General features: G+C 35.8%; 9 protein-coding genes, 3 long non-coding RNA genes and 1 pseudogene across 14 annotated transcripts; 5 read left to right on the plus strand and 8 right to left on the minus strand.

Moving 5' to 3' along the window:
• Positions 1-4,296: 4,296 nt before the first annotated feature.
• Positions 4,297-5,673, minus strand: LOC146740943 (KRAB domain-containing protein 2-like). The gene is made up of 2 exons (XM_085501915.1): positions 5,607-5,673; positions 4,297-4,940 (listed from the first exon to the last, which is right to left on the minus strand). The coding sequence occupies exons 1-2, from the start codon at positions 5,671-5,673 to the stop codon at positions 4,297-4,299; spliced, it is 711 nt and encodes a 236-aa protein (XP_085358041.1).
• Positions 5,674-9,861: 4,188 nt separating this feature from the next.
• On the plus strand, positions 9,862-11,508 carry LOC144360047 (uncharacterized). The gene is made up of 2 exons (XR_013422139.2): positions 9,862-9,963; positions 11,448-11,508. It is a non-coding gene; the product is annotated as an uncharacterized LOC144360047 (long non-coding RNA).
• Positions 10,937-11,052, minus strand: LOC144360049 (U6 spliceosomal RNA; annotated as a pseudogene).
• A 12,535-nt stretch (positions 11,509-24,043) lies between the features above and the next one.
• LOC144360048 (uncharacterized) lies at positions 24,044-32,907 on the plus strand. 2 transcript variants are annotated; one of them, XM_085501749.1, is made up of 10 exons: positions 24,044-24,213; positions 26,210-26,350; positions 27,035-27,112; positions 27,208-27,252; positions 27,382-27,471; positions 27,640-27,924; positions 29,251-29,318; positions 29,866-30,040; positions 30,207-30,355; positions 31,812-32,907. In XM_085501749.1, exons 1-6 carry the CDS (start codon positions 24,080-24,082, stop codon positions 27,644-27,646), a joined length of 495 nt encoding a protein of 164 aa, XP_085357875.1. In that variant the 5' UTR covers positions 24,044-24,079; the 3' UTR covers positions 27,647-27,924; positions 29,251-29,318; positions 29,866-30,040; positions 30,207-30,355; positions 31,812-32,907. The 2 variants fall into 2 exon arrangements, with proteins under 2 accessions (XP_085357875.1, XP_085357876.1); XM_085501750.1 differs by having other exon boundaries at positions 30,277-30,355.
• On the minus strand, positions 32,370-34,073 carry LOC146740944 (uncharacterized). The gene is made up of 3 exons (XR_014930020.1): positions 33,973-34,073; positions 33,424-33,491; positions 32,370-32,701 (listed from the first exon to the last, which is right to left on the minus strand). It is a non-coding gene; the product is annotated as an uncharacterized LOC146740944 (long non-coding RNA).
• A 15,207-nt stretch (positions 34,074-49,280) lies between these two features.
• Positions 49,281-55,597, minus strand: LOC102809258 (2'-5'-oligoadenylate synthase 1A-like). The gene is made up of 5 exons (XM_006815777.3): positions 55,068-55,597; positions 53,311-53,486; positions 52,807-53,092; positions 51,899-52,295; positions 49,281-51,466 (listed from the first exon to the last, which is right to left on the minus strand). Exons 1-5 carry the CDS (start codon positions 55,459-55,461, stop codon positions 51,343-51,345), a joined length of 1,377 nt encoding a protein of 458 aa, XP_006815840.3. The 5' UTR covers positions 55,462-55,597; the 3' UTR covers positions 49,281-51,342.
• On the plus strand, positions 55,575-62,863 carry LOC100371258 (partner of Y14 and mago-like). Its single transcript, XM_002734202.4, has 3 exons — positions 55,575-55,677; positions 60,243-60,336; positions 61,381-62,863. The coding sequence occupies exons 1-3, from the start codon at positions 55,638-55,640 to the stop codon at positions 61,814-61,816; spliced, it is 570 nt and encodes a 189-aa protein (XP_002734248.2). The 5' UTR covers positions 55,575-55,637; the 3' UTR covers positions 61,817-62,863.
• Positions 62,864-67,373: 4,510 nt separating this feature from the next.
• On the minus strand, positions 67,374-101,758 carry LOC100370656 (biogenesis of lysosome-related organelles complex 1 subunit 1-like). The gene is made up of 5 exons (XM_002734198.4): positions 101,604-101,758; positions 75,616-75,688; positions 74,573-74,705; positions 68,711-68,795; positions 67,374-67,651 (listed from the first exon to the last, which is right to left on the minus strand). The coding sequence occupies exons 1-5, from the start codon at positions 101,662-101,664 to the stop codon at positions 67,632-67,634; spliced, it is 372 nt and encodes a 123-aa protein (XP_002734244.1). The 5' UTR covers positions 101,665-101,758; the 3' UTR covers positions 67,374-67,631.
• Positions 101,759-101,996: 238 nt separating this feature from the next.
• On the plus strand, positions 101,997-181,541 carry LOC100329034 (integrin alpha). 2 transcript variants are annotated; one of them, XM_006815776.3, is made up of 25 exons: positions 101,997-102,264; positions 143,381-143,505; positions 145,150-145,229; positions 146,316-146,510; positions 147,110-147,266; positions 150,158-150,359; positions 151,075-151,165; positions 151,571-151,676; positions 152,464-152,704; positions 155,156-155,257; positions 156,143-156,201; positions 157,530-157,687; positions 158,120-158,275; positions 158,838-158,917; positions 162,276-162,435; positions 162,798-162,884; positions 163,679-163,758; positions 164,132-164,215; positions 166,292-166,394; positions 170,923-171,090; positions 171,188-171,319; positions 171,515-171,634; positions 174,748-174,852; positions 175,366-175,494; positions 177,906-181,541. In XM_006815776.3, the coding sequence occupies exons 1-25, from the start codon at positions 102,062-102,064 to the stop codon at positions 178,044-178,046; spliced, it is 3,264 nt and encodes a 1,087-aa protein (XP_006815839.1). In that variant the 5' UTR covers positions 101,997-102,061; the 3' UTR covers positions 178,047-181,541. The 2 variants fall into 2 exon arrangements, with proteins under 2 accessions (XP_006815839.1, XP_085357605.1); XM_085501479.1 differs by lacking the exon at positions 177,906-181,541 and adding an exon at positions 177,230-177,353.
• Positions 181,542-190,280: 8,739 nt separating this feature from the next.
• LOC100370953 (urea transporter 1-like) lies at positions 190,281-204,292 on the minus strand. Its single transcript, XM_078008765.1, has 5 exons — positions 203,856-204,292; positions 193,686-193,869; positions 191,649-191,796; positions 191,162-191,296; positions 190,281-190,498 (listed from the first exon to the last, which is right to left on the minus strand). Exons 1-5 carry the CDS (start codon positions 204,290-204,292, stop codon positions 190,281-190,283), a joined length of 1,122 nt encoding a protein of 373 aa, XP_077864891.1.
• A 6,577-nt stretch (positions 204,293-210,869) lies between these two features.
• On the minus strand, positions 210,870-212,180 carry LOC144350671 (uncharacterized). Its single transcript, XR_013420297.2, has 2 exons — positions 212,089-212,180; positions 210,870-210,926 (listed from the first exon to the last, which is right to left on the minus strand). It is a non-coding gene; the product is annotated as an uncharacterized LOC144350671 (long non-coding RNA).
• Positions 212,181-220,054: 7,874 nt separating this feature from the next.
• On the minus strand, positions 220,055-238,576 carry LOC144350670 (uncharacterized). The gene is made up of 5 exons (XM_078008764.2): positions 238,500-238,576; positions 232,492-232,636; positions 231,960-232,062; positions 226,576-226,700; positions 220,055-220,451 (listed from the first exon to the last, which is right to left on the minus strand). The coding sequence occupies exons 2-5, from the start codon at positions 232,609-232,611 to the stop codon at positions 220,377-220,379; spliced, it is 423 nt and encodes a 140-aa protein (XP_077864890.2). The 5' UTR covers positions 232,612-232,636; positions 238,500-238,576; the 3' UTR covers positions 220,055-220,376.
• Positions 238,577-238,796: 220 nt separating this feature from the next.
• On the plus strand, positions 238,797-246,279 carry LOC100370803 (SH3 domain-binding protein 5-like). The gene is made up of 7 exons (XM_002734199.3): positions 238,797-238,928; positions 242,462-242,524; positions 243,092-243,220; positions 243,550-243,714; positions 243,895-244,025; positions 244,115-244,377; positions 244,633-246,279. The coding sequence occupies exons 1-7, from the start codon at positions 238,848-238,850 to the stop codon at positions 245,046-245,048; spliced, it is 1,248 nt and encodes a 415-aa protein (XP_002734245.1). The 5' UTR covers positions 238,797-238,847; the 3' UTR covers positions 245,049-246,279.
• Positions 246,280-288,358: the final 42,079 nt, after the last annotated feature.

Below are 288,358 nucleotides of genomic sequence, written 5' to 3' on the forward strand. Positions count from 1 at the left end.
TTGTGATTCCCCCCGAAAAGTACTCTTTATTTATGATTTCACGGACCGTGGTTTAACACAAAATCATCCTTTTTCCCGAGGAAAAACATGATGGGTGCGTACTATGGGAGTGCCACCACCGGGTGTCCAAACAAATAAAAACATACATTAAAATATAATGTAAACTGAAAAAGGGGGATTTATTATTTCACAAATATAACAAGTATAACATAACCACCTTCCGCGTGGTTGTTGGTGTGGGTATCCATATTTCTCGCATAAACGTTCCACAGTACAACAGAGAATTGACCATCAACGTATGTGCGTTGAATGTAAGCAGAAAACTTACGGAGGTTTGGGCAGTGTCGGAATAACCTCTGCCTTAATCAATGCAATGAATCGTTGAAATATATTTCACCACGTACATTGTTACTAATTCAAAAGTATATAAAATGGATATTTTTACAAAAGAAGGATGAGACCATAATACTCCACTTATTTGTGTATTGTGAATACATACTGTGAAACAGCTACAGAGTGATTACTATTTGAATTAGAACACAGCATGTAATATGTTGTTGTTTTTTACCTGGGATGTCCTGCTGAATCATAGTATACTATTAATCATAAGATGTATATACGTATGCAGGTCACAGAATAGTCTTTTAAACTATTTAAAAAATTGTCACAATTCTGGAGTTTTGTAAAATTAATAAACTTCGGACCTTCTGAACATAGGGCAGTTATCGGCGGTGTTAGGTCAAGACAATAAACAATACAACTATGTAGTATATACATTATCTATTACATAAATTGTTTTATTCTTAGTTATGCAATATTTAGTCTTACACTTAGCAACAACGGACACTTCATTTCCACTTCATTTCCACTTCAGCAGTGGCTGTCAATATATTTGTGTGTTGACTTCTCAAAGACGTAGGCCTTGTTGGACCCGATAATGTAACAATTGCCGATAATGTGTCATTAACTGATAATGTAACACGAATTAACCGATATTGTAATAAAAACCGATAATGTAACAACTCGCAACCAATAGTGTAAAAAAAGGCAACCGATATCGTAACAGCAAATAACTGAAAATGTAATAGATTTTTTCCAACCGATAATGTAACACAAAAAACACTGATAACGTAATAGATTATTTTCCAACTGATAACGTAACAAGATGATTACTGATAATGTAATAACATATTTGCAAATAGAAACATCAATATTAACAACATGCCAACACTATGTGTGGGGAACCAAACTGATCAATAATGCTGTTATCATCGATATGAATATAGTATCGGATACATTGGATAATAAATTAATAGTCATGAGACGTATATGAGTGAAAAGCTGCTAGAAATATTAGTCGCTTTGTAGTCCCAAGCGATTTTTTAAAAGTGTACTTCAGGTGATCATTGAAAATCATCGAAAAAAACGTAACTGTGATATTGCAGATATATATGTATTTCGTTGTTAATATGAAACAAATCAGTGGATACATTTAATATATTCAATATCGCATTGATATTCATGAACGGCCATAACGTATATATTGCTCCAAATTGGCACATGTATTCGATACTGTAGTCAATTTTGATGAGAGTTGGTGTTGATCCATCTGTCAATATTTGATGATATAGTCCATATAGTTTGAAAGTTTTTTCAAGGCATATTTGACAATGATAGTGTTGTCAAATTAAGAATAGATTTGACGATATAATTGGCAGTGATATTTTGATCAACATCTAACCAAAGACGATATATTGTATACTACATTCTTTTCAAAATACGACGATATTTTCGATATAATATTGCACTTTAATTACCTGTGATAAAGCTTGTGTATGATTGCAATCAGTGTAATAGTAAAAAGCCAAACCACGATAATTTTAATGAATGTCTACATTTACCTAAAATCTGATCACAGTCAAATATATGCCGAAACCGTCTTTATTGACGTTTTTTTAAAAGACTTGCAAAATAAGTAGTAACTCCTATCAACCCGATAAGTGAATAGCCTGCGATAAAACGAAGCTACATGCATAACACGTGACACCTTGCAGATCCATTAACATTCACATTATCATTCAATAATGAAATAATCATAAATCAAACAAAAACGCAATTTATTTCCAGAATGCATAATAAATATTGAACAGTGAAATGGAATTAAATAATCCAATAGTACAACTATTTGGCAAGACATCATTTCTGGTATCTTGGTTATGAAAGTACATTTTTTTTTAAACTGCCAAGTGCAAAATATAAATGCATAACAAATTCAAAACTAATAAATGTCATCCATTCGTTGTAAAATATATATAAAGTGTAGTATCAAACTCATGTGAACGCACAAAAAGTTCAAAATATGAAAGTTGCAACAGTTATTTCCAGAAAATATTCACAATGGCATACCAATCTGCAGCCCCTTGAACAAGGCGTAATGTTATCCATGCGTACCACCACTTTTTAATTCCAGTCAACAGTTCCCGCACACTCACACTGAGACCACTACCTTTGCCAACCTTTTTTTATTAGTTTCTGAACTGATATTGTTGTCTCATTTTGACTAATGATACCTAATATCTGGCTTAATTGGTACCCAATATGCACCGAAGTTCGTGCTTTGAAAAAGTCCATCAGTGAAGTGCATCGGTGACAACGATTACTATGTAAGTTGCTTAAGAAGTAGAACAGCTTACAAACACTGCTAATGTAACATAAACTATTTATATCTGCGTTCATTGCCAAAGAGATTATTTCACCCCATATTTCTGTGGGTAATGCATAATTATTCACAACATTAATATTAACCTCATTCTCAGCACCTATTTTCTGAACGCTGCCCTCCTCTTTCTCAGCATCTACTTCCAGTTCGATATCACCTCGTTTCTCAGCACATACCCCCGGTTCATTATGGTTCTGTTCGTCAGCGCATGCGTCCAGCAGGATGCTATCTTCCTGTTTATCATCAAAAACGTCCATGTAACCATTCTGTTTATCAGTACCTACTTCTGGTTTGTCACAGGCCTGTTTCTCGGCACGTACTTCTGGTTCGTGACTTTGTTTCTCAACGTCTACGTATATATTCCCACCATCCTGTACATTCATGTTATAACCATTTTGTATATCGGTGCCTACTTCCGCAACATAACCACCTACTTTCTCAGTGACGTCACCGTCTTGTTTATCAGTGCCTACTTCTGTGTCATTCACTTCCAATTGCTCATTGTTGTTAAAGTTCTTAGGTCTGATTGGTATTTGATTTGATGTATTAAAAACTTGATATTGCACGACTTATAACATCTCCTTGAATGCTGTAGTAGTGTTCACCTTGATTCTCTGAATCATGTGCCAGCCATAAAGTTGGAATATTATCATCATATGTTCCATACGGTGAAATAAGTCTTGTTCCTCCAGGTCCAATTGACGAAAATATTATGAAATGCACATTAAACATCTGGGAAACTCGTGATACAGTGATATGATCACCATGTGTTCCAGTTTGAGACATTGATTGTAGGTATGCGTCCAAATTGTTCATACCCCAAAAATGAGCAAGTGATGTTCCGTTGGCATTATATGGTTGAGCTCTGAGATCATCCACAATTTCCTGTCGCAGTGTCTGTGGAGATCGAAAAATACCAATATTGTTGAGTTGGTCTGCAATAGCAGAAAACTGACAATCGCCATTAGGCTCCGGATCCAGATGCACGATAAATCCATACCTGTTAATCCAATCTCCTCTACTCTGCGGAATATAGTATTTCTTCTTGTTTTCCACAAGACTAGGAGCCATTTTTTTGCGTTTACGTTCAGCCGCTCGAGTCAAACTGGTGATGTCCTTTACAGAAAACCAACTAATTTTAATCAAGTCCTTGTCATTAAACATAATCTTGTATCTGGCGATATGTAGATTTCTTGACAGAATCCGACCCTTCCTGATGTAGTCTTGCCTTGGCCTTTTGGGGGGATGACGCACATGCACTAAAACCTCTTTGTCTATCTTGTATACTGAGGGTGATTGACGTCTTATCCCACTGGATACCATCTGAGCATTGTATTTCTCATTTGACTGAGATACTTTTGCAAACATGCATATACGTTTCTCAGTGACTTTGTGCAGATCTTTTTTTCACATGTTTCAATTCTAATATTGTTCGGATTTCTCCCACCTAGCTTGTACTTCATTCGGTTATTTTGGCGTCCAAAATAAACCGTAAACGATGTCATGTAGCATAATGCTCGCCGTGCTGCATTATTCATAATGAGACAGTATTCAGGAAGTTCCTCCACCCAATTTGATCATTTCATCTGTAATAAATCATACAAAATCTTCTTTCTAATAGTACGATGGCTTCTTTCACATTTACCCTGACTTTGGGGGTGATATGGAGAGCTTCGAACGATTTTAACATTCAGTTTGTTCATCAACTTCAGCACACTTCCATGAAATTCCTTCCCATTGTCATTCTGCAAGACTCTCGGCGGGACATGCTCTCTATATATGGTTTTTAAATGATCAGCAATTTCACTGCTCTTTTTGGAAGTTAAAGGACGCAACCACAAGTACCTACTGAACACGTCAATTAGTGACATGATGTATCTGTACTTCTGATTACCAAGCCAAAGCTCATCCGGATGCATATCGACCAGATCGATTTGATGCCTTTTCTGTATCCCACGGGCGGTTATGTGTTTAAAAACTGGCGTGTTCGTGAAACGTGCTTTCAAGCGTGTATGAGTTCGCGATTGATCTAATATAGATTGTATTCTTTCCTCACTGATTCCATTGTAAGTTTGACGAATATGATATTTTAGTTTCCTACCACCATATCCTTTTGTTTCATTAAACGCTTTTTCTACACACGTTTTTATTGCACTTTCTCGTATAACTAGATTGTTGTCATAGTAAATCTTACCATGGCGTAGACAGTATTTATTACGACCTGCAAATAGGAAGAAGATAGTCTCAATATTGGCTACATCACTGATTCAGTTAAGAAAATAAGAATAATAGTAGATAGTATCTACTTGCACACTACTTGACTATTGTCTGTTGTTTTATATTTTGTAGACAGAACGGTGCTTACAATTATAAAATACGCTGGATGGGACGGTATATTTAGAATAAATTTATCTGCACAGGGGGAAATGGTGATTATTACGGAAAAAATAGACTGGATAGATAGATAGATAGATAGCCTCCCCCAATCAACACCCATCACTATAGTGAGAAAGATCAAGCTTTCAAAACTGAAGAAACAATGCTTGCAGTTTTCTCAATAGTCAGTCTATATAGAAAATCTACTATTTCGTTTGTTTTAATCTTTCTTTCTAGTAAATATATATGCTTAGAAACCTCATGTGAGGTTATCTGTAGTTTCATATATTAACATTTCTTTATTATTTTAGGACAAAACTGGTGTTGGTTATTTGAGCAAAAATGTTTCAAGCATCAAGGCTATTCCACCAACTAGACAGTTAGTTAGCAGTACCCCCTCCCCTTGTTTCCAAATGTTCGGACCCGCCAGTGAGTTAAAGGAGAAGTCAAGCCAGACAAAATAATGTTCTCCGGGGAAAGAGCTCCACAAACATAGGAGAATGCAATTTACAGTTTTTGTATATCACTTTTCTTTCTCTAGATATTTGACTTTTCATCAATATTATATAGTCCGCCATCTTGAATTTCCTGCAAAGGATTAAGGGTAAAGTGTAACATCATAACCACAAAATTGAAAAAATGCTTTCATCTATAAGATTAGAAATACTGATGAGCATTAGAAATTACAATGTTACATATACACATAAAGTGAAGATATTGCCACAAACGTAACAAAATAAAAGTCATTATTTTAGTCGTTAAAAATAAAATGACACTTTTTATTCTGCTTTTTGTCGTCAACAGGTTATATATCAACTATCATCGATAAATTGTATACAATATAAGGAAATTTGAGTACTTGGTAGAAAAACACAAAAATGAATATTGTCAGTACTGTTGCCATAACAACTATTTTATATGCACTGGTACATGTATGCTACCATGTTCTAAACTTTCAGCCAATTTGAAGTTCAACTTTTGAAGTTATAGATGCAATCATTTTCTCAATTTATGACAACAGTGGATATGATGTCATACTTTAATCATAATCCTTTGCTCAAGAACTAAGATGGCGGAGTACCTATCTAGAGAATGAAAAGTGATATAAATAAACTGTAAATTGCTTGCTCTTACATTTGTCAAGCTCTTTCATCTAGTAGTGTTATGTTGTTAGCCTTGACTTTACCTTTAAAGGGCGGTAGTCGTCGTGCCGCGTCCTGTTCAATATGGGACTCATGGCGACGTATACAACGCGTGTAAAAGACATTGTTTAATTACATGAAATTCGAACACGCGCTGCGCGACGACTTTAAGTCTGGGATCTAAATGGCATAGTCTCAGGGATATTAATATTTGAGCAACCCGTGCACAAGTTAATTGCTAAAAAGTTCGTCACGATATACATTGAGTGTATGTACAGCCAGAAGTAGGATTATTATAGCTAACCGATTTTGACTCACTTACACAGGTCACGACTCTACTCTACTCACAAAAGACGCGTGCCGGAAATGGATACGAATGGTCAGATGTAACACGTTATGCATCGCACTGTTAGCTTCCGATACCTGTTTAGTAGTGACTAAGAATGATTGTGCTGAGTGAAATCTGCAAGCGAATTTAATTATGCTTTGTTGTCATGACAATTATACCAGGGGGGGGGTCATAAAAAGTAAATGTAGACACAGCCCAGGAGGCGGGGCAGACACTACAGTACGAAAGAAAACAGCAGTCAGAGCCAGCCTGGCGGTGTAAGTGAACGTGGAGAATACATCCATCTCTGCGTGGTGTGCATGTTACTCGCCTAGTCGACGGACCTTGTCTAGGACAGTGGCAGACTAGACTCGTATACTACGTGTAATTTTACGAATTAATCTACAAGAAACTAGGCCTGGTTTCGAGTTAAATTTACGTGTAGCAAAGTTTCTACTATAGCCCGACAGAAGCCGGTAATTATTGCACTCATTACACACATATTAGGCTAGGGATTATTGGCTGTGTTTTAAATATTATTTATGGTAATTATTTGTGTAATTTATTGGCGAAAATATTGTATTCTTATTTGCGGAAGTGCTAGGATTGTAATAGCATTGTATTTTATAACAGCCCGTTAAATAGTGTCGTCGTTCTGTATGTATGTTGGGGAGCTTTTCACACCCTGAATCAGTCAGTTTTGTTGATGTTTATATGGGTTGCCTATGTGTGGTAATTTTTCTCTGGTACAGCGAATTCACGTTTCCCTGTGTACTAAAGATATCGTAAAATTGTTGTACAATTAAAACATATTTTGCGACATTACTGCGTATTTCATTGTGTGCACGGGCCACCAACCCATCAGCTGGCTTATTTCGATATTATAATTTGAAAAGTGCTAGAGAGCCCACATCATGAAGTGAATTAACTGTGATCGGTCGCTAGCCTACCTCGTGACATTTATGTGGTATGAGGTGTACTATTAGAAACTCTGGGGCGATGGCAGAAAAAATATGATTTTTTCCCCTTCACTTACATTTATGCTATTTTTTTCCGTGTTTTTTCCTATGCAAGCCCCGTGGTTTCTAACGGATGACCCTTAAAAGATTGAAATGAAATAAACCACTGTATACGATTTGGCATGATTCCCAAGCAGTGGGATTTTTGCCGGTCAAGCTGATGGACTAATACAAGCAAAATTGCCGTTTCAATCACTCTCGGCAAATTTGCATGCAGTTGTTACACCCATTTACCTCGATAGAATTTGACGATAGCTGACTTCTGTGTCGTTGTTCGGTCTGATACTGGGACATCAAACGACCCATCTAACAAAGAGCCTCCACATGGGTAAAAAACGAAGTGCGAAGTACCCGTTTTAAAAGGTGTAAAAATCGAAGTGATGCTTTTTAAAAACTGTAAAAAAACGAAGTGAAAATCTTATAAAAATTGTAAAAGTGACCTGTTTGAGTTATAGAAAGTGAATATCGATGTGATTATTTTATAAAATTGGGAAACTGAAGTGAATTTCTTATAAATATGGAAGCGATACAAATATCATACATGGCATACATTGCCGAACATCGCCGGCTTCGCACAACAAAATCTTGCTTGATAATAAAAGGGACTAAAAGCGTAATATGTTACCCGCATATTTATTCGCTTGTCAAATGACGGTCAAGTACCCTACAACAATCAGAATGCATGTAATGAAGATGTCTAGCTCTGACGTCTATCGCGATTGCGCATGTCTGTTAAGTCTAAAACGGAACAATTTTGCAGACGAACTGGTGGTCGGAACGACTGACGAGCGCTGACAGTACTGCATGACTACGCATAAAAAGGTTAGTTTACTGATTTTGTTTACCCATTTTGCTGTTTATTTCCTCAGCCATGTGTTTCTTTCAGCCAATTTGAAGTTCAACTTTTGAAGTTATAGATGCAATCATTTTCTCAATTTATGACAACAGTGGATATGATGTCATACTTTAATCATAATCCTTTGCTCAAGAACTAAGATGGCGGAGTACCTATCTAGAGAATGAAAAGTGATATAAATAAACTGTAAATTGCTTGCTCTTACATTTGTCAAGCTCTTTCATCTAGTAGTGTTATGTTGTTAGCCTTGACTTTACCTTTAAAGGGCGGTAGTCGTCGTGCCGCGTCCTGTTCAATATGGGACTCATGGCGACGTATACAACGCGTGTAAAAGACATTGTTTAATTACATGAAATTCGAACACGCGCTGCGCGACGACTTTAAGTCTGGGATCTAAATGGAATAGTCTCAGGGATATTAATATTTGAGCAACCCGTGCACAAGTTAATTGCTAAAAAGTTCGTCACGATATACATTGAGTGTATGTACAGCCAGAAGTAGGATTATTATAGCTAACCGATTTTGACTCACTTACACAGGTCACGACTCTACTCTACTCACAAAAGACGCGTGCCGGAAATGGATACGAATGGTCAGATGTAACACGTTATGCATCGCACTGTTAGCTTCCGATACCTGTTTAGTAGTGACTAAGAATGATTGTGCTGAGTGAAATCTGCAAGCGAATTTAATTATGCTTTGTTGTCATGACAATTATACCAGGGGGGGGGGGGTCATAAAAAGTAAATGTAGACACAGCCCAGGAGGCGGGGCAGACACTACAGTACGAAAGAAAACAGCAGTCAGAGCCAGCCTGGCGGTGTAAGTGAACGTGGAGAATACATCCATCTCTGCGTGGTGTGCATGTTACTCGCCTAGTCGACGGACCTTGTCTAGGACAGTGGCAGACTAGACTCGTATACTACGTGTAATTTTACGAATTAATCTACAAGAAACTAGGCCTGGTTTCGAGTTAAATTTACGTGTAGCAACGTTTCTACTATAGCCCGACAGAAGCCGGTAATTATTGCACTCATTACACACATATTAGGCTAGGGATTATTGGCTGTGTTTTAAATATTATTTATGGTAATTATTTGTGTAATTTATTGGCGAAAATATTGTATTCTTATTTGCGGAAGTGCTAGGATTGTAATAGCATTGTATTTTATAACAGCCCGTTAAATAGTGTCGTCGTTCTGTATGTATGTTGGGGAGCTTTTCACACCCTGAATCAGTCAGTTTTGTTGATGTTTATATGGGTTGCCTATGTGTGGTAATAATATGTGCTTGATAATAAAAGGGACTAAAAGCGTAATATGTTACCCGCATATTTATTCGCTTGTCAAATGACGGTCAAGTACCCTACACCAATCAGAATGCATGTAATGAAGATGTCTAGCTCTGACGTCTATCGCGATTGCGCATGTCTGTTAAGTCTAAAACGGAACAATTTTGCAGACGAACTGGTGCTCGGAACGACTGACGAGCGCTGACAGTACTGCATGACTACGCATAAAAAGGTTAGTTTACTGATTTTGTTTACCCATTTTGCTGTTTATTTCCTCAGCCATGTGTTTGAGTTGGTCTGTAAAACTGGACAGGGCCTGTGATTTGGCAAATCGGGCGAGAGAAAAATCGATCGCCTGACCAAAAAAATAAACACTGCTTTAACGGTCTTTAAAAACAAATATGCCGATCGTTTATGGTACAAATGATTACAGTTGTTCCCCCACTGTTTAGTAGAGCTCACTGGCGACGACATCCATAATCATAGGCAACATGACTGCCCCACATGGCCGATGCATGAATGATGGAGAGGTGAAAAGCAAAACTGTCTGCTATCCGTGTTGTACGAATCGCCCACTGTGATTGGTCGTTATTTTTATTCTTGGCATCACAGAACGAATCAGGTTTCATGTTACACGGTTACATTACAGTTTGCAGACATCCCAAATGACCGGTTGTGTTTCTGTTTACCGTGAAATTTATGTTTGGCCATATGAAATAAACTCTTGTCACTGAATAATGCCATCTGGCCATGGGTTTAATACAGTATACAATGCCATGACAACTGGGTAATTAGATAGGGTTTTCATTTTATTTTATTTTTAATTTGTTTTTCATTGCACTCTTTGGTGATTAATACAATAATCGTAATAATGTATAATCATGGTCGAACTTCAAATCCAATTTGGTTTTAATGATAGATTTTTCCAAATTGACAAAGTCAATAGACAGTAGGCAGTAAAATTAATTAAAAATCACAGCTCTGTCGGAATGACCATAGCTAATTTGCATAAAATAAAAAAAACCTGCTAATTTGCCTAAAATAAGTGTTTGGATTTCCTCGAAAATTTGGTTAGGTAGGTTTACCGAAAACAAGCAATTTTTGTTTCTTTCGGGGGAAAGTTAGGGGTCTTTTGAGGCAAACATTGAGGTGAAACATTGAGGTGAAACATTGTCTCTTATTTGGATATGCATGTACTAACTAAGACAACTTGTTTACACAGGCTTCACGAATTTGCGTGTCATCCTTGCGCAGGGGCCATGCTAATCTTCTCTGTATTGTCAATAGACAGTAGGCAGTAAAATTAATTAAAAATCACAGCTCTGTCGGAATGACCATAGCTAATTTGCATAAAATAAAAAAAAACTGCTAATTTGCCTAAAATAAGTGTTTGGATTTCCTCGAAAATTTGGTTAGGTAGGTTTACCGAAAACAAGCAATTTTTGTTTCTTTCGGGGGAAAGTTAGGGGTCTTTTGAGGCAAACATTGAGGTGAAACATTGTCTCTTATTTGGATATGCATGTACTAACTAAGACAACTTGTTTACACATTCAGGTGATGTTTTGGTGATGATCTGTGCACTTTTAGGTGGTATTTTTCAGCCACCAAATATTTATTTCAGTCAACAAGAGCATGCATAAGGAGTGTATTAAAAGTTTCCCAATATTGGACAGGGTACTGTAACATTATATTAATACATAAAATGTGTAATTTCAGGCTAAGTATGGATGAAGAAAATAACCAAAGAAGTAGGAGGAAGAGGAAGAAAAAAGAAAAACACCACTACCATAGGAGTCACAAGCACAGCCAGCACAGTTGCAAGCCATAAAATACGGCTGTAGAAACAGAAACATTGTGTCCCTATTGTGCTATATGTTGTCTGTCTAATAAACAGTTATTTACATTATGTGACCATTTGTAGATTATATTTTAAATAGGTGGTTCCAAAGTTTTAAGGTAGCATGAAGGGAAATACAAGTTATAGTTTAATTGAGATTAGGACTTTCCTCGCCAGTTACTAAGCATGCAGTTATGGCAATGTATATGTTTTCAGAAAGCTGAGATATAGCAGAATACGATCATATATGTTTCGTATTGATATTTGCTCAGGGGATTAAGTTACAATTGTTCCCGTGAACCTCCTAAATATAGAGTATTTTTGCGGGATTGGCTGTTTCTCGGTGTTCCTTTTTTAGCTCCGCTGTCATCCGTTGTCGTCCGTGTCAATGTTTTACTTTTTCGACTTCTTCTTGAAAACTATAAGCCTGAATGCTTTGATATTTGGTGTATATGTACCTTGGGTAGACCTCTCTCAGATTTGTTCATTTCATGATGATATCTTCAATTCTCTAATTTTGGTGAATATTTTTGTCATTTTTGGTAAAAAGTGATATTTTCGACTTCTTGTTAAAAACCGCAAGTCCAATTGCTTTGATATTACATATATAGGTACTACATGTGGACCTCTCTCAGATTTGTTCATTTCGTGATGATATCTTCAATTCTCTAATTCTGATGAATATTTTTGTCATTTTTGGTAAAAAGTGATATTTTCAACTTCTTGTTAAAAACCTCAATTCTGATTGCTTTGATATTACATATATAGGTACTACATGTGGACCTCTCGCAGATTTGTTCATTTCATGATGATATCTTCAATTTTCTAATTTTGATGAATATTTTTGTTATTTTTGGTAAAAAGTGATATTTTCAACTTCTTGTTAAAAACCGCAAGTCCAATTGCTTTGATATTACATATATAGGTACTACAATGTGGACTTCTCTCAGATTTGTTCATTTTGTAATGATATCTTTAATTCTCTAATTTTGGTGAATATTTTTGTCATTGTTGGTAAAAAGTGATATTTTTGACTTCTTGTTAAAAACAGCTAGTCCGATTGCATTGATATTATACATATTGTTCATTTTCTAATGATAACTTTAGTTCTTAATTGAAATGTGCATTGCTAACAGCGGAGCTATCTCAGCCGAGAGGCTGCTTGTTCTATGTTTCTGATCTTTTCACTGCTGCTTTATAAGATAATGATCTTTGAAAATTCGTCTCGAAATTTGTATGTGCCTCATAGTTCTGGAGATAAAATCTGTTGAACTTTATAGACTAAATTTTCATGTTCTCAAGGCCATAACTCAACGTCAAGGGCTCACATAAACATCCATGAGACATATTTGAGCCCATTTTGTGGCGAATAGATTGTGGAATTTGTACATCATTCGCGCAGAGAAAAGTGTTAAAAGATGTCATCTTCAATAGTTATGATAGTCAAAAATTAGTTTCCATAAAAACTAAAGAAATGTCCACTCCTTTTTGACGCCGGAAAAATGTCAGTCGTGGAGTTGCATTTTGGATTCATGCACTTATAGTAAAAATGGCTCCCCAGCCATGGCGTATGTTCGTGTTTTCAGCCAAAACGACATTCCCCTTTTTACAATAATGACACATCAATATTTCACTGTCAATTTTATTTACAGACTGTAATTCTACCATTAACAAGTGTCTGTATCTAGATTTCCATCCTGACAATCACTCAGAACTTTTGTTGTAACTGTCGACAGGCTCTTCTTCAAACCACTCTGCGGGCTGACTATAATATGAGCCCAGGTCACTTTCATTTATGTTTACTACCAACTACATTTTTTGGGAATAAACTTAAATTACGCACCAAATGCATTGCGCACAGTAAATTTGGACCAAAGATAAAGAAAGTACACAATATAATGTTTCATAATCCAAATTTTTTTGAAAAATGTTTTTTTTTTCTAGTTTTTCCCCTCTCGCTACCTTAAGTACTCCTTGGTGAGCTCAATTACACAAAAAGTTTTTATGATATATTTTTGTTTTAATTTGGACTTTAAAACATATTTTTGGTGTTTTTTTGTCATTTTTGGTCAAAATTAATATTTTGGACCTTTGTGAGCTTGATTACATGAAAGGTTTTGATGCAGTGTATTTGAGAGTAATATATCTTATAAAGCCACGCGCGATTCAGACCTGATTAAAATTTGGGCTTTGAAATGTGTATTTTTGGTGCGTTTTTTGTCAGTTTTTGTCAAAATTGATATTTAGGACTTGTGTGAGCTTAATTACAGTAAAAGATTTGATGCAATGTATTTGAGAGTGATAGCTCTTATTGAGCATCTGATTATAAATTGGGCTTTCAAACATGTATATTTGGGGAATATATTGTCAAAAACATTCTCAGTTTTGGTCAACCTCCGATACAAATACATGTAGACTACAAATGTAATTCCCTGGGGACACAAAATTATAAAACAATATCAAGTGTTGAAACTTGCAATTGAGTAGTTCAGTTTCAAGTTTCTTCTTCTGTAACATGACTCCAGGAGATTTCTACCTATTTAAGCTTGTCAGGTCACTGAATTAGTTTATTGCACTATCATATTCTTGTTTTTGAAATTTATTATAAGTATTAATGATTATTGATAATATTACTTGCCAACTCAGAATATAAATAAACTACGGCATGGCTAAAATAGTGTCCCTATGTTTACAACATTTCATCCTGCTTTAAAACAGAAAGTAACATGAAAAATCTTGTTTATGTAACAATTATGAATGTTCAAGAAATTTAAATAAATGATTGCGTCATGATAAATGTCTATTGTATGCATTTGTTTCCGAACTTCAAAGATGATATTACTAGTCTATTTGCAGGGAAAGAGTTTATAATATGCTTCTCATTTACCAGTAGTCACGCAAATAAAATGCATGTAGTCACATATCTTTGGTCGAATCATGAACTCCTGCACATGCATCATGTCCTCAATATGAGATGTATGTGCTTAAGATGAAAAAAACAAAACAATATATAGCTGAGTTACGACTGGATGCACAGAAGGTATATTGTATATGCCGGTTTTTCGACTACTGATAATTCAAATCGGGGACTAACAGAAACAGCAGTACAATCTATAGTGCTTTATTAGTATGAAGATTGTTCACCCTGATAACATCTGTAATGAAATAAATCATTGTATTTGAAATGCAACGTTTCTAGTTACTGAGTAATATTAATTAGTACAATAATTGAATGCTTATATAAAGTGAAGTGAAGAATATTTATGTTATAAAAAATGAAGTGAATTGATTTTTGTTTATAAAATGTGAAGAGTGAAGCTGCAGAAATCCATAAAAAGTGAAGTGGGAAGAAGCCATATTATTTTTTACCCATGTGGAGGCCCAACAAAGATTGGATTGTAGAATAAGCTTCATTCGATAATGGCCTCTTTCCATATCCTATGGTCGTATGGATCACAATAGCCATTAGTGAAATGAGAAAGTAAAGGCGGAACATATTTACTCTGAACATTTTAACTTGGCAGTTGTATCAGTGTATACGAAGGTATTCTAACGGAAGTGAGGACCTACTATGTCACCCATACATTCAGAGAAAGTCATACATGTCGTTCGAAGGCGCGAAATTTTCTGACCCGGAAGTTATATTTGTTGTTCATAATAGAGCGTTAACAGGTTCCGTTACTATCAGAGGGCGCTGTCAATGTTTTGTCGTGACACAAGATTCATTTACAGCGATCCCATTCTCATGATTGTAATTAACTCGGATACTTCATTTTTCTGGAAATTATATATTAACCCATTTTTGTATTACAGATGGCAACTTGTGAAAGTTATTATATTTATTGTTAATGAGACGGCGAGCCCACCATTGACAAATCTAAATAATTGGGATCATAAATTAAATTAAAAAAACATGTCAGAACAGCTTTCTAATCGTTTCAACATTTTAATAAACATTCCTATAAATATACTGTTTTTCTTTATGATTATCGTGAAATACACATATTTCGCCGGATTGTTGTTACTTTCATCACAAAAACAATAACATTCACAACTAAAATAAGAATTCTGGCTCAGAGTTGGTGCCATTTGGAACTGATCTTTGTTTGGGTGGTACGTCACTGGCACTATGATTTTAGCTAATGTTGAAAGATAGTTTATTGTACAAGGAGATACTTGGCTGATTTCCAAAACGACGTTATTATATAACCAAAACTTGTACTGAAATATACTATTCCACATGTATGAACAAATAAATTTGGAAAATTTTAAATTGGTTAATTTGAGCAAAGTAGCTGTCAGCTTTATACTCTACACACTGTTATGCATGCATGCCATAAACACGCTCTATCGATGTTTGGTTGTAGATCACCAATTCCGTCAAGAGTATTTTCCATGTCGTTCACATGACTCAAAACAGTTTGTCGGGTCCATAAAATGAGTGGTGGCGTTGTGTACATTGTTCGATATGTGTTGACTACTCCCACGCACGGTTCGAGATGTGTTTCAATTTGTATATGCAATATTTACAGACGACACCTTACTATGACAATGAGTACAAGGTATTATCAAACATGATATTGATGACATCGATATGAAGTCGATTTTATTTATTTTTTAAGGTAGCGGGACTATTATTTGCATACTTGTTTTCATCCTCTAATTATGACTAAATGACTACAAATAGACCCAGGAAAGTATATATTTTTAGAATCGCCAGACTTCAAGGTTTTTACAAGTGTATTTTGCATGCCCGTATCTTCATTCTACGACGCGTTACTCAACCAAAGGTGAAAAATTACTTTTTCTGTAAAAAAAATAATTACGCATTGATGCTGGCGATCAGAAGTATTTTTTTCACTTTTCCTAGTTGTTCAATAGTCTGGTAAATTGAATGTGTCTGGTCAGTTTTATTCAAGCAACGTGTTTTAAAAAATAGTGTCCTGAATTTCAATTATTGTTTTAGTCGCATTGCCCCCAACTCAAACCACAACTCGTTGGTAAATAATCGATGAAATAGTTTGTCTGGACACATTCAAGTTCCTCTCACTGTCACCTTAAAGCTGTGAAAATTTGGTGTTAATCCGACGACAATAAGTATACGTTATTTTTTGTTAAAGACCTTGTATTTTGAAAAACATAACTCCTAGAAAACGTCCATGAAGGAACAGCAAAGATTTTCAAGCTTGTTTATCGGCACAATCAATTTGTTTTCCCATCAAGGTCTGTTTTAACATGTGTAGGGACATCCAAATGTGTAAGGCTATTGGAAACCAAAAAATAAAGGAATGGGATAGCTATAATTGGATAAATTCGGCATATGAAAACACCAAAATCAATGATTTTTTTCAGTGGCTGTGTGACCTTGTGTCTGACACATTCATATGCAAATGACTAATCTGTGAAACAAATAGGGTAGGAGAAAAACCACTCAAATGTTTGGAAACACTAATTGTGTGTCAGATAGCTACTAATAACACATCCTAACATTGCTTTGTCTTGAGTTTATCTTTGAAACTTATAGGCACACAGATTAAACCTGTGTTGTTGATTTTGGAAAACACTACTGAGGCTGCCTTGCTTCCCTTCAGAAAATCTACATTTTAACCAACTTACATGACATTCTATGTTATGTTGACTTTATCACATGAAAGTTTATAGTGCATTTCATCAATTAATAAATAAATGTGAAAATCGTAATTTTCAACACAAATAATAGTCTCGCTACCTTAAGTGCAAATGTTCCAGTTATATCACTGCCTGTTCTCACATGTACACCGATGTGGGGGTGATGAAGACTATAGTAGTGGGTATTCACATCATTAACACATAATATTTTGCGTTTCACAAAATGTAAACACATTTTACACCCTCTCAAAATGATCATCCATATTTTCTTGGGAGGCCACATAATTCTTAATGTCTTCATGGCAACCCCGAAACCAATCTTTGAACATGAAGATATGCAATCAATATCAGGAGGCTGGACGTGTCTCCTAGAGTGTATGAACACTTCAGTAAATTTTATAGTTAAATTGCAGCTAAAAACAATCAAAATAATTTGTGTTTGATGGTATGATATAAAATACAGTGAATTCCATATCGTTCTAGAAAATGCGAACAATTTCAATGCAAATATACGTATTATTACATTATCGGTAATTATCTTGTTACGTTATCAGTTGGAAAAAAATCTATTACATTATCAGTTATTTGCTGTTACGATATCGGTTGCCTTTTTGTTACACTATTGGTTGCGAGTTGTTACATTATCGGTTTTTATTACAATATCGGTTAATTCGTATTACATTATCGGTTAATGATACATTATCGGGAATTTATTACATTTTCGGGTCCAACAGGCCTCTTTTTACCTTTGCGCATACGTTATGATTGATAAAAAAAAAAATGCTGACTCGTTGTCGGAAATTACCTTTTAATTTGTGAACAGGTCGACCAGCTGTAACATTATCTGCTCAACAAAGTATCTTGCAAAGTATCTTGGGACAAGTTATGTTCTATGTGAATACTGGTAACCGGGAGATAATCATCAAACGACACGACTACATCGGTTGGTCTGATCGTAGTCGCTGCACCGTGTGCGTAACTAACGCTGATAGCGTGAATTTCTCTTACTAATTTTAAATTTAGTATTAAGAGGTTATGCGATGTCATAACATCAAATGATGTCGTTATAATTGTATTTTATTATTCCGAAATTACTTTATTACAAAAAAGTGAAAAACAAGAAAATTCTCTGACTGAGCAAACTTTGGGGAGGATTGTCAAATTGTTGTTGAACTGTGTTTAGCAGTGGGGTTTTTAGCATGGTAAACCAAGACTTGGTTATGCTGACATTTTTGATTTATCATAGAACCTCTGATTTGAATAAAACTCGAGAATATGAAGCTATGGTATGTGGTATTGCGACGGCTCTGAACAGTTTGCTCACAAACCAACCCATGTTATCCCTGACAGATAAAGTGACAAATACAAAGAACAAGCCGGTAGGCTGGTTGGCGATCCGCTCCGCTCAAAAACAAGCAACATGTTTTTGGCTGTTTCCATGGCGTGACATAAACGTGAAGCTAACGTCGGTTTATAACTAATACGAAGTTCGCAAACACCATTCAGTCATTAGAAGTCACTTAAGTTTATCACTAGGACCACAATCACTCTCCTAGTCAAGTGACTGTGTTAGGACGTATTCTGCTGTTACATTTATTATTTTCAACCGTTTTGAGATAGCATTTTCTAGAATAAAGCGTTTCCTGTAAATGCTGGAAAGCGTAATAACGAAATGGTAAATATTTCCTTAAATTGCAGTGTGTTGACCTTCATAACAATATACTTCATTATGCAAAACACTAGTCACGGTGAGTTATTTAAATATACGACTCCTAATCGAAAAATATGACCACAGTCCAGAATTTCAGACGGATATTAAGCAACCTAAGAGCATATCAGAAGCATTTACTCTAAAATATAAAAAATAACTGCAGTCAAAAGTCAAGAATACCAGCAAATAAAGAACTCTGTCCCACAATCCTTTGTGCCCGTTATTACGGACACGCGCAAAAAACTGTACCACGCTTGTCAAATCTGGGTCAAATATACAGTACGTTACTATCTTGCCACAGATTGTTTAGGAGTGGAGTGTTCGGTGACCATTGAATAAGCCCGTGATTCATATTTTATGTGTATTAATTTATTCATCAATTTTCGTGACTGACAGTACTGCCCAAATTTTAGTAAAAAAAAACGCAACTGGTGAAACGGAAGAGCATCGCCAGGCGATGGACGTAGGGCTCTTTGGCAACGACCGCATAGAGGTCAAAATACGCGTTCTATTTTTACACGTTAAATTTGGCTTTGCCGTTTCGCCCCCTCCTGAATGTTCTACTTTCGCAGCCTAATCGCAGGTTTTTCGAAAAACGTCGAAAAAACACAAGAATTAGTAGAAATGTTCCTGTTTTAGGCGGATTATTGATGGAGAATAATGTCTTTATTACAAAAATGCTGAAAAACCGTGAGTTGTTGCCTTAGTTATTTTTTTATTGGCGAAAAACTGCGAACTCGGCACACCCAGTGACACTGATGCCAGCTGACTGTGTACAAAACTGGTAGGAGGTAATACATTTGGGGCGAAAGAATTCAAAAATCAGTTTTTAGATGTTGGAATGGCAGTGGTGGGCCAGGATTGTTTTCCAATTAGTGACGGCACGACCTACCTGTGAAGTATGAACAAAACCAGCCGAGCCGAAAAAATCACAGAGGAGTTACAAGCCGTTGCTGGTGAAAAGTTACCCCAAATTTGGGGTCAAATTTCTCGGTAATGAAAACAGATATCAAAAATTCAAATAGTAACTTTGTGCCCACACTCAAGCTGAGTAGAATGAGCTATGTCTGAAGTGTTTTATCCCAAATTTGTAGGAGGAGATACATTTGGCGCGAAGCTATCCAAAAATCAGTTTTTTGGCTGTTGCTATGGCAACGGTGGGCCAAAAAAATTTTCCAGATTTTTCCTTATAACTAGGGTTAAGGTGTGACCTACCTGCCAAGTTTGAACGAAATCGGCCAAGCCAAAAAAATCACAGAAGAAATAATACGTGAACACTGGAACACTGGAAATGTACACACACAGACACACACACACACACACAAAACGACAAAAGTGATTATAAGGGCAATCCTAGCGGAGCGGATCGCCAACAAAAGTGATTATAAGGGCAATCCTAGCGGAGCGGATCACCAATATTTATAGGCAGTAAGCAACATAAGAAGCATTCAACAACGCCACCATCGGCCATTTTTTCGTTTTGGCCAATATCCAAAAGGAACGCTCGCTCGCACGTTTCCTTGGTTTCCGCCATAAAGAAGAAATATTTAGCGAAACTATAATATAGACGGGGTATGACACAGTCTGTTTCAATTTCGGACACATACGGAGATCTTTCTGATTGAGCAACATCATTTTTCAAATTTATAAATGTTTCGTTTTTTTTTCTTTCTACCAAAAGCATTACATGTAAAAGTAACAAACACAGACTGGGAAGATGTTTCACTGCCACCCTGTAAAGTATTTTCATGTCCTTATTAATTAATACGACTATTAAACTTTAATATAACAAAATATTTTGAAAACATTATTTTCAGAATAGAAGACAACAATAAGTATGACCTACAGAAAAAAGAATTGATCTCGAATAATAGAAGGCACAGTGAATATTAGGAATATTATTGCTAAATTATAGCTACACGGTCACACTATATCATATTTTTTCACGATCCTGCAAATATTCAAAATACTAGTATGACAAAACATCCCCACCATAGAAACCAATGGTGAATTTAATACTGAGAAAGCAGTCGTCATTTTTATTTTTGTTTTCTCAAAAACCAGTATGATGATCATACCGTTTTTCGTCACAATACATGCCATTGATAATCACCGTTTGAATTGTACGCTTAACCGCCCATTACAAAATACCCATAATTCACTGAAATATACATTACAATCATTGACGTAGCAGTATTCCTTGAACAGCTTTAATGGCGCTGCTCGTCGCGTCATGCATGTGTAATAGAAAATAACAAGTACATTGTACGAGTTTTTACCTAGGCGCGACTTGCACTAATTATCGCCGATGACTCCTTCAATACCTTCTAATCACCTGAAAATACCTAATAGTGTCCGTCTTTCTTTTTTTGGACCTATTCTCCTCTTTACTCCGCGTGACATTGTTGTATATAATAAATGCATCTCGTGTTATAAAATAGCTGATATGTTGCGTATAAACGGCGTTTTAAATTCATGGAGGTAGCTCCATGGGGAAATGAAGTACACAGGAAACGAAACTGGTCTTCCCGAAACATAGTTTGCATACTACTGTTAAGCCCCAGCGATCAATCAACATTAATTAAGCAAGATTTATGCAAATTAAACAGTTAAAGTAAAACCATGGCACATGTATTTGTTTTCAATAATTTAAACCTTGTTTATAAGGTGTTCTACTCACAATAGAATTTTGAAATTTTCACTCAAGCACAAGGACGCTAGTTCTGCTACATAAAATATTAAAAAAGTGAAATTCAACCTCTAAATGCATTTATTCTGCAACGCCACCTTAAAGCTTGGCAACATTTCAATTTGTAGTATTTGATCTGAACAGGCAAGGTCGCCATCTTTGTTTTTAAAGCGCAGTGGTCGTCGCGCAGCGCGTGTTCGAAATTCATCTAAATAAACAATGTATTTTACACGCGTTGTATACGTCGCTATGAGTCCCATATCGAACAGAACGCGGCACGACGACTGTCGCCCTTTAAGGTAGAAGCCTAGTCATAATTTTTGACAAAATTGATCATAAATCGCATGACGATGTTCATTAGTTCATGAAGCTAATGTCTCATGGTACAATGAAATAGCATTATTGTGTGTGTTGCAGTAATGCTTTTTGAGAAACGTGTCCTAATATTTCTTGAAAATTGTTATTTTTAGAACAATTCCATAGAACACAATGTTAAAGAAAAAATGCATTTTTTGCCACTTTTTAAAACCCGGATTTTTAAAATAATTTAGAACAACAAAAGGTACTCCATCATTAACAATATATGATTTTTTTCAGCCTATGTCACCAAGCTAGATTTTGAGATATTGCATAACATCTCTGCCATAGGAACATGTGGTAAAAGTGTTATAATAGTGTAAAAATGGCGACTTTCCTCTAAAATACTGGCTGGCGACCCCCAACTTTGTTTAGGTCAATATCCTTATATTGCCTTGGAGTACAATTTATTGTGAAATGAATAAATTCTGTGTTTTTTAATTTCTACCTTAATGTTTTCTGAATAGTTCAAAAGTGCGCATGTTCATTGGCGCGTACGTGTATGCAAATTTTTAATGTTCTTTTACAGCCAAAACAAGGTCAGCTTGGACGTTCAGTTGCGAGACGTAACAAAAAAAAAAACGCAGCCAGTGATACATTTTGAAAATAAAAATACAAAATAAACGCAATCAGAGGCGCCGACCACGCGCACGCGCGTTGGTAGTAAATAGAACGCGTTGTGACACAGTCTCACCAGCCTCTTTCACTGACGCAATATAATTATGCTATTTCCCAAATCACTTATATTTAATACATTGACGAAAAACACCACAAGAAAAATGTAAATCAGGCTTGTAATTACTAGTAACTCAACTCGAACGCAATATTCATCTCTGTAAAAGTGGATAAATTCGAACCAGCCAGCTCATGACCGGGGACGTCCGCTCGTCTTCGTTGATAACTTGCCAATTCACCATATTCGTGGTGGTGAACTGTTTAGCTGATTTTTTAAAAGATGGACATTCAATTCGTATTCATCCCAACTTATTTGAATATTCTTTTGGAACTTTGGGACATTGTTCAAAAAATCCTGTACAGTTATATGTCTGATGTCAACTAATAATACGCAATTATCCAGCCAGTACTAGAAATTATTGCTGATAATAAACATGTTTTGTATTGGGAAGTTGGATACTTGAACGTATAGTTCCCGGGCGTGTAGTAGACGAGCTTAATCGTACTGTCACGTGTTTTTCGTCTTAGCCTTGTCTTTTCGTCTTAACTGTCGCAGCCCGCTTCATTGATTGTTTAGTTTGATAGTTTATAAACATATATTCAGTATGAGACTGTTGCTTTCAAGTTATGTTAATACAAAGATGATTTAAACTTGTCCCTTCCGTTACCAACGTATTCAATATACGGAAATAGCATGTGTGTGCGTTTGCGTGAGTGAAAGATGCAGGTGAGATTTCTCGTCGCAACGTGTTCTATTTATTTCCAACGCGCGTGGTTGGCGCCTTTGGTTGTGTTTATTTTGTTCTTTCATACTCGAAATATATCGCTGGCACCGTTTATTCAGATTTCATGAGTTTTGTCCACACAGAAATACTGTTGTATTACTATATATCAAATTTGTATTAATTATGGGTAATTTAACGGGAGTTATAAATCGTAAATCCTACGTGAGTCGATTCGTGTACGTGAATCGAACCGTACGATATCTTCACACACAGCCGACACAGTCCCTCAACAACTATATAAATTGACAACTGGCTAAATCACAATGACCAACAATCATTTCAACTTTCTTTCAAGGATTAACATATAATCGTATATTCCGAACAAACGACCCCGAAATATTTGAGAAGGTGTCAAATCTTGTGCAGGTACGTCCACAGGCGCTCGGAACGTTTCTTGGCTAATAAAAAATGACCTAAAGTGGGATCGGCATAGTTAGTCAGTCGCCGGTACATTCCCCTAAGTAGTAGGGAATGTACCGGCGACTGACTAACTATGCCGATCTCACTTTAGGTCATTTGTTATTAGCCAAGAAACGTTCCGAGCGCCTGTGGGTACGTCTCCCAGAGTTTAGCTAAAAGGTGAGCACATGCGCAGTACAAAGTACACAAATGGCGTCTACTTCAGGGAAACGCGGACGACCTTCTATCAGTGATTCGGTCAAAAAGATGAAGACGCAAGCCAGAAACGTTCAAAGCAACAAAGCCAAAGTATATATTGGCAACCAGGCGGACCGTTGGTGTGCATTGAGAGAAGAAACAGGATTTTCAAATCCAGATCTAGCCAAAGTGTTGATAGATTGGTGAGTACTCCCGTCAGAACAATGGCCCATATGTTTGTTAATTTCACTGATGACTTCACCGGTTACTGTTACATTGATTTAATACGGAAAATACCAATTTGTCTGACTATGAGACTGTTTTACGTATATCATACTTTATTCAGCTTGACAGTCTGTGGATTTGCTCATTGTTGACATATTGCTATAATATACCGGGTAAGACATTTGCTGCGTTTACACGACAGCATTTTATTGGAGCCCTACTGCTCTAGCCATCATAAATGACCGTGTGTTCGCGTTCAGCTCGAGCCAAGTTCGGCTCCAATACATCCTCGGGGTTTGACTCTGATATGGTTGGGCCCCGACTTGGCTCCGATCGTGTATACGCATCGGGACCAACTATCTGGCTGAAATCACGCCCTCAATCGTCTTCTTCAAGTAACCTCTCATTTCAATAATGGTGGAGACAACATCGTTTGTAATTTTGCGTAATTTCTGGCTTGACGAAGAGGTACGTGCCCTAATATCTATTTGTCAGAGTAAAGGAATATTGCAATAGATTGGTAGCTCAACAAGATAAAAATCGTAGAAAGGATCATGATACAGTGACATATAACAACAGTTGAACAATTAAAAGATGGTAAATTTGCATGACAATAACTTAAGCGAGTAGGCTGTAACACATTTAGTGTACTTTAGCTGCCATCTATCCTATTTATTGAGATACCTAAATCATAACACTAGTGCATTGTCTCAGACTTGTTCTTTTTTCTAATACTCTGACATGCATCGTGTCATGTAAAGAAACAGTGCTCAGTGTTCTCCCCAGTATACAGACAGTGTGACGGGTGCCGCCTTGCTGTTCTTACAGACTGCCATGCTTGTCAGACACCACCATGCTCAAAATTATTACTGCCATGCTTGATTTCTGCACCTTTACATATGTCTATGATTTCCACAGCTATTGTTCTATGAGACACGTCCTTGCTGTTCATAAACAGCGAATAAACCAATGGAACGCAAGTGAAAGGATGCTACCTTTATTTAGGTTGGCATGTTCTATTTATGCCATAGCCGATGTCAAAAATAAAACGTTCAAAGAAAAAATTATTGTAATGTCAAAAATAAGTTCAGTTGTTATACAGTTCAGTTGTTATTGTTGTCAATTAACTGAGAATCCGCCTTTTACATATTTTGCCACTTTTTTTGCACAAATATTGGATGAGTTAGGGACGACGTCAAAAGATCGATGTCGGATAAATAACTTATTTGCTTTAGTTTGGGGGTGGGGTGGTGGGGTTGACCTCAAAAAGTTTCCATCCTACAAAAACGATTTTATTTTTTAATGAGTATTTGTAGTTCGTTTTTTTTCTATCCAGTCATGGACAAAAATAACAAAAAATGAAAAAAAACACACATCCAAGTCGAGAAAATGGTTTGGTCCAAGTGTAAGTATGTGCGTCAATTGAGGTCAATTTCAGGGCATGGTCCTAGAGCATGCACAGAACCCATGGTTCAATATTTATCAATTAAGTTTCAGTGGGGGGGGGGGGGGGAAACTAAAGGAATTAAGTTTTTTATCCTACTTTTAACTTTTGATGTTGTCCCTTGCTTGATAATAATATTGATTTTCTTGTTTACTGATTTGAGTGTTTGGCTCTGAACGAACTGGATTGAACTCTGGCGGATCTCGGCTCTTGTTCAGCCCGACTGTGTAAATGCATTGGAGATAATCCTGTTTATCGGTGGGAGGAGCAGTAGCTTGGCTTCGATAGAATGCTGTTGTGTAAATGTAGCAATTGTATTCCGACACAGTTTATTAGCTGCTAATCTACCAGTGTGAAGACAGTGTAAAGCATGATTCATGTATGATTCACATACAATTTATACTCTTATTAAAATACTAATAATTCACACCATACTCTGTCTTCACAGTCGCTGCTAATCCTAGAAAGAATGTTAAAATAATTGCTGCTCATGGTAAATTAATCGGTTGTCAATGTATATTTTCTAATAGTTACAAAAACAGCCACAAGGATTACCAACAAAATTGTGTTATGGTAACGACCAATCCATCATATACATGTACCTCATCAACACCAGTGCCAAGTACTATTAGTCAGCCGACCCTGAACCTATCAGTGGCACAAGATCAAAGGTAATTATGATTTCCTCTAGTATTTGTGAACCATTCATGTGATTATCGTTATGAATATTTGGAGTTTATTCCATGTTAATTTTCACACAAGGGCCCACAAAATGGAATTGCTACGTTTCTTCTTGTGCAAAGCTGTTGTTTCTGTGTTAAAATTTTATTTAATGGTGGTTGGGTTTTTTTTAGGGGCTAATGTATACAATTATTATAAATTATTATTATTTTTTGTATTGGCAGGTGATGGAGCTTTTTACAATTATCAAATAATCCCATAGTCTACGTGTTACCTGTACATTGTATTTAATTTTCTACAACAAACCTTATACATGTATGCAAGTTATTTTGACTAGATTTGTGTCACCATGGTTTTATCAACGTCAGTTTGATATACTAAGCCCCAGGATTTCAAATGATCCACACAATGTTCTACTCTTGTATATGTATATATATGTATATAATAGCCTTATAATATAATATAATATAATATAATATAATATAATATAATATAATATAATATAATACATGTGTTTCATTGGCATGGCAATTATTACTATTAGGGCATGCTGTAATTCCAATCATTTTTAATATTGGATTCGTCATTGCATTACAACATGTGTAATGGTGCTTTAGTAAATAAAACATATTGTTTTTAAATTGTACTCATCTTTTTTTCTGTTACTTTTTTAGAAGTTCTGCCATGACAGGTAATGAAGATGCGTCTTCCCAACCATTTGTGATTAAAACAGAAAAATCAAGGGAAAAAAGGTGTGGATTTAATTTAATTTTTTAATTGTGTTCAGTATGTGCCCCCCCCTCACAAAGATTCAATTGCATTGATCCAATCATTATTTATTTTGCAGGGCATGCAAAACAATGCTGTCTGAATCATTTCTTGATCCATTTGAGTAAGTTATATTTTATAAGTTTTATTAACAAATTCGTAATTCTAAAACATTTGATGTGGTGAATATTTATTATATAATGTACATTTATCTGTGTATTTATTTTGCTGGTAATATATCATTTATTACCAGGTTAAGTATTGACATAACACAATCTGAAGACATTGATGAAACTGACTGTGATGATGATGATTATGAACCAGGCTTTGATCTTACAATTAAGTAAGCAATATCCAATATACATTACCTTGTTTACTTCCACTTTTCATAGTTTTATAGTTTCATAGTTGACAATCTCTCATCGAGTATTGAATGTTGAATGTAATTGATAATGCTCTTCAAATGGCAGTTTAATGACATCTATTGTATTTATGATTTCTATGTTGACAGTCTATAGGTATGAACTTAGAAGATTTTTAAGCTGAAGATTTTGATGACGAAGATGAATCTCATTGAGATTATGAGGATGCTGAATCAGCTGGAGATAAAGTTAGACCTGCCATGCTCAAAATAAAAACATTGAGAATTTACTGGATGACAATTTATGCCTATGAATTTTGTCTCAGCTTCTTGTGTGAGCCAAAACCCAAGTCGGCACAAAATGCAGTGTGGAGTCTTGTAAAGCAGAGATGCATGTCTAAGAAGAGTATGTTGGTTCTTTTTAATATCACCTAGGTAAGTATATGACATATACATGGTAGAAATGACCTATTTACAAAGTAAATGACATGTACATGGTAGTACCGGTAATGACCTGTTTACAAAGTAAATGACATGTACATGGTAAGAATGACCTGTTTACAAAGTAAATGACATGTACATCGTAAGAATGACATGTCTACAAATTAAATGACATGTACATGGTAGTAATGACATGTACATGGTAGTAATGACATATTTACAAAGTAAATGACATGTACATGGTAGTAATGACATATTTACAAAGTAAATGACATGTACATGGTGGTAATGGCCTGTTTACAAAGTAAATGACATGTACATGGTAAAAATGACCTGTTTACAAAGTAAATGACATGTACATGGTAAGAATAACATATCTACAAATTAAATGACATGTACATGGTAGTAATGACATGTACATGGTAGTAATGACATATTTACAAAGTAAATGACATGTACATGGTAGTAATGACATATTTACAAAGTAAATGACATGTACATGGTAGTAATGACATATTTACAAAGTAAATGACATGTACATGGTGGTAATGGCCTGTTTACAAAGTAAATGACATGTACATGGTAAGAATGACCTGTTTACAAAGTAAATGACATGTACATGGTAAGAATAACATATCTACAAATTAAATGACATGTACATGGTAGTAATGACATGTACATGGTAGTAATGACATATTTACAAAGTAAATGACATGTACATGGTAAGAATGACATGTACATGGTAGTAATGACATGTACATGGTAGTAATGACATATTTACAAAGTAAATGACATGCACATGGTAAGAATGACATGTCTACAAATTAAATGACATGTACATGGTAGTAATGACATATTTACAAAGTAAATGACATGTACTTGGTAGTAATGACATGCTTACAAAGTAACTGACATGTACAATGTACATGGTAGTAATGACATGCTTACAAAGTAACTGACATGTACATGGTAGTAATGACATGCTTACAAAGTAAATGACATGTACATGGTAGTAATGACATGCTTACAGTGTAAATAACATGAACACATAAGTAGTGTTCATATTGAGATCTTTGCACATGCTGTAAAAAAAAATCAACCTCGGCCCGATAGATGCTTGGGACCAAAACTCTACATGTGTCAATATTTGCTGCCTGAATGTTCGACACAAACCAAAATCAACCTGAAAAAAAAGTTTTTTAAATACATGGTAATTCCATGAACATGTATGTGTATAAGCAGTGAGTACAGTACAGTCCAAACATTTATCTTCATGTATGTACTTGCTGCATTTTACTAATGATAATAATTTTATTGCAGGAAGAACAAGATGAGAAATTTGTATTGTATTGCTGCAAGAAACCCACAACAAATATACAGTATAGTTGGTAAGTTGACATTAGTTGATGTGGATAGCTAGTTAACTTACCATGGTTGGGCTAGCTAGCTAGTTAGCAAATTAAAGGTTAGTTGGTTGGTACAGATGAGTGATAGTCAAGGTTTTGACAATCTTTACCGTCTAAGTTAATGATGGTTAGAAATAGTTTCACAGAATATTTCAATTATAAATAAAGGAATGTTGCATGTAATTCTCTTTAGTGTAGTGTAGTGTAATAAGCCAATTCATCATTTTACAAGATGTCTCACGAATGTTTCCTATACCTTTGACCTTCATTCATAAAATTAGTTGAATTACACAATCAACATCATTCAAAATGACTTGTTTGAACTAGTAAACAAAACATGAGACACAAATTTTGAATGGTGTACGAATTAACTGGTGATTCTTCTGTAATTGGCCTCTATCAGAAAGACAGTTACATAGCAATAAGGTGAAATCTTTGTAGGTAATAGAGAACATGTAACAGGCATTGTGGGACATGTTATTGTTTACACTTCATGGAGTCATGTAGCATACTATATTTAACATTTCAGAAGTACAGCATAATTTGGAGATATTTCAACAGAACATATTGATGTATGCAGCCAAGAGATTTGTTTATATTCCACCAGAGGTACATTACTTGGGGTTTGCAACTACGGTGACATGATACCAACATCTCTTGCATAAGCGCTCCAACTCAGAAAAATGTGAATGCGCATGCCCAAGGTAACTAGGATACTGGGATGTCCAGGTGGATCAAAATAGCTGCTCACGATATGACGGATTACGATAACTATATTTTCTGTACATTTTCGATGTATTATATTTTTTCACTATGAATGTGGTAATACATGTTTTATTGTTTTATTACAAACCGCCTATGTCATGTCAGAAGGTCGTATCATCAGTCTCGCTATCTACAAGATGAGACTTGAATTGTAATGTACCTCTGATTCCACTAGTGTTCAAAGCTTGCAATCAAAAGGCAGAAATGGATCACAATAACAGAAGAAATGAGAAACAAAAAAATGATGAAATTGTGTAAGTTTTATTCATTAAAGTTTAATATATATTTATATTGTATATAATATTCTCTGCTAAAACCAAATGTCATCTCCTGTGATCAGAAAACAGAACATTACCATGAGGTGAAGTATTGCTGAAGTGTATTGTCTTTTAGAGAATACCTACTACATACTTAATAAGTGCTCCTGTGCAACTCATTGACTTGCTTGGGCTGGGCTGGGCTTGCTGGGCTTGTAAGGTTTCCCTTTAAGCCTAATTAAGTGTCACTTTGAATAAAGTTGGAAAACAAAGACTGTACACTTTCACCTAAATGTATCCACACATGTATCTATACATCACAAAACCCATGTGGCAAGTTTCTTGGGATGTATATTTTAATGTGTCTTTTCATAAGATCTTTTTAACACAGAATTGGTGATGTGAGTAAAGTAATTATCACCTTTATATTACTCTTTCAAAATAAGTTGGATAATTCTAGTCACATCATAATACTGACGTAATTAGTATAAACAAGCTCTATGAACAATTGGTATAAAGCAATAACTTTATGATAATAATGGCTTTAATCTTACAATAATATGTTGATTCAATAATATTATATTAGTAATATTAATTTTAATATATTAATATTATTTTTGAAGATATCACAAATGTTTGATTGCAATAACTACACTTGATAAATTGTCAGCAAACACAACATTTTTAGCTCCGCTGTCGACTTTGTCGAGCGGAGCTTATCATATGAGTCGGCGTCCGTCGTCCATGTCAATGTTTTACTTTTTCGACTTCTTCTTGAAAACTACAAGCCTGAATGTTTTGATACTTGGTGTATATGTACCTTGGGTAGACCTCTCTCAGATTTGTTCATTTCATGATGATATCTTCAATTCTCTGATTTTGGTGAATATTTTTGTAATTTTTGGTAAAGAGTGATATTTTCGACTTCTTGTTAAAAACTGCAAGTCCAATTGCTTTGATAACATATATATTGGTACTACATGTGGATCTTTTTCAGATTTGTTCATTTTGTAATGATATCTTTAATTTTCTAATTTTGGTGAATATTTTTGTCATTTTTTGATAAAAAGTGATATTTTTGACTTCTTGTTAAAACTACAATCATTTATTGTGAAAAATGATATTTTTGAATTCTTGTTGAAAACAGCAAGTCCCATTGCTTTGATACTATACATATTGTTCATTTTCTAATGATATCTTCTGTTCTTTAATTGAAATGTGTATTGCTAACAGCGGAGCTATCTCAGCCGACAGTCTGCTTGTTAATTATGTATGGCTGTTTATAAGTAGAACAGTTATTTTCATTTCATATCTTATTCTAAAATTTCTCATTGGTATATCACATGAACAACATTAAAACTCTTCATTATGCATATACATAGCTCTTTATTTAATGTAACCAGCAAAAACATTGTACTGTAAACTAACATGGTCATAATTTTCTATTATACAGTTATTTTAGGTGGAGTGTAGCACCAGTGAAATTAGAAAAAAGAACAAAAAGACTGTTAAAAGGTCTATTTGGAAAACAAGGAAGGAATTCACTGAAAACAAATATTATTAGAGCCACAAGATTCATGAAGAATATCGCTTCATCTAGTTCACCTAAAGCCTCACTTGAAAAAGGTTTCATCATGGCAGTGAAAAATATTTTGGAATATTACAAGTGAATAATTACAGCATGTAAAATATCCATAGTAACTGAAATGTATTCCATTAAGCGAAAATATTGTAATGTACTTTTGGGAATTATTAATAAGTTTTGAGTTACTGTACATGGTTGTTACTTCACTGAGTTTAAACTCATGACAGAGGTGGTCGGTTTTATATCTAGTCATATGTCAGCCAGTTTACCACAAGATGAATACACATACTTGTCATGTCATTAGAGATATCTTACAAAAGTGTGTATGTATACACTTGCTGACTAGAAGTAAATTTCCATAGCTATATCGTACCTCTTTCTCTGCATACATGGTAGCTGAGAAACCCAAAACTAGTCTATTGCAAGTTCATATTGACAGGTTTGTTTTATTCATGATATGTTAGTAATTACATGATAAAGCATGAGTAGTAGACAAGAATTAGATAATAATGTTCACATTCTGATTGGCTCATGTGGAAACCCAGGTGATGTCCCTAAAACTGGGCCATTTATATAGGCATAAATAGGCTAGACTGAGGACAATTGTGGTCCACTATTTCAACTGAGTACCCTGTGTTTTGCTGCTGCGATGTTGTGAAACAAGTGATACAGGCTTCAACCATCATCCCGTGAGACTTGTATGAACTGCTTTGCGATCTCCTGCTTTCAGCGGCACCATCCAGAATACCAATGTTCCTCTGCAAGCAAGACTTCTGTATTTTATTCGTCGTTGTGTTGCAGAAACCATTAACTGTCATTAAATTTCACATCTTGGAACTGTGACTTATCACAATGCACACTTCCCTAGACAATCCCCTATTTTAGTGAATTTCTCATTGTATTATTCTGTGCTTTGTTTCTTGTAGTTATTTTGAGAGGTATTAAAGTTAAGAGCTTTTAACTTTTATTATGTATGTGCTTTTCATTTCCAGTACTATTGTCTTGTCTACCCCATTCTAGCAGTGAAAGAACCCCCTGTCCAGTGTGATTTCTGTGGGTACCCCTCTCAGTAGACACAAAATTAATCATCTACAACTCTGTTTCTGATCAAAATGTACTTTGGAACAAGACAACTTTAAACAATTTCTGATCACAACAAAACTCATAATTCCAGATCAAAACCATACTTTCAACCTCAATTGCTACCTGTCTTGGTCTAAGATTAAATCCTGAGCAAAAATGTTCCAATCATGTGTCTTGGGGTATCCACTTATCCCTCGTTCTTTCCAGAAAAAAATTGCAACAATATTGTTTCAGTAACTGTCTTCTCACTTTTTGATTACTTGGACACTGTCTACTCAAACTGTTATATTTCACTAAAAAGTTACCTCTAATCCATTCATCTGTATTCAAAAGCATGACCATATTTATATCACCAGATCTGTATTTGAATAGCAGCAAACAGTAAAAGATTACTCACCAAATGAAGCAGTATTTGGTTCCACATCGACTTTCATAATTACTGACAAGAAACTTTACCATTCAGTCCTACAACACGAGAAATAAATCACATACATCAAGGTCACATGCTGTCATGCAAATACCATGCATCCAGCAAGGCAAATCAACACTGTTAAATATGTTATTTTACTTAATACTAATTAATAAGTATATTGTATCATTGTATTCAGTGTATGAAATTTATGAATGTGCTATTTTATATGAATAAATTACATGTCCATTCATGACAATATTCCTTGTGTGTTAAGTATGTGGCATACTAGACTGTTTCATAAAAAAATGTCTAGGAAATAAATATTTCCAATAATTGGTGAATGAACAATGGCATTACAGGTTAAGATCATCAGCCAGCTGATATTTAGAACCAATATGTAGCAAATTTGATCAAAATTTATTTCGAGACTTTGCTTAATTAAAAAATGCAAATTAGCTACTTAATATGCACAGCCATTGCCCCACAACTCGTCACATCTGCATATTGCCTTGGTAGTATAAGAGATAGCCTTACACTTGTCTACTCAAGTGATAGATTATGTCATCTTGAAGTCATTGACACGCAGGTCGCCGCAAACCAACCAATCTGACACATACCGCGCGTGGAACTATGGGAAAAGTGGTCGGAACTATTTCCACTTTGTGTCAACACAGGTGGCGCTATTCGGTTGGTTTGTTGCGATCGACGCGGCGATCTGCGTGTCAATGCAATATTGAGAAAAATTAGACCTTTGACCTCCCAATTTACATGCATTTAATGTTAATAAAATAAGATATTCTGATGAGTGTTCTGTGTTATTTTAATTTATCAACTCATTAAAGATTAAATCTTGCTAAAAATCGGGAGAGGATGTGTTCAAAACAAGAAAAATACTTTTATATAGTTCCGCGGCAGAAACGCTGAGAAAAATGGTAGCGGATAGATATTTATTTAGCCTTCAGAAGCTAGTTATGCGTTATAAGACACAGGTCTGTGCTGAATAGCGCCACCTGTGTTGACACAATGATTTTGAAGTAACATACAATCAGTGATATCATATCATAAATTGTCTGTAAGTGTTTGTAGCATCATTATACAACAGTTGGGGTGTCTGTCGCTTTCGAAAGAAATATCCATGTGCGTGCAAGATAACTTTTTCTCATTGATGCCGCACCTTGGCATTTCACTTTGTATCCTTCAGAGACATTATGCAAATTTAACTATAACTTTGCAGACTTATCACATACAAATACAGATTGTCCACGTAATTTTACCAACTTTTCATGCAAATTTGCAGACTAGCCATATGGCAATAATGAATTTCTATGAAAGTTCAAGTACTTTACAGGCATATTTGCAGGCTTTCCATGCAAGTGCATGAAAATCTTCAACCTTTTCACCTAACTATATCAACATTCAATGCTACATGTAGCAATACAGATCTCCCACATAACTTTGCCTGTTTTCCAATTAACTTTACAGACTATTTATTTAAGACTCTCTACGCAAATGTACCCGGTTTTTGCGGAACTTTGCACGCAACTTTGTAGATTTTCTATGTATATTTAATAACTTTACACACAAATTATTTTTCATGTAACTTTATGAACTGTGCACTCAACATTGTAGACTTGTTATGATGAAAGCCTGCAAAGTTGCTATGTGGCAGGACTTTTCACTGAGCTTTATCAACTTTGCACGCAACTTTTCAGACTTTCTACATATGATTAATAACTTTGACATGAAATGGTTTTTTTGACTTAACGCTAATAACTTTGTATACAACTTTGTCACGTTCCAAGTAACTTCACTTACTTCCCACAAACTTTACAAGTTTGCACTATGACTTTATAAAGTTTGCATATATTCCACATATTTTTACCAACATTGCATGTAACTTTATTTTCCACTCAACTTTACAGGTTTTTACGCATAACTACATACTTTCTACAGATTTTTCACTTAACTATAGTGACCTTGCACTCAGACTTTCTACATAGCTTTATTAACTTTACATGCAACATTTCTGACTTTCCAGGGGCATTATACAGTTTCTATGTAACTTTATCAACTTTGCACGCAACTTTACTGACTTTCCAAATGAAATTACAGAATTTATATGTAACTTTATCAACTTTACAGACAACTTTGCTGATTTTTGACGCGGCAATACAGACGTTCTACCTAACTTTATCAAGTTTACATGCAAATTTACTGACTTTCCAGGTTCATTATACAGTTTCTATGTAACGTTATCCACTTTGCACACAACTTCATTGTCTTTCCACATGGCATTAAAGAGTTTATACGTAACTTTACAGACAACTTTGCTAATTATTCACGCGGCAATACAGACGTTCTACCTAACTTTATCAAGTTTACATGCAAATTTACTGACTTTCCAGGTTCATTATACAGTTTCTATGTAACGTTATCCACTTTGCACACAACTTCATTGTCTTTCCACATGGCATTAAAGAGTTTATACGTAACTTTACAGACAACTTTGCTAATTATTCACGCGGCAATACAGACTTTCTACTCTACTTTATCAACTTTACATGCAACTTTACTGACTTTCAAGGGTCATTAGGCAGTTTCTACGTAACTTTATCAACTTAGAATGCAACTTTACTGACTTTCTATGGGCATTATATAGTTTTCACATAACTTTATCAACTTTACACACAACTTTACTGACTTTCCTCATTGCATTACTGAGTTTATATGTAACATTATCAACTGTACAAACAACTTTGCTGTTTTTTCACGCGGCAATACAGACTTCGTACGTAACATTATCAACTTTACATGAAATTTTACTAACTTTCCAGGGGGGCAATATACAGTTTTTACGAAACTTTATCAACTTTACATGCAACTTGACTGTCATTCCTGGTGGCACTATACAGTTTCTATGTAAATTTATCAACTTTGCACGCTGACTTTCCAGGGGGCATTACAGAGTTTATATGTAACTTTATCAATTTTGCATGCAACTTTACTGACTTTCCAGGTGGCATTAAACAGTTTATACATAACTTTACAAACTTCTTTACTGATTTGTCATGCGGCAATACAGACTTTTTACTTATTTTTATCAACTTTGCATGCAACATTACTGACTTTCCAGGTGGCATTACACAGTTTCTATATAACTTTATCAACTTTGCACGCATCTTTACTGACTTTCCAGGTAGCATTATACAGTTTCTCCGTAACGTTATCAACTTTGCATGCAACTTGACTGACTTTCCAGGGGGCATTACAGAGTTTCTACGTAACTTTATTAACTTTGCACTCAATGTTACTGACTTTCCACGTGGCATTATACAGTTTCTACGTAACTTTATCAACTTTGCAAGTAACTTTACTGACATTCCATGGGGCATTACAGAGTTTATACATAACTTTATTAACTTTGCACTCAATGTTACTGACTTTCCACGTGGCATTATACAGTTTCTACGTAACTTTATCAACTTTGCATGCAACTTTACTTACTTTCCAGGTGCATTATACTGTTTATATGTAACGTTATCCACTTTGCACACAACTTTATTGACCTTCCACATGGCATTACAGAGTTTATACGTAACTTTATCAACTTTACAGGCAACTTTGCTGATTGTTCATACGGCAATACAGACTTCCTACGTAACTTTATCAACTTTACATTCAACTTTACTGACTTTCAAGGGTCATTAGAAAGTTTCTACGTAACTTTATCAACTTTACAGACAACTTTGCTGATTTGTCACGCGGCAATACAGACTTTCTACTTAACTTTATCAACTTTGCATGCAACATTACTGACTTTCCAGGGGGCATTATACAGTTTCTACGTAACTTCATTAACTTTGCATGCAACTTTACTGACTTTGCAGAGGGAATTATACAGTTTGTATGTAACTTTATCAACTTTGCACGCAAATTTACTGACGTTCCAGGGGGCATTACAGAGTTTATATGTAACTTTATCAACTTTGCATGCAACTTTACTGACATTCCAGGTGGCATTATACAGTTTCTATGTAACTTTATCAACTTAGCATGCAACTTTACTGACTTTCCAGATGGCATTATACAGTTTCTACATGACTTTATCCACTTTCAACATGGCATTACAGAGTTTATACATAACTTTATCAACTTTACAGACAACTTTGCTGATTTGTCGCGCGGCAATACAGACTTTCTATTTAACTTCATCAACTTTGCATGCAACTTTACTGACTTTCCAGGCGGCATTATACAGTTTCTATGTAACTCTATCAACTTTGCACGCAACTTTACTGATTTTCCAGTGGGTATTACTGAGTTTATATGTGACTTTATCAACTTTGCATGCAACTTTACTGACATTCCAGGTGGCATTATACAGTTTCTATGTAACTTTATCAACTTTGCACGCAATTTTATTGACTTTCCACATGGCATTACAGAGCTTATACGTAACTTTACAGACATCTTTGCTGATTATTAACGTGGCAATACAGACATTCTACTGTACTTTATCAATTTTACATGCAACTTTACTGACTTCAAGGGTCATTAAGCAAATAACACCGAATAAACGGCAAGGTAAAGACTATGTCTAATTATAGTAAATACGTACTGCGTGCGTGACTCGAACCGGCGCTCGCGTACGGCACCCAATCGCCTAGCTACACGCCACTACACGTCTTCCCCTCGGCCACCGGGCATCCCCAAATAAAGGATGCTTAATAACCGAGCTCACTACGTGCAGAGAACGTGAAACCCGTCCACGCGATACGCGCCACACAGCATGGCCAGAATGCGGCAAAGGCCTTCAGATCTGGCTGTAGTAGGATGGTGAAAGTAATGGTACAGCATTTTAACAGTGAATAAGTACTGAGAAATAATTTTTTTAAACTCATAGTTGCTGTCGACATAGGAAGTAAAGTAAGCAAATAACACCGAATAAACGGCAAGGTAAAGACTATGTCTAATTATAGTAAATACGTACTGCGTGCGTGACTCGAACCGGCGCTCGCGTACGGCACCCAATCGCCTAGCTACACGCCACTACACGTCTTCCCCTCGGCCACCGGGCATCCCCAAATAAAGGATGCTTAATAACCGAGCTCACTACGTGCAGAGAACGTGAAACCCGTCCACGCGATACGCGCCACACAGCAAGGGTCATTAGACAGTTTCTACGTAATTTTATCAACTTTGCACACAACTTTACTGACTTTCCACACGGCATTATTGAGTTTATATGTAACTTTGTCAACTTTACAAACAAGTTTGCTGATTTTTATCGCGGCAATTCAGACTTCCTACACAACTTTATCAACTTTACTGTCTTTCCAGGGGGCCTTACAGAGTTTATATGTAACTTTATCAACTTTGCAAGCAACATTACTGACATTCATGGTGGCATTTTACTTTTTCTACATGACTTTATCCATTTTGTACGGAACTTTAATGACTTTGAACATGGCATTACAGAGTTTATACGTAACTTTATCAACTTTACAGACAACTTTGCTGATTTGTCGCGCGGCAATACAGACTTTCTATTTAACTTCATCAACTTTGCATGCAACTTTACTGACTTTCCAGGCGGCATTATACAGTTTCTATGTAACTCTATCAACTTTGTACGCAACTTTACTGACTTTCCATGTGATATTCTACAGTTTCTACATAACTTCATCAACTTTGCATGCAACCTTACTGACTTCCCAGGGGGCATTATACAGTTCTATGTAACTTTATCAACTTTGCACCCAACTTTACTGACTTTCCAGGGGGCATTACAGACTTTATACATAACTTTATCAACTTCACAAACAACTTTGCTGATTATTCACGCGGCAATACAGACTTTCTATGTAAATTTATCAACTTTACATGCAACTTTACTGACTTCCCAGGGGGCATTATACAGTTCTGTGTAACTTTATCAACTTTGCACGCAACTTGACTGACTTTCCACATAGCATTACAGAGTGTATACGTAATTTTATCAACTTTACAAACAACTTTCCTGATTTTTCATGCGGCAATACAGACTTTCTACGTAACTTCACATGCAACTTTACTGACTTTCCAGTGGGCACTATACAGTTTCTATGTAACTTTATCAACTTTGCATGCAACTTTACTGAATTTCTACGGGCCATTTTAAAGTTTCTATGTAACTTTACCAACATTGCACGCAACTTTACTGACTTACCTGGGGGCATTATACAGTTTCCTCGTAACTTTATCAATTTTGCACACAACTTTACTGACTTTCCTCATGACATTACTGAGTTTATATGTAACTTTATCATCTTTACAAAACACTTTGCTGATTTTTCACGCGGCAATACAGACTTCTTACATAACTTTATCAACTTTGCATGCAACTTTACTGACTTTCCAGGGGTATTATACAGTTTCTACGTAACTTTATCAACTTAGCACGCAACTTTACTGACTTTCCACATGGCATTACAGAGTTTATATGTAATTGTCTCAACTTTACAAACAACTTTCCTGATTTTTCACGCGGCAATACAGACTTTCTACGTAACTTTATAAACTTTACATGCAACGGTACTGACTTTCCAGAAGGCACTATACAGTTCTGTGTAACTTCATCAACTTTGCACGAAACTGACTTTCTAGGGGCATTACAGAGTTTATATGTAACTTTATCAACTTTGCATGCAACTTTACTGACTTTCCATGTGACACTGTACAGTTTCTACGTAACTTTATCAACTTTGCATGGAACTTTACTGATTTTCCATAGGGGAATTATACAGTTTCTACGTAACTTTATCAACTTTGCATGCAACTTTACTGACTTTCCAGGGGCATTATACAGTTCTATGTAACTTTATCAACTTTGAATGCAACTTTACTGACTTTCCACATGGCATTACAGAGTTTATACGTAATTTCATCAACTTTACAAACAACTTTGCTGATTTTTTTACGTGGCAATACAGACTTTCTACGTAATTTTATCAACTTTGCACACAACTTTACTGACTCTCCACACGGCATTATTGAGTTTATACATAACTTTGTCAACTTTACAAACAACTTTGCTGATTTTTCACGCGGCAATTCAGACTTCCTACATAACTTTATCAACTTTACTGACTTTCCAGGGGGCCTTACAGAATTTATAATTAACTTTATCAACTTTGCACGAAAATTTACTGACTTTCCAGGTGGCATTTTATAGTTTCTACGTAACTTTATCAACTCTGCATGCAACTTTACTGACTTTCCACATGGCATTACAGAGTTTATATGTAATTGTCTCAACTTTACAAACAACTTTCCTGATTTTTCACGCGGCAATACAGACTTTCTACGTAACTTTATAAACTTTACATGCAACGGTACTGACTTTCCAGAAGGCACTATACAGTTCTGTGTAACTTCATCAACTTTGCACGAAACTGACTTTCTAGGGGCATTACAGAGTTTATATGTAACTTTATCAACTTTGCATGCAACTTTACTGACTTTCCATGTGACACTGTACAGTTTCTACGTAACTTTATCAACTTTGCATGGAACTTTACTGATTTTCCATAGGGGAATTATACAGTTTCTACGTAACTTTATCAACTTTGCATGCAACTTTACTGACTTTCCAGGGGCATTATACAGTTCTATGTAACTTTATCAACTTTGAATGCAACTTTACTGACTTTCCACATGGCATTACAGAGTTTATACGTAATTTCATCAACTTTACAAACAACTTTGCTGATTTTTTTACGTGGCAATACAGACTTTCTACGTAATTTTATCAACTTTGCACACAACTTTACTGACTCTCCACACGGCATTATTGAGTTTATACATAACTTTGTCAACTTTACAAACAACTTTGCTGATTTTTCACGCGGCAATTCAGACTTCCTACATAACTTTATCAACTTTACTGACTTTCCAGGGGGCCTTACAGAATTTATAATTAACTTTATCAACTTTGCACGAAAATTTACTGACTTTCCAGGTGGCATTTTATAGTTTCTACGTAACTTTATCAACTCTGCATGCAACTTTACTGACTTTCCAGGGGCATTATACAGTTTCTACGTAACTTTATCAACTTTGCATGCAACTTTACTGACTTTCCAGGGGGCATTATCAGTTTCCACGTATCTTTATCAACTTTACATGCAACTTTACTGATTTTCCATAGGGAAATTATACAGTTTCTAAGTAACTTTAGCAACTTTGCATGCAACTTTACTGACTTTCCAGGGGGTATTATACAGTTTCTATGTAACTTTATCAACTTTGCAGGCAACTTTACTGACTTTCCACATGGCATTACAGAGTTTATATGTAATTTTATCAACTTTACAATAAACTTTCCTGATTTTTCACGCGGCAATACAGACTTTCCACGTAACTTTATAAACTTCACATGCAACGGTACAGACTTTCCAGAGGGCACTATGCAGTTCTGTGTAACTTTATCAACTTTGCACGAAACTGACTTTCCAGGGGCAATAAAGAGTTTATATGTAACTTTATCAATTTTACATGCAACTTTACTGACTTCAAGGGTCATTAGACAGTTTCTACGTAATTTTATCAACTTTGCACACAACTTTACTGACTTTCCACACGGCATTATTGAGTTTATATGTATCTTTGTCAACTTTGCAAGCATCATTACTGACATTCAAGGTGGCATTTTACAGGTTCCACGTAACTTTATTAATTGTGCATGCAACTTTACTGACTTTCCAGGGGGCATTATACAGTTTCTACGTAATTTTATCAACTTTCCATGCAACTTTACTGACTTTCCAGGGGCATTATTCAGTTCTATGTAACTTTATCAACTTTGAATGCAACTTTACTGACTTTCCAGGGGGCAATACAGAGTTTATATATAACTTTATCAACTTTACAAACAACTTGCTGTTTTTTCAAGCGGCAATACAGACTTTCTATGTAACTTTATCAACTTTACATGCAACTTTACTGACTTTCCAGGGAGCATTATACAGTTTGTACTTAACTTTATCAACTTTGCATGCAACTTTATTGAAATCCAGTGAGCATTATACAGTTCTATGTAACTTTATCAACTTTGCACGAAACTGACTTTCCAGGGGCATTACAGAGTTTATATGGAACTTTATCAATTTTGCATGCAACTTTACTGACATTCCAGGTGGTATTATACAGTTTCTATGCATGCATGCAACTTTACTGACTTTCCAGATGGCATTATACAGTTTCTACATCACTTTATCCATTTTGTACAGAACTTTAATGACTTTGAACATGGCATTACAAAGTTTATACGTAACTTTATCAACTTTACAGACAACTTTGCTGATTTGTCGCGCGGCAATTCAGACTTTCTATTTAACTTCATCAACTTTGCATGCAACTTTACTGACTTTCCAGGCGGCATTATACAGTTTCTATGTAACTCTATCAACTTTGTACGCAACTTTACTGACTTTCCATGTGATACTCTACAGTTTCTACATAACTTTATCAACTTTGCATGCAACCTTACTGACTTCCCAGGGGGCATTATACAGTTCTATGTAACTTTATCATCTTTGCACCCAACTTTACTGACTTTCCAGGGGGCATTACAGACTTTATACATAACTTTATCAACTTCACAAACAACTTTGCTGATTATTCACGCGGCAATACAGACTTTCTATGTAAATTTATCAACTTTACATGCAACTTTACTGACTTCCCAGGGGGCATTATACAGTTCTATGTAATTAACTTTATCAACTTTGCACGCAACTTGACTGACTTTCCACATAGCATTACAGAGTGTATACGTAATTTTATCAACTTTACAACCAATTTTCCTGATTTTTCATGCGGCAATACAGACTTTCTACGTAACTTCACATGCAACTTTACTGACTTTCCAGTGGGCACTATACAGTTTCTATGTAACTTTATCAACTTTACAAACAACTTTGCTGGTTTTTCAAGCGGCAACACAGACTTTCTATGTAACTTTATCAACTTTACATGCAACTTTACTGACTTTCCAGGGGGCATTATACAGTTTCTATATAACTTTATCAACTTTGCATGCAACCTTACTGACTTCCCAGGGGGCATTATACAGTTCTATGTAACTTTATCAACTTTGCACCCAATTTTACTGACTTTCCAGGGGGCATTACAGACTTTATACATAACTTTATCAACTTCACAAACAACTTTGCTGATTATTCACGCGGCAATACAGACTTTCTATGTAAATGTATCAACTTTGCATGCAACTTTACTGACTTTCCAGGCGGCATTATACAGTTTCTATGTAACTCTATCAACTTTGTACGCAACTTTACTGACTTTCCATGTGATACTCTACAGTTTCTACATAACTTTATCAACTTTGCATGCAACCTTACTGACTTCCCAGGGGGCATTATACAGTTCTACGTAACTTTATCATCTTTGCACCCAACTTTACTGACTTTCCAGGGGGCATTACAGACTTTATACATAACTTTATCAACTTCACAAACAACTTTGCTGATTATTCACGCGGCAATACAGACTTTCTATGTAAAGTTATCAATTTTACATGCAACTTTACTGACTTCCCAGGGGGCATTATACAGTTCTATGTAACTTTATCAACTTTGCACGCAACTTGACTGACTTTCCACATAGCATTACAGAGTTTATACGTAATTTTATCAACTTTACAAACAATTTTCCTGATTTTTCATGCGGCAATACAGACTTTCTACGTAACTTCACATGCAACTTTACTGACTTTCCAGTGGGCACTATACAGTTTCTATGTAACTTTATCAACTTTGCATGCAACTTTACTGAATTTCTACGGGCCATTTTAAAGTTTCTATGTAACTTTACCAACATTGCACGCAACTTTACTGACTTTCCTGGGGGCATTATACAGTTTCCTTGTAACTTTATCAATTTTGCACACAACTTTACTGACTTTCCTCATGACATTACTGAGTTTATATGTAACTTTATCATCTTTACAAAACACTTTGCTGATTTTTCACGCGGCAATACAGACTTCTTACATAACGTTATCAACTTTGCATGCAACTTTACTGACTTTCCAGGGGGTATTATACAGTTTCTACGTAACTTTATCAACTTAGCACGCAACTTTACTGACTTTCCACATGGCATTATAGAGTTTATATGTAATTTTATCAACTTTACACACAACTTTTAGATTTTTCACGCGGCAATACAGACTTTCTGCATAACTTTATAAACTTTACATGCAACGGTAAAGACTTTCCAGAGTGCACTATACAGTTCTGTGTAACTTTATCAACTTTGCACGAAACTGACTTTCCAGGGGCATTACAGAGTTTATATGTAACTTTATCAATTTTGCATGCAACTTTACTGACTTTCCATGTGACACTATACAGTTTCTACGTAACTTTATCAACTTTGCATGCAACTTTACTGATTTTCCATAGGGGAATTATACAGTTTCTACATAACTTTAACAACTTTGCAAGCAACTTTACTGACTTTCCAGGGGGCATTATCCAGTTTCTACGTAATTTTATCAACTTTGCATGCAACTTTACTGACTTTCTATGGGCATTATACAGTTCTGTGTATCTTTATCAACTTTGCACGCAACTGACTTTCCAGGGGCATTACAGAGTTTATATGTAATTTTATCAACTTTGCATGCAACTTTACTGACTTTCCAGGTGACACTATACAGTTTCTACGTAACTTTATCAACTTTGCATGCAACTTTACTGAATTTCCAGGGCGCATTATACAGTTTCTACATTACTTTAGCAACTTTGCATGCAACTATACTGACTTTCCAGGGGGCATTATACAGTTCTGTGTAACTTTATCAACTTTGCACGAAACTGACTTTCCAGGGGCATTACAGAGTTTATATGTAACTTTATCAATTTTGCATGCAACTTTACTGACTTTCTATGTGACACTATACAGTTTCTACGTAACTTTATCAACTTTGCATGCAACTTTACTGATTTTCCATAGGGGAATTAAACAGTTTCTACGTAACTTTAACAACTTTGCATGCAACTTTACTGACTTTCCAGGGGGCATTATCCAGTTTCTACGTAATTTTATCAACTTTGCATGCAACTTTACTGACATTCTATGGGCATTATACAGTTCTGTGTATCTTTATCAACTTTGCACGCAACTGACTTTCCAGGGGCGTTACAGAGTTTATATGTAACTTTATCAACTTTGCATGCAACTTTACTGACTTTCCAGGTGACACTATACAGTTTCTACGTAACTTTATCAACTTTGCATGCAACTTTACTGAATTTCCAGGGCGCATTATACAGTTCCTACGTAACTTTATCAACTTTGCACCCAACTTTACTGACTTTCCAGGGGGCATTACAGAGTTTATACATAATTTTATCAACTTCACAAACAACTTTGCTGATTTTTCACGCGGAAATACAGACTTTCTATGTAACTTTATCAACTTTACATGCAACTTTACTGACTTTCCAGGAAGCATTATACAGTTTCTACGTAACTTTATCAACTTTGCATGCAACTTTATTGAAATCCAGTGAGCATTCTACAGTTTCTATGTAACTTTATCAACTTTGCACGCAACTTTACTGACTTTCCACATGGCATTACAGAGTTTATATGTAATTTTATCAACTTTACAAACACCTTTCCTGATTTTTCACGCGACAATACAGACTTTCTATGTAAATTTATCAACTTTACATGCAACTTTACTGACCTTTCAGGCGGCATTATGCAATTTCTACGTAAGTTTATCAACTGTGCATGCAACTCTACTGACTTTCCAGGGGGCATTTTACTGTTTCTATGTAACTTTATCAACTTTGCACGCAACTTACTGACTTTCCAGGGGCATTATACAGCTTCCACGTAATTTTATCAACTTTGCACACAACTTTACTGACTTTCCTCATGACACTACTGAATTTATATGTAACTTTGTCAACTTTACAAACAACTTTGCTGATTTTTCACGCGGCAATTCAGACTTCCTACATATCTTTATCAACTTTACTGATTTTCCAGGGGCCTTACACAGTTTATATGTTACTTTATCAACTTTGCATGCAACTTTACTGACATTCCAGGGGCATTATACAGTTCTATGTAACTTTATCAACTTTGCACCCAACTTTACTGACTTTCCAGGGGCATTACAGAGTGTATACATAACTTTATCAACTTCACAAACATCTTTGCTGGTTTTTCACGCGGCAATACAGACTTTCTATGTAACTTTATCAACTTTCATGCAAATTTACTGACTTTCCAGGGGGCATTATACAGTTTCTACCTAACTTTATCAACTTTGCATGCAACTTTACTGAAATCCAGTGAGCATTATACAGATTCTATGTAACTTTATCAACTTTACATGCAACTTTACTGACTTTTCAGGGGGCATTATACAGTTCTATGTAACTATCCACTTTGAATGCAACTTTACTGACTTTCCACATGGCATTACAGAGTTTATACGTAATTTCATCAACCTTACAAACAACTTTGCTGATTTTTCACGTGGCAATACAGACTTTCTTCGTAACTTTATAAACTTTACATGCAACTTTACTGACTTTCCAGCTGGCACTATACAGTTTCTATGTAACTTTATCAACTGTGCATGCAACTTTACTGACTTTCCAGGGGCACTATACAGTTTCTACGTAACTTTATCAATTTGACATGCAACTTTGCATTCTTTCCATGGGGCATTACAAGCAGTGTACATATCCAGCTTTGCATCGAACCTTTCATCTGTTCCACAAAGCATGACAGACTTTACACGTAAATTGATCAACTTTGCACTCAATCTTACTGGTTATTCGTAGGGCATTACAGACTTTCAATGTAAATGTATAAACATTACACACAACTTTACAGACGTTTCACATAACTTTGCAAACTTGACACAAAATTGTACAGACTCTCTGCAAGTCATTAAGAGATCTTACACGTAAGTTTAATAACTTTAAACACAACAATACGGACTGTGCCTCTGGCATTTCAGACCTTTTACCTAAAGTTAACAACATGCAACTTTACAGAAATTTGACATATTCCAAATTGCTCATTGTTTATCTAATGATCATTAAAAATACCTACCAGCACCCCGGGAAATGAAGGCGTAACAATTTTGGCAAGTGTAATTTGTCTGTCACGTTTCAGCCTATCATTGGTGCAAAATCACCAAGACGTTTTGCCCTTTCCTAGTATGGACTCTGTACACTTTCCAGGTGAGAACTTATGGTTTCAGTTGGCACAGTTCAAGTAATGTTCATTTGATTATACGATTTCGTAAACAAAGGTTGTATTGTCAGTTATTGCCATGGTGTGCCATGAAAATTTAATCTCAGCCCAGAAACTGTATACAAAATTTACAAGAGTTTACAAGAGGTTTATTGCCTATTTTGTTCTTTTTCATGCTAGGTTACTATATTTAATTGCAATACATTGAATAATTATTTATTTATTAACCCATATCTCATTACAATCAATGTAAAATTACAGGAGTTGGCAGGGAAGGAATGAAAGGAAAATAAGCTCACCAGCTGTTCAATTCAATGGGTAAAGCAATCACGTACTTAACTTAATACAAGATGCATTACCTTTTGAACATGTTCAATACATTGGATTGTAAACTATATTTCTACGTCATCTGTCTATTTTGGAGACATATTAATGCTACCCTGTTCTCATGGATAAGTTGTGTTAGAGTCGATATTATTAGTATATAGTTTTTTAGCTCCGCTGTCAGCGAAGTCGAGCGGAGCTTATAGTATTACTGATTGTCCATCAGCGGCCGTTGTCGTTGTCATCGCCGTCGTGAACTTTACATTTTCGACTTCTTAAAAACCACAAACTGTATAGCTGTGAAACTTTCTAGGAAGGTACCTTGGGTGCTTCTCTCTCAGATTTGTTCATTTTGTGTGGATATATTCAATTGTCTTAGTTATAGTGAATGTTTTTGTCATTTTTGGTCAAAAATGCTATTCTCGACTTCTTCTTGAAAACCGCTAGCCCAAATGCTTTGATACTTGGTATGTAGGTACCTGGGTGTACCTCTCTCAGATTTGTTGATTTTGCGATGATATCTTCATTTCTCTGATTTTGATGAATATTTTTGTCATTTGTGGTAAAAAATTATATTTTCAACTTCTCCTTGAAAATTCCTTGTCCAATTGCTTCGATATTGTATTTGTAGATGTATCAGATTTGTTGATTTTGTGACAATATATTCAATTCTCTAATTTTGATGAATATTTTTGTAATTTTCAACTTTTCACATTACAGAATGAGTAATTATTTTAAACAGTAACACTGTAGTCATGACTTTGGTTGGTTGTGACACATTCAATATGGCTTCCATGCGAGTTGTGTAAACTATGCTACATTTTACACGCTTTCAGTCTGCTTACGAATGCAAAGAACAATGTCTAAATGGACTCCACAAAATGCTCAAAATGTGACCTCCATCAGCAAATTTTTTTTTTTTAAATAAAAAGTCAAATGAATGAAGCACCTTCTGTCGGTAACGGAATTTGTTGGGGGGGGGGGGGAATACACCTATAATTGAAAATGAATGTGACCATATCTAAAATTCAGATAACACCTATACCATATAATCGGGTCTAAAATAGTATGATAAAGTTTTAATGAAATAAATGTCTAATAGTATAAGTATGAGAATTAAGAATAATTTGTCTCGCTTTCAAGGAACAATGCAATGTGCCATCTGTGATTGATATTTGCACCCCCGTACGTGAACGCGCATCTACACACACATAAAACCAAATGCATCCTTTCAGCCAGCTTTATTTCGAATATAACACAAATGCAAGTTTCCATATCATAATTATGAAATTGTATTTTTCTACACACAATCTTATCAGATAATGTCCTTGGAAAATTTTGGAAAACTAAGAAAGGCTGCTAGCCAATTATAGAAAAGACCAAAAAAAAAAAAAAATTGGTTTGTTGGAACACATTCACTTAACAGATAAAAGGACATCTGTATTAATAATCACGATCATCAGATTACTAAAACTATCATCTTTATCCATGAATAAATCAATTTCAAAATGAACAGTAACGGTAGTCTAGAATTTTGACAATTGGTGTGTTTGTGAATAGAAGACGCAGGGGGACAAAAACATGAAATCAATTATTTCATGGAGGTAAGTAAATTCTTTTTTATTCTCCCACAAATTACTTTCTGAAACTTAATGCTAGCCTCAATAAATGAAGAAATGTTCTAGAGAATGTACATTATTCATTTTCTCATTATTTGGATCAAGGATCTAAATTATTACCCAATTTTTAAATACGATTACCCAAGACAAACATCAGCCACCCTGTGCTTGTTTGTGCACATGTTTGAATACTAGACTGATTCATCTACAGAATACACTGCATTTTAACTTATTAGGACACAAACCAGTGATTCACATGGTCAGTCTCCACAGTGATCCCGAGCAATCCCCATCCAAAGATCGAAATGTATCATTTGACAACAAACCCACTAGGGTCTTTAATGTAAAGTAAATTAAATTAAATTGGAGCAGTAAAAATAAGTATAAATAAAATAGACTTGTAAGTCTTCCTTTTAGGTTAAAATATATTTTATAAAACTATTTCAAGGAAGTGAGACAACTTTGTCTCTTAGCACACAAATGATGCCCAGATCACTACAGACTGGTTATGCCAACATTGTTATAAATACTTCTGTGTTTCTGGTCACAGTATATTAAAATATAAAATTATATAATATAAAATCTAATGTACATCTCAAATAAAACTGGTCAACTTTTCCATTTTTGTTGAAAAAGAAACCCTATCACTTAACAAAAATTGAGTGGGGATCACTGGTTGTCATGGGAATAATTCCGAGTGAACAAAATATTTCTCCAAATAGTTGAATTTTAGCTTCAAGGTAATTGCATCTAAAAGAAATACTTCATTCTCAAGTTTTGATTACCATATAATGTTGGTGTGTTGTCTTTAATTTGTGGGGGAGTGACAATTCACAATACAATGAACAATTAAATCCAAGTTAGAAAATTTTTATCACATGAAGTATTAAATGAAAAAGAAATCAAGTTCACATCACATGGGGTAGCTTTTATTACACTGCCCTCACAGGTGGTTTTAAGAAATAATTTACACAAATATTATCAGGGGAGGAAGTCAAATCGCTATACAATCTATACTACACAGATCATTCACATCGAAGTGGCTACACAGAAAAACAAAACATATCTTAAAGTTTTAAAAAAACAAATTTGTATTTTTAGGAGACAAACTAACTTACTAAAATGAACCTATTTTGATAAATTTATAAATGAAATGCTACATCCCAAGAAATGTACATCCTTTTCGTATTTCCTTTCTGCAAAGCTGCATAGTGATTTATGCATTCCATTCAAACAAAGAACTACTAGACATACAGGTCCGAATGTAGGAACATTATCATTCCACACCTAGTCAGAATAAACAAATTAATCATGCGTTGAATACAACACCGCGATTTTCTAAAGTATATAGCGCTACATAAACAGTTATAAGCCAAGTAACAAGCAATATGTTGACAAAAATTTAAAGCAACGTTCTGAACAATATTTTCAAATAAGTTTTTAGGCAATCGCATATATCAAACAAAAGTCGTAATTTAAGTAAACAGCGTTTCAATAGACATAGTCAGTGCATCTCAGAACACTGTACATCGAAACGTTAAAATAACAAAACTGTAAATTGTCATAAACAGAATTTAAGAACATGATTTCTATTCAGTTGTCTCGGAGACCTAAGTAAAAGACTACAGTTGGCTGAAAGGTGTTTGGGGTTTCTACTGATATCACAGTATTACACCCAGCTTTTGAACAGGTATTTGTTTAGTGTGTCTTGTGCAATACTGGCGACTTCACGCCAAGTATTACAGTCAGCTGCCACATTATGGGTTGGATCGGTTGGGTTCAGTACTATAGGTCTGCCAAAAAAAAAAAAATGTGGTTAATGTTAAAAAAAAACTGGCTTGGGTTATACCATTATACAATACAAACAAGAGAAATTTAGAAAGAAATGAAAAACCATTGTTTGGATCATTTCTATTTGTATAAACAAAAAAAACAAAAAATGTTGGTGTTTCCAGTAATGAGCTAACAACTATTAGTCTGATTTGTACCCCATCCAAACAGACGAAAAAAAAGATGTGTATAACAATGAAAAATGGCTAATTTGCATAAAATAAAAGTTTCGCCTAAAATATGGATAATTAGGGTTATTGGACCCACTTTTTTTTCTCTTGGACTGATGCAGGAACTAAAGTGCATTAATAATGTGATTACTGTGTAATACAGTTTTAATATTAATCTCAAAGTTCAAGTTCAACAAACTCCCATATAGACCCTAATGCACTCACCTTCTCATCGCAAATTTTCTCATTGATTCCCTCGCTGTAGCCTTATCGTAATGCTCATGCCATACAATGAACATCGAACGGTTATCGACCAGTTTTTCCAGCACTGCACGGAATCCCAATCCAAGCTGAAACTCGTCTGGTTGTCCAGCCTCTTCCCAGGAACGAATCGTGACCAATTCCAAGAGATATTGTGATGGAGCACTTCTCCCCATTTTGGAAATTCTCTCGGCATCAAAGCATTCATGGCACCAGTACTTGACAAGCTGAATAAGTTTCTTGATAGGGGAATGTCTGCGATGGACGAAAGCGACCTCAAAGCCTGTCAGAGTAGTGTTGTACATAAGTCTGTCATCGTCCTTAACATTGAGCATTTTTCTGTAAAGTCTTCTTTTTTCATCTAAAATTTTTAAATGAATATAATATTACAAGAGAAATATAGTTTATTATGAAAATCAGAGAGTAAATTATACATGTATTAATTATGTAAGACAATTTCTTGAATACATTGTGATATACCAGTAGATGAGACCATATCCTAGTCTGAATCAGAGTTGCGTTACCACATTGTATTTTGAATACCCTTTTCTTTGGCCATGCAATTTGCCATTCAAATAGCGTGTAGCATTAAGTATTGAGATTAAAATAATTTAGAATAGATAGTAGAGACCATCTATCACCTTATATGTAGAGGGTTCCCATATACCACTATAAACAGACAATTAAATTCTGAGTGTTATGGTTTTAATTGCCTTGAAGTACAGTTTCTTTCAAAATGATCAAATTCTGGGTATTTTAATTCATGAATAGGCTTCTACCTCAAAGAAAAAATAATGTATTTTCACCCTTACTGGGAAAGCAATACAACACTTAAAATTCACGAACACAACAAAAGTAAAGTATAATCTCACCTCTCCGTGCATTGTCCTGTAATGTCTTACATGAAGGGTATATAGTCACATCTAAGTTGCTATTGTCATCCACACTAATAGACAAGTTCAAAGACTTGCACGTCACCTTCACATCCGATATTCTATCTTTCCATGAATTGGACTCAATGAAGGATTGTTTAGCCTGTTCTAATGTTTCCTGCATTTTCTTGATGTGGTCTTCCATGTTATGGAAATCGGTGATGAGCACCACTAAACTGACATCAATGTGGTCTTTCAATGAAGTTCCTTTACCAAATGATCCACCCTGCGAGACAAACATACATACCAGTAAGCACTATACAGATCTCAGACGTTTACTAAAATCTCAACCCCCTAAGAGGCTGTTTAATACACATGTCCTCATAGTCGTCCTTCAGCTGTCAGTAAATTCAAATCACTAACTCTCATTCTAATATAAATATTTAAGAACTCAATTCACACATTGCTATCTAACCACATCAGCTAACAGGTTCTTTTACATACCTCTTTTATGTTGCTAATATTCCAAGGAACTTCTTTGCTTTTCAGAAACGTTACGACCTCATTGACAATATTTCTGCATTTCTCGTTGTACTCTTCTGATGGCAAAACATGCATTGCTGTAAAATCATCGAGAGAACCAAGAGTCTCTCCCAGTAAATCTGATGGTCTGGCTTTAGCTACAAAAAAGAAATTTGCTTATTAAACAAGGCTAATAATTTTGTCACCACCTAACAGCAAAATATACAGAAATCTAACGTCTTGGCTGTGAACCAACAAATATTCACACGTCACACTTTCAATTTTACTACAAACAATGTTTTTTACTAATTTGTTCATATTTGAAGTGAAACCCGTGACAATAATGTTTTTAGAAATGCTTAATTTTGCACTTTTAATTATTAACACTAAAATGGTCATTATTCAGTCATTTCACATTAAATCATAAATAAATGCATGTATGATATGATGTATGTATGTGTGTATTTAAATCAGCATGGAGGTGTAATTACAGGTCCTCGTTTTCAGACTATGCTCAATTTCAATTTTGACCGATCAAGTTCAAACATTTATAGCCATTCATTCTCTGAATGTTTAAGGTAGCAGGATAGTTTTAGGGGTATTTTTTGTGTTTTCAAATTAAAACACTGCCATTTTTTCTATATACTACCATGTACATTTTGTTAAAAATGTTTCTTTTACAATTTAGTGCACAATATTTCATTTTATCATGATACACTGAGAGTACTGCTTCATTTTTTTTTCATTAGTGTCAAACGTAAATAAAAAATAGCTCATGTAGGTGTGGAGGTTTAGCTCTTTGTTTGTCAATTACAAACACATATGATAAGATATAAACAATCAGTATTTCAAAGTTGGGAGAGGAAGTCTCCTGAAATTGGACAAAAACACTGTTCAACTGAAATATTTACCCCGAGTTCGTAGTTTGTATCTTTCTTTGTGGCAACATTTCAAATTATTTATTGTTAATCTTAATAACCGAGAGTTAAAACAAGGGTAACTTTGCTGGGAAAGAACAGATTCACTGAAGTGTTGTTTTCTCCATTTATATTTCTGAACAACATCAGTTTGCAAAAATCCATATAGTGACTCGCTAGTAGGACTGCAATGTCTATGCAACATTTTTTTTCTGGTTAGCGAGAATATTAGTTCCAAGTTGTATTTGGATTTTGTAAGAATGTGTGCCTGTATTTTCAAATACATGTGACACTAAAAATTGTGAAGTTACCATTTTAGAAATTAAATAATTAAAAGAAAATCTCATTTATTTTTCACAAGTATTTTTTTTACAATTAATTATTTGTTGACAGCAAGAATAAAAGTGAATACTAGTATGCTATTAGCTTTTTTATTCATGTTTCTCATTTATTGCATCAGTTTAAATAGTCATGTGACCAGAAAACTAACAGTCTCCACACACAAAAGTTGTTTTTCGAAAATTTCGGCCAATTGCTTTCGACAAATGTATAGATTTGATTGGGTTTGCACATTATTGTTGCTGTTACATTCGCCCGTCAATAATATCAAGTTGCAACAATGTTACCCGTGTGTTTCAAATGTGTCTGCTAATGCGTTGGATAAATTGTTTACTTTGTGACTAGGTGAGTGATTAACGGTAAACCATTCACAGTAGACAATCCGATAAACACGGAAGTCTGAGACAAAAGATGACTGCAAGCACATGTTAATATATTTTAGCGTTCTAATTATTTTTGAGGCGTTGTTCGGGATAAACGTACCTCGTCTCTGGTATCCAGGTTTATTTTCAACGTGATTGGGGCACTCCACCAGACGGTGGTGATCAGCGGTGTAGTCAGGTACACTCTCTCTACACGTGGGACACTTTATCTGTCGTGTACGCAGATTTTGACCATGGATGCGACGAGCATGGTTTCTGTAGTCGAACTGAAATAGGAATTTCTGCAGACAAAGCCTGCACACGATGCTGCATTGTTCGGGATGTCTTTGTCGAATATGTTTGGTTAGCTCTGAAATTTCGATTTTTTCGTCACACTCTTTCAGATAACATCTCAAAGGCGCGTCGTCTTTTCTGTGTCTGGCCCGTGTGTGCAGCACCACGTCAGATAAGGACACAAAACCATCATGGCAGATATTGCAGCTGTGCGCGGCCATGTTCCAGTGATATACAAGTACCCTGCAACCGGGTGCCACTAAACGCCACCTCTCTACTCACACGTGGTCGATGGTCCAGGTAACAGTTGTCGGGGAACCCCTTGACCTTCTATGGGAATTCCCTCTTCACGTGACAAATACTTGCGCGAATCGCGCGAGAGTAAGCGAAATCCAAGATGGCGGCGTCAGTCGAGAATATTGTCACTGATGATTCAGGTTGGTTGAATGATAATTTGTCGGTTTTATCTTCTTAGTGTTCTGGTACAAATCACTTATTTAAATTGCCAATTAAGGTGTGATTTGATCTACTTACATACAGACGTCGATACAGAATTATCGATGTCGACACATGCATGTCATCAAACCGGAAGCGTTTGTCGAAGTTCACTTAAACATGGCGTGGCCATTCTGTATTCACACATCTGTCATTATTTGAGAACACAACATCACAGGCATGCATTATTAGTAGGACCAATAACTTGAAATCTATAGCTTACCAACTTTCAAAACCACACTATGTAAAATAGTGTTTCCAAGGGCAGATAAAAATAAGGGATTGTACCACAGTGGCAGAATTGAATTGCTTGCCATTTATACTAAATCACTGGGTCTAATATAGTATACTAGTAGTATATTTTATTTGACACTAAATAATATATTTTGTTACATTATCTGTGGTCAAAAGACATTAAATATAATAAAACACAATTACACACACGAGACAAAAGAAAATACATAACAGACTTAAGTCCAAGTAAATTTTCTTATAGTAAAATAATATGCTGTCAATAAATTTGCCAGCACTATTGGCAATGAACCCATCTCTCGAACTTAAAATTTCTGCAAACATTTGTTGTTTTGATAGTTTAAGTTTACTTTCATTATAAATGCTAACTGCATTCAGAAATTCAGTATGAGCATTTGTTATTCCAGTATGGTTACAGTCTAAAAGTGCATGGATTTCATTGCCAATAGCCCCATTATTACAAAGTTGACACTTTCTTTCCTCTGGAGGTATCCTTTGATATCTAAGTTTTTTCAATTGGTAGGCAGTGTTCGAAATTAACTGAAAATTATAACAGGCCCGAAGGACCTATGTCAAATTAAAACTGTAGGTTCTTCTAGCTAACTGTAGGCCCTGATATTTAACAAACAATGACTAAACGGATAATACAAGCTTGCAATTGCAAAACCTTTATTTACTACTTAATCAGATATATATATTATCTGTAGCCTCAAAGAGGTCATCATCATTTCTTTCATCGTCACTAAACTCATCAAAATCTTCAGAAAAAACACGATCACTGGCCGACTCTGAATCTGACATGCATTTTGCATCGTGTTCACAATCTTACTAACCGACAGCTGACGGTAGGATCCTCGACAAGGCCGGCAATACATCACCTTGTTGTTGTTATCAAAAAGTAACTAGTCTTTGAACCCCGCCTGCCAGCTAACTTGGAATGTGCATGGTTTACGCCTAGACCATTCGTATTCTTGCTGTTTGTCACACCTTTCTTGTGTAGTTTGCACACGTTTAGCAGCAGGCTCCTGGCAGTTTAAATATCGCCACATACTTCGATGTAGACGAAACTCTGCAATACCAGCGTGTTCGATGGAAATCAAAGATGGCGGAACATAAAATGTAAGCGCGAATTCTACAACCAATCAGATCACTTGTTACAGTTCCCACGTTCGGCGCATTTCGCGATCATTCGGCGAGCTTGAATTATGACTCAGGTTGATGAGTGATGCCATTTGTTGATCAAACGTGCAAGAAAACGCAATTTTGAAACAATTCTGAAGTTAATATCGATATTTATTATATATTTGGTCTTACAATCATACTAAATAATGGAACGTTTTTTTAAATAGAAATTTATGGTCGGTCACAAGGACTGATGGTTTTTCACAGGTCTGGGTCCTTTACACCCGCTGTCGGCGTGAGGTCGACGGACCGACGTTAATTTCGAACACTGTTGGTAGGGTATGTGCAGATATTCTAAATTTGGTGAAGCTGGTTCTATGTTGTGCATATATAGTAGGCAATGCCTGGCATGCAGCCGAGTAGTTTATTGATTTCCTAAAAACAGAACTGACATAACTCTAGAACATCAAAGCGTGTGAACTGCGAAGTCAAGGTATTAGCCACTGATCAAACTGACTCAAAACACTATTCAAAGTTGAACTATTTTCAGTCCAGTGCCTTATTGAATACTATTTTGAAAATGCTATATCATGAATGTGCTGTCTTGCTTTGCATAATTTGGGAAACAAAATGGCACCTCCCATTGAACAAAAGTGCATCATTTCAAATTCTTATGGTCTATAGATTTCTATAGATTGTATTCTATATATACCGGTACACATGTTATTCATTAATTCTTGCTGTCTGAAAAACAATTTGAATGTGATGTAAATAATCTACATGTAGAATATTGTTAAAGTAGTTTACCCCAAATGAAGACAATTTAGAACGAGCGCAAATACCTACAAATATGGCCTTTATACTGAACACTAGACTATTTTTCTGTGCCATACCTGTATGTATAATAATAAACTTAAAGTTTCAACCAAAAAATGTCTATTTTCAAGCACCTTATTAGATTGCTGTCGGGACTAAAATGCTTCGACATCAGTTATGTCGGTTATGATAATTTTTTTCTGGATTTCGTAAAATTTAATGAAATTTTACAATTTGCACGTAAAAAAATAATGCTTCCACAATTACTGAAATGATTCTATGTTTTGATGCCTTTGACGGTCATAAGCCCAGTGTAATGATTCACTGTAGATGCAAAGCAATTTCTGCCATGATGTCTTTTCTGCATGATTTGTCCTGAAACAGCAGCCTCTGATCTAACAGAACAAGTCTGTCGTACTGACAATATTATGTAAATTTCTGAATATTGATGATGACATTTTTTTTATCACAATGCAAAAGTGAATTACCACATTGTTAAAATACGGTCTGATAGCACTGATCTCGGTGCACGAACAGCGTTATTTATTAGTCCTCGTTCGGACACAGTCCGAAAACGGGGACTTATGTTTTGACCTCCGTATGTCCGCCTGTATCTTAGAAATGCCTGGACCAATCACAATCAAACTTCACACATACATCATACATGATATTATACATATGCACATCAATTTGTTTCACGATCTGATTCAAGATGGTCGAATGGCGGCCATTTTTGTGCTAAAAATCATCAAAATCGAGCATTTTTTGGCTGTTTTGCAGATGGATTTTGTTCACATGGATGGACCTTGATGCACATCATTTTGTTTTTCAGATAACATTCAAACTGGCCAACTGGCGGCCATTTTGTTTTAATGAATGTGGTTCTAGTGCCATACATGTACTCTGACTTGCTTGACTGATTATGTTCAAATTTTAAATATTCATTATAGATCATGTCATAGGTATACAGATATATTGGTTTGACAATTCTATTAAAAATGGCCGAATGGTGGCCATTTTTGTGCTAAAGAATCATCAAATATTAAGCATTTCTGGCATTTATGGATGGATTTCGTTCAAACTTGGTACATATATTAGACATTACAGGTTTCTGATGCACATCATTTATTTTTCAGATTGGATTCAACATGGCTGTCTGGCGGCCATTTTGTTTTAATGAATGGGCTTCTAGGCCCATATCTCCGACTTGTTTTGGCTGATTATGTTAAAATTTTAAAAATTCAATATACATCATGTCATAGATAGACAGATATATTGGCCAAATGGTGGCTATTTTTGTGCTAAAAAAATCCTCAAATATCAAGCATTTCTTGCATTTATGGACGGATTTTGTTCAAATTTATAACATACATTAGAAATTACAGGTTCTTGATGCACGTCATTTTATTTTTCAGATTGGATTCAAAATGGCTGACTGGCGGCCTTATCTCTTAAATGCTTTGACTGATTATTCAAATTTGATATATTTGTTATACATCATGTTATATATATATATATACATGTATTCAAAATGGCTGATTTTGAATGATGTTCCAAAGCAATATCTCTCAATATGGACAAGTACTTGTTTGACGATCAGATACAAATGTCAATCATTTTATTGTTAAAAAATCATGTTCCTGACATGGTTATATTCCAGCTATATTACTATAAACAAAACTATATATCTTAAATTTGATAACTAACAGGGACTGTGCCATGCATGGCTTGTTTTCAAAAAACTTGTTATTCGCATTTTTTGAAAGATAGCTGAGTGTGGAGGTCAGACTTTTGGCATTTTGAAAACTACCCTAAATTTAATGAATGGAGACCCAAAGAAATATTTGGTTGCCATTGTGTGACCTTTCAAAAACATGGCTGCCTACATGACATTCTGCAACATGAAATAGCTTGTCAGCTCTTGGTGGGTGCACTTCTACTCACGATTCAACACTTTGCACATACGCATTTTGTAGTCCACTATATTTAAAACATACGATGATCAATCGCATATTTTGCAAGTTTGAATGATAAACTGAGCAGAAATATGTGAACCTCATCGTGTAACAGGAGAAATTACATCTGATGTTGAAAATGGATTGCAACCTGAGTCTGTTCTTGCCTTATTAAATTCTGGCATCCAACAATTTTTTTATTGGTTGCCAGCTGTCTCTAGGGAAAAATTAAATTTCGAATTTCATATGCTTGCCAAGATGTTGACATCCCTCCTCCTGTTGTGTGCCAATATATCAATTTAGCCACACTCACTGGGGCTATGTCATATTTGTATTTATTTATTTCATTTTGTATTTTTTAGGTTCATTTATACCAGCTACACAGAGGCCAGATGGAACTTGGCGAAAACCAAGAAGAGTTAAAGGTGGTTATGTACCCCAAGAAGAAATGCCAGTGTAAGTTGTCCCAAGAAAAATAGATCACACTCTTAGTTATTTGGTCAAAGCAAAAATTATATTTTTCTTCTTACGCTGTCAACGAAGATGACAGAGCAGAGCTATTTATATAGGTAACTGTGTGAGTTATTCATCAGCCAAATTCCTTTGCTACTTGATTTGTAAGTACCTTTGGTAGACCTCTGTCAGATTTGTTCATTTCCTGACAATATCTTCAGTTCTCTATTTTTAAAGAATATTATTTATAATCTTTGGTTTATAATTTACATAGTATGTAGCTACCATGGATGGACCTATATGAGATTTGTAACCAGATGTTAACAATTGTAATTGCCATGGCAACAATCATAAACTACCAAGGTTTTGATATTGCCAATTTGGTTACAATTTTTATTTTTATTTTCACTAATTTTGACTATCAAGACACAATATAAACAAAACTTAATAACAGCAAGTAAAACCAAAAAAAAATAAAAATAGTCATAAATAACAAGAGTGACACAAATATAAAGTGAAAATCAGAATTTAATTAGATTGTGATATGCAAGAACACTGGGGGATCAATAACCATGGCAAATATGTAATCACTTACCATTCATTATTAAGTTTGTTTTGAGGTAGACACTCTAAAAAGACAGCTATTCCTAATTGATGACATTGTTTACCAACATTCTTCAAGTGGTGAATCTATAAAAGTTATACTGGTCTAAATAGTGCAGTGGTCTAAAGATGTCCATAAAAATTGTTGTTCTTCTCTCTCAGTCTCAATGTGTGTAACAGTTTTAATGGTAACCAATGCTTGCTCCTTGAATGCAGTGTTTTTAAGAGACTGAGTGTCCAGGGGATTGCGTGGCAAAAAATATTAAAAAGTACATGTCAACACTTCTGGCTAGAGAACTTAGTTTGGGAGAAAAATTGGGGAGGGACATGATGGATTCCATGTTATGGTATCTTTGTACATCTCCAAGACATTGATGCATGGCACTGTACAACATACATTGTACATTCTACAAAGTTCACATAATCTCTTCATGATCTCGGCAGCTATGAAAGCAAAGGAAAACAGTGGATGAACAGTAAACCTAAATTACCACCTGGGTATGTGGAACCTAAAAAAGAAGAACCCAAAGAAAAATCTAAAAGTGCAAAAAAGAAAGAAAAAAGAAAACAAAAGCTAAAGGAGAAGAAAGACACAGAGCAACTTGGAGGATCAGAGGCGAAAACAGATACTAAAGAGCTTTCAGAAACATTGCGGAAAACGACAATATCATCAACATCACAGGAACCACAGCAAACTGATGACTTATCTGCTGAAGACATTTACAAGAAAATAAAAGCAATTAAAAAGAAATTAAGACAAATCAATGATCTTGAGGCTAAGATTGCATCAGGGGAGATAAAAAAACCGAACCGAGAGCAGGTCGATAAAATTGCCAGGAAAGATGATTTAGAAGACGAACTCTTTATGTTGGAAAATTAAATATAAAAATGTATTTTAATTAATGTACCAAATTTATTTGCATTATGATTTAATTAAAATTTTCAATTTTTTAACAGTGAATTATTCATTTTGTATTGTATAATTTGTATTCAATGGTGTATGCAATATGCACAGAATGAATAAGAATCAACACTACAATTCCCCATCATTTTATTTTTCACTTTGTATCTTTGTAATAGTTGACTTTACATCTGATTGAAATTGCTGTACTCCAGACAATGCCAGACTTTTGTGTTTAACTATATTTCATATCAATGAAAATATTTGCATATTTATTTTTGGATAGCATTAGTGCAAAATTCCCTAAAGCTGAAACTGACATAGATGGGACTAATTTGTTTGCATTTTATGTTTTAATTAACTGCTTTGCATAAGTTATTTTGTCAATAAAAATCATGAAATATTTGCGATGAAGAATATATTTCTGAAACCGCATCTACGTGATCACTGTATTTATCTCATGGTTCACACAATGTATGCACTGACTTGATTAACTATGAATTGATCTCAAGTCAAGCCCCAAAACAGTTTAGTCTCTCTAAAATCTTCACTGCAATACATGTAGCTGAATGGGTTGATATTATTCCCATGTATGTGGCTGGATTTCAGAAGTCAGGATTTAAGGCAGTTGTAATTTTCAGATTCTGATTGGTAAAAAGATGAGTGTTTGAGTATTCACATGATTATACATTATACCCTGGTTGATTATTAAAATTTCTTTGAGGTGAAGTGATACAAGTTTTTTCTGGATAATCTTCACTGAAAAAAAGGAAAAAACTAATGGATTTATCTTTAACAACATTTTAGATTCACAATTTTGGTCACAAGTTTGACATGATAGATGAAAAAAAAAAGTTGTTTTTGTTTACTATCATGTGTATGCGAAAGAGGTATAGAATTGCTGTTTTATGCAAGTAAATGATTTTTCATCGCTAATGTATGATTCAGAAGTGAAAGTTTCTCATTTATTTTGTATTGATAAATTTGACATTTTGAATATATAAATAAATTTGTTGTTCTTATAAATATGTATTTTACCATGATGGTATAAGTCGGGTAAATATCTATTTAGTCAGGCGCAGCCTGAAAAGGGGACTTTATAATTCAGGTTTTGTAAAATGTCCGTTTTCCATATTCCATTTTCTCTCTCTAACATTTTTTCAGAAATTCTACACCATGTATCAGTGAAACTTGGAAGGTTGATGAACAAGTCTCTGCCGAGTACGCACGTAGTTTTTTTTTCGGATCTGAAAATCCCAAGTGGGTCTTTTTTACGATTTTCATCAAAAATTACCTCTCCCGGCAACATTAACAGAACGTCTGCGCATGCTCAGAATAAATTAATTACAGTATACTGTAAAATACTTCATTTTCGCTTGCAACATTTTTTTGCTATTTTCGCTGAAGGAATGTTTCAGTTAAAATAAAATCCAGCGATATATACCCTTTATATACCCTTTTCCCTATATTTTACATTCAACTTGTCAAAAATCAATGAAAATAAATTCAATACAAAACACCCAGAAAAAGTCTTTTCAGTGAATGATTATGGCACACGATTTCTCCATTGCGTGCAATTTATTATAGTACCGGCACTGTTTATACAGTATTCTGTTCGGCTCAGTGGTCTCATTTACTAGTTACTAGAAGAACTAGTAACCTTATTTGATTTCAAGAAGGCGGCATAAGAGACGTGTTTGCAAAGGTAAGTTCTCCAGTTTCAGAAAAATTGAATGTATATTGGGGGTACGATTGGTGTACATTCCGTGACGTACGGACGTGAATATTATGATGATTGCCAGCTTTATATTCTTGTGAAAAGCCAAAAAAGCAAACTATTGTCTCCAGTCTATGAAACTAGTTCGTAAATTGTATACCCTGTCAAATGATTGTACACGAACGATTAATTCATGGGGACATAGTTTTCAAGTAAATCGTTATCCGGTCTTTTTCTTGTGTCGCGATTTCCGAAATATACACAACTTGGGGGTGGCGGGGGGGGGGGGGGGAGGAATGTCCCTGTGTCGATCAATTTATTCATTATAAAATAGTAGGTTGCCTATGAATATATTAGTATTTTGTATGTTGTGAGCAGTAAATTCCATTCACTCCTGACGCCTAAAAGAGTCTAATTTATATTTTACCGTAGTCATTGACACCTTGTGAATAGCCTGAATGGGCAAGCTTCGTTTCGACAAGCTGTTATTTCTGTGAACAATGTTAAATTATTCTTTGAATGCTCAGTTTATTTTTTGAAAACAACTTATTTTTTGATTTAAAAAAAAAATCATGCCGTTTTCCCCGTTAAAATCAAAGCATTAAGATCTTGCTAGAACATCAGTAAATCTACTACCGCGTTGTGTTCACCACGAGGTCACTGAACCGTCGTTAATATATTTAAATGAGCCACGTGTAAATGAAAACATGATGGATATCATATCGCATCGAGCATTTACATTCGACTGAAATCATTCGTTTACGATGAAACTAAGTTGAATATTACTTCCAATTCATAAAAATTCAACGAATTAAATTTTTGTGTGTTATTATAATCATTACTGAATATTAATCAACAATTGCAATACTTTGAAAACAAGTAAGTTATTCACTTGCGAAACGCAGAATGACCAGATTGTGCTACCGTGATCATTTGTTACCGGTACTAACCACTAAGCAATGTATTTGTGTTTGTATTTATTCAAAACTTCTTTTAGAACATACTTTACTTTTCGTTATCAACAATATTAAAAAAATAATGCGTATTACATTACCGGTATGTGAATTTTTTTTTTGGGGGGGGGGGGGGGATTCAATTCAATGTTTCGCGATCCCTATGAAGGCCTTTCACTCTTTGAGTGTGACACCTAAACCAGAGGTTTTATGGTGTATAAACTGGCACTAAATGAAAAGGCTGTTGAACCTTATTCAAATTTATAAGTACATGTTATTATGTATTTCATTATGAAAACTGACTAAATTAAAATTTTATTTTTTAAGCTTACTTCCCATAGAAACAAAACATTCCCATGGTTTGTACGTATGATACTGCACATCTATCTGTGCTGGGTTTGTAGATACATGTATGATGCTGCATATCTTGCTATCTGTGCTGAGTTTGTAAGTATGATGCTGCGCATCTATCTGACCTAGCTTTGTAGGTATGATGCTGCACCTTTAGCTATCTGTGCTGGGTTTGTAAGTATGATGCCGAATACATTGTATCTAGCTACACTCATAGTTGCTGTCGACATAGGAAGTAAAGTAAGCAAATAACACCGAATAAACGGCAAGGTAAAGACTATGTCTAATTATAGTAAATACGTACTGCGTGCGTGACTCGAACCGGCGCTCGCGTACGGCACCTAATCGCCTAGCTTCACGCCACTACACGTCTTCCCCTCGGCCACCGGGCATCCCCAAAAAAGGATGCTTAATAACCGAGCTTATTACGTGCAGAGAACGTGAAACCCGTCCACGCGATACGCGCCACGCGCCACACAGCATGGCCAGAATGCGGCAAAGGCCTTCAGATCTGGCTGTAGTAGGATGGTGAAAGTAACGGTACAGCATTTTAACAGTGAATAAGTACTGAGAAATAATTTTTAAACTCATAGTTGCTGTCGACATAGGAAGTAAAGTAAGCAAATAACACCGAATAAACGGCAAGGTAAAGACTATGTCTAATTATAGTAAATACGTACTGCGTGCGTGACTCGAACCGGCGCTCGCGTACGGCACCTAATCGCCTAGCTTCACGCCACTACACGTCTTCCCCTCGGCCACCGGGCATCCCCAAAAAAGGATGCTTAATAACCGAGCTTATTACGTGCAGAGAACGTGAAACCCGTCCACGCGATACGCGCCACACAGCATGGCCAGAATGTATCTAGCTATCTGTGCTGGGTTTACAATTATGATGCCGAATATCTAGCTATCTGTGATGGGTTTGTAAGTATATTCCTGCACATTTAGCTATCTGTGATGGGTTTGTAAGTATGATGCTACTCATTTGTCTATCTTTGCTTGGATTGTAAATATGATGCACATCTATCTGACCGGGCTTTGTGTGTATGATGTCGCACCTTTAGCTATCTGTGTTTGGTATGTAAGTATGATGCTGAACATCTAACTATCTGAATTTGTAAGTACACTCCTGCACATTTAGCTATCTGTCCTGTGTTTGCGAGTATGATGCTGCATATCCAGCTATCTGTCCTGAGTTTGTAACTATGATGCTGCACATCTATCTGACCTAGCTTTGTAGATACGATGCTGCACCTTTAGCTATCTGTGCTGGGTTTGTAAGTATGATGCTGCACATCTATCTGACCTAGCTTTGTAGATACGATGCTGCACCTTTAGCTATCTGTGCTGGGTTTGTAAGTATGATGCTGCACATCTAGCTATCTTTGTATGATGTTGCACGTGTATCTGTTGTAGATTTGTATGTATGTTGCTGCACATCTAGCTAGCTATTCTGAGTTTGTAAGTATGGTGTGCTGCACATTTATCTGTTGTTGGTTTGTAGATATGATGCTACATATCTAGCTATCTATCCTGAATTTGTAAGTAAGATACTGCACATCTATCTGTTGTAGATATGATGCTGCACATCTGTCCTTGGTTTGCAAGTATGTTGCTGCACATCTAGCTACCTATGCTGGGTTTGCAAGTATGTTGTTGCACATCTAGCTACCTATGCTGGGTTTGTAAGTATGATGCTGCACATCTAGCTAGCTATGCTAGGTTTGTAAGTATGATGCTGCACATCTAGCTACCTATGCTGGGTTTGTAAGTATGATGCTGCACATCTAGCTAGCTATGCTAGGTTTGTAAGTATGATGCTGCACATCTAGCTAGCTATGCTGGGTTTGTAAGTATGATGCTGCACATTTACAAAAAGTGAAAATGAAAACCAATTATCAAATGCCTATGCTTGTGTACAGTGACACATTTGACTGCAACATGCACAGTAATACAATAGATAGGTTTATTCGTTCATTCCATTTATTAAATATAACTTACATATATGTACAAAATGCATTGTGAATCAAAAAAACTAGAATATTCCTAGCTATTGAAGCGAACATCCTTCAATCATTCCACTCTAGTGATGTTTCAATGACAAAACATTGCTTACTACAGTGAAACCAGTTCAGATTGAATTCCAGCAGCAGGCTGTCAAACAGTTGATGTATCATCGCCATTACATTACATTACGGCCTTCAATGTAAATATATGCATAGCATTTCATATATCGTGGCATAATTCAGTCATTAATTGTTAAATACAAAAAAAGAAAGTCAAATACAACTTTTTACGTGACATCTTTCCAGTCAATACATTGTTCCAGTTTAGACAGGTTTTGAGCTTACAGTGTTCAGTTTAGACAAGATTCAATTTACATTTTGATCAGTTTACACATGTTACATCTCAGAGACTCAAAGACAAATTATAAATATATTCCATTGCCATTGTGCAACGACTATAGAGTTGCCTGGTGTGGTCAATCACTAGTACATTATGTAGAACCTAAATTGGGTGTGACATGAGAATATACTATTTGTTGTCTCACATTTGTTAACAGTCAAACAGAATGTAGAACTGTGGTCAATTGAGTCAGATCACAAAGATTGTTGCGTTACTATTAAAATAATACGAGAAGCAAGCAAGATTCAAAACCATTGATCGTATCAGTTCTGGTATTCAGCCATGAGAATTCACATTTTGATTGCCATGGAAATCACATATCTGCCAATGTAATATAATTCCTGGATATATCGTTATCTTTAAATCATGTCCTTTGTGACTGATCTGAAAAAACAGATATACACATGTCAGAAGATGACAACAAATATTAATAATACATTAACATAGATATTTAGAAAGTCATGCATTTTAGGAAATACACGTATTGATACTTTTTAGTCTTTCAGAATTCACCAAAAAATAATCAAGACTGATGATTATCCCAGAGTACCTATGTGCCAAGTTTTATTAAAATAGACTGATGATTTTACAAATATATTGCCAGAATTGCGAAATATGTGCTAATGTTAAGCACATTAAGTAATTAATATGCACAGATTTTAACTAAAAAATGTAGGATGAAATAGCTTCGCAAAGCAGTCTTGCTATAATAATAATAATGCATGCACACATGTTGTCACAAAAACCTCATAGGGACAAACCAATAACCTGGGCTTTGTTTACATTGAAGTGTTTCCACTCATGTGTTTAGAATTTATCATTGTTAACGATATGTTTAATAGTACTTAAATTGTAGGATATGTCTCTGAATTAGTAGTAGTAGAATTATTCATTAAAAATAGAAAATTGAAATATGACACAAAATGATCAAATCTAATAAAGGACCAACCAAGGAAGATAAGTACTATGTATAAAAGCAATAGAGTTTTCAAGAAGATGTTGCTTGAAAATAAATTTGACATGGTATGATGATGAGGGACAATCACCTACATGTATGCCAATAGCAATGACTGTCATATTTGCTAATAATGTTGATTATCCAAAAGCATCTATTACCAAGTTTCATTCAAATCTAATGAGTGATTCTTGTTAAATGAGTGAACATATGTATACTTTAAACTTTAACAATAAATTAAAAATTATAACAAAGATAAGTCACTTAAATTTGCTTACTTTTATGCGGGAGATTCACTTGTACGGATGTATTCAATGAAAAAGCTTTACTTCTCAAGCAAGCACAAAATAAGGTGATATCATTTTTATTTTCTTATTATAATCATCCAGTATAAAAATCTGTCATTTTTTTTTAAATACAGAAATAATTCTACCAATCATAGTTCCTATCTCTAGAGGGCAGTGTTTCAACAGATATCAAAAACTCACCTTTATATGCATATTCCAAAGCACTCGATACGGTTCTCATGTCAGTCTCTATACTTTTTGCCCAGTTTTCTACATCACCTATCTCCTATAAATTTAGAGAGAACAAGAATTTATGAATAAAGTAGACAATGTGTGCTTGTCTTCCGCCCAAGGTTCCTGGAACAAGAAAGGCTGGTCACAAGCATTTGCGCAGTTCTATTTTTGTGTAACTTGCAGAATAACAAGCATGGCACAGTCCCTGTTAGTTATTGAATTTAAGATATATAGTTTTGTTATAGTAATATAGCTGGAATATAAACATGTCAAGAATATGATTATGATGATTGTTTAACATTTAAATGATTGACATTTGTATCTGATCGTCAAACGAGTATTGAGAGATATTGCTCTGGAACAGCATTAATTAAAACAAAATCAGCCATTTTGAATACATGTATAATGGATATATAAAATTTGAACAGAGTCAGTCAAAGCATGTCAGAGATATGGCTCTAGAAGCCCATTCATTAAAACAAAATGGCCACTAGTCAGCCATTCTGAATCTGATCTAAAAAATAAAATAATGTGCATCAGGAACCTGTAATGTCTAATGTACATTGTGTGTACCAAGTTTGAACAAAATCCATCCATAAATGCCAGAAATGCTAGATATTTGATGTTTTTTTTAGTACAAAAATGACCACCATTCGGCCATTTTTAATAGGATCGTCAAACCAATATATCTTTATATCTATGACATGATGTATAATGAATAATTAAAATTTGAATATAATCAGTCACAGCAAGATATGGCACTAGAACCACATTTATTAAAACAAAATGGCTGCCAGTCAGCCATTTTGAATCTTATCTGAAAACAAAGTGATGTGCATCAAGTTTGAACAAAATCCATCTGTGAACAGCCGAGAAATGCTTGATTATGATGATTTTTAGTACAAAAATGGCCGCCATTTGGCCATCTTGAATCAGATCGTGAAACAAATTGATGTGCATATGTATAATATCATGTATGATGTATGTATGAAGTTTGATTGTGATTGGTCCAGGCATTTCTAAGATACAGGTCTTGACGCACGCACGCACGCATGGACGGAAGCACAGAGGTCAAAACATAAGTCCCCTGTTCGGACTAAACGAATGAATATTTTGTTTGCCTGGCATAGTTCATTATCACTACCTTGTGGGCACTGTATTTTCTTACTAGCATACTGCATGTGTTGAAATGCCACTATCATGTTTACAAATGCATCTGTTAAATATTCAATAATGAACAGGTTTGTCTACTGGAACAGTACCAATGACACCTTCTTTGACAAGATTTTCTCCTGCATCTCTGTTATGCATTTTCAAAGAATTATTGGTTATGATTATACCACCATTTTATAGTTTAGTGAGTTTTTACATGGTTTGTCAGTATGAACAGTGTGTTCAAGTCGAGGTTGTTTACAATGATATGCATGTGACGCATTGTGAATTTTTCAGTGATTGCACTTGCCACATTTACTTAAAAGGCGGCAGTCATCGTGCCGCGTCCTGTTCGATATGAGACTCATAGCAACATATTCAATGAGTGTAAAATACTTTGTTTATTTACATGAAATTTGAACACGGGCTGTGCGATGACCACCACGCTTTAAGCTTTTTCAATGCACTGGCCCGGGCCATTTTGTTTTGTGTGATGTGTGTTGTTGTGACCATTTTGGTCCTCATGGTGATTAAATTTAATGAACAAAATACACTTCTTCAACTATTTGCCATATGTATGATCCCTGCATATAAATGCAAGTGCAAGTGATAAACCATGCAGGTTGTAGCAAAATGATGCGATTGAAAGTGAATGTCATCCTGTTAATGAATCAGTGTAGGATGATGATGATACAAGAGAAATCACATTTGGTGTTGAAATGAAATGCAGCCTACCAGGGAGTCAGAGAGTCTGTTGCTGAAGCCAAGATAAGATGGTCATGACGTGCCAATCGAGATAGGAGTTGAAGAAAATGTTCAGTGCATTTGTCCAAGACATGTTTTTGACAAGGATGAAAAAACATATGATTTCAAATATGCTTGAATAAATTAACATGATTGGTATTTCAGTATACTGTAAAATACTTTATTTTAGCTGGATTTAATTTTCGCTGTATAGACTTTTTTAGTGATTTGTATGTATTTTTTTTCACTGATTTTTGACAAGTTGAATGTAAAATATGGGAAAAAAGGTATATTTGCTGGATTTTATTTGCACTGAATCATTCCTTCAGTGAAAATAGCGAAAATTAATTTCAAGCGAAAATAATGTAGTTTAGTTTGTATTTATCAAACGTAATAATTCCTGGCAACCAACAAATTTGTACCTGGCTACTAAATTTTCAAGTTTACCACCAACAAATTGAAATGGCAACAAGGGGAAAAACATTAAACTTTGAGGGTTTCAAATAGTTTTCATATAGTTGCTATGTGAATATCTGCTCTTTCAGATTTCTGTGGGGTACATGTATTTATTTATCAATGATATGAATGCAATTGTTAGTATTCACAACTGAAGTGTTTATACTGTATGACACCATAAAATAACCAAATGCTATGTCTGTTTTACAAATTGTATGATTCATATTTTAATCTTACAGTCGTCAATGGTATTAGGAAATGAATTAACATTTCATGGAGATCGGTTCCCAGTAGCCTGAATTCAGCATTCCCTTGCCCAAAATTATCATAATTCACTAAAATCACTATTCAGAAGTAGTGGTGTATCACTGTTTTTTTTTGTTATTTGTGGAACCTCACCCTAAAATTCCACATTATATTGACTGTATTAGTTGACTTTTAATTTTACTGGGAAATGTAACCTCAGATTGATTTTATTAGATGAGTCCTGTCTATTTCTTTTCATAGTAGCCATGTCAACATAGGCTTTTTTTTTTCTGCCCATTGACTGTATATGTGCATTCAAATGTTTGTTGTGGTGGTCTTGTTTCAATGGAACTATAGGACTAGTAATCAGACATTGCACTATCTGTAAACTTGTTTATGTGATAAACCTAGTGTCCATATTTATTTTATGTTTTTGTTTTGAAGTATTTATGTGATGGAATTTATGTAATGTAAAATGTATGCATATTCTACTCTTCATTAAGGGGTGTCAGATGTAAACTTATTTTCCAAGGTCATACTTTATATTCCCTTGAGACCAAATGCAGCCAGGTAGGGTTTACATAAACTCCACCCAACGCATGACTACATGGAAACATATACAGTCAAACCTATCTTAGCGGCCATCATCAACTGTCACCTCTCCGGAGCGGCCACCATGCAGCAGTCCCGTGCAATTTGCCATGTAATTGACACTCCATAGAGCGGCCACCTGTCTAACACGGCCAACAGCCAGGTTTCAGCGGTCGCAGTGATCAATTGAACTGCATATAACGGACATAGTTCCCGGATGTCTTGCAGAGTACAAAAATTAATCATAGCAAATCACCAAAGACAAAGTTGGCACATTTTAACACCTTTCATTCAACCGATGGCTTCGGCAATTATGTTTTTTTTCTCTTGTTTATAATTCAGTTTACCACAGCCAGCCGGTAATCGAATTGATTACCAACAAAAAGATATAACAACTCACTTGTTATTTAGTATCGATATTTATTCACTTTGACTCCTATAAATATCGACAAATACGCATGTAACTAGAACTGATAGCAAAAAAGGGGAAAAAATCAACGCAACGCAACGGCCATGCCTGTTGTTTATCCATCCAAATAAATTATGCTAAATAGCCTAAATAGTTCTTGTTCTTCGTGGGTTATGATAACTCGGGTCAAAAAGTAGTGTCGCTTCCATTACTGTGTATTGATCACTGCGACGGAATGTGTGTGCAGTATCGTCTCCTTGTCCAACTAAATTCATTCAACCTTTTTTTTCGGTCGCTACTGCCTCGGTACATGTAACAATAGATGCTTTTAACAATGATGTTCAACTGACTTCAGTTCGCCGGCCAAAGTCGCCAGGCATATTTCACATGTTTCTATTGTTGCAGCGGTACAATAACATGGAAGTCGCCCAGATTTTGATTGCGCAAGGTAGTGTTTTGATTAAAGGGGTCAACCATTTCGTGAGTGAGTAAGATTTTTGAAAAAAAAAAATGTTAAAGGGAATTGTGGTGGGGGAAAATACTGTCAAGTTGTCACATAAATAGAAGGAGATCCAGCACTACCATAGTGTTCTTTTCGTGTATGTTGTAGTGATCAATAAAGCTCTGTTAACTCTGTCCCTCTTTCCTGCTATAGCCCAGGGACATTCCGATTTATTAGAACAGTTACTAAGTGTACAAGACACAATAAATATTAAAAGAAACATAAAAATCAGAATAGCTAAACAAAGCAAGCTGAGTGATTTCTTTAGTAGGAAATGAGACTAAAACTGCTGCTGAACATGAACTTTACTGTACAAATCTTCAAACATTTAATTTTCGATACTACTCTTTATTTTTTATTTGTAAAAAGTGTTTGGATACTCTGTACAGTAGTAGAAGTGTTTTAATGCATTCATTCAATGCCTAATTAATATTCATGAATAAATTAGTGAACCTGTATAGAAAGGCCACCTGTCTATTAAGGCCAAAATCTCGAAGTCTCCTGGGTGGCCACTATTGACAGGTTTGACTGTATTATCCATTGTGATCCAGGCCAAAAATACTGTAAAACACTTTGAAATAGCCACATATCATTTTAGCGAATTTGTTTCAATGCAGGAATTAACTGAATCTTAATTTAGCTAAAGTACCAATAATCTAACTGTGAGTACCGGTATATACTCTATTCTATTTAGTGAAATCTTAATTTAGCGAAATTGGGAATTAGCTAAATTAGCTGAAAAATAATGTGCTAGCTAAAAAGACATTTTTTACAGTATTCAACAATAATTCCACATTTATACATTGACTCAACCACACAAGGGAAAAAATCCAATAATGCTAGTATTGCATGGATATTTTATCCTTGAATCATTATATCGGAGGATCAGGAAAATTGGCATTGTCATGGCAACTTATGTGGAGGATTTTAAAATTGTACATCAGTTACACCTGCATGAATTTTTGCTAATTAGTGATAAGGCACACATTGTGACACTGTTGTCAGGTGTAAATTTAAAATCATGCAATTTAATATCTATAGTAGGATACTTGGTGCATAATTTTTATGAAGTAAATAGTTGTTGCAAGTATTTGTTGCCTCTACTTTAATCAAGTGACCATCAAAATTCACATGCCTGGCAAACACAGGTGCAAAACATAGATATTTACATATTTTATATTTAGATATTAGAACAAATTTAAGCATTTCAATCAAATGAATCAAATTCAAAGCAACATGTGAATTTCAATATGTCAAACATTTTATCCCTGCAGGGTTTATTATATATAATTCAATGTGCTCTTCTAATGGAAATCACAAGTATGAGGTTTGACCCGGGCATGACTTGTACTAATTAATACCGGTGACTCCTTGGATACCTTGCATTCACCTAAAAAATATCTAATTGAAGCATGGTAACGTCTCAGTTTGTACTCATTGATCTGCGCAACAGTCGAAGTCGCCATCTTATGAATATATCAGATGCATATATTTTGCGCATGCGTGGCACGATGACTACAGACTTTTAAAGGTTGCCTGCTCAACACATTGTAGCATGCTAGCGTTTTTTCAAAGGGCACATTCTTTTAAGCTGCTGGCTCTCGAAAGGGGTGTTAATTGTTAGAGCCAGCGGACTGCCAGCCTTAATGGCTTTGTACCGTAATTCATTGCAATATTCTCAAAATTCGACTGAAACATCCTCGAATCCAATTTACACATGTACACTTACTTTCAGTGCTTGGTTAAAGTGTTCCATCATTTGCAACCACTGCATTGTCTGTTTTGTAAACTGTGCTGCATGAGATTGTAATTGCTTTGCCTCTGCATCTAGTTTTTTCTGATTCACATAAGCCTGTGCTACCCTGGAAGGTTGAATGAAAAGAAGAAACAACACATTAGAAGCATGTATTATGCAATGCAGTTAAATTTAAAGCATTACTGCTAAGGAAGCTAATATTATTGATAATATAATCCCTGGTTTCCCCAACAGAACGTCATTTATAAAATTGTTGAATGCATTTCTTTTTTATTTAGATGAGCATGATGTTGTATTGCTAAAATATGAAAATATAAGATCTGAGTTGGTACAAGCCAAAAAAGCCTAAATTGGTGGGAGGTGTTCTTTGAAAAGCCCTTTAAATTTTGAGAAGCTTGAGCCAAAAATAAATGTTAAATTTATGGTATTCAGGAGATATCCAGGTCTACCTGAAATATTTAGTCATTTATGAAGTTATTATTGACTTTACTCCAATAAATCCCATCATGCATTGCTCTTTGAATTCTGCATTGGCTGCATGCTAAACACAACCAAGCAAGGAGGTGTATGATGTTTGCTTGGATGCACTGACAGAAGAGGATTTATTATATATGTAGGACAGACCTTATTGGTATACACTGCAGATCAATTTTAATTAGAATTGCCATTGCATTTGAATTATTTGTGTGATAAAGCCATCTTTAATTGTTTAACAATACATTGCCTGTGAGATTCACTGTCTATTATGACTATTAAAATACAATCATTACATTATCTACGGAAATGCTTGCTATTAGTAATAGTTCAGCTATTGGCAACAAACTTCTGACCCGCATACAATTAGCCCAAATGTTTGCATTTATTAAATGACGATAACATGAATAATCGCTTCTAATAAAATACAGGTGATAATATATCTTTAAGGCAAATCAAAATCTCTCTAATATGAAACTACATTTCTTTTCCTGTACAGCGTTCAACTAAAAAGACACCTAGAAGAAATCGGAGATACTCACCCAGAATTAAGGTTATCCACCAAAGCATGAGTGAAGAGAGATGAGGCTGCAATTGCTTCTCTTCTTCGCTTTTCTGACCAAGAAAAGAAAAATTAAACTATTTTTAAAAACTGTAATCTAAAAAACTTTAAACATCATTCATGACACTCATACCTGTTAAAACAGTTACATACATGTATGCAAATGAAAGGAAAATGAAAACACAATTACAACCAAGTAAAAAATTCATAGGAAAATCCCCTAACTACACTACTATATTTGAAAAGCATATTATAGAACCTAGAACATTTTTTTTTATTTGGCCACACTGTATTTGCTCCATCAGTAGTGCATGCAACTATGTATATGAACCAGAATAAAATAAATAAGATTTTTGGTTAAATACGTTCATCTATTGGAGATGCACTTCTAATAGAAGTAGGTGAAATTTATAAAGATTCCACAAGGAGTTGAATAATTATTTGGCTTTATGAGAAAAAAAACAACAGTAACACAAGTAACTTTATAGCCCTCTCTGGCTGAACGGCATCAGACCTCACTAATGCCTGCGAATTCGTAAAGTTTATGCCTTCTTGATTTCAATGAATATTCATTTTTGTGGTCATGGTTACACTGTCAATCAAAGCATTGTCAGCAAAACTCGCAGACTGTTTTCAACAAGATGATAAACATCGGGCGGAAATAAAGTCTGCTGTTAATGGTTACTCTTTGATGGCTGTCACTATCTGTTGTTCCTGTAATTTGATTAGTACCACAAAAAATTGTCTGGGAAGTGAATAAGTACATCGTTCTGTCAGGCGTGTTGGGTTTGGAGCACCATGAGGGCGCAACTCACGCAATTTTGTCAGGCTAGTAACTTTGTATGAGAACAGACTCGTGACAATGATTCCTTTAGAAAAGGCGAAGATTTCAATTAGCATATGTAAATACACACCTTATTGATGCTACTATACCCCAGTGTATTGAGTAACTACATGTACAAGCCAATAAATAAACACAACTACACCCATACAATATATATTCACAGTTAGTAATTGAATACAACAATAAATTTTTGTTATTTCATAATTCAGTATTGAATGGTAATGGTTTTATTAGTCCTCACATTATTATCACTGCGAAACCTATCTTGAAGAATAAAAATAAAATGTTGATTGAAAAAAAATTGTTCTTGCATCTACATGTATATCTCTTACATAACAAGAATAAATTATTTGTGGAGTACAAACCAAGGTATGTATCACAGAATGGAACTGCTAACAGGTCAAAAATGATCTAAGAATAATAATTACATACAAATGTATAATCTTACAATATTTTCTCTTAGGTTGACGTCAGCAGACACAAGTTTTGTATCAATCCGAACTGTAGGCTAAGAAAAAATATCATGGGATTATATACTTATCACAAGCATTATTCCCACAGGCCAAAAAAGTAAAATGTAACACCAGATACGAATCTATCATTTCCACGCTCCTTGTATGCAAATTTTCTTGACCATACAATATTCTATTTGATCAAGTTCACAAGGATTTATTTTAATTTCAACCTATAAAGACTGAATAATAATTTCAAAAATACACATTTCCAAAGATTTCCAAAATGTATCATTTTCACCACAATCCATATGATATGTATATGAACCCAGAAACTCCGGCAGTACAGTGTATGTGACATTTAACTATGTGATACGCATTTTCAATCTGTCCTGTATTATATCACAATGTGGAGATACATGTATACATATTATGCAAGTGATAAGTTATTAACATGTAACCTCGGAAGGAGATAAAAGAGATATTAAAACTAACATCATTCACTGCTATAGATGGATTGCTGATAGATTGCTAAGGAAGTATTGCTTGCTTGTATCTATATGTATAATGTATGTATTACAAGTTACAATTTTAAAACATGGAAATACTGTGAAATACTTTTATTTTAAGATATTACCGAATATACAAGAAAGGACCAAAATCTGAACCCAGCAATCATGGAGGAGTAGCATTATTGATCTACTTAGGCAAACTTTATACTGCACTTTTAAATATTGATAGATATGTATATGCGATCGTCTATACTGGAATCTACAAAAATATGGTATAAATGGTAATTTCTATAATACAACATGCCATGCATGGCACAGTCCCTGTTAGTTATCAAACTTAAGATATATAATTTTGTTTATAGTAATATAGTTCAAACACAAACATGTCAGAGATATGGATCCAGAAGCTGATGTATGATTATGGTGATTTTTTAACACTGAAATGATTGACATTCAGTCATCTTGTATCTGATTGTCAAACAAATACTTGTCCATATTGAGAGATATTGCTGTGGAACAGACTTTAATAATTAAAACAAAATGGCCATCAGTTGTCTATTTTGAATACATCTGTGTATCTATAACATGATGTTGAATGAACATATAAAATTTTAACATAATCTGTCAAATCATGTCAGAAATGCAGCTCTAGAACAACATTCATTAAAACAAAATGGCCGCCAGCCAGTTATTTTGAATCAGATTTGAAAAATAAAATGATGTGCATCAGGGACCCATAATGTCCAACGTACGTACAAAGTTTGAACAAAATCCATCCATAAACGACCAAGATCCGGTTCCAGAATGCAATCTATAATGAATGTATAAAATTTGAACATAATCAGTCAAAGCATCGCAGAGATATGGCATTAAAACTGCACTCATTGAAACAAAATGGCCCCAGTCAGTCATTTTAAATCTGATTTGAAAAACAAAATGACATGCATCAAGGTCCAATAATGTCCAACGCATGCACCAAGTTTGAACAAAATCCATCCATAAATGCTTGATTTTAATGATTTTTCCACTTGAATCAGATCGTGAAACAAATTGATGTGCATATGTCTAATATTATGTATGATGTGTGTGTGGAGTTTGAATGTAATCAGTCCAGGTATGTCTACTAGTAAGATATAGGTCCAGACGCATGCATGAACAGAGATCAAACCATAAGTTTCACTTTTTAACAAAAATGACAAAAATATCAAAATCAGAGAATTGAAGGTATCATCACAAAATGAACAAATCTGAAAGAGGTCCACATGTAGTACCTATAATTATTACATATGTACTGCAGTTTATTTTGATTCGTCCCTGAAATCAAAATCGGTATTTCCACACCCCATATGCAAATGAGGTCTAAGAGTAAACAAAGTAGTCCCTTCAGGAGAACCGTTTTTCGAAACATAGCAGAAATAAACAATATTTAGAAGTACGATATTTTTCCCCGGGGTACATGAATATACTTGCCGAGTGAAATGAAATTTTAACAATGGTAATGGTTTCTTTAGGCAGGCACTTATTTAGACCAAAACTAATTTGCATATCACCCATGCAATAATATTTTCGGTATTTTCACGGTCTACCCCGGTATATGCAAATGAACATGGTATTTTCATTGGCTACCAAACTATTTTTATTTTGTAAACACATTTTCGTCTGCTATTTTTGTCCAGTTCAAATTGTTCAGCAACATTGTTGGCATGTTAGGTGTACATCATATGGAATACTACAATTCGGAGAACTTAATGTATGTTGACCACCTGGAAACTGAGATTTATAAACCTTGAAGGGCTCTCGCAAGATCCACCCGTAGTAAAATCAGCGATCACATGTACTATGGAGCCACAACCATCAATATCGAGATACCAGGAGGTTTCTGCTGGCGATGTTGCAGCGTTACAAATAAAGATTACTAACGCCAAATGAGCAACATTTTAACCGGTAACTAAGACTCAGTCAATCCACGACCAGCAAACAACATCACAAACGAAGTTGTAGCGTGCAGCTCAGCGACGACTGCTGTCGGTGAAAGTCATTCCGTCAGTGGAATACCGCAGTTGCACGGCATGTTTGCCAATGCACATATCTGTGGAGGAACTTTTAACTTCAACATAAACTGTGTCGTCCAGTTCAATTTCTGGTTTTGTCGTGGTCCCAACTAAATGTCCACAAGTTTTTTTATTCGGACAGTGACTCAGATTAGACATCTGATTATTTTATTTTCACACAGACAGTACGCGCTCTACACTGACACGCTTTGCTAGGGCGTAACACTATCTTGGAACATATTAATGGGCAATAGGGTTTCCCCGACCTAAATTCCATCCTGGTTTGTTGCACGTTCTTTCTTTAATATGAAATAATCAAATATAAAACATATGTAATGATAACAGAACCCCACACCCTCCCTGTGACTTTCATTGCGTATGGAAGTTATTTTCACTCAAGATGCAGTGTAATCTTGCTTCGCTAGTGAAAGTACGATGGCAGGATACACCGCATCACCCGTGAAAATAATTTTTATACACAACGAAAGTCACGGGGAGGGTGTGGGGTTCTGTCATAATATAATATCAAAGTAATCGAAAAAATCACTTTTACCAAAAATGACAAAAGTATTCGTCAAAATTAGAGAATAAAGATATCACGAAATGAACAAATCTAAGAGAGGTCTGCCCAAGGTACATATACTGTAAAATGACTAATTTTCGCTGGGTTTAAATTTCGCTGATTTACCGTTTTTTTTGCATATTCAGTAGGTTTTAAATTCACGGTTTTATTATTTAAATAATGTGTTATATGCTAAATTTTACATATTCACTGGGTTTTAATTTAGCGCATTTTCCAGTCAGCGAAATATGCAAAATTAAAACCCAGTGAATAATTAATCCCTTTACAGTACACCAAGTATCAAAGCAATAAGAATTGTAGTTTTCAAGAAGAAGTTGAAAATGTAAAACATTGACACGGACGACGGAGATAGACAATCACAGTTTATCACTCATATGATAAGCTCCGCTCGACAAAGTCGACAGCAGAGCAAAAAAGCAATGAAGGTAATGTTCATACAGTACTAACACAAACACTCAATTCTGTATCAAACCACAGTCCCTTTATCATGACTGTGATCAAACCTAAAAATTAGCACAGCTTTAACGCTATTTGATAGCTCCCATCATTAGCTATCAGTGTGAAGTATTGGGAGAGGTAGTTGCTAAAAATACTGAATGATTTTATTGAAAATGTTAAGTATTCTTTTTGCAGATTATACTTGGGGGTTAAAAAGAATGCCACTAAGCTTGCAATATTAGGGAATTGGGAAGATAAAAATTAATACACAAATAATTAAATTCTGGTTCAGACCAAAATTCCCAGAGACGCTCAAGTTAATAAAATGCACCTTTAAATAAGGACTGGGTGGACAAAAAATGTTGACAAAATTATCAGTGATACATGTAGCAATCTTGATAAAGCAATCAAACAACAAATAAAAAAGGAGAAACAGCTCTAAACCACGACTACATGTATATCTGTTTTGCTGAAAGAGAATTATATAATAAAATGGAAAGAAGCTCTATTTGATGACAATAGAGCAAATGGTAGAACAAACAAATTGGCAAATTATTCAAAACACAATTTAAAATGAAAAAAAAATTGAGTAATGAGTAAATTTCAAACTGAGACGAGCCTTATGCCAGTTCAGAAGCTCTGATCATGAACTCCATATTGAAACTGGCAGGCATTGCAAAACTCTGAGGAATGAAAGGGTCTGTAAATACTGTGATAAAAAGCAGATTGAAGATGAGATACATTTCCTTATGGACTTCAGTCTGTACAATACACACAGAACTGAATTATTCAAGTACTGTGAGGAAATTATACTAAATTTTAGCAAGTTAAATGAACTAGTAAAATTCAAAGAAATTATAGAAAATTGTACAGGAATCAGAATTGCACTACTGTAGAATATTTTATTTTAGCTGGAATTAATTTTCGCTGAAAACACTTTTTAAGCATTTTGTATGGAATTTATTTTCACTGATTTTTGTCAAGTTGAATGTAATACATAGGAAAAAATGTATATTCGCTGGATTTTATTTTCACTGAATCATCCCTTCAGCGAAAATAGCGAAAATTAATTCCAAGCGAAAATAAAGTATTCTACAGTATATATAAAAAAATGTATGCAAATAAGATTTGAGCAGCTCCACCAAAATTAGAATTATTCTTTCTGCTATAGTTATGATTTTACGATTTTAATGTAATTTTAATATGATTTTTCCCTTCTTAGCAGTTGTAGTTAGTGTGTTGTATTCTACTGTACAAGTATATTGTGATTCTTCATGTGTTTGATTGTAATATTATTTAGCTTTGTTTAGCATTCTATACGACTATAGAACAACTTACTGTAGAGGTGTCAATCAGCCTAATCCCATGCGAACGTGTGTCTGGGCTACGCTGGTGGCCCACGTTTTGCTGAATTTTGCCAAAATGCGAGTACATACATCGGTAATTCTTGATCCATTTTAGTCATTCTGTGTATTCAGTTTAGTTTAGATCACTCGGAAACGCGAGTTTTACTTCAAGTTGCCGAATAATATATTTTTTAGCCAAAATTGACCATATTTCAGAAAAGTAATAGAATATCTTCATAGTAATTTTCTTGAATGTATAATTAAGAAAAAGGAACAACTTTTACTGGAGCACAGCAATTTTTTCTGATAGTTTTCTAGGATAGTTCACGTCACCATGTTTACAACAAAGCTGGTCTTATGTTATTAAATTCTGTCGATCATGTATTAAAAAGCCTTTGAAAATGTTATACATCAGGGCAAGAAGAGTACCAGTCAAACAATCGAGGCAAAATTAATATAACGGTCATGAAATAGTACTGACGTGATGTTTTGATTTTGTGCATGTGTGTAGCAACGTCACGTTGAGAGAACGTTTATTACTTACTTCCACCAGATTTATTTCCACTGCTATTTAGTCTGACCTGCAACTGAATTTTATACTTTGTTTTATTTTTACTCGGACCTGTTTTATGAATGTCTGTGGACCCATGAGAATCACTAACATATGAAACTTCTGTCTGACCTTTCACGTCACTTCCTGTTGAAACACCGTAGTATCGCGCGAGATCATGCGTTTTCGCGTGACTTCATGAACATTTTCTTATCTCCCCCAAGTTGTTTATAAGCTTAAATCATTATCGCAAAAGTAAACACGAGACACACGTTAGATCGAAAGAAATACCCGCGTTGCCAGTCTGTTTATTAGTTGATTTTAACACTGACGATGGGTCCTGCGAAGCCTGAAACGCTTGATCTGTGTCTGCTATAGAGTGGTCAGACAATAAAAATTATTTCATCACGTACAATAATGGTGATTTTGACAACTTTAATCCGGTCACATTTTCCAAGATACAGTACAATGTGCACACAAGGACCCATGTGTTCTCGCCATTGGCGAGGCAATGGCGAGGCCATGTCCCGCCAATGTCGAGCCAATGGCGTGCCAGTGGCGAGGTCATTTAAGGGCTCGCCCTCAAAAAAGCGAGCCCAAGATCGAGCTCGTCGCGGTCAGTTATATACGGTGCGCCTTATTTAACTCGGCGCGATCACCGGCGCGACCGGTATTTCTTGGAACACCAAAACATAAAATATCACTTCAGCGTGGTTACACGAGTGTTGTTTGAAAAGTTAACAATTTTTTGGGCACAGATCTAGAAGCAGTACCTACACACGAATTGGTGACGTCATAAAATACATGACCTTCAATCGGGGTCGTTTCCTCGGTATATACGAATTGGTATATACAAATTACAATAAAGATTACACATAAGGTAAAACAAATCACGTGACAATATAATGATAATAACGGTAATAAATCCTAGCTTAACAGTTGAACAGAACGCTCATATAGTCAGTCGGGTGACGCCGAGGGTCACGAACTGTGTTGCAAAATGGCCATGTGGTTGAAACTGGGTCATGGCGTGACGGGTGAGGAAGACATCATTAAACACTCAAAATCACAATAAAACGGGGAAGTGGTTGCATATTACGGCGTAGCCAACATGGGAAATAAAAAAACGCCCAATACAAACGACATGGGTTCGAATCACACTAGATACACACTCACCAGAACCGAAGCAATCAGAAACCAGCAATCGTTTTGGCTTTTCCGTTCAACTCATCGGAACACTGGAGTAGTTAGAAAAATGAACACCACTTAACGACCAACGTCTTGCCGTGGTACACAAGCGTGCCATCAAAATAAAACAAAATTAGCTTGAAAAGACAGTGGGTTCGAGTCCCGCTCAGAGCTACCGTAAAAACGTAAATCAAATGAACTGAAATCTCTCAAACCGTAAACAAGTAAACAAAGAACGTCGCAAAAAAATAATAAACCTCACAAAACTCCACCATACAAAACTGAATGAATAAATAATAAAATAACTAACGTCTTAAACTGGACGACGCGCAATTTGTTCAACAGTTTCCAGATTGTGACAAGAGATACCCAAGTCAAGGTAAGTTTTGTTAAAGTGTCGATGGCGTTCCCTATATTACGAAAACAATTCAGGCAACAGACGAATATCTTCTGTGGTGTTGTTGAATTTATACTGTGTCTGCGGAATTGTTGATTGAGGGTTCGAAGCCAGCAGTTAACATGTTGTTAGAAAGTTTCACAATTGAATCAAATATCCAATGATAACCAGTATATTTATTTCATTATTTTAACAACTTGCAATGGTGGAAGTTGGTCAAACACGAGTTCTTACACCTAAATAATTATCAAATATTTGTCGACACATTTATTCTCTCAACCTTGTAGAGGTGGAAATTAATTAAACAACAGGTATTTACTCACAAATATAATGGTCAATATTTGTCCATACATTCATTCTGTCAATTTAAGAACTTGTAATTGTTGGAATTAATCAAATGAGAGTTGTCTACACCAAAATAAGTTTCAAATACTTGTCCATACATTTATTCTCTCAATTTAACAACTTGTAATGGTGTAAAATTATTAAATGAGAGTTGTCTACACCAAAATAAGTCTCAAATATGTGTCCACACATTTATTCTCTCAATTTAACAATTTGTAATTTGTGGAAGTAAATTAAATGCGACTTTTCTACACCAAAATAAGTCTAAAATATTTGTCCACACATTTAGTCTCTCAATTTAACAACTTGTAATTGTGGGAATTAATCAAACGCGAGTTGTTTACACCAAAATAAGTCTCAAATATTAGTCCATACATTTATTCTCTCAATTTAACAACTTGTAATGGTGTAAAATAATTAAACGAGAGTTGTCTACACCAAAATAAGTCTAAAATATTTGTCCGCACATTTATTCTCTCAATTTAACAACTTGTAATGGTGTAAAATAATTAAACGAGAGCTGTCTACACCAAAATAAGTCTAAAATATTTGTCCGCTCATTTATTCTCTCAATTTAACAACATGTAATTGTGGGAATTAATCAAACGAGAGCTGTCTACACCAAAATAAGTCTAAAATATTTGTCCGCACACATATTCTCTCAATTTAACAACTTGTAATGGTGTAAAATAATTAAACGAGAGCTGTCTACACCAAAATAAGTCTAAAATATTTGTCCGCACATTTATTCTCTCAATTTAACAACATGTAATTGTGGGAATTAATCAAACGAGAGATGTCTACACCAAAATAAGTCTAAAATATTTGTCCGCACATTTATTCTTTCAATTTAACAACCTGTAATTGTGGGAATTAATCAAACGTGAGTTGTTTACATCAAACTAAGTATTAAATATTTGTTGAGACATTTATTCTCTCAATTTAACAACTTGTAATGGTGTAAAATAATTAAACGAGAGTTGTCTACACCAAAATAAGTCTAAAATATTTGTCCGCACATTTATTCTCTCAATTTAACAACTTGTAATGGTGTAAAATAATTAAACGAGAGTTGTCTACATCAAAATAAGTCTAAAATATTTGTCCGCACATTTATTCTCTCAATTTAACAACTTGTAATGGTGTAAAATAATTAAACGAGAGCTGTCTACACCAAAATAAGTCTAAAATATTTGTGCGCACATTTATTCTCTCAATTTAACAACTTGTAATTGTGGGAATTAATCAAACGAGAGCTGTCTACACCAAAATAAGTCTAAAATATTTGTCCGCACACATATTCTCTCAATTTAACAACTTGTAATGGTGTAAAATAATTAAACGAGAGCTGTCTACACCAAAATAAGTCTAAAATATTTGTCCATACATTTATTCTCTCAATTTAACAACTTGTAATGGTGTAAAATAATTAAACGAGAGCTGTCTACACCAAAATAAGTCTAAAATATTTGTCCGCACATTTATTCTTTCAATTTAACAACCTGTAATTGTGGGAATTAATCAAACGTGAGTTGTTTACATCAAACTAAGTATTAAATATTTGTTGAGACATTTATTCTCTCAATTTAACAACTTGTAATGGTGTAAAATAATTAAACGAGAGTTGTCTACACCAAAATAAGTCTAAAATATTTGTCCGCACATTTATTCTCTCAATTTAACAACTTGTAATGGTGTAAAATAATTAAACGAGAGTTGTCTACATCAAAATAAGTCTAAAATATTTGTCCGCACATTTATTCTCTCAATTTAACAACTTGTAATGGTGTAAAATAATTAAACGAGAGCTGTCTACACCAAAATAAGTCTAAAATATTTGTGCGCACATTTATTCTCTCAATTTAACAACTTGTAATTGTGGGAATTAATCAAACGAGAGCTGTCTACACCAAAATAAGTCTAAAATATTTGTCCGCACACATATTCTCTCAATTTAACAACTTGTAATGGTGTAAAATAATTAAACGAGAGCTGTCTACACCAAAATAAGTCTAAAATATTTGTCCATACATTTATTCTCTCAATTTAACAACTTGTAATGGTGTAAAATAATTAAACGAGAGCTGTCTACACCAAAATAAGTCTAAAATATTTGTCCGCACATTTATTCTCTCAATTTAACAACTTGTAATGGTGTAAAATAATTAAACGAGAGTTGTCTACACCAAAATAAGTCTAAAATATTTGTCCGCACATTGATTCTCTCAATTTAACAACATGTAATTGTGGGAATTAATCAAACGAGAGATGTCTACACCAAAATAAGTCTAAAATATTTGTCCGCACATTTATTCTTTCAATTTAACAACCTGTAATTGTGGGAATTAATCAAACGTGAGTTGTTTACATCAAACTAAGTATTAAATATTTGTTGAGACATTTATTCTCTCAATTTAACAACTTGTAATGGTGTAAAATAATTAAACGAGAGTTGTCTACACCAAAATTAATCTCAAATATTTGTCCACACATTTATTGTCACAATTTAACCACTTGTTAATAGTGGAAATTACTTAAACGCGACTTGTTTAATCAGTTGACATCAATGCAACTTACCCGCAGACAGTGCACAACAGAGTATCATTATTGAGCAATTATAAACAGGAACGTGTCTTGGCATTAGGGTTAGGGTTGGGTCAGGTATGGGCAACGGAATTATTAACAGGAACGTGTCTTGGCATTAGGGTTAGGGTCGGGTCAGGTATGGGCAACGCAAATGGCAAACACCCAATTGGCAAGATGTACACTAACGGGTTATGGCATGCACATAGTTTACACAAGTAAAAACACAAAATTGGCAATTTTTTGGACAATTGTAACTCAATAATAGAAATATGTTGTATTTCTATATATATACACACTATATAGTCTTATCAAATGCAAACACATCCAGTCAATCCATTGTGGTCTTGTGGGTCAGTTCTCTACATAGTGATCAGGAGGACCTGGGTTCAATTCCCTTGCCTGCCCATCTTTTTCTCGCAAACACCATTTGGAAATAAAGCTAAATATGACAACAAATTATTTAATTTGCATGACTACCCACATAGCTCAGTTGATTTCAGCAATGTCAGCAATGTGAGCGATCGCTGGTTCGAATCCAGTATGTTTAGTTAGATTTTTGAATGCTAGTGAAGACAGTGCTCCTATGAATAGGACTTAAATCCTAACTCCTGTGTGAAGACACTCGTGGTACAGTGGACAAGACAGTCGCTGGGAACTCAAAGATCGCAAGTTCGAATCACGGATTGGACACTCCTACAAAAGACATCAAAGACGTTAAAATCATAAACAGCGGATTCAAAAACTCAAGTCAGGAAAACAGAACACAAGAATACTACCCCACATGGAAGCCAGTCCAAGTCGTCGAAGAACGAACACAGTTGACAGCTGTAGGTCACGTGCAACAACAGACACGAGGAGCATGGCTGCTCTCCAAATGCGTCCCTTCTTTTGTATTGACCCCCTAAGGATTGCTAATCCCCCTTTCTAACTCTTCCCCCAAAAATAATATATCGCCCCTTTTAAAATGTATTGACCCACAAATTAATGAATATTCATGAGCACAGAAACTGCTACGTCATGAATAAATTAGCATAATTTAAAAAAAAATTGCATAAAGTGTAGGTACTCCTTCTGGAGCTCTGCCATTTTTTGTTTTGTTGATTTCATCATTAAGATTTGTCAGATTGAATTATTTCCCCGAGTGGACCTTAATCTTTACAGACCCGATCGTTTTGTGAGATTTGCGTGGGTATGTGTACGTGTATCTGATTGTCGATTTCATATCATTGGTAGTTGTAAAAATAAAACAAAACAAAAACACTCTGTGCCGAAACCTCAGTGACAACACGATTTCCAAATATATGTTATCATGTTGTTTTGATGATATGCGAGTAATTTTGCCATGCATGTAAATCAGTCGGTCCCTGGTCCACCATTATACATGTATTACCGATGTCTTGATTCACCCCTGCACCGATCTGGAAAACGGGTCTCATTATGTGACAAAATAATCGTCACAAACTGTTTGTGTTCACTTAAATTCCAATGTATAAACCGTCATCACGACGTTCATAGAGGTAAAATGCTAGACAAAGTAAAATTGTTGTACGTGGAGTCATTGCATGATGTATGTATGACAGTTCAGTCAGTTCAGTCAGAGGTCAATGTCGTAACTAAAACCTCCATGCTAAAACCATGTGGTCAGCAACAGAAATTATACAAGTATGTTTTCGAATTAGATAATATAATAACCGCGCTTTAACTAAGACATAACCGTCAAGTTCTCTCTGTCCTGTGTTCACGCGAACTTCGGTAAGATTTTTTTAATTAAAATGCCAATGCGGTAAAAGTGTCGCCGAGACCTAGACGCAACAAAAGAAAAATGAAAAGCTGTCTAGCTGGCTGCCATGACGTCGACTTTTGAGGGCACCGCTAGCCAATAGTATGTATGGATTTACGTAACTCTGTTGTTACTTTGTACTAAACATCTGTTTTGTTGCATAGTGCGATGCATTTTACTCGAGCGATTCCCGTTAATTATCGTGACGCCGACCGGTCACGGTGCTTCCCTTCGATTAACAACGGATATTTTGCCGTGTAACTCTATTATTGGACTGACTTCCGTGATAGGAAAAACAGATATCTTGTAATGTGTAGTTTACTCTAATGTAGCGACAGTTACGTAACATCATGCAAGCCTTCAATTTCTACTTATAGTACAGTATAGTACAAATATTGACTAACAGTATTGGGTTACTAAGTTTTCATTGTAGTGTTCAGACTAGGTGCATATCGTCCCAGTTTTCTATCTACATTTGTACTCCACGACCTGTACAATTTCCAAAAATACATATACTATTTAAGCCAAGCAAAAATATAGGAAAGATGTTTACGAAAGATACCTGAAATCAAGAATGCACCGCATCCGCATGCAATACTACATTGCATATATTTTACATTAATTGTATACGTAATATACTGCTTGCCATTTAATATAAATTTTATATAATTTCATTGCTTCAGTCAAAATGTACTAACAAGTAAAACGTGTACATTGTGATAGTATTATATTTTGCGTTGATGTGGATTGCATTCTTTATAATGGCATGTAGGTGTTATTTAGTATGTTTGGACAGAACCACAAATCTCAACGCTGCAATGTTCGCGAGTTATTCTGATCGTAACCTGGCCTATTTTTATGAAGGCTTGTTTTGCAATATAATAAGTAGCTAATTTTTAATGACGCAATATAATGTGTACATAGATAATATTGGTGACGGTACCTGATATGTATCGTAAAATCCTGTGACACTGAATGCTGTTCCACATTTGCGGTGGCCGATCAATACATAACTATGACTATTTTGTGTGTATACTTGAGTGTCTGGAAAATTGGTATGATGACAACCGTTTTCATGGGATTAAGCCTCCGCAAATGAAAGCAAAGACAAAAATGGAAAGAAGGTGATGATGTATACAATGTACGATAGGACTATCAGAAAATAAGCCGAGTTGTCATTGGTCTTTTCTCACGGCGAAAATCATCGATAAAATGAGCTTGTCTAGTTTAACAATAACAATGTGTTCTGTATTTTATTTTGTAATTAATTTATAGCCAGTTTCATACACTGACGTGAGTGAAACAAACATCTGACAAGTGAGGCAATATGCACGTTGTATGTCAATGTTATAAAATGTCATGCCTTTTTACGTACACGGGCTCGATGATGTTACTGGGCGCGTCTATGGGCGCGTCTATGGGCGCGCCCCTCACATTTACACATCACACTTTGAACCTTAGTGACTCTGATGTCCACTGAATATGTACTTTTGCACATACATTTGTATGTTGGTTATCAGTGTTGTGTATTACACAGGGACATGTTTAATGTATGTCAGCGCGTATCTTGTTTTTATTCTTTTCAAACCCATTTGCGTGTTTTCATATGCGGTGTGCAGAGTTACTAACCATTGGTGTAACATGCAATTCACTTGTAGATTCGGCACATCGCGAAATGCGGGCTTCTGCTTGGACGAGGGACTGATCAGTGTCACTTAGAATTTAAACGCCAGTTGTGTCAGAGTTTCCGACGTGAATAATATGTGTGCCTGTGTGAGACCATGGTGTAACTTTATTTCAATAAAAAAAAATGATTGAATGAAGTACAGAAATATCATAACGACCAGCGTGGAGCATAACAAATGTTTTATGTGTACTGAATTATTGCAAAAAACTGTTTTACCATAGTTGTTAGTATTGGTATCCAATATTATCGAGAGGACGTTCCAGTGTTTTAACAGCAGTGGCGAAAAGTTTCAGAAAAATACTCTTGTTTTCTTGGCTATCGAGAATAAATCAGTGTAGCCATTAATTCAGCAGCTGAGGACCTTTTTTTCTTCACTCTGGTTGTGGTCAACGTCTCGTCCAGTTCGTATGGCTGGTCGCCCACTATCTACATGCCGTCGACGTAGTGGCGAGACCAAACAGCAAGAACCCCGTATATGCTTTAACTGTAACTGTAACTGCAGCAGAGGGAACAACTACAAATGTTTAAATTTACTTTCTTTTATGACCATGTCGACCTTGGTACTGAGACCTCTCAGGCAGTGAATAAGTTATTACAAGAGACCATTTGTACCGGTCTTTTTGGCAGTCTCACTGCGACGTTTACGTTTATAGCAGGCGGCTGTATGTTAAGAAATGTCGCGCTGTGTAAACTTGCCCCAATTTTTATTATTGACAGGAAAACAGTTCTTCCCCGTTTTTTTTAAATAAAACATCTGCTGTTCATAGTATTATCAAGACCGTTGGCATGTTTTAGTTTGGCAAACAAACTTTTCAAAAAAAAAAAAACGTTTTCCCGAAATTTTCAAACTGTCTGTAAATCACCCCAGACCAGGAATGGTTAACCAGACACACATACAAACATCATATTTTTCACCCGTTTTTCGCAAAAATAAAACAACTGTCATCAAAAATAATAATATTTTCTATTTGAATCCGAAACTGTCTGGAAATCATTCCTAGGTCAATTTGATGAACCTAAGTGTGTCGTTGGGGCCAAACTGGTGACCTACATGTATGTTAATCATCTCACCGTTGCGTGAATTATTTATTTTTGATTGGCCAAGAGACTTTAGGCAACAACAAAAAAACGAATCTGACGACGTTCGTGCTTGACAAAATTATTGTAAAGTAAAAACAATTCACCCGTGCATACTAATGGGAGTTACCATTTTTGGACGGCCTGCTACGACAGACACGGTTTTTTACACATGACGTTTTAAATAAATTAGAGGTGGGGATACGTTGTTTGAAATCGTTGGTTCTTTTATTGTTTATCTTATCCGCTCCTATTTGTTTCACAAATTAGTCGTTTGCATATCAATATGTCCGAAGCAAGGTCACGCTATCACTTTGGAAACAGGTCATTTTGGGGTTTTCATCTGCCGATTTTACTAAACTAGAGCTCGTCTTTTTTCAAATTTGTTTGCAATTTCTTCTTATTTTTCGATTACCCTACAAGTGTTACAAGTGTTTTTCAAATTATTAGCGTCTTTTAACAAAAATAGTGTATGTTTAGTGTCATCGGATTAACGCTAAACCACAGTCCCTCCCTTGTTGACGGACTGTGACTAACCACAGCTCTAACATAAATACCTCCATGGTTCAGGCAAACTATTATTATTTTCCAACATGTGACCTTTAGTTTGGATCCAGTACGTTACTTTTCAAAACGCGGCGCGTGGATACAACTGCCGAGACGCATCCACTGAACTAATAGGAAGCGTGAATAAACAGCGTCCTAGCACAGTAATAATTGTGTAATTTATTTATTTTTTGAGACGACTCTAAAATATATATACATGTACTAGTACGTTACTGGGGCGTTCTGTGTTCATTTAGATTGAAAGCTGAAAATAAGTATGCCAATTGTAGTAATACTACCATATAAATGCAAGACCAACACACGCGCCATTATTTTCCATCTCCCGTGCGAACGACATAAACAATTGCGACCTTCTGATGTTCAAAGCACAACTTACAATTAGTGCTAAGCGGGCGTCAAATAAAAAATCCCTTTTCGAGACACCATTTAATAATTCGACAGGGATTTTTAATTTGAAAACGTCTTGCATAAATTCTGTGACGTTAGGTGCCGACCAAGTGGTTTCATTGACCTCTGACTGAACTTTGAAGAAAACGTACATCGTGCCTACGTGATGCCACCACGTAATTTAAATGAACAATTTTACTTTTTACTTTAGCGAGTTACAGTTGGAATTTAGGCGAGTAAAAAGGTTTGTGACGATCATTATGTTGTGTAATGAGACCCGTTTTACAAGATCGGGGTTGGGTGATTCGGAGTGACGTTTGTTATCTTACGGTGAACCATGGTCGGTTCACGCATCAAATTCAGACTCAGACTCGGGATGCCATTGAGTTTTAATTTAGCAACTACAACACTACTTGTACGCAAGACAAGACAAGCAGAACAGGACAGGGTACACAACAATTCAATCCCCGGTTAACTTTTTCAGTAACCGTTTCCAACTCACAAATCAATAAACACGCACAAATTTCAATGTTTAATTTACCACTGGCCACGCTATTTGCAACACATTACGCAATTTATCCGTTATTTAATCTACATTCGTAAACAACACTGATACTATGTTTTCTGTTGTGGTGGAAAAAAAACATCGGTCGCGCCTGTGATCGCGCCGAGTATAATAAGGTGCGCCGTATCTGACTAATCGCGACGAGCTCGACCTTGGGCTCGCTTCTTTGAGAGCGAGCCTTTCAACAGCCTCGCCACTGGTACGCCACTGGCACGCCATTGGCGAGACATGGCCTCACCATGGTCTCGCCACTGGCGAGAAAATTGGGACCTTGTGTGCACATTGTACTGTAGCAGCTTATCTGATCAAGACAAACTTGGCGTATTAAGAGAGTATAGTTAATCTAGCTGCCATCTATCAATTCGCTTCCAATGTACAGGGTGCGATTACCTGGCCTAGGGTATTTGATTTTGCATAAATTATGATAATGCAACACAAGACATAATAATGAAAGTTCAAATGTCCAAACATAAAGACATGATAATGAAAGCAATTTAAAAATAATGTCAATTTAATGCAAAGTCAATATAAAAATGTCATCTTAATGTCAACTCAGGTACGACTCTTGGATTTAGAGATGCCGCATCCCTGAAAGATTTGGTGCAACTCATTGCAGACTTCTGTTTTACCACTGTCTTTTTATTGCTGATACTTGTAAATTTAAAAACCACAGATTACACAGCAGAGGACACACATCACAGGTGGGTGTTATGAGACCACAAGACTTCAGACGCCTGGGAAGAACAGTCTTGTTTTATTCCGATTTTATTGAAGGATTAAGTACAAGTGTTTTGTAGTTTGTATTGTGTCTACTTCATTGCCCATAATATTTTCTGTGAATCTCATTAATATTCATGAATATTTAATCAGATGTTTACATGGAAATAAAATTCACGCGAAAATAACATATTCCACAGTATATGTAAATAATATCGAAGCGATTGAATGGAAATTGAACATGCAATTACTAATGAAATTACTCACAATAAAAAAAAACGTATCATAATTTTCCATAGATAATTTGATAAAAAGAGACAATAAATTGAGTATGAGAATAGCATCACAAGAATGAGTCATTCCTCTCTAGAGAACAGTGAAGCACACATCAACTCTTAATGACTTGTGTTTCAGTCTTGTAAGATTAAAGTATATAAGAAGCAATTATTCCAATCTGAGAAAGGTATTATGTATATGTAATGAGAATTAGTATCATAATGAATAACTTGAGTTGTTCAATGGGCATTTTTGAATTACCATGGTTATATGCAGTCACGTCAGTAATAACAAAATTAACATTTTTGTTATTTATTTACTAACACTGATATAACAAAATATGTTTTCATTGTGGGTATTTTATTATTATTAAAATCTTTCCGATTTAAAAAAACATATATATAGAATTTAGAAAATACAAAGACAATCAAAAAGACACTATATAAAGACAGAAGAAAAACTTAAAATCTCTATGCTTCACAATTTCCACAATGCATTGACAGACATGGTTAATTAACACTGCTGTAATAAGTGGGTTGTCAGACAACTGCAAGAGAGAACGAAAACTATTACTTCTTCCCCAAAATTCCAGACTACTATCTTGTAAGAAATGTTGTTTAAAACCAGATAAAATTCAAAAGATCCATGAAAAAACTCTACAAAAAGCGCTATATTAAGCATTCATGGTAAAATTACTCCATAGATAAAAAGAATACAATACGAAAATAAAAAAACATTTAAGTTTGTAGTTCAGCATTTCTTCAAGCATAAAATAATCTCGTCTGGCTACGTACAGTTGTATATAAGCTTTATGTTTGAGATCAGAGGTTATTTAATGTCTAAGATATTTATACATTCAATCTATTCAAGAATTTGGCTATTTATAAATATACACACTTGCTGGATGTTAGGTTGAATAAGCATATGAAGCATTTTCTTTTCATTTAAGAGAATTGTTCCCGTACTGTACACAGGTATCAACCAACATCTGCTGACCATATGAGCCAGTAGACAACATGGAAACTACTGGTTCTGGTAATACGTAATTGTTTGAGATTTCACTTACTTAATGGATTTAATATGGATTCCGTACTCATGTTGTTAAAGCATGGTTTATAAGTTTGTTGTGTGCATTAACATTGGCATTGATAATCACTGTTATTCTCAAATGCAGGAAATCAGAGTACATGTATCTCAATAAAATTTTCACTGTTGGTATTCATATACTAAATTTTGAATGCTCATTATCACAGAAGAGTAGCCACTAACATTTCACTGCACTTTTATTATAAACTTGTGGTTCGAGCCGCCAGTTTTCATTATGCAAATGACACTCAAGCGCAAAACATCTCTTCTCTGGATGATCTGCAAAATGACTCTTTTCGACAATCTTAACGCCTGTGGTGTGTTATTTTCACACAACCATGAATATATCCTTTATACAATTTTGATGTTAATTTACAAGCTTGAAGCGATTTCAGTGTGAAATCATGAATAAAACAGTCGTTTTGACTGCTCAAAATGACTATCAATCATTGGTTTATGCAAATGCATGGTGTGAATCTTGGGTTGTTTATTCAATCTCTAGGTATGTTTATGTATATCATTGATTTGATGATGTAAATAATATCATAGAGGTAATAAGAAATGATAAGTTGTGAGTTGTTTGTCTGACCACTTCAGGGGTGTCGTCAACACTATTACTGATGGAAAGATGAACCAAGCCGTTGGTACTTGCTTGGCAGATATGACGAACCTGGTTGGCATTGGGTGGTCATGATAACATGATAATAGTGGGTTTCATTTGTCCACCAAAAAATATGTTTCTTAAATTTAATATACCGATGTGTCTCGAAATAATTTGCAAAGATCCCACAAAAAAAATTATTATGTTCCTGGAAATATATCCAAATAATTAGTGTTCGTCAACATTACGTACGCAAACAAATGTATGCATGTCCGTGTTCAAGACTTTTTGTAACATTGCACATATATTTATGTATATTGAGGTGTCAGAAAAATGGGTACATGCATGTCCATGCCGCACAGCCATACAAAATGTATCACATTTTTTTTTTTTTTTTCACATTGCATAAAGTCATTTTTGCCTACCCGACAAGACACATTATGGCAAACGTTGTACGATAACTACATTCGAATGTGTATGTGATTCAAACAAACTACAATTATTTATGATGACATGCTTTTTCCTAGAAGCACAGAACTACATGTACATGTACATGTGGAGCTCCATGATGCAACAAACGATATCATGGTAATAGCGTATTTGCATGATGTTAGCTTACGGAATTAACACGTCTGGATGAAACTGTAAGAACCAAGTAAACTATGGGGTGAGAATACCACCAAAATTAGCTTGGTGTCATTATTTGAACATTGTTTAGTTGTTTGATCTTTATTTGGAAACTTATTTGGTTATTATTTGGTCATTATTCGGTTATTTGGTCTTTATTTACATTATTTTGTGCTTATTCCAGTAGTGTGTTATTACTGCAGCATCGTATTGCTATTGTTTCATTATTCCAACTTTATTTCTTAATTATTTCCTTATTGTGTAATTGTTACAATATTATTTTGTCATTGTTTCATTCTATTACAATTGCGTCGTTATTTAGACATTATCTTGACATTCAATTGTCATAAGATTCGGTTATTTTCATGTCCAAATGTCTTGACATTCGGTTCGCTTGACTTGCGGTTACCTCAACATTTGGTTCGCTTGACTTGCGAATACCTCAACATTCGATTACCTGACCTACATTAGCTGACCCCGCTATACATGTAATATCCAATCCATAGTCCCGGGCCGCCTCCGATAAAGCGTTGCTCATGATGGCAATGTACATTATTTTTTGTAGCCTTTGTACAGGTTAGCAGGAATTTCTGAATGATGGCCGTTTCATCAACATCCAGAGAACTGACTGAGGTCGTCAGAGCCTGTCGTGACGAAATATCAAATGTCGCAAAACTTGTTGTTGACACGACGCGAAAGTGAAATTAACAATTTGTTTCTGGTGACGAGGCAGCTTGTTGGAACTGGCGCCGGCATTACTAATGTATTACAATCAGGTGCAACCAACGGAGCTGTTCATCGGGAAAGCTGGTCCAAGGGATTTTTGTTGAGGGCAGGGGATTTTTTCTATTTTTTATAGGGGGCGGGAAATATCAGTACACCCCCCAGTGGGTCGGGCAGATTGTCGTGGATGCTTATCCACTTGTGTTTTTCCCTCATTGATTCATATTTGTTGTTGTTTATTCAGTTTTATTCTTTCGTATACGTAATTTAGTTATATTATTAGATCATGTTTTGCTTTATCTATTCGTCTTTATTTTGTTGAATTACATGCTATATTAGCTGAGATACAACAATTGAAAGTTGTTACATGCCTGAAACTATACTGTAATGCATGTATCTCTATTGTAAAGAAACACAGATTCGGTTTATACAAGCCATTTAATAATAATCAACAGACAGCACGAACGCAATAGGAATCAGTTGCAAGGTCGATTTTAAGCTGATGTGCCAATATTGAAATCCAATCACTGTGTTTCCCTCCAATTTTAATCCATAGGTGTGAATCCTGCTCAACCCTATAAAATGGCATTCTATCATGTATTCATCAGTTGCCTTCTTGTTACAGTTTCTTTGTTGTAACATTTCCATAATAAACAGTGTATTGTTTAAATGTACATTACGCTTCCTTTCTTGTAACTCTACGATCCAATGCATGCAGTTTGAACCTGATCGAATGTGAGCGAATATCATCCACACAGATTTCTTAAAAAAATGAACAGGAGAACTTTTTTTAGTGGATAGGATACTTACAGCCAAAACAAGGTCAGCTTGGGCGTTTAGTTGCGAGACATAACAAAAAAACGCAGCCAGTGATACATTTCGAAAATAAAAATACAAAATAAACTCAATCAGAGGCGTCGACCACGCGCATTGGAAATAAATATTACACATCGTGACACAGTCTCACCAGCCTCTTTCACTCCCCAACGCACTTATATTTAATACCTTGACAAAAACACAACAAGAAAAATGTAAATCAGGCTTGTAATTACTAGTAACTCAACTCGAACGCAATATTCATCACTGTAAAAGTGGATAAATTTGAACCAGCCAGCTCATGACCGGAGACGTCCAGTCGTCTTCGTCGAAAACTCGCCAATTCACCACAATCGTGGTGATGAACTGTTTAGCTGATTTTTTCAAAAGATCTTATGGATATTCAATTCATATTCATCCCAACTTATTTGAATATATCCTTTCGGGAATTTGAGACATTGTTCAAACGATCCTGTACAGGTTTATGTCTGATGTCAACTAATAATACGCAATTATCCAGGCAGTAATAGAAACTATTGCTGATACTAATCATGTTTTGTAAGCTGGGAAGTTGGATACTTGAACATGTAGTCCCCGGGCGTGTAGTACATGTGGATGAGAATAATCGTACTGTCACATGTTTTTGTCTTAGCCTTGTCTTTTTGTTTTAACCGTCACAGTCCGTTCATTGAATGTTTAGTTTGATAATAGATGAACATACATTGTATATTCATTGTGAGACTTTTGTTTTCAAGTTGTGTTAATACAAATATGACCCGCGTATGTGTGTGTGTGTGCGTGTGTGTGTGTGTGTGTGTGGGGGGGGGGGGAGGTGTCGATCTTCTTACATGTAGCAGTGAAACTGAAACGGGCACGTGAAAATTACAACTCAACCTCGATTTATTCTTCAATAGCATCACAGGGAGTTGGACAAACTTATGTATTTTCATAAATTATTAAATAATACATTGTTATATAACTTTTCTTTTACCCCCCCTTCCTGGTATCGATTTCAAGTAATCACTGATCTTTGTTTATACCACTCTTTCCTTTATCACAACTTTGTTACGCGCTAATGTTATATGCAAATTTTAACACGCGATGTAGACACGCCCTGTTATAGTAAAAATTAATGCTAGGTGTGCTTACTAGTAGTTTCCTGTAGGATTAGATGCATAAAATGAAATACGGAGAAAACATATGGCTATAAAATGATGATTCTAAGAAGTATACTGTCAATAAATGTGATATGAATAAACACAAACATACATTATACTATAAACCGTCAAAGGTTATATATAAAGATCCATAAAACGAATGAATCATGCCCACACATACTGATATTTCTGGAAATTACATAAATACATTGTGTGGTGATACTGAACAGCAAATGTTTATAACCACAGTGTCATCTATCGAGAACCTTGTGCAGCAAGCGAAATTTCACAGTTACAACTGCAACCCAGTTTATTTAGTTCATGGCGCAACTTATGAAAACCGGGGCATGCATTTCTATGCAGCGACCCGTCTACTAAATAGCAAATTACTAGTCAACTACAGAATTGGGTTTTGTCAATCGTCGGAATAAGCTACTTTGGCCAGTAATACATATGGGGGAATTTGACGGAGGAGATATTCACAGCAATCGAATCAAAACAAAATTGAAACTGTGAAACTACTTTGCGAGCGGAAGTCAACATTTACAAAAACCTTGAATACAGCATAACTATGATTACTGCAGATGTGATGCGAGGCATGGCTGGCGAAAAACTGTCGTGACACTGACGTGATTGCTATTGGCAATGAAACCCACAAATTCATTGCCAATGCAGTTGTTACCAACGAAGACATCTGATTTCGTAGCGTCATAAAATGAATGGCGCACTACAAATCAGCCGTACAAGTATATCGGCATCTTGACAATAACGGAGTGAACGTAAAAAAATCATGCCCATAACAGGAATATGTCTGTCAATAAGTACCTGAGATAAGAGAGGCCGGGGAATGAGAATCAGAATGATACATGGTTCAACTTTTACTAAAAAAAACAAACCATGATGGCACTACCAAGTCCGCTGAAAGGCCGGTTATTGACCGCGCAGGCGTGTCACAATCAACTCTGTAATAATTCCTCCTCACTTCAGTCATCACATTTGGAGAAGTAATATTCTCTAACCAACAGGCTCTGATGACCTCAGTTAGTTCCCTGGATGTTGGCGAAACGACCATTATTTAGAAATTCACGCTAACTTTTACAAAGGCCGCATCTTGAGCAATGCTTTATCGGAGGCGACCTGGGACTATGGATTGAATACTACATGTATAGCGGGGTCAGCTAATGTAGGTCAGGTAATGGAATGTTGAGGTAATCACAAGTCAAGCGAACCGAATGTTGAGGTAATCGCAAGTCAAGCGAACCGAATGTCGAGGTAATCGCAAGTCAAGCGAACTGAATATCAAGACATTTGGATGAGAAAATAACTGAATCTTATAACAATTGAATGTCAAGATAATGTCTAAATAACGACACAATTGTAACATTAAGAAAGAATGACAAAATAATATTGTAGCAATTACACAATAATGAAATAATTAAGAAATAAAGTTGAAATAATGAAACAATAGCAATACGATGCTGCAGTAATAACAGAATAATGGAATACATGTAAGCACAAAATAATGTTTAAATAAAGACCAAATAACCGAATAATGACCAAATAATAACCAAACAAGTTTCCAAATAAAGACCAAACAACTAAACAATGTTCAAATAATGACACCAAGCTAATTTTGGCGGTATTCTCACCCCATAGTAAACAACTGGGCGGAACATGCAAATTACAATTCCTGTGATGAATTGGTGCAATTTTTGGGATAGCCGAGCCGCGCTACAAAGTAATAGCATGTAAACTCCACATAAAAATTTGACATTTATCTGTGCACTTTATATGGTGTTTACCATACAATATCAGAATCTGTGCACTTTATATGGTGTTTACCATACAATATCAGAATCTGTGCACTTTATATGGTGTTTACCATACAATATCAGAATCTGTGCACTTTATATGGTGTTTACCATACAATATCAGAATCTGTGCACTTTATATGGTGTTTACCATACAATATCAGAATCTGTGCACTTTATATGGTGTTTACCATACAATATCAGAATCTGTGCACTTTATATGGTGTTTACCATACAATATCAGAAGTAAAAATTGTTTACATCATATATTACAACTGTGAATATATATACTGCATCAGGGCGGTGACATAATTATCATTATTATAACAAATACCAAATATTTGGAAAAACAATACGCCAGTATACATGTACTATATAATCTGTACCATTTCGAAGAGACTGTCCATGGCCATCACTATAGTCTATATTGGTGAGGCGACAGCCGAATAAACGAACCTTGTCTGGCGAAGATGGGTCTCTATGGAGAGTATGTAAAACAAATCATCCAAGAAGCGCCCTCTAGGGAGCACAATAACAGTTTCTGTTCAAGAATCTGTTGTTCCACATGTTAGCACTAAGACATTAGAACTGCACAAAATTAAAAAAATAGTTCGAAGTGTATATTCAATAAAGCTCAACTACAGTGTTCTGAGAAGATGAAACACGCATGGTTAGACTTGCTGATCGTTGACCAGCGAACAAAATGGATAAATAAACAGTACAGCAAACAAACATGGACGTCCGTTCATCCTAATGATCGCAAAAGGAAGTGCAAGACATTTTGTTAACCAAGGCTTACCTTGGATTTCTCGCCTAGCTGCCTGTTTGGCTTGGTGCTCTTTCAGTAACACTGACAACATCGTCTATATATGCTGTATACGGAATCTATACAATGTCATCGCCAAATTATTATCAACAACGATCATCGACCCCCACTCAGCTGTGAGTGACCGAATAACATTTTGTTCTTGAACATATACAAAGTAGTCCGTAGTCATTTTTCATATTTAATCCTTTAACGACTAAAACGTGTCATTATAATGACTTGAAATAATGTTTTGATAGGCTTCAGATTATACTAATACATATAACCAAAAATATATACTGATCATAGTGTGATTCAATTAAAAGTCAATCCGCGTGGAAAAAAGGCAAACCGGAAGTAAAGCCCAACCCGCTCCTACTCTCGTCGCTTGCGTGATTACCAGCGAAGAATTTCATAAATGTGTGTCAGTGTACACTTGCTGCTGTAGCAAAATGGCGAGGACTACAACTATTTTCAACTGGATTAACGTAGTTTGTCTCATAGTCTCATGCTTTCTATGTATGATTGACTGTTTCAACTTAGAAACCAGGCTTCCAATAGTAAAGGAATATATCGGAACACGCAACGATAGTTACTTTGGATTTTCAGTAGCACAGCATCAACGGACCCAACAAGACGGCAGCGTCGAAAACCTGTAAGTTGACCGGTGACTTGATGACTTCTTTTCTTTGCCTCTTGATCGAAGTATTCATTATACAAACAAACTCAACTCGTATATGGCGCGGATTTGCGGTCATATATTCTAAAAGCGATTTTTTTCTGGCAGTTTTCTGTCGCCAAACTACACCTGACAGCGCGGCGCGCGTTCAATTTTGATAATTAGTCGGTCAATGGGCCGTTTCTATTTCGCTGTCATTTTTTGTAAATATTATCCCTTATCCGATTGCTTTTAAACGGTAAACCGTGTGTGACGTTTGGCGAATTCCTTAAGTTTGGAACTGAACTTGAACTCTTCTTGCTATTTCTGTCGCGTGTCCTTTCTAAAAACATGGAAAGTTATAATAATTTATTTAATTAAAAGTTGGATTTTTAAGTGTTTGAAAATAAGTTAAAATGTTTCTCAACAGCAGTAGCAATCATGACAAAGAATATATGATCTATTTGTTTCTTCAGAAATTGGTAAAAAAATTATGAAATGTGAAACAAATGTATATATTTTATGTGTACTTGTAAACAAATGTGGTCACAAAGCCAGACTACATCATATGTAATTGTAGTTTGTCTAGACAACATAAGTTTACATTGTGCATGTAAAACGTCATAATAGTTCACACTTAATTGTGCCAATAATCTACCCTCATTAGAAGCCATGCATATGTATTCAGTATTTCCTGTCCAGACAGTGACATATACTTAAAGGTATTAGTATTTGAATTGTTCCTGGCAAGTTGAGGCTTGGCTGTACATTCACATTCGCAGGTCAGATTCTGTGACCTTTTTGTGTAAAGCTATTTCACTGAGATGGGAAGGTCACTGTCCTTGTGCTTTTCCGAATCTGATGACTCTGCAGCTAAAAACGCCAGGAAGTATTAGCTGAAACCAACGGGTGTAAGTTCATTCATGGTACAATATTATTCAGTGACATGAAGTGTGTTAGTTCCCTATAGGTAGTAATTAACAATGAATGTCCGAAATCTGTGTGTATAAAGTTGTAATACAATGCACAGTGTTTATGTAAAAAGGTCAGCAAGTCTTTCTGTGTAATCTATGTGCTGCCTACAGTTCATTTTGTTACAGCCAATCCTGGAATTGTTTGAATATTCAAAACCTGGAAACAATTACAACAATTCATGTTCATTTATTGCTACAGTAATGTACGCATTTGAGCTGATGGCCTATCATATAAAATAAATTTATTATTATTGTTAAAACATTTCCTGTCCCCTCATTTACATTCTGGAGCTCTGTTAGTTTGGGAGTAGTCATTATTGCTGCAGTGTACACTCTCAGCTACAAGCTCTGGTGTAGAGGATAATTTACATATTAGCAGTGAATTTTATTCTCTTTACACTTAGCATTATCGTTGACTGTTGTTTTACTGAAAATTCAAGCATGTAAAACTAAAGGCCATAGGGAAGAGCATATGGTCTATGGAAAAATACAGCTATTGGTTTGCACTCCAACCAGTTGCTTCTATTTTATCATTCACCTATATGACACATACATTTGTACATAAACTTCTCATAATGTCACAATGTTGCCACAGGTCATTGTGATGCAAATTAAGTTATTTTTTAAATACATTGAGCATCCGACCCTTCAAATATCTTCAATCGCCACATGTTTGTACCATATTTTTGAAAAGCGGTATTTACAACTTTGTGTTTCTTCTGACCTGCAGTGTTAGCACATACTTTAAATTTACTATATTTTTGAACTGTTGAACCTCTGGGTTAGATCGACCGGAAATCTCACTCATTATAAAAGTAAACGAAGCAGGTTTATTGAGACAAATGCATGTACCAGTCATTCTCGTGCATTAATTACAGATGATGTATTGTGGTCTTTTAGCAAGATACTCTAAAGTATTTTATTTCAGCTGGAAATTAAATTTCTCTGAAAAACATTTTGGCTGTTTTGTATGAAGATTATTTTCACCGACTTGTGATGAGTTGAATGTACAATATATAGGGAAAAAAATAATTCCATCGATTTATTCCTTCAGCGAAAATAGTGTAAATAAGGTACTTTAAATTAGATTGTATTCATGTACAATAAGTAAATTCACTAGGTTTGTTTGTAATGGTGTCTATGGTTATGTCATACAGTTATGTTGTGACAAATGCATTCTTAGTCATATCAACTTTGAGGTTTTCGTATCATTTCCTGAATTTTAGATAGCAGAACTGAATCTATATGTACCATACTACCTGTATCAAGATCACATCTGTAAGATCTATAGTTATGAGGTTGGTAAATTGTCAAAACAGCGTAGTGTAATCGCCTGACTTTGTGAATGTTTAATATAGTGCACCGTATTGCTGGAGATAAAATCACCTTTTACATTTGCTTCTTGTTTGAATTGCGGATTAGTACCTCATTTATTCTATGATGCGTGAATAGTTTCAGCACTTTAATACAATGCAGAGATCTACAATCTTTAGATAGAATGAATTTCTGTCAAGTAACTGACTACTGTTTCCTGAATTTGTGCTACACATGCTGGGACATGGTCACCATTGAATCCCCAAATAAAAAATATTGTAAATAATTTGCATGATAATGCAATGATTTGCATAATTTGTAGTTCTCTATTAAACCAACATTTTTAAAATCTACTCATCAAGATTACTTAAAATTAAATAAAAAAAAAACAATAAAGCAAGTATAATTGTTGCTGAATGCTGAACCAAATTTGTAAGCACACTTTTAAATCACAATGAATTTACCCACAACCAAAGCTTTTTAGAAATGTAAAAGGTGCTACCGGTAATCATTATTTTCTAGTTAAGCAAATTCATATTAATTTCACTGTCACTGCAGTAGTGAGTTAAAAAAAACAAAGAGTATTGTTTATTTTTCAAAATTAGGATACATGTATCATGTCTGGTGATATTGCATTTGTGAGTCATAGTGAACACCTTATACTCCTGCTCCATTAAGAATATTATATTGGGTTTAATGCAGCTTTTATCATTTAGACATTATTCAGTTGAAGTAAACGTGTACATTTAAAAAGACTCGCTGTCTAATAGCTTTTCTCTTGCTCACCTTTTTGCACTTAAAAGCTCATGTATGATAAGTTGAATACAAGCTGGTGTCACTGCTCTTTCTCATCGCTTTAAGAAAGAGCGGATTTCATTGCGTTGTAATAACAGTTATCCATACATGTGTTACGCAGCTGCGATGCCCACAGTGCATTGACTATTCAGTAGCCTGTTCCCTTCTCATTCCAATTTAACAAGTTGACTCAATCTACACAGGTTTGTAAAGCGCCTATTATGCCATGATATCTTTATCGTTTGAATGAGTCATAATATTTTGCTTCTGCCGCAATGTCAGACTCAAGCACCCTACAGTGCCACAGAGGAATATCCTTTTTGTGCGGCACTGTCAGCCTCAAGCATCAAACAGCACCACAAAGGAATATCCTTTTTGTTATTAATCGATATTAAAAACATCCATGTATTGTGAGTTTTTTTATTTTTTTATTTCACAAGTGACGTCATTTCAGGAATTAACGAGTGCACAGATCTCAATATAATTATTTCACTCGCTTGGAAGAGATTTGTCTCTCTTATCATTTGTTCTCTCATAGATTTGTTTTATTTGCGGCTTGTGAGTACAGCGTTATCTACGAATACATGGATTTCCCATTCTTCTTTAGCTGGTTTTTAAATAGATCTTATTCCTCTAACAATTCCCATCTTCCATTAAAAAGGTTGTATTGTGTGGTCAGAAAGTGATACCTTTTGGGCTGATCAAATACTATGTCATTATATTGATCTCATTGTCAGATAAATCTAATTCGGCATCTCGTCCATTGTTATTTATCATTCCATCTTTCTCGCATCCTTCGTACTCGCTCTACTGTTAGCTATGCAAGTCTTTTTAAATGGACAATTCCCTGGAGTCCCAAGTCTGAATTGTGCTTAAAAAAATGTTAAATTTGCTTGCGTGCGATAGCCATGAATTGTTAATGAGTTAAAGCAAGTGGCCGTGCTATCTTTCTGCTGTGTGAGTGCAAATCTCACAATCAAATGTGATGGTTGTGTGTTCGTATTGTCCCTCAATCAGCAGCATGAGTGTGCTTGAAGTGTAACCAGCATTTCTCCATGGCTGAATTAATACTAGTAGAGGTGGTTTTGAACTCTAGTGGTTATTCAGAGGCATATTAATATATGTAATTTATTTAATGTGATATAAACAATTTCAAGTCAACTATAAGAGGTAAATGACTCTTAGCAAATGTTTTTTTTCTTCTAAATTTTGTAATTTATCTCACTCAAATATTGACATTGACCTTAGACTTGAAAAATTACTAAAGATGTTAAATTTGTTATACTATTTGTATCTGTTCTCGGCAAACTGACAGAAATTATATCGAAGCATGTGAGGATATGAAAAAGGAAAATTGTTTTCTTGCCCAAAATAATTTATCTTTCGACTTGAAACAAACAAAAATATTTTGCACTACTATATTTTATTTTATTCATTATATCCATGTTGTTTTACTTTTGGTTGAATAGTTATAAATTCCAGTTGATACAGTAAATTGGTTTCATTTCATGCAACATATTTTCTTGAACTTGGCACGTCAGGGCGAAATTGTGAAATTTTCTAGTGGTCAACATTTCACCTGTTTTCTTCAAAAAAATTAAGGCAGAATGTCATCAACTGAATTCTCTTAAATCAAGGAATTTTAAACTGGGTTAAAGAATGAATGCTTTGCATTATATTAAGCATGTAAACATTTTGTAGAAAATGTATGCCTTGAAAGAAAACTGCAAGGTTCTCCTGCATTACTGAGTATTTGTTTTGAAACATTCTTGTCACCATGTGGTTGATATTCTTATTATCTTCTTACTTTTCAAATTCCAGAGGTCACTTTTTGTTTGGTCCATTGCAAAAAAAGGACCTTGAAACTGGTTGGCAAAAGCATTCTATAAATCGTTTAAATTTTATTGAAATTTTATTGAAATTTCACAATTTGGTTATTTTATGACAAAATTTCATGATTTTCTAAATTTGTTGAGTTGGTCTACCATACAATTAAAGTGATTCATAGTAGTCAAAGTTCAAAGTCATGCACTGAACAAATTCATGAAGTTATTCACTGTGTTGGAAATAATTGTTGTAATCCCCTAGTTTTCTGAACCAATTACCTCATCCTTTGGACTATTCTATTGTGTGCAAAGGGGTGATAAGATATCAAATTAAAGTATTCATCAGCCATGTAGACTTTTTTGGTAATTCCGACAATAATTACTTAAATAGTTTCATGAAGGTCACCCTTCCTCCCTTCTGTCCCCCTCTCATATGAAATGGTTTGTTCGTTTTTTGTGTTAGGGAACCCTAAAACTGCCATTAATCTAATCTTTGCTAATTGCAGCCTCGGGTAATCACGACTTACTGCTTTAATCCTTGTGTGGTTAAATCATGCTAGTGTTGGTGTACATTGCATTTGGCTGCAGGATATTTTCAGAAAGCTTTTGATCAAGTCTTGCAATATTTACAATCATGGATAACTATATACTGTCTTTTGACAGGTCCTGAAATTCACAGGTCACATAGGTCGTTGCCTAGGATACTCTAACCACAATATGTTAACAATCTCAGGATACATTTGTAATTAGTTTTAAAAGCTTTTTTTAGAAGTTTTGCCCTTGAAATTAGGTTCTTTTGGAACAGCCAAATTCAATCATTGTCAAGTCTTTCGAACAAATAATGTAAATAGTGTATGTCTTGTAATAAAAAAGATATATTTAATATTCATATTATTTTTCATATTGATTTAAATTTAGTGTTCAGAAAAAGAAACAAAACATTGGAAAACAAAAGGCAAATCCAAAATGTGCCTGAGACAATGTATTATACAAGTATTTAGTGAGTGTGTGCTAGATATTTGCTCAGTGCAGTGTTGATTAAGAATAGGGTATCTGACAATGTCTGGAATTGTGGGATTTTATGGAAAGTCACAAACTGAAGTACCCAGTAGTCTGCTTTGCTTGTATTGTATGTAACAATGGTTAATTGGTTTACTGGCAATAGTTTAAAATTAATTCAATTTTTAAATCTATAATAACTCAATTTCTTTTACCCCTTTACAGTAAAAATATAGATATTAGAATTTTAAAAAGGAAAAATTTATAAAAACTGCTTGTAGTTGTTCTGTTAGTACTGTGTGTGCTTTGAAAATGAAGTTTGTCTGTGTGCAAAGAATGTCATATTTGAATGAACCAACATATGCAAATGAAACTTTTGGTTTACAGTATGTGCAATTTTATTAAAAATGTATGATGGAAGATTTGGGATTTTTCACAAAATCCCGGATAGTTGAAGAACATAACTGATTAAAATGTATCTATGGCAGCTGCTCAATAAATCAAGCAGGAAAGATTTTCTTTTAAAATTCCTATCATTGTTACAATCAAGCCATAGAAACATTCTTAGACTATATATCACTTCCCTTGCTTGGCATTGTGACTGTTCTCTGATAATTAATCATCATAAAATACTCTTATATAGTCATACTAAGCTTCCTACATATGCCCCATGTTGTTAATGACACTATATTGAATGGTTTTTAGATGAATTTAGAACATTTAGACAGAATTTCTCACAAACAGGTGTTAATATTTGTTCTCATAGCCTGAGTTTCTATTAAAATGATGTAGCTCTCAAATTGTGATAATTTAAAAATAATCAACATCCTAAAAGTCAGTGGTTAAATACATGTACATGACTGTGTCACTGAAGACTTAATAACAAAACACGATGAAGCACAGACTAAGTAACATTATTATTGTAATCTTTCATGGCAGTTCTACAGCCTGCTTGCTAACCGGATTATTGATATGTATTGATGGCTATTGTTATTTTAGTATCATACATTTCATGAAATTTGAAACAGAATAAAACAGTAGTGTCTAGACAGACACTAACATATGGCAGATTGGCAGAAAAATACTATAACGTTCCAGTGGTATAAATGAAAAGTACAAATATAGGTACCACTACCTGTTAGTAATCCAGACTACTGAAAAGATTGTCAGATATCTAAAATATTCATGTATGCAAGCCTTAAGGTATCTGTATACATCAATATTTAAAAATCGCAGTGAAGAAAAAATATAAATCATAATCATATGACGAATTAATAATTGCTATCTTTCTTATTCATTTGGACAAGATATACATGTACATGTAAGTTTGATTTTTGTAATAGGATTATTTTCTTGAATGCAATGTGGGATTTTCTAGTTGTATATTTATGAACTTTTCTTCATTTATTGCTGGGATTATACATCCCTGTCATGAAAACCTTCAATAATATACATGATATGCCCTTCATTTGAATGTATAAATACATTATACATGAACATGGCCTTGCCTGCATCGCCATTTACACATATTAATATATTAAATATTAAATATTCCAGGTTTCTCTGTACATGAGTGCACACAACATTAAAAACTGTCATAGAATATTTCCTGTCACACTGATCATAGTGATAAGGACAGACTCTTTGTCATTAAACCAAATTGCTAGGTCCACTGCGGATGCTATTCTGAGAAGTTGTCTCCCTGGAATACGCTGACCCAAGACTTGAAACCAATTATAAATGATCTGTGTGCATAATTACATTTTGGAGAGAAAGAATGACTAATAATAATTGTCGTGCAATGCGATTGTTCAAATACTAATTCTGATTAATTCTGACATGCTGTTCCTTGGTGACATTCCAGTATCCCTGATGATCAATTATAAAACAGTTAAAACCAATTAAGTCAGCATATCTAGTAAGTTCCCCTCAAATCAACCTCTATCTGTAGCTAGAATGTTATTTTTGCAAATAGCAATTACTGTATGTAAAAACTTTTTGATTAGTTTCAGGGAAACAGTAGTATTCAACATGGTGTATGACTTGTATATACATGTATATAGTTATCTTAATTGCTTTACCATTTAATTGTGCATTTGGTATTCTTCAATTTCCATCAAAACCAAAAGATTTGCTCATGTACATTTTGTACAGTATGCTAATTTTTGTAATTAATGCACTACTAATAGACTTGTGTGTGGTTCCCAAAGTATCGTTGTTGGATTAATACATTGTGTTATGTATGGAATTCAAGTCATTGTACATTCCTTTCCGGTCAGCAGAAATAGGATTATTTCGCTATACCAGCGACCAGTTTTGTACCATACACATTGATTCTGTATTGTAAAATTTGAATGTTACTTTTCATCCAAAACCTGTTTCATTGTCCTTATGTTAACCTTAGTGCACTACTAATAGAGCAAATATGTTAATCAGTTCTATTTTATGTGGCTTCCTTGTGTGTGTTTCTTAGACATGTCTTGACCAATCACTTTTAAACACAAAGACAATATAGGATTATATGTATGATTCGTATAAATTTTCATTACCATTTAATAAGTACAAAATGTCTGGCTGACTAGTGGCCATTTTTGTCTTCAAATTTAAATACTATTACTTAAACATTCCTGAAGCTGTTTCTTGGAGATGGACAGGATGATTTCCTTCAAACTTCGTATGAGGATCGTGCATATTGAGTTACAGGTGTATGTCATATTCTTTTTTAGTTACAACAAAAATGGCCATCATTTTTTTCTGTGTCTATGCCAGTTCCTCGCTAATATACCACCTGATTCAGTTGAAAGTTTGCACACAAGTATACACTTAAAGATAATACCATAGGTTGAGTTATTTTGTGTGACTTTATCAAATTGACTGTCATTTTGTCTAAAATTCTAACATTGCACTCTATAATCATTTTATCGCAGATAAGCAGAGCTTTAGAATCGTACATACCTAATGGGTTACACGCACAGGTGCCTGCCATTTTAACAACCGTTTTTCTGAGATGGCCTGCATAATTTTGTCCAAATTTAGTACTTTGATTCCACATACCATACTCAATTTTGGTTGCATTTTGTAATGATTCAACCAAATATGTTGAGCCCAGTACAGCACATTGCCAGCAATGACCGATTGCATAACCATACTATTTACCTTGCCCGTACCATCAAAGATGGAAGGAAAAGGTATATTAAGGGAAAAATTTTGTCCGGCATTGTCGTCGTCGTCGTTGTTGTTGTTGTCGTTGTTAATAATTGTTATTGTGTGCATAATAACTTTACTAATTCTATTCCAAACTTTATCAAACTTGGTCACCTTATTCATCAGTATAAAGTCTTCCCTGAGTTTGAACAACAGATGTCCTGTATGAAAATATCATACAAAAATTGAGAAAATCTGATAAAATATTTTGACTGTTTCTACTTGACTGATCACTGGTGATACACATCAAAGGTCACTGATCTCAGTGGAAATATGCATTGTTGTATGTGTTCAATGAAGCAAATGATTTATTTTGTAATAATATCCTGTATAATGTATCTCAGAATCCCATACTGGGTTTCAAAACCAACTCATGGAGAGATTGCACAGTCTGATACACATTTGCAAACCTACCAATAAAATCTTTACAGAAAACAAGATGTCAGAAAATCAATATAAGCACTCCTATGAACTGGGTGCCTAACTTTGATCAAGATCTGAAGCTAATAGAAAAACTGTTTAGTTCAAAGTTATCAAATCAAAAACAATACATAAAAAATACATTAAAAGCAAAACATTTCATCCACATTTTAAAAAGAAAATTATTCTAAAATATATGTATTCTGTATTTGACAAACAGTTCATTCGACAAATGAAAACTCACAGGAATATGTTTCAGCTATTAGAACAGAATGATAGAGTTTTTACAATACTAGTTTAAAAACGCACTTCAAAGATTGCAGTGTTTGAAGATGTAGATTCTCAGGAGGCAACAGTACTGTTGACTTCTCCCTCCACTGGACACCAACTAACTATTTAAGTTGATTTGCATACAAAGCAGAGCTTGCAACATGATAGCTATTCATAAAGGGTGTTTTTTTACTTTTCATATAATACAGTAGTCACACAATGAGGCAGTTCATATTTGTCTCAGTGAATCATTAATTTTTGACAGACACCTGTACAAAATACTTGGACAAAAGCGAGCTAAGATTTTCTGTTATCTTGCATGTTTTATGAATCTATTCACGTCTAAATGCAGCACTTTTTGCAATGAGGCATTTGTGTTTATACTAAAATATCTGAATTACTTTGAATAAAGCTGGAAATTATGTCCCTTAAAATAATTAAACAAATAAGGCACAAATGTTTTTGTAAGATATTTACATCTTTAAAGGACATTCGGTAGACTGATTCCCCACAGCTAGAAACATTGTATCTTTTCGCAAGTTTTTCCCCACCCAGCCCACCCTTTTGTTTGTTTTTTTGCCAAGTTTTCGGGGAGCACCTTTAAGTTTTTTTCTTGACTTGTAACCATTGTTTTTTTTTAGTATTAGTGCTTTGACAGTTTTCTTTTGCTTAGTTTAACTTTATTTTAATTTAAGCTTGTGCTTGTTTTATTTAATTTTGATGGTTGTTATCGCTTTAACCCATTTCACTTGCTTTATCCAGGGGGACTTTAGTTTCATAGTGTTTTATAGTTTGTAGTTGTAGTTTGCCAGTACCCTCCCAAGGTCAGCTACCTCATTTGCATTTGTATTTGCTCATTTGCATATCAATGGGAGGGGCTGGGTTTTATAGCTTATAGTGTTGTAGTTAAATAAATTCTACCCCCTATTGGATCCAAGACACTTGTGTGTGTGTGTTTCTTTCTGACAATCCCTGCCCCTTGCTGCCTGCTATGGTCAAACTGAATTTAAATTGAAACAAACTATGATAAAGGGAATTATATTATATAACAAAGGGCAAGGTCACCAGAGTTCAACTATGTTTTGATGAAAGTACACCCACACTCTTGGCATTAAATGTAACACAGAGACTGTCCATTGTCAATGCTTGTTGAATACTAAAATGCATGCTGCACTTATGTGGTCTAAAAAACATGTATATAGGTATAAACATGATACAGTGGGTGTTGGGTATCACTGAATTATTGACCTGCCAATGTATTAAGCTCATGTACTGTGATATCATTTCTGTCAACCAGCAATTTGCATGTCTGATACAAAATGCCATGCATGGATCAGGACTACACTGTAGCTTTTGATGTGCTGTGACATTGTTGCCCATATGTTGTTTTGTTAAATGGGATTATTATACATACATGTATACATATACCGATACTTAATAACAACAACAGTAAACACTGTTTCCAACAAGTCACTATGTAGGCATGTAAGCAAGTGTGTCTTGCTAATGCTATAGACCTCAGAATTACACATAATGTTATGTAATGTATAAATTGCATAATAATGATATTAAAAAAACAATGTATACGAACAGGTCCTGATCTAATGCACTCTAAACGGTAAATGTGCTCATAAATGAATCCTTGATTTGCCCCTATTAAAAAATGACAATACCATACATGCATTCCGATCATTCCATATTTAAACTTTTTTTCAAGGGAGATAGTATAACTTAAAGATCACTATGGGGAAATACATTTATAATACTGTGGAATACTTTATTTTCGCTGGAATTAATTTTCGCTGAAAAGACTTTTTGGGCGTTTTGTATGGAATTTATTTTCACTGATTTTTGATGAGTTTAATGTGAAATATAGGAAAAAAAGTATATTCGCTGGATTTTATTTTCACGGAATCATCTCTTCAGCGAAAATAGCGAAAATAAATTCCAAGCGAAAATAAAGTATTCTACAGTATTTAGCATGTAGACTATTTATGCTAAATTTTGTGATATTATTTTTAATCAGAAACATGTTTGACATTACCCTTTTGTGAACACTTAGAAATTTATACATGTATGTGCATGTAGGCATTCAACTTTCTACTGTAAATGTACAGTATTACAGCCTGTCATATGTCGTCCAACATGTGAATGTAATGTAGGCGCTCTATTCTTGAATAGTGTGTGTGACTGCCATTGAGAACATCCTGAGAGAGGAAGTTGTTAAAAGTCAATCGTATGCTGTCCTTTTTTTTGCAATGGATTTTATAGAAGCGGTAATGAAATGGAACTGAGAAAAGAAATTACCTGTTCTACTTTATAAAGAAAATGAGTACAAATCATGAATAAAAGCAGCTTTTGGTGAAGTATAAATCTTTTGGACACGATGATGAATCAATCTTATATGGAATGAAAATTCTCTCATTTATCAGTAATTCGATTGACTTGCCATCCGCCTGCTTTCCATCTTATTTCACTACTTAATGCAATAAAGCATATCTAATATCATCAAATACTGCCGATAAGTATAATAGAGTATGACTGGCTGCTTTACACAATGCCATCTAATTTGATAAACGCACCACTGTTTTTGGCCTCAATATTTTAATGTCTTTTTCATTTCATTGTGTTTCTGTCTTTATTCTTCCTATCAATTTCTTCCCGAAAGTAATTTATACATGTACATGATATTTTGTTGCTAAGCACTTTAGAGTAATTTAATTTAATAGTGGATCTCACATATGAACTTGAAGTGATCAAAATCTAAAGCTAATGAGTGTTTTTTTTTTTTACTGACTGGTGTCATTATGCAGTGTATTCATCTATTTCAGCGTCTAACATATCTGAAGTTATGACACGCTCTGTAATGTAACAAAATACTGTTGTCTATTATGTTATGTACATGAACCAATTTGCATCATCACATGATTCACATCAGTACTTGAACTTCATCAAGGCATCAAAGACAATTGCCTCAATGCCAAAGAAGTTTACCTTTCTAAAAAATACAGATTTCTTCTGTCCTGTTTCCATACATTCAGGCCATTTCATCAAGCCCTGTCACATGCCATGCTCTTTGTACTGTGATATTCTATTGATTCTGATTTTCACATTACATTGTATTGGTTATCACACTCGCTTTTAGTTTAGTGTAGTCAACATATTGTTGTTATTATGCCAGCACTAAAAGTGCCTCAGGGATCATGACCTGTGCAAGTTTAAATTTCTTGTACCATACAATTTACTCTGATGCATATATGAGCTAAAAATTGCATTTAGGATGGATATGATACCCATTTTCATCATAGACACACCTCTGTCATTTACGTAAATGTTTCCCCAGGGCATTACAGAGAAGGGACCTCCTACTCAGTACTGTAACAAAATGCATGCAGTTCTTTACCATGACAATGAAGGCAATTGAGGTGATTGACATTTTCTATTGTTATGCAAAACTGAGCTGTTCACCTGATGAGAACACTGATAGATATATGTATGTGCTACAAATATGGTATTATACGGTACATTGCAGAGAATCCATATTAAACAGGATGCAACAACAGTTGGAATACAGTTGCTATCATATCATATCATATCACTGAGACGACATGTGCATATACAAGACAAATTTTAGCTTTCCCAACATCAATTGTATACCAATAATATTGTAAAATACTTTATTTTAGCTGCAGATAATTTTTGCTGTAAACATTTTGGGTGTTTTATATAGAATTTATTTTCACTGTTTTTTGATGAGTGGAATGTAAAATACAAGAAAAAAGTATATACGCTAGATTTTATTTTCACTAAATTATGTGTGACCAAACTAAGTTGTTATGATAAAGTGTGTCAGTATCAATATCAATATGCAATATCAAAACTTTAATTTAAACAGTGTTTTTCAATATTGCCTGCTCTAAGTATACATTTCACTCTGTCTACTGTTATATTTATCCCTAGTGGGAAACATTTAAGCTGCTGTACAGTCATCTTGTCTATTACTCTGTGGAGCTGAGGTATCTGATCTTACATTTGTGTAAGACTATGTTGCTATATAGAATAGAATACTTTATTATCACCATAAGAATAGTTTGACATTCCTGTACATAAAATTATGTATGCAAGAGTACACTTCATATATTTGGACCTACCATGCCTATTATGTGCAGCACTGAACAGTCTTGCATGCATTTTAGCTGTGTCTCAAGTGTAATTGTAAAACAAGACCTTATGAACATACTTGTGTGTAATCTGAAACTGTTTGTTTCACTGTAAGTGGAACCAAAGTTGTTTTCCTGCACTTATGCTGAATGCTTGGAGTTGCCTCAGCGAATAATGTGGAAATGATGTTCACAAATTGGTGCCAAATCAGATAAGAAACATAAATCTTTATACACCAGAAGCGGGAGTTTACTTGTCACATACTGACACTATATATATATTGGTATTATAATACTGATTTGGTGAATAACATTTCTGCCATGTTGGTTATCTGTATCTTCTCATCTGATAAACTATGAATACTGAATATAGCTTAATTATCAGTCTGGTTTTGTGTTCAGTTCGCTGATAGCTGAATATGCTAAATTATAATATGAATATACAATGTTAACAATAGATTGTATTGTTTCCTTCACAAACAGTGAATTCATAACCTAGTGAGTATCCCTGCAACACCAAATTTTCTGAAGTTAGACCAAGTGAATATTTTTTCATGCAATATCCAGTATTATGTTAAAGTAGTTTTCCATTTAATAGTAAACTCCCAGTTTGAGAGATTTGTTTATGGTAATGGTTATTGAATAAGTGCCATTGTTGGTTGATAATAATTTAAAGTACAACTTTGTGTGTTTCCACCCCTATTCTCCACACAATGGTTGCCAGACAACTGGGTCAGGTTGATTTATGTGAAATAGCACCATGTTGGTTTCAACTAACAAGTTATTTAAAAGGGAGAAGATACTAACCTCTTTAGCTGAGGTCTCTGCCCTGTCATTAGTTTGCTGGTGGGTACTGTAATAGTTATTAACAGTGGTTACAGTAATTCAAGTCCAGACTCAATTTAGAACTCTCACTGGGGAGATGTGAAACTTACCAAATTATTTATCTCCTAAACAAAGGGAGGATGTGACATTTTTAAAAATTGCCAGATGACTATTTTATGTCAATAAATGCTGTTCTGTTTTCTGACATGCCTTGACTGATTGCAATCAAACTTTACAGCTACATGTACGTCATGTACACTTACTAGTAGACATTTGTTTCAGTAGTTTGCAGCAGTGCAGTGATATATAATAATGAACCACATATTTTAAAGTGTATGCGTTCTCAGAATTACTGGCAATTCATGTACTTACTAGTAGTAATTCAAAGTCATGCAGTGCATATTTACATCCATCATAGTATTTATTGTTGAACAAATAATATTTATAGAGCAATAAAAACATTTTCATTTTCGATCTTGTGATGTGTGTTTAACATGTGAATGATGAACCAAAATATTAAGTTGCCTGAACTATATATCAATAATTCTAATTTGTCAACCAAGTGATTGAAAACTGTACAAAAAAAATGGCTTCAATATCAACATCCTGAAGTCAGTGCCCATGAATGCATGCGTTTCTTACAGAGCAAATGTTGAACATTTATCATTCAGCAATAAATATTGTGAATTGATGAATGGTTTCCCTGGCACAGAAAATTGTCAAATTGAGTGTAAAATGGTGATAACGTCAATGTAAACACACAAATCCACTATGGAAAATAATGATATGGATATATTACACTGATATGGAAATTGGATATATGTTGAATCAAGGCAAGATTGATGTGTAGTAACTGGAATGATGACAACAGTCAGCTGCCTAGGAATGCTGTGATGAGTCATCACTGTGGACCATTGATGCTTTTATTGATATACATGTAGTTAGGGATGAACAAGTTGATGATTGGGTGAGGTGGCATGTGTATTAAGACCCTAGATTATCAACAATCTCGAAAACTGATTGATTCAGTGGCGATCACATTATATTCATAACTTAATTTTAAGGATGAGCCCAGGTTTGTGGGCGCTTGTATTCAAACCTATATTTTACATCCAAGAATGCATTTGACTGACATTTGACATTTTATGTTTACAAATCATTAAAATAAACTCATTTTGACTCAAATCTGTCATTCACATAAGCACCTACTGTACTTTTAGAGCAAGATTTACCAGCACATCGTATGTCAACAATATTCTATATATATATTCAGTCAGTTAATGAAAATTCTGCAGCAGTGAAAATTTTACTAGAGTCCTGAAGTCACAGCGACTTTGACAAAACGTTGTCCTCATGCACACTATTGACAACAATTTATATCAGTGAAAATACTTTACATTAGTTATTTTGCCAAATGAATGTTAAAATTCTTTGATTACACTGAATCGACAAAACCTGCACTGTGAAAATATGTACAAAGCAAACAATGGCTGTTAATTTAAGGGGCATGGTTGTGGTAGGGTCACAGTAGAAGAATCCAGTTTCACCTTAATCTCTTCATAAAACAGCAGTTTTCAAGCGTTAATCATTTTTTTAATCATGATCAGGGAAACAAAGTAATAGCAAAAAACTAAATATATTTGATTAATTGATCAGCTACTGAATTACATTGATATGATCAGCACACGCTAACATGCTGATACGTTTCTTTTTATCGACTCAGCCATGTTAATTATTTTTAACACTACACTAACTTTATATACATCCTATTTTTACAAATTAATGGTTGATTAAAAAAAATGCAGATTTTTATTGATGTACAAAATGTATTGGTATGCAAATAGATGTTAACGATCTAAAAGGTGATATATTTTTGTACAATAAAAGTTCTATAGTTTTGGGTTTATTGATCTTGAAATTTGAATTCGTGGCATCTGATATTTACTCAGGTACTCCTTACTGAATTATAGCTTTTTTTACTGTGTTCAAAACCATATCTTCCTTGATGGGCATATCAGAATTTATTAAAGCTAGGTTGAATGAAGTTATTTCTTGATTCGCTCCCATGGGTGCCATTCATGGTTATAAAGTGTGTGATATCGCTGACATGGGCTGTGTCACTCTCTGTGTACATAAATAGAGAACAGGGCAGGTTCTGCATATTGTGATGCAATGTCATTGTCAAAGTGATTATTTTATACTTGTGCCAATTCTTGAAATGAACTTGTTCCTGTCTTGTGTTGCTTTAACCAGGTATTTTGTTGCTGGAATAAACATTCTAGGACCTGAATATGGAATAAAAAAAAAGGTTTCATTCATTGGCTGATAAACTGTGAATTGATTGCTTGGACTTATTTTTTGAGTTCACATCTTTCCATCAGGTAATTTTCTGTGTATGCTTCAGAAGTCAAATTCCTGATTAAAAAATTGGTTCATTTGCATAAACGTAGTACATTTTTGTGTATGCAAATTTCTGTATAAAATATCTGTTTGCTTTTATCCCTAAAAATTTTGATCAAGTGATTTTCAAATAGCTTTTCCACTAAAATATTAAAACAAAAATGATTTATGATTTTGTCCTATTTTCCTTCCAATGTTTAAATTTAGCTGTACCTGTATTTTTGTTTAAAATTGAAATGATTATTTGTTACCCATAGTCCAGTTTTACCAGCCAATCAAATTCATTTCATAACATTTTCAATAGCCATGAACCTGTGAACCTTCTTAATTTGAGAGCAAAGTGAAGTTGATGAGAAAAATCAGTGATATACATGTAGTTGTACCAATACATGCATTCCTGATTATAATTGAATTCAGCTTTCAAAATTCTGACATATTCCCTTTGGAACAGGTACTCATGAACATACAAATGGCTTTTTAAATAGCAATTTTGCATTCCAATTAAAACAAATCTGTTACTGCATTAATATTCTCCCCTCAAGGTGATTTGACAGAATATTCAATTTAAGACTATTTCTGCCATCCACGTGGAACTTGAAATTTACCACTGTCAGGTCAGGGTACATTAGTTGCTAAGTCTTTCAGTGATGCAGTTTACTCATCATCCAACCTATGAGACGTGAATTAAATTTGCATTGATCTCAACGGTCAGAGAGAAAACTTAGTTAATATTTTAATGTGTGTGTTTAGCAATCAGGTAATCATGAAGTTATTACTTATTACTATTGAAAGGATGGTGTTCCTTGCTCGCCATGTCCTGTTCAATGTGGGATACATAGCAACGTATAATGTGTAATACATTTAAGTTGACACAACATTTTAATACTCGATGCATGACAACCCTTCAGTATGTGAAACCAAGCTAGGATGTGGCTTCTATCTTTTCACAATTAAATATTCATTCCATGTACATACTGGGATATGTACAAATTGTTTTGAATGAAAAAATGGTATCAGTAAGAATGCAGTGCAATTATGTTTGCTTTGAATGCATTATTACTAACAGGATGTTTTTATACTCATGATACTTGACTTTTGACCCCATTATACAAAAAAACAAACATGTATTGACCTGCCTCAGATGGGGGGATTTCAAGATTAATCAATGATTGTGGAAATTGTTGTAAATCTGTCCAGTGTTTGGCATCCAAGGAATGGAATTTTTGATGTAATTTTCTCACTTGTCTGACTACATCACCTTGTCTGTCAGTGTATCTTGTTTTATCCATATCCAGTGTATCTTCCTATAGTTTATAGTTTTTATGCAATTGTCAGATGTTCACTGATTGGTAATGTACACAGACAGCTAAGCTGACTCTCAGCTAGGTGCCAATTATAATGATGCGCCTGACAGTGAAGCTATGTAGCAGTCCAATTATCATGAATAAGAAACTTCTGACAGCTGGAATTAAATAATTAAAGAATGTGAATTTATGAAAGGCTTTGAATTCATTGAAAATTAATGTGAACATTTTTTTTCTGCTTGTCATAATGGCACGCACAATTCTTTTCATATTTCGGAATCTTTAACTAGGTCTTATATGAAACCAAAGAAATAATGATTTAAAACTACACTTCCGATGCCAGAGTATCTCGTAAAGTTTGCAGGGGTAATGAAGTACAGAATATGTATGAGAAACTAATGTTATTTTGAGTGGTTTTCATTGGTCAAATACATGTACATGCAGAAATACTTATAAACTAGATAATAAGATTATGTTCAGTATCCGCCTAGGTCAATGTTGTATGCAAATCAGAAGATCTGTTAAATATTCACATGTTATGGTCTTATTTAAAGGGCCATTAGGTTATATACATACATGTGATAACATACAACCAGTACCAAATCAGCTGGAACACAAATAAACCTTTGATGCCACTGAGATCTTATTGAGAGTAAGCCCTTCAAATAGGGTTTCATTCTCTTCACTAGTTACGTCCACTGTTACCCCTTGCCTATGTAACCATGGTATTTGAGTCATTGGACTCGATAGATAATGAAACACTCATTGAAGGGTAAAAGCTTCCTCCTCTCAATGAGATCTTTGTGGTCCTTTCTAGCTATCTGCACGTTATTACAATGTAGCATAAATTATAATATACAACATGTGAGATTATATGAGAATCATTTGGTGCCTCAATGTCTATTTCACATTACTACATGGATTTAAAATTATGACAAAAACACAGCTGGTGTATTTATTTGAAATCTTTGACTTTTACATGTTGTGTCTACAGTCACTGATGTTCAGCTGATGTGTTTTGAAATTCCATTGATAAATGTATGCAACCGCAGTCTGTAGATGGACTGTGGTTCAGCATAATTGATCTCTTCCTGAACTTTGACATCAACATAAGCCACTCATTGACCAATATGTCCACATACCAGGACTTCCCCCTCATAGCCAGTGAGAAATATGATCATTGATTTGATGATATTTCAAATATCAATCTCCTAATTGTATTATGCACATTTTCGTTTACTTGGTACAGTAAAATTAAGAGAAAGTTATTGAATTGAATTTTGGAGATATACATGTATGTGTATATAGAAATCCTTAAACATAATGGGCTGGAAAAGAGGTTTGATTCAGTCAGGTCTTCAGTTTACACTACATACGTACATGAGAATAGGGCATAGTATATACGAATATGTAGTGGAGACAAAAATAGCTCTTGCTATTATAGGGGTTACTCAGTAATATTTTATTTGTAGTTTGTAGTACCGAATTAATGATGAAATGATTGTTTCTGTGGCATAAACAACTTTACACTATATAGTTACCGGTACATGTAGTGTGTGTGCTTTGTAAAACATAGTGCTGCAGTCATCTGTGTTGACTTCTCTTGCCACTGACAATATTATAAGGTTGTGTACCTACGGTGTAACATAGGTAGTCAGTGTCTGAGTGAGTCATCATAGATGATATCAACACCTGTGTGCAATTTTGATATGCTACACTACACATGCAGATGCAGATTGTGCAACCTGGTAGACCCTAGAGATCACTGAGCCTTGGGGCAATATATGTGTGGCAAAGAAATGTGAACACTTTAATTAGCAACTAACAAAGTGAATGTTTATGATTAATTAAAGCATAGACGTACTTACATTGTATGATATAATATGCCTATATGTGTAAAGTGAAATTATAAAAAATAAACTTTTTCTCAACAAGAGTTTTAATCTCCAGGTTTGAAGTACCTGCTATGGCATGATTGGTTGCACATAGTTTGCACATACAATCCCCATAATATAATTGATATGGTCAAAGTGAGAAGGGTACAGTGACTAGTGTGGCAGCCCAAAACCTTAGTGAAATACAATCATAGCATCTCAATCATGGTTTCACAATGTCTTCATTTTACCATAAATCCCATGGTTTGTATTTATGTACTCAATTCACACTACAGACTGCAGCTAATATTACATGCTAACTGAAGAGCAATTTCCTGTTCTTACTTACTTTTGTAATATACACCGTCAACTGCATCAAGGCTTAAAAAATGCAGGATTGGAGAAACTGGATTTAATATATCTTCAAATTCAAATAAGAACGGTTTATTCGCTTGCACGCATGCAGGTTTCTACAAAATTTATGACTTGACAGCTACAGTTTGTTTTCATTCAGTATGACTGTAGATGTATGGGAACCATGGATACGGTGATTCTTATTATAATCAAATATCACAACCCTTGGGTATATCTCATTTTCTTGGGTGTGAAGTTATAGTTAAAGATACACTAGCTGTAACGACCTAGTTTTTTGTATTGCAAACGTGTTCTACATGAATAGCAATTATTTCCGTTCTATTAGCTGAAACTAGTTCAATTATTTGGTATCGGGCCTTTCTGTATGCTTTATAAGCTCGCTAAAAGCACTGAATCAACATCGTGAAGTGTTTATTGTACGTACCCTAAGCTCCGTTTGTTAAACCATCATACGTCATTACTGATTGTTTGCGCGTGCGCAATTGCGAGTACTCCGTTGTGTCGTCACCGGAAGCGCTGTCCCAGCACAAACCTGTGTCATATGACGCCTTACCGTTATGTCGTCACCGGAAGCGCTGTCCCAGCACAAACCTGTGTCATATGACGCCTTACCGTTATGTCGTCACCGGAAGCGCTGTCCCAGCACAAACCTGTGTCATATGACGCCTTACTAGCCGATTTTGGCTAAAAATCCGCTCCGCCGCCTCGTTACAATAGTGTTTATACGCGGAACTTGATATTGCTTTTTACAATTTGGGTTGCCTTTGAATCACATATTTTAGTGAAATATTGTTTATAGAGTGAAATATTATTGTCATACATAATTCAATCTTTGAAACAACAGAAACTAACACATAATAACAATAATCAAATTTGTGTTTGAAGTTCGAAAGTAGTTGCGTTATTTCCGGTTTCAACTAGTTCGAAAATAGAACGTCCTTGAGCGCAATAAAATCACGCGTAGAACTCCATCCGAACCAGCGTAAACTTATTGCAATTTGCGCGATTTGGGCCCAGTTTGTTCTTACAAGCTTTCTAAGTTTCATTTATCATTATTTAGTAAACAGGTCTCTGAAACGATTTAATATATCCGTAAAATACGTGGCAATCGACAATTGACTTCGAAACGTTCGAAATTTCGAACAAACTCCCGGCACACCAAGCGCGATATGCGTCAGATCGGTGTAGAAGACGTCGAACTGCAGCGTCAATGATTGTTGGAGTTCTTCATCTCGTGATCAGTCAGACCACCTAGAAATATGGCGTTGAGTTCGATCGTGAGCATTTTCTCCGCATTCGTATCCGCACAGAGATCGATGAAAATTTTATTATAACAGGAGATAAGCAATTTCAAAGATAAATACATCAAGTTTTCAACCCAAAATAGTTATTTAGAACGCCGTTAGAGACGTTTTCATTACAGCTACTGGGCCTTTAAAGTTAAATTCCCCAGCATGGTAATTTACATATTTTAATAATTTAATATAAATTTACATGTATATTTTGTAACATAAATAGGTTTCAGTCTTCAAAGTATGGTAAAATAGCCATGCATTTTAAACTCTGGGAAGAACAGATAAATTACCTAGTGATTTTTCTATTCTTGCCTGTAATGACCTTCTGTGGAATGCTGACAATTTGTATATAAACACTGTTTAGATGTGTCTTCCTACAGCCTCACTGAAATCAGAATAAACATACTCTGTACAGTTGTAAATTTAATCACTGGACTTTAATATTCAGAATTCATATTCCAAGCATATTAAAATATATGATAATGAGTCTATTAATTCTTCAAAGCAGGTTACTATTACTGATTTTCAAATTAACACTCAGTCTCTGTAAAAAGCAATCAAAATCTTGTTCATTTCTGCGGATATGGATTAACTGTGCAAGCACTGAATCCACATACTACTTGTCATTCACAGGATATTGCTTATACATATTGTTTTTCATTTCCATAATGATTCTTCTTTTTTTTCCTATCGCACAATATGGTCTTTGTCTGATGCAAACTATTGAATTCTGTTTTACAATTATCCTGCTTCTATCTTCAGTTGAAATGATTAGATGAATCTGTGGATCATCCTTTTAATATTTTTATTGTTTTTGCAGGTGTATGTTGACACTTGCAAATTTGAGGTCAAACGTCATATAATATGATTTATATTTTCTCTAAATATGTGAAATTTAATTAGTTAATTGTAACATTATTCCATTATTTGTATACATGTAGCCATTTATGTTTTATGCCAAAAAAATGAAATTGATATATATATATGTATATATATATATATATATGGATATATTACCGGGTATATCCTTAATCTATTTTTATGCATACAATCCAAAACTACTAGCTGAAATTGTATTCCTTAATTGATTGAAACTGAGTCATTATTCTAAAATTATTAAAAATCTATGTACAAGTATGACTGCCATAATTGTTGAATTAACATATTAATATGTGCAATTCCACTGTGCAGATCTATTTATACATAATAATTCTGAAAACTTGCTCTCTAAGATCTAAGGTATTTCTTTGGATTCTAATTGACTGCGTTCGGCTACTTGTAAAGTTTTTCAAAGATTTTGAAATAAATATCATTCCCTGGCAACCACTGCTGTATAGTCGCCAAAAAAAAGTTGCTAAAAACGATAGTAAAATCTTGACACGATTTACATTAAGAAAACATTGAATGCAAGGCATAATGGAGACCTTGCAAGTTGGTGAGAATTAGTATTACTGTACTAGTCTTTTGAACTCCCAGCAGCTGAGAAATGTCAAGAGTTGACAAACTGGTGGCATTTATTTACAGTCTCATGCAATTTAGGTCATTCACATGTAAGATAGTCTTGTGATCTTTTCAGCACTCTGTGGCTGTACTGGAGTACTGGCAATAGGAGTACTATGAAGACACTGACTAATATATCATAAAACATTTACCCTTCAGTGTTTAAAATTCTCTGCATTTGACTGTCAGCCTGTAGGTATTTATACACAATAAAAGCCCCTGATGTCATGGTCATGCTTGAAGTAGTTTGACCACTGTGCTAGTACATGTATGACCTAGTTTTCTGCATAGCTGCATGTCCATATGTAGCTGGTCAATTTCACATACCACAAGTCTGTTATTTCATGTCATATCATGATTCATCTTCATTAACATTTCTGAAGTTTCATATCTGTTGGCTGTTTGCAGAAAATGCAAGGACAGATTCCCTTGCACATTTTTGACAAGGAAGTAGTGATTATGATTCCAGGTTCATGTATTCCAACCATGTACACTGTTACACATCATGGCTCCAACTTTTGAGGGTGATTCATGTTACAGCCTGGCTGTTTATTCATGTGGAAAATTGTACTATATTGAAACGCAGTGAAAGAAATTCTTAACTTTATCTCTGGCATCATCATTTGAATTTCAGATCGATATAATGCACTACTATGCATTTGTAATTTCTACTACTGGGGTAGGTAGTCAATCAGTCAGTCAGTGGGGGCGCTATACAATACTGTGTATGCCAAACACCTCACAAGCTTCCTTTTCCGCTTGTCTTTGTAGGGTCCCTCCATTAGACAAGTTTTGAGATCTGCCCTTACTTTAGAAAACTGGTGTTAAAATGCTAAAGTTTCTACTGTGGTGTGTATGGGAGTGATTTCATGTGTAAATGTTTGATACATGTAGCTCATCATAATCCCAGAAACCAGCAAATACATTCTGTGAGCTAGAAGAAATTAAACACCCTCCCTCCATTCTCGCATGGATTATGACTGATGGGGGTATAACTCTGCTTGTACATGCAGATGTTGTCGATGCTGACTATCTCTACAATAAACTCTGACTACATACATCTTAGATACTACACATATCATGCTCTGAGGTTGTTGAAGTCTTTTAAAATCCCCAACTGAACCTTGTCACCCACATTATCAATAACAGTTTCACTTGTAGATAGATTAATTGTAACGTCGTAGGTGCCTCACTAATCACTTACATAAAGACATGTGGGTTTAGTCTGTAAACCTCGTCTAGTACATTTACCTGCTTATTGAACTGTCATGTTTGAAACAGTGATCAATCATAGCTGCCTTATAAAGTCCAAAATTAAACTGATGGCATAATATTTTGTGATATGATGAATTATTTTGTTTTGAAGGTTGATTAAATGCTATGGTGGAATTTCTCTTATATTATTTCAACACACAACTAACAAACAGTGAAATCTACTGAAATTGATCCCCCCTAGTTGGATTTGGTTTATAGAAGTCTGTTTTACATGCAAGTCATACATGTAGTAGAAGAGGCTGGTAATGGTCCAATTTAGGGATTCATTTCGGACAGGTTTTCTCTGCTTTATACATCTGCATCTTCAGCATACAATGTAAATCTGCTCCTTCGATATGTAAAGAATAAATCAGGTGTCCATTGCTCTTCTATCTCCCATGACTACTACTCTATATAGAGGCTATACGGTACAGTATGTGTGTTTGTGTTGGTACTCAAGTAGGTAACTTGCATCTGTTTACCAGTACATGTATGCATGTATAATAAGTCTATAAATCTGCAGTCCATTTGTAATTATTATTATTAATTTATTAACATTTCTTTTACTTTACTGAGTCGATGTGTGTATAACACAAGGAGTGTGTGCCTCGCATGCTGATTTTCACAGGTAGAATATTTAGGTGTGCAGCCAGTGGCATTCTATACTCAGGAATTTTCGATTGCCTGTGGTTTATGATTTCGAAGGGCAATAGTCTCTGTGGGAGTTGCAGCACCCTGTGTTGATCTTTTGTGACCTTACCTCATAAATCAATTTTTACCGCTGTCATATTATTCACAAGTGAGGTATTTCAATGCATTTTTGTGATTACTGTTATTTCATACAAAAGATTTGACATTATATTTAGAAATTAGATTGCCTCTTATGTCTGATAAATGTAATCGATCTTACTGTACCTGTTATCCTATAATAAGCCATTATAAACAGATTAATATTTAGGATTCTATTTCTATTTATTCAATAACACTCACACATCCTTCTGAGGGGGATGGAAATGATTACAATATGAGAAAAGAAAATGCAGAAAACAGCAGAAAAAAATACACTTCAGAAACAGCAAGAAAAGTACAGAAGAACAAAATGATTGGTAAAAAACACCAAAGATTGACTGTTTTATTTTCAAACAAATTTTATTGATTTTTCCTAAATTGATGGAACCAAAGAATTCCTTATTGGAAAGCAATTTATTGAATTGCTCTCCTGATTGTTTAAATGAAATTATGGATATGTTAGTCTTCTACAGTACAGTACATATTTTGTTAAATGCCATTTGATTGCTATCGATTGGTAAGTGCATGTTTGTAGAATTATGCACAAATTTATCATTTTTTATTCATAACTGTATCAGGAGAAAAAGAAAGCATTTCTCTATCACTTGTATAAATCGCACAACTGTGTCTAAGCTTAAAATAAGTCGGATTTTAATGATTCAACATAGAATAAATGTAATTTTTAAACTAGTTAATATCAATTACTCTGAATGTTTTTCTGCTTGTCTACATGTACTGCAATGTACAATATACAAGTATTCAGTAATTTACATGGAGAAAAGTGCACTACTAAAAAAAACTTGGTTGTACATGTGAGCTGTTAAGTATGTCCATTTGTAATAAACATCTTGATGATTACCCCTAGGCAGGTGCTTGTCAAAGACAAAAGTGTTATTTCCCGGCTCTTTTAGACTTTCATGTTGCATCCAAATTGGTTCATTATGAGTAGACGATAAACTTTTACATGTTTTGTTTACAGGATTACTATGTGGCCTTACATCTTGTGGACACTCTCCCATGCTGCACTTCAAGTATTAAATGCAGTCATACCTGTCACATATTCTACCCCAGAAATGTTTGCGATGTGACAATTTATATAGCATAAAAGTCACTGTGATTCCCTAGTTACCACTGTCGCAAAATATAATTTGCTGTAATTTATTTCTCCAAGTTGCTCTTAATACATAAATGTACTTATATGTAAGATACACATGTTCCAAATTCTTACCATATACATGTACTTTCCTGCCACAATTTAAGTGCCACATTTTATATTTTCTGTCAATCTCTTTGTTAATTTTGTATCAAATGTCATAGTTTCTCATTAGATACAGGTCTTAATAATAACAAAATAATGAAAAACAATAATGTGGTTTGAAAGTTTTTAAAAATATCATTTATCATTGGTGACACTCAAACTCTGTCGAAACTGTATGTACATAATTAGACTGAAGGATTTCCCACCACTGTTGAGTTCACACCAATTTCCTTTCTCAAATCATACATTTGTACATTGTAGTTCTGATTGTAGTTTTCAATTCTACATGTACTACTGGATTCTGTACACGAAATAACTGAATCAGCATTGTTGCTGTTTTTGGTATATGAAACAATATAGTAATGATGACTACATGTCAATTCTGTATAGTCTATGTATACTTTTAGGTATTTCACTTTATCTCTGAATCTGCTGGTGCATGTGTTTATACATTTACCTGTAATTTAACGCAGCAACTACCATATCAACTTTGCAATCCATATCGCATATTTTCTCTATAAGTCGCAAATGGCAGATCATAATAAGTTGTATTTTAAAGCCAGTTTGCATTTGTCCAATGAATGGTTGGTTTACACTCGCTTCGTTGCGAGATACACTTCTGATTGAGCAAATAAGGTATTAGTTATATTGTACAAATAACTCGCAATGTGCTTACAATATTTATACCACCACGTCTTGTATATCATAAACAATTTATTCCTTTATCAGATTGCTAAAGATATATTTAAATTTTATATACCTATAACCTTATAAGACCCTTGAACAAAAAGACCTTTACGAGCTCTAGTCATTTCTTTCTGGATTTTATTGGCCATTAAAACTATTCAAATTATTGCTGCTTTAAAATATTATTTTACCGACAATGGAAATTTGTTATGATATAGTCATGAACCAAATAGATAATAATTTTGATAATTTTAGAGCAGTACAAATATTTTCACTATTGAAACATACTGGTACATTGTTTTTATTCAAGATACAGATAATGTATTTGCTCTATTTGAATTGCATGCACTTCAATTCATGTATGCATATGTACTGTTTAGATGATTATCTTTAAAGTGCCTGTGAAATGGCTGCTATTTTCATGCCTAAAATTATCAATAGATACATAAATATTATTAATTTTTATGTTTCTAAGCATGAATTATTTTTTTTAAGTGAAAAAATGTGTTTTAAACTCAGTCTACGGCAACTTTATTTTTGTGTATTTTAAAACGAGGCTCCTCATTAGCTTCTCATTTGCATACAGAAATTCCCCTTGTGACGTCAGAAGGGGAAGTCGCATGGCAGCTTGCGTTGCCGATACGTGTAAATATGGCCAATTTCTTGTGCAGTTTTCTCGTCTTTGACTACATTGTCACTTATGTACTTGTTCGTCGAGGAAGAATGGACCATAATGAACACATACATGTAGTATCAATTTTTGTTGCATGGGGTTGAGTTATATGCGAAATATGTCCGTTCTGGTGTAGCTGGTCACCGTGATCGTCACCGACACCGGCGCACATTTGTACACTGTCGCTGGACAAAATAGAATTTGACGTCGGAATTATCTCGTTATTTAGCAGGTTACTAGGCACGTCACTAAACTGTTTTATTTCATCGATCGTCTGAGTAAAACTTTCAAAATTAAAATAAAAGAGAACATACATTGTATTTTGACATTCTAAACATTAGACTATAATGATCACTATAAAATAATTAAAAAAACGACAAATCACAGTTACTAAATAAATGACAGCCGCATGGAAATAAATTGACATTTTGTTGAAATAGGTGAACGCGTCGGGTCACGGCGAGGGCAAGTGCGTTAAAAGCGGCGTTTAATTGGATAACAAAAATAATCGAGATCGACACACATACAGATAAATTCAGAGTGGATTCGAGTTATCGTGATCCATGGCGTGATTGTCATAATTATAACATCATATTAAAACTTTATTTGGTGGAAACTCATTGACCAAGCCCGGATTCTTATTTCATAAATTATTACACAGATAAAGCTGCGAGCACAGAGGTAAAAAAGAACAGAGGTGTGAATTCGACATTCAACACCAATCACCAAACATTTCAGAAACTTTTAGCCTTCGAAAATGAAAACAGTTAGCAGTGTGTAAGGGCTGAGTGATTTTCTGTTTGTCAGACGCTTCGTTTTCGTGTCACTGTCAAAATTATTGCTACCTTTTACTTAACAGGGACTAAATGGTCTCTATAAAACGATAATCAGGATCGCAAAAAAGTCGACTGATTTGAAACACTTGCCGGACGTCTCTCTATCTCTTCTGAAATCCGCCTCGGTCATCATGGGCTGGTCCGGAATCTATTTCTTTCAAAAGTGTTGCGCCAGGTTTACGTTGTCGATGTTTCTCTTTAAACCTAGTCGTTTTTTTATGGAAGAGGACAGTTTTTCCCAAAAAAAGGAATCTAAGTTTAAGTGATGTCGCACCTTTGGATCGATTAGAAACGTGTGAATACATACACTATGGCTATACGTTCCACTGCAACTGCCCACAACACAACATCTAAAAACATCTCAAAAAAAAAAAAAAAATAGACAAAAAACAAGAAAAAACGCCGACTGAAAAATGTATATCGTTTAAAAGTATACTGTGAACGACCAGTGTTATTACGGCTCAGGGGTATGACTTCCTCTCACATTTTGTCATTTGGTGGCGCACTTTTGGCGTGAGTCGGAAATCCGGAAACAGTCGACCGTTTCACGATAGGTGGGCGTGGCTACAACACGAGAAATATCCCAAATTTACTTGGATAAGAGTAATCATTTTCAGCAAAAAAATCAATAACTACCCTTTTCAGTGGAACACAGATCTAAAATGGGAAACGTGAGGGTGGGCATTGCACAGGCACTTTAAAAAAATCAGTGCAAGTTTGGCATTCATACATGTACACGTACTTTCACCAAAACAAACATTTTTTTGGGCGACAGCACCTCTATTGGAGATGTGCTTTTGATAGTGTAAGTATGTATATAGTCTAAACAGGATCTTTGTGACATGTGATACTTAGTAGCTGTAATTAGCTTAATACATTGCCTGCTGTTAGCCTGCATGGATAGACTATATTAAAGTGAAAGTAAAGGCTAACAACATATACTCCTCGATGGAAGAGCTAGGCAAATGTAAGAACATGCAATTTACAGTTTTTATTATATCACTTCTAATTCTCTAGATATTCAATTTTTTATCAATTTATGTAGACCGCCATCTTTATTCTTCAGCAAAGGATTGTGGGTAAAGTATGACATCATAGAGTCTGTTGTCAGAAATTGAAAAAATGATTTCATCTCAATGTTGCGATATATATGTGTATGTGCCTTGCTATAAGGCCCTCACAATGCATCTAGCATTTTAATAATTTTAATAATTTGCCTGGCCCAGTGTGATACATGCATAAATCATCCAAATTTATGAAATTTATGGTTATTTGTGGCATAATATTTTGATTTTTCACTATCTTCAAAACATTAAGAGAATAATTCATTTTTTTATTATGAATGACTACATGTTCATTGAACATTAAATATGCATCTCATATTTGTCTGTCAGCTGCAATTTTAAATGCACTGGTGAGCTGACGCACCTGAAAAGACAATGTTTGTCACACTGTATGTGTGTCACATGAACATTAATGTCGCTCACAAGTATTTAATAGGGTTTAAATTGTATCACCATATTTCATTTTTAAAGTGATACTTAATTACAGATTTAGATATATGCCATAGCTTTTTGATTGTTTTACCCATTAAATGTTTTTGGAAAAATCGTAAAAACAATGAAACAATTTCCAATTTCCAGAAATCCATAAAATAAATAGTAATCTCATAATAAATCTGAACAGTCAGAATTACCCATTTTGTAACAACATACTATTTTTTCACTATATATTTTTCCCATAGAAACCAATATTGAATTCCTCAATTATGTTGATTTAATTAGCTCCGCTGTAGACTTTGTCGAGCGGAGCTTATCATACATGTATGAGTGATTTTGTCCGTCGTCGTCGTCCGTGTCAATGTTTTACTTATTCGACTTCTTCTTGAAAACTACAAGCCTGAATGCTTTGATACTTGGTGTATATGTACCTTGGGTAGACCTCGCGCAGATTTGTTCATTTCATGATCATATCTTCAATTCTCTAATTTTGGTGAATATTTTTGTCATTTTTGGTAAAAAGTGATATTTTCGACTTCTTGTTAAAAACCGCAAGTCCAATTGCTTTGATATTACATATATAGGTACTACATGTGGACCTCTCTCAGATTTGTTCATTTCATGAGGATATCTTTAATTTTTTAATTTTGGTGAATATTTTTGTCATTTTTAGTAAAAAGTTATATTTTCTTCTTGTTAAAAACCAGTCATTTATGGTAAAAAATGATATTTTTGAATTCTTGTTGAAAACAGCAAGTCCCATTGATACTATGCATATTGTTCATTTTCTAATGATATCTTCTGTTCTTTAATTGAAATGTGCATTACTACATGTAGCAGCGGAGCTATCTCAGCCGAGAGGCTGCTTGTTTTTTTTATTTGACTATTTTATGAAATAACTATTTTTGGAGTCATCACTATATAAATGGTTTTGAGGATGCATTGTTAAAATAATTGCCAAATTTGGATTAAATTCAAACTGGTTAATTTGCACTTCGTGAAAAATCACAATAAGACATGGGTGAAAAAAATACCTGTGCACAGAGAAGTGGAGGTTGGGAGAATTTGAAATGACATTGCGAATATATACAGCTATTATATCACACATGCATTTTAGTAAACTGAAACACAAGAAATATTCAAATTGATATTACTCCTAATAATAATAATTCAAGTAATATAGTTTAAAACCACCAATATCTTGAGATATATTGATGATTTCCTAAGTTCGGGAACCAATTAGATTGTTGGGATTTTTATTTTATTACATAGTATGATATAATAAAATTATTAAACTACTTTATTATACTGAACTGCCATGATATATTGGATAATGGAATAAAGATCAGTTCTGTCATATATGTATACATAATCATCATTTTCATATTTTTGACTCCCATGTGCGAAGCACAAAATGGGAGTCTTTGCAGTTAGTGTGTCTGTATGTGTGTGTGTGTGTGTGTGTGTGTGTGTGTGTGTGTGTGTATGTGTGTATGTGTGTCCGACTGTTCCACTGCTATCTCAAGAACCATACATCGGTTTTTGATGAAACTTGGTGCATAGATGCTCTGGGCCAATGCGCAGATTTGATTAGGTTTTGGTAAAAATCCATGCTCGTTAATTACCTAATTTGCATGATAATTAGCTAATTTTTAACTGTTCTATGACTGTTCCACTGATATCTAAAGAACCACTCATTGGATTTTGATGAAACTTGGTACATAGATGCTCTGAACTAATGCTAGGTTTTGATTAGGTTTTGGTTAAAATCCATGCTCGTTAATTACCTAATTTGCATGATAATTAGCTAATTTTTAGCTGTTCTATGACTGTTCCACTGATATCTAAAGAACCACTCATTGGATTTTGATGAAACTTGGTACATAGATGCTCTGAACATATGCGCAGATTTATTTAGTTTTTGGTAAAAATCCGTGCATATTAACTACCTAATTTGCATGATAATTAGCTATTTTTTAGTGGTTCCATGACTCTTCCACTGATATCTAAACAACCACTCATTGGATTTTGATGAAACTTGGTACATAGATTTTCTGAACTAATGCTAGGTTTTGATTAGTTTTTGGTAATAATCCGTGGATACTAATTACCTAATTTGCATAATGATTAGTCAATTTTCGGTTTTTCCACTGATATCTCAAGTACTAATCATCACATTTCAATGAAACTTGGTACATAGATGTCATATGACACTGCACAGACCTGATAGTTTTTATGGTAATATCAGTACATGTAATTACCTAATTTGCATAATTAATTAATTTTCAGCTTTTGATATAAGTAGTGAGCATTACATTTCAATGAAACTTGGTACTTACATACTCAAGGACTATGCAGAGATTGATTGTTTTGGATAAATATTTGTGCATATTAATCACCTAATTTGCATAATTAGTTAATTTTCAGCTTTTCCACGGGTATCTCAAGTACTAATCATCGCATTTCAATGAAACTTGGTACATAGATCCTTTAGGACTATGCAGAGACCTGATTAGTTTCAGGGTAAATAAATGTGCATATTAATTACCTAATTTGCATAATTAATTTTCAGCTTTTCTACTGATATCTAAAGTACTAATCATCACATTTCAATGAATCTAAAATTATGCAGAGACCCAATTAGTTTTTGGTAAATATGTGTGCATATTAATCACCTAATTTGCATAATTAACCAATTTCCAACTTTCAAACTGATATCTCAGGTACTACCGTAAAAACCCTCAAATAAGAGCCACTTTGTAACACTTTCATTTCTGGGTGGTGCTTATTTGAGGTAACATGTTGACAACCCTGTAGCCAGTGGCTCTTAAACCAGGGTCATCAAACTTTTTCATTGTGAAATAGGGAAGGGGATAGGCAAACACACACACAACCAAAACAGACAAGTAATTATTAATAATGTATCATTGCAATTAATTTATTCTGTAAAAATACTGTTATGGGAATAACAAATGTCAAATAAATACGACGATTCGTCGACAATGTGTAGCAATGCCTGAAGTCACGTTTCACTGACAATGCGTAGCGATGCCTGAAGTCGGATTTTGTAGCACTCTCAGTGTCTGACCCAACACTCGAATCACTTGTACAATTGTTTACCAAGTTTGTTACGGCAAACTTTTTTCTTGAAAACTGGGAATAACTTGCGTGGCTGTGGCTGGCGTGGTGGTTGATTTGGTGACAATATAAAATAGTTTCGGATAGAATTGATCTGACCAGCAGCGACAGGAGAGGACATACTTGCAAAGGAAGCATGGAACGAATGATAAAAATGATGCCCAATCACTTGTATTTATGGCAAAAACAATAAATAAAAACACGTTTTTCTATAGATTTGTACAGCTTGGGTACTTGGGCATTGTTTTAATTGCGCTAGACGTCTGACAGTACAGCTTTGGTTTATATTTCCTGTTTCATAATCAAGCCAGCTTATAATGATATTCACGTACTTCACAGTCCACGCAAACAGGGTCAAACTATAGCCCCACCCCTATATAACCAAATACGAAACGATACCGAGAAAGTAACAATTACATGTATTAAAAATAATTTCCTGTGACCAATCGGAGAGACGAAATCATTCACGAAAGCCCAGGCCTGTTACAAGGCATTTTCTGATTGGTACAAGTTCAGATTATTTTAAATTCTCACAAATAGCTAATTTAAATATTTGGGTCAGGCGGGTCACGTAGACTTCACTTTGCTGTAAGACAAGTTGATCGCACAAGTTTGTGGAACTAATCCATTCGACTTCAATTTTGATTATTTTCGGCAAGAGAGTCCTCTCCAAACTAATGCCAGTTATTTTGTTACTTCCCTGAACATTTTGTCTCGAATCATCCAAAAACGAACGTCTCAAATAAAATGCAAAAAATAACCCAAAATCACGATCAGCGAGAGTGGGCTGCGTAATCATTACATTCTCACAGTCGGAGCTACGTCACGATCCCTCAAACGTTGCCATGACCGGATTAACACCTCTGTTTTCCCCCACGCTAACCAAATTCCCCCCACGCTAAGGAAAAAATCTTTTGTTTTCTGCTGACTTCCTGTTCCGGTCTGTCTGTGAGAATGTATTTTCGATACCTCCGATTTTCCGATAAAGGCGTACTAAAATCGTGACGTTCTTTACTTGGTTATAAAGACAACATTGACAATGAATATCTCAACGTGTCCTTCGGTGTTTCGGCAAAAACCATACTAGTAGTTACTACTGAATAGTTTGTGAATTGGTCGATTGTGTGTCAGAAATATAAAAAGGACAAGTTGACAGTCACATTCACGCTCTCAGTGCATTTCTTTCATCTATCATTCTTCCGTTCTCAATTACACAGGACATCAGGCAAGTTATGGGGATAATCTTTATTTGTCTCACACCTTCTGTGGGGCAATAAACAATGCAGGTGTACATATTAATTACCCAATTTGCATAATTAACCAATTTTAAGCTTTCACACTGATATCTAAAGTACTAATTTCCATTTTAATGAAACTTAGTACAAAGATGCTCTAGGACAATGTACAAACCTAATTAGTTTGGGGTAAAACTCTGTTCATATTATTTCCCCAATTAGCATAATAATTCATAATTTTTTGGTTCTAATCACATTTCAATTAAACTTGGTACATAGAGTTTTTGTTACATTGCGCAGACCTCATTAGTTTTACAATCAAATCTGTTCATGTTAATTTTCTGATTTGCATAATTAGTTTTCAGCTAAGTAATTTCAAATTATATTTAATGTGTCTCCAATACTCTCAGCACATGGAAGTTCTTTCTAAGCTTTCTTTGATTATATATATTGGCATAAATTTATGAAAAGATTAATTTTCATCAGTTATGATTTCACTTCATATTGTAATTTTCATGACATAGTTTTCAGTTTAGTTGAAGCACATCTCTGATAGAAGCACATATAAACCAAAAATCTTTTGTTGTAGACTGAATCATTAAGTAACATGTGTGGCACAATGGTTAGTGTGAATCCGCCCACCATACATTTATTTAAAGGGAGATTGCGGGTTTGACTTTTGTCAATGGCTACTCAATGAGCGATGAAAAGAAGAGTACATACTGCCCACTTGCCAGGCTTACTTCATTCATTGTTGGGAATATGGCTTACAAGTCAGAAGGGGATGTCAAACTGTCTTGTGTGCTGTTTTTGGCTTTAGTTCATGTAAACAAATAAACAACATTTGTGTCGCAAAATGAATTTATGAAATTGATAAATTTAAAATATTACTTGTCTTGACCATAGAAACACCTTCATAATCCACATATGCATGTGCTACTATTCAAGCAAATACAAAAGTATAATCCTGTCTGCAAAATACTAAGCAAAAAATTTGTTTTTCAAGGTATGGATGTCATGCCACTTCATCCTCAATGTTTGTACGTTATCATGAGCTTTAGCTATAAATTTAAAATATTACTTGTCTTGACCATAGGAACACCTTCATAATCCACATATGCATGCGCTACTATTCAAGCAAATACAAAAGTATAATCCTGTCTGCAAAATACTAAACAAAAAATTTGTTTTTCAAGGTATGGATGTCATGCCACTTCATCCTCAATGTTTGTACGTTATCATGAGCTTTAGCTTGGCCTGAGAAATTTTAATTAATCCCTAATCATACAAGAGTGTATGAACTGCTCTTAAACAGTGTACAGATTGACATTTAAGTTTTTATGGGTTATGGTGTGCAGGTAATACCAGAGACACTTGTCAAAATTGATTGTATTATGATGTAGGAAAAATTTACCTGGCGAGAAATATTTTTACAAGTGATTAATTTCTTTGGTTGTCTCATGAGACATGTACAACCCTGGGAAGTTTTAGTACAGTAAATTGATGCCAGTTAGCCAATATGAATTGAAAAAATTACTTAGTCTCCAGGGATGTACCAATTGCTAAAAGCGTGAAATAAGCAGACTCAGAATTTTTGCAAATCATGTTTTTAGATACAGCATTTAAGATCTGAAGGGATCAGCCAGTAAAAAGGATGGTGAGAAGCTTCTTGTACTGCATCTACTGTTCTGGTTACCCTCGCTCGTTATTGTGACATTCCTAAATAAGAAAGTGAAGTTAACAATCAATAACATTCAGTGCTTGCATACTTACGATACTTAATTACAATTTATTAAAACCTTGTCAGTTATGTCTATGATTGATGTGTTTGAAGTTCAAGTGTGATATCTTGACCGAGAATTAATTCAGTATGAAGGGCAGTAATAGATGGGAGTAAAAATATCACAATATGATAAACGACTAAACAAATCAACTTCTGACCATATGGCATTTAATAATTACTATCGCTAATAGATTTTTTAAAATACGTGACAGTTCAACATACCGTACAAACAGTACTTAAGAATGAACCATATTTTCTCTTTTATTTTTCATCTGCATGAATGAATGCATACTGGTCTGATATTGGAAACAGTAATTGATACAAATTACAATGTAGTGCATTTTTTTGTATCATAACATTGGTTAAGTCCATCAGAATGGAATGAACATAATGGCTTGTTCTTGTTTGAACACGTTTTCTTGCCCTAAAATAAACCTCCTTATTTTTTTACTCTTCTCATAATAATAATAAAGTAGGGGTTACAATGCTTGTGGGTATTTGCCATTTCTGTTGTTGTCGCCATCTTTAACACTTCATGTGGCTTTTTTGGTTCAACCTTTCTCAAATTTTGATATTTTGTAACCTATGTACACTATTGGTATAGTTCAAGTTTGTTGTGGCTGGCTCGTATATTTTTGGAGATATTGATAAAAAAGTGCCTCGTTTGTTTAAACAGGAGTACTTTGTGATTGTAGAATGTAAGCAAAGGGAACATGAGAATGCGAAAAATGCAGTTTTATTTTTTTCCATATTTTTTCAACAATTTAAATAGAAGACTTGTAGCCAATGGGAAATTAAGTTCATTTATTCAAAAATTAACAAAGAAATTATATTAAAATACATAAAAAAATAATTGCTGGTTAATTAAAGTCAGCATCTCTTATTGCAGTTACCCTTATTTTAAAGGGAAATGTACGACTTGAGCAGTTACATTTACTGTGTGTACATTTCCATTAACCACAGCCCTTAGAACCACATACCTGTATTGTACAAAAACATGGTATCAATACCCAGGAATTGAAACATACTTTTAGTATCTGTTATTGTCATGTTTTCTACAAGAATCATAAAGAATAATCAGAGACTTGTCTGTGATCACAACTTGGTGCCTTGTAACTGCTGACTCCACAAATTACGTAACTGCCTAGTACATGTACTTTCAATTAAAACGTTCAGTCTAATGTAATTTTGTCAGAATTTGATGAACTGTAGATTGGATATAATGATTGGTTATCTAATTACGTTTTTTGTAATCCAGGAAATCGATTCTCATTGGCATGATATATTTACCGGGATCATTTTGTCATCATGTAAGGGAAGCTCTCTGTTAAAACGTAATGCTTCTAAGGGTTATAGGTCTCAAAATGTAATAAAGCCGAGAAGATTGAACCTTTTGACTCTTGAGAAATCTTGGTACGATCAGAAAATGCCGCCGAGTCAGTTCAACTTAAATTGCCTGTAATTCTCCTGTGTTTATACATGTATATATGCCCTGCACCTTCTACAGCAGACTTTTCGACGGCAAAGTTTATTCTCACAGAATTTGTTGGTTTGTTCACTATTAAGTATTGACTGGAATATTGAATTGAGACTTTAAAGCTTTCTGCAGGCTCTGTCTGACAACCTGTACCGCAAGTTATATATTAATGTTGCAAATTATGTGCATGCGTGTTTCGAAATTGTGATTAATTAATAATGCACATTTATCCAAACATTGTTGTCGGGTATAAAATCTTTCACTACATTATTTGAATATTTTGACCTTCATGTTTAAAAATTGGTTTATCTTTCCAACATATGGACCATCATTAATGAAGCAATTTCCATTGCATATCATTTACATGTAAAATTTACTCTTATTTTGTAAAGAATTAATTATTCAATGTTTTTTTCTGTTAAATTGAAACCTGGTTAATCTAATTACATGTGTACAATGCATATTTGATTCCTTCCCAAACCAGTCAATATTCCTACATCAAACATCAAATCAACTGAAATGTGGATATTTATTTTTTTACTCTCATTTGTATAAATTGAAAAAAAAAATGTGTGCAGATATAAAATGTATAGGCTGTATTATTATGTTAAAGTATTATGCAAATGTCCATATTTCACATATGTTACTCTTTAATTCCAATCGCCATACTATGAACATATAGAGAAGTAGACCATACCATGCCTCTTCAGATACCAATGTTCCATGCCATTATATTGCTTGTGAATTGTGTATGGAACTCTTCTGTTAAGTAAATGTTTTCTAACAAAGTACTGAATATGTACAAAAAAAATTCTAAAGATCATTGTGGAAGAGAAATGTCTCCTTAAATATTTGTCTTTTGCGTACTTCCTACTATCGTGTTTGGTTTATTTCCTTTAGAACTGAGCTCATTAAACCCATTAAGATAACTTGCTAGCTATCTGTATGGATATTGATGTATAAAGTGCAGTTGTTGTCGCCTGTCTAGACCGTGATTTGCTCAGGAAATTGCATTAAAATAAATGAAATCTGACAAATACGTTGAGTGACATTAAGGAAAGTACTTCATGTGTGATTACTTTGCTGCAGGCGAGGACATTTCTTAGGAAACACTCAAGATTAAATTCTAGGCTGAGTAGGGAATTTTAATCAACATTATTGATGGGAGTCATCAAAGTTGCTGCTTTTGTGTACTTTGGGGAATATAATATATAAAATCAATATAAAGTTACCTAAGAGCTATGAAAATAACAAATCTATTTTGTACTCTATAAATAAGTTGTTGGGCGGGCAGCCTTTCAAAGATTTGTGCAGTAGAATTCATTTGAGGCATTAAAAATGTGGGTTTGATGCATTGAACATGTAGTTTATAGGTACATGTACTGTATAACCATTTATTTTCACTGGTATTTAATTTTACTTTTTTGATACTTAGAGCAATTTCAATGCATTTGAACTTGGCAGAGGAAACAATGTTGTTTGTTGTTTTACATGTTCACATGGATTTAATTTAGTGAATAATTCTTTTTGATGAAAATAGCAAAATTAAAAACTAACAAATATTTACTGTGTTTATAGCAGTTAGTGCTCATTCTTACTGGTTATTGTTTTGAACTGTAAACCAATCAAATTGCATCGATACATTATACATGTACATGTATGCATCAATTTACACAATTTAATCATTGTTGTGGGCTTTCATGAGAACAACATTTGGCAAAAGTCATTGGACTCGCTGTCTTAAAATCCCAGTCACAACTGAAAAAATTACTTACTCGCTGTCTTAAAGGTCCTATACAACAAAATGTTCACTGCTAGTGTTTTCTGATTGTCTTTGACCATGGATGTACATGTATATTTGCCTCCATGGTCTGTGGCACCATGTTAAACCAGTTTTCAGTTGTCATTAAGTGCGAGTATTTTCAACCAGATATATATCATCAGTATTTATCAGGGGTTCTTCCAGAAAGGGAAACAGGGACACTGTGCCCTCATACCTCGGGCTTGCACCTTCTTACCGAACCTGGAACAGTCAGTAGACCATAGATGTTGCAAAGTAGACATTCCTTGCCACTGGATCTACTTGTATGCCTAATGTAACTTAACGCACTTGAAGAGGTCAAGGGTCATTCAAAATCGATCTTTACAAAAATGAAGCTTATAGAATCCTATAACCACCAGCACGAATTGTACATACTGAACACACACAAAAAATGATATGAAATAATATAATACTTATCATGGCCTCAATAAAACTATATGTGTACTTGACTAGAGTTACAAAACCAACTTACTAAACGTTTCCCTTAATCAGAGAGACAATAATCCTATTCACCTTGTTTGTTAGATATTGGTTCTTATTACAAGTGAAATTGTCCAAATTCAAATTTGCACATACGTGTAACCAGATGAGAAGATAATGTTCTGGTAAGCACTAGGGAGTCTGTATACCATGGATACCATATGCTTAATTAATACAAATGTATATGTTTGATATACCTGTATAATATCAATATGGTTGCATAGATGAGTTCAACATGTTGACATCTGAATTCAATCAATTTATGATTGAAGTACAGTGTTTGCAAACAAACCCTACTAAGTAGACGTAGCAAAACCTCATATTACATTTAGTCATGGTTTTATAAAATAAATTTACATAGACAGGTGTCATAGACCTAGTCAGACCTGACATTCTTTTACCGGAATGTAGTATCTTAATATACAAACGTAGTTTAGTTTTCAGTTCAGAGCTCAAATCTGAGACAAATCATATTTCTCTGAAGTGGTCCTGATTGACGCAGAGTTAACCTGTTAATGTGATTTCCAACAGTAGATGCAAATCAACTCTTTTATAAATCTAATAATCTGTGTTCTAATACATTTACATGCATTTTTCTCAATCCTGTACATAAATCACTCAATTTAAGCCGTTGATATATCTTTCAGATTATTAGTTGGCGCTCCTAAATTACAGACAAACCAGCCTGGGATTCTGCAAGGCGGCGGTGTTTTTAAATGTCCACTAAACTCTTATACTGATGATTGTGAGTTGTTAGAGATAGATACAGAAGGTAAGACTGGGTTAAATACTATACCATTGATTGTGATTGAGGCAGTAAATGTGGATGATATTGTGGGTGATATGTTTGGAATTAAAAATGGTGTTAGTACATACATATATTTCACTTGCACAATACACATCTTTCCAATATGTTGTGCCCTCTAGAAAAATGTATATAAAGACAGTGTACACAACCACAATATTTTTTTGGTGTGTGAATCGGGGTGATAGATCTGTCAATAAAAACACCATACATGTGTTTACTGCATTAAAAGTGCATCTTCAAGAGAAGATCATTAAATTATGAACTTTTATGTGCAAATATGGTGATATTTTTTTATAGCAAGCGAAGCGAGAGTGGCCAAAGCCCACTCTTAAGATAACATATGTAATGTATTTTATATACATGTATATATAAGAATATGGAAGATATCGATATACTTTAAGAAAAGTTAAAAAACTATGCACTTCTGGTCAGTACTCATTGCCATTTTGTTTATTTCACAAATTATGCGAAGCAAGACAGCTCCTTCATGATATACATCTAGCATCTTCAGAATGCTATTCAATGATGAGTCACTCGTTATCTGGCAACAAACAAAAAGAAGTTGAACTTTGAATAGTGTTTCGGGTATTTTTATTGGCGACACACGAACCGTGCATGGCGCCATCTTGAATTACGCTCAACTCGCGTGTGAACTAATAACTTGAATCCTGCTGTTTATGTGCTTTAATGTTCTAGAGTTATGTCAGTTCTATTATTAGTAAATTGATAAACTACTCGGCTGTACTTGCTCGCCAGGCATTGCCTGCTACATATTAGATTTGCTATATTTTAAACTACACAGCCAAAGAAAGTTGTCTATTTGAATGATATTCTAATACAATATGATGCCGTTATATTGCTAGTGGACATGACTTATGATGAGTACAATTCATGACCCAGTCAAAATCATCGCCGAAAATTTCATCTTGCAAATGTTGTTCTTCCATCAAAATTTAGTAGTACTGTTTTGTGATAGGAATAATACATACCGGGGTAACCAAATATTTCGCAGGATTTATGATGCATTTGTATCTCAGAGTGAGACATGCCTGGGCTGTTTTCATTAAAACTTATACATCACACATCATATCTTGCATATAAGCACATGTATTTATTTCATTATCCAAGGTACATGTAGCTGAATTGCGGCTATTTTAGGGCTAAAAATTCGTCAAAATCATGCATTTCTGTCATTACATAACAGGATTTCAGCCATGTACATGTATGAACAAATTTCATTTAATGCTGGTATGTTCATTAAACACAATGGGTTCTTGGTGAATTTGATTTGATTCAAAATGGCTAACTGATGGCCATATTGTTTTTAATGAATGTTGTTTTTTGGAGTCATATTGCTAACACGACTAAACTGATTATGTTCAAACTTTGCACATCCATGTGTTTTAGAAATTCAAGATGTGCTAGAAAAGCATTATGAATGTCATGGGCACAATAAACAAATCGTTCCACTGTCCTGTCTATCACAGTAGTGTAAATAATTATTGAAAAAACACTAAAAATTGTACAGAGACTTGTCATTGCTGAATATGAAATATTGGGATATGTAACCTGGCATGCCATGTTGACTTGGTTGTCTATTTGTATTAGGTAATGACATTGGAGAAGAAAAGAGTGATCAGTGGCTAGGAGTGACAGTTAGAAGTCAGGGAAAAGATGGTAAAGTTGTGGTAAGTACTTATGCTGCAGTGGGGACCTCCGACAGCTGAATTTATGGGTTACAGTATGTATATATCCTCGGGGGCAGACATCCGGGCATTTTCACTGCATGGCAACCATCACGGTGAAAACAAAGGCCGAAAACTCTCAGAAAATGGTACTTTAGAATGGTTGTTGAGACTCCCCTGAACAGTGTAACAAGATTACCCCTGCACATGTAACGCATATAAATTTGATTGTTCAGGTTTACTTCAAAGTTGAGTTCCTGTTGTTGCAGAGCCCATAGAAATACGTGGTACAGTGGTGCACGTCTTAGCAACGTGAAACGTCCTGTGATGTAATTCCGCACCCAAGGATATTGTATTCATAACTCTACAAGTACATTTCATCAGAAAAAAGCAGTATCTGTGTCATGATCCAATCTATAGACTATCGACTCACACATGTTACATTCATTTTGTTCAGTGTGGAACTGGAAATGTTTTCCACAAGAACAGAGAAGCTTAGGCTGTGACATTCTCATTTGCTTATTGTATATGCATTTTATTCATTACGTCACCCAAGAACTTATCATAATAATGATTCCACTAACTCAGCTAAGCACCCACAAACACATTTGCAATTGCACGAACCTTTTCCTGTGAATCACAGCCAAATGCAAACTATTAGATTTATGAATGTGTTTCATCATAATAGACTATCATATCAACCTACTGGTATTCAGACATTATTTAGCTATACCACAAATTTCAGTGTGCTGAATTAGGTGCATTAACACATTTAAGTTCACCATTTAACTTCAAACCTCAGTCTTGTGTGGTTTTGTTTTCTCCCCCTCTTCCCCATTTAAAATGCATGCACAGATTAATAATTCAACCAATCAAATCACGATGTTCAGTTAATAAATGCAGGGCTTCCATATACATGTAGTTACTGGAGTCATAGTAACTATATAGCTATCACTTGTGATAAAAATTGTGTTGTATTTCATCGGAACCATGTCAATCACTACACAAAGCAATGACTTTGTTGCTGAGAAGGGAAAGTGCTATGAGGCTGTAGGATTTGTGTATACTGAATGTTTATTCTTGTTACAGGCATGTGCACATCGATATAAACAAGTAGGGGATGATTACATATATGGTGTTGGTAAATGCTACCAATTGAATTCAGCCTTAGAGCTAGATATAGACCATATAAATGGAGGAACATGGACAGTGTGTGAAGGTAGAACACCAGGACATGAAAATTATGGCTTCTGTCAAGCTGGTACAGACTGTGACTTTACAACTGTAAGTATTGTTACTCTTCCAGTAGTACAAGTTGGCATTCAGTAATCCATGATTGTCATCCATTTGTTTAATAGCTTCCTTTCAATGTGAAATCACTAGCATTTGCATCAAGCACAAACAAGAATACTGTAAATAGGTTATTTATTCACTGGGTTTTAATTTTGCTTATTTCGCTGACTGGAAAATGCGCTAAATTAAAACCCAGTGAATATGTAAAATTTAGCATAGAACATATTATTTAAATGACAAAACCGTGAATTTAAAACCCACTGAATATCCCTGAAATGCTAAATCAGCGAAATTTAAACCCAGTGAAGTTAATATTTCAGTCCAGCTATTCATACTATTCATAAACTATCTCTCAGAAATACTTACCAGTAGTACTACTGATCCACCGTTTCTGCAAAGATTGTAGTTAACTTATTGGTTTGCACAGATAAAATTGTAATCTTCTTAAAAAGAGCATGCAGCAATCTATTAATGTTCTCTGAAAGTTGTACTTGAAATGGAATTTATTTTGCACTGTGAATACTAACTCAGTTGTTCTTGTTGTATGTAAAAGACATTTATTTTCTAGTCTTTAATTCTCTACTTTGTAGAATCGCAAAGATATCATAATTGGAACGCCTGGTTCTATGGACTGGAGAGGTGTCATTTTCACCAATGATGCATCCGATGATGAGTTTCCCGACCCAGTCGTGTATAAAAGCGGTCGGACTGAAGAGGAGGCTAGAGTTCAGAAACATAGTTACCTGGGTGAGTTACCTCTCCACCAACTTCTGAAATCTGTTTAAAAATAGAAATAAAATTGAATATGGGCGTATATTCTATTCATGCAAATAATTGAAAGTTTATCCAGAGAAACCTGTCTTTCACCAAACTCCTTTCCCAGTCCCTTCTAAGTCTCTGTTATCAAAAATCTTTGTAATCTGCATACCTGAATACCTCTGTAAACTGAACATTTTGAGAAACCAAACACCTCTGTAAACTGCACACCTGTAAATCACAATACTTCTTCAAAGTGAAGTACTCTGTATATTGAACATTTCTTGGATAACTATGTAAAATGAATACCTTCAAGAAACCAAACATGTCTCCTATGTAATCACCTGTAAACTGGTACAATTTCTCCGAAATCTTTAGTACGCAGTTCTATCAGGTTTCGTCTTTTACATTATAGCGCCACCTAGTGGTAGATGTTTTAATTTTGCATGTTTATGAAGTCATTTATTCTAAAGCTGTCATTTTGATATATACCGGTATTGCTACTTTACAACTTGAATACAAACTAAATATTTTGTTTAAGAAGGAAATCAATTTATCTTGTTGGTAACTAATTTAACAAATTCAAGAACAAGAGATGTCAGGTTTAGTACAGTACGATGTTTAACTCTTCTAATGCCATCAACATTTCATCACTTTTCACAAATTAAGATTGATTTTAAATTGATCAATTCTTGGATGCCAAAATGATACAAAATTTAACTCAAAAATTTCAGAAAAGTGCATCACCATTTGCCAAGGTTCAATAATTTTGTTAAATATTTTTAGTCCTTGTTTCAAATGAAGTTCGAAATCAGGAACTATTAATTTGGGCCTCTGTCCATCTGTACATTTCAAACATGCAGTGATCGATCACATTCAAACTTACCACACATACCATGTACAATGACTTACATTTGCACTTTAATTTTCATTACCATTTAATCAAGTATAGCTCACTGGCGGCCATTTTGCTCCTCAAATTGCTAAATTCTGGTAATTAAATGGTCCTCAGAGACGAACAGGGCCATTTTATTCAAACTTTGTATCATGATCATGCATATTGGGTCATTGCAGGTCGTATTATTTGGGAGATTCAAACAAAAGTGGCCGACTGATGGCAGTCATTTTGTTTTTTATTTATGGGCATGCTGATTCCTCACAAACACATTGCCTGATTCAGATGAAAGTTTGCATATACTGCAAGTGTTTTGTGAATTGACGGTCATTTTGTCAAAAAATCAAATCCTGTAAATATTTCTAGAATCATTTCTTCCAGATAAACACGGCTTTATATGCTGATCATATTGGGTTACAAGTGTATGTCATTTTAACAACTGTTTTTTCTAATATGGCTTGCTTGATTTCATTCAAACTCAGTACAAAGATTCTACATATTGGATTTTGATTACAGCTCATTGCCAACAATGACTGATAGCATTACAGTACTATTTAACAAGTGTATTCCCACGATACTGGATTACTGCTAGTGATGGCATTCAACATTAAATACAGAACAGGGACTGAGCATTGTCAATGCTTGTTTTAAATTAATGTTATTATAATAATAATTGCTCTTTCAGCTTGCAAATGTTCTCTATAATTAATTTATTTCTGCTATAGTTATTTTTTATTAAATATGCAATTGACAAAGCTGACCAAACTAATTTTTAGAATTCCAGAGTCAGAAATGATCAGATCAAATAGCAACAACTATTTTTATTTATAATGTTGATTAAATCTTAAAATATCACTTGATGTTTTTTTTTAAGATTGTTCAAATTAGTTTAGATTATCAGGTTTACTTTTAATAGACCATTTTCAGTTCACTGCAAGATCCTGCATTGTGTGAGAAAGTGTACATAAAAACATGACATAGTGATTTCAAAACATCATGATATGGGGTTCAACAAACACAAAATTACTTTTGAAGTATTTCCCCACTTAATTTTGATGAAGTAAGGATATTTTTTTTTCTGGAACAATAGCATTGAGCTATATATAAAAAAAAGAAATTCAAAAATTATTATGAAATTGTTGGATTTTTGCTTCAGACGTTCACATATTACCTCACTTATTACTTTATAATAAATAGCAAATTGTTGTTTTTACCATCAGAACTACAAATCATATACAGTCAACTTCTAAAAATTGATCAGAAATTTAGTTTATAATTAAGAGTTTGAAGAGTTTTTATATTTTGGCAAACCTGTAACCATGGTTTACTTTGTCAGACAATGTCCCATCACTTTTGCCTTCAGGTAAAACATTGCACAGATTTAATTAAAGTAATTTTGTCACATCTTTATGTTACATATTTGTGATATATCATGTTACAAAGAAGAAAATGAAATGAAAATTTGAAGTTGCCTTAATCTGGTCAGTACTCAGGAAATCGATCAGTAAAATACAGTAAAAATAGTATATTTTGCCTGTCTTAGGGCACTTTCTTTCCGTTTTCTATGCTAAGAATGTATCACAATAACTCGAAATATTATGAAGTGATGTATGATGAAATAAAATCTGTCTTTACAAGGTATTTTTTGATGTCACGAATTATTAAACAATTTACAATATTTTTTGTAGTTTTTTACTTAAAATCTGTGTTTTCATTATGGTCGCTGCTAAAATGGCCTTTTATTTTATTGGTGTTATCAAAGTACAGATTGACAGTAAACCAAAAGAATTTTACATACTGTTGACTTATGCTAAAATGGATAATTGTTGACAGATTTTGACACTGCTGTATGCGCTAAAATATGCGCACATGTCAAAAACCTGTGAGTGGCAGGTAAATCCAACAAGATAGTGTTTCATTATCATTGATCATTACAGATGCTTGGTCTGATAATGCAGATTATAATTATAAAGTTCAACTCTTTCAGGTTTCTCTGTTGATTCCGGTAATTTCATTACAAGTGGAGAAACATGGTATGTTGCGGGTGCACCCAGACACAACTCAAGTGGAGCAGTTGTCTTATTCGCAAAAGGTGATGATGTCCTCGTTGCCAAAGATGCCATATATGCTGAGAGACTGGCCTCTTCATTCGGTTATGATGTCAAAGCTCTGGATATCAATAATGATGGGTGGGATTTATTTTATTAGGGGTCCAAGCCCCATTGTTATTCTGATTTTTTTTCATGATTTTGTCATACCTGTATGAGAGAACTGCTGAACGGAATGTATAAATTTCTTCATGATGACAGGGATTTGTGTGACTTTCAAAATTGATCAATTATTGGCAGTCATATTGATTTAAAGAAAGTTGGAAGTGGGCAATTTAACAGACTTGCAGTGGTCTTATTGACATTAATTTGATTCAGAGGAAAATCCCATCCCACATTCATTTTGCAATAATAATAATATACTGATTAGTTAAATGGTGATTGGAACTTTGTAATGCTATGGCAGCATAATTACCAATTTTAACAATACTTGTGTGTAGGTTTGTTGTTTTCTTTGCCTGGAATGATAGTGTGGTGTTAATGCATATTTTCATAATTTCACGTCTCCTCCACTCAGATAAACAAAAACATTCAATACACAATATAACATAATTACGGTAGCACAATTACCTTAATCTTTTAACCACCAGACTCTCTTGCCCAAATTTTTATATACATTTTTCTTATATTCTGCAATATTTCTGGAATATTTGTGCAGATTATAAACGGGGACTGGTTTTGAAAAAAGTTAAGATAAATGATTACCAAGTACATTGTAGAAACAACAGGAATGAATTTTTTAAACTTTCTAGAGCTTTCATTAATCAAAAAAAAAAAAATATTTTCTCACCACCAGATTTGATGATTTAGTTGTTGGTGCCCCTTTGTATTATGACAAAGAGGAAGGGATTGGTGGTCTAGTGTATGTTTACATGAATGACCAAACGGTGAGTAGATCCAGCAAAGTTTGCCTACATTTGAACTTGTATACATCATGCACATTTATTCATTCATTCAACAATCACATTTAAGATGGTTGAATGGTAGTCATTTCAATGTTGAAAATTCATCAAAATCAAGTATTTCTGTCATTCTGGGACAATATTTGGTCCTGTATGCATTTTGATCATTCTTGATACATGCTCAATATGGAACTATAAAAATTTTGTTTTTCAGATCAGATTTCTTTTAATACATTTGTTCTAGAGCTGTATCTCTGATGTGCCAATCAAGTTCAATCTTTACGTATACATCGTACATTTCACATGTTACTTCTGACTGCCCACATGAACATGAAAACTGTTATCATATATAAGTTAATTGTAATCTTATTTTGTCATTTATTTTTCCAGGGCAATTTTGATGAGGGGAACCCCACACGATTGTCTGGTCCATTAGATTCAATGTTTGGGATGTCATTAACTTCCCTTGGTGATATCAACTTAGATGGATTCAATGGTAAGATTTATTTCAAAGAACCATACATCTACCTGCTGTATTATTCATATTAGTTTGAGTGATGGAAGGAAATGTCAAAATTAGACTTGAAAACTGTAGAGTAATCTTTTCAACTTTTGTTTTCTAATATTGACTTCCATACTCAAAGTGTTGACTCAATGCTCCTAATCAGTCGCAGCCACAGGTGAATTGAAAATTCTTGAACTTCTTTTGGGATACTCAAAATCACTAGACATACAAACATATTACATGTATTATAAACTCGCTTTGTTTTCTGTGATTTATTCAGATCATTTCATTTTTATTAATGCATTTCTCATGCTCAAGGTTTCACACACAGACTACTGGATTATTCCACTGTGATTAGTCCATAGTGTAAATACACAAAGATACGGTATACAGTGCAATAAGTATGAACCGGAAAAACTGAAACAGCTGCAATAGGCAAATATAATTATTTGAGGTGGCTGAAAATGTACAAAAACTGAAAAATTAAGCTTATTTTACATCAGTACAAGTGTACTTCAAAAAATGTGATGCCTGAGAAATGACAAGGCCTCTAATAGCATGCATGTAGCTGTAGAGCATTTAAGTATGGCTTAAGTATGTCTTTTATTCACCTTTCCATACTGCAAGCTAATCACTCATTTCATTCATCGATCCAACTTTAATCTTTTTCACTGTCCCATCCACCCACTCACTGCTCACCTCCCAGCAATCAACCTAATTTATTCATTCAGTTAGAATTGTTTGACATGCCATTGACAAGAACCCCTTTTACTCATAGATATCGCAGTAGGTGCTCCGTATGAAGACAATGGCAAAGGTGCTGTATATATCTTTCATGGAGGACCGGATGGTATACACCACTCTTATTCACAGAAGATAATGGCTGCTGATCTTCCAGATTCCATTTCATCTCTCCGTACATTTGGTTACTCTTTATCAGGTGGCTTGGATCTTGATGACAATGGATATCCTGACTTAGTGATTGGGTCTTACGAGTCTGGTGCTGTGGTGATGTTGAGGTAAGTTACTATTAACATTAAACATCTTGTACATTATTTCACTGGGATTTTCAACCAGTGTTATATTCTCTATCTGTAGGACATACAATACAGTTCTCGCGAAAGCTTTGGCTTTTGTGGCATCATTGTCGCTTACGCATGGCTTAATTGTCGCCTCAGCTTCGCAGTCTCATGGCATCAACATGGGATCAGCTTCAAAGTATTGTGACATGAGTATGACCTCATTATTTGCACACAGAAGGGCAGTAGAGAAAAACACATGTACAGAAGTTCGATATGTAATCGATTTGAAATTCAAGGTGGTAAGGGGAATAAAATAATACGAGTAAAATGACATTTTAAAAAGATATCTTGTTTAATTATTTTAGTGTTGCGAGTATTGGGCACCAAAAACTTTGTGAAGTACATTACAATCAGCAAAGTGACGAGTGTCATATTGACTGCAAGGGAAATCGTGATAAATTTAAATCACACGATACAATCGTCGTTTGGATACAACACAATTTGAAATGAAACTCTTCTTGTTATAAAATTACCTTTTTTTTCGCTCATTTTATTTGCTGATTCAGATAACAGATTCAGATTCCTCATTTCGGTGTTATTTTTCTGTGTTTCGTTTAGTTTTAGCCGAGTCTGATCCCATGCTCGGACTACTAATACATGCAAAACACACGTACGCCGCCTGGTGCGTCGGCAATGTCGCCAGTTATCTTGATACAAAGTTCCAAAACAAGTGCATACATTTCCAACTATGATTGGAAGGTTGTGGTGGCGTCGGTCTGGTAAAATTTGACATCCAATTTTTAAAATTAAGTCACGATCAGTGACCTGAGCTCGATCTATACGTACTTTAAAAGTATTCACACAAAAAAATTTTCTCGAATAAAAACGAGACGCATGCCCTGTACAAAATTGAAAAGCGCTTAACATGTAGAAATAATTTATTGGGCTTCAGAAAAAAACGTGTCCATTCAGTTGTAGCCGTAAATATTTGGTGACCAGCTGATGGACAATTTGAAAATCATGATTCACACGGAAGTCCTTTGATACTAAAAATCATCGACCCAGTCTGGTTTACCTTATTTCCCAACAAAAAACTATGTGAATCGACGCCGGAGATTGGATGGTACGACGACCCTTCAATTTGTGTCAAATATGCTTTGTTACAACATCATTGATTGGCTGACAGTCACCTGATCGGAGCACGACCTGGGTCACAGAACCATATTTGTCTGTATTATCAATAGGACTTTGCGAGAGAACCACACCCACATTTTCAACCAGCGGAAGTTGCCAACATATGTCGAAAAACACATGAATTTTATGGATTCGAATAAAATAAAGCTAGTGACTGTTAAGACTGGTTAATATATCCCCCGATGCTCTTCGAATTTGTTTTATTTCAAGGTGAGGTATATAAAAAAAATATAATAAATAGTACTTGTTTCATTATTTGGTTTTACAGCTCTCAAATTACGGGACAAGATCCCCATGAATTACGATAAATAAATGCTGATTGTGTTGAATGACGGACGTCAGGACCGTTTGGAGAAACCCACGGAAATCGATATTCCAAACAAAGTATTGGGACATGGTCGGTAGTCATTTCAAACAAATGAAATTATTAATGTAATACGAGATTTTTCTAGATATTTACGAACATACTGTCATACCAAATATATGCAAAATTGACAAATACACAAAGAGGTGTAATATTAGGTTTTATTTTAGCCTTAGAAATATTTTCTTTCACTCAGTGGGACTTCTATTTAGCTTCATGGTCCTTCGGCTTGTCTTCTCCTTGGTGGGGGGGGGGACAACAATAATTATACAAATCGTAAACTCAACACAACCAGGAAAAGAAACCCAGACAACCATGTCATACTTATGTTGAAAGACATTTTGTAGCAGTGCGTCACGTCGGAATATTGTCTAAAATATTCAATCCCAGCCAAATCTAGGTCAAAGGGTCAGATTGTGTGCATATAATTATAGATAGTTAAAACAAAAAGTATTTGAACTTTTGACGGTTGTTCAACATCTAGGCATGGTTACTAAACTAGTAACCGTGATCTATGAAAACAAGAAAATTTTCAGTAGTTTGATCAAGCGATGCTGATGCCACAATGTCGTCATAATGAGGCCACAATGAAGCAAAGCGATAACCGCCTAATGTCGCGACATTGATGTGACGATGAAGCCATAACGATGCGATGCTGAAGCGAAGCTGACGCTGAAGTGAAGCCAAAGCTTTCGCGAGAATTGTACTGTATCTTTAAAAACTGTTAAAGCATTTCCATGGCTTTTGTTGTCTGTTTCAAAATTCAGTCTATAATATGATATCTATGTTGCCAATGCTGAACTTGATTGCTGGGTGTAACTACTAGACATGTTTATGTTTGTGTGTGTGTAATAATGTCATCAACGTGTTTTGTATGCTTTATGTTTCAGAAGTAGGACTGTTCTAAATTTAGGTTCAACACTTGAAGCAAACCCTACAATGTTAGATGTTAAAAATAAAACATGCCAGTATGAAAAAAAAGAATATCTATGGTAGGTATATTTATATCTTGGCATCTAAATGTTTAATTTAAAAATAAACCTGGATGTCTTTTCTATGGTCCATGTTTTCAACAAAGACTGGGTGTATGATTTGACCTTAGATCTGGATATATTCTCCAGGGATTATGATTTGACCTTAGATCTGGATATCTTCTCCAAGGTCTGTGATTTGACCTTAGATCTGAATATATTCTCCAAGGTCTGTGATTTGACCTTAGATCTGGATATATTCTCCAGGGATTATGATTTGACCTTAGATCTGGATATCTTCTCCAAGGTCTGTGATTTGACCTTAGATCTGAATATATTCTCCAGGGACTATAATTTGACCTTAGACCTGGATATCTTCTCCAGGGTCTATAATTTGATGTAAGATCTGGATATCTTCTCCTGGTCTAGAATTTGACCTTAGACCAAGATATCTTCTCAAGAATCTGTAATTTGACTTTGATATCTTTTCTCAAGTCTATGATTTTGAACTCTTGAAGGAAGAGTTCCAGTTTACTTAGCTCTGGGCCATTTTAAAGTTGTTACATCATATATCCTGGGCTAATCTGCACTGGCTCGGAAGGTTGTAAATGATTAGCTAGTTTGAATTTGCATAACAATACTGACAATGAACGTGCATTCAACGCCACAAGTTTTTTTGTTTTTTTAGCCAATCAGAATTCATCTTCCGAGCCAGTGCAGATCAGCCGTATATCCTGGTTACCTTGCCACAGGCCAATGAGTAGAAGTGTGATTTGGTGGTTTGATATCCTGGTTACCTGGCCACTGTCTAATGAGTGATGTGATGTGGTTTGGTTGTATATCCTAATTACCTGGCCATAGACTACAAAGCAGTTGTGTTATTAACATTTTGTTTTCTGGTTTCAGTTTCACAGTTAAAGTTTGTTTAAATTATACTTCTGACTCCGGTTTTAATGATGCGATAGGTAAGTAACTCTAAACTTTGAGCATTACAAGATTGTTGCATCAAATGGTGCATAATCATATATTTAAATAAATATTTTTATTTCACCACATTTTGTCTTTAAGGTGCCCTACCTACATGTATGTTGTGTATTTCCAATTGATTCATTTTGAAACGGTAGTTCAGAAATTAGTATGTGATAAAGTGTGTGTAAACAATGTTTTCACTCATGTTGTATACATCCCATATGGAACTTGTGTTGAACACAATAAAGCATGGAATTGTGACTGTTGCGCTTTAACGCATTGTCTGCTGTAAGCCTCCTTGATAGCCGAAATGGATGGTAAACTATGCAACTATGCAAACTTGCATGATTATATTTGTACTTGGTTTATGATTATAAATCACACAGCTGTGTATAGCATCTTATGAACTAGAGTCGTAAAACTGCAGTCATGATGTATGAGGGTGCTTTATTGTACCAGTGTCAAGCTATCAACCACTTGTATTTGCAACATCATCTGCCATGTTATTGGTCTAGTTTTATAATAAATAACAAATTTGCCATCACTCAAAATGAATAGCAGATTTAACACAAAAAATGGTATAACTGAAAAATCTGTATTAGAAGCTGTAGCTTCTATTAAAATGGTACAATGCACCAGAGGGAATGCAGCTCTATTAGAGAATCTACAACATATGAGAAATTGTGGTTTTTGGTTCTCATTTGTTCCAAAAAAAAATGGGTGTGGCTTCTAATACAGATTTAACGGTAATACAAGAATGATACTGAATAAAGCCATGAAATTGTTTTTTAACCCAAAATGCAAAACAAAATACACAACACATGTTGAAAATGTATGTAGTTATCCAAATCAGTCAAATATGTATTTTTGTACCCACTGTGCATACTTTGTTCATTTCTAGTACCTAGTATCAGTCACAACTTTGCATATGTTTACTAACAGCTCACTGTAAACAACTTAATGATGTGAAACGACAAAACAAATAAATGTAACTTACGTGCTTGATCTGTCATATTAAACAGAAACACAAAATTCTATGTGAATTCAAAATCAATCGAGTTTGACTTGAAGAAATTTAATATTGTTTTTAAATTGAATGCTAATTATTCTTTTGATCCCAACGCTAATTATTCTTTTGATCTCAACAGTGGCAAATCAGAAAAAAAAGTGGTTACATACTAGGTTAATTTATGCTTTTGAACTGCCTAAAATGGTCTTTATATAGAGTAGGTCTCTAACACAGGTTTACCTACATAGTGTTGTCATAGTAAACAAATTGAGCTTGACCTTCCCTTTGAAAATACCTTAATTTATTTTATTTTAGATGTTGAATACTACATAGAAGCTGAACAGGCAAGGAGAGATATAGGTCTGCAGTCGCGTGTATTTTTTAAAGACTCCAGCTCTCATGAATATCAAGACAGTATGAGGCTTCGTAGAAGAGGCCAACAGAAATGTGACCAACTGACATTATATGTCACGGTGAGTGTATTCAAGGATTTGTACTTTACCTTGTATCTAACCATCCATGAAATCTCATCTTTGGCTAATGTAGTTTGTTAACATGCAGTGTTTTGTTTATATCAAGAGTTCATTTTGCACTCAAAACCCTAACCCAACCCAACCCCTACCCTCCAGTACTCCCTAATTTAATTGTATATGTCCCTCCTAAGGACACCTGTAGTTGTCTAGAAAGGCATTTACAATTGAATTTGGGGGGGGGGGGGTCCCCTCAAATTGAGCACTGTTTTAAAAAACAATACAATAAAACAATGTGATACCCAAATGTACACACCGGTAGAAGAAATTATGTTATCACTGTTGATGGTACTAATATTGTTTTTGTCTGTCAATCTATGCCAACTTGGGAAAGTGAGTAGACTAGGATGACTTGATTATTATTATTGGTTTCAGAATGATATACGTGATATCTTACGGCCAATTGACCTAGAATTGTCGTATAACATAGTAGAAGAGGATCCTGCATTACCTCCACCTGGACCTGGTCTTCCATCATTATCTGGTCAGCCTGTTATGAATATGAACATGCCAATCACCAATTCTATTAAGGTATGTATGGTGTTGTTTGAATCTCTTTATGACAGTATACATACAATGATGTACAATTTTTCATTCCACTGAGTTCTGCAGACATTATTCAAGCAACATTCTAGCTAATAGAATGGCAGCAGCTTATCAAAACTCTGACAAGCAACATGATACCGTTTCCCAGTTTCTAGTGAATATTGAGTCAAAAAGTGTCTTCAATGCATGATTTTGATTAAAAAAATTACTGTGGCATTTTATATTAGATTGCAAATAAACATAAATAAACATTATTATTATATTATATTATATTGCAAGTCAAAAACACTGTGCAAAATTTATACGATACAAAAAACTGCACAATATCAGATGTGCAATCGTATTTTAATGTTCAATTGTGAAAAAGTGAATAGCTTGATAAATCTATTGAAATTAACATGTTCTTATTAATTTTATCATCAGTAATTGAGAAATTAAAACCTAGTGAAGTAGTGAAAGTAAAATGTATAATCGATGGGTCTAAAGTATCTTGTGCAAAATGCAAAATATAAGAGCCAGCTCAGTAATGTGTTTTTTTATCACACAGGTTGACTTTGTAAAGGAATGTGGAAGGGACAATATTTGTGATTCTGAATTAGGTGTATCTGCTTCCTTTGATCTACCAGGGTAAGTGTATTACACTTTCTGACAAACATTAAATACAAAAAGATTATATGCCAACTTCTTTATGCTTTCAATGTTTTGGGTAATTAAGATGAAAACGAAGAAAGTTGGAGGTCACTTGACTGTTACAGGTTATGGCATTGTATTTCTGTTGAAATTAAGAATATCCCATTTAATAGTATGTTATGCCGCAGTGCCTCTATCAACGGTCTGGAAATGCTTGGCAGTCTATTGGCTGGTTGTGGGTGAATAAACATGCTGGTTGCGTCATGCCATTTGAAGCAAGCTCATTTGACAGCTTTGCATTCTGCATCATACCATTTGAAGCAAACTCATTTGAAAGCTTTGCATTTTGCATCATGCCATTTGAGGCAAGCACATTTGAAAGCTTTGCAGTCTGTGTCATGCCATTTGAAGCAAGCTCATTTGACAGCTTTGCATTCTGCATCATACCATTTGAAGCAAGCTCATTTGAAAGCTTTGCATTTTGCATCATGCCATTTGAAGCAAGCTCATTTGACAGCTTAGCATTCTGTGTTGTGCCATTTGAAGCAAGCTCATTTGAAAGCTTTGCATTCTGCATCATACCATTTGAATTAAGCTCATTTGACAGCTTAGCATTCTGTGTTGTGCCATTTGAAGCAAGCTCATTTGAAAGCTTTGCATTTTGCATCATGCCATTTGAAGCAAGCTCATTTGTTGACAGCTTTGCATTCTGCATCATACCATTTGAAGCAAGCTCATTTGAAAGCTTTGCATTTTGCATCATGCCATTTGAAGCAAGCACATTTGAAAGCTTTGCATTCTGTGTCATGCCATTTGAAACAAGCTCATTTGAAAGCTTTGCATTTTGCATCATGCCATTTGAAGCAAGCACATTTGACAGCTTTGCATTTTGCATCATGCCATTTGAAGCAAGCTCATTTGAAAGCTTTGCATTCTGTGTCATGCCATTTGAAACAAACTCATTTGAAAGCTTTGCATTCTGTGTCATGCCATTTGAAGCAAACTCATTTGAAAGCTTTGCATTTTGTGTCATGCCATTTGAAGCAAGCTCATTTGAAAGCTTTGCATTTTGCATCATGCCATTTGAAGCAAGCTCATTTGAAAGCTTTGCATTCTGTGTCATGCCATTTGAAGCAAACTCATTTGAAAGCTTTGCATTTTGTGTCATGCCATTTGAAACAAGCTCATTTGAAAGCTTTGCATTTTGCATCATGCCATTTGAAGCAAACTCATTTGAAAGCTTTGCATTCTTTGTCATGCCATTTGAAACAAGCTCATTTGAAAGCTTTGCATTTTGCATCATGCCATTTGAAGCAAGCTCATTTGAAAGCTTTGCATTCTGTGTCATGCCATTTGAAGCAAACTCATTTGAAAGCTTTGCATTTTGTGTCATGCCATTTGAAACAAGCTCATTTGAAAGCTTTGCATTTTGCATCATGCCATTTGAAGCAAGCACATTTGAAAGCTTTGCAGTCTGTGTCATGCCATTTGAAGCAAGCTCATTTGAAAGCTTTGCATTCTTTGTCATGCCATTTGAAGCAAGCTCATTTGAAAGCTTTGCATTTTGCATCATGCCATTTGAAGCAAGCACATTTGAAAGCTTTGCAGTCTGTGTCATGCCATTTGAAGCAAGCACATTTGACAGCTTTGCATTTTGTGTCATGCCATTTGAAGCAAACTCATTTTAAAGCTTTGCATTTTGCATCATGCCATTTGAAGCAAGCTCATTTGAAAGCTTTGCATTCTGTGTCATGCCATTTGAAACAAGCTCATTTGTTGACAGCTTTGCATTCTGCATCATGCCATTTGAAGCAAGCTCATTTGAAAGCTTTGCAGTCTGTGTCATGCCATTTGAAGCAAGCTCATTTGACAGCTTTGCATTTTGTGTCATGCCATTTGAATTAAGCTCATTTGAAAGTTTTGCAGTCTGTGTCATGCCATTTGAAGCAAACTCATTTGAAAGCTTTGCATTCTGTGTCATGCCATTTGAAACACTCATTTGACAGCTTAGCATTCTGTGTCATGCCATTTGAATTAAGCTCATTTGAAAGCTTAGCATTCTGTGTCATGCCATTTGAATTAAGCTCATTTGAAAGCTTTGCATTCTGTGTCATGCCATTTGAAACAAACTCATTTGACAGCTTAGCATTCTGTGTCATGCCATTTGAATTAAGCTCATTTGACAGCTTAGCATTTTGTGTCATGCCATTTGAAGCAAGCTCATTTGACAGCTTTGCATTTTGTGTCATGCCATTTGAAGCAAGCTCATTTGACAGCTTTGCATTTTGCGTCGTAACATTTGAAGCAAGCTCATTTGACAGCTTTGCATTCTGTGTCATGCCATTTGAAGCAAGCTCATTTGACAGCTTTGCATTTTGCGTCTTAACATTTGAAGCAAGCTCATTTGACAGCTTTGCATTCTGTGTCATGCCATTTGAAGCAAACTCATTTGACAGTTTAGCATTCTGTGTCATGCCATATGAAGCAAACTCATTTGACAGCTTAGCATTCTGTGTCATGCCATTTGAATTAAGCTCATTTGACAGCTTTGAATTTTGTGTCATGCCATTTGAAGCAAACTCATTTGAAAGCTTTGCATTCTGTGTCATGCCATTTGAAACAAACTCATTTGACAGCTTAGCATTCTGTGTCATGCCATTTGAAGTAAACTCATTTGACAGCTTAGCATTCTGTGTCATGCCATTTGAAGTAAACTCATTTGACAGCTTAGCATTCTGTGTCATGCCATATGAAGCAAACTCATTTGACAGCTTAGCATTCTGTGTCATGCCATTTGAAGTAAACTCATTTGACAGCTTAGCATTCTGTGTCATGCCATTTGAAGTAAACTCATTTGACAGCTTAGCATTCTGTGTTGTGCCATTTGAAGCGAGCTCATTTGACAGCTTAGCATTCTGTGTCATGCCATTTGAAGCAAGCTCATTTGACAGCTTAGCATTCTGTGTCATGCCATTTGAAGTAAACTCATTTGAAAGCTTTGCATTCTGTGTCGTGCCATTTGAAGCGAGCTCATTTGACAGCTTAGCATTCTGTGTCATGCCATTTGAAGCAAGCTCATTTGACATGCAAACATATGTTAAAAACAACTAGCCAAATTGCCATAATATTTCACATGTAGTGGACTTCTCTCAGATTTGTTCATTTTGTGGTGATCCCTCTATTGGTGACCTTTCATCTTGGTGAACGTTTACACTTGCTTAATTTTATTATTTTAGTTGATTTATTTAACATAATTGATTTTCATCTATGCAACCTACCTTATATCACCGTACTCTAGTGCGAGTATGTCTGTCTGCGTTGTTAACTTTCTTTTCTTAATTTTCTTTTCTTTTAGTGATCCTCCAACATGGAGTCTTGGGGAAGGAGATAAAGGTTTGTTTGTGAAAGTGACAATCACAAACAGTGGGGAAGCTGCATACGAGGCCAAAATGACAGTTATTATTCCAGACAGTTTAGATTATGTCAATGTTGTGCCAATAAATGTTCCAGATGATGTAAGTTGTTTAATGCTTGTTAAAAAGAGCTTACAGAAATTGTACAATGAAATCAGTGCCTGACAAATTCCATAATATCAATGTTGAATAAGGGTAAGGTTATGCAGTTTGGGTGATATGGTATTGTGCAATAAGCTCACACACTTTGTGAGGCAAAATACCTACCAACAAAGGCAAATAAACGTAAGAGTACATGTATGCAATTTGGGTGAAATATGATTTTGCAATAAGCCCACTTCCTTCATGTGGCAAATTACATACTAACAAAGGCAAACAAAAGTAAGGGTATGCTAATTTAACTTATGCAATTGATGCATGTATAATCATAATACTTTTTACCTATGTTTTTATTTTGTTTTCAGCTTTCAGAATTTGGCTGTGATGATGACCCAGAAAATGCAACTGTCATAATTTGTGAATTAGGAAATCCGTATCCTGAAAACCGAGAGGTACATGTACATAAATGTATTTGCAAGCAAAACACATAAAATGACGAGAATATGAAGAAAGTGTGCATCTTTTTCACTGATATCTCAAGAAACAATAATCAGATTTCAATGAAACTTGGATGCTTTGCATATTAATTATTGAATTTTAGGCATTTTCACATGTTACTCATGTTCAATAAAACTTGGTACTTAGATGCTCCAGGTTAATGCACAAACCTAGATTTTTTGATTGAGAACCATCCATATTAATCAAATAATTTACATATTAATTAGCCAATTTTTAGATTTTCCACCAACATCCCAACTGCTCATCAGATTTCACTGAAACTTGTGGTATATATGCTCTGTGGTATATATGCTCTGAGATAAGCTTATAAACATTTTCATGTGACCTCATTAGTATGCATAAGTGTAATATCCTAAGCGCTTTTGACAGGCAACTAGTGCTATTATGATGGCATTTGACAATATATGGTCATGTGAATTCACTAATATGCATAAATATCATATCTGTGCAATTGTCAAAATTAGACATACTTAATGTTTTGCATGTAATTTTTGCAATTACAGTTTATGGAAATTGGGGATGTGCTTTTCATACAGTATTTCTTATTTGCACTTCCTGCTTTCAATATCCTCACCACCAGTTCTTTCAAAGCATTTTTTGATTTGAGTGCGTTACAGCCCCTGCAAATAATCATTGTGTGACATTATTTAACAACAGAATTTTGATAGGTTCATATGACCGTGTATATAAATCTCTATTATGCAATGGACTTTTTTTTTTTTTACAGATTATGTTCAATTTAAAGTTTGGTCATGAAAGATTATTGGGATCAGTTGGCAGCATATCAATGAATATGTTTGTTGAAACGTAAGTAAATGTATCCAGAGCCTCACCAGTAGCAATCTCATTCATCATGAAAATCTACACTGATAATGTTTCTTTATTTCAAATTCTGAAAGGGGAAATTGATAGGGAGATATTGGTTTTTGTGAGTACTGGTACTTTTTTCAATCACAAACACCAGGGAATACTCTATGATTTTATGCTGTTAATAGTTCAGAATAAAAGTTAAATTAATAAATAATATTATATGCAAAGCTGTATTTATGGGTTACGTAGATGCTGTACATGGATAAATGCCTATCTCTGTTTGGTAGGTCTGGGAGAGCTTGTAATTGTTGCACAGGAACAACTTGCAAATAGTTTTAATATTTTTTCTTTTTCTTTTTTCTTTTTCCAGAACAAGTAGGGATGATAATCCATACAACGATGAAGCTTATATAAGTGCAAATATTGAGGTTGTCACAGATTTGTTATTACAAGGGTAAGTTGATTTGTATCGTGCATATTTAGCTCCGCTGTCGACTTTGTCAAGCGGAGCTTATCATATGAGTGATTGGCCAGCGTCCTTGTCAATGTTTTACTTTTTCGACTTCTTTTTGAAAACTACGAGCCTGAATGCTTTGATACATGGTGTATATGTACCTTGGGTAGACCTCTCTCATATTTGTTCATTTTGGTGAATATTTTTGTCATTTTTGGTAAAAAGTGATATTTTCGACTTCTTGTTAAAAACCGCAAGTCCAATTGCTTTTATATTACATATATAGGTACTACATGTGGACCTCTCTCAGAATTGTTCATTTCGTGATGATATCTTCAATTATCTAATTTTGATGATTATTTTTGTCATTTTTGGTGAAAAGTGATATTTTCGACTTCTTGTTGAAAACCGCAAGTTCGATTGCTTTTATATTACATATACAGGTACTACGTGTGGACTTCTTTCAGATTTGTCCCGTTGCTTTTTATATATATATTGTTCATTTTCTAATGGTATCTTCAGTTCTTTAATTGTAATGTGCATTGCTAACAGCGGGGCTATCTCAGCCGAGAGGCTGCTTGTTATTATATAAAAACCTCATAGCCCTATCAGCCAATAAGATTCACACATTTACCTGTCAATATATTACCAACTTACAAGTGAACTTTAAATGGCTGCTTTTTATGTTGAATTTTTTTGTCATTTTCTCAATGGATCAACTTTAATTTGTGATCAGATCTGACAACTATAAGATTTATCACACTGTACATTACTTGGGTTGCTACCATCTCTTCAGTTAAATAATTCTGTATATCAACACTGGGCCAGGGTCAATATTTGTATATCTGATGCATCAATTCTAAATTCTTAATCATTGAAGTCAGTAGTTTTACTCTACAACTTGGACATTTATATCATTCAGATTTAAGCAAATAAAAGTTTAAATGGATGTAGTGTTTATATTACTATTTGTTCAGAATTTACAGACATTGCTGTCAATGCATGGAAGTCATAGTAAACTCATTTACCCATTTGAACATTAAGCATTGATATATTGTGACACAATCTTATACACAGCTATTGAATTTGTTTACTAATTAAGTTTGCAGGAAGTTTTAAGTTTGCCCTTTCTGGACTTAATTATAGTGTGTTTTACATCTTGTCAATGGGTCAGGAAGTTATGAAGACTGCAACAAAATTGTCAGTTAACAGTAGTTGGTAGTTTGGACACATTTTTTTATGTGAATAGACCATGATTTTTGGTTTCTATAAACTAACTGTAATTTGTGTTCTTGAAGGATAAACTGTATATTTGTGACCCTACAATATCAGGTTTATTAAACAAGCATTATTTTTATTTTTTCTCACCAAAGGCTTGGAACAAATGGAGATTACTACAGTTCTCTGTTTATTAACAGTAACACTTTATCAACAATTTATAAATCATTGATCGCAGAAGACTTTCACACTTAGAAGCCATTTCATGACACCTTATTGTTGTTTTCATTCAATCATTGGTTGATTCACTGCCATGTATCGGCTAAGGTATTGTGATTGGTGAAGTTGTTTTCAGCTGCCATTTGAAATGTATAAAACAATGATAAATATTGAATTGAAACGTTGAACAGCCATGAAAATGTCTTCTCTAGCCATGAAAATGTCTTCTCTAGCCATGAAAATGTCTTCTCTAGCCATGAAAATGTCTTCTCTAGCCATGAAAATGTCTTCTCTAGCCATGAAAATGTCTTCTCTAGCCATGAAAATGTCTTCTCTAGCCATGAAAATGTCTTCTCTAGCCATGAAAATGTCTTCTATATTTTCTTTATAAATTTCCCATGTAAGCTGTTCATGTCTTAATAAAACAGAGTGTATACAGTTTGTAAAATATCAAACATGCTAATAATGCATACAAATTATATTTTGTTTATTGGTTTTGTTCAAATAGCTTACTTTGGATTCCCCCCTATATACACTGAGGTACGTCTTTCCTTATCCCGTAGTACACACCATTCATTTAACCTCCTTTAGTCTATACAAGCAGTGTCTCCTGATTGTTATTTTCTCTCTGATTGATAGGCAGTCAAATCCAGAGTTGGTGTCGTATAGCGGTGAAGTACGTGGAGAGAGCGCTATGGAATATGAATACCAGATTGGTAACCCAGTCAACCATATTTATGTTGTAAGTCGATTAATTGTATTTCTGAAATGTTTTTTTTCTTCTAATAATTGAATTTGTATGGACAATCTCCGCATGCAAGTTTCCAGAATATCATAAGCGAACAAAACAGTAGTAATACAGTGCACTCTAATGGCCACAGTGGTACATGTCAGTAATACAGCACACTCTAGTGGCCACAAAACTACATGTTAGTAATACAGCGCACTCTAGTGGCCACAAAACTACATGTTAGTAATACAGCTCACTCTAGTGGCCTCAAAACTACATGTTAGTAATACAGCACACTCTAGTGGCCACAGTGGTACATGTCAGTAATACAGCACACTCTAGTGGCCACAAAACTACATGTTAGTAATACAGCGCACTCTAGTGGCCACAAAACTACATGTTGGTAACACAGCGCACTCTAGTGGCCTCAAAACTACATGTTAGTAATACAGCACACTCTAGTGGCCACAGTGGTATATGTCAGTAATACAGCACACTCTAGTGGCCACATTGGTACATGTCAGTAATACAGCGCACTCTAGTGGCCACAAAACTACATGTTGGTAACACAGCGCACTCTAGTGGCCTCAAAACTACATGTTGGTAATACAGCGCACTCTAGTGGCCACAGTGGTATATGTCAGTAATACAGCGTCTTCACTATTCCATTTTCTAAACGCACTAAAGTACTTAGTATTTGTATGCGAACTTCTAGCATCTAACAGTCTACTGGTCATCTGACTTGCTATGTTGATAATCTCCTCATCAATCGTCTCGCCTTCCAACTCACTTTGCACTCTTTCTTGCAAATTTAGACCTGCAACATAATAATATTACATTAAGTACTCGTATAATCAATACGCAGTGCTAGCATATGAAATGCCATATACTGACCAATAAATATGCCATTTCTTCCCATTCCTTTTTGTATTATTTCTGTTTACGGCAAATAACGCCAATCTACGATATTCGGCATAAATTTCCCTTCTTTGGGACATAAATATGACCAAAACGGCGCAGATCGCCATTCAAGCTCTCGCCAGGTGGAGCTTTGTACAGCCTCGGTGGCTGAATATGTACCAACACTATTCACATTATCTTATCTCACGGAGAAGCCTCCGTAACCGATGCCCGAGGCATCGGAATATACAACCTGTGTGTATCTTGGCGTCCAATGCCAATTACGTCCATTTAGACGTTACGAATTATTCAACCAGAAACACAACTCATTCAGTGATTCTGAGCACACTAAGACTTTTCCCCGCCAACTTGTGCGACTATTGATACAATTAAACAAGTATCTCGTTCGGAGCCTCACTATCGGCCCCACAGCCTGATACAATGAAATTAACTGTCCCACAATGGACGCAAACATTTTCACTTTCACACTATTTCCCTCTGTGGAAATTATTTGAATGGCCTCAAGAATAGCCGCCAGAGCTCATTTGACTCATATTTCTTGCCCATATACTCTCCCGTCTTTCAAATCGATATCATATCCCAGCCACGGTACTGATTGCCGTGGGTTCCAAACACAATTATCCTGAGCGATAAGGAATCCAAATCGGCTTAAATCTCTTTCAATCTGTTGTGCCAATACCACTGCCTCCTTGTATGTCGATATACCAGCAATGCCATCGTCATAAAACAAAACTATTTTCTTACCTTGTCCTCGCCAATAACTAACCATGGTTCTGGTTACTTTTGTGAAAATATACGGGGCAGTTGAAACCCCAAAAGGTAGTACATTAAATACGAAATAACGCGTACCTTCCCCGAGATCCCAGCAAAACCCCAAGTATGTGCGATGACTTGGGAATATTTCAATATGATGAAATGCCGATTTTATGTCAAACGTGATTAAATAATCCCCCTGGTAAAATATTTGTTGAGCTACCTTCATATCGAAATTTGAATTTGTGAAGAAACCAATTAATTGCTCTACAGTCGAGCACAATTCGACACTTACTTTGCCGATTAACTGCCACACTCAAAGGGTTTATAACATGTGGTTTAATCTCAGCATATGAAATGCTTTCTTTGTTCAGTAACTTACGTATTTCAGATGTCACAAAATCATTGTGTTTCAACACTAATGCGTTATTTCTCAATTCTTTGTTAGATGGCAATTCTTTCAGTGGGAGTTTGTATCCCTGATCAATTACTTCAAGTACAAAGCCATTAACACCAGCTGTTTTCCACATATCACGAGCAGCTTTCAATCTGCCTCGTAGACTCACAACACTGTCACGCTTGTCATAGCCAAAGTGTAGTTTACATTCACTCAATGGGTGGGATTTCGATCCACAACATTCAATCTCTTGCCATGCCTGACTCATCATATCAAAACAAACATCACTTTCTAATGTGTTTTCCTTACTGCACACACCATGGGAGATGATATCTCCGTTAACGCATTCCACCACACCCACTTTACTGGGTATTGTCACATCCAACTGATTTTCCCTCGTTAAGACGTGGTGACGAGAACATACACTCTCATCACATACGTGTAAACACACAACTTTGTCATTCAAATATGAATTAAATGAACTTATCTTTGGCTGCATTGAACTTGCACCAGATGCGTGATTATCTTTACATTCTGATCGCCAATGGCCTGGTTTACCACATCCGTAGCAAATGTCAACTCTTTTAGATATGCCGCTTTTCTCACTATATGCAACCTGTAGCACTTTCCCGCTATCTCGGTAGTCTTTTACCGCCTTTGTACTTGTACGTCTCCGCTCTTTTAGCTTTTGTGCTGCTCGATATTCTGCCTTTTGTATTCTCTTGTCATCTTCATCATCAGATGCTAAATCGTGAGCAGTATATTCCTCAACAGTAGCCCATCCGCTTTTTGACATGTCCGCCAACTTGATCAGTTTTTGACGCCTTTTAACCATGGCAATACCGTCTATTATCTTCTCTTTTGCCTTCCTTGTCTTTTCCTCGTTGATAGAAGAAACAGCCTCTTCCATGTGCTCCAATACACGTTCATTATGCTTGTATTGTAGTTTGTTTCATTTCTTTCGAAAGGTAGGTTTTTCAGACCATCTCATCGACTTCATTGTTTCTATCTGAGCCGATGAAGTAGCACTCTGTGCCTCTTGCATCTGATTAGTCATCGTTGTAACTCGTGATGTAACAAGTTGGTCCAGATCTTTCAATAACTAGTTGGAAATCTGTTTCACTGAATCAGCTGTTTTCTTGTTAATCTGTTCTTCTGGCATAGCGATTATAGTAGTAGTAGCTGGTGTTTTCCCGGCGGTGGCACTGGACCCTGCCGGTCTACTTGCAGTTTGCTTATGCGACTCCATGGAGAATTATGAAGACAAAGCGAACGTTTAAATATTTGATGTAATTGAACTTGAACGTCTGTGAGCTGCTGAGTTGCTGACTAGACTGACTAACTTCCTACTGCTTCCCGCTATTCCCTATCTGATTGCCCCACCCATCTGATCAATTACTGTCACCGTAACATTGAAGACAGTATTTTCCCTCTATACTATCGAACTGAGGGAAAAGATATACACTCTTGTGGCCACAAAACTACATGTTAGTAATACAGCACACTCTTGTGGCCTCAAAACTACATGTTAGTAATACAGCGCACTCTAGTGGCCTCAAAACTACATGTTAGTAATACAGCACACTCTAGTGGCCACAGTGGTACATGTCAGTAATACAGCGCACTCTAGTGGCCACATTGGTACATGTCAGTAATACAGCACACTCTCGTGGCCACAAAACTACATGTTAGTAATACAGCGCACTCTAGTGGCCTCAAAACTACATGTTAGTAATACAGCGCACTCTAGTGGCCACAGTGGTATATGTCAGTAATACAGCACACTCTAGTGGCCACAAAACTACATGTTAGTAATACAGCACACTCTAGTGGCCACAAAACTACATGTTAGTAATACAGCGCACTCTAGTGGCCTCAAAACTACATGTTAGTAATACAGCGCACTCTAGTGGCCACAGTGGTATATGTTAGTAATACAGCGCACTCTAGTGGCCACAAAACTACATGTTAGTAATACAGCACACTCTAGTGGCCACAGTGGTACATGTCAGTAATACAGCACACTCTAGTGGCCACAAAACTACATGTTAGTAATACAGCACACTCTAGTGGCCTCAAAACTGCATGTTAGTAATACAGCGCACTCTAGTGGCCACAAAACTACATGTTAGTAACACAGCGCACTCTAGTGGCCTCAAAACTACATGTTAGTAATACAGCGCACTCTAGTGGCCACAGTGGTATATGTCAGTAATACAGCGCACTCTAGTGGCCACAAAACTACATGTCAGTAATACAGCACACTCTAGTGGCCACAAAACTACATGTTAGTAATACAGCGCACTCTAGTAGCCACAGTGGTACATGTCAGTAATACAGCACACTTAAGTGGAAAGTTACTATACTTATGACACAGTACTTGAATATCAAAATATATACAGTAGCTATAACACAGTTATGCTTGCTGAGTAAATTAGTTGACACTTTGAGACTTGCTTTCGGTTTCAGCTCAAAAACAAGGGACCCGGCACAGTAGAAGTAGCACACATAACTATATCTTGGCCATATGAAGTGGCGAGCGGAAAGTGGCTACTGTACATGACTGACTATCCAGAGCTTGATGGCGAAGGAAACTGTACTATTGATCCCATGTATGTTAATTTCTTGGATGTGAAGGTAAGAAGATTAAGTTTTTATGTCTGGATCAACCTAAACTCAACATTATTAATCATCAATGTATCAATACAAATACTAAATTGTAATTTTTTTTCAGAAAAATAAAGATGAAAGTATAGTATACTCGCCAGACGAGTTACCTGCTAGTACTAGGCGAAAACGTGATGTGGCTCCAAGCCATGATATTATCGGTCCAACTGGTGAAAAGACTGGCAGAATAGAAACTTTAGTATGTAATACGCTTGACTCTTATCACATGCGTTCAATATCAGCTTATTAGTTTCCTAGCTTTCCATTTGAATTGTTCTGCAAGGAATTGTTGTGTTGTGATTGTTTAATACCGTTCATGAAAAAAAAAATTGTTTCAAGTTGCTAGTTCCTGCCATTGTATTAAGCCTGTTGATTTGTTGTATTTCTATTTTAGTCATGCCAACACGGGACTGCTAGGTGCTTCACATTTGATTGTTTTACGGGACCATTGGCAAGCGGTGATTCCACTGTGGTTAGAATTAGATCGAGACTCTGGAATAGTACTTTTCTTGAGGTAGGTACAAAACATGATTAACACAACACCTGCCAAAAACTTCCATGGATATCTAAAAATGAATAGGAAGAGAAGACATCTGCAGGAAATGTGTTGAAGCAGGGCAGTCATACATACGCATACAACACATAGCCATGTCACAAATTAGTGTCTGCCAATAAGCCATTGCCTATTTCATCACGCATTGTTTTCGATGCTTAGGACCAAATTCTAGCATGTGTGCAGGTAACAACCCATTTGCTTTAAGGGTGAGTTAGTGATAAAAAGGATTGACCCCGAATATTGTCTATTGCAGGTTGTTATACTGTAGATATAATATTTATTTATGATTTAATTTAAAGCCAATTGCAGTATTAAAAACATAACACAGGTTGTTAGTTAACAGTGAAGTGATGATACAATTGCCAGATTTTTTATTGATACACACTAGAGAAGACTACTGAAAATTTAGGCACGGATCAAGAAGCCGTACCTACACACGAATTGGTGACGTCACAAAATACATGACCTTCAATCGGGGTCGTTTCCTCGGAAAATACGAATTGGTATCTACAAATTACAATAAAGATACTTAAGACATTACACATAAAGTAAAACAAATCATGTGACAATATAATGATAATAACAGTTACTGTAATAAATCCTAGCTTAACAGTTGAACAGAACGATCATATAGTCAGTCGGGTGACGCTGATGGTCACGCACTTTGTTGCAAAATAGCCGTGTGGTTGAAACTGGGTCATGGCGTGACGGGTGAGGAAGACATCATTAAACACTCTCAAAATCACAATAAAACGGGGAAGTGGTTGCATATTACGACGTAGCCAACATGGGAAATAAAAAACGCCCAATACAAACGACATGGGTTCGAATCACACTAGATACACACTCACCAGAACCGAAGCAATCAGAAACGAGCAATAGTTTTGGCTTTTCCGTTCAACTCATCGGTACACTGGAGTAGTTAGAAAAATGAACACCACTTAACGACCAACGTCGTGGCGTGGTACACAAGCGTGCCATCAAAATAAAACAAAATTAGCTTGAAAAGACAGTGGGTTCGAGTCCCGCTCAGAGCTACCGTAAAAACGTAAATCAAATAAACTGAAATCTCTCAAGCCGTAAACAAGTAAACAAAAAACGTCGCGAAAAAATAATAAACCTCACAAAACTCCACCATACAAAACTGAATGAATAAATAATAAAATAACTTACGTCTTAAACTGGATGACGCGCAATTTGTTCAACAGTTTCCAGATTGTGACAAGAGATAAACAAGACCCAAGTCAAGGTAAGTTTTGTTAAAGTGTCAATGGCGTTCCCTATATTACGAAAACAATTCAGGCAACAGACGAATATCTTCTGTGATGTTGTGGAATTTATACTGTGTCTGCGGAATTGTTGATTGAGGGTTTGAAGCCAGCAGTTAACATTTTGTTAGAAAGTTTCACAATTAAATCAAATATCCAATGATACCAGTATTTTTATTTCATTATTTTAACAACTTGCAATGGTCGGAGTTGGTCAAACCACGAGTTCTTACACCAAAATAAGTCTCAAATATTTGTCGACACATTTATTCTCCCAATTTAACAACCTTGTAGAGGTGGAAATTAATTAAACAACAGGTATTTACTCACAAATATAATGGTCAATGTTTGTCCATACATTCATTCTGTCAATTTAAGAACTTGTAATTGTTGGAATTAATCAAATGAGAGTTGTCTACACCAAAATAAGTTTCAAATACTTGTCCATACATTTATTCTCTCAATTTAACAACCTTGTAGAGGTGGGAATTAATTAAACAACAGGTATTTACTCACAAATATAATGGTCAATATTTGTCCATACATTTATTCTCTCAATTTAACAACTTGTAATGGTGTAAAATAATTAAACGAGAGCTGTCTACACCAAAATAAGTCTAAAATATTTGTTCGCACATTTATTCTCTCAATTTAACAACTTGTAATGGTGTAAAATAATTAAACGAGAGCTGTCTACACCAAAATAAGTCTAAAATATTTGTCCGCACATTTATTCTCTCAATTTAACAACTTGTAATGGCGAAAATAATTAAACGAGAGCTGTCTACACCAAAATAAGTCTAAAATATTTATCCGCACATTTATTCTCTCAATTTAACAACTTGTAATTGTGGGAATTAATCAAACGAGAGCTGTCTACACCAAAATAAGTCTAAAATATTTGTCCGCACACTTATTCTCTCAATTTAACAACTTGTAATTGTGGGAATTAATCAAACGAGAGCTGTCAACACCAAAATAAGTCTAAAATATTTGTTCGCACATTTATTCTCTCAATTTAACAACCTGTAATTGTGTAAAATAATTAAAAGAGAGTTGTCTACACCAAAATTAATCTCAAATACTTGTCCACACATTTATTGTCACAATTTAACCACATGTTGATAGTGGAAATTACTTAAACGCGACTTGTTTAATCAGTTGACATAATGCAACTTACCAGCAGACAGTGCACAACAGAGTATCATTATATAAACAGGAACGTGTCTTAGCATTAGGGTTAGGGTCAGGTCAGGTATGGGCAACGCAAATGGCAAACACCCAATTGGCAAGATGTACACTAACGGGTTATGGCATGCATATAGTTTACACAAGTAAAAACACAACATTGGCATTTTTTTGGACAATTGTAACTCAATAATAGAAATATGTTGTATTTCTATATATATACACACTATATAGTCTCATCAAATGCAAACACATCCAGTTAATCCATTGTGGTCTTGTGGGTCAGTTGTCTACACAGTGATCAGGAGAACCCCGGTTCAATTCCCAGACACGAGGATCAATGTATTGACCCCCTAAGGATTGCTAATCCCCCTTTCTAACTCTTCCCCCAAAAATAATATATTGCCCCTTTTAGAATGTATTGATCCACAAATTAATAAATATTCATGAGCACAGAAACTGCTACATCATGAATAAATTAGCATAATTAAAAAAAAATGTGCATAAAGTGTAAGTACTCCTTCTGGAGTCCTGCCAAAATTTAATATGTAGACAGAGATAAATGAGTAATCTTGTAATCTATTATAGTAAAATGGCATTATGTTTTACTTTCAGGATTTTCGTAAAGTAACATCGGTTAATATTGTTTCAACTGGAGAAGTAAAAATTTTAAATGGTCAGTATATAGGAGAGCTGGATCCAAGTGACAATAGTTTGGAGGTAAGACCGTGACTATTCTCATGAGTCATCGCGTTCTGTTTCTTTGTTTTGTGTTTGTTAAATGTGTAAACGGTCACATTTGTTTGATGAATGTTCATGTCCCTAAACTCAAATATGTTGGATTAATCAAGATAAAAGGTAATGTATATAGGGGAGGGGGGGGGGTCTGTCGTTGTTGTCGTCATCGTCTTGATTTGTAGAACTTTCTTGAAGTTACAGTTACATTTAGTCAATTTCTTTATGACAAACAGATTTGAAATTTCGCTACAACAGATGTTGTTGAAATGCTTCACACTATTACAGACAAAAGTGAATAGAAATACCATATTTGCTTTATTAGAAGGGCATCTCTGATAACAGTGCACATAAACCAAGACTCGTATTTATTGTAAACGGGGTTAGTAAAATATGGTTTATCTTGAATATAGACAAAGCTGTCATTAATGTAAGCAACTAAAAAAACAACTACAGTATTACTGTTTCTCATATCTGGCTATCTTGTTTCATCTTCAGATAATCACAGAAGCTCACCCAGACTTAGCTATCATTGAGGAGAAAAAAGCTGTGCCAATCTGGATAATAATATTAGCAGCACTAGGTGGTCTTCTCCTTCTCATTATAGTAGTTATAATCCTTTGGAGGGTAAGTCTCTTGAATGGTGTTGAAAGTGTGTCTGTCTCTGAAATTCACCTGCTTGTGTCAGATACTTTGTGTAATGAGTACAATACATTGCATCTTGATGGTGTTAACAATTTTATGCAGTACCCCACACATGTACCAAGACTACTGATTTTGTTAGAATTAACATCTCAGCAAGACCATTTTTACCTTGCCCGTACCATCAAAGATGGAAGGGAAAGGTATATTAAGGGAAAAATTTTGTCCGGCGTAGTCGTTGTTGTTGTTGTTGTTGTCGTTGTCGTCGTCGTCGTCGTCGTCGTTAATAATTGCTATTGTGTGCATAATAACTTTACTAATTCTATTCCAAACTTCATCAAACTTGGTCACCTTATTCATCAGTATAAAGTCTTCCCCGAGTTTGAACAACAGATGTCCTGTATGAAAATATCATGCAAAAATTGAGAAAATCTGATAAAATATTTTGACTGTTTCTACTTGACTGATTACTGGTGATACACATCAAAGGTCACTGATCTCGGTGGAAATATGCATTGTTGTATGCGTTCAATGAAGCAAATGATTTATCTTGTAATAATATCCTTGGTAATGTATCTCAGAATCCCATACTGGGTTTCAAAACCAACTCATGGAGAGATTGCACAGTCTGATACACATTTGCAAACCTACCAATAAAATCTTTACAGAAAACAAGATGTCAGAAAATCAATATAAGCACTCCTATGAACTGGGTGCCAAACTTTGATCAAGATCTGAAGCTAATAGAAAATCTGTTTAGTTCAAAGTTATCAAATCAAAAACAATACATAAAAAATACATAAAAAGCAAAACATTTCATCCACATTTTAAAAAGAAAATTGTTCTAAAATATATGTATTCTGTATTTGACAAACACTTCATTCGACAAATGAGAACTAACAGGAATATGTTTCAGCTATTAGAACAGAATGATAGAGTTTTTATAATACTAGTTTAAAAACGCACTTCAAAGATTGCAGTGTTTGTAGATTTTCAGGAGGCAACAGTACTGTTGACTTCTCCCTCCACTAGACACCAACTAACTATTTAAGTTGATTTGCATACAAAGCAGAGCTTGCAACATGATAGCTATTCATAAAGGGTGTTTTTTTTTTTACTTTTCATATAATACAGTAGTAGTCACACAATGAGGCAGTTCATATTTGTCTCAGTGAATCATTAATTTTTGACAGACACCTGTACAAAATACTTGGATAAAAGCCAGCTACGATTTTCTGTTGTCTTGCATGTTTTATGAATCTATTCACGTCTAAATGCAGCACTTTTTTTTTTGCGATGAGGCATTTGTTTTTATACTAAAATATCTGAATTACTTTGAATAAAGCTGAAAATTATGTCCCTTAAAATAATTAAACAAATAAGGCACCAATGTTTTTGTAAGATATTTACATCTTTAAAGGACATTCGGTAGACTGATTCCCCACTGTTGGTTCAACCCCAAAACTTGTTTGTACTCAAAATTAATTATGACAATGCATATTTATATTAAAACAAAATATGTTAAAGGAATTATATTATATAACAAAGGGCAAGGTCACCAGAGTTCAACTATGTTATATCATATGAGCTGATATATAGGTACATGTCTACACTGAATACATCATTCCCATTTGTTTTCATTGCTAGTCTTGTGACACTAACATCATTTCTATTTCTACCTCCGCTGCCATCTTCATCCCATCTGCTGTATCATACGCAGGCTGGATTTTTCAACCGCTACGACACCGAAGAACTAAGGGAAAAATACTGGATAACGATGCCAAATATTGATATGGCTGCAGCGACAACGTGATAGATACTGTTATTGTGTGCTAAGGTTGCGTTTTGTCAATTCAGTTCAGGTGCATGCTACAAAGTGACCTCCATTTGCTGACTTTATCCATTGCTAAAATATCATTTATTTTGTTCATAGATTGCATGGGAAAATGTTCATATTAGTATTGTTGTAATGTTTTTTGTGAGGCAACCTAGGGGGTTCTTATCGCATACTATACAAATTCTTAACTTATGGTTGTATGTGTCTCTGGATTGAAAACTATGTAATTTGAAAATTCATTTGCAGTTTAAAAAATCTGAGTGATTTATTTTTAATAGACTAATTTTTCAGTAATGAAATTATGATGTTGATGTACCATTGTTTTACAGAGCACAACATTTTTTGCATATTAGCATATGACCCCCTAGCTGCCTGGTGTATTGTTACTATATCATAATGGTCTACTAGCATTTTAATGATTTATTTTGTTTTCCAGATTTGGGTTTATATCATTTTTTGTTTTACTTGTTCAGCTCTCCTTTTCTGTGTGTTCTTCTCTCAGCTGCATATTATAGTATACATTGTATTACTCTAACATTCATGTGTGTGTTGTTTTCAGTGTGGGTTCTTCAAAAGGAAGCGAGTCAACCAGAACACAACCAGCTTCAGAAGTACACCATCAAGACATTCCCGCAATGGAAGTACTACAGAGAAGTCTTATAAATATGAAGCAACTTACCAAGATGATAGATACAATTAGAGGGCTTTTTTAAAACAAAAATTATAACAGGATAAGGCTTCTATTTGAATAATCTGTGAGATGATAAACAGACAATTCTCTCCAGACTTTCGTAAATATCAATTATCTCGTCAAAGAAATGTAACGCAGTTGGACTGATTAACAGATGTTTCATTGCCATGGATCAGCAAACAGTTTTGGTGTTGTACATTACAACATCTTGTTAGAAAACTTAATCAACTTTTTATTAAGATGCAAGATTATTTTCTCTTTGACGAGTTAGACATGATACTAACTATTTTATATACATGTACAGACATAGATTTATTAGTGTTAATAGTACCTTTCAAACATGCTAGTAGTGATCGTTATTGTTCATATGCGTCACTTACTGTAAATAAAAAAATCTGAGTGGTTAGCAGTACCTGTTATTCATCGCCCAATCATATTTCCTCTTTTAATAATGCGCATGGCTTTGAAACTGCTTTGATTTTGTAACTACATTTTAGCGAGTTTTTATCATTTTGTTGTGGTTTAGGTATTTATTTTTATTGAAATGCTTTTGCAGGTTAGTATTCATAGTAGTTTTGTCACATTTTAAATGTTTTAAAATTATTTAAACCTCCTGCCCCTGGCTTGAAAACTAGTGCCTGTCTTATTAGCCATAGAATGGCTGTAAAAAAATGTTTTTGTATTTTTTATTAAATGATTGGAAATTTGTTCAATATATTTTCATTACTCAATATGGATAAAGCGGTTGATAGCATTTTTTTAACATGGTGCTTAGTCCTCTGAATCAAAGATAGACAGGCTATGCAAATAAGCAATACTTACAAAGTAAAAGTTTAGCATAGTGTCAAAGGTCAGACAGACTACTTCCAACTGGGCACACTACAAGCAGTATTAACAAATTCTTAGACTTTCTATTTATGCAAAGTAAAAATGAATGAATATTCAGTGTAAAAAAAATGGGATTGCATTTCGTAAAATGATATATCATTAGTCCCCGTTCGGACGAAGTTCGCACGCCTGCAACAACCCTGCCGCTTTAATATGACGAGCTCAAAGAGAACTTTCAAAAATTTAACGGGGACCGTGTCATTTTCAATGACTTGTTAAAAAAAACTTTTGTTATTTTTGTTTAATTTGTCGTAAATTGGCTCTACTGTCATTGATGACATGTGACACTGATTAGTTGTCATCTCAAATGTACCTGGAGGTCAAAGGCAAAATATTTGTATTCATATAAAGATGAAATGTTTAGATCATGATAATTGGACATATTTTCAAATGACAGCGCCCTCTATCTCCCTCAAGTAACCTAAATGGTTCAGTGAAGATTCTTAGTGTTAATGTATTTTGTTGATGCAAAATAGATGGCCAAATAGGTAACACAGGATTCTAAATTAATTACTCTAGCTTACTTTATTTCGTCTATTTGTAGATGCACTGCTAATAAGAAAATACAGTACATTTTGTATTTGAAAACAGCAGAATAATTAGCCACTTTTTTACCCAAATGGTGACTGGTTCATATCATTTGAATAGCCATTTGCATTTTTTTTCACAATGAGTAAATATTTCTTGCATGCTGTTCACACAAAGATGACAGAATACAGTTTACAGTTGTTTGAATATGCCATGTGTTCTTTATACTTTCATCCAATACCACTAAAATATACTATAGTAACTATGCCAAGGTAAACTTTACTTAGTTCCCACAAAAGAAGTTTTTCCAAAAAAATAGGTTATAAAATTATGTCCATTTGGTTCAAAATTAACCAAAATTTAAAAAAATAAATAAATAAAATTGTGCAAAAAGTTGCACCATAATTTTTGCTAAAACTTAGTTTACAATAAAAACATTATTCCATTGTGTAATATTTTTTGAGATTCCTTATGTAATGATTTTGATTGTGAAATTCCATTCAGTCACTTTCTTTGTCTAATGTGAAATTTGCTTCAGTGGCAGGGCTGCATTTTTTTAATCTCACTACATGCTAGGAAAGAGAAATTAGTTTTATATGCGTCTTACTCGTATATAATTGCTGTGTACATGTACATAGGTGAGGGTGTATGGAGATAGTAAACACTTTACATTTGGATCAGCATTAAGCAGTATTAATGTGTAATGTCTTCTATATCTCTTGTAATTGTGAATTTTGAAGCATATACAGTGGTTTGGGTCTGTGTGGGGGTATTTTCTGTCCACAGAACACATTACTGCCATTGTAGAATTCTAAGGTGTTTTACATTCAGTGTCAAATTTATTTGCATCTCAGAACAATTTATCAATTTAGAAAATATTTTTGGAACTACTATCTTCTCCTGAATTTGTGTTTCAGTAAGATTTGATAGTGTCATAGTTCAGATTTTTAAAATTGTGTATTTAGTATATTTGCTTCATGGTCATTGTTGTTTTTAGTTTGGTATTATTCACTATAGTCATTAGCTTGGTAATTACTTACTAGACTCTCTAGTGTAGTGATTATTAACTTGGATTCCCTAGAGTTATAATTATTCACTATATTTTTCTCACTGTGATAATTATTTACTGGACTTCATGGTGTAAGGGAGAAGTTCGTTTCATCTGGTGTAAAAAACAAATTCAGTTAAAGTAACTTTTTTTTTTGTCTAGTTCATTTTCTTTACATGTATATAGTTATAAACTTGGTTTGTGAAATAATCATACACGTTTGTGAAATCAGATATAATTCAAATCTCACTGTTATGTAACTTTTCCTTCTACTGACTACTAGTTGGTACTAGATACTGATTTGTTCTGTTGCACAATGCTGTCATCATCTAACTGTCGATAATTGGTTACTCAATGAGAACTTACATTTTGTACAAGTCTTTTTCTGATTCTCTAAATATTTTAATAGTTTAATGTTTCTTGTGATGCAATGTATTAGTTTTCATAAAATTTCTATCCTTGTTCTGAGTATGTTGGGTTTGTATGTTACCTGTTTTTGTACTGTTCTGCTGAAAATGTGAATTCAGTTACATGCAATTTCTTTTTAAACACATCTATGTAGTGCTTTTTAATATCTGTGTATCAGTGTACTCATCTTCCAGAGTATTAAGTGTCTTGGATAGTGGCTTAATTTTTACTTCAAAGGTGGTCTTCCGTTAAGTGCTGGACAAGCCATATAAATATGGTCTTTTTGATAGCTTTAGTGTACAGCATTTTAAAAAAGATTTTTTTTATATATATCTTCTCTGTAAAAAAAAAAAAAAAAACTCTTTTAACCCATTGTCCTTCATGTATACCTACAAATCTTTCCCTTTAAAATTGTTTAAATTTAGAAATATTTTGTACTATTAAAAAAAAAAATTGGGGGGAGGGTATAACAAACATAAAACTATGCATTGCCAAATTGTATGCGTTGTAGTTCATGCACCCCACAGGATCTGAAATTTGCCACCTTGGCTTTTTATGGCCAGCCTTTCAAGGGGACAAACAAATTATATTAGGTCACGTTTTTGTAATTAAATAACAAAATTTTAATGTAATCCTGTTCTGCTTCCTGGTGTCATGTTTTTTTTGGTTTTTTTTACACAGCAGCATGTAGTACTAGCAAAAGAGTATAGTAGTCAGGGGTAACTCATTTGAAAGAAAGTTCTCAACAGAAGTTCAAAAAGAACTCTAAATGGAAAGAAGGACTAATTTTTCTAGCACTCGACCCAGATTTCAAATCGATCACCCATTACTGATGGCTTGTTTTTATTGTATTCTGGGAGTCCAAGCAAGTACACATACCATTATTATAGGCTCATCAGCTTTGATGAGAAGACCCAAATGGATTTATAAGCATTGTGTTAGGATAGTTGCTTCCTATAATAACACGTAGTTATCCATTTATTATTTTGCCCTGGTCAGTTGGTATATATTGAATTACTGGCTGAAATGACATTTGAGGCATTTGGAATAAATGCGGGATGAGCACAAAGGTTTGTCTAAGAACTGTTTATAGATGCACATGCCACTGATGGCTTATTAGTCCCCGTTCGGACGCAATCTGAAAACTGGGACTTATGTTTTGACCTCTGTGCGTCCGTCCAGACCTGTATCTTAGAAATGCCTCGACCAATAACAATCAAACTTCACACATACGTCAAACATGATATTATACTTATGTACATCAATTTGTTTCACGATCTGATTCAAGATAGCCAAATTGCCGCCATTTTTGTGCAGAAAAATCGTCTAAATCAAGCATTTCTTGGCTGTTCACAGATGGATTTTGTTTAAACTTGGTATATACATTGAACATTATGGGACCTTGATGCAAATAATTCTTCAGATAAGATTCAAAATGGCTGAATGGTGGCCATTTTGTTTTAATGAATGTGGTTTTAGTGCTATATCATTAGACATTATGGGTTCCTGATGCACGTCATTTTATTTTATCAGATCGGATTGAAAATGGCTGACTGGCAGCTATTTTGTTTGATTGAATGGGCCTCTAGTGACATATCTCTGACATGCTTTGACTGATTATGTTCAAATTTCACATATTCATTATACATCATGTTACAGATATATACATGTATTCAAAATGGCTGATTTTGTTTTGATTAATGATGTTCCAGAGCAATATCTCTCAATATGGACAAGTACTCATTTGACGATCAGATACAAATGTCAATCATTCTACTGTTAAACAATCATCATATTCCTGACATGGTTATATTCCAGCTATATTACTATAAACAAAACTATATATGCATGCATGGCTTGTTTTTTAGATGTTTTTTTTAAATTTACCTCACTTTTTATTGACCCAATAAAACAATAATATTTCAATATTGAGAATAAAGCATCTTCTGTAAAATACTTTTGCTCTGAATTAATTTTCAATGAAGGAATGATTCAGTGAAAATAAAATCCAGTGAATATACCTGTTTTCCTATATTTTATATTCAGCTTGTCAAAAATCAGTGAATATAAATTCCAGACAAAACACCCAAAAAGTCTTTTCAGCGAAAATTAATTCCAGCTAAAATAAAGTATTTTACAGTATTGTACTGCATACCTCTGTGTTCAAGAATGTAGTTCATATAATAGTTGTCTCTTGAATGTGGGAATGAAAAAGATGTTTCAAGGAGATGATTCTTGATAGCTCCTGGGCTTTTTATCTGACTTGCTGCCAGATTGTGAGAATCAGGTCATCCACATGCTACTGAAGGGTTTGAGTTGGCTTGGGAGATCATTTCGTATCCCGTGAGGTAGATATAGTTCACTTCAAAACTTTGAGAGCTTCATCTTTGGCTCTGTGGTCATTTTGAATTTTTCATTACAGTCAACATGCTGTGTTGATTGGGCGGAAATACACAAGCCGAGTATAGTATTTTAACTGTTCACATAGAATGTACGATACAATACGAATCACTTAACTTATGATTATCCTGAATCTGATCAGATCATTGCTACAATATTTTAAACACATTTTCTATTGTTTTAATTATTGACTTGGGCAGTTATCAACTTTTTGGATTTGTTTCCTTGTACGATTTTTTTTGGAGAAAAACAAAACTGTCAAATCTAAGTTAAAACATTTCAAAAAATCATCAGAATTTCCTAATAATTCAGGGCATACATAATTATCCATTTTATAACTACTGGGATGTACAATTTTTATTAAAGGATGGTAGTCGTCGCGCCACGCATGCGCGAGATATATGGGTCTCGTATAAACAAAGATGACTACTTTGACTGTTGTGCAGTTCAAGAAGTACAAACTGAGACGTTACTAAGCTTTAATTGGGTATTTTTAGGTGATTGGAAGGTATCGAAGGAGTCACCGGTGGTAATCAGTGCAAGTCACACCCTGGTCAAACCTCATATTTGTGATTTCCATTAGAAAAGCAGTTTAGATTGTGGAAAAATCATTGTTTATCAACACAAATGTCGCACATGCGCAGCGCGACGACTGACACACTTTAATATATGACCAAACGAAGTTTTACCAAAAACTCACCTAGTGTGTATGTAGTATGTTATTGATTGTATGACAGGATGTAAATGGTATTTGTTGGCTGTTGAATGATGAAAATGACATGGATATTCTTAAATACAATAGTAATTATCATTTAATTGGCATGTCACTAAAATTCATAACAATGCAGCCATTAATGGCATTGATTATACTTTAATATATGACCAAACGAAGTTTCACCAAAAACTCATCATTTATGTGGAGGTTTGACCTGTGTCTGGCGTAGAAAAACATATATTTAAGGAAAATTACAGTATTTACAAGATATTCATGGAGAATGACTGTTTTCGCAAGATAGGTGAACGACCCAGTGTGTATGTAGTATGTTATTGATTGAATGACAGGATGTTAATGGCATTTTTTGGCTGTTAATGGAAGACGCAATGTATGATGAAAATGACATAAATATTCTTAAATACAATAGTAATTATCATTTAATTGGCAGGTCACTAAAATTCATAACAATGTAGCCATTAATGTCATTGACTATACAATAGATTATGTTTGACATTTCAATGTATAAATGTATTTACTTATTTATACATATTTCCAACATTTTAATAATTAACAATGTAAAGCGTGACATCTTCCTTTGTTGTATTCGCACTCCACATGATCTGAAATAAAACTATCTCTCATTAATTCCTCGTACGATTTTTGGATTTTGCACAGTTCGTGAGAAATCTTCTCAGTGGCGGTGGCACGGGGGGGGGGGTTAGGTGACTGGGAAATTGTGCCCCCCCCCCAATCAAGCTGAAATTCTTTGTGTTATGTTACGCGATGTATGTCAGCACAATTTGTCCCTCAAAATGTACGAAATAGCGTTCCAGAAGGTCAAGATTTATTTTTTTCCGGGGAGCATGCCCACGAAACCCCCTTGTTAGGTCGAACATATATTGGGTAGAATTTGTCCATAGTATTGCGTCCATAACATACGAGATAACACCACTAACAGTGAAAATGTGTATTTCTTTACAACTTTAGATTGCATTTATTTTTAGAAGCAGATATCTATGCGCAATTGTGGTTTTGCATTTTAGGCTCTGAATGGTTTAGATGGAATTACTGCTATTTCTGATACAAGTGTATTTGAACTTTGAGTATTTTAATAAACGATTTAGTTTTGCACATTATGCGTTCAATTAATGTACATGTTATCTGGTTTGGAAATGGGAAGGAACTATATAACAAGATGTCATTTACTGTGATACATGATACATGAAAGCCTATAGAGGCCATATACACACTAATGGGTTCTAATCCAAGGTCGATGTACTTCTACTACCCGTCTAACACTAGTTTGGTTCAGAATTGTGTTGAGATGGTTATGTTCATAAAACGCGGGCACCAACATATCAAAATATACTGATTTTGAAAAACCACTATTCTCCCATTAATTTCAGAACAGGTCTAGTCAACATTAAATTGAATATAGACGACAACGTCGAATGACATTAAGTGTATCCTGTATATGTTTTTTTACCACTCATCGCCCATGGTTACAATGTTTGAATCTCGTTGAGTGAGCTTTTATTATTAAAAGTCAAAACAAATACTGCTTAGATGTAAAATAAAAATGTATCTGCAATCGTTTTCAGGGGCCTGTTGATGCATTCATCTGTTGAGATAATATATATTTATAAATTTAAACATACAGTGCAAGGGAGAAAGCTGTACCTTAGTTTACAAATTTGTAAATATCCATCTTGACTTTCATAACCATGTACGGTGATGTGCGATGAAGACCCCACGAGAAGCGAACGCTCTCGTTTCGCGAAAATCTGAAAGTACCAATGATTATGGGGTGCGTTTATCTCCTTCTCCCCCCCCCCAAAACCGCCATTGGATGCAGTACAGAAGCTCCATTCATTGCCAACCACCAACAGGGTATCCACATTATTACATATGAAGGCTGTATATAGTTGAGTATTGAGAGATTTATTTTTATTTTTTTATGTGCATTTGTCACGTTTGCTACTCCGGCTTTTGCAAAATATTTGAACCTGAATTATTATCATAAGTGTATTGATTGTTTAATGACGTGGTTAATAGCTCGATCACTCATTCAACAAAATGGGCTTACGATGATGTCATCTTGCAGTAAATAGTCGAAAGGAAATCAATTGTCTACATGAACACGTAAGTTTTGTTTAACCCTGTAACAGTCACGTAATAAGCTAATCTTTTAAAAATGCAATAATTTCCTTACACGAGATTAGAATGGCCAGATTTGCATGTTACAACGTATGAACGTGGTGGGCGGTCTGTCGGGAGTAAGGAGACAAGTGCACATTTCCCAACTTCTGGTCGTGAGTAATAACGTGTCATTATTTATAATTATTACACAGCTATCCATCACATTATGCATTACATCTGTCAATGATTGAACTTATTTACACAACTTATTTACATTTCAAGCAAACCAACAATATGACCAAAACCCCTCAGTTAAATACAAATTAATATTCTAAAACCAAAATGCGTTTGTATATGATATCTTCAAATGAAATAACATTGTATCTGAGCGATTACAATCACCTACTGGAACTTCACTGTTTATTAACAACTGTTTCTTGGAATGTCATTTGAAGTGTCACATTTCCGGATCCTCTCAATCTCAATAAAATATCGCACATACATTTTAAATTAACCAATCTTACAATCAAACCATGTATCATACACACTTATTATAGGATGACGTTAGGCGACTAAGTGCCCATACTGAACACCACTCTGTTATTAAACAATGTGTTTCAACATTATCACTCCACATGATAAACAATCTCCCGACCAACCATGTGAACAGGATATACAACATAATACATGACGTAGAAATAAGTAACCATGAAAGCAAGTCTGATGGGCACCCAAAGAAATAATTACACTACTACTTGTGTCAACTTAAAGTCCAATTACAAAAGCTGAATCATTTAAATTTTGACAAATCAACTCCCGGAACATTGATCACATCAATACAATATATGTAGATACATCCGAAATATAATATCATGCAATAAGAACAACCAACCTTGAAATTTTACATGCGTGAAACATAATAATAATATTTATTGACAGAAGAAAGGGTTTAAAAACAGATGAAAGTTACTTGTTTTTAACTGTTTATTTTGGGCATTTATAAATTAGTTACGGTTTTTAAGTTTCTTATTTAGTATTTTACTTGTGTATGTTACTAATTTCATTTTGATTAATTTGTTGTTAGTGTGATTGTATAATCTTCATACCATTTTCTATTTATCATTCTGTTTGAGTGATCTGATTCACTTAGAACAGTATTGTGCTAGAAATTACAATTGTAACATTTGATTTTAATGAAGACATATAAACATCTACTGCCTAATTTCCCATAGATGCATATTATAAGAATGTTGTTTCGAGAAACACATAGACAACGACAATAGCTGAGATGAACTTGTTCTATAATTGATATGTATAAAGTTTGATGAACCTAATTAAAGATGTACATGGTGTCATTTATAAAAAGTTAAAAGTGTTATACTTAGATCCCAGTATTACGAAACGTCTAAATTAGATTCAAAAGATTATGCTAGTTTACCGTGTGTTTTCACTTTCAATTTGCATTTGCCGTAAATACTTTAACAGTGTTATATATAGTTTACCGTTAATTCGGGATTTTTGCTATATACCTTCATGTCAGACGCTATCAAACATCTTTGGTAGGTCAACACAACGCATATATCATTTTGTTTCAATTTAGGCTCTCCAGAGAATGGACTAATATTATGTAGATATATATAACAAATACTAGTTCTCAAAATAAATAAATAGTTCATCTGAAGTCGAATTGAAACTGTGAAATATAATTTTTATATTTAGGCAGTTTTACAGTCTTGTATTTAATACGCTTATAGGTTGGTTTGGACCCTAAATTGTGGATTGGAACAATTAGACTTGAACTCCGAGCTGTGGATCTTGGCCAAACTTAAAGCAACCACAACCTCGGTTCGGGAATGTGGAGGACTGATATATGCATAAGGTGAACAATATTTTCAAATAATATTAGCGTATGCTTACTGAATGCCCTTCCTCTCATGGTCGTGACCAGTATTTTATAATACCTTTATCATATCAATTGTACGATTGAAATTGGGTCAAGTTCATAGGATTATATGTGATCATGTATTTATATGTGTAATGCCCACAAAGAGAGTTCGTCTGTGTAAATGCACTGGGCATGGACGTTTATGGTTATTTATACATATATTATTGGTCTGTATATGATGGCTTCGTACCGTGTTCAAACGCCCACCTTATAAAACTGATTAAAATTCATACTAAATACACTGATATAATCTATCTTAAAGCTGAACTAATTCCAAAACACCCATGGCAAGTAATTGTATGCGTGTATACGCCGCAAATTCGTTGCCTTGGTTACTAAGTTCTTTTTGATAACCACGTTGTCTTTACATTTTTTTTCTCTTCTATATTAATAACCCCTTGATGGCTCGCTGTATTTGTTTGTTAAATGCACAGTTATTTGGGTCGCCAACGAATTGGTTTGATCGCCATATTCTCTAGACAACAGGTAAAGGGTTACAAGTGAGTACAATCAAGAATGTTGTAATGAATTAATATGCAACTACGTAATCAATCCAGGATTCTGTGTCATCACTAAACGGCTGTTTCCATTACTTCAATACATTACCATGGGAACACGCATGTACAAACTGGCATGTTGGAAAGGCTTTCCTACATCATTTCAGACCGATTGTCAAAGTCTCGCGATCATAGACGACATCTTGTCTGCATGTCAGTTGAATGAAGATGATATGATGTGCAATAGAAACCGACAACAATAAGCTATTTTATGATGCAGCAATGAACAAAACAGTCATACATAGACAATATAGAGTAAATTTAATGAAATGTCAGTACAGGTATAAAATTATTACAATGTCAGGTTTAGCTGTGAATGTGGATAAACCTCTAAATTACCTGGTAACATTGAGCACAAACAAACAAACAAACAAACAAACAAACAAACAAACAAATAAATAAATAAATAAATAAATAAATAAATAAATAGGGATACAATTATGACAATGACTTTGGTTATACTAAACAGCATTGGATGGACCCTTGTACCAACAAATGCCCGTGTATAGATAAAAACAATATATCTATAATTTATAATGTAAGTAAAGATATAAAACATAATTTGGGCTATGTTTACCAAATCAACCATTTACTGTCACCAGGCGGCTCGATAGAGGGCGCCACATCTGCTTAGTCCTCAGTTCTGCTCTGCCATATAAAAAATCTGCGTGAAATACTGCACACTGAATACACACGTGTAAAACCACGTCATTGTATGTGAAACTCCTCATGTGATATAAGTTTAAATCGAAAACTGATTATAATTCGTCACTAAAGTATGTACAATTTACTCAGTTTGTTCGCGTCTGATTGTCAGTACATGTATAATAATACTAGTACTCTTAGATCACTTGTTGGACTAATATAGCAACGCTCGCCCGTCAGTTATTAGCAGATTGATAATTGGTTTAACTAGCCCAAAACAAATAACACACTCTATCAAATGCTTCCATGGTACATTGTTGTGTCAAGATATGTAACGTCTATCTGACACGTCTGAACATTTAAGTTATATTTACACCATTGAATGGTCATGGTGTTCAGTTCATTGTAAAAACTATAACTAAGAATTTCTCAGTGTCCTTGGCGTTGACTGTACAGACGGATTGCTTAATTATGTGTAATGAACCGACTAACCATCTACACTCTTGTATCGCTCCGTTGAAATCCACGTCCATTTTACTAACTCACTAACTACATACTAAATAAAAAAATGCGATTTGTATTTTATCATAATGTAACATGAATCATCATTTGAAAAAGGTAATATATAAAAATATCAACATTTAATAAAGACTTGTTATAAAGTGATCTGATTCAGACTACTGTGACCACAGTCAGCTGACGCACACGTGATAATAAAATAAATGCGATATTTACTATATGGGGGCCGCCATATTGAATGCGGCATAAAACTAAATGAGAGACAACTTGTATCATATTTAGTTTTATGCCGCAATCAAGATGATGCACCCCCCCCCCCATATAGTATATATCGCATTTATTTTATTATCACGTGCGCGCCAGCTGACTGTGACTGTGACGTCATGTCCTTGGCAACGATTGGCAAAGTCCGTGATATGGATTGACTTCCCACACATTTGCAGGGTTACCTCTATGTTATTACGTCGTGTACTGCCACATTACTCGGTTTAAACTTCCGCCGATGTTCCTCTGGGTAGGTGATTGTACTCAGCGGCACTCTGATGAGGTTTTTACTCTCACTTGTCATCAGCAGACTCATTGCCGAGGCTATACAGAATGGAAACGCCAGAACTGGTAACGGTGTCAACATGCCCACCATGCCTGCACACACAGCAGTCGCAAACACGGCTGAAGGTAAAACCAGTAAGAATGATGATATCAGTATAAAGAAAATTTGTCGCGCTTTATGCGCATCATAAAATATAAATGTCTATCAATACTATTAGAAGAAGCAAACACACAAGTAAAATCTAGTATTAGGTTTTTCTTGTGCCTTCACCAATGATGTATGTGATTCTGAATGGTGTATTGACAAGATTATGGAATTTGAAATGTTAAAATAATAAATATATTAAAATTTTATATTAAAATGCACAATCACGATATGATCTAGTCTTGTTGCGTAGTTTAGTTAATGCACTACTGTCTAATGACAAACGTCATATAATACCATATATGTTAGAAGAATACCGGAAAAATAGGCTGGACGTAAATGCAGTGGCAGTGAAATGTGTATAAGACTTTGTAAGTTATTTTACTTGCACTTTTTCTATTAGTGTGAGTTCATATCGTCACGCTCATTGTATACATGTGCCCAAAAATACAAATATGACGCAAATACACCGTGCTCACTTCATCCCTTTGTCTAGGGATACAAATGCAACGTGTAATACATCATTCTTATAGCATTATTTTGTCAATGGATGACAATTTTAATACATCGTACTCCTTCCTATATTTAAGACACACATACAAGGACACTGATAGTATCAGTAAGTCAAATACCCTCACCTGAAAACAGTGCTAATAAATGAGATCTCCAAGTCAATACATAAAAGAAACCACCAATGCACGAACAACTCAACATCGCATTGTATCCCCACTCACCGGCGTATATTTGTGAAGGCGGTACAGCTAAAGCCATTCCTATAAAACAAAACAGGAATATTCACGTTATGTACTGTTTCTATGTAATACATGTATCAGCTATATATACATATTTATTTAAAACTCTCAGTAAGTCATGTGACTAATTGCTCAAACCATCCGATATTGCTGCAATTCAGTCTTTGTATGAAGACTGTAAACCGCCAAACTTGTAGTCATTTAGATTAGACTCGTCTAGACTAGACTAGACTAGACTAGACTAAGACTAGACTAGACTAGACTAGACTAGACTACACTACACTACACTACACTGCACTGCACTACACTACACTACACCGTACTACACTACACTACATTTCACTACACTGGTTTGCAAAAAACACAAACCGACCTGTGAATATTCCTAACAACGACCCCAACAGCGCATGCCCAAATATAATAGGTGAACAGACGAGCATGGAAAAGGTGATGAGAGAGCCGGATATGACGTTGTCGCAAGCATAACACTGACCAATACCACGGGGGATTGATTTCAGAATCTGCAAAAAATTACAAAAAGAGAATTAAAAATAACACCAGTCCTTGAGCTTAAAATGATAAGTTAAGCGTTTCACAACGTACTCCTGGTGCTTAAAGCAGATATGCACTCAAAAATAGGAACCACCAATCACAAGTCAGAACAAAGCTTTACATGTTAATTTCCCCCCAAGACATTGTATTGCATGGGCTCACATTTCAATGTCTAATGCGGGCATGGTTATTAATTTCACTGCATGAAAGAATTGGATGGGAATCTATTTTTATTGTATTGTTAATAAATGTTGTTATACACTGAAAATACATACATAGTAATTACCAATCAACTGTGGATACTAGGGCGTTCTGTTACTGAAAAGTAAGAAGTGGAAAATCCCTAATGAACAGCACACTCAGTAATATCAGCATAATAACAGCATGACGCGTGTCGCCTTACTGAATACTGCCGGCGCTACTCAAGTGTTGATTTTCACACGCAATATAGTATTAAATGAAAGCAAATGGAGGCAGCGTTTCAGTGAAAGCGTGGAGCTCAAATTCGGTTCTAATAATTCATGCGTGAAGGCGACAAACAGCAACTCTATTAAGATATCACTATACGTATGGAGATACATTATGTGCCTAACTGACTCATAAACTCTGCTACTAGTATTTAAAGGGCGGTTGCCATTGCGCCACGCATGCACGAGATATGGGACTCATATGGACTCAGATGGTGACTTAACTGTTGTAGAAACATACCTCCATGCGCAGATCAACGAGTACAAACTGAGACGTTACTGAGCCTTAACTAGGTATTCATTATGCGATTGGAAGGTATCAAAAAAGTCGCCGGTGGGTAATTAGTACACGTTGAGCCCAGGTCAAACCTTATACGTGGGATTTTCCATTAGAAGAGGGCATTGGATTGTGGGAAAATCGATGTTTATCAACACAAATGTCACAGATGCGTAGCGTAACGATCACCGCCACACGCATATTTATTACCGTATTATAGATATTATTGGTTCGTATGTATATATATAGAGAGAGAGAGTCTTGATAATTGCTCTCCACGCTTAGTTCGAACATATTACTGGGCGACGAGACGTAGAAGACGGTAATCAGAACCAAATGATGACGATGACCAGCGGTATAACGTAACACAGTCGGCTTCTCTTAATTAAAAGAGCGCGAATACAAAATAACGGTAAAGTAACAACTAAGCGAAGGCAGAAAACACCGCTACTTATATACCCTCAAAAACTCGCCATACTTTCTAATGAGCTGGTGTGATATTCTCTCTCACGTCCGCAACAATGCGTGAGAGATTACTCATTGTATAAGTATTGTGTTTGTGTACAATGACAATGCACGTTAAACAGTGAAATGAGAAGCACCTCGAAATTAAAGGAATGAATTTAGAGAATATATGAACCATACGAAGTAAATACTAATATAACATTGCTAACAATAACATACAGTAAATCGAACTGTTCTCAACGAAATTTGAGGGGCAAAATCGCATGGCTTTCAACCTGATTTCAGCAGCCATTTGAGTCTGAGGTTTTTGGCTTATTTCCTGCAGTGGCATATCAATCAGAGGCTCATTGATTACTTATTTGGCGATTCAAATTGTTGTTGTACATATCACGAAGCATTTAGAATACAATAAATACAAACAACCATAACAAATAACAAAATTAGTAGATATAAGGTATAAGCAAAGGTAAACACTAATTTGCATGTATGGACACGATGAAACTGAATGAGTCCGCGGAACTTTGTGATGGTAAAGTATTCCGCCAACTTCTACTGACTCGTTTGCATTAATAATACGTATGACGCATGGTATGGAACTTCAGCGCATGTTATCGTAGACGAATACTCGTACTTTGTATATAACGCTCACCTCAATCCAATCAAGTGAGTGGCCTTCCCACATGTCCGGGGAAACACCCGACGCCTGGGCAAAATGCGCATTATATGGACCAGTGCCGGCTATAAACAAAAACGTTGCGATGTTGAATGGCAGGTTAAATGCTGGAATTGTCCACTGTCCTAAAAGGTTTCCAAGTGCACTGGTTAACAACACGCTGAAAAGAGAGAGTAACAAGTCATTGTCAATGACACGTCCCCGTTCCGTTCATATTTGAGTGACATATACATTCAAAGCAGATCATGACCGAAATGCACCTGCATATGTACAACACATTGTGCTAAATCTGAACAAAATCCATCCATGCATGACTGAGATCTGGTTCTGGAATTGTGAAAATACGTGATTTTGATGCATTTTCGGCCTTAAAATGGCCATCATTCCGCTATTGTTAAGCAGATCATGAAACAAATGCACATATCTATTTGTGACATGATGTACCATGTGTGTGTGAAGTTTGAACTTGATCAATCCAGACATGTCTTGGATACGGATCCAGAACTGAATTCTTTAACAAAATGGCCGCCAGTCGGCCATTTCGAACTTGATCCGAAAAAAAAGACGTGCATCAAGGTCCTATTATGTTTAATGTATGTACCAAATTTGAACAAAATCCATCCATGCATAACTGAGATACGGGTCCGGAATGGTGAAAATGTGCGATTTCAATGCATTTTCGGCCTTAAAGCGGCCCCCATTTGGCTATCGTTAATGAGATCATGAAACAAATGCACATACATATTTGTGACATGATGTACCTTGTGTGTGTGAAGTTTGAACTTGATCAATCCAGACATGTCTCGGATACGGATCCAGAACTGAATTCTTTAAAACAAAATGGCCGCCAGTCGGCTATTTCGAACTTGATCCGAAAAAAAAATGACGTGCATCAAGGTCCTATTATGTTTAATGTATGTACCAAATTTGAATGAAATCCGTCCATGCATAACTGAGATCCGGGTCCGGAATGGTGAAAATGTGCGATTTCAATGCATTTTCGGCCTTAAAGCGGCCGCCATTTGGCTATCGTTAATGAGATCATGAAACAAATGCACATACATATTTGTGACATGATGTACCTTGTGTGTGTGAAGTTTGAACTCGATCAATCCAAGCATGTCTCAGATACGGATCCAGAACTGAATTCTTTAAAACAAAATGGCCGCCAGTCGGCCATTTCGAACCCGATCCAAAAAAAAATGACGTGCATCAAGGTCCTATTATGTTTAATGTATGTACCAAATTTGAACAAAATCCGTCCATGCATAACTGAGATCCGGGTCCGGAATGGTGAAAATGTGCGATTTTGATGCATTTTCGGCCTTAAAATGGCCGCTATTCGGCTATCGTTAATCGGATCATGAAAAAAATGCATGTGCATATGTCCCATATAATGTGTAATGTATGAGTGAAGTTTGAACTTAATCGGTCCATGCATGTTCGAGATACAGGTGATCACGGACGGACGGACGCACGGACGGATGCACGGACGGAGGACGGACGCACACAGGGCAAAACATAAGTCCCCATTTTCGGACTGCGTCCGAACGGGGACTAAAAACAAATGACGAGTAAGCGAATACCTTAACTACTGGTGATAAACATGACATTTACATGAAACATCTTTTTTGTTGTCGTTATTATCTTCCAAATGAACCAATATGATATATATTTTGAATTTTCTGCACTTGTTTCACGGAAATCTGGGTTTCTTAAAGTGACAATAGCTGTTGAACATGTTTTGTTTAAATATATCCACACAGAGATGACCAAATCTCACCGAAATATTGTTTTAGACAAAAGTGACCCCACATAAGGATATGTCACATCAACTGCGATATGAAAATTAACGTTCGGGTAGTCGCCATTGTTGAAATCGGTCACGTGATGAGTTCGTATAAAAATGTCGCGAACACATTTGTACTAGTCTATTATGTTTTAAGCAAACGGTGAGTAAGCAAAAGGGTTTAATCTTATCAAATCAAATATTTTTCACTTGGCATATCCAGGTATGGTTAAACACCGACTGCTTTCGTGGTTAGATGTAATTTCAAGAGAATACAATCGTTGACATGGGTGATTTTTCAGCTAATTAGAGAATGGAAGGTACCTTCCATGATCGGAGTATGTAGCCTTAGAAGAGTTGTGCGTTGTCTGTATCGTTTTGATCTCAGTTTTGTACAAAGTTACAAGTAACACTTTGTAATGCATATAGAACACTTTTAGTGACTGCTGATTACTATGATTAGAACCATTTAAATGTTCATTACGTTACAGGAGTAACAGAAAAACAGGCTGGGGATGCTGTCGTGTAAATGTTTTAATAAAGGTTGAAGTCACCAGGAAAATTATGTTTGTATTTTAGTACATATCGACTATTTTGTCAGTATGATACCGCTTTCACTATTGGTTCGTATGGTGAAATTATCATATTGCATATTGTAGGATGGACTTAATATGGTGGAGAAACTGTTACCCTACTTTATTTGAAAAAAAATGTGTTCTGTGGATTTATTTTAATAATGTCATTTTTTGAATACTATTATCACAATCATCACAAAATACGGTATTGTACCACCAAAACAATGATGTTTTCTATTACCATAGAAATATAGCCCCATAAGTAAACCAATCAACGTAGTAACGCGATTTATGACCACCTTTATTGAACAAAAACGAGTATGTTACTACTTTTCTCCTTACATGGCAATAAGCACACAAGTCTTAAAAGTTACATCCTGAGATTTTATAGAAAGCTTCATTGCGAATTATAGTGTGACATGGCTATACCATATTTTGTATGTATTTGAGTACACATTATCTAAAAAACATAATTCCATATTTCATGTCTTGGTAGTGATTATACAAGACGTCTGTTTTTATTACTTGAAGATAACAATATCCATTTTTTTAAGGATTGGGAGATATGTATTTTATGTCCGATGACACATTTGTTTTATGAACGGGTTCAGCCATGTTACCGGTTTGCGTAAAATTGGTGTTGACAGATAAATGGAAATCCGGAGACATGTGTCACGAACTCTTCTCTCAATTCATCACGTGCTCGTTTATCGAATGGCGCCAAAACATGCCAATGTGACTATACTACTCGAACCTACAACAACTGACTTGAAATCGTGTTCCACTCAATGCGTTGCAAAGCAATTTGTGATGGAAATATGTGATCGTAAATGCATTGTATAGATCCAATAGATGGCTTACGTATAAGTCAGTGGTTGTAGACAGTGTTTTGTATAGAGGCAAGTACGTATATTAGATATAAGTGCTTCTTGCAAATATAGTGGACTAGTTTAATCAAACCAGTAATCATTTCAAGTTTTCGTTTGTTTTTAAAGCGTTGGGGGTCGTCACATGCGCATGCGCGGGAATTGAGTCTCAATCGATGATAACAACACACGCTAAAAATGTAAATGCTCATGGGTAGAAGCTTGTTTGTAAACACTGACACTCTATGGCCATCTGGCGCATGCGCAGGTGACGATTCCCCCGCTTTAAATTGTTCGTGTTGTATGCAGACAAGTTATATTTCACAAACTGAACAAGCCGCTCAGATACAAACAAACCGGTTTGTTTTGCTTGCAGGTAATTCAGAACAAATCACATTGCCCACAAGAGTTAACTTGGACATTTAATCCTCAATGGATTGCCACAACATTCTAAAATAATTGAATACCATTCAGCAATAATGCCCATGGCATTTTATGTATACACTATCAGTATGAACGGAAATATGAAGAGAAGTATCATATAACAACAACAACTCCGTTCAGGACTTAGTATAATACGTGATTAAATAATTAATATATGTCGGTTTGAAGCAATAATATTGCTTTCTTATTCACGATAAACGCACATCAACTCATTGACCACAGGGAAGCAGAAGGATTATAAAATATTGATATATTTTATACCGCTGGAGCAATATATCATTAATGAAATATTCAAATATTTAAGTAATTAAGATGAGAAATATCGCTCTTAAATTGACGATCAGGAATAGTGCATTACATACAATCGAGGACTATATTTGTAAAAAAATGGCGTTATTTTTGTGGTATTTCAAATAAGATCCATCCATCCTCAAAACAAGATATAAATATTGCTTTTAATATACTTGAAATAGCATCATACTAATACATGATCAGACGTAGATGTTATTCCATCGCCACAAAAACACGTGGTCATCTACTAAATTTATTTGCTGGCCGCACCTTTTACTTGCGATGGTGAAGTGCATATCCATATAATTTTATAACTTAAAGTTTTTGAAAAAGCACCATATTTTCGTATATTTAATACTGTGTAAATTACGCGTATTGTGAAATGCAACGCCAAGAAATCACTCAGAAATTATTCGTGTTTGAATGACGATTTTAGGAATTCTATGACAGTATTTGTACAATCATATCTATATAACTGTGCAGATAAGATGTATACATTGACACACGTGTAGATTTATTATGTAATTGACACAATAGTACTGTATATATATATGGATGAATTATCATATATATATATGCAGTGTTCGTTTATCAGCAGTGTTCGTTTATCAGCGAGCAAACATTATAACTTCTAACTCACGCAAGATGTTATCATCGCGATGTATCTTGTGGTCAGGGCTATGTACCGCTGATAATTCATCCATTCAAATTTACGCTAAAACGTGTATTAGAATAGAACAATGCAAACAGTACCCAGAAAATATGGAAACGCATAGAACAGCTCTCTATAATATTGTTTGTCGTCTCTCTGTATCGATTTCACGAGTGTTTCAGATAATGTACTACTGTCTCTTATCTTGAAGACGAGTCTCATGTGCCCTAAAACTCACCAGGGACTGATTTTAGGATGTGCAACGTTTGAAATAATCTTACACGTTTCTATATGCAGGATTGCAGGTTTGAAAAAGACCAGTTTTCTATATGTTACACATGTCTTCAAAGTGATTAGATCTGTTAAAAGGAGAAGAATCGTACCGTTGCTGACATCCACTTGATCATTGTTACGAGTTAACCACAGTGAAAAATACCATGAATGGATAAAAAATTAATTGTCAACAAAGACTAAAAAAATCAGTTTTATAAACAACTTAAAATCAGCGTATACACGCGATGACGCCTACACAAGTATAACGTGAGCGTGAATTCTCTTGGCAATCCCCATGACGTGCGGTGTGTATTTTGAATATGACAAAAAAGGATATTATGCGTAGATATACTGCAAAATGCTAGGGATAATGGTTATTTCCAAATGAATAGCTTTCCCTGGTGTATATTTTGAGTAGTATTGAGCTTCAAGAATCACGCCACAAGGGACATTTCGAAGATCAACACAGATTAACGATTAATAACAAGTAATATATTACCAGCGAACACGGCGCATATATTAGGAACAGTTTTACTGAAACAGCAACTTAAAACAGTTGTTGTAGTTTTTACCTTCGGGAATATGAATAATACATACTATATTTCGCCCCCACATCTTTATAAGTCTTTACGAGCCGTCCGAACATAATTTGAAAGCTATGTATATTGATTATAAAGCTATCGTGAATGGTTTATTCACTTTGCTATCTGATATTATTACGATACACCATAATGAAGCAGATTTCGTGGTTGATTTACGACGATTTCCCATAAACAAACTGATGAGCTACTTTGAACGAACAATCACAATAGTGATAAAACACATGTGTTTATACAGTACTGAAATATAACGTGATTTTGGTGCCATCAAGTCACCTTGACGAGTGTTATTATAGCTCGAAACCTATAAGTGCACAGTTCCAGACATGCTGTAGTCTGATTTATTCAGAATTAAAAAAGTCAAGACGTTTAAATATATGTAGTTTAGAGATGAGATGTGTGAGGTAGTTATCGACTGTGTCCAACTGGTGCTAACACTTGTATTCAATGGGGTAGCGGAGTTTAAGCACATGAGTTATTAATCAATACGGCACATGAGAAAGAAGGTATGGCATCTAGGAAACATTGTAGCAGAGAAGTCCCCAGGTAACGTTCATTGAAACATTGCTTGCAGGGAAAAATGATAGAGAACAACAAAGTTAAATACAAATTATATATAATCAGATGCGTTTAGTTGTAACAGTGTGCGGCACAAAGTTGCGAAATGTCAGTCATAAAGGCTGAACTCATCTAAATGACGAGATCCATCGAGCGTGTTGAGTTTGGCAGTGTACAGCCATCTGACGTAAATGGAATACATACATGCAGAATATCTCGAGATCACCTCCTGCAAAACATGATTGAGAAACCTTACCGATTTGTAGTGTTGTGCATAATGCATGTCATCTTTCAGTGAATCCATGATTTGCTCTTGGGCATGCTTTGCGTTCCTAAAGCAGTCATTATTAATCTAGGAATATATCAGTAACAAAATCACTGGAACACTGATGATAAAATGTCATCATGGTTCAACGGCAATGCCAGCAACGAGTATGTATCAGACATCATTCTCTTGCAAGAATGAGAACTCACAGTTAACTAGGAATATGGAACACCTATGCACATATGACCTCAACCCCTGAAGCATTTATAACAGCATGACACAGCTGCTAAGCGTATATCAAATTAACATGGAATCGTTTCTTGCAATGTTCCAGGGAAGAGCCGCCACACACTTTCCGATTCTAAACTCCTCGACGCACGATATTATTAATCAACGTAATAATAATCATGTGAACCCATGTACATGTATAATTTTGTCGCCATTATTTCAATTCGTATTAACAATTTTCGAGTTAAATCGATATAAATATAGTATAAATATCGATATGATGTTGTAAATAGTTCATTTTACATCAGGCTAGAGGCACTCATATGTGTTCATGTAGTCTTGAATCTAATCATGTTACTTGCGTGACATAGAACCTTGTTTCTATATCAATATCAGGGTTGTTTCTACTGTAAGATATCATAAAATATGATTAAATCTAGTACCTAAGTATTAACCGATCTATGCATATAACAACCTTGTTCGGGGTCCTAACAGACAAAAACAATTCATACTCGAATCATATTCAATTGGGGTTCATATAGTTCTTATATTTCATGACATCCACGATCCCAGGCATTTTAACATGTTTAAATCTGAAAAAATCGAATAACATCTCGGCTAACAACTGAATTTGTTGTCGTAGTGTGCGTTGGGCTTCAGTCGCTCGTTTGAAAAAAACAGCATGATGCAGATATTTAAGAAAGCTTTGTATCTAAGCAATTAAATACATTAAAGCCTTAACGTCACATTCTCAATTTGTATGATCTGCATCTCACTGACCAATGTAATCATTATAGGGCTTTGCATTTCGTACAGTTCAAGAAAAATCGTATGGACTTGAGTGATTAGAACAATAGCAATTATGATTATGTTTGAATTCCATTACTATGTCATCTTTATATTTTATATATTTCCCATGGTGAAACTTTACACCATGTACTACATTACATGCAGTTGCTTTCACGATGAAAAGTATATTTTTGCTATGACTTTCAGTAATTAAATTTGAATTCTACATTACATCAATATTAACAGTTAAAGTAGTCTATAGTTCATAATTGTCACGTTTAACATAAGCAATGCTTATTTCAAAACAAAAACAATACAGAAACAGCTTTCGAAGTTTCAACCATTTGACAACTAGATCCCTTGTTTTAGATGGAATATAATATGAGGTAATTACGAGGATACCGAAAAGTATGCACGAAGACAGTACAGCGGACTGACGAGCAGTGGAGGTCGATGCGACGGCGTACTGTCTGAGTGCATACTTTGCGGTATCCTCGTAAAAACCTTATTGTTATACATCTTTATACATCCCCAAGTGATACATCTAGGAATGCCGAAATCAAAAAGTTTAGAATAGAATCAGCGAATTCCTTTGGGCGGAGTCCAGTCAAACCCTGGTGGCAGCCATGTTTGTTTTTATTGTTAGAGGTCACATACGCGCGTAATCATTCTATATTAATGTAATTCGCATTTCCTAATATGGTAGGATGAAAATACCCCGTAAAATACCGCAAAATTACGCTGTAACTTACGGCGTTACGGTGTATAATAACACAATATACTACAATCTGTCTGTAACTAACTGCTTTAGTATTGGTCAACAGTATGTTGATTACATTGGAAAATACTATATGTCATTTTCTTGATGATCATAGAATAAAAGCAAATTAGCAGCCTCCACCTACTGAATTAGATTGGCCAATTTTATTATATAAACATACTTGAAAGATATGACATGAGTTTAATGGATGTTCTATAGTAGATGTATCTATACAATTTATCTTTTCCTTTCCAACTCCTATGCACAAAAATAGTACAGTATTTCTATTCTGTATTGCAATGATCTTTTTATAGCCACAATTTTGCGTTTTATTCAGATTCTCGTGGTATTAGTCTTTATTACAATCACTAAGACGGGTATAAACTTGTAAACATAACTTGGTTCTCGGTCTTTGTGACAGTTTACGAGATTCAATCCACAGAGGTTACTAATTGTAATCCAACATCTAATTAATTGCCTACACTGAACCACAGATTTGGATCTTGTTTTCAACCTTGGTAGAAGTGCCCTCTGAAGTTTATGATTGTAAAAACTATAATGGACTAATGAGAACTGAAAGCAGAAAGATGTATAAGACTGTCACGATACATTTCAATATTTGTCAGAAAAGACTGAATAAGGATGGTGAATAAGGATGATCACAAATTGATCATCTCATAATACTTTTCGTTACAAGACAATTAATACTGCAGGCAAATGTCTTATGGACAAATATAGATACAGTGTCATTTGTGAGCTGCTGTTTGTCTACTCTGCGTTCAACCCTACAAACCTACGTGCCTGCTTTTGTGTCGGTTGTTCATTTATTTCTGTGTCTCTCAACGCATCATGGGCTTATACAGCAGGTATTGTTAGTGGAAAGAACCTCCTTGTTCATTTTATATATGTATATTCATAATATATGTTCGACACGAAGTTGACGCATATACACTGTAGGTTAAAGTCGGATCCCTATCAAACTCTTCGGAGAGAAGAGGACGGGGGGTTGACTGTTTAGCATTGCATTGCATTGCAAACTAAATAACGGTGCTGCTTCAATGTCGCATACGCGTTGGCTTACCTACACATCGCAATTCAAACAATAAGCCCAACGACAAGTACACCAATCTCGCGAATTTTAGTTTTTAGGACTTCACACAATTCACAGTTGAGTTAAACTGAATGAAATATGTTGCACAAATGCATCGTCATGGCAAACAGTTGATAGTATAGTACGATGAATATTGATAGATTCGATAATGAATCGAAAATGCAAAATATGTGAGAACACGATGTGAGTGGAGAAATTCATGAGCCGATTTGCAACCAATTTTTCAACATCGACCAGGCTGTATTTTAAAGCGGGGAGTCGTCACCTGCGCATGCGTCAGATGGGCATAGCGTCTAAGTGTTTACTAACAAGCGTCTACCGATGAGCCTTAGCGTTTTTAGCGTTTGTTGTTATCGTCTCTTTGGACTCAATTCCAGCGCTTGCGCAGGTGACGACCGTCCCGCTTTAAGGTGTTGATATACTTGATGTACTTCTCTGTTGTGTACAATGCATATATTGTATTGCATTATTCGTTGGTATGGCGAATCACTTCAAATTTGCAAAGTTGTCGTGATCGATCATAAAACATGTGGATTGCATTCCAGTATATTCACAAGTATGTAATGTGATGCAATGTAATGTGGTATGGCGTGGATTAACATAAATGTGATCTTATTTATGTTATTTATATTCTAAAAAGTAAAACGTGCGTTATGAAAAAGTTATATGAGTCTAACATATTATAATATTGAAGTAGTACGTGTAATAATAGAGCAATAAATATAAATCATTACAATACACGCATCGCAAAATTATTATTCTGAAAAACAATTCTATCGAATACGCGTCATAAATCATGAATGATATCGTTATTGTGAAAGCACATGACACACATGACACAATCCAACAAATTAGAGTAAAACACCTTACATAAGTTAAATCTCGCAAATGTATATGTATATTTACAAGATATACTACTAAGATGAAAACTATGCACAATGCTTACCTAAACGAAGAATATAGCATAACTGGGAACACCAAATAACCATACCACGATTCTTCGGCGGACTTTGCTGTAATCACCAAACCTGTCATCAACCCTTGAAAACAAATACTGCCGTTTTCTATATCGTTCGTGCTGAGTGCCATCGCCAACGCAGTTACCTGGGAAGTCACTATCCCTACCATGCCGTTGATCGCCATCCATTGATTCTGCACAAGCAGCGCAGCAAATATGATAGTGCCGCTGATTGGATTATTGAGGAAAATAGGTTGGCCATACCCTCGTACACAACCGACAACAAAACGTAAGACAAATGGTTTATCCTGTAACCAGTCCGTTAGTGGCTGGACATTTCCCATCACGTACCTACTGAAAGCGTTCTCCCTAACCATAGCGGTCGATACAGACCGTCGAACAGAACCCGCTTCTACGTCAGACATTTTTCTCCGGTGCCAATGTTTCTTAAAAAATAGACGAAATTATTTATCGGAACTGAACTGTTTCAACATTACAGTGACATCAGTACGAACACACATACTCAGCAATGTCATTGTTTTTTTGTTGTCTTCTGATTTTCCATGCGACTTGTCAGAAAAGTTTCTCAGAACGTTACCTGGAGGTGCAAAAGAAAAAGTTGATAATTTACACCATTCCAAATGCTCGCCTTGCTAGTACATTGACGAATTGTATCAGACTCGCATAAACGAGCAGAAATGAAACACATTAAAACAAGCTATGCAGGCGGACAGATATACAGTCAGCAATACGTCAATCTTATATTGATGAGAAACTCAGTTTGTGGTCCACAGCTATTAAATAAACCTGTATGAGACCGATCAATTTTGCGTTTCTGCTCTGTCAAAAACACGTTCGTTGGTAATTTACTAAGAAATAAATGTAGCGAAAGATTTAAGAGTAAACTTTAGGGAAAAAAAAAACATTAGGAAGTAATTGTTCAAGTTTAAAGGGTGGCAGTCATCGTGCCGCGTCCTGTTTGATATGGGACTCCTAGCGATGTATACAACGCGTGTAAAATACATTGTTTATTGATATGAAATTCGAACACGCGCTGCGCGACGACCACCGCGCTTTAAAAAACGTTCACGTTGACAGTGCATGTGCAGTATATTATAATTTCAATACGCATGCACCAAATGCTCTCAAAAAACTGTCCCCGATTGTAAGAGATCTATCTCTTCCAGGCAAAGCTTATTAAACTCGTCATTACGGTCGCTATTGATGTGAGTTTACAACGCAATAGGAAGGCAATGCGTAATTATCATGCCAACATAAACTATAGACATAGCAGCAATTATATTTACAATTTATTTTATTATTTTGACTGTATTTCTCCTAAATCCATCTTGATCTAAATACGTATTGATGGCTTGATATAAAATATAAAACAAGTACTAAAATGAGCTAAAACGAGAAGTTTTGGGCGCAAACCGTACGCCAGATCCATATTTCATGAATCAATTCAAGGTTTCTTTTTAGCGTTTTAATAATATTTTTTCTGCCAACAACTGTGCACCGCTGTCATATCGTCATACTCTGTAAAAACTAACAATTGGTAATACATCAGTAAATATTTGTATAAGAGCAGTCAATGGTGAAACTAATTTATTTGAATGACTTGTAAAAGCTTGTGTTATGCTTCACAAAGACAAGGGGGAATCCGATGTCTTCAATCATGCACTGGTTACATTTGTCCTGTCAGAAACAGTGCTTGAAATATCCCAACGGATTTCAATCCAAACCCAGAAATGTGCATTGTATAACGTTTAATTGAAATCCATTACGTGATTCTTGAGATATCCATGGAAAATAGGGAAATTGGCTAATTATTTTGCAAAGTGAGCAAATAATATGTAAACCTGACAAACGGGTATTGGGATAATGGTTGAATAGAACACACACAAAATGTAATTGGAGTTTAATTAAACTCAATTACAATGCAATCCAACATAAAATTGCGTCATCTTACAATACAGTCAAATCAGTGAGAACAAATCTTGAAATTCTAAATTTGATAAATCAGTTGCGACATCGAGTGAACTGCCGCAATATTACAATTCATTTATGTATGGATGATTTGGAAACTCGTTTTTTCCCGGAAGCGGTACATCATTAAAATCAGATTTTTATTAACACAAACGTATGTGACACACTGAACGTCGCAATGTATATATAGAATATCCACAGTTATATTTTGCAATTTTTACAATTTTGAACTTATAATAATAATAATCATAGTGTAAATATTGTATAAATATACAATTGAACAACAAAATCATCAACATACTTGTTATCCATTGTATGTTACAAGTAATACAATTACCGGCACATTGTAAACATACAAATACGCAACATATAAGACGAGAACTTACGACCACGGGAAATAACTACGCCACACTAATCGTACATGTAGGATGATATCAATTTTCAAATCAGACCTATCATTCTTTCACTTTCATTCAAATAACTCGCCTGTATTAGATCATAGAACATATACAGCTCAGACAGTTTTACTTACAAAAATCAAATTAATTATTTATATTTATGGGCAACGTAATTGTAACATGTAATAGAAGAACCTATTCAATTTGACTGCAGCGGAAATAAGTCATCTATCTGTTATATCTATACAAATTGAGACATCTATTATTATTGATAAACATAGGTAGGATGTACACACATTTTCAAAATACGGAAAAGAGGACAGAAAAAATAGGTTAATATATTCATGTGATATATACATGTAGAAAGTAAGTAGGAGTCATACAACGGAATCATCTGCTTACCCACTTATTAATCTATTCGAATTATAACAGTATCCGGTTGAACGGGATTCACTTACGTAGATTGCATCATATAGGCCTTTGTATGAATATCACATTATATTCACACCCTTCATATCCAGTGACTTTAAGTGTTGTAAATTTCAGAAATACTAGTAATTCATGTATTCATTGGGTCAGAAGTCACTGCGATAACAATGTAATGCTACTTATATACAAAATAGTCAAACTCACAAAATATATTATTGGCTATATTAACACACACAAAACAAAAACAAAAGCGGGCCTAATTGTTATCTTTTTAAAGTTTTATTCAGCACCTCGTTGTCAAATTGGAAAACAAATTTTACTTGTATTGCTCAAATTTTCGATCACCTCGATGTACCGCGAAAATATCCTGCATGTACACATGCCTGGGTCTTACTTCTAAACTATGCTTTTCTATTCCTGAATTTCTAAAGCTATAGCACGAATCTGTCAAAGGGGTCGAAATGAGAGTGCTTACTATGTAAGGCCAACTTTGGTGCGGTTATTACATTTTGATTTACAGTCATGAGTTTTAATTCGTGATGACGATTGAAACGCAATATTCAGGTATAATTGCAGTCTTTTCCCTTATCACGTTTAAATTTCTGTTACAATAAATATATGATACACTAATATTTTTTATTATCAAATAATTGTTTCTGTTATAATGTATGCTTTGTGATTAGTTTCAAGCATTGTACCCAGGAATGGGTAACAGGTAACCATGGCAACGCAAATTCCAGTAAGTGACAGATATAATAATGTCAAGGTTATCTACCGCATCATAATAGTAGAATTCAGTTGATTCGAATTATATTTGCTACATTTTCGGCGGCACACACCTTCCACCAGATTGCTTAAATATATATATGTACATTAAGTTCCGCGTTTGTGACGTCAACGTGTGACGAGTGTGATTTACATACATCAATCTTAGGTTTCCAATTAGACAATACACCACAAACGCAAACAATTTGAAGTAATGGGTAACCGGTAGTGATGCTTTTAACAGGCATACATCAGTCTGTCACGAGAAATGTTTTACCACCAACGTTCTACACATTAAACGTGTTTGCGTCTGTGTAATATTCAACACGCAACGTCCATTTATTTATCCATCCACGCTTTATGCTTTGAGATATAATTTAACAAGGTAGACCGAGTACTATAGACAATCTTTGCTCGGTGGTACAATGGAGGATGTAAGCAATATTTAATTTGAGTAAATGAGGATTAACTGAGTGCATCAAATAGTAGACCGTTATTACTAAATTATATTTTGAGTTGAAATAAAAATGTAGTTATTATATTATTATACATGCTTTTGGTGAGTATATTGAGAAACATAGTATTCAATATTCAATGTTAAAAGATTTTTTTTTTAATTTTCGAATTTCCAAATAGAATACATTCAAAATTACTAAATGCCAAATTGACAGGCATGACGTGTTTTACCACTAATGTATCAATATTTTCTCCTCAGATACAGACATAAGCGTTTTAGTCAACTAAGTCGTCAGAAGATATATACGGTAGGATGGAATCATTCACGGGTCAATTATCTCGTAGGTAATAATGCCGTCGAAACTAGCAAGGAGAAATGTGCAATAAATCACAATGATATTATAAAATAAATTTCATTGCGAACAACGTTAATATAATGCACTGTGTTGTTAAGGTAGAACTGTTTCTAGCCATAAAATAAGTGAATTATTGATACGATGCTAACTCTGCTATACCCTTGAATCATTTCTGCTTCAATGTGCATGCTGTTAGTGAATGCCGATTATCCCTCCGTAGGTCCATACATATGTGAATAATTTAAACCAACTAACCAACCAAGCAATATTATTTAAAAAAAATCCAATTGAAGGTTTTGTGGATTACTGATGAGGGGCTCATTAAGAAAGATACATACTGCGGTATAAAGTATACCTCCACGAGAATGGTTCAGCAATTAGGATCGAAATGAGCACTTAGATACTTAAAACCTAAAAAAAACAGAATTTGATTATAATTACCAATTCCAAGGACATTGAATGTGATCTTGGTTTCGAATTACAGTCAACAGTAGACATGTCAAATTTAGCTTCAGATTAAATCCATTCACGTCACCATATCTGGCTACGTTGACTATTGCGTCCGACTTACGTGAAAACAAATCTTGAACATAAGCAATTAGCGCCTAAAATACTAGAGAAGGCAATGTCCGATAAAACGGAAAGCCGTCCTTCGTCTTCTTTATTTGCACGTTGAATTCAAATCAATTACAAAACAGCTATACATGATTATCTCAATTTGGGTTGCGGAGATTCGACGTAAGCTATGTCAATCAATGCGGTAATATTCTAGTTATTGAATATAATTTACCATTTAAAACATACAATCCATACATGACTTAACATATAATCAATTACATCAATCGTGTTTTATTGCAATAGAAACTTTAACATGTTCATTAATAACACTATACAAGAAATATAAGTGACTGTAACCAAATTCTGTGTTTATTGGTTCATATATACTTTAGATCTTCCGGGAATTGCAGACAACCAGGAGCTAAAAATACAAGGCTGCTAATAGTGATAATAAAGTATATTTATTATTTTGATTAGAAATCAGGTAAGACAACTGAAATATATGAGAAGTCGAAGACTAAATCATTAAACCATAAATAATACTAGTGATAATACGTTTTATCATATGGCCAACTGTGATTTTCAAAATGACAGAACTATGCTTTCGAGCAATATGCTAATTTATTAAAATGAGGCATTTGTTTGCTTTTACGGTCGCTGACGGTTATGGATATTAGGCAGTAATATTATCCTTCTATCGACCTCTTTTTCCAAAATAAACTTTCAGTAGATATTATTACAAGTCAGTGTAATTTTACTTAGTAGTATTAGTTGTTATGCAGTTAGATATTCACGTGACAATGCAATACAAACAGTACCAGCCGCTCGGTTAGATTGTCTTTCTTCGTGTAATCATAAAATGGCAATGCTTAACGTGTATACTGTGACATTTACCTTATCCTATCCGCATATTATTTGTCAGACTAAACGTCACAACCGTAAATAACTGTAATAATAATATTACATAATCGTATTACCATTTTTCTTTTCAATTAATTGCAGCAGACACATTCGGCTCACAACACAGGAAATCATAAAATGCAAAAGTATGTGCGAACGAGGTGGCGCTGGTGATCGCGGATTTAGGAATATTCATACTAAATTCAAGTTTAAAGTAAAGAAAGAAACAGAAGTAAAGAAAGTAAAGAAAGTAAAGAAAGTAAAGAAACAACATTTCCATTTAATTTAAATTAAATTTGTTTCTGCTACAAAAATGATATTTCAACAATCACAGAAAGGGAAATTAACACATAAACATTCGTTTAAAGGCCCAGGTATACTATAAATACGGTCCTAAACAATAGGGATTATTTCCTTGCTTGTCACGCTGTAGTAAACAGCTCCAGCCAAGCCCCGGTAATAGCGCGTTTTCTCGAACTTACAGGTCGATTATGTCATGCCAAAGTGGATGCATGCGACTATGAATATCACAGCAGTGACTGTGTGTAGTATTTATGACAATAAATAGTGTACGAGCTGAGATTTTGGCAGATAAAAGTCAAAAACTCAAACCGGGGAAAGGGACACGCTACTAATCTTGAATAATTAACTACTGTCAATCAAAGTCACGTGATGTTGGACCGCTGAAACAGGATGCGTCATAGGCTATGCAAGTGATTAACAACACTCATTAGCATAGTCACATCTCCAATTCACACTTGCCCGGGGCTATTAAATACTATTAAATAACACTCTGCCGCAATGAAAAGCATTTTCCCACTTCGTTATGAATCGCTATTCTCCCATCCCTAGGTTTGAAACCACTGATTCAGTAGAGTAACATTACGTACCATTGTTTACAAATCTGTGAGATACCAGCTACTGTTAGATGCTGAATATGAATTTAAGCAAGCTTTCTAAATTACGCTAGATTTATCAACAACACCCTCACCGAGTTAGGATGCTTTGTTTGTTTTAGAAGCCACATTGTAGGTATATTTTTTAAGAGATTAGACCCTGCCCCAAGTATCATATTTTGTTCCAGCTAACACGGCATATTTGACAACATATTATGTATTTACCTTGTTCCGGGAGTGATGTTTCACATATAATTGTGTTTTTTTTTTTACAAATAGACAGTGTTCGATACCATTTTTAACATTTCGGAGCTGGAACATAAACAAAAAACTAAATTGTAATATTTAAAAAAAATAATAAGGAACGTTAAGGTAAGTGTCCATATTTTAAATTTAGTATTACCTCAGTTTGTGTAAATTAAATTTAAAATGTTCACACTATTTAAATGTGTTATCTTATCCAGGTAAGTGTATCCAGTTATTTGTATGGTACTTAAATATTTAAGTAAGTTGAAAGTGGCACCCCATTTGTATAATAGAACAAATCACAATAACGACATCGACATAGCATGTAAATTTCACATAGATAAAGTAAAACCTTAGGAGCTCCTGTAAAACACTTTGAAATAGCTACATACAATTTTATCGAATTTAACTCAATGCATGAATTAACTAATTTAAAAAAAATTTAGGTAAAGTACCAATAATCTTACTGAGAGAATATATTCTATTCTAATTAGCGACATTAGCTAAAATAACGTGCTAGCTAAAACGACATGTTTTATAGTATTTAAGTTTAAACTTCCCTGACTATTTGTATAACACGAAGTAGGAAGCATTAGTTATTTTTATTATCATCTTTCCAGTGCAAATCTTTCAAACACTTATATCAAATACTAGTAGCTAAAACTTTAATATACAAAGATTGATTGCTGTTTAAAAAAACTTTTATTTAGTAAAGCACATGGCGATTTGGCGTCATTTTTTAAACCAAATAATGCTTTTCGTTCTTTATGTACAGACTATGTTTTGTAAAAAATGCATTTTCACACTTTTCTTGGTAATTGTATTTTTTGTCAGTATCCTCAACTTGTGGTAGAATTACGAAATTGTACGTAAGAGACAACAGCATTAAGGATGCACGAATATTATTAGAGCTGCCTACGACCTATACCTTAATACAAATGGTTTGCTCAGATGTTTTAGCGAGTTTCGCTGATCATTATCGAAAAGAATTACGTAAACGTTAAAAGTAGTAAAATATACCCAAACAACGGACATTTACTTGATATACTTTCATGTATAATCATGTATTTGAAACCATAAATGATGAATTCTGCAATACAGACGCCGACGGAAGTAGTGCACGTTTTACAGAACACATCATACACGGCTTATACTCTATACAGAATGGTTAAGATGGTGATCATAATATATTACGATACGTTTTCGTACGTACAGACACTGAACATACCTGTGTGAGTAACAAAGTGCTTCGTACACCAACCTTCCACGTAAACTAAGACGTACTGCTTTACCAGCAACCGACGTACCATATGCGATTTAACTGCGTGCAGAAATACTAGAACATCGGGTCAGCTGACAACATTATAATATATCCCTATCTGATTGGCCGATAAATTACATAGCTCGTTCTCGTATTTATTTATTTATATATTGATGACACATCCATGCAATATTTGTTTATCGCGACATTTGTGTTTAAATAGCTGACTCACAGTTACCATAGGAACCTTGAGAACAAATACTGATATTAATCCCGTAAAATCATATACAAATCATCTACTGAAATATGTATGAAGACCTCTCGATACAGTAAATCGAATTTATGGCGCACTGTTATACATAATAGTACCGTACGCTGCGACGGAGCGTTCTCATTGGACGACTGGTACAACATGCTATCCAGTTATCAGACGATAACCTAGCAGTTTGGGGGGGGGGGCACAGAACAAACAATCGCGCGTGAATCAGCAACATTCAGTGTTTGTACACATTTGTAAGAGCAGTTGAAACAAGAAGGCAATTTCGAGTCGTCATCTGAAAAATCACCTATCATGGGTGTGTTGTCGCATGACAATTGCTTGTGAGTGTTGTCGACTTGCGCTAACCACTCAGTTGATTTCTTTCTTCAAAAGTATTTTTATTATTTTGATTAGAAATCAGGTAAGACAGTATTACAACGATGTAACAGAAATATATGAGAAGGGTGTTGAAGTGCAACGACAGTTAACATTTCGGAACTGGTACATAAACAAACAAAAAAATAATTTAAAATATCTAAAAGTATCCTTGAAAAGCTAAGGAAAGCTAAGGTAGATGTTCATGCTTTAAATTTGGTATTATCTCGATTTCGAAAGTTTCAAAAATAAACAGCTCACAAAATTAGTGTCCATTTAATTAGAATTTGTCACACTATTTATCCAGATAAGTGTATCCAGTTATTTTTATGATACTATGTTAAATATTTGAGTAAGATTTTTAAAATAATACCATATTTGTATAATAGAACAAAGCATACTAACGACAAGACATCGACATAGCATGTAAATTTCACATGACATAAAGCAAAACCTTAGGAGCTATTCAAGTTTAAACTGACTGTACAATACAAATAAAAAAGAAATAGTTATTTATATTATCTTTTACCCAGTGCAAATCTTTCAAACTTTTATATCGAATATCGAAACCTTGAATATATATACAAAGACTGTGCTCCACTTGTGGTGGAATTACGAAATTGTAAGTATGGGACAAAAGCATTAAGGATGCACGAATATTGTTAGAGCTGCCTACGACCTATACCTTAATACAAATGGTTTGCTCAGATGTTTTAGCGAGTTGCGCTACTCAAAATCGAAAGAGAATTACGTAAACGTTAAAAGCAGTAAAATATACCCAAACAACGGGCATTTGATTGATATACTTTCATGTTTAATCATGTATTCGAAACCATAAATGATGAATTCTGCAATACAGACGCCAACGGAAGTAGTGCACGTTTTACAGAACACATCATATACGGCTTATACTCTATACAGAATGGTTGAAGATGGTGATCATATTACATTACGATACGTTTTCGTACGTACAGACACTGAACATACCTGTGTGAGTAACAAAGTGCTTCGTACACCAACCTTCCACGTAAACTAAGACGTACTGCTTTACCAGCAACCGAGGTAACATATGCGATTTAACTGCGAGCAGAAATACTAGAACATCGGGGCAGCTGACATCATTTATAATATTCCCTATCTGATTCCATTCATGCAATACAAATCAAATTTGTTTATCGCCACAATTGTGTTTAAATGACTGACTTACAGTTACCATAGGAACCTTGAGAACAAATACTGATATTAATCCCATAAGATCATATACCAAGCATCTACTGAAATATGTATGAAGGCATTTACCTCCAGATGCCGTAAGTAGAATCGATGGCGCACTGTTATACATAATACTACCGTATGCGGCGATGGGGCTTTCTCATTGGACAACAGGTACAATATGCTATCCAGTTAACAGGCGATAACCTTGGGGGAACAGTGCGGGAAAAAAAGATTACTCGTGAATCAGCAATATTCAGTGTTTGTCCACATTTATAAGAGTAGCTTAAAAAACAAAGTAGTTACGAGTCGTCATTTAAAAAATTACCTATGCGCGTGTTATTGCATGTCAATTGCTTGTGAGTGTCGTCGACTTGCGCTAACTACTCGATTTCGTGCTTCAAAAGCTTACCGCTACATATACTTTTAATTGTTTGGAGGTATACGAATTCCGCACTACTCATTATTATGTGATAATTTACCCCTTCTCGTCGACTATTGCGCACATCTCTGTTATTTAAACAATAATGTGAGGCGAAGACGAACACGTAATTACGGCTGAACCCGTCTTCGTATCATTATTGTTATCATTACTATTAGTTTATGGCTTTTTGTTAAAATGAATTTACTTGGCAAATAGTTATGCTCCCCAATGCAAACACGTAATTTGTTATAATGAATATTTCTTATACTAGAATTTTATTACATTGGGATTCAATACATTTAGATATGTCGAAGCAGAAACCTTTCCATTTATTCCACGAATGACAATATAATATTGATAAGCTGTCGAATTAACACTTAGATAAATTATATACGGCATAGGCACACACACAATCGAACCATGGCTCTAGAAAAGTCGTACAAGGCTACGTCAAACCATCGCGGCCGTCCTGCACGGTGTTGTTTCGTTCGGACATTTCTCCCTCCACAACCGGAGTGCTTTGCCGGAACATTCACCTTGAAAATTCAAGATACGCCAAACACACTGCCCTAAATAGGAAAATTGAATGCCCAATTACCGGCATCCATGCACCCCCATGGACTTATATAGACTGCAAATGGTTCGGCCCAATACACAAATTGCGCACGTATACCACGTACATAAAATAAACCATACGTTTTCTGGTAGCCAACCTAACCAATGATTTCCCTCGGGAGCATTTTGCATCTACCTCGAGACTCAATCAGCTTAGAGGAATAAATAGATCAATATATTAAGGGGCACGAGTTGCAGATTTTGTTCCCTTAAATTTTCAACCCATGTAATACTAATCCACATTGAACACACATGGGATCAAATATAAGGATGTTCTTGCTAAGCATATGCAACAATATATATATATTACATGATATTATTTTAAAAAATAACATATATCCATAATTTTACTCAGTTAGTATCGTACAAGTGATTTTGGCTTAGTATTATCATGTATTCTGTCTGTGTATTTTTATTTATCATCCAGGAAGACGGATTCTTCAAGGAAACAACATATAACGAAAAATTTTGAAACATTTAGGAAAACATGGGCGAATGCTAATGGATACAACATCATGGAAACGGGTATCTCGATGTGACTCCAGGGGTACGTATATATTTATATGGGCTTACTAGTCATTTCTATCATCTTAACTTGTTTACCTTCGAGAATCAGTTTTGTGTCACTTTTGCGTGATTTAAAATGTAGTGAAACCCTCAGATATTTTCTGCTCAGTAGTTACAGTGAAACTTTGAACAAAATATACGTATACTTCTGAAGTTGATTACTGCGTTACTATAAACATTGGTGTTGTTCTTATCAGTTTGTAGTCGAACCCGTAGAGTTGGTTTCGTCGAACCCAATATAATCCACTGTCTAAACTGCCACTTCTGGCAAATTGTGGGTTTCGAAACACTGACTGCTTTTGAAACTTCGACGAATAATTTACGTTCAAAACATTTTCACAATTTCTGGACGAACTCTGACGATTTTCCATCTCTGCCATCTAAGCGACAGCAGGCGAACTGAGTAATCACGCAGCGTGTATGATATCGTGAGTTGGTAGTGCTGTCGATGTCGGCGACACCAAGTCTACCGATCTGAGTGCAATATTTCAAAATCGATGACAACACGCCAATGTTTATCTAAAACACTCCACAGATGTAAGGTCGTAAAGGTCCTGTAGGTTAGTATTGTAATTTCCGCTCATTATATGTTAACAGAATCCAAAGAAGTTAATAATAAGTTTTTTTGGCTTAAATAACGAACAAAATATATTCAGATGTCAGATTTAGTGACTTTCAAATTTTATCGGAAGAAATATACCCAGAGGGAAATTATGACCGAGAAGTATGGAAATAATAAGTCATATACTTTGATGTCCAGATTAACGAGTCGGTGGAAAGAGTTGTGTATTACGTTGCCTAGGTACGTACGTATTAGGTTAATACAAGAATCTATTGGATGCAATATATGATTGGATGTCTTGTTAACCTACTTATTATAAAGGCGTACAAAATGAAATTAGTCACGTACACAAAGGACACTAACCTGTATTCAGGTATCGGTAAAGAGCCCACTGGTAGATAGGTTAATCTCAGAATATATTTGTTATGTATGAATGAGAACTTCGCAATGGTTGGTTTTCGCGATGTTTGGCTTTCGTGTTGATACCATGTATAATTAAAATGATACAAAGTATATGCAATATGTAATTATATGCATAAATGATACACCTAATTAGAATTAGTGTTATTTACGAAAATATTTGTTCACGATTTTATAAACTGGCATGGGAATTCCCACCACCAATGCAAATTCACATAATTCTGTTTACTTTGCATGTGTACTATGATTGCATATTTTAATCCATGTGGGGATGGAAGCTGTGATGTTTTTCAGTAAAGAAAACTTACTAAGAACACATGTGTGTATATGTCCTATTTATCCGTTTTCAACGCATGAATCCCCCTCTAACAAACCCTGATATGTCGCGTTTTTGCTTGGATCCCGACACCCGCGATTTAGCGAGGGGTCACTAATGTGTTGCAATAAAACAAAATTAAATTAAGAAATTGCAATATAAAATATTCCATCGGCGACAATGATGGGTGTATTTCACGGTTAGTGCTTTTTACGAAAATATGTGTTGATTATTTTATAAAATTGCTTGGTAATTCCCACCACCAATTATATATAATTTCACATCATGTTGGCAACATTTTAACTACCGGTAATCCTAAATCACTCTCGATAATTGTGTTTACTCTGTATGTGTACTTTGGTTGCATTTGAGGTTTTTATCAGTTTATTGGTGTGCATATTTTACCGGTAATACATAAAGGTACACTTTACAAAAATATCCATGATATATTAATTATTGAATCCATTATACAACCTGGACAAAAGAAATTATTATATTTTCTTGCTATAATGATAACGTGTTGCTTCATGCTGAAATCCTAATAAATGAGATTTAAAAAACGGATTCTCACTAAATGACAATTGCCCATTAATGCTATATGTTGACGCTACCTTCTGGTCCTAACTGGTATCCAAAATCTTATGTTGAATAAGCGTCGGATCGTTTACTTACTTAATACTTACTTATCAGTGTAAAATTCGACCGAGAAAAAGTCAGAATAGTAAACAAAAAGATAAAAGTTAGTTGCCCGTGTCAAGAAAGCTTATAGAATCAAAATAGTCTGTCAGCCGTCGCTGTCCATACCAGCGATATTTTACACATAGAAATTGAGTATCACAATTGCATATAAAGCTATTCCGGCCATCAATCGAACCATCAGTTTTCATGATTGATTTAACTGATATTCCCATCCATTTGCTCAGTTGTTTTAGACTGAATGTCTGTTTTTACGTAAGGCGACGTCAACATTACATCACAGTCCCTCAACACTGTGATTACATTAAAGGCGCGTTGAAAAGGAAGTCCATTTTGGACTAGTTGCCACTGTCAAATTTCGGAGAGTAGAGGACTTTTTATACTGAAGACGTTCCAGTACGGAGTTGTTCATTTGGCATATCAATATCCTTTATTTGGATAGGACATGTTCTATATATTCACTAAAGTGACAACGTTACCATATTTCTAGACATACATTGAAATCGTTCGATCTGAACGACCTGCGTCCTTGAAATCAAGTCTTATTGCCATTGTTTTTCCGAGTGAATATATCGGCGAAGATTCCCAGGGAACACTTATTAATTTTGTAATTCACTCTGATGACAAAGATAAAAACAAATTTGAGGGAATTCGAAAACGTAACGTGAATTTCACGACGAAGTTTTCAACGTTCTGGTTATCCCTGTGCGACTGCAGCCTTTGAAACAAAATTGAACAAAAACGCAATGTAATGCAATATCACGGCGAATGTTCGCCCATTCTTCCATATTTATTTGGCGATATGAATGATTTAGTCCAGCGCTTAGATAGGTAATTTATTAGACTGCGCCCGGGGAATCAAAATTTACCGTGAATGGCTGAGCGAAAAATGTCGAGGTCAAAAAAAAAATGATGATTTTCGCCCAATCATCCGTTCTTGGGGTGATAATTGATTCAGCCCAGCGGTGATATACTAGTAGCTTATTTATTAGAGACGCCAGAAAAGCAAAATTTGGAACGTAAATTATTTTGACGACAATTATACCCTTAGAGGTGAGAGATTACTTACCGCGGCGTTAGCTACGGTGTCGACCCCAATCATTTTTTAATTCTAGTGAGCGAGAATAAACCCCGTGTTTATGCTATGACAACGTCATGAGAACGTGCATGTCTTGAACGTACTTTAGTGCAAATAATTTTTTTGATTGCCTAGCATGGCGAACGCAATTTAATGCGAGTGAATTTCCCCGACTATAAGGTTTAAATGATGTACTTGTAGTTCAAAACGGCGACACACAACGGCCAAAAGCGTTGTTACAACTTCCGGTTTTGTGGAAAGGTTATTTGAACCAAAATGTTATCGGCAAGACTCAGATTGTTTAAACTCGAAAAAACAGTTCAAATCTGAAAAAATACCAGCGTGAAGAATATTGACTGCTCTTTCAAATTTCGCCAAAGCCATACCTATATATTACTGATATCTGCAGAATAAATCAAGAAAACTACAAAAATTGACTCCATTTACAAGTAATTAACGGTTGTCCCGAACGCACAGCACAATAGGAGGCGTGGCCAATTCTGAATGTGTCAACAACCAATCACTTGACTGGTTACAAACCACACCGAGGTTACGACTCGGTTAGCCTCGCTCAACTGGTTCTTGATTTATTTTTTTATTTTTCATTCTGTTTGACTGTTTTTTCGAGTTTAAAAAATATGAGCTCGCTGGAGTCTTCATCCCTTGTCTAGTTCTTATGGACTACGTACAGTTGATTATAGTTCCTGGGCTCCCTGTGGTATAGTTTATAATAATATGAGGTTATACCGTAATTTCAGCGTAAAGTATGCACAAAGACAGTTCAGCCGAAGTATAGACCGACACGCAGTGGAGGTCGATGCGACGGCGTACTGTATGAGTGCATAATTTGCGGTATCCGTGTAATAACCTTATTATTATACATCTTTTCTTCCCAATGATACATCATGGGAAATTCAAAACCCAAAAAGTTTAGAACAGAATCAGGAAACTTCTTTGTATTTAAATCTTGCTATGGCTTAGCTTCCGTCCTGTTTCCACAGTTTGAATAATTTTACCCAAATGTGTACAATCTCTGTAAAATGTCAATGTGTACAATCTCTGTGAAAAACAAAATTACCACCAGTCCACCATTTTGAATCGAAAGACGTGCAACAGTAACCCACCATGAATTATGTCAATGCCAAGTTTGAATGAAATCGGCCAAGGCATATCCGAGAAACGGTTGATGACATGTCCAAATGTTGATTTTTGGGACAGTCAAAGGTCAACCAAATCAAAAATAAATCGATGTGCACATGTCTCCCATTATGACTTGTCTTTGTACCAGCTTTGATGAAAATCTGTCCAGGCATCTCTGTAAAATGATGACGAATGCATGGATGCAACAAACCCAAAACATAAGCTTGTTTCGGACTACGTTTGACGGGAACTAGTAATAAGATCCATACTTAATCACCCACACTTATAAGCCTTTATTTACTCAAACACTGAATTGACTCCTTAATGCATTTGCATTCCCTACATTAGAAAAATAAATGCATTACAACAATACACATGTCAATTATATTTTTTAATCTGAATAGCTTATAACATGTGTTCATAGTCTTCATACATTTATATTAGTGGAATATTTGAGATTTAACAAATCTTTAACTATAAATATAACAGCAATAAAGAGAGAGATAATAATAAACCTAATTTGATGAACACTGAGAATAGGATATAGTAACAATATATTTTGATGACAAGCATCCTAGAAAGCAAGACATATTACTCTTCGTGGTTTGCAGGCTTTTTAAGACTTCTTTTTGCACATCTTCCACTGCCACTTGGCTTTGATATATACTGAAATAAAACGGTACATGACACTTTTACAGAAATATACATGTATCTTGTTATAGAGATGATAGAAACGTTTTATGCTTCAAGTGGAATCAAGTGGAACAGGTGATCACAAACCAGTGCATTTAGTTAGCAATGCTGATGATTTCCATAAATTTACCCATCTGTCACTGTATCACCATAAGTTACAGTGTGAGCCTATTTTGCAGTATTGCATGGGGTATTTGCGATAATTTGTATAATATTACGAAATGCGAAGTCCAAATATGAAATGATTATATATGGTGTTTCCAATATGGCAGAAGTTTATAAAGAGAGAGTTCAAATAATCTTCACTGTTTTACTTAGTTAGCTGGGCATAACCCAAAAAAACTTATGTTGCCCTCAAGTCGGAAAATTGAAAAATTGGGTCAGTCTGTGGTTGATATTCGCTCACATTCGATCAGGTTCAAACTGCATGCATTGGATCGTAGAGTTACAAGAAAGGAAGCGTAATGTACATTTAAACAATACACTGTTTATTATGGCAATGTTACAACAAAGAAACTACAATGTAACAAGAAGGCAACTGATGAATACACGATAGAATGCCCTTTTTATAGGGTTGAGCAGGATTCACACCTATGGATTAAAATAGGAGGGAAACACAGTGATTGGTTTTCAATATTGGCACATCAGCTTAAAATCGACCTTGCAACTGATTCCTATTGCGTTCGTGCTGTCTATTGATTATTATTAATTGGCTTGTATAAAATGAATCTGTGTTAATGTATAATAGAGATACATGCATTACGGTATACTAGTAGTTTCAGGCATGTAACAACTTTCAATTGTTGTATCTCAGCTAATATAGCTTGGAGTTGTATTAAATAAGGACGAAAAGATACAGTAAATATAGTCTAATAATGTCACTAAATTACGAATACGAAAGAATAAAACTGAATAAACAACAACAAATATGAATCAATGAGGAAAAACACAAATGGATAAGCATCCACGACACAGTCAGTTCGATTTTTTTTAAACTTGTGAAATCGAAGGGTATCGAAAATAGCCGAGGTATATGGGAATCAAACAAACGCATGATAGACATTAAACGAAAAAATCAAAGTGTTTCTTTCAGTCTTTTGTATATTTTTATTTCCATCAGCACATTGTTTTGGTCTTTTCCTTAAACAACACTGTCCTCCGCTCTTCCTTCAGCTAATGCTATTGCTGCCCCTGGGCAACAGCTTGCTGTACACGTCCAAGGTTAAAAGTCAACACTTATCCTCACAAGGACCCTGGGGATCAAACAACGATCCAGGATCGTTAATTTTTAGAGAAAAGACCTTTTTACTGCTTTAAATGGTGAGTTTTAATATTTGGGCCTATTAAAAAAAAAAAAAGCGACCCGATATTTCATATTTTTCCGTTGGTCGCTGAGAGCAACAAAACAATTTTTTTTTTCGCCTAATCCTACACGAATCAGTTGGATCAAAAAGATCTATAGTAATAAGATTATTCAAGTACACTGCAAAGTATGCACTCAGTCATGCATACTTTGCACCATCTTGGCAATAGCATCATATTAATGTAAAACACAGCAAATCCCTGAAATGAGGTATAAATTCTGTTACACAAATAACCATTTATTTACTGGCAAATTGAGAAGCTTGGTAGTATATGTCGGATAAGAAGAATGATGCAAACTGTAGGGAGCAAAGATTTTTGAAATAATTCATAAAATACTGGCAGGTAGAGCACAATAAATAAAATTCTGCTAATGGGGAAATCATTCATTACAGAGCATGAAAGACAAGGATCATAAATCCAACACAATTAGCTGTTTTTCATGGCATGAAGTGATGAAAAAACAGACAAATCAAAATAATTGTATAATTTTGTTTTTCATTTACGTCTCATATATGTTATAGAAACTAAGAATATGCCAATGTTAATATATAAGTATTAGATATAACTTTGTGTATTATGGCAATTATTTAACTTATAAATAATAATCAAAGAAAGCTTAGAAAGAACTAACGTGTGCTGAGAGTATTGAAGACACATTAAAAATTAATTCAAAATTACTTGTACATGAAATATTGATGGAAAAGCTGAAAACTAATTATGTAAATCAGGTACATGTAACTAATATGAACAGAACAAAAGAAAATTATGAATTATTATCCTAATTAGAGAATTATTATGAACAAATTTTAACCCAAAATTAATCAGGCCTGTCTATTGTCCTAGAGCATTTATGTACCAAATTTTATTCAAATGTGATGATCAGTAATTGAGATATCAGTGTTAATTAATTATGTTAATTAGGTGATTAATAAGCATAAATATTTACCAAAAACTAATTGGGTCTCTGCATAGTTCTCTTTAAAACTTTCATTAAAATCCGATTCGTAGTTCTTTATATATCATTGGAACATTACGCAAATTAGGTAATTAATATCCAATTAAAACTAATCAGGTCTCTGCATAGTCCTAGAAGATCTATGTAGCAAGTTTTATTGAAATGTGATGATTAGTACTTGAGATATCAGTGGAAAAGCCGAAAATTGATTAATCATTATACAAATTAGGTAATTAATATTGCATAGATTTTTACCCAAAACTAATCAAATCTGTGCATTAGTTTGGAGCATCTATGTGCCAAGTTTCATTAAAATCCAATGAGTGGTTCTCTAGATATCAGTGGAACAGTCATGGAACAGCTAGAAATCAGCTAATTATCATGCAAATTATGTAATTAATATGCATGGCTTTTTACCAAAACCTGATAAAATCTGCGCATTGGCCCAGAGCATCTATGCACTAAATTTCATCAAAAATCAATGTATGGTTCTTGAGATATCAGTGGAACAGACACACACACACAGACACACAGACAGACACACTAACTGCAAAGACTCCCTTTTTGTGCTTCGCACACGGGAGTCAAAAACCGTAGATATTCACTGTTTTTGAACACAGATGGTGTGAAATAAACAATCATAACAAAAATATGTTTATACGTATATGCAAAATAGTACTATGTACTGTCATTGCAAAGTTGAGTAAAATCAAGTCATCTCTGACAAACAGCAGTGATCAAATTGTAGTATCAGGATTTTATGGCTGCCAATAGCATTTAGTGAGATTTACTGCAAGCAGTTAGCCGATAAGTACATAGTAAGAAAAAATTGGCTGTCAGTTTTTCATTTTGATCACACAAAGTATTTTGCAATGCACAGTCCCTCTTGCGTACTTAATTTTAAAGACCATAAAGATATTATGTTTTTTGATTGTTATAAAGTGAGTAATATGAGTAGTTTTGGTTGCGTACATGGAATATGTGAAAACCTATATCTCATGGTATACATCACTATAGAGTTATGCTCATGACAATGAATAATATCATGTTTATAGCAAGAAAACAAATGTCATAGCACAAATTATTAGGATAAAGGGTTCTATTCATCATTGTGGACTCATTAAATGATCAAAGCACATAATTTATTTGTGTTCATTTTCAAAACTATACACATTTGAAGATAATTTAGCTTCTAGTGCTGCATGCACATAGTGACCATTTTATAAGTTCAAGAATAGCAACAAAACATATGTTGCAGAACTTGAGTGACCTGATAGATGGGTGAGTCAGCCAGCATGATAAGTTTACATTTAATGTGACATGCATCAGCCTCCAGTAATGGTTACTTCCTTTTTAAGAAAATATTATAAAGAACTCCCGTGTGCTGGTATTGGAGGCATGAAAAACAATTAAGGAATACTGCATTTATTACTATATTAGAAGCACATCTTCATTACACATAAAGCATTGTAATTATTGAATGCAAAATCATTGAAATACGTCTTATTTTGACCATAGACTTATCCTTATCCTTTATTTTTACAGCAGGCATATGTGTTTTTAATAGACAAAATAATCAGGGTGGTTCCAAGTAACTATAGTTTATCAATTATAAATACATTGTATTTAATGAAATAATGACCATATATGACTTAATATTTTGGTTATATATCTTGTCAGACCACAAAATTATAGCACCAGTTGCATGTCCCTATCTGCAACAGTACTTAGTACTTTGAAGTTATGAATATTAGGAAACACATATAAAACTAATAACAGGTAATTAGTACATGTATGCATGGATTTTAACCTTGAAGTAAACAGATCTGTGGATTATTTAAAAGCACCTACATGTATGTGCAAATTAGATAATTAGTAAGTTCAAAATTTAACCCTAAACTAAACATGCATATGATTTTATCAGGTCTGAGTATTATCCTAGAGTGTTTATGTACCATGTATCATTAAAATCTGTTGAATAGTACTTGAGAAACGAGTGAAAATGCTTAAAATTGGCTAATCATTGGCTAATTGGATGATTAATATGCACAAGGTTTAAACCAAAACTAGTCAGTACTGTCTATTATCCAAGAACATCTATGTACCAAGTTCCATTTAAATCCGTCTAATGGTGTATATGGTAACTTTCAAATTCTGGTACCTTTCAAAAGTTACAAGCCCTGCTAAATTGTTACCAGTCCCGCACAATTATTTTCGCACACACACAAGTTGTATACAATATACTATGCATGGTTTATTTTAACAACAAAGTAGCTGTAGAAAACATGCATATTCAGAACATGGTGTACATGTATATCAGACGTCTGTGTCACTATTGCTCTCAGCTAGATGAGAAAAATCTGAACCATAGTCAGAATCTAATCAAACGATCCCTGATTACTGAGTTTGTCTGGTATTTTGTGGTTTGATAATGGCCCATAAATAGCCCGGCAGAAACAGCAATACACCGTAATCGGTGACCAGCCATTCCTTGAACTCGGTCTTCCAGCTTGGAATGATTTAACATGTACATTTGGAATGGTCATACTCTTATTTGCCGCAATTCACAGTCAATGCTTGACTTATGTTTCTTTGATGGAGGGTATATCCCCCAAAAACGATACATGTTGTATGCGAAACAAGAACTTTGTAAACAAACTACACAACGATAAAACTGGTCAGGGGTCACAGGAAGTCTCACTGCACCATGGGAGATACGACCTGACCCAACTAGCAAAGTGAGCAGTCGGCTGTTTTTGATCAGATGACAACATTATTGTATTTGCCACAATGGACAATTTGTAGGTATAAATTTTGAAGCGCATTGCTTGAAGCCAGTACAAGATATACCTGTCTGGTATACAACTTGTCAAAGGGAAAATGGCCACCAGTCAGGCCATCTAAAAATGAATTTGCAAATTGACATGCATCAATTAACTACCCATAATGGTATTTCTGTCGACCATGTTTGAAGTAAATCAACAATTAAAGCCCAAGATCTAGCAGTCAGCAGTCGGCCATTTTTGATCAGATGACAACATTATCGTATGCGCCATGATGGACAATTTATAGGTATAAACTGCATTGCTTGAAGGCAGTACAAGATATACCGGTACATGTCAGTCTAGACTACAATTTGAAGTTGAATTTACACAAGCCTGAAATAGGATTCTAGACATGTAAATATACCTGATTTTAGTGTTTTTTTACAACTAAAATCAGCAGTTGGCCATCTTTGAAAGGATGTTTATGTATAATATTTGAATTGAATAGCACATAGCAAGTACAAGATATATGTCTAAAATAGTACTTGTCAAAAACAAAATGGCCTGTCATCGGCCAACACATGCCTGAGATATGGTTTTGGACATGTCAAATAGCTATATTTAGTGATTTAAAAAAAAGTGCCGTCAGATAACTGTCTTTGACCAAATCATGAATTCATTGCATGCTATATGTATCAGTTAAGGTATTAAGTATGTTTGAGGTTTGAAAAGAGTTCTTCAGGGGTGTTCGAGATAAACAAATGCATGCATGGATGGACGCACAGATGCACAGAGACAAAACCTTGTCCTTGTTTCAGACAAAAGTGCACCTGTGAGCTAACGTTCCAAGTATATAACATTTTTATTGAATTTGCCCCACCATCAACATCTATAAATACTTTGATTTGTGTGTTGTCTGTGTTTTATCACTTCATCTATCTAGTGCCATAACTTGTGATTACAGAAGGCTGGTACATACATGTATATACTTGTTAAACCTGAAAATAAATACCTTGCTGTTTTTCTGGTCCACTAAAGGTACATTTGAAACTGAAACTTCAAGACGTCTCTTTCTAGAGAAAACATCACATGATCGAGAATTAGGCTCCTCTGATTTCTTCTTTCCAAATTTTCTTCCTGTGGGCCAAATAAAAAATACATTCATGAGAATGGTGCATTATACGTAAGCACACTGGCACTTTGTTTATTATTGTATGAATTATTTCTTATCGCTATGTAATTTTTGACATCATGATCTGCAAAATTAGTTAAAGTAGAATTTTTTTGGTAGATATATGTGAAGAAGGGTGCATTGTGGGTAAACAAATGAAATTTGTTATTGTTATTGTATGACTTATTTCTCATTATTATATTATTATGTAATTTTTAAAACTGTGATCTGCAAAGTTATGTTTAAGTAACATAGAATTTTATTTTTGAGAGATATGTGATATTATATTTGTCACAGAAATGGTGCATTGTGGGTAAGCAAATACATTTTATTTGCCATCATCATTATTATATAATTTATGATACCATGATCTGCAAAGTTAGGTGTAAATAACATACAATTTTATTTTTGAGAGATATTTATATTTAACCATAAGTAACTAGTAGCTTCGCAATGATTGGCTTAGCACTGATTGGCTTTCGCCGTGAGTGGCAGAAACTTAAGACTTTCCATCGGAGTTGAGAATCCAATGTTGTATGTGCCATTAACAACTGGTGTTAATCTGGGAATACCATGTATAATTTAACTGATACAAAGTACCGGTATATGAGATATGTAGTTATATGCATAAATGATACACCTTAATGAGAATTAGTGGTAACTTCATATTTTAGTATAAGGTAGTACGAATGCGTATACGTTAACTGGGATGTATATATCCTAGCTAGTTTCTAGTGCACCCTCTCATATTACTTGACAATAGTCTACAAATATTTTGTAAGCTATAAAATTTGTATACGTTAACTCGGATGTAACAGAAGTAAGTAAAAGTTACATCCCAGTAAGTAAAAGAACTAATGTTTCGTTGCATCTTGTATTTAATTGGCCGTAACAAAGCTGGAGGAGACAACTAAACACTTACTGTCTGTCAATTACTGAGATACAAAGGGTGACAGCCGCCTGACTCAAGGTGTTGAAAGGTGTCAGACGCGACAAATCGCGACTTTACATACTTACATACTGCCCTTGATATAGCTCTATGTGTGTATATGTGCTATTTATCCATTTTCAACGCATGAATCCCACTCTAACAAACCCCGATATGTTGCGTTTTTGCTTGGATCCCGACACCCGCGATTTAGGGAGGGGTCACTAATGTGTTGCAATAAAACAAAATGAAATTAAGAAATTGCAATATAAAATATTCCATCAGCGACAATGATGGGTGTATTTCACGGTTAGTGTGTGTTACGAAAATATTTGTTCACTATTTCATAAAAATGGCTTGGTAATTCCATCCACCAGTTATATATAATGTCACATGTTGGCAAAATTTTAACTATCGGTAATCCAAAATCCAATATTTATGAAAATTAGAGAATTAAAGATATCATCACAAAATGAACAAATCTGAGAGAGGTCCACATGTAGTACCTAGATATTTAATATCAAAGCAATTGGACTTTTGGTTTTTAACAAGAAGTCGAAAATATAACTTTTTACCAAAAATGACAAAAAATATTCATCAAAATTAGAGAATTAAAGATATCATCACAAAATGAACAAATCTGAAAGAGGTCCACATGTAGTACCTAGATATGTAATATCAAAGCAGTTAGACTTCAGGTTTTTAACAAGAAGTCGAAAATATCAATTTTTACCAAAAATTACAAAAAATATTCATCAAAATTAGAGAATTGAAGATGTCACAAAATCAACATCCACCTGATGTACCTACATATACAATATCAAAGCAATCAGACTAGCAGTTTTTAAGGAGAAGTCGAAAATATAATTTTTTACCAAAAATGGAAAAAATATTCATCAAAATTAAAGAAATGAAGATATCATCATGAAATGAACAAATCTGAGAGAGGTTCACCCAAGGTTTTCATGAACAAGTCGAAAATAGCATTTTTTACCAAAAATGACAAAAATATTCGCTATAAATAAGACAATTGAACATATCCACACGAATGAACAAATCTGAGAGGTACCTACCTAGAAAGTTTCACAGCTATACAGTTTGTGATTTTTAAGAAGAAGTCGAAAATGTAAAGTTGACGACGGCAACGACGACGGACAATCAGTAATACTAGAAGCTCCGCTGGACTTCCTCGACAGGGGAGCTAAAAAGGGATTGTCACTTGCCCATTAATGCTGTATGTTGACGCTACCTTCAGGGCCTACCTGTTATCCATAGTCTCATGTTGACTATGCACCGGCTCGTTTACTTACTTAATACTTATTTATCAGTGTAAAATTCGACCGAGAAAAAGTCAGAATGGTAACAAAAAGATAAAAGTCAGTTGCCCGTGTAAAGAAAGTTTACAGAATCAAAATAGTCTGTCAGCCGTCGCTGTCCATACCAGTGATATGTTACACATAGAAATTAAGAATCACAATTGCATAGAAATAAACAATACTAAATGTTGTCAAGTTTGAGAGTGTGTTTTTAAAGGAAGTTATTTTGGGCTAGTGCCATTGTCAAATTTCGGAGACTAGAGGACTTTTTATACTGGAGACATGCCAGTACAAGTTGTTCATTTAGCATATCAAAATCTTTTATTTGAATAGGACATGTTCTATATATTCACCAAAATAACAATATTGCCAAGTTTCTAGGCATACAACAAACTTGAAACAACAGAAATCGTTCAATCCAAACAACCTATGTCCTTGGAAATCAAGTCTTATGGCTCTTGCGTTTCTGAGTAAAAATACCAGTGAAGAATCCCGGGGAACAAATATTTAATGCTGTAATTCACTCTGATGTGGGAATAGGTAACAAAGGTCAAAACAAGTTTGAGGGAATCCGAAAACGTTGCGATGAAGTTTTCAATTTTCTGGTTATCTCCGTGTGACTGCGGACTTTGAAACAAAATTGAGGGACTCTAAAAACACAATACAATGCAATATCACACCGAATGTTCACCCATTCTTCCATGTTTATTTGGCGATATGAAAGATTCAGCCCAGCGCTTAGATAGGTTATTTATTAGAGGCACCCGAGGAATCAAAATTTAGCGTAAATGGCTTTTTGCCCAATCATCCATTTTTTGGGTGATACTAGTATATCATTGATTCAGCCCAGCTGTAATAAAGCTTATTTATTAGAGGCGCCAGGGAACCAAAATTTGGGACGTGAATTATTTGGACGAGAATTATAATCAAGATTTACAGCAGCGATAGCTACAGTGACGGTGACCCCAATCATATTTTAATTTTAGTAAGGCCAGACTTTTTTTATTTCTTGTTTCTCAAGTTTTTATAAGGCAATTTTTTTGAGGAGGGCAAAAAAAAAAAAATTAATTCTTTTTTTCCATTAGATTTGTGTGATTCTCAAAAAATTGTAAGTAAGATCATTGATAGGAGAGATGAAATGAAATAAAATGGTATTCCATGTATAACCTTGTTTCTCATCTGCATGAGACTTTGGTACTTTGATCATGATACTCCCACGAAAATGCAACTTGGGTTTGTTATGCGGCGGGCGAAAAAAAATAAAGATAAAAATAAGTTTTTTTTAGCAATTTTTTGCACTTAGAAGTCGGCGGGCACGAGAAATTATATTTTTATTTCATTTTCGGCTCCTGTTCATTCGGCAGGTTTGCGAAACAAGGGATAATAAAAGTCTGGCCTAAGCGAGGGTAAAACCAGTGTTTATGCTATGAGAAAGAACAGATCTTGAATGTACTTTAGTGCGAATACATTTTTGGATTGCCTAGCATGGTGAACGCAATTTAATGATAGTGAATTTCCCCAACTAAGATTTAAATGTTGTATAAGAGTTGTCGGAAAAATTCAATATTACGACACAACAACTTCCGGTATGTTAGTGAAAAATTTGTTTGAGTTTTCTCGGTGATTATTAGCTACGTGAATTTGAACCAAAATATTATCGGCAAGACTCAAAATACGACAGTGACAGCCACTGAAACGTTATTGAAAGCAAATGAACAAGCAAAAAAATAGAGGAATATACCATTGTGGACTTGTGAGGGGAATGAAAATCAGTCAATTTGAGGGTGTCATAATAAGCGAGGGAGCAAATCATGTTTATGCTAACAAAAAGTGAAGACCTTGAACTAACTTTTTGGACTTTAGTACAATGTCATTTTTGTTTGATTACTTAACATTTTTAAGTTGAGATGCTAGTTACAGAGCCATACCTAAGCCGTTCCTCAGCAAATAATTAAGCCAAGGCAGAAATCGCAAAACTCTCCCTTTTTACGCAAACTGGTAAGTTCAAATTACTAAACAAAGTACAGGATGACGAAGCTGAAATATCCAAGAACCAACACATACCAAAAATTATATCTCGAAAGTGAATATTTGTGGTGTTTTTTAAGTTACCTGGACCGGAAGTGGGAATTTATTAGTACCCTAACTATCCAAACATATTTTAGTATAAGGTATTCCTGTGTGAGGATGTTCTTATTAATCCCAGAGAGAAGTTTGTTATCTGTGGAAGCACAGACTCAATACCAATACCTAATTAAATTTTGAAAGAAAAAATACAGGTAACTGAAGTCCATGGTGAAATCTAAATTCCTTCCAGCAAGTTTGCAAGGCTATTGAGGTCTGAGTTAATTTGCACAGACTTTATCTGACGAAAATCTTCACTGCTAGAGGCCATATACATTTACAGTAAAGATAAAAAATGTTCTCTAAAACTGACTTTGAAGTATACTAGAGATTATTGTAGTTATTAACAAACATTAATGTATTAATGTTAGCGTCGAAACATGCATGATTAATATTAATAAATCATTACCACTGTGTAGTCTGATCTGTTTGAATTTTGTGGTCAGTCTGCCAATAAATATTTCAAAAAAGTAAATCTCTAATAAGAATTGATTTACGTTCAGCATGGAGACTTTTAGATAGTATCGTAAAATCTGTATTAGAAGTTACATTTCTAATAGAAGTCGCACACATTGAGAACCAAAAATTCACCATTTCTCATATGTGTAGATGCTCTAATAGAAGCCGCATCCCTTTCGTTGCATTTTACCATTTTAATAGAAGCTTTTGCTTCTAATACAGATTTTATAGTAATAGCAATGACAAGAAACTCTTCAGATATGAGTGCAATGTCAATTTAATTCAGTAGTTATATATGCACATTTTATGTTTAGACCCCAAACTAGGCCCACTTAAGACTTGGGGTGACATTTGACTTATAACCTTCTTGCAAACAAATATGGATATATAAAATTTACCTGCTTCCACCTCCTGTATCAAATCTTTCTCCACTTCTCTCAGATGCTGTAAACTTTCTTTAGTTTTACAAATAAGATTAAGTACTTCGTTAACAACCTGTGCCTGCAAAATATATACCAACACAGTTGCAGGATTTATTTTATACAATATGTCTTTGTATGAATCTTTTTCCACTACTAATAATATTATAACATTATTGGATTCCCATGGCACGCTTGTAGCACCTGTTATTTTAGACAATCACAACACAATTTAGACAGGTATAAAATGTTATTTGACAGACAAAATTTCTACAAACCTGTCCAATTTGGATTGAAAATTACCACTAAATAAATCATCAAATATATATACATGGTTACAGGGAATGCTATCTTTCATTTTGATAAAGACAGATAGGTACTTTCTATTTTCTGGCTATAACCCTGCATGTAGGGTCTCTCACATTGCATATTTATATGAATTCTTACAATATGAATGTCATACTGTTTTGTAAATTTCAGAAAACAAAAGCTTGGATTAATACTGACATACCTTCAGTTGTTTAGGTTTTTTCTTGGTCACATGTTTTTTGTCTGTTTCTTGTGAGTCAATAAACTCATAAACATCACCTTTTGAACATTTGTTGTCATTGGAAGGTCCTGGAGTTTCCATTAAGAAGTTATAGACACTGGTGACACTACATGGAAAAAGGTATGTATAAGACAGTTAATCTGTGACTAAGAGATTTATAACCTGCTCTAAAATTTAATTGCATAAGATTTTAACCCATCAAATTTTTCCAACCAGATATTTAACTCAATTTTCTACTTAAACACACTGGATTTTAACTCGCAACTGTGTAATGTAACATCAAAATTGTATTTTTCAAAATAAATATTTATTAAAAACCAACTAGGTTTAATATTTTCATCTAAATTTTAACTAACTAATTTTAACCGAGAAGATTTTATATAACCCAAATTGTGCAACCCACCATATTTTGCTTTTCTAATTTTTGACCTCATCAGCTTTTTATAATGTTTTCATATTTCCTGTAATTTTCTGTAAATTCGGTGTTAATTTTAGATCAGTCAGACAGAATTCAAATTGCTTACGATGTATTTTTTTAATCACCATCTTTATACTTTGATAATCAAACTACTGGTAGTAATTGAATATGGGAATGTTTATTTTTCATAAAATAATTCCATCACTGCAATACTATTTATATAATTAATTACATGACTGAAAAACTAGGGTACCGGTAAAATACTTCTACCAGAGCAAAAAAGGAGAACAGCCAGTCATTGAATTTCAACAAAGATCAGAAATGTACAGTAATTGAAAGTCATCCAGAAGGTCACAGAAATGTGAAATTCATTAAAGGCAAACCATCAATTTTACCTTGGGGTTCTACTGTCAGTTACATTTTTCCACCTGACCTTGCAGATGCCTGGCAGGCGGGCAGGGTCAAGTTTATTCACTTTATGATTCATCAGATTAGAATTCAGCTTAAATTAGGTCAGGTTTGATACATACTAGAAGAAATTTGTGAATTTCTTCTAATGACTATTAAAAAATTAAGGTTAATGAACTACAGTACTAAGACATTTGAACATTATCTGCATGTGATGCATTTAACACCTCACCCGTGACATTTAAATGCTTGGGTCTGCAGATCACATGTATTTTGAACTATAAACAGTTGAATTTGTTTAATTATTATTAATATTAAGCTTTACTCAGAAAAAAAAAAACGTTTAAAGAAAGAATATAAATATATATGTACCATAGTTACCACTTGGCAATGTACAGTATTAAAAACTCACTCTGAAGGTGAATTAAGGAATGGGGAGCCTTTTCTCAAACAGTAAGATGGCTGAGAAGACAGTGACATATTTACACAATCCATTACAAAAAGTGCTCGTGAAATAGACTTAATAAACTCATAACTGGAATACTCCATAGGAATAAATGCTTTGGTAAAGAGTACTCATGGAATATTTTATATATAGGTAGAATGCTACTCCCATTCTTTTTAGCACATATGGCATTAGCAATATTTCGTAACAAAATCTGTCTACACTTATTCGTTTCAGTATTAGTCAACAGAAAGTGATTTTTTTAATTCACTGTCAATCTGTTTTTGAGAAAAATGGTAAAACAATATGCATAAAATTTTATTTTAGGAGCGGTTTCTATCAAGTACAAAGAAAACACATTCCTTGATAAAAACTTCTCAAAAATGTTGTCAATTTTTTTATACTTCTAGAAAGTACCATGTAAGACATTATATAACCTTTTTTCACCATATGTCACTGAGCAAAATATTGAGCTATTAAGATATATTAATTTCATAGGAAACACTCACTCCAGTGTGTACATCCATTTTCTTCATTCTCGTGACATGAAATATCAAATCTGTGAAAAGTGCCTGTCTTTATCGAAAATGACAATTATTTGTACTTCTGTATAGCATTCTAGTTTAAATAAATTTAGTTCTCACAGTTAATATACCTGAGACTTGATCACACTTTTTACATATGAGTCCTTACTAATACTTAATTTTACAGCATAACAAATAAGGGATAACCAAAGTGGATTCATTCCTCCTGCGTAGTTCATACTTTAGGTGGTTCTGACAATTAATTCTTACTATTTTCGTGCAAAGTGATAACAAACGAAACAGTTTTATATTTCTGCATCTTTTGAGAGCTAGAGGAAAACCTTGCTTTATATATAAAAAGACCACGAGGGTAATGCAGATGATAGCAAATCAAGGGAAATAGAACAAAGAATGAGAACGTGATTGACCAATCAGAATGCAGTACCCATTACTAGTTACTGTCTCTTGTGACTTGGTATGCCATGACATTTGAGACAGGAATCAGTCAATGTATGGTGCTGCTGTATGATATTGAGTTTCTTATTCACACAAATAACACAATGTTTATATTGTATTCAATGACTGCACAGAACAACTAGAGGGTGCACCACTGATTAGAATCAAGAAATATGCTTTCAAATCAGTTACGTATGTATCATATTAGAAAATTTCATTTTTGTGTATCAAAATATAACACTGGTAACATTAAAATGACTGCCATTCAGCCATGTATGTGTGACATATATGAAATAAAGTTTGAATATGATCAGTCAAGGCATGTCAGAGATACATACAACTCTTGAACGGCTTTTATTAAAACAAAATTGCTACTAGTCAATCATTTTGAATGACGTACATAAGGTCCCTTGATGTCCAATTAATGTACATGTACTTTTGCCAAATTTTGCCTGAAATCCATCCATAAACGCCCAAGAGTTCGCTCCAGAATAGCAAAAATGTTTGATTTTACTAAATTTTTAACATTCAAAATGGTTGCTATTCGCCCATCTTGAATCTGATCGTCAAACATGTATTGGGTATGTAAAGTTTAAACCTGATGGGCCAAAGCATGTCAGAGGTATCATTTAGGTACAGCATTTCTAATAACAAAAAGATCTCCTGTCAGCCATTTTAAATTAGATATGAAAAACAAAATGATGTGCATCTAAATATGTATGTATGTAATTCATTTATTCATGATAGAGATCTGCTTCTGGAATAGCAGGAATGATTTTGATGAATTTTAAACATAAAAATGGTTCTCATTTGTCAATCTTGAATCAGATCATGGAACAAATCGATGTGCATGTCTCCCAATTAGACGTATGATGCATGTGTGAAATTTGAATAATAATAGTCCAGGCATGTCCAAGATACAGGTGGAGATGCATGCATGTAAATGGGTACAAGCATTCCAGAACCTTGAGTTACGTAATGTCATTGGGTAATGATGAAGCTGATATAGTATGTCTCTTTACATTGATTTGTATTTTGTTTTGTTTCACTGAGTATATATTGATGGAACTTAAATAAAGAACAGTTCTCAAAATTTTTTTTTTTTATCCTAGTGGCCATTTGCGAACAAACTTTGAATTGTTGGTGGCCAACTGAAAAATTTAGTAGCCAAGTACGAAATTGTTGAATTTATTGTTTTACAAATGCATAATAAACTACACAGAAACAGAAGTTTGTGTTTTTTCAGATATTTATCTAGGCATATATAATATAACTAGTGTGCAGACAGTAATCATACGATATCATGCCAATTCAATCACACACACTCATCTTCATTGGGATGTGTGCTACAGTATATACAAAACATGATTTTCATCCTGGTTGCATTCTACCCACAAACATATCTTTGACCAATGCAGTTTAAATTTGTTCCCACTCTAACCGCTATCTTGATCGGCACTCCATGACCATCTTGGTTCAGACTCTTACTCCTCTACATATTCAACAGTAGATGCAACATCCCCTGTAACACTATCATCCGACACTAATTCACCAACAGAATGAGTTTCAATTTTGCTGTTTAACACTCTGACTTGCAAATTATGCAGTGATTGTCAAATGTTGTTTCATAACAAATATTGAAAAAAATTACAGGTAAATATGGCAGATAATAAAATGCAGCACCATCAAGCTGTAGTCTGTTTTAATACGTTACAGAAAGTTCTGTCGCCAGCCAGAAAATTCACAAAGACGTCATCGACGAATGACATTTTGCTATTACTATGACTTTCCTTTCATTTTGGTATGGGCAAGCCCAAAATAAATGCAATAGATTCAAACTACTGTTTTTTTTATTTACTTTCATTTATTCACTCATGAATGGAATTTATTTGTATAAATATGGTCAAACATGGTGGGCGTGATATGAAAATTATTGCATCAGGTTTCAAGGCCGGGAAATGAAATGTAGTGATATAACGCTATAATAATGACAAGAAATGGAGACCAGTACAGTGAACTACAATGAAACCAAGAGAGCTACAGAAGTGGAGTTAATTTTGACCAAAGGTTGCATGGCTGCATCTATATTGCAGGGAAAGGGAGGGGGCCCTGGAAACGTAATTCAATCTAACAGATGATTATTAGAAACATGACTGACGTTGATTACTCTGAATTTATATAAGGTTACACTAGTCACTTGGTGTTGATAAACATGTTAAACCCTTGCATGACAGATTCTCATTAATAAAATATTATACCGGCTATAACTTTGATAAGCTTTCAATTATGTTTCAGTAAATTATCAAACAAAACCAAATGCTACATGCAGCTCATTTTGAATTGTCAGGTTGAATAAATTTTCGCTGTATATAAAAATCTTTTTGAAATGCAGTTCCTTAATTACCCCCTGTGTTAAATAATATCACTGAATGTTCGTCATTTGAATGACTATATATGTATCACTGTGGTTCTGTAACCCAATGTAAAGTATGATACTCATTGGAATGAAATCCAACTTGTTTCAGACACGTTTACAGACATTTGATCAAATAGTAATGCAAATCGATGTGCATATGTAAGTCATCATACAATTGTTTTTCTGTTATGTTTGAATGTGATTAATCAAAGCATGCCAAAAAATGGCTCTGATGCATTAGAGACAGACAGACAAAATCCAAATTCATCCGACACAGAAACTAAAAATTATCAGGGAAAAAGTTATTAAAAAAAATCAATCTTAAAGCGTATACAAATGGAGTTCCCAGTGGACAACCCATATTATTGAAAAATCCCCAGTTGTGTTGATTTAGGATTCCCTCATAAGTTACAAAAATTCCAGGTAAAAATGCACTCTCTTATTAAAATTTGATGGGTATATATTTTTTGTGAGAAAATACGTATGTACTAAAATTGTAATAGTACACACATTAAAACAGGGTCAATAGCACCAAGAGCCAAATGATTTCCAAGACTTTTCCCAGACCTTTTCCCAAACTTTCTTGCATTTTTTCAAGACATTTTGACCCTTAATTCAGGCCAACATGATAGAAGGGCGCGGGGATAGGAATCACTGCCGACACTTGTCGGAACTGGGGTAGAAACACTTTATAAAGAAAAGACTCTATGCAGAGAATACATGCCTTTCTAAAAATGAATTACGGTAATAACTATGAAGAAATATAAAGACTTTTCAAATATTTTTTTTTTATTTTTCCGGTAATTTAAAGACAACTCAAAGTCTTTCCAGACCTCAAAAACTCCAAAGACTTTCAAAGGATTTTCCTAACGCTACGAACCCTGTGAAATTATCAAACAAAATTACCTGGAGTAATTTTGGGTTTGTTAAAAATGAGCCTGAATTTTTAAGTGTGTTACGTGACACTTTATCTGATTGGTGACTTTGGAAAATTTGTAAAGATTTATTTACAAGTAAACGTCATACCAGCATCACTCATCATTAAAAAGGCCAGGCATGGTGAATAGAGAGAGATATTAATTGTTTTCACTATTTATTTACTATTATTATTTACAAAAGGTACCGAGCGCCTGTGTCATTGACAATGCACAAATCACAAATATTGTCGTCTGCATTCTCGACACGTTTGTGTTCGTCGATAAACTTTTTTGGAGTAAAACAACAAAGATACACGGGTACAGTAACGATAGGAAGAAATGGAAATATAAAACTTGAACAACAAGAACAAATACATAAACCTACCAAAATCAATAATCAGCGTCACCCTGAGCTCTTGAATGTAGAAAGTACATGTACCGCCATTTCTAGCCTGTGATTGCGCCCTCAGTAGTCACATATCTCTATTCTTTTGTTTTTACTTTGTTTGTTACAAGAAGTAATTAGTTTCTGCAGAGATAGAACACTTTAAGAAAATACAATTTTCCGATTCATTGTGATAATTAAAAAAATAGATACCGATTTGCCTACTACGCTATCGTTGTACAGTTGCATTATCACGCACCTAGGGGTCCCTTCGCTGGAACGACCTTTGGCTATTATCGGTGACCTAGAAGGAATGGGGACGTCTGAGTTGTGTACATTAAATCGACAATGACAGAGACTAACATTTCACAATGTGCCATGAACGACGGAGGATTTATTGAGAATGACGAACTGGACCCAAGGATACAAGTAAGCATTTTGTTAATTGTGTACATTATATCACTGTGCTTCCCGTTGTCACTGTATATTCCCAAGGTCGATCAACTACATCGACGCAGGTCATAAAACAGAAACGCCCCCTGAAAATAAATGAAAACCAAGACAGTGACGGCAAAACATTGCGTTTTCTCAACCACAGCATTGATTTGCGGGAATTTAAAACGTTTAAATTGGATGTAGCTGACCTAATTGACGATCCATTATTTCTATATATGTATGCGCGTGTACGCGGTTAGAGTGCGGGGTGCTAAATATGCTGCACACAATTAACGAGCAAAACAGAAAAATAAAAACCCTGCACGTAACGTATAATGTATATATGTACAGAGAAATAAATATTACATATACAAAGGGATAAATGGTATGTGTGATATTTTTAACCCGGCCACCAAAACTAAACAAATGATCTACCTAGACCATCAACCGGACCGGGCAACCGGAGCGAGTTCGTGTGCAAGTTCCGATAACATACCAAGTACGCGGCGAGTACGGCCTTTGACATTGGCAAGTAAAGATAAGAAAGTGTGCGTACTGATACGCACTAGTAATAACTTTGTCTTTGACAATATCACTTGTCACCCACTTAAAGATTAGTGGGTAAAAAGGCTTTACGTCACGGTATATGTAATCATGCATTAAATGCATGCTGACGTCAGACGCCAGGCAGATACTAACATTGTAGTTTACACATGCGTGTTTGCGTACTTTGTATTGCTACGTCTATTGGTGTATATTAACATGTAAAATTCACAGCAAGACTGTTCCAAACATTGTGTTCGTTGATTATATTTCTGGATTTATACATTTGGAGACAATGTCCATGCTATGGTGACTCATTATTATCACCAATGTGTTAATACAAACAATCATATTTGAATCTCGACTTGTTACGGTACGCATCTATGAAGGAGTGCGAGCCATCGTTCCACCATTTCCCTAAATGACGTATGTGTATATTTTTCACTGCTTTCTCGACCATGCTCGAAACGAATGTTTTACTTGTAATATGAACATAAAACTGAAAGCATAAATATTGCAATGAATGCAATGAAAACCAGAATTATTGACCGTTATGCGAGACTATAGGCTTCCCGCACTGAGTTTCCGGTTGGGCGTGATAGGCGTCGGTTTGAAAAGTCCAAAGTTTATTACTGCGAACATCCTGTGTTCATTTGTTTGTATTATGACGGCATTTACGTCTGTCATTTGTTTTATCAGAAGCCATCCTCAGTCGGGTTCATTGTCATATTGTTTTAAATAGTGCCGGAAAGATGATTTAACATCAAATCTTTATTTCATTTGTACAGAGAATAAGGTGAAGTTTATATACATTATTGCAATATTTCATAAATATTTTCACTCATATGTATCATGTATGTGTATTTACATTTTTGTTATTGGTTTATTTTATATTAACATATCCAATTGAAAATAAGTAGTGTCAATATTTTTATTATTACGAATTAACAGCAATGAGTCTGCAATTAGTGTCACGTGATTTGAATACACGTCATAAAGCAGCAGACCAGTGAAATTATACACAGAGTGAAAATATGAGAAAACTCCCACATTTCACATTCCATGATTCACCCAAACTAATAATTTAAGACACCCCACATTCAGCCTAGTGCTTCGCCCGAAATATTAATTTGAGCCATCTCCCCCATTTTGTGCTTCACCCGGAACTAATAAGTTGAGACATCTCACACAATCCGTGCTTCATTGGAAGTCATAGTATAAGACAACGCCCACATTTCACATTCCATGCTTCACCCGAACTAATAATTTAAGACATCTCCCACACTCAGTGCTTCATTGGAAGTCACATTATAAGACAACGCCCACATTTCACATTCCATGCTTCACCCGAACTAATAATTTAAGACATCTCCCACACTCACTGCTTCATTGGAAGTCATATTGTAAGACAACGCCCGCATTTCACATTCCATGCTTCATCCCATCTAATAATTTATGATATCCCCCACATTCAGTGCTTCGCCCGAAATATTAATTTGAGACGTCTCCCCCATTTTGTGCTTCACCCGGAACTAATAAGTTGAGACATCTCCCACAAGAATCCGTGCGTCATTCGAACTCACAGTATAAGACAACTCCCACATTCCCGGCGTGCTTCGCCGTTACACAACCCATACTATAAAACAATCCCACATTTTTTGTTTTATAATTTCCATAACCAATATTAAAATAAAGACAAAGCTTATCGAGCCTGGGTATGCGATAGAGACAAACATGGTAAGTTATAGGGAAAATAAAACAAAAAATTAAAACAAAATTATTTTAAAAGATAACAACATCCGTCCATTTATTACATGTGCCGCACTCAGTGTGATCTCCCGTACGTTGAAATGCCAGTGTGATCTCCAGTACGTTGAAATCAGTGTGATCTTACGTACGTTGAAATTAGTGTGATCTTACGTACGTTGAAATCAGTGTGATCTTACGTACGTTGAAATCAGTGTGATCTTACGTACGTTGAAATCAGTGTGATCTTAGTACGTTGAAATCAGAGGGATCTTACATACGTTGAAATCAGTGTGATTTTACGTACGTTGAAATCAGTGTTCTCTTACGTACGTTGAAATCAGTGTGCTCTTACGTACGTTGAAATCAGTGTGCTCTTACGTACGTTGAAATCAGTGTGATCTTACGTACGTTGAAATCAGTGTGATCTTAGTACGTTGAAATCAGAGGGATCTTACATACGTTGAAATCAGTGTGATTTTACGTACGTTGAAATCAGTGTGCTCTTACGTACGTTGAAATCAGTGTGATCTTACGTACGTTGAAATCAGTGTGATCTTACGTACGTTGAAATCAGAGTGATCTTACGTATGTTGAAATCAGAGTGATCTTACGTACGTTGAAATCAGTGTGCTCTTACGTACGTTGAAATCAGTGTGCTCTTACGTACGTTGAAATTAGTGTGATCTTACGTACGTTGAAATCAGAGGGATCTTACATACGTTGAAATCAGTGTGATTTTACGTACGTTGAAATCAGTGTGCTCTTACGTACGTTGAAATCAGTGTGATCTTACGTACGGCGAAATCAGTGTGATCTTACGTACGTTGAAATCAGAGTGATCTTACGTATGTTGAAATCAGAATGATCTTACGAACGTTGAAATCAGTGTGCTCTTACGTACGTTGATATAATTGTGCTCTTACGTTGAATGAAATCAATGTGATCTTACGTACGTTGAAATCATTGTGCTCTTACTTACTCTGACAAAAAGCTTGTCCTATCCAATATGGAAATGCGCAAAACGGTCAAATATGTACACTTATAATCATATGCTAAGATGACAATTATTGAATTAATTACTGGATAGCAAAGCAATTACAACACAGCCACAAATGTTCCTAGAATTTTTCAAATGCTGCAAGAGGAACTAGAAAAGATAGAGGTTTTCTTGTCGCAATTTTGACAGCTGTAAACTAATAACACAAATAACACGATACAATGTTACTATTCCACAGACAGAACTCGAGATATTGAATTCGTCAACAGATGAAATAAACAAGCTTGAAAATGAGTATGATGTAAGTACATATATATTATCGCCATCAACTGTAAGTATATGCAGAAAATTAAAAATAACACTTTTCAAAGCGGCAATTGATTTAACTATTGAAAATTTCCCCGTGTCATTGGTGTCAATTTGTAACGGTCATCTCCGACACAGAAAGCATAGCATGTGGTATATACCGACGTTATTAAATCCCTGGCAAGTGAAAAAAATGGCTGCGGGGTTGCGTCCAGATCTTCAGGGGGCACCATCTATAGAAATCAAATTTCGTTAAGTGAACCTCGAGGATTTACCGTGGCTGTCGATGAAATGTCAAATACGCTGCCATTTAGAGATGCTAAGCCTCTTTCTAACGGCTTTTTACTGATGATTTTATGTGCCAGTTGCCATATGAGTGTACATCGAGCGTCATAGTTTTCTATGGTTCCGCCACGTGACTGATTACAACGAAAGGGCGACTTTTCGACCTTTATTTAGAATTATTTTCATTATTATTTTTTTTATAATGCACATTATATTATTATTCAGCCCGATCTTAGAAGGATATCTTAGATAAAGACAGTGGTTTATTTTTTTACAGGAGGGTAGGACAAAATTCCGACAGACATCCGCCATTTACACTCAGCGACTCAACTTACTAGCAAAGAAGCTTGGCAGGTGTATCCGGAAAGCAAGGCCATACTATGAAGCCGTGGAGACATCTAAAACTGTGAGTATATATGCTTTCAAACAATCCGATAATGCCCTTACACAATGACGACTTATGTTGTGTTAAAATATTCGAGTAAACAATTGTTGGACAACGCATGCGCATTCGGTATGTCCCAAGCCAGCCAATCGAAAACAAAATTAACCACACTTACATATACTTTCTGAGGCCGTTTGTTTGCGTCTTGGTAATTTGCGCCTGAAAGAAACACGCCCGACTTTGTGTTTGGGGAATATTATAAGTATGATCATTTATACTACTATATTTATGTATACCAAATAATTAGTTACCAACCTCCCTCCTCATCGTGAATAACTTATGAATTATAGGCTCAAGTCGAGGCTCAACGAGCAGCAAGGAAATACCAACAAGCCCAGGAGATCCATCGAATGTCCAGGGAGGCAATTCAACTGGCTGAGGAACGACTAATGAGCGAACCAAATAGGTGCATGGATACTGCTTGGCAAGAAATGCTGAACCATTCTACTATGAAGGTAAATTGCGACTGTGCTATTCCCAGACATGTTCTCTAAATTTATAATCACGTGTAGGCAATATTTTCAGTTCAGATGACAATAACCGCCATTTCGAAGAACAATATTGACTGGAACTCGAATACACGAGAGTCTAGTAACTAAACTTGCCTATACTTACACTTATATTGTAATATATAGGTGTTGAATGCCGAACGGGAAAGAACTGCGAGTGAGAGGGAACACAGAATAACATCTACCAGATTCACGGAAGCTGACGCTAAAGTTCAACAACTTTCAAAGAAATTAACAAGGAATATTGCCAAAGCGAAGTAAGTAGGACATCCATGTTCCATACACTTGTTTCTTTCTGCACTGTGACATGTGATAGAGTTTAAAGTTTAGTGGTCATCGTTTACAGGCCTTATTTTGAATGGAGAGCCGAGTACACTCTTAGGTTGGAACAACAGAAACAAAATGTGGTCGATCTCCAGAAAGCTGTCACTGACGCCAAGCAACAATACGCAGACGCCCTCAGGCGCCTGGAAAGCATATCTGATGAGATCCACGATAATAGAAAGTTGATGAAGACGCCCCCAGCGGGTACACGTGGAGTGGGCGTCGGTGCAGAAAGCGACGAAGATAGCTCATTGGATATCAATTTTGAAATTTCATCAATGGCTGGTACGTAACATAACAATTACATCAAGTTAATGTATGTAAGTCATAACAATGAGAGCACTACAAAATACTGTTGACGTTTTGATATATTCAACAATTTGTAAGCAACGTGAATCAGGGATTAACCATTTTTTACGAGAGACGGGGCAAATTAATCATTTCTTTGCCAGACAATAAGTCTTAATTTTCACAGATAATCATTTCCAGTGATATTACCGATTCTAATATAGCTAAAATGTTCATATTTTGTGTCTACAGCCTCACGTAACGCGTCATTTGCAACTTTGGACGATGACGTCAGCAGTTGTTCTAGTTTAGAAGTTTTCTCTGATGACTCGATGGATATGTTAACCTCAGGGATAGGTGATTTTTATTTCCATGACGACAATGATGATGATGACGAGAACCCCTTACGGGTGAAGAAACGTGCTTCCCTACTCAAGCGGCACGTGTCTGGGCGTTCAGAATCAGACCTACAATTTTCAGAACATCATTACCGCACCGAGAAAACAAAAACAGAGGCTGATGACAAGATGATGCTGTCACCAGAGGGCGCATGTTTCAGTGAAACCAAACCGTTTGACATTCCGTCTACAGGGCGACAGAAAGTAAAATTGTCAGCTGCTGGTCTAAGCATTACCCCAGATATGGAACGATCAATGTATTTACAATAAAAAACGCTTGTGTACGAAACACAGAACCAGGCAAAAAAAAGGTGAAAGGAGCCAAAGAAGACGATTCATAACGTGATTTCTGGGTACTGAAATTAAGCTGCGCAAAAGTGATTCTTCGTTTCACGTCACATTAAAACACAAAAAGCAGATAGGTCAGCTTTACAAGCCAAACACATTAAATGTTGCAAAAATACAAATCAATGTTTTTGTTTAAAATGATCCAATACTGGTTTGATTGTTTGAACAAAAACCTAATTATTTCAGTTTTATTGAACATAACTTAACATGCTCCTGGTGATTAGTGTCAGTTCATATCGTTGCAACTTATTGTTGAACGTTTTTCCAACAATTTTCATATTTCATTATTTCTGTCACATTGGATATAAACAAACCACGCATTTCCTTCATTTCATGACACCACATTCTGGTCAAACAAACAAATGTTTTTATAACAATAAAACAACACAAAATTTGACACAAAATCGCAAGTTGTTGATCCTAGCAGACTCCATTTGCATATTTGGGCGGAATCCCAGAAATCTGCTAACGTAAAAAAGAATCACCTTTGTTCAGCCTTACAGCTTTTATGGAATTGCATAAATCCACACTTGGAAATGATAGGTACGGACAAATTACAAAAAAAACTGTTAATTTTAAGAGGCTAGTTTTGGAGGTTGACAGTTCACGATAAACAGCGAGGTTGAAATTAGAATCACATTCATTCATATTGCCATGCCAACCACTTGAAAAAATGATTACTATGTGCGTTAATAAACGCTCATTCTGAATATCACAACAAAATGTGTTAATATTAGTATACACTTTAATGTTTCAGTCTCAATCTAACACTCAGTTGTATCTAATTGAGTATGTGTGTTTATGACTGCTTCCTGTTATGAGATCAACAGCTACGTATGACGGGTGCAGGCTTCAGACTAATGTGCACCGCTGAAAAGTAGATGTTGAGCTAACTTCTGTATTACTATATCAAGTGTGATAAGTGTGATAAGTGTGAAAATTACAGTTGTCTTAATGAGTGCTATTGGACGAGCTATCGTATTTATCGCGTAATAATGTTAAGCTCTACTCACAAATACCCATTTATATATGAATTGTGATATTTAAATATATTCGAAACAAAGTGATAATTATATTGCATCTTTATTATAATTCCAAGACACAACCGTCATGTCATTGACTCAGATAATAAAGCAATATGTTGAATGGAAAATGACGTCAAACAAATCTGTATTATTGCCGTACATTAATATATCTAATCAATTACAGTAATATTGGACTGAAATTGTCATATATTATTACTGATATGAATTACAGTTACATTCTTGAAATTGCCGTTTGATTTAGTGAGCTGGTGCCATTAGAATGAACTTTGACACATACCATCACCGAGTTTTGAGTGGTGCGTTAGAATGAACTTTGCCACATACCATCACTGTGAGTTTTTATAGATGCATTAGAATGTACTTGGACACATACCATCCCTGTGAGGTTTTAGTGGTGCGTTGAAATGAACATTTACACGTACCATCACTGTGAGTTTTGAGTGGTGGATTAGAATATGCTTCGAATTCATCGGAATTTGAGCCAGATGTCTTGAATCAGCCTTAGCACCTCGCTAAACTTAATATTGTTTTGTTGAATCAAAATTGAATTTGGACACACACAATCACTGAGTTTTGAGCGGTGCGTGAGAATAAACTTTGACACATACCATCACTGAGTGTCGAGTGGTGCATTAGAATGTACTTTGACACATACCATCACTGAGTTTCGAGTGGTGCATTAGAATGTACTTTGACACATACCCTTACTGTGAGGTTGACATACCCTCACTGCGAGTTTTGAGTGGTGCATTAGAATGAACTTTGACACATACCATCACTGCGAGTTTTGAGTGGTGCATTAGAATGTACTTTGACAGATACCACCACTGCGAGTTTTGAGTGGTGCAATAGAATGTACTTTGACACATACCCTCACTGCGAGTTTTGAGTGGTGCATTAGAATGTACTTTGACAGATACCATCACTGCGAGTTTTGAGTGGTGCAATAGAATGTACTTTGACACATACCCTCACTGCGAGTTTTGAGCGGTGCATTAGAATGTACTTTGACACATACCCTCACTGCGAGTTTTGAGTGGTGCATTAGAATGTACTTTGACAGATACCATCACTGCGAGTTTTGAGTGGTGCAATAGAATGTACTTTGACACATACCCTCACTGCGAGTTTTGAGTGGTGCATTAGAATGTACTTTGACACATACCATCACTGTGAGTTTTGAGTGGTGCATTAGAATGTACTTTGACACATACCATCACTGCGAGTTTTGAGTGGTGCATTAGAATGTACTTTGACACATACCACCACTGCGAGTTTTGAGTGGTACATTAGAATGTACTATGACACATACCATCAATGTAAGTTTTGAGTGGTGTGTTGAAATGAACTTTGACACATACCATCACTGAGTTTTCACAGGTGTCATTAGAATGAACTTTGACACATACCATCACTGAGTTTTGAGTGGTGTGTTAGAATGAACTTTGACACATACAATCACTGCGAGTTTTGAGTGGTGCATTAGAATGTACTTTGACACATACAATCACTGCGAGTTTTGAGTGGTACATTAGAATGTACTTTGACACATACTACCAATGTAAGTTCTGAGTGGTGCATTATAACGTACTTTGACACGTACTGACGCTTTGCAGAAATTAACCTTGTAGCTTATAACCTGACATTGGACTGATTATGAAGAAAATCCCACTGTTATGAAAAATGAACGTGAGCTGGGTTTAGACCGTCGTGAGACAGGTTAGTTGTACCCTACATGCCATCACTGTGAGGTTAGAGTGGTGCATTAGATTGTACTTTGACACATACCATCACTACGAGTTTTTGTGGTGCATTTATGTACTTTGACACATACCATCAATGTAAGTTTTCAGTGGTGTCATTAGAATAAACTTTGACACATACCATCACTGAGTTTTGAGTGGCGTGTTAGAATGAACTTTGACACATACCATCACTGTGAGTTTTGAGTGGTGCATTAGAATGTACTTTGACACGTACCATCAATGTAAATTTTCAGTGGTGTCATTAGAATGAACTTTGACACATACCATCATTGTGAGTTTTGAGTGGTGCATTAGATTGTACTTTGACACATACCATCACTACGAGTTTTGAGTGGTGCGTTGAAATGAACTTTGACACGTACCATCACTGTGAGTTTTGAGTGGTGCATTAGATTGTACTTTGACACATACCATCACTACGAGTTTTGAGTGATGCATTAGCATGTACTTTGCAAAGTTGGTAAATGTATTTTTATGTATGACCTAAGTTGTTGGCATATAGAAACGCGCATTTGTAATGTCGACACATTTAACAAAAAACAGTTGAAGGCAGCCTATACAAGTTCCCAGTAGCTGACTGTAAAATCTTAGGAAACAGCATGCAAAGTTGAAAAAAGCGAAAAAAATGTTGGTGGAGTTGCTTATATATTAACCTAAGTCATTGTCATGACAACCCCGCAGTTAAATTTTGAAAACTTTAAGTACATTCTCCGAGAATGCCTCGTATATAAGAATATTATCACAACAACTAATCGAAATATCGATAACAAACTGCTTACAAAGTTGTGAAAAGCGATTGCAAAGTTGTAAATTTCATTCGGAAATGTTACATGTGAAATCAAATTAACAAGTCCAATAGTTGAAAGTTCTAAAACGTAAACAAATGTTTCGTAAATGGCTGTTAAATCACCATAATGTTACTCAAAGTATGTAGATGTCATAGGTCAATTCTAGAAGGCAACTGTGCAAGCGATATCTTTATTAAAACCTTAAAAAAAACATGAAATACCCGCCTATTCAGCTTAATTTCAAATAATACATACAGCTGTGTGGTTAGGTGACCTACCGATGTTTAAAGTAAAGGACAATCGGGCGTGGTTAGTACTTGCATGGGAGACTCCCTGAGTAAACGAGCTGTTGATTTTTTTTTGTTTCATCGCACATATGGAAAAGATATGAGGCAACGTTCCTGTATTTTTTTACCGTGATGTCAATCATTTATAGCGGAAAATCGTAGAATTTTTGTAACTTTTTTAATTGTGGAAAATTTTCCAAATTTCTTCTAATTTTCAAGAACATGTTGTTAATGATGTCGGCACGTAGCGCGTTTTACGCTGTTAACAACTCGTGCAAAGTTGTTCAAAGTGACTGCAAAGTTGTGGAAAATTATTGCAAAGTTGGTAGATGTATTTGTATATATGACCTAAGTTGTTGGCATATAGAAACGCGCATTTGTAATGTCGACACATTTAATAAAAGCCAGTTGAAGGCAGCCTATATAAGTTCCCATTAGCTGACTGTAAAATCTTAGAAAACAGCATGCAAACTTGAAAAAAGCGAAGAAAATATTGGAGGAGATGCTTATATTTTAACTTAAGTCATTGTCATGACAACCCCGCAGTTAAATTTTGAAAACGTTATGTAAATGTTCTGAGAATGGCTCGTATATAAGTATATTATCACAACAACTAACCGAAAAACCGTTAACAAACTGCTTACAAAATTGTGAAAAGCGATTGCAAAGTTGGTAGTTTCATTAGGAAATGTTACTTGTGATATCATATTAACAAGTCCAATAGTTGAATGTTCAAAAACGTGAACAAATGTTTCGTAAATGGCTGTTAAATCATCATAATGTTACTCAAAGTATGTAGATGTCATAGGTCAATTCTAGAAAGTACCTGTGCAAGCGATATCTTTTTAAAACCTTCAAAAACATGAAATACCCGCCTATTCGGCTTAATTTCAAATAATCCATACAGCCGTGTGGTTAGGTGACCTACCGATGTTTAAAGTAAATGACAATCGGGCGTGGTTAGTACTTGCATGGGAGACTTCCTGAGAAAAAGGGCTGTTGATTTTTTTTGTTTCATCGCACATATGGAAGAGATATAAGGCAACGTTCCTGTATTTTTTACCGTGATGTCAATAATTAATAGCGAAAAATCGTGGAATTTTTGTACCTTTTTTAATTGACGGAAATTTTTCAAATTTCTCCTAATTTTCAAGAACAAGTTGTTAATGATGTCGGCACGTAGTGAGTTTTACGCTATTAACAACCCAGGCAACGTTGTTCAAAATGACTGCAAAGTTGTAGAAAGTTATTGCAAAGTTGGTAGATGTATTTGTATATATGATCTAAGTTGTTGGCATATAGAAACGCGCTTTTGTAATGACAACACATTTAATAAAAGCCTGTTGAAAACAGCCTATACAAGTTCCCAGTACCTGACTGTAAAATGTTAAAAAAACAGCATGCAAAGTTGAAAAAAGCGAAGAAAATGTTGGTGGAGTTGCTTATATATTTAACCAAAGTCATTGTCGTGACAACCCCGCAGTTAAATTTTGAAAACGTTAAGTAAATTTTCCGAGAATGCCTCGTATATAAGTATATTATCACAACAACTAATCGAAATATCGATAACAAACTGCTCACAAAGTTGTGAAAAGCGATTGCAAAGTTGGTAGTTTCATTCGAAATTATTACATGTGATATCAAATTATCAAGTCCAATAGTTAAAAGTTCAAAAATGCTAACAAATGTTTCGTAAATGGCTGTTAAGTTACCGTAGTGTTACTCAAAGTATGTAGATGTCATAGGTCAATTCTAGAAGGAACTTGTGCAAGCGATATCGATTTTAAAACTTTCAAAAATATGAAATAGGCGCCAATTCTGCTTAATTTCAAATAATCCATGCAGCTATGTGGTCAAGTGACCAACCATTGTTTAAGGTAAAGCACAGTCGGGCGAGATTAGTGCTTGCATGGGAGACTGCCTGAGTAAGTGAGCTGTTGAATTTATTTTTTTTGTTTCATCAACTACATGGAAAAAAGATATAAGGAAACGTTCCTGCATTCTTACCTCCTGTGATGTCAATCATTTTGTGGACTTTTTGTAGCTTTATAATTAATGAAAAGTTTTCTAATTCCTTCTAGTTTTCAAGATCAAGTTGTTGATGCTGTCGGCACGTAATGGGTTTTAAGCAATTAATGCACCGTGCAAAGTTGTTGAAAGTGAGTGCAAAGTTCTGCAAAGTTATTGCAAAGCTGGTAGATGTATTTGCATATATGACCAAAGTTGTCGGCAAATAGAAACGCGTAGTTGTAATGTCGACAAATTTAATAAAAAACAGTTGAAAGCACACTATATATGTTCACATGAGCTGACTGTCATGTTAGAAAATAGCGTGCAAAGTTGGGAAATTAAAAGAAATGTTGGCGGAGTTGCTAGTATATTTAATCTAAGTCATTGTCATTACAACCCCGCAGTTAAATTTCGAAAACATTAAGTAAATGTTCTGAGAATGCCACATACATAAGCAGATTATCATAATAGATAACCGAACAATCGACAACAAACTGCTTACAAAGTTGTGAAAAGCGATTGCAAAGTTGGTAGTTTCATTCGTAATTGTTTCCTGTGATATCATAAGAATAAGTCCCGTAGTTAAAAGTTCGAAAATGTGAATAAATATTTCGTAAATGGCTGTTAAATTTACCGTAGTGTTACTTAAAATATGTAGAGGTCATAGGTCTTTTCTAAAAGGAACTTGTGCAAGCAATATCGATTTTAAAACTTTCAAAAACATGAAATAGGCGCCAATTCTGCTTAATTTCAAATAATCCGTGCAGCTGTATGGTCTGGTGACCAACCTTTGTTTAAGGTAAAGCACAGTCGGGCGAGGTTAGTACTTGCATGGGAGACTGCCTGTATAATTGAGCTGTTGAATTTTTTTGTTTGTTTCAGCAACTACATGGAAAAAAGATATAAGGAAACGTTCCTGCATTCTTACCTCCTGTGATGTCAATCATTTAAGTAGAATTTTTGTAACTTTTTAATTAATGAAAAGTTTTCTAATTACTTCTAATTTTCAAGATCAAGTTGTTGATGCTGTCGGGACGTAGTGGGTTTTAAGCTCTTAATGCACCGTGCATACTTGTTGGCATATAGAAACGCACATTTGTAATGTCGACACATTCAACAAAAGCCAGTTGAAGGCAGCCTATTCAAGTTCCCAGTAGCTGACTGTAAAATCTTAGGAAACAGCATGCAAAGTTGAAAAAAGCGAAGAAAATGTTGGCGGAGTTGCTTATATATTAACCTAAGTCATTGTCATGACAACCCCGCAGTTACTTTGAAGTACTTTGCCACTACTTTGCCATACTTTGCAGTAATTTGCCACTTATTTGCAGTACTTTGCCACAACTTTGCCGTACTTTTCCACTACTTTGCCATACTTTGCCACTACTTTGCCGTACTTTGCCATAGTTTTCCACTACTTAGCCGTACTTTGCCTCTACTTTGCCATACTTTGCCTCTACTTTGAAGTGCTTTGCCACTACTTTGCCATACTTTGCAGTAATTTGCCACTACTTTGCCGTACATTGACATTACTTTGCCGTACTTTGCCACTAGTTTGCCATACTTTGCCTCTACTTTGAAGTGCTTTGCACTACTTTGCCGTACTTTGCCACTCCTTTGCCATACTTTGCCACTACTTTGAAGTACTTTGCCACTACTTTGCCATACTTCGCCACTACTTAGCACTAATTTGCCACTACTTTGCCGTACTTAGCAACTACTTTGCCGTACATTGCCACTACTTTGCCGCACTTTGCCACTCCTTTGCTGTACTTTGCCACTACTTTGCCACTACTTTGCCATACTTTGCAGTAATTTGCCACTACTTTGCCGTACATTGACATTACGTTGCCGTACTTTGCCACTACTTTGCCATACTTTGCCTCTACTTTGAAGTACTTTGCCACTACTTTGCCGTACTTTGCCACTCCGTTGCCATACTTTGCCACTACTTTGCCATACTTCGCCACTACTTAGAACTAATTTGCAACTGCTTTGCTGTACTTTGCCACTACTTTGCCACTCCTTTGCTGTACTTTGCCACTACTTTGCCATACTTTGCCACTACTTTGTCGTACTTTGCCACTACTTTGCGATACTTTGCCTCTACTTTGAAGTACTTTTCCACTACTTTGCCATACTTCGCAGTAATGTGCCACTTCTTTGCCGTATTTTGCAACTACGTTGCCACTACTTTGCGATACTTTGCCTCTACTTTGAAGTACTTTGCCACTACTTTGCCATACTTCGCCACTACTTAGCAGTAATTTGCCACTATTTTGCCGTACTTAGCAACTACTTTGACGTACTTTGCCACTACTTTGCCGTACTTTGCCACTACTTTGCTGTACTTTGCCACTATTTGCCATACTTTGCCTGTACTTTGAAGTAATTTGCCACTACTTTGCCACACCTCGCCACAACTTAGCAGTAATTTGCCACTACTTTGCCGTACTTTGCAACTGCTTTGCCGTACTTCGCCACTACTTAGAAGTAATTTCCCACTACTTTGCCGTACTTAGCAACTACTTTGCCTTACTTTGCCACTACTTTGACATACTTTGCCACTACTTTGCCGTGCTTTGCCACTACGTTGCCATACTTTACCACTACCTTGCAGTTCTTTGCCTCTACTTTGCCATATTTTGCCTCTACTTTGAGGTACTTTGCCACTTCTTTGCCATACTTTGCAGTAATTTGCCACTTCTTTGCAATACTTTGCTACAACTTTGTCGTACTTTGCAACTACTTTGCCTCTACTTTGAAGTACTTTGCCACTACTTTGCCACTACATTGCCATACTTCGCCACAGTTTATCAGTAATTTGCCACTACTTTGCCGTACTTAGCAACTACATTGCCGTACTTTGCCACTACTTTGCCGTACTTTGCCACTACTTTGAAATACTTTGCCACTACTTTGCCACTACTTTGCCATATTTTGCCACTACTTTGCCGTACTTTTCCTCTACTTTGCCATATTTTGCCTCTACTTTGAAGTACTTTGCCACTACTTTGCCATACTTTGCAGTTATTTGCCACTTCTTTGCAGTACTTTGCCACTACTTTGCCGTACTTTGCCACTACTTTGCCGTACTTTGCCACTACTTTGCCGTACTTTGCCACTACTTTGCCGTACTTTGCTACTACTTTGCCATACTTTGCTACTACTTTGCAGTACTTTGCCATAGTTTGCATCTACTTTGCATTACTTTGCCACTACTTTGACACTACTTTGCCGTACATCGCCATTACTTTGCCGTAATTTGCCACTACTTTGCTGTACTTTGCCACTACATTGAATTACTTTGCTACTACTCTGCCATACTTTGCTACTACTTTTCCGAACTTTGCAATAGTTTGCCCCTGCTTTGCAGTACTTTGCCACTGCTTGGCCACTACTTTGACGTACATTGCATTACTTTGCCGTACTTTGCCACTAATTTGCCGGACTTTGCCACTACTTTGAAGTACTTTGCCACTACTTAGCAGGAATTTACCACTACTTTGCCGTACTTTGCCACTACTTTGCGTACTTTGCCACGACATTGCCGTACACTGCTCTTACGTTGCCACTACTTTGCCGTACACTGCCTCTACTTTGCCATACTTTGCCTCTACTTTGACGTACTTTGCCACTACTTTGCAATACGTTGCCACTACTTAGCAGTAATTTGCTACTACTTTGCCGTACTTTGCAACTACTTTAACGTACTTTGCCACTACTTTGCCGCACTTTGCCACTACTTTGCCGTACTTTGCCACTACTTTGCTATACTTTGCCTCTACTTTGAAGCACTTTGCCACTACTTTGCCATACTTCGCCACTACTTAGCAGGTATTTGCCACTACTTTGCCGTACTTAGCATCAACTTTGCCGTACTTTGCCCCTACTTTGCCGAACTTTGCTACTACTTTGCCGTACTTAAACACTACTTTGCCATACTTTGCCACTACTTTGCCATACTTTGCCTCTACTTTGCCATACTTTGCCTCTACTTTGAAGTATTTTCCCACTAATTTGCCATACTTTGCAGTAATTTGCCACTTCTTTGCAGTACTTTGCCACAGCTTTGCCGTACTTTGCAAGTACTTTGCCGTACTTTTCCTCTACTTTGCCATATTTTGCCTCTACTTTGAAGTACTTTGCCACTGCTTGGCCACTACTTTGACGTACATTGCATTACTTTGCCGTACTTTGCCACTAATTTGCCGGACTTTGCCACTACTTTGAAGTACTTTGCCACTACTTAGCAGGAATTTACCACTACTTTGCCGTACTTTGCCACTACTTTGCGTACTTTGCCACGACATTGCCGTACACTGCTCTTACGTTGCCACTACTTTGCCGTACACTGCCTCTACTTTGCCATACTTTGCCTCTACTTTGACGTACTTTGCCACTACTTTGCAATACGTTGCCACTACTTAGCAGTAATTTGCTACTACTTTGCCGTACTTTGCAACTACTTTAACGTACTTTGCCACTACTTTGCCGCACTTTGCCACTACTTTGCCGTACTTTGCCACTACTTTGCTATACTTTGCCTCTACTTTGAAGCACTTTGCCACTACTTTGCCATACTTCGCCACTACTTAGCAGGTATTTGCCACTACTTTGCCGTACTTAGCATCAACTTTGCCGTACTTTGCCCCTACTTTGCCGAACTTTGCTACTACTTTGCCGTACTTAAACACTACTTTGCCATACTTTGCCACTACTTTGCCATACTTTGCCTCTACTTTGCCATACTTTGCCTCTACTTTGAAGTATTTTCCCACTAATTTGCCATACTTTGCAGTAATTTGCCACTTCTTTGCAGTACTTTGCCACAGCTTTGCCGTACTTTGCAAGTACTTTGCCGTACTTTTCCTCTACTTTGCCATATTTTGCCTCTACTTTGAAGTACTTTGCCACTACTTTGCCATACTTTGCAGTTATTTGCCACTTCTTTGCAGTACTTTGCCACTACTTTGCCGTACTTTGCCACTACTTTGCCGTACTTTGCCACTACTTTGCCGTACTTTGCCACTACTTTGCCGTACTTTGCTACTACTTTGCCATACTTTGCTACTACTTTGCAGTACTTTGCCATAGTTTGCATCTACTTTGCATTACTTTGCCACTACTTTGACACTACTTTGCCGTATATCGCCATTACTTTGCCGTAATTTGCCACTACTTTGCCGTACTTTGCCACTACATTGAATTACTTTGCCACTACTTTGCAGTACTTTGCCACTACTTTTCCGTACTTTGCCCCATACTTTGCCATACTTTGTCGCTACTTTGCCATAGTTTGTCGCTACTTTGCCGTACTTTGCCACTACTTTGCCATACTTTGCCATGCTTTGCTACTACTCTGCCATACTTTGCTACTACTTTTCCGAACTTTGCAATAGTTTGCCCCTGCTTTGCAGTACTTTGCCACTGCTTGGCCACTACTTTGACGTACATTGCATTACTTTGCCGTACTTTGCCACTAATTTGCCGGACTTTGCCACTACTTTGAAGTACTTTGCCACTACTTAGCAGGAATTTACCACTACTTTGCCGTACTTTGCCACTACTTTGCGTACTTTGCCACGACATTGCCGTACACTGCTCTTACGTTGCCACTACTTTGCCGTACACTGCCTCTACTTTGCCATACTTTGCCTCTACTTTGACGTACTTTGCCACTACTTTGCAATACGTTGCCACTACTTAGCAGTAATTTGCTACTACTTTGCCGTACTTTGCAACTACTTTAACGTACTTTGCCACTACTTTGCCGCACTTTGCCACTACTTTGCCGTACTTTGCCACTACTTTGCTATACTTTGCCTCTACTTTGAAGCACTTTGCCACTACTTTGCCATACTTCGCCACTACTTAGCAGGTATTTGCCACTACTTTGCCGTACTTAGCATCAACTTTGCCGTACTTTGCCCCTACTTTGCCGAACTTTGCTACTACTTTGCCGTACTTAAACACTACTTTGCCATACTTTGCCACTACTTTGCCATACTTTGCCTCTACTTTGCCATACTTTGCCTCTATTTTGAAGTATTTTCCCACTAATTTGCCATACTTTGCAGTAATTTGCCACTTCTTTGCAGTACTTTGCCACAGCTTTGCCGTACTTTGCAAGTACTTTGCCGTACTTTGCCCTACTTTGCCTTACTTTGCCGTTCTTTACCACTACTTTGCCATACTTTGCAACTACTTTGCCGTAGTTTGCCACAACTTTGCCGTACTTTGCCACTACTTTGCCATACTTTGCCACTACTTTGCCGTAGATTGCCACTACTTTGCCGTACTTTGCCCTACTTTGCCTTACTTTGCCGTTCTTTACCACTACGTTGCCATACTTTGCAACTACTTTGCCGTAGTTTGCCACAACTTTGCCGTACTTTGCCACTACTTTGCCATACTTTGCCACTACTTTGCCGTAGATTGCCACTACTTTGCCGTACTTTGCCACTACTTTGCCATACTTTGCCACAACTTTGCCGTACTTTGCAACTACTTTGCCACCACTTCGCCATACATTGTCTCTACTTTGCCGTACTTTGCCACTACTTTGCTGTACTTTGCCATAGTTTGCCAGCACTTTGCAGTACTTTGACTCTACTTTGCCACTACTTTGCCATACTTTGCAGTAATTTGCCACTTCTTTGCAGTACTTAGCAACTACTTTGCCGTACTTCGCCACTACTTAGCAGTAATTTCCCACTACTTTGCCGTACTTAGGAACTACTTAGCCTTATTTGCCACTACTTTGCCATACTTTACCACTACTTTGCCGTTCTTTGCCTCTACTTTGCCATATTTTGCCTCTAATTTGCCACTACTTTGCCATACTTTGCAGTAATTTGCCACTTCTTTGCAGTACTTTTCTACAACTTTGCTGTACTTTGCAACTACTTTGCCATACTTTGCCTCTACTTTGAAGTACTTTGCCACTAGTTTGCCATAATTCGCTACTATTTAGCAGTAATTTGCCACAACTCTGCCGTACTTTGCCTCTACTTTGCCATACTTTGCCTCTAATTTGAAGTACTTTGCCACTACTTTGCTATACTTTGCAGTAATTTGCCACTTCTTTGCAGTACTTTGCCACAACTTTGCCGTACTTTGCAACTATTTTGCCACTACTTTGCGATACTTTGCCTCTACTTTGAAGTACTTTGCCACTACTTTGCCACACCTCGCCACTACTTAGCAGTAATTTGCCACTACTTTGCCGTACTTTGCAACTGCTTTGCCGTACTTTGCCTATACTTTGCCATACTTCGCCACTACTTAGAAGTAATTTCCCACTACTTTGCCGTACTTAGCAATTACTTTGCATTACTTTGCCACTACTTTGCCGTACTTTGCCACTACTTTGCAGTTCTTTGGCTCTACTTTGCCATATTTTGCCTCTACTTTGAGGTACTTTGCCACTTCTTTGCCATACTATGCAGTAATTTGCCACTTCTTTGCAATACTTTGCTACAACTTTGTCGTACTTTGCAACTACTTTGCCACTACTTTGCCTCTACTTTGAAGTACTTTGCCACTACTTTGCCGTACTTTGCCACACTTTGCCACTACTTTGACGTACTTTGCTACTACTTTGCCATACTTTGCTACTACTTTGCAGTACTTTGCCATAGTTTGCATCTACTTTGCATTACTTTGCCACTACTTTGACACTACTTTGCCGTACATCGCCATTACTTTGCCGTACTTTGCCACTACTTTGCCGTACTTTGCCACTACTTTGAATTACTTTGCCACTACTTTGCAGTACTTTGCCACTACTTTACCGTACTTTGCCCCTACTTTGCCATACTTTGTCGCTACTTTGCCATAGTTTGCCACTACTTTGCCGTACTTTGCCACTACTTTGCCATATTTGCTACTACTTTTCCGAACTTTGCAATAGCTTGCCCCTGCTTTGCAGTACTTTGCCACTGCTTGGCCACTACTTTGACGTACATTGCATTACTTTGCCGTACTTTGCCACTAATTTGCCGGACTTTGCCACTACTTTGAAGTACTTTGCCACTATTTAGCACGAATTTGCCACTACTTTGCCGTACTTTGAAACTTCTTTGCCGTACTTTGCCACTAGTTTGCGTACTTTGCCACTACTTTGCCGTACACTGCTCTTACGTAGCCACTACTTTGCCGTACACTGAGTCTACTTTGCCATACTTTGCCTCTACTTTGAAGTACTTTGCCACTACTTTGCCATACGTTGCCACTACTTAGCAGTAATTTGCTACTACTTTGCCGTACTTTGCAACTACTTTAACGTACTTTGCCACTACTTTGCCGCACTTTGCCACTACTTTGCCGTACTTTGCCACTACTTTGCCATACTTTGCCTGTACTTTGAAGTACTTTGCCACTACTTTGCTATACTTCGCCACTACTTAGCAGGTATTTGCCATTACTTTGCAGTACTTAGCATCAACTTTGCCATACTTTGCCACTACTTTGCCGAACTTTGCTACTGTTTTGCCGTACTTTGCCACTACTTTGAATTACTTTGCCACTACTTTGCAGTACTTTGCCACTACTTTTCCGTACTTTGCCCCTACTTTGCCATACTTTGTCGCTACTTTGCCATAGTTTGCCGCTACTTTGCCGTGCTTTGCCACTACTTTGCCATACTTTGCCATACTTTGCTACTACTCTGCCATACTTTGCTACTACTTTTCAGAACTTTGCAATAGTTTGCCCCTGCTTTGCAATACTTTGCCTCTGCTTGGCCACTACTTTGACGTACATTGCATTACTTTGCCGTACTTTGCCACTAATTTGCCGGACTTTGCCACTACTTTGAAGTACTTTGCCACTACTTAGTAGGAATTTGCCACTACTTTGCCGTACTTTGAAACTACTTTTCCGTACTTTGCCCCTACTTTGCCATACTTTGTCGCTACTTTGCCATAGTTTGCCGCTACTTTGCCGTACTTTGCCACTACTTTGCCATACTTTGCCATACTTTGCTATTACTCTGCCATACTTTGCTACTACTTTTCAGAACTTTGCAATAGTTTGCCCCTGCTTTGCAATACTTTGCCTCTGCTTGGCCACTACTTTGACGTACATTGCATTACTTTGCCGTACTTTGCCACTAATTTGCCGGACTTTGCCACTACTTTGAAGTACTTTGCCACTACTTAGCAGGAATTTGCCACTACTTTGCCGTACTTTGAAACTACTTTGCCGTACTTTGCCACTACTTTGCGTACTTTGCCACAACTTTGCCGTACACTGCTCTTACGTTGCCACTACATTGCCGTACACTGCCTCTACTTTGACATACTTTGCCTCTACTTTGAAGCACTTTGCCACTACTTTGCCATACTTCGCCACTACTTAGCAGGTATTTGCCACTACTTTGCCGTATTTAGCATCAACTTTGCCGTACTTTGCCACTACTTTGCCGAACTTTGCTACTACTTTGCCTTACTTAAACACTACTTTGCCACGACTTTGCCGTACTTTGCCTCTTCTTTGCCATACTTTGCCTCTACTTTGATGTATTTTGCCACTAATTTGCCGTACTTTGCAGTAATTTGCAACTTCTTTGCAGTACTTTGCCACAGCTTTGCCGTACTTTGCAACTATTTTGCCGTACTTTGCCACTACTTTGCCGTTCTTTAGCACTACTTTGCCTTACTTTGCAACTACTTTGCCGTAGTTTGCCACTGCTTTGCCGTACTTTGCCACTACTTTGCCATACTTTGCCACAACTTTGCCATACTTTGCAACTACTTTGCCACCACTTTGCCATACATTGTCTCTACTTTGCCGTACTTTGCCACTACTTTGCTGTACTTTGCCATAGTTTGCCAGCACTTTGCAGTACTTTGACTCTACTTTGCCACACTTTGCAGTAATTTGCCACTTCTTTGCAGTACTTTGCCTCAACTTTGCCGTACTTTGCAACTACTTTGCCATACTTTGCCACTACTTTGCCTTTCTTTGCAACTACTTTGCCATACATTGCCTCTACCTTGAAGTACCTTGCCGTACTTTGCGACTACTTTGCAACTACTTTGCCACTACGTTGATGTACTTTGCCACTACTTTGCCATACTTTGCCACTACTTAGCCATACTTTGCCTCTACACTGAAGTACTTTGCCATCTTTCGCCACTACTTTGCCATTCTTTCCCGCTACTTTGAATTACTTTGCCACTACTTTGCCATCCTTCCCCACTACTTAGCAGTAATTTGCCACTACTTTGCCGTACTTTGCCAATACTTTGCCGTACTTTGCCACTACTTTGCCATACTTTGCCACTACCTGGCCGTACTTTGCCACTACTTTGCCATACTTTGCAACTACTTTGTCGTTCATTGCCTCTACTTTGCCATACGTTTCCACTACTTTGAAGTACTTTGCCACAACTTTGCCATACTTTGCAGTAATTTGCCACTTCTTTGCAGTACTTTGCCACAACTTTGCCGTACTATGCCACTACTTTGCCGTACTTTGCCGTACATTGCCATACTTTGCAACTACTTTGTCGTACTTTGCCTCTACTTTGCCGTATGTTGCCACTACTTTGCCATAGTTTGCCACTACTTTGCCGTACTTTGCCTCTAATTTGCCTTACTTTTTCTCTACTTTGAAGTGCTTTGCCAGTACTATGCCATACTTTGCAGTAATTTGCCACTACTTTGCCGTACATTGCCATTACTTTGCCGCACTTTGCCACTACTTTGCCGTACTTTGCCACTACTTTGAATTACTTTGCCACTACTTTGCCGTACTTTGCCACTACTTTGAATTACTTTGCCACTACTTTTCCATACTTTGCCATACTTTGCCTCTACTTTGCCGTACTTTGCCACTACTTCGAAGTTCTTTGCCACTAATTTGCCATACTTTGACACTATTTTGCCATACTTTGCCTGTACTTTGAAGTACTTTGCCACTACTTTGCCATACTTCGCCACTACTTAGCAGTAATTTGCCACTACTTTGCCGTACTTTGCCTCCAATTTGCCATACTTTGCCTCTACTTTGAAGTACTTTCTCACAACTTTGCCATACTTTGCAGTAATTTGCCACTTCCTTGCAGTACTTTGCCAAAACTTCGCCGTAATATGCCACTACTGTGCCGTACGTTGCCACTACTTTGCCGTATTTTCCAATACTTTGCGTACTTTGCCATAGTTTGCCACTGCTTTGCCGTACTTTGCCTCTACTTTGCCTTACTTTGCCTCTACTTTGAAGTGCTTCGCCACTACGTTGCCATATTTTGCAATAATTTGCCACTACTTTGCCGCACATTGACATTACTTTGCCGTACTTTGCCACTACTTTGCCGTACTTTGCCACTACTTTGCCGTACTTTGCCACTACTTTGCCACTACTTTGCCGTACTTTGCCACTACTTTGAATTACTTTGCCACTACTTTGCCATACTTTGCCACTACTTTGCCATACTTTGCCTCTACTTTGAAGTACATTGCCACTACTTTGCCACTACTTTGTCATACTTCGCCACTACTTAGCAGTAATTTGCCACTACTATGCCGTACTTTGACACTACTTTGACGTACATTGCCTCCAATTTGCCATACTTTGACTCTACTTTGAAGTACTTTGTCACAACTTTGCCATACTTTGCAGTAATTTACCACTTCTTTGCAGTACTTTGCCACAACTTCGCCGTACTATGCCACTATTTTGCCGTACTTTGCCACTACTTTGCCCCACTTTGCCACTATTTGCCGTACTTTGCCACTCCTTTGCCATACTTTGCCACTACTTTGCCGTGCTTTCCAATACTTTGCCGTACTTTGCCATAGTTTGCCACTACTTTGCCGTACATTGTCTCTAGTTTGCCTTACTTTGCCTCTACTTTGAAGTGCTTCGCCACTACGTTGCCATACTTTGCAATAATTTGCCACTACTTTGCCGTACTTTGCCACTACTTTGAAGTACTTTGCCACTCCTTTGCCGTACTTTGCCACTACTTTGCCCCACTTTGCCACTATTTGCCGTACTTTGCCACTCCTTTGCCGTACGTTGCCACTACTTTGCCGTACTTTCCAATACTTTGCAGTACTTTCCAATACTTTGCCGTACTTTGCCATAGTTTGCCACTACTTTGCCGTACATTGTCTCTATTTTGCCTTACTTTGCCTCTACTTTGAAGTGCTTCGCCACTACGTTGCCATACTTGGCAGTAATTTGCCACTACTATGCCGTACTTTGCCACTACTTTGCCATACTTTGCCACTACTTTGCCGTACTTTGCCTCTACTTTGCTTCTACTTTAAAGTATTTTGCTACTAATTTGCCATCCTTTGCAGTAATTTGCCACTTCTTTGCAGTACTTTGCCACAGCTTTGCCGTACTTTGCAACTACTTTGCCGTACTTTGCCACTACTTTGCCTTACTTTGCCGTTCTTTACCACTACTTTGCCATACTTTGCAAATACTTTACAGTAGTTTGCCACTACTTTGCCGTACTTTGCCACTACTTTGCCGAACTTTGCTACTACTTTGCCGTACTTAAACACTACTTTGCCATACTTTGCCACTACTTTGCCGTACTTTGCCTCTACTTTGCCATACTTTGCCTCTACTTTGAAGTATTTTGCCACTAATTCGCCATACTTTGCTGTAATTTGCCACTTCTTTGCAGTACTTTGCCACAGCTTTGCCGTACTTTGCAACTACTTTGTCGTACTTTGCAACTACTTTGCCACTACGTTGATGTACTTTGCCACTACTTTGCCATACTTTGCCACTACTTAGCCATACTTTGCCTCTACACTGAAGTACTTTGCCATCTTTCGCCACTACTTTGCCATTCTTTCTCGCTACTTTGAATTACTTTGCTCCTACTTTGCCATCCTTCCCCACTACTTAGCAGTAATTTGCCACTACTTTGCCTTACTTTGCCAATACTTTGCCGTACTTTGCCACTACTTTGCCATACTTTGCCACTACCTGGCCGTACTTTGCCACTACTTTGCCATTCTTTGCAACTACTTTGTCGTTCATTGCCTCTACTTTGCCATACGTTTCCACTACTTTGAAGTACTTTGCCACAACTTTGCCATACTTTGCAGTAATTTGCCACTTCTTTGCAGTACTTTGCCACAACTTTGCCGTACTATGCCACTACTTTGCCGTACTTTGCCGTACATTGCCATACTTTGCAACTACTTTGTCGTACTTTGCCTCTACTTTGCCGTATGTTGCCACTACTTTGCCATAGTTTGCCACTACTTTGCCGTACTTTGCCTCTAATTTGCCTTACTTTTTCTCTACTTTGAAGTGCTTTGCCAGTACTATGCCTTACTTTGCAGTAATTTGCCACTACTTTGCCGTACATTGCCATTACTTTGCCGCACTTTGCCACTACTTTGCCGTACTTTGCCACTACTTTGAATTACTTTGCCACTACTTTGCCGTACTTTGCCACGACTTTGCCACGACTTTGTCGTACATTGCCACTGCTTTGAAGTTCTTTGCCACTACTTTGCCATACTTTGACACTATTTTGCCATACTTTGCCTGTACTTTGAAGTACTTTGCCACTACTTTGCCATACTTCGCCACTACTTAGCAGTACTTTGCCACTACTTTGCCGTACTTTGCCTCCAATTTGCCATACTTTGCCTCTACTTTGAAGTACTTTGTCACAACTTTGCCATACTTTGCCACTATGTTGACGTACTTTGCCTTTACTTCGCCATACTATGCCACTACTTTGCCGTACTTTGCCGTACTTTGCAACTACTTTGTCGTACTTTGCCTTTACTTTGCCGTACGTTTCCACTAGTTTGCAGCAATTTGCCACTTCCTTGCAGTACTTTGCCACAAATTCGCCGTACTATGCCACTACTGTGCCGTACTTTGCCTCTACTTTGCCCCACTTTGCCACTATTTGCCGTACTTTGCCACTCCTTTGCCGTACGTTGCCACTACTTTGCCGTATTTTCCAATACTTTGCCGTACTTTGCCATAGTTTGCCACTGCTTTGCCGTACTTTGCCTCTACTTTGCCTTACTTTGCCTCTACTTTGAAGTGCTTCGCCACTACATTGCCATACTTTGCAATAATTTGCCACTACTTTGCCGTACATTGACATTACTTTGCCCTATTTTGCCACTACTTTGCCGTACTTTGCCACTACTTTGCTGTACTTTGCCACTACTTTGCCACTACTTTGCCGTACTTTGCCACTACTTTTAATTACTTTGCCACTACTTTGCCATACTTTGCCACTACTTTGCCATACTTTGCCTCTACTTTGAAGTACTTTGCCACTACTTTGCCACTACTTTGTCATACTTCGCTACTACTTAGCAGTAATTTGCCACTACTATGTCGTACTTTGCCACTACTTTGCCGTACTTTGCCTCCAATTTGCCATACTTTGCCTCTACTTTGAAGTACTTTGTCACAACTTTGCCATACTTTGCAGTAATTTGCCACTTCTTTGCAGTACTTTGCCACAACTTCGCCGTACTATGCCACTACTTTGCCGTAATTTGCCACTACTTTGCCCCACTTTGCCACTATTTGCCGTACTTTGCCACTGCTTTGCCGTACGTTGCCACTACTTTGCCATATTTTGCCACTACTTTGAAGTACTTTGCCACTACTTTTCCATACTTTGCCATACTTTGCCTCTACGTTGAAGTACTTTGCCACTACTTTCTCATACTTTGCCACTACTTAGCAGTAATTTGCCACTACTATGCCGTACTTTGCCACTACTTTGCCGTACTTTGCCATACTTTGCCGTACTTTACCCGTACTTTACCATACTTTGCCACTACTTTCCCGTACTTTGCATCTACTTTGCCGTGCTTTGCCACTACTTTGAAGTACTTTGCCACTACTTTACCATACTTTGCCACTACTTTGCCATACATTGCCTCTACCTTGAAGTACTTTACCGTACTTTGCGATTACTTTGCCACTACTTTGCCATACTTTGCCTCTACACTGAAGTACTTTGCCATCCTTTGCCACTACTTTGCCATTCTTTCCCTCTACTCTGAATTACTTTGTTACTACTTTGCCATCCTTCCCCACTACTTAGCATTAATTTGCCACTACTTAGCCGTACTTAGCAACTACTTTGCCACTACTTTGCCGTTCTTTGCCAACACTTTGCCGTACTTTGCCACTACTTTGCCATACTTTGCCACTACCTTGCCGTACTTTGCCTCTACTTTGCCATACTATGCCACTACTTTGCCGTACTTTGCCGTACTTTGCAACAACTTTGTCATACTTTGCCTCTACTTTGCCATTCTTTGCCTCTACTTTGAAGTATTTTGCCACTAATTTGCCATACTTTGCAGTAATTTGCCACTTCTTTGCAGTACTTTGCCACAGCTTTGCCGTACTTTGCCACTACTTTGCCATACTTTGCCACTACCTTGCCGTACTTTGCCTCTACTTCGCCATACTATGCCACTACTTTGCCGTACTTTGCCGTACTTTGCAACTACTTTGTCGTACTTTGCCTCTACTTTGCCGTACGTTTCCACTACTTTGAAGTACTTTGCCACTACTTTGCCATACTTTGCAGTAATTTTCCACTACTTTGCCATACTTTGCCACTACCTGGCCGTACTTTGCCACTACTTTGCCATACTTTGCAACTACTTTGTCGTTCTTTGCCTCTACTTTGCCATACGTTTCCACTGCTTTGAAGTACTTTGCCACAACTTTGCCATACTTTGCAGTAATTTGCCACTACTTTGCCGTACTTTGCCGTACATTGCCATACTTTGCAACTACTTTGTCGTACTTTGCCTCTACTTTGCCGTATGTTGCCACTACTTTGCCATAGTTTGCCACTACTTTGCCGTACTTTGCCTCTAATTTGCCTTACTTTTTCTCTACTTTGAAGTGCTTTGCCAGTACTATGCCATACTTTGCAGTAATTTGCCACTACTTTGCCGTACTTTGCCACTGCTTTGCCGTACGTTGCCACTACTTTGCCGTATTTTGCCACTACTTTGAAGTACTTTGCCACTACTTTTCCATACTTTGCCATACTTTGCCTCTACGTTGAAGTACTTTGCCACTACTTTCTCATACTTCGCCACTACTTAGCAGTAATTTGCCACTACTATGCCGTACTTTGCCACTACTTTGCCGTACTTTGCCATACTTTGCTGTACTTTACCCGTACTTTACCATACTTTGCCACTACTTTACCGTACTTTGCATCTACTTTGCCGTGCTTTGCCACTACTTTGAAGTACTTTGCCACTACTTTACCATACTTTGCCACTACTTTGCCATACATTGCCTCTACCTTGAAGTACTTTACCGTACTTTGCGATTACTTTGCCACTACTTTGCCATACTTTGCCTCTACACTGAAGTACTTTGCCATCCTTTGCCACTACTTTGCCATTCTTTCCCTCTACTCTGAATTACTTTGTTACTACTTTGCCATCCTTCCCCACTACTTAGCATTAATTTGCCACTACTTAGCCGTACTTAGCAACTACTTTGCCACTACTTTGCCGTTCTTTGCCAACACTTTGCCGTACTTTGCCACTACTTTGCCATACTTTGCCACTACCTTGCCGTACTTTGCCTCTACTTTGCCATACTATGCCACTACTTTGCCGTACTTTGCCGTACTTTGCAACAACTTTGTCGTACTTTGCCTCTACTTTGCCATTCTTTGCCTCTACTTTGAAGTTTTTTGCCACTAATTTGCCATACTTTGCAGTAATTTGCCACTTCTTTGCAGTACTTTGCCACAGCTTTGCCGTACTTTGCCACTACTTTGCCATACTTTGCCACTACCTTGCCGTACTTTGCCTCTACTTCGCCATACTATGCCACTACTTTGCCGTACTTTGCCGTACTTTGCAACTACTTTGTCGTACTTTGCCTCTACTTTGCCGTACGTTTCCACTACTTTGAAGTACTTTGCCACTACTTTGCCATACTTTGCAGTAATTTTCCACTACTTTGCCATACTTTGCCACTACCTGGCCGTACTTTGCCACTACTTTCCCATACTTTGCAACTACTTTGTCGTTCTTTGCCTCTACTTTGCCATACGTTTCCACTGCTTTGAAGTACTTTGCCACAACTTTGCCATACTTTGCAGTAATTTGCCACTACTTTGCTGTACTTTGCCGTACATTGCCATACTTTGCAACTACTTTGTCGTACTTTGCCTCTACTTTGCCGTATGTTGCCACTACTTTGCCATAGTTTGCCACTACTTTGCCATACTTTGCCTCTAATTTGCCTTACTTTTTCTCTACTTTGAAGTGCTTTGCCAGTACTATGCCATACTTTGCAGTAATTTGCCACTACTTTGCCGTACTTTGCCTCTACTTTGCCTTACTTTGCCTCTACTTTGAAGTGCTTCGCCACTACGTTGCCATATTTTGCAATAATTTGCCACTACTTTGCCGCACATTGACATTACTTTGCCGTACTTTGCCACTACTTTGCCGTACTTTGCCACTACTTTGCCGTACTTTGCCACTACTTTGCCACTACTTTGCCGTACTTTGCCACTACTTTGAATTACTTTGCCACTACTTTGCCATACTTTGCCACTACTTTGCCATACTTTGCCTCTACTTTGAAGTACATTGCCACTACTTTGCCACTACTTTGTCATACTTCGCCACTACTTAGCAGTAATTTGCCACTACTATGCCGTACTTTGACACTACTTTGACGTACATTGCCTCCAATTTGCCATACTTTGACTCTACTTTGAAGTACTTTGTCACAACTTTGCCATACTTTGCAGTAATTTACCACTTCTTTGCAGTACTTTGCCACAACTTCGCCGTACTATGCCACTATTTTGCCGTACTTTGCCACTACTTTGCCCCACTTTGCCACTATTTGCCGTACTTTGCCACTCCTTTGCCATACTTTGCCACTACTTTGCCGTGCTTTCCAATACTTTGCCGTACTTTGCCATAGTTTGCCACTACTTTGCCGTACATTGTCTCTAGTTTGCCTTACTTTGCCTCTACTTTGAAGTGCTTCGCCACTACGTTGCCATACTTTGCAATAATTTGCCACTACTTTGCCGTACTTTGCCACTACTTTGAAGTACTTTGCCACTCCTTTGCCGTACTTTGCCACTACTTTGCCCCACTTTGCCACTATTTGCCGTACTTTGCCACTCCTTTGCCGTACGTTGCCACTACTTTGCCGTACTTTCCAATACTTTGCAGTACTTTCCAATACTTTGCCGTACTTTGCCATAGTTTGCCACTACTTTGCCGTACATTGTCTCTATTTTGCCTTACTTTGCCTCTACTTTGAAGTGCTTCGCCACTACGTTGCCATACTTGGCAGTAATTTGCCACTACTATGCCGTACTTTGCCACTACTTTGCCATACTTTGCCACTACTTTGCCGTACTTTGCCTCTACTTTGCTTCTACTTTAAAGTATTTTGCCACTAATTTGCCATCCTTTGCAGTAATTTGCCACTTCTTTGCAGTACTTTGCCACAGCTTTGCCGTACTTTGCAACTACTTTGCCGTACTTTGCCACTACTTTGCCTTACTTTGCCGTTCTTTACCACTACTTTGCCATACTTTGCAAATACTTTACAGTAGTTTGCCACTACTTTGCCGTACTTTGCCACTACTTTGCCGAACTTTGCTACTACTTTGCCGTACTTAAACACTACTTTGCCATACTTTGCCACTACTTTGCCGTACTTTGCCTCTACTTTGCCATACTTTGCCTCTACTTTGAAGTATTTTGCCACTAATTCGCCATACTTTGCTGTAATTTGCCACTTCTTTGCAGTACTTTGCCACAGCTTTGCCGTACTTTGCAACTACTTTGTCGTACTTTGCAACTACTTTGCCACTACGTTGATGTACTTTGCCTCTACTTTGCCATACTTTGCCACTACTTAGCCATACTTTGCCTCTACACTGAAGTACTTTGCCATCTTTCGCCACTACTTTGCCATTCTTTCCCGCTACTTTGAATTACTTTGCTACTACTTTGCCATCCTTCCCCACTACTTAGCAGTAATTTGCCACTACTTTGCCTTACTTTGCCAATACTTTGCCGTACTTTGACACTACTGAGCCATACTTTGCCACTACCTGGCCGTACTTTGCCACTACTTTGCCATACTTTGCAACTACTTTGTCGTTCATTGCCTCTACTTTGCCATACGTTTCCACTACTTTGAAGTACTTTGCCACAACTTTGCCATACTTTGCAGTAATTTGCCACTTCTTTGCAGTACTTTGCCACAACTTTGCCGTACTTTTCCACTACTTTGCCATACTTTGCCACTACTTTGCCGTACTTTGCCATAGTTTTCCACTACTTAGCCGTACTTTGCCTCTACTTTGCCATACTTTGCCTCTACTTTGAAGTGCTTTGCCACTACTTTGCCATACTTTGCAGTAATTTGCCACTACTTTGCCGTACATTGACATTACTTTGCCGTACTTTGCCAATAGTTTGCCATACTTTGCCTCTACTTTGAAGTGCTTTGCACTACTTTGCCGTACTTTGCCACTCCTTTGCCATACTTTGCCACTACTTTGAAGTACTTTGCCACTACTTTGCCATACTTCGCCACTACTTAGCACTAATTTGCCACTACTTTGCCGTACTTAGCAACTACTTTGCCGTACATTGCCACTACTTTGCCGCACTTTGCCACTCCTTTGCTGTACTTTGCCACTACTTTGCCACTACTTTGCCATACTTTGCAGTAATTTGCCACTACTTTGCCGTACATTGACATTACGTTGCCGTACTTTGCCACTACTTTGCCATACTTTGCCTCTACTTTGAAGTACTTTGCCACTACTTTGCCGTACTTTGCCACTCCGTTGCCATACTTTGCCACTACTTTGCCATACTTCGCCACTACTTAGAACTAATTTGCAACTGCTTTGCTGTACTTTGCCACTACTTTGCCGTACTTTGCCACTCCTTTGCTGTACTTTGCCACTACTTTGCCATACTTTGCCACTACTTTGTCGTACTTTGCCACTACTTTGCGATACTTTGCCTCTACTTTGAAGTACTTTTCCACTACTTTGCCATACTTCGCAGTAATGTGCCACTTCTTTGCCGTATTTTGCAACTACGTTGCCACTCCTTTGCCATACTTTGCCACTACTTTGAAGTACTTTGCCACTACTTTGCCATACTTCGCCACTACTTAGCACTAATTTGCCACTACTTTGCCGTACTTAGCAACTACTTTGCCGTACATTGCCACTACTTTGCCGCACTTTGCCACTCCTTTGCTGTACTTTGCCACTACTTTGCCACTACTTTGCCATACTTTGCAGTAATTTGCCACTACTTTGCCGTACATTGACATTACGTTGCCGTACTTTGCCACTACTTTGCCATACTTTGCCTCTACTTTGAAGTACTTTGCCACTACTTTGCCGTACTTTGCCACTCCGTTGCCATACTTTGCCACTACTTTGCCATACTTCGCCACTACTTAGAACTAATTTGCAACTGCTTTGCTGTACTTTGCCACTACTTTGCCGTACTTTGCCACTCCTTTGCTGTACTTTGCCACTACTTTGCCATACTTTGCCACTACTTTGTCGTACTTTGCCACTACTTTGCGATACTTTGCCTCTACTTTGAAGTACTTTTCCACTACTTTGCCATACTTCGCAGTAATGTGCCACTTCTTTGCCGTATTTTGCAACTACGTTGCCACTACTTTGCGATACTTTGCCTCTACTTTGAAGTACTTTGCCACTACTTTGCCATACTTCGCCACTACTTAGCAGTAATTTGCCACTATTTTGCCGTACTTAGCAACTACTTTGACGTACTTTGCCACTACTTTGCCGTACTTTGCCACTACTTTGCTGTACTTTGCCACTATTTGCCATACTTTGCCTGTACTTTGAAGTAATTTGCCACTACTTTGCCACACCTCGCCACAACTTAGCAGTAATTTGCCACTACTTTGCCGTACTTTGCAACTGCTTTGCCGTACTTCGCCACTACTTAGAAGTAATTTCCCACTACTTTGCCGTACTTAGCAACTACTTTGCCTTACTTTGCCACTACTTTGACGTACTTTGCCACTACTTTGCCGTGCTTTGCCACTACGTTGCCATACTTTACCACTACCTTGCAGTTCTTTGCCTCTACTTTGCCATATTTTGCCTCTACTTTGAGGTACTTTGCCACTTCTTTGCCATACTTTGCAGTAATTTGCCACTTCTTTGCAATACTTTGCTACAACTTTGTCGTACTTTGCAACTACTTTGCCTCTACTTTGAAGTACTTTGCCACTACTTTGCCAATACATTGCCATACTTCGCCACAGTTTATCAGTAATTTGCCACTACTTTGCCGTACTTAGCAACTACATTGCCGTACTTTGCCACTACTTTGCCGTACTTTGCCACTACTTTGAAATACTTTGCCACTACTTTGCCACTACTTTGCCATATTTTGCCACTACTTTGCCGTACTTTTCCTCTACTTTGCCATATTTTGCCTCTACTTTGAAGTACTTTGCCACTACTTTGCCATACTTTGCAGTTATTTGCCACTTCTTTGCAGTACTTTGCCACTACTTTGCCGTACTTTGCCACTACTTTGCCGTACTTTGCCACTACTTTGCCGTACTTTGCCACTACTTTGCCGTACTTTGCTACTACTTTGCCATACTTTGCTACTACTTTGCAGTACTTTGCCATAGTTTGCATCTACTTTGCATTACTTTGCCACTACTTTGACACTACTTTGCCGTACATCGCCATTACTTTGCCGTAATTTGCCACTACTTTGCTGTACTTTGCCACTACATTGAATTACTTTGCTACTACTCTGCCATACTTTGCTACTACTTTTCCGAACTTTGCAATAGTTTGCCCCTGCTTTGCAGTACTTTGCCACTGCTTGGCCACTACTTTGACGTACATTGCATTACTTTGCCGTACTTTGCCACTAATTTGCCGGACTTTGCCACTACTTTGAAGTACTTTGCCACTACTTAGCAGGAATTTACCACTACTTTGCCGTACTTTGCCACTACTTTGCGTACTTTGCCACGACATTGCCGTACACTGCTCTTACGTTGCCACTACTTTGCCGTACACTGCCTCTACTTTGCCATACTTTGCCTCTACTTTGACGTACTTTGCCACTACTTTGCAATACGTTGCCACTACTTAGCAGTAATTTGCTACTACTTTGCCGTACTTTGCAACTACTTTAACGTACTTTGTCACTACTTTGCCGCACTTTGCCACTACTTTGCCGTACTTTGCCACTACTTTGCTATACTTTGCCTCTACTTTGAAGCACTTTGCCACTACTTTGCCATACTTCGCCACTACTTAGCAGGTATTTGCCACTACTTTGCCGTACTTAGCATCAACTTTGCCGTACTTTGCCCCTACTTTGCCGAACTTTGCTACTACTTTGCCGTACTTAAACACTACTTTGCCATACTTTGCCACTACTTTGCCATACTTTGCCTCTACTTTGCCATACTTTGCCTCTACTTTGAAGTATTTTCCCACTAATTTGCCATACTTTGCAGTAATTTGCCACTTCTTTGCAGTACTTTGCCACAGCTTTGCCGTACTTTGCAAGTACTTTGCCGTACTTTTCCTCTACTTTGCCATATTTTGCCTCTACTTTGAAGTACTTTGCCACTGCTTGGCCACTACTTTTACGTACATTGCATTACTTTGCCGTACTTTGCCACTAATTTGCCGGACTTTGCCACTACTTTGAAGTACTTTGCCACTACTTAGCAGGAATTTACCACTACTTTGCCGTACTTTGCCACTACTTTGCGTACTTTGCCACGACATTGCCGTACACTGCTCTTACGTTGCCACTACTTTGCCGTACACTGCCTCTACTTTGCCATACTTTGCCTCTACTTTGACGTACTTTGCCACTACTTTGCAATACGTTGCCACTACTTAGCAGTAATTTGCTACTACTTTGTCGTACTTTGCAACTACTTTAACGTACTTTGCCACTACTTTGCCGCACTTTGCCACTACTTTGCCGTACTTTGCCACTACTTTGCTATACTTTGCCTCTACTTTGAAGCACTTTGCCACTACTTTGCCATACTTCGCCACTACTTAGCAGGTATTTGCCACTACTTTGCCGTACTTAGCATCAACTTTGCCGTACTTTGCCCCTACTTTGCCGAACTTTGCTACTACTTTGCCGTACTTAAACACTACTTTGCCATACTTTGCCACTACTTTGCCATACTTTGCCTCTACTTTGCCATACTTTGCCTCTACTTTGAAGTATTTTCCCACTAATTTGCCATACTTTGCAGTAATTTGCCACTTCTTTGCAGTACTTTGCCACAGCTTTGCCGTACTTTGCAAGTACTTTGCCGTACTTTTCCTCTACTTTGCCATATTTTGCCTCTACTTTGAAGTACTTTGCCACTACTTTGCCATACTTTGCAGTTATTTGCCACTTCTTTGCAGTACTTTGCCACTACTTTGCCGTACTTTGCCACTACTTTGCCGTACTTTGCCACTACTTTGCCGTACTTTGCCACTACTTTGCCGTACTTTGCCACTACTTTGCCGTACTTTGCCACTACTTTGCAGTACTTTGCCATAGTTTGCATCTACTTTGCATTACTTTGCCACTACTTTGACACTACTTTGCCGTACATCGCCATTACTTTGCCGTAATTTGCCACTACTTTGCCGTACTTTGCCACTACATTGAATTACTTTGCCACTACTTTGCAGTACTTTGCCACTACTTTTCCGTACTTTGCCCCTACTTTGCCATACTTTGTCGCTACTTTGCCATAGTTTGTCGCTACTTTGCCGTACTTTGCCACTACTTTGCCATACTTTGCCATGCTTTGCTACTACTCTGCCATACTTTGCTACTACTTTTCCGAACTTTGCAATAGTTTGCCCCTGCTTTGCAGTACTTTGCCACTGCTTGGCCACTACTTTGACGTACATTGCATTACTTTGCCGTACTTTGCCACTAATTTGCCGGACTTTGCCACTACTTTGAAGTACTTTGCCACTACTTAGCAGGAATTTACCACTACTTTGCCGTACTTTGCCACTACTTTGCGTACTTTGCCACGACATTGCCGTACACTGCTCTTACGTTGCCACTACTTTGCCATACACTGCCTCTACTTTGCCATACTTTGCCTCTACTTTGACGTACTTTGCCACTACTTTGCAATACGTTGCCACTACTTAGCAGTAATTTGCTACTACTTTGCCGTACTTTGCAACTACTTTAACGTACTTTGCCACTACTTTGCCGCACTTTGCCACTACTTTGCCGTACTTTGCCACTACTTTGCTATACTTTGCCTCTACTTTGAAGCACTTTGCCACTACTTTGCCATACTTCGCCACTACTTAGCAGGTATTTGCCACTACTTTGCCGTACTTAGCATCAACTTTGCCGTACTTTGCCCCTACTTTGCCGAACTTTGCTACTACTTTGCCGTACTTAAACACTACTTTGCCATACTTTGCCACTACTTTGCCATACTTTGCCTCTACTTTGCCATACTTTGCCTCTACTTTGAAGTATTTTCCCACTAATTTGCCATACTTTGCAGTAATTTGCCACTTCTTTGCAGTACTTTGCCACAGCTTTGCCGTACTTTGCAAGTACTTTGTCGTACTTTGCCCTACTTTGCCTTACTTTGCCGTTCTTTACCACTACTTTGCCATACTTTGCAACTACTTTGCCGTAGTTTGCCACAACTTTGCCGTACTTTGCCACTACTTTGCCATACTTTGCCACTACTTTGCCGTAGATTGCCACTACTTTGCCGTACTTTGCCCTACTTTGCCTTACTTTGCCGTTCTTTACCACTACGTTGCCATACTTTGCAACTACTTTGCCGTAGTTTGCCACAACTTTGCCGTACTTTGCCACTACTTTGCCATACTTTGCCACTACTTTGCCGTAGATTGCCACTACTTTGCCGTACTTTGCCACTACTTTGCCATACTTTGCCACAACTTTGCCGTACTTTGCAACTACTTTGCCACCACTTCGCCATACATTGTCTCTACTTTGCCGTACTTTGCCACTACTTTGCTGTACTTTGCCATAGTTTGCCAGCACTTTGCAGTACTTTGACTCTACTTTGCCACTACTTTGCCATACTTTGCAGTAATTTGCCACTTCTTTGCAGTACTTAGCAACTACTTTGCCGTACTTCGCCACTACTTAGCAGTAATTTCCCACTACTTTGCCGTACTTAGGAACTACTTAGCCTTATTTGCCACTACTTTGCCATACTTTACCACTACTTTGCCGTTCTTTGCCTCTACTTTGCCATATTTTGCCTCTAATTTGCCACTACTTTGCCATACTTTGCAGTAATTTGCCACTTCTTTGCAGTACTTTTCTACAACTTTGCTGTACTTTGCAACTACTTTGCCATACTTTGCCTCTACTTTGAAGTACTTTGCCACTAGTTTGCCATAATTCGCTACTATTTAGCAGTAATTTGCCACAACTCTGCCGTACTTTGCCTCTACTTTGCCATACTTTGCCTCTAATTTGAAGTACTTTGCCACTACTTTGCTATACTTTGCAGTAATTTGCCACTTCTTTGCAGTACTTTGCCACAACTTTGCCGTACTTTGCAACTATTTTGCCACTACTTTGCGATACTTTGCCTCTACTTTGAAGTACTTTGCCACTACTTTGCCACACCTCGCCACTACTTAGCAGTAATTTGCCACTACTTTGCCGTACTTTGCAACTGCTTTGCCGTACTTTGCCTATACTTTGCCATACTTCGCCACTACTTAGAAGTAATTTCCCACTACTTTGCCGTACTTAGCAATTACTTTGCATTACTTTGCCACTACTTTGCCGTACTTTGCCACTACTTTGCAGTTCTTTGGCTCTACTTTGCCATATTTTGCCTCTACTTTGAGGTACTTTGCCACTTCTTTGCCATACTATGCAGTAATTTGCCACTTCTTTGCAATACTTTGCTACAACTTTGTCGTACTTTGCAACTACTTTGCCACTACTTTGCCTCTACTTTGAAGTACTTTGCCACTACTTTGCCGTACTTTGCCACACTTTGCCACTACTTTGACGTACTTTGCTACTACTTTGCCATACTTTGCTACTACTTTGCAGTACTTTGCCATAGTTTGCATCTACTTTGCATTACTTTGCCACTACTTTGACACTACTTTGCCGTACATCGCCATTACTTTGCTGTACTTTGCCACTACTTTGCCGTACTTTGCCACTACTTTGAATTACTTTGCCACTACTTTGCAGTACTTTGCCACTACTTTACCGTACTTTGCCCCTACTTTGCCATACTTTGTCGCTACTTTGCCATAGTTTGCCACTACTTTGCCGTACTTTGCCACTACTTTGCCATATTTGCTACTACTTTTCCGAACTTTGCAATAGCTTGCCCCTGCTTTGCAGTACTTTGCCACTGCTTGGCCACTACTTTGACGTACATTGCATTACTTTGCCGTACTTTGCCACTAATTTGCCGGACTTTGCCACTACTTTGAAGTACTTTGCCACTACTTAGCACGAATTTGCCACTACTTTGCCGTACTTTGAAACTTCTTTGCCGTACTTTGCCACTAGTTTGCGTACTTTGCCACTACTTTGCCGTACACTGCTCTTACGTAGCCACTACTTTGCCGTACACTGAGTCTACTTTGCCATACTTTGCCTCTACTTTGAAGTACTTTGCCACTACTTTGCCATACGTTGCCACTACTTAGCAGTAATTTGCTACTACTTTGCCGTACTTTGCAACTACTTTAACGTACTTTGCCACTACTTTGCCGCACTTTGCCACTACTTTGCCGTACTTTGCCACTACTTTGCCATACTTTGCCTGTACTTTGAAGTACTATGCCACTACTTTGCTATACTTCGCCACTACTTAGCAGGTATTTGCCATTACTTTGCAGTACTTAGCATCAACTTTGCCATACTTTGCCACTACTTTGCCGAACTTTGCTACTGTTTTGCCGTACTTTGCCACTACTTTGAATTACTTTGCCACTACTTTGCAGTACTTTGCCACTACTTTTCCGTACTTTGCCCCTACTTTGCCATACTTTGTCGCTACTTTGCCATAGTTTGCCGCTACTTTGCCGTGCTTTGCCACTACTTTGCCATACTTTGCCATACTTTGCTACTACTCTGCCATACTTTGCTACTACTTTTCAGAACTTTGCAATAGTTTGCCCCTGCTTTGCAATACTTTGCCTCTGCTTGGCCACTACTTTGACGTACATTGCATTACTTTGCCTTACTTTGCCACTAATTTGCCGGACTTTGCCACTACTTTGAAGTACTTTGCCACTACTTAGCAGGAATTTGCCACTACTTTGCCGTACTTTGAAACTACTTTTCCGTACTTTGCCCCTACTTTGCCATACTTTGTCGCTACTTTGCCATAGTTTGCCGCTACTTTGCCGTACTTTGCCACTACTTTGCCATACTTTGCCATACTTTGCTACTACTCTGCCATACTTTGCTACTACTTTTCAGAACTTTGCAATAGTTTGCCCCTGCTTTGCAATACTTTGCCTCTGCTTGGCCACTACTTTGACGTACATTGCATTACTTTGCCGTACTTTGCCACTAATTTGCCGGACTTTGCCACTACTTTGAAGTACTTTGCCACTACTTAGCAGGAATTTGCCACTACTTTGCCGTACTTTGAAACTACTTTGCCGTACTTTGCCACTACTTTGCGTACTTTGCCACAACTTTGCCGTACACTGCTCTTACGTTGCCACTACATTGCCGTACACTGCCTCTACTTTGCCATACTTTGCCTCTACTTTGAAGCACTTTGCCACTACTTTGCCATACTTCGCCACTACTTAGCAGGTATTTGCCACTACTTTGCCGTACTTAGCATCAACTTTGCCGTACTTTGCCACTACTTTGCCGAACTTTGCTACTACTTTGCCTTACTTAAACACTACTTTGCCACGACTTTGCCGTACTTTGCCTCTTCTTTGCCATACTTTGCCTCTACTTTGATGTATTTTGCCACTAATTTGCCGTACTTTGCAGTAATTTGCAACTTCTTTGCAGTACTTTGCCACAGCTTTGCCGTACTTTGCAACTATTTTGCCGTACTTTGCCACTACTTTGCCGTTCTTTAGCACTACTTTGCCTTACTTTGCAACTACTTTGCCGTAGTTTGCCACTGCTTTGCCGTACTTTGCCACTACTTTGCCATACTTTGCCACAACTTTGCCATACTTTGCAACTACTTTGCCACCACTTTGCCATACATTGTCTCTACTTTGCCGTACTTTGCCACTACTTTGCTGTACTTTGCCATAGTTTGCCAGCACTTTGCAGTACTTTGACTCTACTTTGCCACACTTTGCAGTAATTTGCCACTTCTTTGCAGTACTTTGCCTCAACTTTGCCGTACTTTGCAACTACTTTGCCATACTTTGCCACTACTTTGCCTTTCTTTGCAACTACTTTGCCATACATTGCCTCTACCTTGAAGTACCTTGCCGTACTTTGCGACTATTTTGCAACTACTTTGCCACTACGTTGATGTACTTTGCCACTACTTTGCCATACTTTGCCACTACTTAGCCATACTTTGCCTCTACACTGAAGTACTTTGCCATCTTTCGCCACTACTTTGCCATTCTTTCCCGCTACTTTGAATTACTTTGCCACTACTTTGCCATCCTTCCCCACTACTTAGCAGTAATTTGCCACTACTTTGCCGTACTTTGCCAATACTTTGCCGTACTTTGCCACTACTTTGCCATACTTTGCCACTACCTGGCCGTACTTTGCCACTACTTTGCCATACTTTGCAACTACTTTGTCGTTCATTGCCTCTACTTTGCCATACGTTTCCACTACTTTGAAGTACTTTGCCACAACTTTGCCATACTTTGCAGTAATTTGCCACTTCTTTGCAGTACTTTGCCACAACTTTGCCGTACTATGCCACTACTTTGCCGTACTTTGCCGTACATTGCCATACTTTGCAACTACTTTGTCGTACTTTGCCTCTACTTTGCCGTACTTTGCCACTACTTTGAATTACTTTGCCACTACTTTGCCGTACTTTGCCACGACTTTGCCACGACTTTGTCGTACATTGCCACTGCTTTGAAGTTCTTTGCCACTACTTTGCCATACTTCGCCACTACTTAGCAGTACTTTGCCACTACTTTGCCGTACTTTGCCTCTACCTTGAAGTACTTTACCGTACTTTGCGATTACTTTGCCACTACTTTGCCATACTTTGCCTCTACACTGAAGTACTTTGCCATCCTTTGCCACTACTTTGCCATTCTTTCCCTCTACTCTGAATTACTTTGCCACAACTTTGCCGTACTATGCCACTACTTTGCCGTACTTTGCCGTACATTGCCATACTTTGCAACTACTTTGTCGTACTTTGCCTCTACTTTGCCGTATGTTGCCACTACTTTGCCATAGTTTGCCACTACTTTGCCGTACTTTGCCTCTAATTTGCCTTACTTTTTCTCTACTTTGAAGTGCTTTGCCAGTACTATGCCATACTTTGCAGTAATTTGCCACTACTTTGCCGTACATTGCCATTACTTTGCCGCACTTTGCCACTACTTTGCCGTACTTTGCCACTACTTTGAATTACTTTGCCACTACTTTGCCGTACTTTGCCACGACTTTGCCACGACTTTGTCGTACATTGCCACTGCTTTGAAGTTCTTTGCCACTACTTTGCCATACTTTGACACTATTTTGCCATACTTTGCCTGTACTTTGAAGTACTTTGCCACTACTTTGCCATACTTCGCCACTACTTAGCAGTACTTTGCCACTACTTTGCCGTACTTTGCCTCCAATTTGCCATACTTTGCCTCTACTTTGAAGTACTTTGTCACAACTTTGCCATACTTTGCAGCAATTTGCCACTTCCTTGCAGTACTTTGCCATACTTTGCAACTACTTTGTCGTTCATTGCCTCTACTTTGCCATACGTTTCCACTACTTTGAAGTACTTTGCCACAACTTTGCCATACTTTGCAGTAATTTGCCACTTCTTTGCAGTACTTTGCCACTACTTTGCCGTACTTTGCCTCTAATTTGCCTTACTTTTTCTCTACTTTGAAGTGCTTTGCCAGTACTATGCCATACTTTGCAGTAATTTGCCACTACTTTGCCGTACATTGCCATTACTTTGCCGCACTTTGCCACTACTTTGCCGTACTTTGCCACTACTTTGAATTACTTTGCCACTACTTTGCCGTACTTTGCCACGACTTTGCCACGACTTTGTCGTACATTGCCACTGCTTTGAAGTTCTTTGCCACTACTTTGCCATACTTTGACACTATTTTGCCATACTTTGCCTGTACTTTGAAGTACTTTGCCACTACTTTGCCATACTTCGCCACTACTTAGCAGTACTTTGCCACTACTTTGCCGTACTTTGCCTCCAATTTGCCATACTTTGCCTCTACTTTGAAGTACTTTGTCACAACTTTGCCATACTTTGCAGCAATTTGCCACTTCCTTGCAGTACTTTGCCACAAATTCGCCGTACTATGCCACTACTGTGCCGTACTTTGCCTCTACTTTGCCCCACTTTGCCACTATTTGCCGTACTTTGCCACTCCTTTGCCGTACGTTGCCACTACTTTGCCGTATTTTCCAATACTTTGCCGTACTTTGCCATAGTTTGCCACTGCTTTGCCGTACTTTGCCTCTACTTTGCCTTACTTTGCCTCTACTTTGAAGTGCTTCGCCACTACATTGCCATACTTTGCAATAATTTGCCACTACTTTGCCGTACATTGACATTACTTTGCCCTATTTTGCCACTACTTTGCCGTACTTTGCCACTACTTTGCTGTACTTTGCCACTACTTTGCCACTACTTTGCCGTACTTTGCCACTACTTTTAATTACTTTGCCACTACTTTGCCATACTTTGCCACTACTTTGCCATACTTTGCCTCTACTTTGAAGTACTTTGCCACTACTTTGCCACTACTTTGTCATACTTCGCCACTACTTAGCAGTAATTTGCCACTACTATGTCGTACTTTGCCACTACTTTGCCGTACTTTGCCTCCAATTTGCCATACTTTGCCTCTACTTTGAAGTACTTTGTCACAACTTTGCCATACTTTGCAGTAATTTGCCACTTCTTTGCAGTACTTTGCCACAACTTCGCCGTACTATGCCACTACTTTGCCGTAATTTGCCACTACTTTGCCCCACTTTGCCACTATTTGCCGTACTTTGCCACTGCTTTGCCGTACGTTGCCACTACTTTGCCGTATTTTGCCACTACTTTGAAGTACTTTGCCACTACTTTTCCATACTTTGCCATACTTTGCCTCTACGTTGAAGTACTTTGCCACTACTTTCTCATACTTTGCCACTACTTAGCAGTAATTTGCCACTACTATGCCGTACTTTGCCACTACTTTGCCGTACTTTGCCATACTTTGCCGTACTTTACCCGTACTTTACCATACTTTGCCACTACTTTCCCGTACTTTGCATCTACTTTGCCGTGCTTTGCCACTACTTTGAAGTACTTTGCCACTACTTTACCATACTTTGCCACTACTTTGCCATACATTGCCTCTACCTTGAAGTACTTTACCGTACTTTGCGATTACTTTGCCACTACTTTGCCATACTTTGCCTCTACACTGAAGTACTTTGCCATCCTTTGCCACTACTTTGCCATTCTTTCCCTCTACTCTGAATTACTTTGTTACTACTTTGCCATCCTTCCCCACTACTTAGCATTAATTTGCCACTACTTAGCCGTACTTAGCAACTACTTTGCCACTACTTTGCCGTTCTATGCCAACACTTTGCCGTACTTTGCCACTACTTTGCCATACTTTGCCACTACCTTGCCGTACTTTGCCTCTACTTTGCCATACTATGCCACTACTTTGCCGTACTTTGCCGTACTTTGCAACAACTTTGTCATACTTTGCCTCTACTTTGCCATTCTTTGCCTCTACTTTGAAGTATTTTGCCACTAATTTGCCATACTTTGCAGTAATTTGCCACTTCTTTGCAGTACTTTGCCACAGCTTTGCCGTACTTTGCCACTACTTTGCCATACTTTGCCACTACCTTGCCGTACTTTGCCTCTACTTCGCCATACTATGCCACTACTTTGCCGTACTTTGCCGTACTTTGCAACTACTTTGTCGTACTTTGCCTCTACTTTGCCGTACGTTTCCACTACTTTGAAGTACTTTGCCACTACTTTGCCATACTTTGCAGTAATTTTCCACTACTTTGCCATACTTTGCCACTACCTGGCCGTACTTTGCCACTACTTTGCCATACTTTGCAACTACTTTGTCGTTCTTTGCCTCTACTTTGCCATACGTTTCCACTGCTTTGAAGTACTTTGCCACAACTTTGCCATACTTTGCAGTAATTTGCCACTACTTTGCCGTACTTTGCCGTACATTGCCATACTTTGCAACTACTTTGTCGTACTTTGCCTCTACTTTGCCGTATGTTGCCACTACTTTGCCATAGTTTGCCACTACTTTGCCGTACTTTGCCTCTAATTTGCCTTACTTTTTCTCTACTTTGAAGTGCTTTGCCAGTACTATGCCATACTTTGCAGTAATTTGCCACTACTTTGCCGTACTTTGCCACTGCTTTGCCGTACGTTGCCACTACTTTGCCGTATTTTGCCACTACTTTGAAGTACTTTGCCACTACTTTTCCATACTTTGCCATACTTTGCCTCTACGTTGAAGTACTTTGCCACTACTTTCTCATACTTCGCCACTACTTAGCAGTAATTTGCCACTACTATGCCGTACTTTGCCACTACTTTGCCGTACTTTGCCATACTTTGCTGTACTTTACCCGTACTTTACCATACTTTGCCACTACTTTGCCGTACTTTGCATCTACTTTGCCGTGCTTTGCCACTACTTTGAAGTACTTTGCCACTACTTTACCATACTTTGCCACTACTTTGCCATACATTGCCTCTACCTTGAAGTACTTTACCGTACTTTGCGATTACTTTGCCACTACTTTGCCATACTTTGCCTCTACACTGAAGTACTTTGCCATCCTTTGCCACTACTTTGCCATTCTTTCCCTCTACTCTGAATTACTTTGTTACTACTTTGCCATCCTTCCCCACTACTTAGCATTAATTTGCCACTACTTAGCCGTACTTAGCAACTACTTTGCCACTACTTTGCCGTTCTTTGCCAACACTTTGCCGTACTTTGCCACTACTTTGCCATACTTTGCCACTACCTTGCCGTACTTTGCCTCTACTTTGCCATACTATGCCACTACTTTGCCGTACTTTGCCGTACTTTGCAACAACTTTGTCGTACTTTGCCTCTACTTTGCCATTCTTTGCCTCTACTTTGAAGTATTTTGCCACTAATTTGCCATACTTTGCAGTAATTTGCCACTTCTTTGCAGTACTTTGCCACAGCTTTGCCGTACTTTGCCACTACTTTGCTATACTTTGCCACTACCTTGCCGTACTTTGCCTCTACTTCGCCATACTATGCCACTACTTTGCCGTACTTTGCCGTACTTTGCAACTACTTTGTCGTACTTTGCCTCTACTTTGCCGTACGTTTCCACTACTTTGAAGTACTTTGCCACTACTTTGCCATACTTTGCAGTAATTTTCCACTACTTTGCCATACTTTGCCACTACCTGGCCGTACTTTGCCACTACTTTCCCATACTTTGCAACTACTTTGTCGTTCTTTGCCTCTACTTTGCCATACGTTTCCACTGCTTTGAAGTACTTTGCCACAACTTTGCCATACTTTGCAGTAATTTGCCACTACTTTGCTGTACTTTGCCGTACATTGCCATACTTTGCAACTACTTTGTCGTACTTTGCCTCTACTTTGCCGTATGTTGCCACTACTTTGCCATAGTTTGCCACTACTTTGCCATACTTTGCCTCTAATTTGCCTTACTTTTTCTCTACTTTGAAGTGCTTTGCCAGTACTATGCCATACTTTGCAGTAATTTGCCACTACTTTGCCGTACTTTGCCTCTACTTTGCCTTACTTTGCCTCTACTTTGAAGTGCTTCGCCACTACGTTGCCATATTTTGCAATAATTTGCCACTACTTTGCCGCACATTGACATTACTTTGCCGTACTTTGCCACTACTTTGCCGTACTTTGCCACTACTTTGCCGTACTTTGCCACTACTTTGCCACTACTTTGCCGTACTTTGCCACTACTTTGAATTACTTTGCCACTACTTTGCCATACTTTGCCACTACTTTGCCATACTTTGCCTCTACTTTGAAGTACATTGCCACTACTTTGCCACTACTTTGTCATACTTCGCCACTACTTAGCAGTAATTTGCCACTACTATGCCGTACTTTGACACTACTTTGACGTACATTGCCTCCAATTTGCCATACTTTGACTCTACTTTGAAGTACTTTGTCACAACTTTGCCATACTTTGCAGTAATTTACCACTTCTTTGCAGTACTTTGCCACAACTTCGCCGTACTATGCCACTATTTTGCCGTACTTTGCCACTACTTTGCCCCACTTTGCCACTATTTGCCGTACTTTGCCACTCCTTTGCCATACTTTGCCACTACTTTGCCGTGCTTTCCAATACTTTGCCGTACTTTGCCATAGTTTGCCACTACTTTGCCGTACATTGTCTCTAGTTTGCCTTACTTTGCCTCTACTTTGAAGTGCTTCGCCACTACGTTGCCATACTTTGCAATAATTTGCCACTACTTTGCCGTACTTTGCCACTACTTTGAAGTACTTTACCACTCCTTTGCCGTACTTTGCCACTACTTTGCCCCACTTTGCCACTATTTGCCGTACTTTGCCACTCCTTTGCCGTACGTTGCCACTACTTTGCCGTACTTTCCAATACTTTGCAGTACTTTCCAATACTTTGCCGTACTTTGCCATAGTTTGCCACTACTTTGCCGTACATTGTCTCTATTTTGCCTTACTTTGCCTCTACTTTGAAGTGCTTCGCCACTACGTTGCCATACTTGGCAGTAATTTGCCACTACTATGCCGTACTTTGCCACTACTTTGCCATACTTTGCCACTACTTTGCCGTACTTTGCCTCTACTTTGCTTCTACTTTAAAGTATTTTGCCACTAATTTGCCATCCTTTGCAGTAATTTGCCACTTCTTTGCAGTACTTTGCCACAGCTTTGCCGTACTTTGCAACTACTTTGCCGTACTTTGCCACTACTTTGCCTTACTTTGCCGTTCTTTACCACTACTTTGCCATACTTTGCAAATACTTTACAGTAGTTTGCCACTACTTTGCCGTACTTTGCCACTACTTTGCCGAACTTTGCTACTACTTTGCCGTACTTAAACACTACTTTGCCATACTTTGCCACTACTTTGCCGTACTTTGCCTCTACTTTGCCATACTTTGCCTCTACTTTGAAGTATTTTGCCACTAATTCGCCATACTTTGCTGTAATTTGCCACTTCTTTGCAGTACTTTGCCACAGCTTTGCCGTACTTTGCAACTACTTTGTCGTACTTTGCAACTACTTTGCCACTACGTTGATGTACTTTGCCTCTACTTTGCCATACTTTGCCACTACTTAGCCATACTTTGCCTCTACACTGAAGTACTTTGCCATCTTTCGCCACTACTTTGCCATTCTTTCCCGCTACTTTGAATTACTTTGCTACTACTTTGCCATCCTTCCCCACTACTTAGCAGTAATTTGCCACTACTTTGCCTTACTTTGCCAATACTTTGCCGTACTTTGACACTACTGAGCCATACTTTGCCACTACCTGGCCGTACTTTGCCACTACTTTGCCATACTTTGCAACTACTTTGTCGTTCATTGCCTCTACTTTGCCATACGTTTCCACTACTTTGAAGTACTTTGCCACAACTTTGCCATACTTTGCAGTAATTTGCCACTTCTTTGCAGTACTTTGCCACAACTTTGCCGTACTATGCCACTACTTTGCCGTACTTTGCCGTACATTGCCATACTTTGCAACTACTTTGTCGTACTTTGCCTCTACTTTGCCGTATGTTGCCACTACTTTGCCATAGTTTGCCACTACTTTGCCGTACTTTGCCTCTAATTTGCCTTACTTTTTCTCTACTTTGAAGTGCTTTGCCAGTACTATGCCATACTTTGCAGTAATTTGCCACTACTTTGCCGTACATTGCCATTACTTTGCCGCACTTTGCCACTACTTTGCCGTACTTTGCCACGACTTTGTCGTACATTGCCACTGCTTTGAAGTTCTTTGCCACTACTTTGCCATACTTTGACACTATTTTGCCATACTTTGCCTGTACTTTGAAGTACTTTGCCACTACTTTGCCATACTTCGCCACTACTTAGCAGTACTTTGCCACTACTTTGCCGTACTTTGCCTCCAATTTGCCATACTTTGCCTCTACTTTGAAGTACTTTGTCACAACTTTGCCATACTTTGCAGCAATTTGCCACTTCCTTGCAGTACTTTGCCACAAATTCGCCGTACTATGCCACTACTGTGCCGTACTTTGCCTCTACTTTGCCCCACTTTGCCACTATTTGCCGTACTTTGCCACTCCTTTGCCGTACGTTGCCACTACTTTGCCGTATTTTCCAATACTTTGCCGTACTTTGCCATAGTTTGCCACTGCTTTGCCGTACTTTGCCTCTACTTTGCCTTACTTTGCCTCTACTTTGAAGTGCTTCGCCACTACATTGCCATACTTTGCAATAATTTGCCACTACTTTGCCGTACATTGACATTACTTTGCCCTATTTTGCCACTACTTTGCCGTACTTTGCCACTACTTTGCTGTACTTTGCCACTACTTTGCCACTACTTTGCCGTACTTTGCCACTACTTTTAATTACTTTGCCACTACTTTGCCATACTTTGCCACTACTTTGCCATACTTTGCCTCTACTTTGAAGTACTTTGCCACTACTTTGCCACTACTTTGTCATACTTCGCCACTACTTAGCAGTAATTTGCCACTACTATGTCGTACTTTGCCACTACTTTGCCGTACTTTGCCTCCAATTTGCCATACTTTGCCTCTACTTTGAAGTACTTTGTCACAACTTTGCCATACTTTGCAGTAATTTGCCACTTCTTTGCAGTACTTTGCCACAACTTCGCCGTACTATGCCACTACTTTGCCGTAATTTGCCACTACTTTGCCCCACTTTGCCACTATTTGCCGTACTTTGCCACTGCTTTGCCGTACGTTGCCACTACTTTGCCGTATTTTGCCACTACTTTGAAGTACTTTGCCACTACTTTTCCATACTTTGCCATACTTTGCCTCTACGTTGAAGTACTTTG

Source organism: Saccoglossus kowalevskii, chromosome 7 (assembly GCF_978046115.1).
Source record: "Saccoglossus kowalevskii chromosome 7, keSacKowa6.1, whole genome shotgun sequence".
Lineage (NCBI taxonomy): Eukaryota > Metazoa > Hemichordata > Enteropneusta > Harrimaniidae > Saccoglossus > Saccoglossus kowalevskii.

Bases quoted from the DNA above. Each gene is read 5' to 3' on its own strand.
- LOC144360048 (XM_085501749.1), top strand. From the start codon at position 24,080: ATGAAGACGCAAGCCAGAAACGTTCAAAGCAACAAAGCCAAAGTATAT. The intron at 24,214-26,209 runs GTGAGTACTCCC...ATTTTCTAATAG, and splicing joins GCCAAAGTGTTGATAGATTG to TTACAAAAACAGCCACAAGG. The intron at 27,253-27,381 runs GTAAGTTATATT...ATTTATTACCAG, and splicing joins TCATTTCTTGATCCATTTGA to GTTAAGTATTGACATAACAC.
- LOC100370656 (XM_002734198.4), bottom strand. From the start codon at position 101,664: ATGTTGTCAGTGTTACTGAAAGAGCACCAAGCCAAACAGGCAGCTAGG. The intron at 75,689-101,603 runs GTAAGCCTTGGT...TTTCTTGGTCAG, and splicing joins AGCTAGGCGAGAAATCCAAG to AAAAGCGAAGAAGAGAAGCA. The intron at 67,652-68,710 runs GTGAGTTTTTGA...CTGTTTTTTCAG, and splicing joins TTTGGAATATGCATATAAAG to ATCAGTCACAAAGGACATGA.
- LOC102809258 (XM_006815777.3), bottom strand. From the start codon at position 55,461: ATGGCCGCGCACAGCTGCAATATCTGCCATGATGGTTTTGTGTCCTTA. The intron at 53,093-53,310 runs GTATGTAAAAGA...TTTGTCTCGCAG, and splicing joins ATATTAGCAACATAAAAGAG to GGTGGATCATTTGGTAAAGG. The intron at 51,467-51,898 runs GTGAGTGCATTA...TTTTTTTGGCAG, and splicing joins AGAAAATTTGCGATGAGAAG to ACCTATAGTACTGAACCCAA.
- LOC144350670 (XM_078008764.2), bottom strand. From the start codon at position 232,611: ATGGAAACTCCAGGACCTTCCAATGACAACAAATGTTCAAAAGGTGAT. The intron at 232,063-232,491 runs GTATGTCAGTAT...TATATTTTGCAG, and splicing joins AAAAACCTAAACAACTGAAG to GCACAGGTTGTTAACGAAGT. The intron at 220,452-226,575 runs GTATTTATTTTC...GTTTTATTTCAG, and splicing joins TGGACCAGAAAAACAGCAAG to TATATATCAAAGCCAAGTGG.
- LOC100370953 (XM_078008765.1), bottom strand. From the start codon at position 204,292: ATGTCTGACGTAGAAGCGGGTTCTGTTCGACGGTCTGTATCGACCGCT. The intron at 191,297-191,648 runs GTCGGTTTGTGT...TTTGTTTTATAG, and splicing joins GTTGTTAGGAATATTCACAG to GAATGGCTTTAGCTGTACCG. The intron at 190,499-191,161 runs GTGAGGGTATTT...TTTTACCTTCAG, and splicing joins TTTATTAGCACTGTTTTCAG to CCGTGTTTGCGACTGCTGTG.
- LOC100371258 (XM_002734202.4), top strand. From the start codon at position 55,638: ATGGCGGCGTCAGTCGAGAATATTGTCACTGATGATTCAG. The intron at 55,678-60,242 runs GTTGGTTGAATG...TGTATTTTTTAG, and splicing joins TATTGTCACTGATGATTCAG to GTTCATTTATACCAGCTACA. The intron at 60,337-61,380 runs GTAAGTTGTCCC...TGATCTCGGCAG, and splicing joins CCCCAAGAAGAAATGCCAGT to CTATGAAAGCAAAGGAAAAC.
- LOC146740943 (XM_085501915.1), bottom strand. From the start codon at position 5,673: ATGGCGGACTATATAATATTGATGAAAAGTCAAATATCTAGAGAAAGA. The intron at 4,941-5,606 runs GTAAATTGCATT...TCCTATTTGCAG, and splicing joins AAAAGTGATATACAAAAACT to GTCGTAATAAATACTGTCTA.
- LOC100370803 (XM_002734199.3), top strand. From the start codon at position 238,848: ATGACAGAGACTAACATTTCACAATGTGCCATGAACGACGGAGGATTT. The intron at 238,929-242,461 runs GTAAGCATTTTG...ACTATTCCACAG, and splicing joins AACTGGACCCAAGGATACAA to ACAGAACTCGAGATATTGAA. The intron at 243,715-243,894 runs GTAAATTGCGAC...TGTAATATATAG, and splicing joins TGAACCATTCTACTATGAAG to GTGTTGAATGCCGAACGGGA.
- LOC100329034 (XM_006815776.3), top strand. From the start codon at position 102,062: ATGGCGAGGACTACAACTATTTTCAACTGGATTAACGTAGTTTGTCTC. The intron at 152,705-155,155 runs GTAAGTTACTAT...TTTATGTTTCAG, and splicing joins GGTGCTGTGGTGATGTTGAG to AAGTAGGACTGTTCTAAATT. The intron at 162,436-162,797 runs GTAAGTTGTTTA...TTTTGTTTTCAG, and splicing joins CAATAAATGTTCCAGATGAT to CTTTCAGAATTTGGCTGTGA.